The sequence below is a fragment of the Cervus elaphus genome, unplaced genomic scaffold, assembly GCF_910594005.1.
Source record: "Cervus elaphus unplaced genomic scaffold, mCerEla1.1, whole genome shotgun sequence".
Taxonomy (NCBI): Eukaryota; Metazoa; Chordata; class Mammalia; order Artiodactyla; family Cervidae; genus Cervus; species Cervus elaphus.
The window spans coordinates 4,825,039-5,093,845 of NW_025316782.1; positions in this window are offsets into that span (position 1 = coordinate 4,825,039).

Here is a 268,807-nt window from a genome sequence, read left to right on the forward strand (position 1 = left end):
TCCTGCCCCCTACACCGGCAGAGAGCTCGGGGGAGCCAGAGTCTGTCAGGCAGCTGCTGGGCTGGCTGCCCGTGTGGGAAGGGGCAGAGCCGACCTAGAGGCACAGTGGGCCTCTTGCTCTCCCTGCTGCCCTGAGGCTGCTGGGCCAAAGAGGTCTTGGGCATCCAGCCCCTTGCTGGTCCCTTCCCTCTGACGAAGCCCTCTGAGCTCCAGCACCTTGCAGTGTGGAGAGAGTCCCTGCCAGCAACCTCCTCTCCAAGGAGGCCTCAACCGAGGGCTAGGCCCATGGGAAAGGCACCAGCGGGGATGAGCCTGGGAAGGCGCAGGGGAATGTCTGGACCCAGTCCCCGCAGCCTGCCCCTTGGTGGGGCAGTACCCCCGGAGACCAGGAAGGTCTGGGCAAGGCTGGCCAAGGGCAGGGGCCCTGCTGGGTCCTGCCCGTGGCCTGTGGGGACTCTGAGCACAACCGACCCTCTCCCGCTGGAAAACCTCCCCGGCTGCCTCCAAAGGCCGCTTTGCAAGCACTCTCGCCGGCTGTTCCCGCCAGCCGCGCAAAATGCTCCCAAGTCCGGGAGAAAAGCGCTTCGGGGTGGTGCTCTCTCCCGGCCCTTCCCCCTGAGCCTGAGGGCCAGGCAGGGGGTCCAACTCCCAGGCCAAGGCAGAACCACATGCACACGTCTGTTCCTGCCCCCTACACCGGCAGAGAGCTCGGGGGAGCCAGAGTCTGTCAGGCAGCTGCTGGGCTGGCTGCCCGTGTGGGAAGGGGCAGAGCCGACCTAGAGGCACAGTGGGCCTCTTGCTCTCCCTGCTGCCCTGAGGCTGCTGGGCCAAAGAGGTCTTGGGCATCCAGCCCCTTGCTGGTCCCTTCCCTCTGACGAAGCCCTCTGAGCTCCAGCACCTTGCAGTGTGGAGAGAGCCCCTGCCAGCAACCTCCTCTCCAAGGAGGCCTCAACCGAGGCCTAGGCCCAGGGGAAAGGCACCAGCGGGGATGAGCCTGGGGAGGCGCCCGGGCATGTCTGGGCCCAGTCCCCGCAGCCTGCCCTTTGGTGGGGCAGTAGCCCCGGAGGCCAGGAAGGTCTGGGCAAGGCTGGCCAGGGGAAGGGGACTTGCTGGGTCCTGCCCCTGGCCTGTGGGGACTCTGAGCACAACCGGCCCTCTCCCGCTGGAAGACCTCCCCGGCTGCCTCCAAAGGCCGCTTTGCAAGCACTCTCGCCGGCTGTTCCCGCCAGCTGCGCACAATGCTCCCAAGCCCGGGAGAAAAGCGCTTCGGGGTGGTGCTCTCTCCCGGCCCTTGCCCCTGAGCCTGGGGGCCAGGCAGGGGGTCCACAGTCCCTGGCCAAGGCAGAACCACATGCACAGGTCTGTTCCTGCCCCCTGCACCAGCAGAGAGCTCGGGGACGCCAGAGACTCTCAGGCAGCTGCTGGGCTGGCCGCCTGTTTGGGAAGGGGCAGAGCCGACATAGGGGCACACTGGGCCTCTTGCTCTCCCTGCTGCCCTGAGGCTGCTGGGCCAAAGAGGTCTTGGGCATCCAGCCCCTTGCTGGTCCCTTCCCTCTGACGAGTCCCTCTGAGCTCCAGCACCTTGCAGTGTGGAGACAGGCCCTGCCAGCAACCTCCTCTCCAAGGAGGCCTCAACCGAGGCCTAGGCCCAGGGGAAAGGCACCAGCGGGGATGAGCCTGGGGAGACGCCCAGACATGTCTGGGCCCAGTCCCCGCAGCCTGCCCCTTGGTGGGGCAGTACCCCCGGAGGCCAGGAAGGTCTGGGCAAGGCTGGCCAGGGGCAGGGGCCCTGCTGGGTCCTGCCCCTGGCCTGTGGGGCCTCTGAGCACAACCGGCCCTCTCACGCTGGAAGTCCTCCCCGGCTGCCTCCAAAGGCCGCTTTGCAAGCACTCTCGCCGGCTGTTCCCGCCAGCTGCGCACAATGCTCCCAAGCCCGGGAGAAAAGCGCTTCGGGGTGGTGCTCTCTCCCGGCCCTTGCCCCTGAGCCTGGGGGCCAGGCAGGGGGTCCACAGTCCCAGGCCAAGGCAGAACCACATGCACACGTCTGTTCCTGCCCCCTGCACCGGCAGAGAGCTCGGGGGAGCCAGAGACTGTCAGGCAGCTGCTGGGCTGGCCGCCTGTGTGGGAAGGGGCAGAGCCGACCTAGGGGCACACTGGGCCTCTTGCTCTCCCTGCTGCCCTGAGGCTGCTGGGCCAAAGAGGTCTTGGGCATCCAGCCCCTTGCTGGTCCCTTCCCTCTGACGAAGCCCTCTGAGCTCCAGCACCTTGCAGTGTGGAGAGAGCCCCTGCCAGGAACCTCCTCTCCAAGGAGGCCTCAACCGAGGCCTAGGCCCAGGGGAAAGGCACCAGCGGGGATGAGCCTGGGGAGGCGCCCGGGCATGTCTGGACCCAGTCCCCGCAGCCTGCCCCTTGGTGGGGCAGTAGCCCCGGATGCCTGGAAAGTCTGGGCAAGGCTGGCCAGGGGAAGCGGACTTGCTGGGTCCTGCCCCTGGCCTGTGGGGCCTCTGAGCACAACCGGCCCTCTCCCGCTGGAAGACCTCCCCGGCTGCCTCCAAAGGCCGCTTTGCAAGCACTCTCGCCGTCTGTTCCCGCCAGCTGCGCACAATGCTCCCAAGCCCGGGAGAAAAGCGCTTCGGGGTGGTGCTCTCTCCCGGCCCTTGCCCCTGAGCCTGGGGGCCAGGCAGGGGGTCCACAGTCCCTGGCCAAGGCAGAACCACATGCACAGGTCTGTTCCTGTCCCCTGCACGAGCAGAGAGCTCGGGGGAGCCAGAGACTCTCAGGCAGCTGCTGGGCTGGCCGCCTGTTTGGGAAGGGGCAGAGCCGACCTAGGGGCACACTGGGCCTCTTGCTCTCCCTGCTGCCCTGAGGCTGCTGGGCCAAAGAGGTCTTGGGCATCCAGCCCCTTGCTGGTCCCTTCCCTCTGACGAAGACCTCTGAGCTCCAGCACCTTGCAGTGTGGAGAGAGCCCCTGCCAGCAACCTCCTCTCCAAGGAGGCCTCAACCGAGGCCTAGGCCCAGGGGAAAGGCACCAGCGGGGATGAGCCTGGGGAGGCGCCCGGGCATGTCTGGACCCAGTCCCCGCAGCCTGCCCCTTGGTGGGGCAGTAGCCCCAGAGGCCAGGAAGGTCTGGGCAAGGCTGGCCAGGGGAAGGGGACTTGCTGGGTCCTGCCCCTGGCCTGTGGGGCCTCTGAGCACAACCGGCCCTCTCACGCTGGAAGACCTCCCCGGCTGCCTCCAAAGGCCGCTTTGCAAGCACTCTCGCCGGCTGTTCCCGCCAGCTGCGCACAATGCTCCCAAGCCCGGGAGAAAAGCGCTTCGGGGTGGTGCTCTCTCCCGGCCCGTGCCGCTGAGCCTGGGGGCCAGGCAGGGGGTCCACAGTCCCTGGCCAAGGCAGAACCACATGCACAGGTCTGTTCCTGTCCCCTGCACCAGCAGAGAGCTCGGGGGAGCCAGAGACTCTCAGGCAGCTGCTGGGCTGGCCGCCTGTTTGGGAAGGGGCAGAGCCGACCTAGGGGCACACTGGGCCTCTTGCTCTCCCTGCTGCCCTGAGGCTGCTGGGCCAAAGAGGTCTTGGGCATCCAGCCCCTTGCTGGTCCCTTCCCTCTGACGAGTCCCTCTGAGCTCCAGCACCTTGCAGTGTGGAGACAGGCCCTGCCAGCAACCTCCTCTCCAAGGAGGCCTCAACCGAGGCCTAGGCCCAGGGGAAAGGCACCAGCGGGGATGAGCCTGGGGAGGCGCCCAGGCATGTCTGGGCCCAGTCCCCGCAGCCTGCCCCTTGGTGGGGCAGTACCCCCGGAGGCCAGGAAGGTCTGGGCAAGGCTGGCCAGGGACAGGGGCCCTGCTGGGTCCTGCCCCTGGCCTGTGGGGCCTCTGAGCACAACCGGCTATCTCCCGCTGGAAGACCTCCCCGGCTGCCTCCAAAGGCCGCTTTGCAAGCACTCTCGCCGGCTGTTCCCGCCAGCCGCGCAAAATGCTCCCAAGTCCGGGAGAAAAGCGCTTCGGGGTGGTGCTCTCTCCCGGCCCTTCCCCCTGAGCCTGAGGGCCAGGCTGGGGGTCCACAGTCCCAGGCCAAGGCAGAACCACATGCACACGTCTGTTCCTGCCCCCTACACCGGCAGAGAGCTCGGGGGAGCCAGAGTCTGTCAGGCAGCTGCTGGGCTGGCCGCCCGTGTCGGAAGGGGCAGAGCCGACCTAGAGGCACAGTGGGCCTCTTGCTCTCCCTGCTGCCCTGAGGCTGCTGGGCCAAAGAGGTCTTGGGCATCCAGCCCCTTGCTGGTCCCTTCCCTCTGACGAAGCCCTCTGAGCTCCAGCACCTTGCAGTGTGGAGAGAGCCCCTGCCAGCAACCTCCTCTCCAAGGAGGCCTCAACCGAGGCCTAGGCCCAGGGGAAAGGCACCAGCGGGGATGAGCCTGGGGAGGCGCCCGGGCATGTCTGGACCCAGTTCCCGCAGCCTGCCATTGGTGGGGCAGTAGCCCCGGAGGCCAGGAAGGTCTGGGCAAGGCTGGCCAGGGGAAGGGGACTTGCTGGGTCCTGCCCCTGGCCTGTGGGGTCTCTGAGCACAACCGACCCTCTCCCGCTGGAAGACCTCCCCGGCTGCCTCCAAAGGCCGCTTTGCAAGCACTCTCGCCGGCTGTTCCCGCCAGCTGCGCACAATGCTCCCAAGCCCGGGAGAAAAGCGCTTCGGGGTGGTGCTCTCTCCCGGCCCTTGCCCCTGAGCCTGGGGGCCAGGCAGGGGGTCCACAGTCCCTGGCCAAGGCAGAACCACATGCACAGGTCTGTTCCTGTCCCCTGCACCAGCAGAGAGCTCGGGGGAGCCAGAGACTCTCAGGCAGCTGCTGGGCTGGCCGCCTGTTTGGGAAGGGGCAGAGCCGACCTAGGGGCACACTGGGCCTCTTGCTCTCCCTGCTGCCCTGAGGCTGCTGGGCCAAAGAGGTCTTGGGCATCCAGCCCCTTGCTGGTCCCTTCCCTCTGACGAGTCCCTCTGAGCTCCAGCACCTTGCAGTGTGGAGACAGGCCCTGCGAGCAACCTCCTCTCCAAGGAGGCCTCAACCGAGGCCTAGGCCCAGGGGAAAGGCACCAGCGGGGATGAGCCTGGGGAGGCGCTCAGGCATATCTGGGCCCAGTCCCCGCAGCCTGCCCCTTGGTGGGGCAGTACCCCCGGAGGCCAGGAAGGTCTGGGCAAGGCTGGCCAGGGACAGGGGCCCTGCTGGGTCCTGCCCCTGGCCTGTGGGGCCTCTGAGCACAACCGGCCATCTCCCGCTGGAAGACCTCCCCGGCTGCCTCCAAAGGCCGCTTTGCAAGCACTCTCGCCGGCTGTTCCCGCCAGCCGCGCAAAATGCTCCCAAGTCCGGGAGAAAAGCGCTTCGGGGTGGTGCTCTCTCCCGGCCCTTCCCCCTGAGCCTGAGGGCCAGGCAGGGGGTCCACACTCCCAGGCCAAGGCAGAACCACATGCACACGTCTGTTCCTGCCCCCTACACCGGCAGAGAGCTCGGGGGAGCCAGAGTCTGTCAGGCAGCTGCTGGGCTGGCTGCCCGTGTGGGAAGGGGCAGAGCCGACCTAGAGGCACAGTGGGCCTCTTGCTCTCCCTGCTGCCCTGAGGCTGCTGGGCCAAAGAGGTCTTGGGCATCCAGCCCCTTGCTGGTCCCTTCCCTCTGACGAGTCCCTCTGAGCTCCAGCACCTTGCAGTGTGGAGACAGGCCCTGCCAGCAACCTCCTCTCCAAGGAGGCCTCAACCGAGGCCTAGGCCCAGGGGAAAGGCACCAGCGGGGATGAGCCTGGGGAGACGCCCAGACATGTCTGGGCCCAGTCCCCGCAGCCTGCCCCTTGGTGGGGCAGTACCCCCGGAGGCCAGGAAGGTCTGGGCAAGGCTGGCCAGGGGCAGGGGCCCTGCTGGGTCCTGCCCCTGGCCTGTGGGGCCTCTGAGCACAACCGGCCCTCTCACGCTGGAAGTCCTCCCCGGCTGCCTCCAAAGGCCGCTTTGCAAGCACTCTCGCCGGCTGTTCCCGCCAGCTGCGCACAATGCTCCCAAGCCCGGGAGAAAAGCGCTTCGGGGTGGTGCTCTCTCCCGGCCCTTGCCCCTGAGCCTGGGGGCCAGGCAGGGGGTCCACAGTCCCAGGCCAAGGCAGAACCACATGCACACGTCTGTTCCTGCCCCCTGCACCGGCAGAGAGCTCGGGGGAGCCAGAGACTGTCAGGCAGCTGCTGGGCTGGCCGCCTGTGTGGGAAGGGGCAGAGCCGACCTAGGGGCACACTGGGCCTCTTGCTCTCCCTGCTGCCCTGAGGCTGCTGGGCCAAAGAGGTCTTGGGCATCCAGCCCCTTGCTGGTCCCTTCCCTCTGACGAAGCCCTCTGAGCTCCAGCACCTTGCAGTGTGGAGAGAGCCCCTGCCAGGAACCTCCTCTCCAAGGAGGCCTCAACCGAGGCCTAGGCCCAGGGGAAAGGCACCAGCGGGGATGAGCCTGGGGAGGCGCCCGGGCATGTCTGGACCCAGTCCCCGCAGCCTGCCCCTTGGTGGGGCAGTAGCCCCGGATGCCTGGAAAGTCTGGGCAAGGCTGGCCAGGGGAAGCGGACTTGCTGGGTCCTGCCCCTGGCCTGTGGGGCCTCTGAGCACAACCGGCCCTCTCCCGCTGGAAGACCTCCCCGGCTGCCTCCAAAGGCCGCTTTGCAAGCACTCTCGCCGTCTGTTCCCGCCAGCTGCGCACAATGCTCCCAAGCCCGGGAGAAAAGCGCTTCGGGGTGGTGCTCTCTCCCGGCCCTTGCCCCTGAGCCTGGGGGCCAGGCAGGGGGTCCACAGTCCCTGGCCAAGGCAGAACCACATGCACAGGTCTGTTCCTGTCCCCTGCACGAGCAGAGAGCTCGGGGGAGCCAGAGACTCTCAGGCAGCTGCTGGGCTGGCCGCCTGTTTGGGAAGGGGCAGAGCCGACCTAGGGGCACACTGGGCCTCTTGCTCTCCCTGCTGCCCTGAGGCTGCTGGGCCAAAGAGGTCTTGGGCATCCAGCCCCTTGCTGGTCCCTTCCCTCTGACGAAGACCTCTGAGCTCCAGCACCTTGCAGTGTGGAGAGAGCCCCTGCCAGCAACCTCCTCTCCAAGGAGGCCTCAACCGAGGCCTAGGCCCAGGGGAAAGGCACCAGCGGGGATGAGCCTGGGGAGGCGCCCGGGCATGTCTGGACCCAGTCCCCGCAGCCTGCCCCTTGGTGGGGCAGTAGCCCCGGAGGCCAGGAAGGTCTGGGCAAGGCTGGCCAGGGGAAGGGGACTTGCTGGGTCCTGCCCCTGGCCTGTGGGGCCTCTGAGCACAACCGGCCCTCTCACGCTGGAAGACCTCCCCGGCTGCCTCCAAAGGCCGCTTTGCAAGCACTCTCGCCGGCTGTTCCCGCCAGCTGCGCACAATGCTCCCAAGCCCGGGAGAAAAGCGCTTCGGGGTGGTGCTCTCTCCCGGCCCTTGCCGCTGAGCCTGGGGGCCAGGCAGGGGGTCCACAGTCCCTGGCCAAGGCAGAACCACATGCACAGGTCTGTTCCTGTCCCCTGCACCAGCAGAGAGCTCGGGGGAGCCAGAGACTCTCAGGCAGCTGCTGGGCTGGCCGCCTGTTTGGGAAGGGGCAGAGCCGACCTAGGGGCACACTGGGCCTCTTGCTCTCCCTGCTGCCCTGAGGCTGCTGGGCCAAAGAGGTCTTGGGCATCCAGCCCCTTGCTGGTCCCTTCCCTCTGACGAGTCCCTCTGAGCTCCAGCACCTTGCAGTGTGGAGACAGGCCCTGCCAGCAACCTCCTCTCCAAGGAGGCCTCAACCGAGGCCTAGGCCCAGGGGAAAGGCACCAGCGGGGATGAGCCTGGGGAGGCGCCCAGGCATGTCTGGGCCCAGTCCCCGCAGCCTGCCCCTTGGTGGGGCAGTACCCCCGGAGGCCAGGAAGGTCTGGGCAAGGCTGGCCAGGGACAGGGGCCCTGCTGGGTCCTGCCCCTGGCCTGTGGGGCCTCTGAGCACAACCGGCTATCTCCCGCTGGAAGACCTCCCCGGCTGCCTCCAAAGGCCGCTTTGCAAGCACTCTCGCCGGCTGTTCCCGCCAGCCGCGCAAAATGCTCCCAAGTCCGGGAGAAAAGCGCTTCGGGGTGGTGCTCTCTCCCGGCCCTTCCCCCTGAGCCTGAGGGCCAGGCTGGGGGTCCACAGTCCCAGGCCAAGGCAGAACCACATGCACACGTCTGTTCCTGCCCCCTACACCGGCAGAGAGCTCGGGGGAGCCAGAGTCTGTCAGGCAGCTGCTGGGCTGGCCGCCCGTGTCGGAAGGGGCAGAGCCGACCTAGAGGCACAGTGGGCCTCTTGCTCTCCCTGCTGCCCTGAGGCTGCTGGGCCAAAGAGGTCTTGGGCATCCAGCCCCTTGCTGGTCCCTTCCCTCTGACGAAGCCCTCTGAGCCCCAGCACCTTGCAGTGTGGAGAGAGCCCCTGCCAGCAACCTCCTCTCCAAGGAGGCCTCAACCGAGGCCTAGGCCCAGGGGAAAGGCACCAGCGGGGATGAGCCTGGGGAGGCGCCCGGGCATGTCTGGACCCAGTCCCCGCAGCCTGCCCCTTGGTGGGGCAGTAGCCCCGGATGCCTGGAAAGTCTGGGCAAGGCTGGCCAGGGGAAGCGGACTTGCTGGGTCCTGCCCCTGGCCTGTGGGGCCTCTGAGCACAACCGGCCCTCTCCCGCTGGAAGACCTCCCCGGCTGCCTCCAAAGGCCGCTTTGCAAGCACTCTCGCCGTCTGTTCCCGCCAGCTGCGCACAATGCTCCCAAGCCCGGGAGAAAAGCGCTTCGGGGTGGTGCTCTCTCCCGGCCCTTGCCCCTGAGCCTGGGGGCCAGGCAGGGGGTCCACAGTCCCTGGCCAAGGCAGAACCACATGCACAGGTCTGTTCCTGTCCCCTGCACGAGCAGAGAGCTCGGGGGAGCCAGAGACTCTCAGGCAGCTGCTGGGCTGGCCGCCTGTTTGGGAAGGGGCAGAGCCGACCTAGGGGCACACTGGGCCTCTTGCTCTCCCTGCTGCCCTGAGGCTGCTGGGCCAAAGAGGTCTTGGGCATCCAGCCCCTTGCTGGTCCCTTCCCTCTGACGAAGACCTCTGAGCTCCAGCACCTTGCAGTGTGGAGAGAGCCCCTGCCAGCAACCTCCTCTCCAAGGAGGCCTCAACCGAGGCCTAGGCCCAGGGGAAAGGCACCAGCGGGGATGAGCCTGGGGAGGCGCCCGGGCATGTCTGGACCCAGTCCCCGCAGCCTGCCCCTTGGTGGGGCAGTAGCCCCAGAGGCCAGGAAGGTCTGGGCAAGGCTGGCCAGGGGAAGGGGACTTGCTGGGTCCTGCCCCTGGCCTGTGGGGCCTCTGAGCACAACCGGCCCTCTCACGCTGGAAGACCTCCCCGGCTGCCTCCAAAGGCCGCTTTGCAAGCACTCTCGCCGGCTGTTCCCGCCAGCTGCGCACAATGCTCCCAAGCCCGGGAGAAAAGCGCTTCGGGGTGGTGCTCTCTCCCGGCCCTTGCCGCTGAGCCTGGGGGCCAGGCAGGGGGTCCACAGTCCCTGGCCAAGGCAGAACCACATGCACAGGTCTGTTCCTGTCCCCTGCACCAGCAGAGAGCTCGGGGGAGCCAGAGACTCTCAGGCAGCTGCTGGGCTGGCCGCCTGTTTGGGAAGGGGCAGAGCCGACCTAGGGGCACACTGGGCCTCTTGCTCTCCCTGCTGCCCTGAGGCTGCTGGGCCAAAGAGGTCTTGGGCATCCAGCCCCTTGCTGGTCCCTTCCCTCTGACGAGTCCCTCTGAGCTCCAGCACCTTGCAGTGTGGAGACAGGCCCTGCCAGCAACCTCCTCTCCAAGGAGGCCTCAACCGAGGCCTAGGCCCAGGGGAAAGGCACCAGCGGGGATGAGCCTGGGGAGGCGCCCAGGCATGTCTGGGCCCAGTCCCCGCAGCCTGCCCCTTGGTGGGGCAGTACCCCCGGAGGCCAGGAAGGTCTGGGCAAGGCTGGCCAGGGACAGGGGCCCTGCTGGGTCCTGCCCCTGGCCTGTGGGGCCTCTGAGCACAACCGGCTATCTCCCGCTGGAAGACCTCCCCGGCTGCCTCCAAAGGCCGCTTTGCAAGCACTCTCGCCGGCTGTTCCCGCCAGCCGCGCAAAATGCTCCCAAGTCCGGGAGAAAAGCGCTTCGGGGTGGTGCTCTCTCCCGGCCCTTCCCCCTGAGCCTGAGGGCCAGGCTGGGGGTCCACAGTCCCAGGCCAAGGCAGAACCACATGCACACGTCTGTTCCTGCCCCCTACACCGGCAGAGAGCTCGGGGGAGCCAGAGTCTGTCAGGCAGCTGCTGGGCTGGCCGCCCGTGTCGGAAGGGGCAGAGCCGACCTAGAGGCACAGTGGGCCTCTTGCTCTCCCTGCTGCCCTGAGGCTGCTGGGCCAAAGAGGTCTTGGGCATCCAGCCCCTTGCTGGTCCCTTCCCTCTGACGAAGCCCTCTGAGCTCCAGCACCTTGCAGTGTGGAGAGAGCCCCTGCCAGCAACCTCCTCTCCAAGGAGGCCTCAACCGAGGCCTAGGCCCAGGGGAAAGGCACCAGCGGGGATGAGCCTGGGGAGGCGCCCGGGCATGTCTGGACCCAGTTCCCGCAGCCTGCCCCTTGGTGGGGCAGTAGCCCCGGAGGCCAGGAAGGTCTGGGCAAGGCTGGCCAGGGGAAGGGGACTTGCTGGGTCCTGCCCCTGGCCTGTGGGGTCTCTGAGCACAACCGACCCTCTCCCGCTGGAAGACCTCCCCGGCTGCCTCCAAAGGCCGCTTTGCAAGCACTCTCGCCGGCTGTTCCCGCCAGCTGCGCACAATGCTCCCAAGCCCGGGAGAAAAGCGCTTCGGGGTGGTGCTCTCTCCCGGCCCTTGCCCCTGAGCCTGGGGGCCAGGCAGGGGGTCCACAGTCCCTGGCCAAGGCAGAACCACATGCACAGGTCTGTTCCTGTCCCCTGCACCAGCAGAGAGCTCGGGGGAGCCAGAGACTCTCAGGCAGCTGCTGGGCTGGCCGCCTGTTTGGGAAGGGGCAGAGCCGACCTAGGGGCACACTGGGCCTCTTGCTCTCCCTGCTGCCCTGAGGCTGCTGGGCCAAAGAGGTCTTGGGCATCCAGCCCCTTGCTGGTCCCTTCCCTCTGACGAGTCCCTCTGAGCTCCAGCACCTTGCAGTGTGGAGACCGGCCCTGCGAGCAACCTCCTCTCCAAGGAGGCCTCAACCGAGGCCTAGGCCCAGGGGAAAGGCACCAGCGGGGATGAGCCTGGGGAGGCGCTCAGGCATATCTGGGCCCAGTCCCCGCAGCCTGCCCCTTGGTGGGGCAGTACCCCCGGAGGCCAGGAAGGTCTGGGCAAGGCTGGCCAGGGACAGGGGCCCTGCTGGGTCCTGCCCCTGGCCTGTGGGGCCTCTGAGCACAACCGGCCATCTCCCGCTGGAAGACCTCCCCGGCTGCCTCCAAAGGCCGCTTTGCAAGCACTCTCGCCGGCTGTTCCCGCCAGCCGCGCAAAATGCTCCCAAGTCCGGGAGAAAAGCGCTTCGGGGTGGTGCTCTCTCCCGGCCCTTCCCCCTGAGCCTGAGGGCCAGGCAGGGGGTCCACACTCCCAGGCCAAGGCAGAACCACATGCACACGTCTGTTCCTGCCCCCTACACCGGCAGAGAGCTCGGGGGAGCCAGAGTCTGTCAGGCAGCTGCTGGGCTGGCTGCCCGTGTGGGAAGGGGCAGAGCGGACCTAGAGGCACAGTGGGCCTCTTGCTCTCCCTGCTGCCCTGAGGCTGCTGGGCCAAAGAGGTCTTGGGCATCCAGCCCCTTGCTGGTCCCTTCCCTCTGACGAAGCCCTCTGAGCTCCAGCACCTTGCAGTGTGGAGAGAGTCCCTGCCAGCAACCTCCTCTCCAAGGAGGCCTCAACCGAGGGCTAGGCCCATGGGAAAGGCACCAGCGGGGATGAGCCTGGGAAGGCGCAGGGGAATGTCTGGACCCAGTCCCCGCAGCCTGCCCCTTGGTGGGGCAGTACCCCCGGAGACCAGGAAGGTCTGGGCAAGGCTGGCCAGGGGCAGGGGCCCTGCTGGGTCCTGCCCCTGGCCTGTGGGGCCTCTGAGCACAACCGGCCCTCTCCCGCTGGAAGACCTCCCCGGCTGCCTCCAAAGGCCGCTTTGCAAGCACTCTCGCCGGCTGTTCCCGCCAACCGCGCAAAATGCTCCCAAGTCCGGGAGAAAAGCGCTTCGGGGTGGTGCTCTCTCCCGGCCCTTCCCCCTGAGCCTGAGGGCCAGGCAGGGGGTCCACACTCCCAGGCCAAGGCAGAACCACATGCACACGTCTGTTCCTGCCCCCTACACCGGCAGAGAGCTCGGGGGAGCCAGAGTCTGTCAGGCAGCTGCTGGGCTGGCTGCCCGTGTGGGAAGGGGCAGAGCCGACCTAGAGGCACAGTGGGCCTCTTGCTCTCCCTGCTGCCCTGAGGCTGCAGGGCCAAAGAGGTCTTGGGCATCCAGCCCCTTGCTGGTCCCTTCCCTCTGACGAAGACCTCTGAGCTCCAGCACCTTGCAGTGTGGAGAGAGCCCCTGCCAGCAACCTCCTCTCCAAGGAGGCCTCAACCGAGGCCTAGGCCCAGGGGAAAGGCACCAGCGGGGATGAGCCTGGGAAGGCGCAGGGGAATGTCTGGACCCAGTCCCCGCAGCCTGCCCCTTGGTGGGGCAGTAGCCCCGGTGGCCAGGAAGGTCTGGGCAAGGCTGGCCAGGGGAAGGGGACTTGCTGGGTCCTGCCCCTGGCCTGTGGGGACTCTGAGCACAACCGGCCCTCTCCCGCTGGAAGACCTCCCCGGCTGCCTCCAAAGGCCGCTTTGCAAGCACTCTCGCCGGCTGTTCCCGCCAGCTGCGCACAATGCTCCCAAGCCCGGGAGAAAAGCGCTTCGGGGTGGTGCTCTCTCCCGGCCCTTGCCCCTGAGCCTGGGGGCCAGGCAGGGGGTCCACAGTCCCTGGCCAAGGCAGAACCACATGCACAGGTCTGTTCCTGTCCCCTGCACCAGCAGAGAGCTCGGGGGAGCCAGAGACTGTCAGGCAGCTGCTGGGCTGGCCGCCTGTGTGGGAAGGGGCAGAGCCGACCTAGGGGCACACTGGGCCTCTTGCTCTCCCTGCTGCCCTGAGGCTGCTGGGCCAAAGAGGTCTTGGGCATCCAGCCCCTTGCTGGTCCCTTCCCTCTGACGAGTCCCTCTGAGCTCCAGCACCTTGCAGTGTGGAGACAGGCCCTGCCAGCAACCTCCTCTCCAAGGAGGCCTCAACCGAGGCCTAGGCCCAGGGGAAAGGCACCAGCGGGGATGAGCCTGGGGAGGCGCCCAGACATGTCTGGGCCCAGTCCCCGCAGCCTGCCCCTTGGTGGGGCAGTACCCCCCGGAGGCCAGGAAGGTCTGGGCAAGGCTGGCCAGGGGCAGGGGCCCTGCTGGGTCCTGCCCCTGGCCTGTGGGGCCTCTGAGCATAACCGGCCCTCTCACGCTGGAAGTCCTCCCCGGCTGCCTCCAAAGGCCGCTTTGCAAGCACTCTCGCCGGCTGTTCCCGCCAGCTGCGCACAATGCTCCCAAGCCCGGGAGAAAAGCGCTTCGAGGTGGTGCTCTCTCCCGGCCCTTGCCCCTGAGCCTGGGGGCCAGGCAGGGGGTCCACAGTCCCAGGCCAAGGCAGAACCACATGCACACGTCTGTTCCTGCCCCCTGCACCGGCAGAGAGCTCGGGGGAGCCAGAGACTGTCAGGCAGCTGCTGGGCTGGCCGCCTGTGTGGGAAGGGGCAGAGCCGACCTAGGGACACACTGGGCCTCTTGCTCTCCCTGCTGCCCTGAGGCTGCTGGGCCAAAGAGGTCTTGGGCATCCAGCCCCTTGCTGGTCCCTTCCCTCTGACGAAGACCTCTGAACTCCAGCACCTTGCAGTGTGGAGAGAGCCCCTGACAGCAACCTCCTCTCCAAGGAGGCCTCAACCGAGGCCTAGGCCCAGGGGAAAGGCACCAGTGGGGATGAGCCTGGGGAGGCGCCCGGGCATGTCTGGACCCAGTCCCCGCAGCCTGCCCCTTGGTGGGGCAGTAGCCCCGGAGGCCAGGAAGGTCTGGGCAAGGCTGGCCAGGGGAAGGGGACTTGCTGGGTCCTGCCCCTGGCCTGTGGGGCCTCTGAGCACAACCGGCCCTCTCCCGCTGGAAGACCTCCCCGGCTGCCTCCAAAGGCCGCTTTGCAAGCACTCTCGCCGGCTGTTCCCGCCAGCCGCGCAAAATGCTCCCAAGTCCGGGAGAAAAGCGCTTCGGGGTGGTGCTCTCTCCCGGCCCTTCCCCCTGAGCCTAAGGGCCAGGCAGGGGGTCCACACTCCCAGGCCAAGGCAGAACCACATGCAAACGTCTGTTCCTGCCCCCTACACCGGCAGAGAGCTCGGGGGAGCCAGAGTCTGTCAGCAGCTGCTGGGCTGGCTGCCCGTGTGGGAAGGGGCAGAGCCGACCTAGAGGCACAATGGGCCTCTTGCTCTCCCTGCTGCCCTGAGGCTGCTGGGCCAAAGAGGTCTTGGGCATCCAGCCCCTTGCTGGTCCCTTCCCTCTGACGAAGCCCTCTGAGCTCCAGCACCTTGCAGTGTGGAGAGAGCCCCTGCCAGCAACCTCCTCTCCAAGGAGGCCTCAACCGAGGCCTAGGCCCAGGGGAAAGGCACCAGCGGGGATGAGCCTGGGGAGGCGCCCGGGCATGTCTGGACCCAGTCCCCGCAGCCTGCCCCTTGGTGGGGCAGTAGCCCCGGAGGCCAGGAAGGTCTGGGCAAGGCTGGCCAGGGGAAGGGGACTTGCTGGGTCCTGCCCCTGGCCTGTGGGGCCTCTGAGCACAACCGGCCCTCTCCCGCTGGAAGACCTCCCCGGCTGCCTCCAAAGGCCGCTTTGCAAGCACTCTCGCCGGCTGTTCCCGCCAGCTGCGCACAATGCTCCCAAGCCCGGGAGAAAAGCGCTTCGGGGTGGTGCTCTCTCCCGGCCCTTGCCCCTGAGCCTGGGGGCCAGGCAGGGGGTCCACAGTCCCTGGCCAAGGCAGAACCACATGCACAGGTCTGTTCCTGTCCCCTGCACCAGCAGAGAGCTCGGGGGAGCCAGAGACTGTCAGGCAGCTGCTGGGCTGGCCGCCTGTTTGGGAAGGGGCAGAGCCGACCTAGGGGCACACTGGGCCTCTTGCTCTCCCTGCTGCCCTGAGGCTGCTGGGCCAAAGAAGTCTTGGGCATCCAGCCCCTTGCTGGTCCCTTCCCTCTGACGAGTCCCTCTGAGCTCCAGCACCTTGCAGTGTGGAGACAGGCCCTGCCAGCAACCTCCTCTCCAAGGAGGCCTCAACCGAGGCCTAGGCCCAGGGGAAAGGCACCAGCGGGGATGAGCCTGGGGAGGCGCCCAGGCATGTCTGGGCCCAGTCCCCGCAGCCTGCCCCTTGGTGGGGCAGTACCCCCGGAGGCCAGGAAGGTCTGGGCAAGGCTGGCCAGGGTCCGGGGCCCTGCTGGGTCCTGCCCCTGGCCTGTGGGGCCTCTGAGCACAACCGGCCCTCTCACGCTGGAAGTCCTCCCCGGCTGCCTCCAAAGGCCGCTTTGCAAGCACTCTCGCCGGCTGTTCCCGCCAGCTGCGCACAATGCTCCCAAGCCCGGGAGAAAAGCGCTTCGGGGTGGTGCTCTCTCCCGGCCCTTGCCCCTGAGCCTGGGGGTCAGGGAGGGGGTCCACAGTCCCAGGCCAAGGCAGAACCACATGCACACGTCTGTTCCTGCCCCCTGCACCGGCAGAGAGCTCGGGGGAGCCAGAGACTGTCAGGCAGCTGCTGGGCTGGCCGCCTGTGTGGGAAGGGGCAGAGCCGACCTAGGGGCACACTGGGCCTCTTGCTCTCCCTGCTGCCCTGAGGCTGCTGGGCCAAAGAGGTCTTGGGCATCCAGCCCCTTGCTGGTCCCTTCCCTCTGACGAAGCCCTCTGAGCTCCAGCACCTTGCAGTGTGGAGAGAGCCCCTGCCAGCAACCTCCTCTCCAAGGAGGCCTCAACCGAGGCCTAGGCCCAGGGGAAAGGCACCAGCGGGGATGAGCCTGGGGAGGCGCCCGGGCATGTCTGGACCCAGTCCCCGCAGCCTGCCCCTTGGTGGGGCAGTAGCCCCGGAGGCCAGGAAGGTCTGGGCAAGGCTGGCCAGGGGAAGGGGACTTGCTGGGTCCTGCCCCTGGCCTGTGGGGCCTCTGAGCACAACCGGCCCTCTCCCGCTGGAAGACCTCCCCGGCTGCCTCCAAAGGCCGCTTTGCAAGCACTCTCGCCGGCTGTTCACGCCAGCCGCGCAAAATGCTCCCAAGTCCGGGAGAAAAGCGCTTCGGGGTGGTGCTCTCTCCCGGCCCTTCCCCCTGAGCCTGAGGGCCAGGCAGGGGGTCCACACTCCCAGGCCAAGGCAGAACCACATGCACACGTCTGTTCCTGCCCCCTACACCGGCAGAGAGCTCGGGAGAGCCAGAGTCTGTCAGGCAGCTGCTGGGCTGGCTGCCCGTGTGGGAAGGGGCAGAGCCGACCTAGAGGCACAGTGGGCCTCTTGCTCTCCCTGCTGCCCTGAGGCTGCTGGGCCAAAGAGGTCTTGGGCATCCAGCCCCTTGCTGGTCCCTTCCCTCTGACGAAGCCCTCTGAGCTCCAGCACCTTGCAGTGTGGAGAGAGCCCCTGCCAGCAACCTCCTCTCCAAGGAGGCCTCAACCGAGGCCTAGGCCCAGGGGAAAGGCACCAGCGGGGATGAGCCTGGGAAGGCGCAGGGGAATGTTTGGACCAAGTCTCCGCAGCCTGCCCCTTGGTGGGGCAGTATCCCCGGAGACCAGGAAGGTCTGGGCAAGGCTGGCCAGGGGAAGGGGCCCTGCTGGGTCCTGCCCCTGGCCTGTGGGGCCTCTGAGCACAACCGGCCCTCTCCCGCTGGAAGACCTCCCCGGCTGCCTCCAAAGGCCGCTTTGCAAGCACTCTCGCCGGCTGTTCCCGCCAGCTGCGCACAATGCTCCCAAGCCCGGGAGAAAAGCGCTTCGGGGTGGTGCTCTCTCCCGGCCCTTGCCCCTGAGCCTGGGGGCCAGGCAGGGGGTCCACAGTCCCTGGCCAAGGCAGAACCACATGCACAGGTCTGTTCCTGTCCCCTGCACCAGCAGAGAGCTCGGGGGAACCAGAGACTCTCAGGCAGCTGCTGGGCTGGCCGCCTGTTTGGGAAGGGGCAGAGCCGACCTAGGGGCACACTGGGCCTCTTGCTCTCCCTGCTGCCCTGAGGCTGCTGGGCCAAAGAGGTCTTGGGCATCCAGCCCCTTGCTGGTCCCTTCCCTCTGACGAGTCCCTCTGAGCTCCAGCACCTTGCAGTGTGGAGACAGGCCCTGCCAGCAACCTCCTCTCCAAGGAGGCCTCAACCGAGGCCTAGGCCCAGGGGAAAGGCACCAGCGGGGATGAGCCTGGGGAGGCGCCCAGGCATGTCTGGGCCCAGTCCCCGTAGCCTGCCCCTTGGTGGGGCAGTACCCCCGGAGGCCAGGGAGGTCTGGGCAAGGCTGGCCAGGGGCAGGGGCCCTGCTGGGTCCTGCCCCTGGCCTGTGGGGCCTCTGAGCACAACCGGCCCTCTCACGCTGGAAGTCCTCCCCGGCTGCCTCCAAGGCCGCTTTCCAAGCACTCTCGCCGGCTGTTCCCGCCAGCAGCGCACAATGCTCCCAAGCCCGGGAGAAAAGCGCTTCGGGGTGGTGCTCTCTCCCGGCCCTTGCCCCTGAGCCTGGGGGCCAAGCATGGGGTCCACAGTCCCAGACCAAGGCAGAACCACATGCACACGTCTGTTCCTGCCACCTGCACCGGCAGAGAGCTCGGGGGACCCAGAGACTGTCAGGCAGCTGCTGGGCTGGCCGCCTGTGTGGGAGGGGGCAGAGCCGACCTAGGGGCACAGTGGGCCTCTTGCTCTCCCTGCTGCCCTGAGGCTGCTGGGCCAAAGAGGTCTTGGGCATCCAGCCCCTTGCTGGTCCCTTCCCTCTGACGAAGACCTCTGAGCTCCAGCACCTTGCAGTGTGGAGAGAGCCCCTGCCAGCAACCTCCTCTCCAAGGAGGCCTCAACCGAGGCCTAGGCCCAGGGGAAAGGCACCAGCGGGGATGAGCCTGGGAAGGCGCCCGGGCATGTCTGGACCCAGTCCCCGCAGCCTGCCCCTTGGTGGGGCAGTAGCCCCGGAGGCCAGGAAGGTCTGGGCAAGGCTGGCCAGGGGAAGGGGACTTGCTGGGTCCTGCCCCTGGCCTGTGGGGCCTCTGAGCACAACCGGCCCTCTCCCGCTGGAAGACCTCCCCGGCTGCCTCCAAAGGCCGCTTTGCAAGCACTCTCGCCGGCTGTTCCCGCCAGCTGCGCACAATGCTCCCAAGCCCGGGAGAAAAGCGCTTCGGGGTGGTGCTCTCTCCCGGCCCTTGCCCCTGAGCCTGGGGGCCAGGCAGGGGGTCCACAGTCCCTGGCCAAGGCAGAACCACATGCACAGGTCTGTTCCTGTGCCCTGCACCAGCAGAGAGCTCGGGGGAGCCAGAGACTCTCAGGCAGCTGCTGGGCTGGCCGCCTGTTTGGGAAGGGGCAGAGCCGACCTAGGGGCACACTGGGCCTCTTGCTCTCCCTGCTGCCCTGAGGCTGCTGGGCCAAAGAGGTCTTGGGCATCCATCCCCTTGCTGGTCCCTTCCCTCTGACGAGTCCCTCTGAGCTCCAGCACCTTGCAGTGTGGAGACAGGCCCTGCCAGCAACCTCCTCTCCAAGGAGGCCTCAACCGAGGCCTAGGCCCAGGGGAAAGGCACCAGCGGGGATGAGCCTGGGGAGGCGCCCAGGCATGTCTGGGCCCAGTCCCCGCAGCCTGCCCCTTGGTGGGGCAGTACCCCCGGAGGCCAGGAACGTCTGGGCAAGGCTGGCCAGGGACAGGGGCCCTGCTGGGTCCTGCCCCTGGCCTGTGGGGCCTCAGAGCACAACCGGCTATCTCCCGCTGGAAGACCTCCCCGGCTGCCTCCAAAGGCCGCTTTGCAAGCACTCTCGCCGGCTGTTCCCGCCAGCCGCGCAAAATGCTCCCAAGTCCGGGAGAAAAGCGCTTCAGGGTGGTGCTCTCTCCCGGCCTTTCCCCCTGAGCCTGAGGGCCAGGCAGGGGGTCCACACTCCCAGGCCAAGGCAGAACCACATGCACACGTCTGTTCCTGCCCCCTACACCGGCAGAGAGCTCGGGGGAGCCAGAGTCTGTCAGGCAGCTGCTGGGCTGGCTGCCCGTGTGGGAAGGGGCAGAGCCGACCTAGAGGCACAGTGGGCCTCTTGCTCTCCCTGCTGCCCTGAGGCTGCTGGGCCAAAGAGGTCTTGGGCATCCAGTCCCTTGCTGGTCCCTTCCCTCTGACGAAGCCCTCTGAGCTCCAGCACCTTGCAGTGTGGAGAGAGCCCCTGCCAGCAACCTGCTCTCCAAGGAGGCCTCAACCGAGGCCTAGGCCCAGGGGAAAGGCACCAGCGGGGATGAGCCTGGGGAGGCGCCCGGGCATGTCTGGACCCAGTCCCCGCAGCCTGCCCCTTGGTGGGACAGTAGCCCCGGAGGCCAGGAAGGTCTGGGCAAGGCTGGCCAGGAGAAGGGGACTTGCTGGGTCCTGCCCCTGGCCCGTGGGGCCTCTGAGCACAACCGGCCCTCTCCCGCTGGAAGACCTCCCCGGCTGCCTCCAAAGGCCGCTTTGCAAGCACTCTCGCCGGCTGTTCCCGCCAGCTGCGCACAATGCTCCCAAGCCCGGGAGAAAAGCGCTTCGGGGTGGTGCTCTCTCCCGGCCCTTGCCCCTGAGCCTGGGGGCCAGGCAGGGGGTCCACAGTCCCTGGCCAAGGCAGAACCACATGCACAGGTCTGTTCCTGTCCCCTGCACCAGCAGAGAGCTCGGGGGAGCCAGACACTCTCAGGCAGCTGCTGGGCTGGCCGCCTGTTTGGGAAGGGGCAGAGCCGACCTAGGGGCACACTGGGCCTCTTGCTCTCCCTGCTGCCCTGAGGCTGCTGGGCCAAAGAGGTCTTGGGCATCCAGCCCCTTGCTGGTCCCTTCCCTCTGACGAGTCCCTCTGAGCTCCAGCACCTTGCAGTGTGGAGACAGGCCCTGCCAGCAACCTCCTCTCCAAGGAGGCCTCAACCAAGGCCTAGGCCCAGGGGAAAGGCACCAGCGGGGATGAGCCTGGGGAGGCGCCCAGGTATGTCTGGGCCCAGTCCCCGCAGCCTGCCCCTTGGTGGGGCAGTACCCCCGGAGGCCAGGAAGGTCTGGGCAAGGCTGGCCAGGGGCAGGGGCCCTGCTGGGTCCTGCCCCTGGCCTGTGGGGCCTCTGAGCACAACCGGCCCTCTCACGCTGGAAGTCCTCCCCGGCTGCCTCCAAAGGCCGCTTTGCAAGCACTCTCGCCGGCTGTTCCCGCCAGCTGCGCACAATGCTCCCAAGCCCGGGAGAAAAGCGCTTCGGGGTGGTGCTCTCTCCCGGCCCTTGCCCCTGAGCCTGGGGGCCAGGCAGGGGGTCCACAGTCCCAGGCCAAGGCAGAACCACATGCACACGTCTGTTCCTGCCCCCTGCACCGGCAGAGAGCTCGGGGGAGCCAGAGACTGTCAGGCAGCTGCTGGGCTGGCCGCCTGTGTGGGAAGGGGCAGAGCCGACCTAGGGGCACACTGGGCCTCTTGCTCTCCCTGCTGCCCTGAGGCTGCTGGGCCAAAGAGGTCTTGGGCATCCAGCCCCTTGCTGGTCCCTTCCCTCTGACGAAGACCTCTGAGCTCCAGCACCTTGCAGTGTGGAGAGAGCCCCTGCCAGCAACCTCCTCTCCAAGGAGGCCTCAACCGAGGCCTAGGCCCAGGGGAAAGGCACCAGCGGGGATGAGCCTGGGGAGGCGCCCGGGCATGTCTGGACCCAGTCCCCGCTGCCTGCCCCTTGGTGGGGCGTAGCCCCGGAGGCCAGGAAGGTCTGGGCAAGGCTGGCCAGGGGAAGGGGACTTGCTGGGTCCTGCCCCTGGCCTGTGGGGCCTCTGAGCACAACCGGCCCTCTCCCGCTGGAAGACCTCCCCGGCTGCCTCCAAAGGCCGCTTTGCAAGCACTCTCGCCGGCTGTTCCCGCCAGCCGCGCAAAATGCTCCCAAGTCCGGGAGAAAAGCGCTTCGGGGTGGTGCTCTCTCCCGGCCCTTCCCCCTGAGCCTGAGGGCCAGGCAGGGGGTCCACACTCCCAGCCAAGGAAGAACCACATGCACACGTCTGTTCCTGCCCCCTACACCGGCAGAGAGCTCGGGGGAGCCAGAGTCTGTCAGGCAGCTGCTGGGCTGACTGCCCGTGTGGGAAGGGGCAGAGCCGACCTAGAGGCACAGTGGGCCTCTTGCTCTCCCTGCTGCCCTGAGGCTGCTGGGCCAAAGAGGTCTTGGGCATCCAGCCCCTTGCTGGTCCCTTCCCTCTGACGAAGCCCTCTGAGCTCCAGCACCTTGCAGTGTGGAGAGAGCCCCTGCCAGCAACCTCCTCTCCAAGGAGGCCTCAACCGAGGCCTAGGCCCAGGGGAAAGGCACCAGCGGGGATGAGCCTGGGGAGGCGCCCGGGCATGTCTGGACCCAGTCCCCGCAGCCTGCCCCTTGGTGGGGCAGTAGCCCCGGAGGCCAGGAAGGTCTGGGCAAGGCTGGCCAGGGGAAGGGGACTTGCTGGGTCCTGCCCCTGGCCTGTGGGGCCTCTGAGCACAACCGGCCCTCTCCCGCTGGAAGACCTCCCCGGCTGCCTCCAAAGGCCGCTTTGCAAGCACTCTCGCCAGCTGTTCCCGCCAGCTGCGCACAATGCTCCCAAGCCCGGGAGAAAAGCGCTTCGGGGTGGTGCTCTCTCCCGGCCCTTGCCCCTGAGCCTGGGGGCCAGGCAGGGGGTCCACAGTCCCTGGCCAAGGCAGAACCACATGCACAGCTCTGTTCCTGTCCCCTGCACCAGCAGAGAGCTCAGGGGAGCCAGAGACTTTCAGGCAGCTGCTGGGCTGGCCGCCTGTTTGGGAAGGGGCAGAGCCGACCTAGGGGCACACTGGGCCTCTTGCTCTCCCTGCTGCCCTGAGGCTGCTGGGCCAAAGAGGTCTTGGGCATCCAGCCCCTTGCTGGTCCCTTCCCTCTGACGAAGACCTCTGAGCTCCAGCATGTTGCAGTGTGGAGAGAGCCCCTGCCAGCAACCTGCTCTCCAAGGAGGCCTCAACCGAGGCCTAGGCCCAGGGGAAAGGCACCAGCGGGGATGAGCCTGGGGAGGCGCCCGGGCATGTCTGGACCCAGTCCCCGCAGCCTGCCCCTTGGTGGGGCAGTAGCCCCGGAGGCCAGGAAGTCTGGGCAAGGCTGGCCAGGGGAAGGGGACTTGCTGGGTCCTGCCCCTGGCCTGTGGGGCCTCTGAGCACAACCGGCCCTCTCCCACTGGAAGACCTCCCCGGCTGCCTCCAAAGGCCGCTTTGCAAGCACTCTCGCCGGCTGTTCCCGCCAGCTGCGCACAATGCTCCCAAGCCCGGGAGAAAAGCGCTTCGGGGTGGTGCTCTCTCCCGGCCCTTGCCCCTGAGCCTGGGGGCCAGGCAGGGGGTCCACAGTCCCTGGCCAAGGCAGAACCACATGCACACGTCTGTTCCTGTCCCCTGCACCAGCAGAGAGCTCGGGGGAGACAGAGACTCTCAGGCAGCTGCTGGGCTGGTCGCCTGTTTGGGAAGGGGCAGAGCCGACCTAGGGGCACACTGGGCCTCTTGCTCTCCCTGCTGCCCTGAGGCTGCTGGGCCAAAGAGGTCTTGGGCATCCAGCCCCTTGCTGGTCCCTTCCCTCTGACGAGTCCCTCTGAGCTCCAGCACCTTGCAGTGTGGAGACAGGCCCTGCCAGCAACCTCCTCTCCAAGGAGGCCTCAACCGAGGCCTAGGCCCAGGGGAAAGGCACCAGCGGGGATGAGCCTGGGGAGGCGCCCAGGCATGTCTGGGCCCAGTCCCCGCAGCCTGCCCCTTGGTGGGGCAGTACCCCCGGAGGCCAGGAACGTCTGGGCAAGGCTGGCCAGGGACAGGGGCCCTGCTGGGTCCTGCCCCTGGCCTGTGGGGCCTCTGAGCACAACCGGCTATCTCCCGCTGGAAGACCTCCCCGGCTGCCTCCAAAGGCCGCTTTGCGAGCACTCTCGCCGGCTGTTCCCGCCAGCCGCGCAAAATGCTCCCAAGTCCGGGAGAAAAGCGCTTCGGGGTGGTGCTCTCTCCCGGCCCTTGCCCCTGAGCCTGGGGGCCAGGCAGGGGGTCCACACTCCAAGGCCAAGGCAGAACCACATGCACACGTCTGTTCCTGCCCCCTACACCGGCAGAGAGCTCGGGGGAGCCAGAGTCTGTCAGGCAGCTGCTGGGCTGGCTGCCCGTGTGGGAAGGGGCAGAGCCGACCTAGAGGCACAGTGGGCCTCTTGCTCTCCCTGCTGCCCTGAGGCTGCTGGGCCAAAGAGGTCTTGGGCATCCAGCCCCTTGCTGGTCCCTTCCCTCTGACGAAGCCCTCTGAGCTCCAGCACCTTGCAGTGTGGAGAGAGCCCCTGCCAGCAACCTCCTCTCCAAGGAGGCCTCAACCGAGGCCTAGGCCCAGGGGAAAGGCACCAGCGGGGATGAGCCTGGGAAGGCGCAGGGGAATGTCTGGACCCAGTCTCCGCAGCCTGCCCCTTGGTGGGGCAGTACCCCCGGAGAACAGGAAGGTCTGGGCAAGGCTGGCCAGGGGAAGGGGCCCTGCTGGGTCCTGACCCTGGCCTGTGGGGCCTCTGAGCACAACCGGCCCTCTCCCGCTGGAAGACCTCCCCGGCTGCCTCCAAAGGCCGCTTTGCAAGCACTCTCGCCGGCTGTTCCCGCCAGCTGCACACAATGCTCCCAAGCCCGGGAGAAAAGCGCTTCGGGGTGGTGCTCTCTCCCGGCCCTTGCCCCTGAGCCTGGGGGCCAGGCAGGGGGTCCACAGTCCGTGGCCAAGGCAGAACCACATGCACAGGTCTGTTCCTGCCCCCTGCACCAGCAGAGAGCTCGGGGGAGCCAGAGACTGTCAGGCAGCTGCTGGGCTGGCCGCCTGTGTGGGAAGGGGCAGAGCCGACCTAGGGGCACACTGGGCCTCTTGCTCTCCCTGCTGCCCTGAGGCTGCTGGGCCAAAGAGGTCTTGGGCATCCAGCCCCTTGCTGGTCCCTTCCCTCTGACGAGTCCCTCTGAGCTCCAGCACCTTGCAGTGTGGAGACAGCACCTGCCAGCAACCTCCTCTCCAAGGAGGCCTCAACCGAGGCCTAGGCCCAGGGGAAAGGCACCAGCGGGGATGAGCCTGGGGAGGCGCCCAGACATGTCTGGGCCCAGTCCCCGCAGCCTGCCCCTTGGTGGGGCAGTAGCCCCGGAGGCCAGGAAGGTCTGGGCAAGGCTGGCCAGGGGAAGGGGACTTCCTGGGTCCTGCCCCTGGCCTGTGGGGCCTCTGAGCACAACCAGCCCTCTCCCGCTGGAAGACCTCCCTGGCTGCCTCCAAAGGCCGCTTTGCAAGCACTCTCGCCGGCTGTTCCCGCCAGCCGAGCAAAATGCTCCCAAGTCCGGGAGAAAAGCGCTTCGGGGTGGTGCTCTCTCCCGGCCATTCCCCCTGAGCCTGAGGGCCAGGCAGGGGGTCCACACTCCCAGACCAAGGCAGAACCACATGCACACGTCTGTTCCTGCCCCCTACACCGGCAGGGAGCTCGGGGGAGCCAGAGTCTGTCAGGCAGCTGCTGGGCTGGCTGCCCGTGTGGGAAGGGGCAGAGCCGACCTAGAGGCACAGTGGGCCTCTTGCTCTCCCTGCTGCCCTGAGGCTGCTGGGCCAAAGAGGTCTTGGGCATCCAGCCCCTTGCTGGTCCCTTCCCTCTGACGAAGCCCTCCTAGCTCCAGCACCTTGCAGTGTGGAGAGAGCCCCTGCCAGCAACCTCCTCTCCAAGGAGGCCTCAACCGAGGCCTAGGCCCAGGGGAAAGGCACCAGCGGGGATGAGCCTGGGGAGGCGCCCGGGCATGTCTGGACCCAGTCCCCGCAGCCTGCCCCTTGCTGGGGCAGTAGCCCCGGAGGCCAGGAAGGTCTGGGCAAGGCTGGCCAGGGACAGGGGCCCTGCTGGGTCCTGCCCCTGGCCTGTGGGGCCTCTGAGCACAACCGGCCCTCTCCCGCTGGAAGACCTCCCCGGCTGCCTCCAAAGGCCACTTTGCAAGCACTCTCGCCGGCTGTTCCCGCCAGCTGCGCACAATGCTCCCAAGCCCGGGAGAAAAGCGCTTCGGGGTGGTGCTCTCTCCCGGCCCTTGCCCCTGAGCCTGGGGGCCAGGCAGGGGGTCCACAGTCCCTGGCCAAGACAGAACCACATGCACAGGTCTGTTCCTGTCCCCTGCACCAGCAGAGAGCTCAGGGGAGCCAGAGACTCTCAGGCAGCTGCTGGGCTGGCCGCCTGTTTGGGAAGGGGCAGAGCCGACCTAGGGGCACACTGGGCCTCTTGCTCTCCCTGCTGCCCTGAGGCTGCTGGGCCAAAGAGGTCTTCGGCATCCAGCCCCTTGCTGGTCCCTTCCCTCTGACGAGTCCCTCTGAGCTCCAGCACCTTGCAGTGTGGAGACAGGCCCTGCCAGCAACCTCCTCTCCAAGGAGGCCTCAACCGAGGCCTAGGCCCAGGGGAAAGGCACCAGCGGGGATGAGCCTGGGGAGGCGCCCAGGCATGTCTGGGCCCAGTCCCCGCAGCCTGCCCCTTGGTGGGGCAGTACCCCCGGAGGCCAGGAAGGTCTGGGCAAGGCTGGCCAGGGTCAGGGGCCCTGCTGGGTCCTGCCCCTGGCCTGTGGGGCCTCTGAGCACAACCGGCCCTCTCACGCTGGAAGACCTCCCCGGCTGCCTCCAAAGGCCGCTTTGCAAGCACTCTCGCCGGCTGTTCCCGCCAGCTGCGCACAATGCTCCCAAGCCCGGGAGAAAAGCGCTTCGGGGTGGTGCTCTCTCCCGGCCCTTCCCCCTGAGCCTGAGGGCCAGGCAGGGGTCCACACTCCCAGGCCAAGGCAGAACCACATGCACACGTCTGTTCCTGCCCCCTACACCGGCAGAGAGCTCGGGGGAGCCAGAGTCTGTCAGGCAGCTGCTGGGCTGGCTGCCCGTGTGGGAAGGGGCAGAGCCGACCTAGAGGCACAGTGGGCCTCTTGCTCTCCCTGCTGCCCTGAGGCTGCTGGGCCAAAGAGGTCTTGGGCATCCAGCCCCTTGCTGGTCCCTTCCCTCTGACGAAGCCCTCTGAGCTCCAGCACCTTGCAGTGTGGAGAAAGCCCCTGCCAGCAACCTCCTCTCCAAGGAGGCCTCAACCGAGGCCTAGGCCCAGGGGAAAGGCACCAGCGGGGATGAGCCTGGGAAGGCGCAGGGGATTGTCTGGACCCAGTCCCCGCAGCCTGCCCCTTGGTGGGGCAGTACCCCCGGAGGCCAGGAAGGTCTGGGCAAGGCTGGCCAGGGGAAGGGGACCTGCTGGGTGCTGTCCCTGGCCTGTGGGGCCTCTGAGCACAACCGACCGTCTCCCGCTGGAAGACCTCCCCGGCTGCCTCCAAAGGCCGCTTTGCAAGCACTCTCGCCGCCTGTTCCCGCCAGTTGCGCACAATGCTCCCAAGCCCGGGAGAAAAGCGCTTCGGGCTGGTGCTCTCTCCCGGCCCTTGCCCCTGAGCCTGGGGGCCAGGCAGGGGGTCCACAGTCCCTGGCCAAGGCAGAACCACATGCACAGGTCTGTTCCTGTCCCCTGCACCAGCAGAGAGCTCGGGGGAGCCAGAGACTCTCAGGCAGCTGCTGGGCTGGCCGCCTGTTTGGGAAGGGGCAGAGCCGACCTAGGGGCACACTGGGCCTCTTGCTCTCCCTGCTGCCCTGAGGCTGCTGGGCCAAAGAGGTCTTGGGCATCCAGCCCCTTGCTGGTCCCTTCCCTCTGACGAGTCCCTCTGAGCTCCAGCACCTTGCAGTGTGGAGACAGGCCCTGCCAGCAACCTCCTCTCCAAGGAGGCCTCAACCGAGGCCTAGGCCCAGGGGAAAGGCACCAGCGGGGATGAGCCTGGGGAGGCGCCCAGGCATGTCTGGGCCCAGTCCCCGCAGCCTGCCCCTTGGTGGGGCAGTACCCCCGGAGGCCAGGAACGTCTGGGCAAGGCTGGCCAGGGACAGGGGCCCTGCTGGGTCCTGCCCCTGGCCTGTGGGGCCTCTGAGCACAACCGGCTATCTCCCGCTGGAAGACCTCCCCGGCTGCCTCCAAAGGCCGCTTTGCGAGCACTCTCGCCGGCTGTTCCCGCCAGCCGCGCAAAATGCTCCCAAGTCCGGGAGAAAAGCGCTTCGGGGTGGTGCTCTCTCCCGGCCCTTCCCCCTGAGCCTGACGGCCAGGCAGGGGGTCCACACTCCCAGGCCAAGGCAGAACCACATGCACACGTCTGTTCCTGCCCCCTACACCGGCAGAGAGCTCGGGGGAGCCAGAGTCTGTCAGGCAGCTGCTGGGCTGGCTGCCCGTGTGGGAAGGGGCAGAGCCGACCTAGAGGCACAGTGGGCCTCTTGCTCTCCCTGCTGCCCTGAGGCTGCTGGGCCAAAGAGGTCTTGGGCATCCAGCCCCTTGCTCGTCCCTTCCCTCTGACGAAGCCCTCTGAGCTCCAGCACCTTGCAGTGTGGAGAGAGCCCCTGCCAGCAACCTCCTCTCCAAGGAGGCCTCAACCGAGGCCTAGGCCCAGGGGAAAGGCACCATCGGGGATGAGCCTGGGAAGGCGCAGGGGAATGTCTGGACCCAGTCCCCGCAGCCTGCCCCTTGGTGGGGCAGTACCCCCGGAGACCAGGAAGGTCTGGGCAAGGCTGGCCAGGGGAAGGAGCCCTGCTGGGTCCTGCCCCTGGCCTGTGGGGCCTCTGAGCACAACCGGCCCTCTCCCGCTGGAAGACCTCCCCGGCTGCCTCCAAAGGCCGCTTTGCAAGCACTCTCGCCGGCTGTTCCCGCCAGCTGCGCACAATGCTCCCAAGCCCGGGAGAAAAGCGCTTCGGGGTGGTGCTCTCTCCCGGCCCTTGCCCCTGAGCCTGGGGGCCAGGCAGGGGGTCCACAGTCCCTGGCCAAGGCAGAACCACATGCACAGGTCTGTTCCTGTCCCCTGCACCAGCAGAGAGCTCGGGGGAGCCAGAGACTCTCAGGCAGCTGCTGGGCTGGCCGCCTGTTTGGGAAGGGGCAGAGCCGACCTAGGGGCACACTGGGCCTCTTGCTCTCCCTGCTGCCCTGAGGCTGCTGGGCCAAAGAGGTCTTGGGCATCCAGCCCCTTGCTGGTCCCTTCCCTCTGACGAGTCCCTCTGAGCTCCAGCACCGTGCAGTGTGGAAACAGGCCCTGCCAGCAACCTCCTCTCCAAGGAGGCCTCAACCGAGGCCTAGGCCCAGGGGAAAGGCACCAGCGGGGATGAGCCTGGGGAGGCGCCCAGGCATGTCTGGGCCCAGTCCCCGCAGCCTGCCCCTTGGTGGGGCAGTACCCCCGGAGGCCAGGAAGGTCTGGGCAAGGCTGGCCAGGGTCAGGGGCCCTGCTGGGTCCTGCCCCTGGCCTGTGGGGCCTCTGAGCACAACCGGCCCTCTCACGCTGGAAGTCCTCCCCGGCTGCCTCCAAAGGCCGCTTTGCAAGCACTCTCGCCGGCTGTTCCCGCCAGCTGCGCACAGTGCTCCCAAGCCCGGGAGAGAAGCGCTTCGGGGTGGTGCTCTCTCCCGGCCCTTGCCCCTGAGCCTGGGGGCCAGGCAGGGGGTCCACAGTCCCAGGCCAAGGCAGAACCACATGCACACGTCTGTTCCTACCCCCTGCACCGGCAGAGAGCTCGGGGGAGCCAGAGACTGTCAGGCAGCTGCTGGGCTGGCCGCCTGTGTGGGAAGGGGCAGAGCCGACCTAGGGGCACACTGGGCCTCTTGCTCTCCGTGCTGCCCTGAGGCTGCTGGGCCAAAGAGGTCTTGGGCATCCAGCCCCTTGCTGGTCCCTTCCCTCTGACGAAGACCTCTGAGCTCCAGCACCTTGCAGTGTGGAGAGAGCCCCTGCCAGCAACCTCCTCTCCAAGGAGGCCTCAACCGAGGCCTAGGCCCAGGGGAAAGGCACCAGCGGGGATGAGCCTGGGGAGGCGCCCGGGCATGTCTGGACCCAGTCCCCGCAGCCTGCCCCTTGGTGGGGCAGTACCCCCGGAGGCCAGGAACGTCTGGGCAAGGCTGGCCAGGGGAAGGGGACTTGCTGGGTCCTGCCCCTGGCCTGTGGGGCCTCTGAGCACAACCGGCCCTCTCCCGCTGGAAGACCTCCCCGGCTGCCTCCAAAGGCCGCTTTGCAAGCACTCTCGCCGGCTGTTCCCGCCAGCCGCGCAAAATGCTCCCAAGTCCGGGAGAAAAGCGCTTCGGGGTGGTGCTCTTTCCCGGCCCTTCCCCCTGAGCCTGAGGGCCAGGCAGGGGGTCCACACTCCCAGGCCAAGGCAGAACCACATGCACACGTCTGTTCCTGCCCCCTACACCGGCAGAGAGCTCGGGGGAGCCAGAGTCTGTCAGGCAGCTGCTGGGCTGGCTGCCCGTGTGGGAAGGGGCAGAGCCGACCTAGAGGCACAGTGGGCCTCTTGCTTTCCCTGCTGCCCTGAGGCTGCTGGGCCAAAGAGGTCTTGGGCATCCAGCCCCTTGCTGGGCCCTTCCCTCTGACGAAGCCCTCTGAGCTCCAGCACCTTGCAGTGTGGACAGAGCCCCTGCCAGCAACCTCCTCTCCAAGGAGGCCTCAACCGAGGCCTAGGCCCAGGGGAAAGGCACCAGCGGGGATGAGCCTGGGAAGGCGCAGGGGAATGTCTGGACCCAGTCCCCGCAGCCTGCCCCTTGGTGGGGCAGTACCCCCGGAGACCAGGAAGGTCTGGGCAAGGCTGGCCAGGGGCAGGGGCCCTGCTGGGTCCTGCCCCTGGCCTGTGGGGCCTCTGAGCACAACCGGCCCTCTCCCGCTGGAAGACCTCCCCGGCTGCCTCCAAAGGCCGCTTTGCAAGCACTCTCGCCGGCTGTTCCCGCCAGCTGCGCACAATGCTCCCAAGCCCGGGAGAAAAGCGCTTCGGGGTGGTGCTCTCTCCCGGCCCTTGCCCCTGAGCCTGGGGGCCAGGCAGGGGGTCCAGAGTCCGTGGCCAAGGCAGAACCACATGCACAGGTCTGTTCCTGCCCCCTGCACCAGCAGAGAGCTCGGGGGAGCCAGAGACTGTCAGGCAGCTGCTGGGCTGGCCGCCTGTGTGGGAAGGGGCAGAGCCGACCTAGGGGCACACTGGGCCTCTTGCTCTCCCTGCTGCCCTGAGGCTGCTGGGCCAAAGAGGTCTTGGTCATCCAGCCCCTTGCTGGTCCCTTCCCTCTGACGAGTCCCTCTGAGCTCCAGCACCTTGCAGTGTGGAGACAGCACCTGTCAGCAACCTCCTCTCCAAGGAGGCCTCAACCGAGGCCTAGGCCCAGGGGAAAGGCACCAGCGGGGATGAGCCTGGGGAGGCGCCCAGACATGTCTGGGCCCAGTCCCCGCAGCCTGCCCCTTGGTGGGGCAGTACCCCCGGAGGCCAGGAAGGTCTGGGCAAGGCTGGCCAGGGGCAGGGGCCCTGCTGGGTCCTGCCCCTGGCCTGTGGGGCCTCTGAGCACAACCGGCCCTCTCCCGCTGGAAGACCTCCCCGGCTGCCTCCAAAGGCCGCTTTGCAAGCACTCTCGCCGGCTGTTCCCGCCAGCCGCGCAAAATGCTCCCAAGTCCGGGAGAAAAGCGCTTCGGGGTGGTGCTCTCTCCCGGCCCTTCCCCCTGAGCCTGAGGGCCAGGCAGGGGGTCCACACTCCCAGGCCAAGGCAGAACCACATGCACACGTCTGTTCCTGCCCCCTACACCGGCAGAGAGCTCGGGGGTGCCATAGTTTGTCAGGCAGCTGCTGGGCTGGCTGCCCGTGTGGGAAGGGGCAGAGCCGACCTAGAGGCACAGTGGGCCTCTTGCTCTCCCTGCTGCCCTGAGGCTGCTGGGCCAAAGAGGTCTTGGGCATCCAGCCCCTTGCTGGTCCCTTCCCTCTGATGAAGCCCTCTGAGCTCCAGCACCTTGCAGTGTGGAGAGAGCCCCTGCCAGCAACCTCCTCTCCAAGGAGGCCTCAACCGAGGCCTAGGCCCAGGGGAAAGGCACCAGCGGGGATGAGCCTGGGGAGGCGCCCGGGCATGTCTGGACCCAGTCCCCGCAGCCTGCCCCTTGGTGGGGCAGTAGCCCCGGAGGCCAGGAAGGTCTGGGCAAGGCTGGCCAGGGGAAGGGGACTTGCTGGGTCCTGCCCCTGGCCTGTGGGGCCTGTGAGCACAACCGGCCCTCTCCCGCTGGAAGACCTCCCCGGCTGCCTCCAAAGGCCGCTTTGCAAGCACTCTCGCCGGCTGTTCCCGCCAGCTGCGCACAATGCTCCCAAGCCCGGGAGAAAAGCGCTTCGGGGTGGTGCTCTCTCCCGGCCCTTGCCCCTGAGCCTGGGGGCCAGGCAGGGGGTCCACAGTCCCTGGCCAAGGCAGAACCACATGCACAGGTCTGTTCCTGTCCCCTGCACCAGCAGAGAGCTCGGGGGAGCCAGAGACTCTCAGGCAGCTGCTGGGCTGGCCGCCTGTTTGGGAAGGGGCAGAGCCGACCTAGGGGCACACTGGGCCTCTTGCTCTCCCTGCTGCCCTGAGGCTGCTGGGCCAAAGAGGTCTTGGGCATCCAGCCCCTTGCTGGTCCCTTCCCTCTGACGAGTCCCTCTGAGCTCAGCACCTTGCAGTGTGGAGACAGCACCTGCCAGCAACCTCCTCTCCAAGGAGGCCTCAACCGAGGCCTAGGCCCAGGGGAAAGGCACCAGCGGGGATGAGCCTGGGGATGCGCCCAGACATGTCTGGGCCCAGTCCCCGCAGCCTGCCCCTTGGTGGGGCTGTACCCCCGGAGGCCAGGAAGGTCTGGGCAAGGCTGGCCAGGGGCAGGGGCCCTGCTGGGTCCTGCCCCTGGTCTGTGGGGCCTCTGAGCACAACCGGCCCTCTCCCGCTGGAAGACCTCCCCGGCTGCCTCCAAAGGCCGCTTTGCAAGCACTCTCGCCGCCTGTTCCCGCCAGCCGCGCACAATGCTCCCAAGTCCGGGAGAAAAGCGCTTCGGGGTGGTGCTCTCTCCCGGGCCTTCCCCCTGAGCCTGAGGGCCAGGCAGGGGGTCCACACTCCCAGGCGAAGGCAGAACCACATGCACACGTCTGTTCCTGCCCCCTACACCGGCAGAGAGCCCGGGGGAGCCATAGTCTGTCAGGCAGCTGCTGGGCTGGCTGCCCGTGTGGGAAGGGGCAGAGCCGACCTAGAGGCACAGTGGGCCTCTTGCTCTCCCTGCTGCCCTGAGGCTGCTGGGCCAAAGAGGTCTTGGGCATCCAGCCCCTTGCTGGTCCCTTCCCTCTGACGAAGCCCTCTGAACTCCAGCACCTTGCAGTGTGGAGAGAGCCCCTGCCAGCAACCTCCTCTCCAAGGAGGCCTCAACCGAGGCCTAGGCCCAGGGGAAAGGCACCAGCGGGGATGAGCCTGGGAAGGCGCAGGGGAATGTCTGGACCCAGTCCCCGCAGCCTGCCCCTTGGTGGGGCAGTACCCCCGGAGGCCAGGAAGGTCTGGGCAAGGCTGGCCAGGGGAAGGGGACCTGCTGGGTGCTGTCCCTGGCCTGTGGGGCCTCTGAGCACAACCGACCCTCTCCCGCTGGAAGACCTCCCCGGCTGCCTCCAAAGGCCGCTTTGCAAGCACTCTCGCCGGCTGTTCCCGCCAGCCGCGCAAAATGCTCCCAAGTCCGGGAGAAAAGCGCTTCGGGGTGGTGCTCTCTCCCGGCCCTTGCCCCAGAGCCTGAGGACCAGGCAGGGGTCCACACTCCCAGGCCAAGGCAGAACCACATGCACACGTCTGTTCCTGCCCCCTACACCGGCAGAGAGCTCGGGGGAGCCAGAGTCTGTCAGGCAGCTGCTGGGCTGGCTGCCCGTGTGGGGAGGGACAGAGCCGACCTAGAGGCACAGTGGGCCTCTTGCTCTCCCTGCTGCCCTGAGGCTGCTGGGCCAAAGAGGTCTTGGGCATCCAGCCCCTTGCTGGTCCCTTCCCTCTGACGAAGCCCTCTGAGCTCCAGCACCTTGCAGTGTGGAGAGAGCCCCTGCCAGCAACCTCCTCTCCAAGGAGGCCTCAACGGAGGCCTAGGCCCAGGGGAAAGGCACCAGCGGGGATGGGCCTGGGGAGGCGCCGGGACATGTCTGGACCCAGTCCCCGCAGCCTGCCCCTTGGTGGGGCAGTAGCCCCGGAGGCCAGGAAGGTCTGGGCAAGGCTGGCCAGGGGAAGGGGACTTGCTGGGTCCTGCCCCTGGCCTGTGGGGCCTCTGAGCACAACCGGCCCTCTCCCGCTGGAAGACCTCCCCGGCTGCCTCCAAAGGCCGCTTTGCAAGCACTCTCGCCGGCTGTTCCCGCCAGCTGCGCACAATGCTCCCAAGCCCGGGAGAAAAGCGCTTCGGGGTGGTGCTCTCTCCCGGCCCTTGCCCCTGAGCCTGGGGGCCAGGCAGGGGGTCCACAGTCCCTGGCCAAGGCAGAACCACATGCACAGGTCTGTTCCTGTGCCCTGCACCAGCAGAGAGCTCGGGGGAGCCAGAGACTCTCAGGCAGCTGCTGGGCTGGCCGCCTGTTTGGGAAGGGGCAGAGCCGACCTAGGGGCACACTGGGCCTCTTGCTCTCCCTGCTGCCCTGAGGCTGCTGGGCCAAAGAGGTCTTGGGCATCCAGCCCCTTGCTGGTCCCTTCCCTCTGACGAGTCCCTCTGAGCTCCACCACCTTGCAGTGTGGAGACAGGCCCTGCAAGCAACCTCCTCTCCAAGGAGGCCTCAACCGAGGCCTAGGCCCAGGGGAAAGGCACCAGCGGGGATGAGCCTGGGGAGGCGCCCAGGCATGTCTGGGCCCAGTCCCCGAGCCTGCCCCTTGGTGGGGCAGTACCCCCGGAGGCCAGGAAGGTCTGGGCAAGGTTGGCCAGCGTCAGGGGCCCTGCTGGGTCCTGCCCCTGGCCTGTGGGGCCTCTGAGCACAACCGGCCCTCTCCCACTGGAAGACCTCCCCGGATGCCTCCAAAGGCCGCTTTGCAAGCACTCTCGCCGGCTGTTCCCGCCAGCTGCGCACAATGCTCCCAAGCCCGGGAGAAAAGCGCTTCGGGGTGGTGCTCTCTCCCGGCCCTTGCCCCTGAGCCTGAGGGCCAGGCAGGGGTCCACACTCCCAGGCCAAGGCAGAACCACATGCACACGTCTGTTCCTGCCCCCTACACCGGCAGAGAGCTCGGGGGAGCCAGAGTCTGTCAGGCAGCTGCTGGGCTGGCTGCCCGTGTGGGAAGGGGCAGAGCCGACCTAGAGGCACAGTGGGCCTCTTGCTCTCCCTGCTGCCCTGAGGCTGCTGGGCCAAAGAGGTCTTGGGCATCCAGCCCCTTGCTGGTCCCTTCCCTCTGACGAAGCCCTCTGAGCTCCAGCACCTTGCAGTGTGGAGAAAGCCCCTGCCAGCAACCTCCTCTCCAAGGAGGCCTCAACCGAGGCCTAGGCCCAGGGAAAAGGCACCAGCGGGGATGAGCCTGGGAAGGCGCAGGGGAATGTCTGGACCCAGTCCCCGCAGCCTGCCCCTTGGTGGGGCAGTACCCCCGGAGGCCAGGAAGGTCTGGGCAAGGCTGGCCAGGGGAAGGGGACCTGCTGGGTGCTGTCCCTGGCCTGTGGGGCCTCTGAGCACAACCGACCGTCTCCCGCTGGAAGACCTCCCCGGCTGCCTCCAAAGGCCGCTTTGCAAGCACTCTCGCCGCCTGTTCCCGCCAGCTGCGCACAATGCTCCCAAGCCCGGGAGAAAAGCGCTTCGGGCTGGTGCTCTCTCCCGGCCCTTGCCCCTGAGCCTGGGGGCCAGGCAGGGGGTCCACAGTCCCTGGCCAAGGCAGAACCACATGCACAGGTCTGTTCCTGTCCCCTGCACCAGCAGAGAGCTCAGGGGAGCCAGAGACTCTCAGGCAGCTGCTGGGCTGGCCGCCTGTTTGGGAAGGGGCAGAGCCGACCTAGGGGCACACTGGGCCTCTTGCTCTCCCTGCTGCCCTGAGGCTGCTGGGCCAAAGAGGTCTTGGGCATCCAGCCCCTTGCTGGTCCCTTCCCTCTGACGAGTCCCTCTGAGCTCCAGCACCTTGCAGTGTGGAGACAGGCCCTGCCAGCAACCTCCTCTCCAAGGAGGCCTCAACCGAGGCCTAGGCCCAGGGGAAAGGCACCAGCGGGGATGAGCCTGGGGAGGCGCCCAGGCATGTCTGGGCCCAGTCCCCGCAGCCTGCCCCTTGGTGGGGCAGTACCCCCGGAGGCCAGGAACGTCTGGGCAAGGCTGGCCAGGGACAGGGGCCCTGCTGGGTCCTGCCCCTGGCCTGTGGGGCCTCTGAGCACAACCGGCTATCTCCCGCTGGAAGACCTCCCCGGCTGCCTCCAAAGGCCGCTTTGCGAGCACTCTCGCCGGCTGTTCCCGCCAGCCGCGCAAAATGCTCCCAAGTCCGGGAGAAAAGCGCTTCGGGGTGGTGCTCTCTCCCGGCCCTTCCCCCTGAGCCTGAGGGCCAGGCAGGGGGTCCACACTCCCAGGCCAAGGCAGAACCACATGCACACGTCTGTTCCTGCCCCCTACACCGGCAGAGAGCTCGGGGGAGCCAGAGTCTGTCAGGCAGCTGCTGGGCTGGCTGCCCGTGTGGGAAGGGGCAGAGCCGACCTAGAGGCACAGTGGGCCTCTTGCTCTCCCTGCTGCCCTGAGGCTGCTGGGCCAAAGAGGTCTTGGGCATCCAGCCCCTTGCTGGTCCCTTCCCTCTGACGAAGCCCTCTGAGCTCCAGCACCTTGCAGTGTGGAGAGAGCCCCTGCCAGCAACCTCCTCTCCAAGGAGGCCTCAACCGAGGCCTAGGCCCAGGGGAAAGGCACCATCGGGGATGAGCCTGGGAAGGCGCAGGGAAATGTCTGGACCCAGTCCCCGCAGCCTGCCCCTTGGTGGGGCAGTACCCCCGGAGACCAGGAAGGTCTGGGCAAGGCTGGCCAGGGGAAGGAGCCCTGCTGGGTCCTGCCCCTGGCCTGTGGGGCCTCTGAGCACAACCGGCCCTCTCCCGCTGGAAGACCTCCCCGGCTGCCTCCAAAGGCCGCTTTGCAAGCACTCTCGCCGGCTGTTCCCGCCAGCTGCGCACAATGCTCCCAAGCCCGGGAGAAAAGCGCTTCGGGGTGGTGCTCTCTCCCGGCCCTTGCCCCTGAGCCTGGGGGCCAGGCAGGGGGTCCACAGTCCCTGGCCAAGGCAGAACCACATGCACAGGTCTGTTCCTGTGCCCTGCACCAGCAGAGAGCTCGGGGGAGCCAGAGACTCTCAGGCAGCTGCTGGGCTGGCCGCCTGTTTGGGAAGGGGCAGAGCCGACCTAGGGGCACACTGGGCCTCTTGCTCTCCCTGCTGCCCTGAGGCTGCTGGGCCAAAGAGGTCTTGGGCATCCAGCCCCTTGCTGGTCCCTTCCCTCTGACGAGTCCCTCTGAGCTCCAGCACCTTGCAGTGTGGAAACAGGCCCTGCCAGCAACCTCCTCTCCAAGGAGGCCTCAACCGAGGCCTAGGCCCAGGGGAAAGGCACCAGCGGGGATGAGCCTGGGGAGGCGCCCAGGCATGTCTGGGCCCAGTCCCCGCAGCCTGCCCCTTGGTGGGGCAGTACCCCCGGAGGCCAGGAAGGTCTGGGCAAGGCTGGCCAGGGTCAGGGGACCTGCTGGGTCCTGCCCCTGGCCTGTGGGGCCTCTGAGCACAACCGGCCCTCTCACGCTGGAAGTCCTCCCCGGCTGCCTCCAAAGGCCGCTTTGCAAGCACTCTCGCCGGCTGTTCCCGCCAGCTGCGCACAGTGCTCCCAAGCCCGGGAGAGAAGCGCTTCGGGGTGGTGCTCTCTCCCGGCCCTTGCCCCTGAGCCTGGGGGCCAGGCAGGGGGTCCACACTCCCAGGCCAAGGCAGAACCACATGCACACGTCTGTTCCTACCCCCTGCACCGGAAGAGAGCTCGGGGGAGCCAGAGACTGTCAGGCAGCTGCTGGGCTGGCCGCCTGTGTGGGAAGGGGCAGAGCCGACCTAGGGGCACACTGGGCCTCTTGCTCTCCCTGCTGCCCTGAGGCTGCTGGGCCAAAGAGGTCTTGGGCATCCAGCCCCTTGCTGGTCCCTTCCCTCTGACGAAGACCTCTGAGCTCCAGCACCTTGCAGTGTGGAGAGAGCCCCTGCCAGCAACCTCCTCTCCAAGGAGGCCTCAACCGAGGCCTAGGCCCAGGGGAAAGGCACCAGCGGGGATGAGCCTGGGGAGGCGCCCGGGCATGTCTGGACCCAGTCCCCGCAGCCTGCCCCTTGGTGGGGCAGTAGCCCTGGAGGCCAGGAAGGTCTGGGCAAGGCTGGCCAGGGGAAGGGGACTTGCTGGGTCCTGCCCCTGGCCTGTGGGGCCTCTGAGCACAACCGGCCCTCTCCCGCTGGAAGACCTCCCCGGCTGCCTCCAAAGGCCGCTTTGCAAGCACTCTCGCCGGCTGTTCCCGCCAGCCGCGCAAAATGCTCCCAAGTCCGGGAGAAAAGCGCTTCGGGGTGGTGCTCTCTCCCGGCCCTTCCCCCTGAGCCTGAGGGCCAGGCAGGGGGTCCACACTCCCAGGCCAAGGCAGAACCACATGCACACGTCTGTTCCTGCCCCCTACACCGGCAGAGAGCTTGGGGGAGCCAGAGTCTGTCAGGCAGCTGCTGGGCTGGCTGCCCGTGTGGGAAGGGGCAGAGCCGACCTAGAGGCACAGTGGGCCTCTTGCTCTCCCTGCTGCCCTGAGGCTGCTGGGCCAAAGAGGTCTTGGGCATCCAGCCCCTTGCTGGGCCCTTCCCTCTGACGAAGCCCTCTGAGCTCCAGCACCTTGCAGTGTGGACAGAGCCCCTGCCAGCAACCTCCTCTCCAAGGAGGCCTCAACCGAGGCCTAGGCCCAGGGGAAAGGCACCAGCGGGGATGAGCCTGGGAAGGCGCAGGGGAATGTCTGGACCCAGTCCCCGCAGCCTGCCCCTTGGTGGGGCAGTACCCCCGGAGACCAGGAAGGTCTGGGCAAGGCTGGCCAGGGGCAGGGGCCCTGCTGGGTCCTGCCCCTGGCCTGTGGGGCCTCTGAGCACAACCGGCCCTCTCCCGCTGGAAGACCTCCCCGGCTGCCTCCAAAGGCCGCTTTGCAAGCACTCTCGCCGGCTGTTCCCGCCAGCTGCGCACAATGCTCCCAAGCCCGGGAGAAAAGCGCTTCGGGGTGGTGCTCTCTCCCGGCCCTTGCCCCTGAGCCTGGGGGCCAGGCAGGGGGTCCACAGTCCGTGGCCAAGGCAGAACCACATGCACAGGTCTGTTCCTGCCCCCTGCACCAGCAGAGAGCTCGGGGGAGCCAGAGACTGTCAGGCAGCTGCTGGGCTGGCCGCCTGTGTGGGAAGGGGCAGAGCCGACCTAGGGGCACACTGGGCCTCTTGCTCTCCCTGCTGCCCTGAGGCTGCTGGGCCAAAGAGGTCTTGGTCATCCAGCCCCTTGCTGGTCCCTTCCCTCTGACGAGTCCCTCTGAGCTCCAGCACCTTGCAGTGTGGAGACAGCACCTGTCAGCAACCTCCTCTCCAAGGAGGCCTCAACCGAGGCCTAGGCCCAGGGGAAAGGCACCAGCGGGGATGAGCCTGGGGAGGCGCCCAGACATGTCTGGGCCCAGTCCCCGCAGCCTGCCCCTTGGTGGGGCAGTACCCCCGGAGGCCAGGAAGGTCTGGGCAAGGCTGGCCAGGGGCAGGGGCCCTGCTGGGTCCTGCCCCTGGCCTGTGGGGCCTCTGAGCACAACCGGCCCTCTCCCGCTGGAAGACCTCCCCGGCTGCCTCCAAAGGCCGCTTTGCAAGCACTCTCGCCGGCTGTTCCCGCCAGCCGCGCAAAATGCTCCCAAGTCCGGGAGAAAAGCGCTTCGGGGTGGTGCTCTCTCCCGGCCCTTCCCCCTGAGCCTGAGGGCCAGGCAGGGGGTCCACACTCCCAGGCCAAGGCAGAACCACATGCACACGTCTGTTCCTGCCCCCTACACCGGCAGAGAGCTCGGGGGTGCCATAGTTTGTCAGGCAGCTGCTGGGCTGGCTGCCCGTGTGGGAAGGGGCAGAGCCGACCTAGAGGCACAGTGGGCCTCTTGCTCTCCCTGCTGCCCTGAGGCTGCTGGGCCAAAGAGGTCTTGGGCATCCAGCCCCTTGCTGGTCCCTTCCCTCTGATGAAGCCCTCTGAGCTCCAGCACCTTGCAGTGTGGAGAGAGCCCCTGCCAGCAACCTCCTCTCCAAGGAGGCCTCAACCGAGGCCTAGGCCCAGGGGAAAGGCACCAGCGGGGATGAGCCTGGGGAGGCGCCCGGGCATGTCTGGACCCAGTCCCCGCAGCCTGCCCCTTGGTGGGGCAGTAGCCCCGGAGGCCAGGAAGGTCTGGGCAAGGCTGGCCAAGGGAAGGGGACTTGCTGGGTCCTGCCCCTGGCCTGTGGGGCCTCTGAGCACAACCGGCCCTCTCCCGCTGGAAGACCTCCCCGGCTGCCTCCAAAGGCCGCTTTGCAAGCACTCTCGCCGGCTGTTCCCGCCAGCTGCGCACAATGCTCCCAAGCCCGGGAGAAAAGCGCTTCGGGGTGGTGCTCTCTCCCGGCCCTTGCCCCTGAGCCTGGGGGCCAGGCAGGGGGTCCACAGTCCCTGGCCAAGGCAGAACCACATGCACAGGTCTGTTCCTGTCCCCTGCACCAGCAGAGAGCTCGGGGGAGCCAGAGACTCTCAGGCAGCTGCTGGGCTGGCCGCCTGTTTGGGAAGGGGCAGAGCCGACCTAGGGGCACACTGGGCCTCTTGCTCTCCCTGCTGCCCTGAGGCTGCTGGGCCAAAGAGGTCTTGGGCATCCAGCCCCTTGCTGGTCCCTTCCCTCTGACGAGTCCCTCTGAGCTCCAGCACCTTGCAGTGTGGAGACAGGCCCTGCCAGCAACCTCCTCTCCAAGGAGGCCTCAACCGAGGCCTAGGCCCAGGGGAAAGGCACCAGCGGGGATGAGCCTCGGGAGGCGCCCAGGCATGTCTGGGCCCAGTCCCCGCAGCCTGCCCCTTGGTGGGGCAGTACCCCCGGAGGCCAGGAAGGTCTAGGCAAGGCTGGCCAGGGGAAGGGGCCCTGCTGGGTCCTGCCCCTGGCCTGTGGGGCCTCTGAGCACAACCGGCCCTCTCACGCTGGAAGTCCTCCCCGGCTGCCTCCAAGGCCGCTTTGCAAGCACTCTCGCCGGCTGTTGCCGCCAGCTGCGCACAATGCTCCCAAGCCCGGGAGAAAAGCGCTTCGGGGTGGTGCTCTCTCCCGGCCCTTGCCCCTGAGCCTGGGGGCCAGGCAGGGGGTCCACAGTCCCAGGCCAAGGCAGAACCACATGCACACGTCTGTTCCTGCCCCCTGCACCGGCAGAGAGCTCGGGGGAGCCAGAGACTGTCAGGCAGCTGCTGGGCTGGCCGCCTGTGTGGGAAGGGGCAGAGCCGACCTAGGGGCACACTGGGCCTCTTGCTCTCCCTGCTGCCCTGAGGCTGCTGGGCCAAAGAGGTCTTGGGCATCCAGCCCCTTGCTGGTCCCTTCCCTCTGACGAAGACCTCTGAGCTCCAGCACCTTGCAGTGTGGAGAGAGCCCCTGCCATCAACCTCCTCTCCAAGGAGGCCTCAACCGAGGCCTAGGCCCAGGGGAAAGGCACCAGCGGGGATGAGCCTGGGGAGGCGCCCGGGCATGTCTGGACCCAGTCCCCGCAGCCTGCCCCTTGGTGGGGCAGTAGCCCCGGAGGCCAGGAAGGTCTGGGCAAGGCTGGCCAGGGGAAGGGGACTTGCTGGGTCCTGCCCCTGGCCTGTGGGGCCTCTGAGCACAACCGGCCCTCTCCCGCTGGAAGACCTCCCCGGCTGCCTCCAAAGGCCGCTTTGCAAGCACTCTCGCCGGCTGTTCCCGTCAGCTGCGCACAATGCTCCCAAGCCCGGGAGAAAAGCGCTTCGGGGTGGTGCTCTCTCCCGGCCCTTGCCCCTGAGCCTGGGGGCCAGGCAGCGGGTCCACAGTCCCTGGCCAAGGCAGAACCACATGCACAGGTCTGTTCCTGTCCCCTGCACCAGCAGAGAGCTCGGGGGAGCCAGACACTCTCAGGCAGCTGCTGGGCTGGCCGCCTGTTTGGGAAGGGGCAGAGCCGACCTAGGGGCACACTGGGCCTCTTGCTCTCCCTGCTGCCCTGAGGCTGCTGGGCCAAAGAGGTCTTGGGCATCCAGCCCCTTGCTGGTCCCTTCCCTCTGACGAAGCCCTCTGAGCTCCAGCACCTTGCAGTGTGGAGAGAGCCCCTGCCAGCAACCTCCTCTCCAAGGAGGCCTCAACCGAGGCCTAGGCCCAGGGGAAAGGCACCAGCGGGGATGAGCCTGGGGAGGCGCCCAGGCATGTCTGGGCCCAGTCCCCGCAGCCTGCCCCTTGGTGGGGCAGTACCCCCGGAGGCCAGGAACGTCTGGGCAAGGCTGGCCAGGGTCAGGGGCCCTGCTGGGTCCTGCCCCTGGCCTGTGGGGCCTCTGAGCACAACCGGCCCTCTCCCGCTGGAAGTCCTCCCCGGCTGCCTCCAAGGCCGCTTTGCAAGCACTCTCGCCGGCTGTTCCCGCCAGCTGCGCACAATGCTCCCAAGCCCGGGAGAAAAGCGCTTCGGGGTGGTGCTCTCTCCCGGCCCTTGCCCCTGAGCCTGGGGGCCAGGCAGGTGGTCCACACTCCCAGGCCAAGGCAGAACCACATTCACACGTCTGTTCCTGCCCCCTGCACCGGCAGAGAGCTCGGGGGAGCCAGAGACTGTCAGGCAGCTGCTGGGCTGGCCGCCTGTGTGGGAAGGGGCAGAGCCGACCTAGGGGCACACTGGGCCTCTTGCTCTCCCTGCTGCCCTGAGGCTGCTGGGCCAAAGAGGTCTTGGGCATCCAGCCCCTTGCTGGTCCCTTCCCTCTGACGAAGACCTCTGAGCTCCAGCACCTTGCAGTGTGGAGAGAGCCCCTGCCAGCAACCTCCTCTCCAAGGAGGCCTCAACCGAGGCCTAGGCCCAGGGGAAAGGCACCAGCGGGGATGAGCCTGGGGAGGCGCCCGGGCATGTCTGGACCCAGTCCCCGCAGCCTGCCCCTTGGTGGGGCAGTAGCCCCGGAGGCCAGGAAGGTCTGGGCAAGGCTGGCCAGGGGAAGGGGACTTGCTGGGTCCTGCCCCTGGCCTGTGGGGCCTCTGAGCACAACCGGCCCTCTCCCGCTGGAAGACCTCCCCGGCTGCCTCCAAAGGCCGCTTTGCAAGCACTCTCGCCGGCTGTTCCCGCCAGCTGCGCACAATGCTCCCAAGCCCGGGAGAAAAGCGCTTCGGGGTGGTGCTCTCTCCCGGCCCTTGCCCCTGAGCCTGGGGGCCAGGCAGGGGGTCCACAGTCCCTGGCCAAGGCAGAACCACATGCACAGGTCTGTTCCTGTCCCCTGCACCAGCAGAGAGCTCGGGGGAGCCAGAGACTCTCAGGCAGCTGCTGGGCTGGCCGCCTGTTTGGGAAGGGGCAGAGCCGACCTAGGGGCACACTGGGCCTCTTGCTCTCCCTGCTGCCCTGAGGCTGCTGGGCCAAAGAGGTCTTGGGCATCCAGCCCCTTGCTGGTCCCTTCCCTCTGACGAGTCCCTCTGAGCTCCAGCACCTTGCAGTGTGGAGACAGGCCCTGCCAGCAACCTCCTCTCCAAGGAGGCCTCAACCGAGGCCTAGGCCCAGGGGAAAGGCACCAGCGGGGATGAGCCTGGGGAGGCGCCCTGGCATGTCTGGGCCCAGTCCCCGCAGCCTGCCCCTTGGTGGGGCAGTACCCCCGGAGGCCAGGAAGGTCTGGGCAAGGCTGGCCAGGGTCAGGGGCCCTGCTGGGTCCTGCCCCTGGCCTGTGGGGCCTCTGAGCACAACCGGCCCTCTCACGCTGGAAGTCCTCCCCGGCTGACTCCAAGGCCGCTTTGCAAGCACTCTCGCCGGCTGTTCCCGCCAGCCGCGCACAATGCTCCCAAGCCCGGGAGAAAAGCGCTTCGGGGTGGTGCTCTCTCCCGGCCCTTGCCCCTGAGCCTGGGGGCCAGGCAGGGGGTCCACAGTCCCAGGCCAAGGCAGAACCACATGCACACGTCTGTTCCTGCCCCCTGCACCGGCAGAGAGCTCGGGGGAGCCAGAGACTGTCAGGCAGCTGCTGGGCTGGCCGCCTGTGTGGGAAGGGGCAGAGCCGACCTAGGGGCACACTGGGCCTCTTGCTCTCCCTGCTGCCCTGAGGCTGCTGGGCCAAAGAGGTCTTGGGCATCCAGCCCCTTGCTGGTCCCTTCCCTCTGACGAAGACCTCTGAGCTCCAGCACCTTGCAGTGTGGAGAGAGCCCCTGCCATCAACCTCCTCTCCAAGGAGGCCTCAACCGAGGCCTAGGCCCAGGGGAAAGGCACCAGCGGGGATGAGCCTGGGGAGGCGCCCGGGCATGTCTGGACCCAGTCCCCGCAGCCTGCCCCTTGGTGGGGCAGTAGCCCCGGAGGCCAGGAAGTCTGGGCAAGGCTGGCCAAGGGAAGGGGACTTGCTGGGTCCTGCCCCTGGCCTGTGGGGCCTCTGAGCACAACCGGCCCTCTCCCACTGGAAGACCTCCCCGGCTGCCTCCAAAGGCCGCTTTGCAAGCACTCTCGCCGGCTGTTCCCGCCAGCTGCGCACAATGCTCCCAAGCCCGGGAGAAAAGCGCTTCGGGGTGGTGCTCTCTCCCGGCCCTTGCCCCTGAGCCTGGGGGCCAGGCAGGGGGTCCACAGTCCCTGGCCAAGGCAGAACCACATGCACAGGTCTGTTCCTGTCCCCTGCACCAGCAGAGAGCTCGGGGGAGCCAGAGACTCTCAGGCAGCTGCTGGGCTGGCCGCCTGTTTGGGAAGGGGCAGAGCCGACCTAGGGGCACACTGGGCCTCTTGCTCTCCCTGCTGCCCTGAGGCTGCTGGGCCAAAGAGGTCTTGGGCATCCAGCCCCTTGCTGGTCCCTTCCCTCTGACGAGTCCCTCTGAGCTCCAGCACCTTGCAGTGTGGAGACAGGCCCTGCCAGCAACCTCCTCTCCAAGGAGGCCTCAACCGAGGCCTAGGCCCAGGGGAAAGGCACCAGCGGTGATGAGCCTGGGGAGGCGCCCAGGCATGTCTGGGCCCAGTCCCCGCAGCCTGCCCCTTGGTGGGGCAGTACCCCCGGAGGCCAGGAACGTCTGGGCAAGGCTGGCCAGGGACAGGGGCCTTGCTGGGTCCTGCCCCTGGCCTGTGGGGCCTCTGAGCACAACCGGCCCTCTCCCGCTGGAAGACCTCCCCGGCTGCCTCCAAAGGCCGCTTTGCAAGCACTCTCGCCGGCTGTTCCCGCCAGCCGCGCAAAATGCTCCCAAGTCCGGGAGAAAAGCGCTTCGGGGTGGTGCTCTCTCCCGGCCCTTCCCCCTGAGCCTGAGGGCCAGGCAGGGGGTCCACACTCCCAGGCCAAGGCAGAACCACATGCACACGTCTGTTCCTGCCCCCTACACCGGCAGAGAGCTCGGGGGAGCCAGAGTCTGTCAGGCAGCTGCTGGGCTGGCTGCCCGTGTGGGAAGGGGCAGAGCCGACCTAGAGGCACAGTGGGCCTCTTGCTCTCCCTGCTTCCCTGAGGCTGCTGGGCCAAAGAGGTCTTGGGCATCCAGCCCCTTACTGGTCCCTTCCCTCTGACGAAGCCCTCTGAGCTCCAGCACCTTGCAGTGTGGAGAGAGCCCCTGCCAGCAACCTCCTCTCCAAGGAGGCCTCAACCGAGGCCTAGGCCCAGGGGAAAGGCACCAGCGGGGATGAGCCTGGGAAGGCGCAGGGGAATGTCTGGACCCAGTCCCCGCAGCCTGCCCCTTGGTGGGGCAGTACCCCCGGAGGCCAGGAAGGTCTGGGCAAGGCTGGCCAGGGGAAGGGGACCTGCTGGGTGCTTTCCCTGGCCTGTTGGGCCTCTGAGCACAACCGACCCTCTCCCGCTGGAAGACCTCCCCGGATGCCTCCAAAGGCCGCTTTGCAAGCACTCTCGCCGGCTGTTCCCGCCAGCCGCGCAAAATGCTCCCAAGTCCGGGAGAAAAGTGCTTCGGGGTGGTGCTCTCTCCCGGCCCTTCCCCCTGAGCCTGAGGGCCAGGCAGGGGGTCCACACTCCCAGGCCAAGGCAGAACCACATGCACACGTCTGTTCCTGCCCCCTACACCGGCAGAGAGCTCGGGGGAGCCAGAGTCTGTCAGGCAGCTGCTGGGCTGGCTGCCCGTGTGGGAAGGGGCAGAGCCAACCTAGAGGCACAGTGGGCCTCTTGCTCTCCCTGCTGCCCTGAGGCTGCTGGGCCAAAGAGGTCTTGGGCATCCAGCCCCTTGCTGGTCCCTTCCCTCTGACGAGTCCCTCTGAGCTCCAGCAGCTTGCAGTGTGGAGAGAGCCCCTGCCAGCAACCTCCTCTCCAAGGAGGCCTCAACCGAGGCCTAGAACCAGGGGAAAGGCACCAGCGGGGATGAGCCTGGGGAGGCGCCCGGGCATGTCTGGACCCAGTCCCCGCAGCCTGCCCCTTGGTGGGGCAGTAGCCCCGGAGGCCAGGAAGGTCTGGGCAAGGCTGGCCAGGGGAAGGGGACTTGCTGGGTCCTGCCCCTGGCCTGTGGGGCCTCTGAGCACAACCGGCCCTCTCCCGCTGGAAGACCTCCCCGGCTGCCTCCAAAGGCCGCTTTGCAAGCACTCTCGCCGGCTGTTCCCGCCAGCTGCGCACAATGCTCCCAAGCCCGGGAGAAAAGCGCTTCGGGGTGGTGCTCTCTCCCGGCCCTTGCCCCTGAGCCTGGGGGCCAGGCAGGGGGTCCACAGTCCCTGGCCAAGGCAGAACCACATGCACAGGTCTGTTCCTGTCCCCTGCACCAGCAGAGAGCTCGGGGGAGCCAGACACTCTCAGGCAGCTGCTGGGCTGGCCGCCTGTTTGGGAAGGGGCAGAGCCGACCTAGGGGCACACTGGGCCTCTTGCTCTCCCTGCTGCCCTGAGGCTGCTGGGCCAAAGAGGTCTTGGGCATCCAGCCCCTTGCTGGTCCCTTCCCTCTGACGAGTCCCTCTGAGCTCCAGCACCTTGCAGTGTGGAGACAGGCCCTGCCAGCAACCTCCTCTCCAAGGAGGCCTCAACCGAGGCCTAGGCCCAGGGGAAAGGCACCAGCGGGGATGAGCCTGGGGAGGCGCCCAGGCATGTCTGGGCCCAGTCCCCGCAGCCTGCCCCTTGGTGGGGCAGTACCCCCGGAGGCCAGTAAGGTCTGGGCAAGGCTGGCCAGGGTCAGGGGCCCTGCTGGGTCCTGCCCCTGGTCTGTGGGGCCTCTGAGCACAACCGGCCCTCTCACGCTGGAAGTCCTCCCCGGCTGCCTTAAAGGCCGCTTTGCAAGCACTCTCGCCGGCTGTTCCCGCCAGCTGCGCACAATGCTCCCAAGCCCGGGAGAAAAGCGCTTCGGGGTGGTGCTCTCTCCCGGCCCTTGCCCCTGAGCCTGGGGGCCAGGCAGGGGGTCCACAGTCCCAGGCCAAGGCAGAACCACATGCACACGTCTGTTCCTGCCCCCTGCACCGGCAGAGAGCTCGGGGGAGCCAGAGACTGTCAGGCAGCTGCTGGGCTGGCCGCCTGTGTGGGAAGGGGCAGAGCCGACCTAGGGGCACACTGGGCCTCTTGCTCTCCCTGCTGCCCTGAGGCTGCTGGGCCAAAGAGGTCTTGGGCATCCAGCCCCTTGCTGGTCCCTTCCCTCTGACGAAGACCTCTGAGCTCCAGCACTTTGCAGTGTGGAGAGAGCCCCTGCCAGCAACCTCCTCTCCAAGGAGGCCTCAACCGAGGCCTAGGCCCAGGGGAAAGGCACCAGCGGGGATGAGCCTGGGGAGGCGCCCAGGCATGTCTGGACCCAGTCCCCGCAGCCTGCCCCTTGGTGGGGCAGTAGCCCCGGAGGCCAGGAAGTCTGGGCAAGGCTGGCCAAGGGAAGGGGACTTGCTGGGTCCTGCCCCTGGCCTGTGGGGCCTCTGAGCACAACCGGCCCTCTCCCACTGGAAGACCTCCCCGGCTGCCTCCAAAGGCCGCTTTGCAAGCACTCTCGCCGGCTGTTCCCGCCAGCTGCGCACAATGCTCCCAAGCCCGGGAGAAAAGCGCTTCGGGGTGGTGCTCTCTCCCGGCCCTTGCCCCTGAGCCTGGGGGCCAGGCAGGGGGTCCACAGTCCCTGGCCAAGGCAAAACCACATGCACAGGTCTGTTCCTGTCCCCTGCACCAGCAGAGAGCTCGGGGGAGCCAGAGACTCTCAGGCAGCTGCTGGGCTGGCCGCCTGTTTGGGAAGGGGCAGAGCCGACCTAGGGGCACACTGGGCCTCTTGCTCTCCCTGCTGCCCTGAGGCTGCTGGGCCAAAGAGGTCTTGGGCATCCAGCCCCTTGCTGGTCCCTTCCCTCTGACGAGTCCCTCTGAGCTCCAGCACCTTGCAGTGTGGAGACAGGCCCTGCCAGCAACCTCCTCTCCAAGGAGGCCTCAACCGAGGCCTAGGCCCAGGGGAAAGGCACCAGCGGTGATGAGCCTGGGGAGGCGCCCAGGCATGTCTGGGCCCAGTCCCCGCAGCCTGCCCCTTGGTGGGGCAGTACCCCCGGAGGCCAGGAACGTCTGGGCAAGGCTGGCCAGGGACAGGGGACCTGCTGGGTCCTGCCCCTGGCCTGTGGGGCCTCTGAGCACAACCGGCCCTCTCCCGCTGGAAGACCTCCCCGGCTGCCTCCAAAGGCCGCTTTGCAAGCACTCTCGCCGGCTGTTCCCGCCAGCCGCGCAAAATGCTCCCAAGTCCGGGAGAAAAGCGCTTCGGGGTGGTGCTCTCTCCCGGCCCTTCCCCCTGAGCCTGAGGGCCAGGCAGGGGGTCCACACTCCCAGGCCAAGGCAGAACCACATGCACACGTCTGTTCCTGCCCCCTACACCGGCAGAGAGCTCGGGGGAGCCAGAGTCTGTCAGGCAGCTGCTGGGCTGGCTGCCCGTGTGGGAAGGGGCAGAGCCGACCTAGAGGCACAGTGGGCCTCTTGCTCTCCCTGCTTCCCTGAGGCTGCTGGGCCAAAGAGGTCTTGGGCATCCAGCCCCTTGCTGGTCCCTTCCCTCTGACGAAGCCCTCTGAGCTCCAGCACCTTGCAGTGTGGAGAGAGCCCCTGCCAGCAACCTCCTCTCCAAGGAGGCCTCAACCGAGGCCTAGGTCCAGGGGAAAGGCACCAGCGGGGATGAGCCTGGGAAGGCGCAGGGGAATGTCTGGACCAAGTCCCCGCAGCCTGCCCCTTGGTGGGGCAGTACCCCCGGAGGCCAGGAAGGTCTGGGCAAGGCTGGCCAGGGGAAGGGGACCTGCTGGGTGCTTTCCCTGGCCTGTTGGGCCTCTGAGCACAACCGACCCTCTCACGCTGGAAGACCTCCCCGGCTGCCTCCAAAGGCCGCTTTGCAAGCACTCTCGCCGGCTGTTCCCTCCAGCCGCGCAAAATGCTCCCAAGTCCGGGAGAAAAGTGCTTCGGGGTGGTGCTCTCTCCCGGCCCTTCCCCCTGAGCCTGAGGGCCAGGCAGGGGGTCCACACTCCCAGGCCAAGGCAGAACCACATGCACACGTCTGTTCCTGCCCCCTACACCGGCAGAGAGCTCGGGGGAGCCAGAGTCTGTCCGGCAGCTGCTGGGCTGGCTGCCCGTGAGGGAAGGGGCAGAGCCAACCTAGAGGCACAGTGGGCCTCTTGCTCTCCCTGCTGCCCTGAGGCTGCTGGGCCAAAGAGGTCTTGGGCATCCAGCCCCTTGCTGGTCCCTTCCCTCTGACGAAGCCCTCTGAGTTCCAGCACCTTGCAGTGTGGAGAGAGCCCCTGCCAGCAACCTCCTCTCCAAGGAGGCCTCAACCGAGGCCTAGGCCCAGGGGAAAGGCACCAGCGGGGATGAGCCTGGGGAGGCGCCCGGGCATGTCTGGACCCAGTCCCCGCAGCCTGCCCCTTGGTGGGGCAGTACCCCCGGAGGCCAGGAACGTCTGGGCAAGGCTGGCCAGGGGCAGGGGCCCTGCTGGGTCCTGCCCCTGGCCTGTGGGGCCTCTGAGCACAACCGGCCCTCTCCCGCTGGAAGACCTCCCCGGCTGCCTCCAAAGGCCGCTTTGCGAGCACTCTCGCCGGCTGTTCCCGCCAGCCGCGCAAAATGCTCCCAAGTCCGGGAGAAAAGCGCTTCGGGGTGGTGCTCTCTCCCGGCCCTTCCCCCTGAGCCTGAGGGCCAGGCAGGGGGTCCACACTCCCAGGCCAAGGCAGAACCACATGCACACGTCTGTTCCTGCCCCCTACACCGGCAGAGAGCTCGGGGGAGCCAGAGTCTGTCAGGCAGCTGCTGGGCTGGCTGCCCGTGTGGGAAGGGGCAGAGCCGACCTAGAGGCACAGTGGGCCTCTTGCTCTCCCTGCTGCCCTGAGGCTGCTGGGCCAAAGAGGTCTTGGGCATCCAGCCCCTTGCTGGTCCCTTCCCTCTGACGAGTCCCTCTGAGCTCCAGCACCTTGCAGTGTGGAGACAGGCCCTGCCAGCAACCTCCTCTCCAAGGAGGCCTCAACCGAGGCCTAGGCCCAGGGGAAAGGCACCAGCGGGGATGAGCCTGGGGAGGCGACCAGGCATGTCTGGGCCCAGTCCCCGCAGCCTGCCCCTTGGTGGGGCAGTACCCCCGGAGGCCAGGAAGGTTCTGGGCAAGGCTGGCCAGGGTCAGGGGCCCTGCTGGGTCCTGCCCCTGGCCTGTGGGGCCTCTGAGCACAACCGGCCCTCTCACGCTGGAAGTCCTCCCCGGCTGCCTCCAAAGGCCGCTTTGCAAGCACTCTCGCCGGCTGTTCCCGCCAGCTGCGCACAATGCTCCCAAGCCCGGGAGAGAAGCGCTTCGGGGTGGTGCTCTCTCCCGGCCCTTGCCCCTGAGCCTGGGGGCCAGGCAGGGGGTCCACACTCCCAGGCCAAGGCAGAACCACATGCACACGTCTGTTCCTACCCCCTGCACCGGCAGAGAGCTCGGGGGAGCCAGAGACTGTCAGGCAGCTGCTGGGCTGGCCGCCTGTGTGGGAAGGGGCAGAGCCGACCTAGGGGCACACTGGGCCTCTTGCTCTCCCTGCTGCCCTGAGGCTGCTGGGCCAAAGAGGTCTTGGGCATCCAGCCCCTTGCTGGTCCCTTCCCTCTGACGAAGACCTCTGAGCTCCAGCACCTTGCAGTGTGGAGAGAGCCCCTGCCAGCAACCTCCTCTCCAAGGAGGCCTCAACCGAGGCCTAGGCCCAGGGGAAAGGCACCAGCGGGTATGAGCCTGGGAAGGCGCAGGGGAATGTCTGGACCCAGTCCCCGCAGCCTGCCCCTTGGTGGGGCAGTACCCCCGGAGACCAGGAAGGTCTGGGCAAGGCTGGCCAGGGGCAGGGGCCCTGCTGGGTCCTGCCCCTGGCCTGTGGGGCCTCTGAGCACAACCGGCCCTCTCCCGCTGGAAGACCTCCCCGGCTGCCTCCAAAGGCCGCTTTGCAAGCACTCTCGCCGGCTGTTCCCGCCAGCTGCGCACAATGCTCCCAAGCCCGGGAGAAAAGCGCTTCGGGGTGGTGCTCTCTCCCGGCCCTTGCCCCTGAGCCTGGGGGCCAGGCAGGGGGTCCACTGTCCGTGGCCAAGGCAGAACCACATGCACAGGTCTGTTCCTGCCCCCTGCACCGGCAGAGAGCTCGGGGGAGCCAGAGACTGTCAGGCAGCTGCTGGGCTGGCCGCCTGTGTGGGAAGGGGCAGAGCCGACCTAGGGGCACACTGGGCCTCTTGCTCTCCCTGCTGCCCTGAGGCTGCTGGGCCAAAGAGGTCTTGGTCATCCAGCCCCTTGCTGGTCCCTTCCCTCTGACGAGTCCCTCTGAGCTTCAGCACCTTGCAGTGTGGAGACAGCACCTGTCAGCAACCTCCTCTCCAAGGAGGCCTCAACCGAGGCCTAGGCCCAGGGGAAAGGCACCAGCGGGGATGAGCCTGGGGAGGCGCCCAGACATGTCTGGGCCCAGTCCCCGCAGCCTGCCCCTTAGTGGGGCAGTACCCCCGGAGGCCAGGAAGGTCTGGGCAAGGCTGGCCAGGGGCAGGGGCCCTGCTGGGTCCTGCCCCTGGCCTGTGGGGCCTCTGAGCACAACCGGCCCTCTCCCGCTGGAAGACCTCCCCGGCTGCCTCCAAAGGCCGCTTTGCAAGCACTCTCGCCGGCTGTTCCCGCCAGCCGCGCAAAATGCTCCCAAGTCCGGGAGAAAAGCGCTTCGGGGTGGTGCTCTCTCCCGGCCCTTGCCCCTGAGCCTGAGGGCCAGGCAGGGGGTCCACACTCCCAGGCCAAGGCAGAACCACATGCACACGTCTGTTCCTGCCCCCTACACCGGCAGAGAGCTCGGGGGAGCCATAGTTTGTCAGGCAGCTGCTGGGCTGGCTGCCCGTGTGGGAAGGGGCAGAGCCGACCTAGAGGCACAGTGGGCCTCTTGCTCTCCCTGCTGCCCTGAGGCTGCTGGGCCAAAGAGGTCTTGGGCATCCAGCCGCTTGCTGGTCCCTTCCCTCTGATGAAGCCCTCTGAGCTCCAGCACCTTGCAGTGTGGAGAGAGCCCCTGCCAGCAACCTCCTCTCCAAGGAGGCCTCAAGCGAGGCCTAGGCCCAGGGGAAAGGCACCAGCGGGGATGAGCCTGGGGAGGCGCCCGGGCATGTCTGGACCCAGTCCCCGCAGCCTGCCCCTTGGTGGGGCAGTAGCCCCGGAGGCCAGGAAGGTCTGGGCAAGGCTGGCCAGGGGAAGGGGACTTGCTCGGTCCTGCCCCTGGCCTGTGGGGCCTCTGAGCACAACCGGCCCTCTCCCGCTGGAAGACCTCCCCGGCTGCCTCCAAAGGCCGCTTTGCAAGCACTCTCGCCGGCTGTTCCCGCCAGCTGCGCACAATGCTCCCAAGCCCGGGAGAAAAGCGCTTCGGGGTGGTGCTCTCTCCCGGCCCTTGCCCCTGAGCCTGGGGGCCAGGCAGGGGGTCCACAGTCCCTGGCCAAGGCAGAACCACATGCACAGGTCTGTTCCTGTCCCCTGCACCAGCAGAGAGCTCGGGGGAGCCAGAGACTCTCAGGCAGCTGCTGGGCTGGCCGCCTGTTTGGGAAGGGGCAGAGCCGACCTAGGGGCACACTGGGCCTCTTGCTCTCCCTGCTGCCCTGAGGCTGCTGGGCCAAAGAGGTCTTGGGCATCCAGCCCCTTGCTGGTCCCTTCCCTCTGACGAGTCCCTCTGAGCTCCAGCACCTTGCAGTGTGGAGACAGGCCCTGCCAGCAACCTCCTCTCCAAGGAGGCCTCAACCGAGGCCTAGGCCCAGGGGAAAGGCACCAGCGGGGATGAGCCTGGGGAGGCGCCCAGGCATGTCTGGGCCCAGTCCCCGCAGCCTGCCCCTTGGTGGGGCAGTACCCCCGGAGGCCAGGAAGGTCTGGGCAAGGCTGGCCAGGGTCAGGGGCCCTGCTGGGTCCTGCCCCTGGCCTGTGGGGCCTCTGAGCACAACAGGCCCTCTCACGCTGGAAGTCCTCCCCGGCTGCCTCCAAGGCCGCTTGGCAAGCACTCTCGCCGGCTGTTCCCGCCAGCTGCGCACAATGCTCCCAAGCCCCGGAGAAAAGCGCTTCGGGGTGGTGCTCTCTCCCGGCCCTTGCCCCTGAGCCTGGGGGCCAGGCAGGGGGTCCACAGTCCCAGGCCAAGGCAGAACCACATGCACACGTCTGTTCCTGCCCCCTGCACCGGCAGAGAGCTCGGGGGAGCCAGAGACTGTCAGGCAGCTGCTGGGCTGACCGCCTGTGTGGGAAGGGGCAGAGCCGACCTAGGGGCACACTGGGCCTCTTGCTCTCCCTGCTGCCCTGAGGCTGCTGGGCCAAAGAGGTCTTGGGCATCCAGCCCCTTGCTGGTCCCTTCCCTCTGACGAGTCCCTCTGAGCTCAGCACCTTGCAGTGTGGAGACAGCACCTGCCAGCAACCTCCTCTCCAAGGAGGCCTCAACCGAGGCCTAGGCCCAGGGGAAAGGCACCAGCGGGGATGAGCCTGGGGATGCGCCCAGACATGTCTGGGCCCAGTCCCCGCAGCCTGCCCCTTGGTGGGGCTGTACCCCCGGAGGCCAGGAAGGTCTGGGCAAGGCTGGCCAGGGGCAGGGGCCCTGCTGGGTCCTGCCCCTGGTCTGTGGGGCCTCTGAGCACAACCGGCCCTCTCCCGCTGGAAGACCTCCCCGGCTGCCTCCAAAGGCCGCTTTGCAAGCACTCTCGCCGGCTGTTCCCGCCAGCCGCGCACAATGCTCCCAAGTCCGGGAGAAAAGCGCTTCGGGGTGGTGCTCTCTCCCGGGCCTTCCCCCTGAGCCTGAGGGCCAGGCAGGGGGTCCACACTCCCAGGCCAAGGCAGAACCACATGCACACGTCTGTTCCTGCCCCCTACACCGGCAGAGAGCCCGGGGGAGCCATAGTCTGTCAGGCAGCTGCTGGGCTGGCTGCCCGTGTGGGAAGGGGCAGAGCCGACCTAGAGGCACAGTGGGCCTCTTGCTCTCCCTGCTGCCCTGAGGCTGCTGGGCCAAAGAGGTCTTGGGCATCCAGCCCCTTGCTGGTCCCTTCCCTCTGACGAAGCCCTCTGAACTCCAGCACCTTGCAGTGTGGAGAGAGCCCCTGCCAGCAACCTCCTCTCCAAGGAGGCCTCAACCGAGGCCTAGGCCCAGGGGAAAGGCACCAGCGGGGATGAGCCTGGGAAGGCGCAGGGGAATGTCTGGACCCAGTCCCCGCAGCCTGCCCCTTTGTGGGGCAGTACCCCCGGAGGCCAGGAAGGTCTGGGCAAGGCTGGCCAGGGGAAGGGGACCTGCTGGGTGCTGTCCCTGGCCTGTGGGGCCTCTGAGCACAACCGACCCTCTCCCGCTGGAAGACCTCCCCGGCTGCCTCCAAAGGCCGCTTTGCAAGCACTCTCGCCGGCTGTTCCCGCCAGCCGCGCAAAATGCTCCCAAGTCCGGGAGAAAAGCGCTTCGGGGTGGTGCTCTCTCCCGGCCCTTGCCCCAGAGCCTGAGGACCAGGCAGGGGTCCACACTCCCAGGCCAAGGCAGAACCACATGCACACGTCTGTTCCTGCCCCCTACACCGGCAGAGAGCTCGGGGGAGCCAGAGTCTGTCAGGCAGCTGCTGGGCTGGCTGCCCGTGTGGGGAGGGGCAGAGCCGACCTAGAGGCACAGTGGGCCTCTTGCTCTCCCTGCTGCCCTGAGGCTGCTGGGCCAAAGAGGTCTTGGGCATCCAGCCCCTTGCTGGTCCCTTCCCTCTGACGAAGCCCTCTGAGCTCCAGCACCTTGCAGTGTGGAGAGAGCCCCTGCCAGCAACCTCCTCTCCAAGGAGGCCTCAACGGAGGCCTAGGCCCAGGGGAAAGGCACCAGCGGGGATGGGCCTGGGGAGGCGCCGGGGCATGTCTGGACCCAGTCCCCGCAGCCTGCCCCTTGGTGGGGCAGTAGCCCCGGAGGCCAGGAAAGTCTGGGCAAGGCTGGCCAGGGGAAGGGGACTTGCTGGGTCCTGCCCCTGGCCTGTGGGGCCTCTGAGCACAACCGGCCCTCTCCCGCTGGAAGACCTCCCCGGCTGCCTCCAAAGGCCGCTTTGCAAGCACTCTCGCCGGCTGTTCCCGCCAGCTGCGCACAATGCTCCCAAGCCCGGGAGAAAAGCGCTTCGGGGTGGTGCTCTCTCCCGGCCCTTGCCCCTGAGCCTGGGGGCCAGGCAGGGGGTCCACAGTCCCTGGCCAAGGCAGAACCACATGCACAGGTCTGTTCCTGTCCCCTGCACCAGCAGAGAGCTCGGGGGAGCCAGACACTCTCAGGCAGCTGCTGGGCTGGCCGCCTGTTTGGGAAGGGGCAGAGCCGACCTAGGGGCACACTGGGCCTCTTGCTCTCCCTGCTGCCCTGAGGCTGCTGGGCCAAAGAGGTCTTGGGCATCCAGCCCCTTGCTGGTCCCTTCCCTCTGACGAGTCCCTCTGAGCTCCAGCACCTTGCAGTGTGGAGACAGGCCCTGCCAGCAACCTCCTCTCCAAGGAGGCCTCAACCGAGGCCTAGGCCCAGGGGAAAGGCACCAGCGGGGATGAGCCTGGGGAGGCGCCCAGGCATGTCTGGGCCCAGTCCCCGCAGCCTGCCCCTTGGTGGGGCAGTACCCCCGGAGGCCAGGAAGGTCTGGGCAAGGCTGGCCAGGGTCAGGGGCCCTGCTGGGTCCTGCCCCTGGTCTGTGGGGCCTCTGAGCACAACCGGCCCTCTCACGCTGGAAGTCCTCCCCGGCTGCCTCCAAGGCCGCTTTGCAAGCACTCTCGCCGGCTGTTCCCGCCAGCTGCGCACAATGCTCCCAAGCCCGGGAGAAAAGCGCTTCGGGGTGGTGCTCTCTCCCGGCCCTTGCCCCTGAGCCTGGGGGCCAGGCAGGGGGTCCACAGTCCCAGGCCAAGGCAGAACCACATGCACACGTCTGTTCCTGCCCCCTGCACCGGCAGAGAGCTCGGGGGAGCCAGAGACTGTCAGGCAGCTGCTGGGCTGGCCGCCTGTGTGGGAAGGGGCAGAGCCGACCTAGGGGCACACTGGGCCTCTTGCTCTCCCTGCTGCCCTGAGGCTGCTGGGCCAAAGAGGTCTTGGGCATCCAGCCCCTTGCTGGTCCCTTCCCTCTGACGAAGACCTCTGAGCTCCAGCACTTTGCAGTGTGGAGAGAGCCCCTGCCAGCAACCTCCTCTCCAAGGAGGCCTCAACCGAGGCCTAGGCCCAGGGGAAAGGCACCAGCGGGGATGAGCCTGGGGAGGCGCCCAGGCATGTCTGGACCCAGTCCCCGCAGCCTGCCCCTTGGTGGGGCAGTAGCCCCGGAGGCCAGGAAGTCTGGGCAAGGCTGGCCAAGGGAAGGGGACTTGCTGGGTCCTGCCCCTGGCCTGTGGGGCCTCTGAGCACAACCGGCCCTCTCCCACTGGAAGACCTCCCCGGCTGCCTCCAAAGGCCGCTTTGCAAGCACTCTCGCCGGCTGTTCCCGCCAGCTGCGCACAATGCTCCCAAGCCCGGGAGAAAAGCGCTTCGGGGTGGTGCTCTCTCCCGGCCCTTGCCCCTGAGCCTGGGGGCCAGGCAGGGGGTCCACAGTCCCTGGCCAAGGCAAAACCACATGCACAGGTCTGTTCCTGTCCCCTGCACCAGCAGAGAGCTCGGGGGAGCCAGAGACTCTCAGGCAGCTGCTGGGCTGGCCGCCTGTTTGGGAAGGGGCAGAGCCGACCTAGGGGCACACTGGGCCTCTTGCTCTCCCTGCTGCCCTGAGGCTGCTGGGCCAAAGAGGTCTTGGGCATCCAGCCCCTTGCTGGTCCCTTCCCTCTGACGAGTCCCTCTGAGCTCCAGCACCTTGCAGTGTGGAGACAGGCCCTGCCAGCAACCTCCTCTCCAAGGAGGCCTCAACCGAGGCCTAGGCCCAGGGGAAAGGCACCAGCGGTGATGAGCCTGGGGAGGCGCCCAGGCATGTCTGGGCCCAGTCCCCGCAGCCTGCCCCTTGGTGGGGCAGTACCCCCGGAGGCCAGGAACGTCTGGGCAAGGCTGGCCAGGGACAGGGGACCTGCTGGGTCCTGCCCCTGGCCTGTGGGGCCTCTGAGCACAACCGGCCCTCTCCCGCTGGAAGACCTCCCCGGCTGCCTCCAAAGGCCGCTTTGCAAGCACTCTCGCCGGCTGTTCCCGCCAGCCGCGCAAAATGCTCCCAAGTCCGGGAGAAAAGCGCTTCGGGGTGGTGCTCTCTCCCGGCCCTTCCCCCTGAGCCTGAGGGCCAGGCAGGGGGTCCACACTCCCAGGCCAAGGCAGAACCACATGCACACGTCTGTTCCTGCCCCCTACACCGGCAGAGAGCTCGGGGGAGCCAGAGTCTGTCAGGCAGCTGCTGGGCTGGCTGCCCGTGTGGGAAGGGGCAGAGCCGACCTAGAGGCACAGTGGGCCTCTTGCTCTCCCTGCTTCCCTGAGGCTGCTGGGCCAAAGAGGTCTTGGGCATCCAGCCCCTTGCTGGTCCCTTCCCTCTGACGAAGCCCTCTGAGCTCCAGCACCTTGCAGTGTGGAGAGAGCCCCTGCCAGCAACCTCCTCTCCAAGGAGGCCTCAACCGAGGCCTAGGTCCAGGGGAAAGGCACCAGCGGGGATGAGCCTGGGAAGGCGCAGGGGAATGTCTGGACCAAGTCCCCGCAGCCTGCCCCTTGGTGGGGCAGTACCCCCGGAGGCCAGGAAGGTCTGGGCAAGGCTGGCCAGGGGAAGGGGACCTGCTGGGTGCTTTCCCTGGCCTGTTGGGCCTCTGAGCACAACCGACCCTCTCACGCTGGAAGACCTCCCCGGCTGCCTCCAAAGGCCGCTTTGCAAGCACTCTCGCCGGCTGTTCCCTCCAGCCGCGCAAAATGCTCCCAAGTCCGGGAGAAAAGTGCTTCGGGGTGGTGCTCTCTCCCGGCCCTTCCCCCTGAGCCTGAGGGCCAGGCAGGGGGTCCACACTCCCAGGCCAAGGCAGAACCACATGCACACGTCTGTTCCTGCCCCCTACACCGGCAGAGAGCTCGGGGGAGCCAGAGTCTGTCCGGCAGCTGCTGGGCTGGCTGCCCGTGAGGGAAGGGGCAGAGCCAACCTAGAGGCACAGTGGGCCTCTTGCTCTCCCTGCTGCCCTGAGGCTGCTGGGCCAAAGAGGTCTTGGGCATCCAGCCCCTTGCTGGTCCCTTCCCTCTGACGAAGCCCTCTGAGTTCCAGCACCTTGCAGTGTGGAGAGAGCCCCTGCCAGCAACCTCCTCTCCAAGGAGGCCTCAACCGAGGCCTAGGCCCAGGGGAAAGGCACCAGCGGGGATGAGCCTGGGGAGGCGCCCGGGCATGTCTGGACCCAGTCCCCGCAGCCTGCCCCTTGGTGGGGCAGTACCCCCGGAGGCCAGGAAGGTCTGGGCAAGGCTGGCCAGGGACAGGGGCCCTGCTGGGTCCTGCCCCTGGCCTGTGGGGCCTCTGAGCACAACCGGCCCTCTCCCGCTGGAAGACCTCCCCGGCTGCCTCCAAAGGCCGCTTTGCGAGCACTCTCGCCGGCTGTTCCCGCCAGCCGCGCAAAATGCTCCCAAGTCCGGGAGAAAAGCGCTTCGGGGTGGTGCTCTCTCCCGGCCCTTCCCCCTGAGCCTGAGGGCCAGGCAGGGGGTCCACACTCCCAGGCCAAGGCAGAACCACATGCACACGTCTGTTCCTGCCCCCTACACCGGCAGAGAGCTCGGGGGAGCCAGAGTCTGTCAGGCAGCTGCTGGGCTGGCTGCCCGTGTGGGAAGGGGCAGAGCCGACCTAGAGGCACAGTGGGCCTCTTGCTCTCCCTGCTGCCCTGAGGCTGCTGGGCCAAAGAGGTCTTGGGCATCCAGCCCCTTGCTGGTCCCTTCCCTCTGACGAGTCCCTCTGAGCTCCAGCACCTTGCAGTGTGGAGACAGGCCCTGCCAGCAACCTCCTCTCCAAGGAGGCCTCAACCGAGGCCTAGGCCCAGGGGAAAGGCACCAGCGGGGATGAGCCTGGGGAGGCGACCAGGCATGTCTGGGCCCAGTCCCCGCAGCCTGCCCCTTGGTGGGGCAGTACCCCCGGAGGCCAGGAAGGTTCTGGGCAAGGCTGGCCAGGGTCAGGGGCCCTGCTGGGTCCTGCCCCTGGCCTGTGGGGCCTCTGAGCACAACCGGCCCTCTCACGCTGGAAGTCCTCCCCGGCTGCCTCCAAAGGCCGCTTTGCAAGCACTCTCGCCGGCTGTTCCCGCCAGCTGCGCACAATGCTCCCAAGCCCGGGAGAGAAGCGCTTCGGGGTGGTGCTCTCTCCCGGCCCTTGCCCCTGAGCCTGGGGGCCAGGCAGGGGGTCCACACTCCCAGGCCAAGGCAGAACCACATGCACACGTCTGTTCCTACCCCCTGCACCGGCAGAGAGCTCGGGGGAGCCAGAGACTGTCAGGCAGCTGCTGGGCTGGCCGCCTGTGTGGGAAGGGGCAGAGCCGACCTAGGGGCACACTGGGCCTCTTGCTCTCCCTGCTGCCCTGAGGCTGCTGGGCCAAAGAGGTCTTGGGCATCCAGCCCCTTGCTGGTCCCTTCCCTCTGACGAAGACCTCTGAGCTCCAGCACCTTGCAGTGTGGAGAGAGCCCCTGCCAGCAACCTCCTCTCCAAGGAGGCCTCAACCGAGGCCTAGGCCCAGGGGAAAGGCACCAGCGGGTATGAGCCTGGGAAGGCGCAGGGGAATGTCTGGACCCAGTCCCCGCAGCCTGCCCCTTGGTGGGGCAGTACCCCCGGAGACCAGGAAGGTCTGGGCAAGGCTGGCCAGGGGCAGGGGCCCTGCTGGGTCCTGCCCCTGGCCTGTGGGGCCTCTGAGCACAACCGGCCCTCTCCCGCTGGAAGACCTCCCCGGCTGCCTCCAAAGGCCGCTTTGCAAGCACTCTCGCCGGCTGTTCCCGCCAGCTGCGCACAATGCTCCCAAGCCCGGGAGAAAAGCGCTTCGGGGTGGTGCTCTCTCCCGGCCCTTGCCCCTGAGCCTGGGGGCCAGGCAGGGGGTCCACTGTCCGTGGCCAAGGCAGAACCACATGCACAGGTCTGTTCCTGCCCCCTGCACCGGCAGAGAGCTCGGGGGAGCCAGAGACTGTCAGGCAGCTGCTGGGCTGGCCGCCTGTGTGGGAAGGGGCAGAGCCGACCTAGGGGCACACTGGGCCTCTTGCTCTCCCTGCTGCCCTGAGGCTGCTGGGCCAAAGAGGTCTTGGGCATCCAGCCCCTTGCTGGTCCCTTCCCTCTGACGAGTCCCTCTGAGCTCCAGCACCTTGCAGTGTGGAGACAGGCCCTGCCAGCAACCTCCTCTCCAAGGAGGCCTCAACCGAGGCCTAGGCCCAGGGGAAAGGCACCAGCGGGGATGAGCCTGGGGAGGCGCCCAGGCATGTCTGGGCCCAGTCCCCGCAGCCTGCCCCTTGGTGGGGCAGTACCCCCGGAGGCCAGGAAGGTCTGGGCAAGGCTGGCCAGGGTCAGGGGCCCTGCTGGGTCCTGCCCCTGGCCTGTGGGGCCTCTGAGCACAACAGGCCCTCTCACGCTGGAAGTCCTCCCCGGCTGCCTCCAAGGCCGCTTGGCAAGCACTCTCGCCGGCTGTTCCCGCCAGCTGCGCACAATGCTCCCAAGCCCCGGAGAAAAGCGCTTCGGGGTGGTGCTCTCTCCCGGCCCTTGCCCCTGAGCCTGGGGGCCAGGCAGGGGGTCCACAGTCCCAGGCCAAGGCAGAACCACATGCACACGTCTGTTCCTGCCCCCTGCACCGGCAGAGAGCTCGGGGGAGCCAGAGACTGTCAGGCAGCTGCTGGGCTGACCGCCTGTGTGGGAAGGGGCAGAGCCGACCTAGGGGCACACTGGGCCTCTTGCTCTCCCTGCTGCCCTGAGGCTGCTGGGCCAAAGAGGTCTTGGGCATCCAGCCCCTTGCTGGTCCCTTCCCTCTGACGAGTCCCTCTGAGCTCAGCACCTTGCAGTGTGGAGACAGCACCTGCCAGCAACCTCCTCTCCAAGGAGGCCTCAACCGAGGCCTAGGCCCAGGGGAAAGGCACCAGCGGGGATGAGCCTGGGGATGCGCCCAGACATGTCTGGGCCCAGTCCCCGCAGCCTGCCCCTTGGTGGGGCTGTACCCCCGGAGGCCAGGAAGGTCTGGGCAAGGCTGGCCAGGGGCAGGGGCCCTGCTGGGTCCTGCCCCTGGTCTGTGGGGCCTCTGAGCACAACCGGCCCTCTCCCGCTGGAAGACCTCCCCGGCTGCCTCCAAAGGCCGCTTTGCAAGCACTCTCGCCGGCTGTTCCCGCCAGCCGCGCAAAATGCTCCCAAGTCCGGGAGAAAAGCGCTTCGGGGTGGTGCTCTCTCCCGGGCCTTCCCCCTGAGCCTGAGGGCCAGGCAGGGGGTCCACACTCCCAGGCCAAGGCAGAACCACATGCACACGTCTGTTCCTGCCCCCTACACCGGCAGAGAGCCCGGGGGAGCCATAGTCTGTCAGGCAGCTGCTGGGCTGGCTGCCCGTGTGGGAAGGGGCAGAGCCGACCTAGAGGCACAGTGGGCCTCTTGCTCTCCCTGCTGCCCTGAGGCTGCTGGGCCAAAGAGGTCTTGGGCATCCAGCCCCTTGCTGGTCCCTTCCCTCTGACGAAGCCCTCTGAACTCCAGCACCTTGCAGTGTGGAGAGAGCCCCTGCCAGCAACCTCCTCTCCAAGGAGGCCTCAACCGAGGCCTAGGCCCAGGGGAAAGGCACCAGCGGGGATGAGCCTGGGAAGGCGCAGGGGAATGTCTGGACCCAGTCCCCGCAGCCTGCCCCTTGGTGGGGCAGTACCCCCGGAGGCCAGGAAGGTCTGGGCAAGGCTGGCCAGGGGAAGGGGACCTGCTGGGTGCTGTCCCTGGCCTGTGGGGCCTCTGAGCACAACCGACCCTCTCCCGCTGGAAGACCTCCCCGGCTGCCTCCAAAGGCCGCTTTGCAAGCACTCTCGCCGGCTGTTCCCGCCAGCCGCGCAAAATGCTCCCAAGTCCGGGAGAAAAGCGCTTCGGGGTGGTGCTCTCTCCCGGCCCTTGCCCCAGAGCCTGAGGACCAGGCAGGGGTCCACACACCCAGGCCAAGGCAGAACCACATGCACACGTCTGTTCCTGCCCCCTACACCGGCAGAGAGCTCGGGGGAGCCAGAGTCTGTCAGGCAGCTGCTGGGCTGGCTGCCCGTGTGGGGAGGGGCAGAGCCGACCTAGAGGCACAGTGGGCCTCTTGCTCTCCCTGCTGCCCTGAGGCTGCTGGGCCAAAGAGGTCTTGGGCATCCAGCCCCTTGCTGGTCCCTTCCCTCTGACGAAGCCCTCTGAGCTCCAGCACCTTGCAGTGTGGAGAGAGCCCCTGCCAGCAACCTCCTCTCCAAGGAGGCCTCAACGGAGGCCTAGGCCCAGGGGAAAGGCACCAGCGGGGATGGGCCTGGGGAGGCGCCGGGGCATGTCTGGACCCAGTCCCCGCAGCCTGCCCCTTGGTGGGGCAGTAGCCCCGGAGGCCAGGAAAGTCTGGGCAAGGCTGGCCAGGGGAAGGGGACTTGCTGGGTCCTGCCCCTGGCCTGTGGGGCCTCTGAGCACAACCGGCCCTCTCCCGCTGGAAGACCTCCCCGGCTGCCTCCAAAGGCCGCTTTGCAAGCACTCTCGCCGGCTGTTCCCGCCAGCTGCGCACAATGCTCCCAAGCCCGGGAGAAAAGCGCTTCGGGGTGGTGCTCTCTCCCGGCCCTTGCCCCTGAGCCTGGGGGCCAGGCAGGGGGTCCACAGTCCCTGGCCAAGGCAGAACCACATGCACAGGTCTGTTCCTGTGCCCTGCACCAGCAGAGAGCTCGGGGGAGCCAGAGACTCTCAGGCAGCTGCTGGGCTGGCCGCCTGTTTGGGAAGGGGCAGAGCCGACCTAGGGGCACACTGGGCCTCTTGCTCTCCCTGCTGCCCTGAGGCTGCTGGGCCAAAGAGGTCTTGGGCATCCAGCCCCTTGCTGGTCCCTTCCCTCTGACGAGTCCCTCTGAGCTCCAGCACCTTGCAGTGTGGAGACAGGCCCTGCAAGCAACCTCCTCTCCAAGGAGGCCTCAACCGAGGCCTAGGCCCAGGGGAAAGGCACCAGCGGGGATGAGCCTGGGGAGGCGCCCAGGCATGTCTGGGCCCAGTCCCCGCAGCCTGCCCCTTGGTGGGGCAGTACCCCCGGAGGCCAGGAAGGTCTGGGCAAGGTTGGCCAGCGTCAGGGGCCCTGCTGGGTCCTGCCCCTGGCCTGTGGGGCCTCTGAGCACAACCGGCCCTCTCCCACTGGAAGACCTCCCCGGATGCCTCCAAAGGCCGCTTTGCAAGCACTCTCGCCGGCTGTTCCCGCCAGCTGCGCACAATGCTCCCAAGCCCGGGAGAAAAGCGCTTCGGGGTGGTGCTCTCTCCCGGCCCTTGCCCCTGAGCCTGGGGGCCAGGCAGGGGGTCCACACTCCCAGGCCAAGGCAGAATCACATGCACACGTCTGTTCCTGCCCCCTGCACCGGCAGAGAGCTCGGGGGAGCCAGAGACTGTCAGGCAGCTGCTGGGCTGGCCGCCTGTGTGGGAAGGGGCAGAGCCGACCTAGGGGCACAGGGGGCCTCTTGCTCTCCCTGCTGCCCTGAGGCTGCTGGGCCAAAGAGGTCTTGGGCATCCAGCCCCTTGCTGGTCCCTTCCCTCTGACGAAGCCCTCTGAGCTCCAGCACCTTGCAGTGTGGAGAGAGCCCCTGCCAGCAACCTCCTCTCCAAGGAGGCCTCAAGCGAGGCCTAGGCCCAGGGGAAAGGCACCAGCGGGGATGAGCCTGGGGAGGCGCCCGGGCATGTCTGGACCCAGTCCCCGCAGCCTGCCCCTTGGTGGGGCAGTAGCCCCGGAGGCCAGGAAGGTCTGGGCAAGGCTGGCCAGGGGAAGGGGACTTGCTGGGTCCTGCCCCTGGCCTGTGGGGCCTCTGAGCACAACCGGCCCTCTCCCGCTGGAAGACCTCCCCGGCTGCCTCCAAAGGCCGCTTTGCAAGCACTCTCGCCGGCTGTTCCCGCCAGCTGCGCACAATGCTCCCAAGCCCGGGAGAAAAGCGCTTCGGGGTGGTGCTCTCTCCCGGCCCTTGCCCCTGAGCCTGGGGGCCAGGCAGGGGGTCCACAGTCCCTGGCCAAGGCAGAACCACATGCACAGGTCTGTTCCTGTCCCCTGCACCAGCAGAGAGCTCGGGGGAGCCAGACACTCTCAGGCAGCTGCTGGGCTGGCCGCCTGTTTGGGAAGGGGCAGAGCCGACCTAGGGGCACACTGGGCCTCTTGCTCTCCCTGCTGCCCTGAGGCTGCTGGGCCAAAGAGGTCTTGGGCATCCAGCCCCTTGCTGGTCCCTTCCCTCTGACGAGTCCCTCTGAGCTCCAGCACCTTGCAGTGTGGAGACAGGCCGTGCCAGCAACCTCCTCTCCAAGGAGGCCTCAACCGAGGCCTAGGCCCAGGGGAAAGGCACCAGCGGGGATGAGCCTGGGGAGGCGCCCAGGCATGTCTGGGCCCAGTCCCCGCAGCCTGCCCCTTGGTGGGGCAGTACCCCCGGAGGCCAGGAAGGTCTGGGCAAGGCTGGCCAGGGTCAGGGGCCCTGCTGGGTCCTGCCCCTGGCCTGTGGGGCCTCTGAGCACAACCGGCCCTCTCACGCTGGAAGTCCTCCCCGGCTGCCTCCAAGGCCGCTTTGCAAGCACTCTCGCCGGCTGTTCCCGCCAGCTGCGCACAATGCTCCCAAGCCCGGGAGAAAAGCGCTTCGGGGTGGTGCTCTCTCCCGGCCCTTGCCCCTGAGCCTGGGGGCCAGGCAGGGGGTCCACAGTCCCAGGCCAAGGCAGAACCACATGCACACGTCTGTTCCTGCCCCCTGCACCGGCAGAGAGCTCGGGGGAGCCAGAGACTGTCAGGCAGCTGCTGGGCTGGCCGCCTGTGTGGGAAGGGGCAGAGCCGACCTAGGGGCACACTGGGCCTCTTGCTCTCCCTGCTGCCCTGAGGCTGCTGGGCCAAAGAGGTCTTGGGCATCCAGCCCCTTGCTGGTCCCTTCCCTCTGACGAAGACCTCTGAGCTCCAGCACCTTGCAGTGTGGAGAGAGCCCCTGCCAGCAACCTCCTCTCCAAGGAGGCCTCAACCGAGGCCTAGGCCCAGGGGAAAGGCACCAGCGGGGATGAGCCTGGGGAGGAGCCCGGGCATGTCTGGACCCAGTCCCCGCAGCCTGCCCCTTGGTGGGGCAGTAGCCCCGGAGGCCAGGAAGTCTGGGCAAGGCTGGCCAAGGGAAGGGGACTTGCTGGGTCCTGCCCCTGGCCTGTGGGGCCTCTGAGCACAACCAGCCCTCTCCCACTGGAAGACCTCCCCGGCTGCCTCCAAAGGCCGCTTTGCAAGCACTCTCGCCGGCTGTTCCCGCCAGCTGCGCACAATGCTCCCAAGCCCGGGAGAAAAGCGCTTCGGGGTGGTGCTCTCTCCCGGCCCTTGCCCCTGAGCCTGGGGGCCAGGCAGGGGGTCCACAGTCCCTGGCCAAGGCAGAACCACATGCACACGTCTGTTCCTGTCCCCTGCACCAGCAGAGAGCTCGGGGGAGCCAGAGACTCTCAGGCAGCTGCTGGGCTGGCCGCCTGTTTGGGAAGGGGCAGAGCCGACCTAGGGGCACACTGGGCCTCTTGCTCTCCCTGCTGCCCTGAGGCTGCTGGGCCAAAGAGGTCTTGGGCATCCAGCCCCTTGCTGGTCCCTTCCCTCTGACGAGTCCCTCTGAGCTCCAGCACCTTGCAGTGTGGAGACAGGCCCTGCCAGCAACCTCCTCTCCAAGGAGGCCTCAACCGAGGCCTAGGCCCAGGGGAAAGGCACCAGCGGGGATGAGCCTGGGGAGGCGCCCAGGCATGTCTGGGCCCAGTCCCCGCAGCCTGCCCCTTGGTGGGGCAGTACCCCCGGAGGCCAGGAACGTCTGGGCAAGGCTGGCCAGGGACAGGGGCCCTGCTGTGTCCTGCCCCTGGCCTGTGGGGCCTCTGAGCACAACCGGCCCTCTCCCGCTGGAAGACCTCCCCGGCTGCCTCCAAAGGCCGCTTTGCAAGCACTCTCGCCGGCTGTTCCCGCCAGCCGCGCAAAATGCTCCCAAGTCCGGGAGAAAAGCGCTTCGGGGTGGTGCTCTCTCCCGGCCCTTCCCCCTGAGCCTGAGGGCCAGGCAGGGGGTCCACTCTCCCAGGCCAAGGCAGAACCACATGCACACGTCTGTTCCTTCCCCCTACACCGGCAGAGAGCTCGGGGGAGCCAGAGTCTGTCAGGCAGCTGCTGGGCTGGCTGCCCGTGTGGGAAGGGGCAGAGCCGACCTAGAGGCACAGTGGGCCTCTTGCTCTCCCTGCTGCCCTGAGGCTGCTGGGCCAAAGAGGTCTTGGGCATCCAGCCCCTTGCTGGTCCCTTCCCTCTGACGAAGCCCTCTGAGCTCCAGCACCTTGCAGTGTGGAGAGAGCCCCTGCCAGCAACCTCCTCTCCAAGGAGGCCTCAACCGAGGCCTAGGCCCAGGGGAAAGGCACCAGCGGGGATGAGCCTGGGAAGGCGCAGGGGAATGTCTGGACCCAGTCCCCGCAGCCTGCCCCTTGGTGGGGCAGTACCCCCGGAGGCCAGGAAGGTCTGGGCAAGGCTGGCCAGGGGAAGGGGACCTGCTGGGTGCTTTCCCTTCCCTGTTGGGCCTCTGAGCACAACCGACCCTCTCCCGCTGGAAGACCTCCCCGGCTGCCTCCAAAGGCCGCTTTGCAAGCACTCTTGCCGGCTGTTCCCGCCAGCTGCGCAAAATGCTCCCAAGTCCGGGAGAAAAGCGCTTCGGGGTGGTGCTCTCTCCCGGCCCTTCCCCCTGAGCCTGAGGGCCAGGCAGGGGGTCCACACTCCCAGGCCAAGGCAGAACCACATGCACACGTCTGTTCCTGCCCCCTACACCGGCAGAGAGCTCGGGGGAGCCAGAGTCTGTCAGGCAGCTGCTGGGCTGGCTGCCCGTGTGGGAAGGGACAGAGCCGACCTAGAGGCACAGGGGGCCTCTTGCTCTCCCTGCTGCCCTGAGGCTGCTGGGCCAAAGAGGTCTTGGGCATCCAGCCCCTTGCTGGTCCCTTCCCTCTGACGAAGCCCTCTGAGCTCCAGCACCTTGCAGTGTGGAGAGAGCCCCTGCCAGCAACCTCCTCTCCAAGGAGGCCTCAAGCGAGGCCTAGGCCCAGGGGAAAGGCACCAGCGGGGATGAGCCTGGGGAGGCGCCCGGGCATGTCTGGACCCAGTCCCCGCAGCCTGCCCCTTGGTGGGGCAGTACCCCCGGAGGCCAGGAAGGTCTGGGCAAGGCTGGCCAGGGGAAGGGGACTTGCTGGGTCCTGCCCCTGGCCTGTGGGGCCTCTGAGCACAACCGGCCCTCTCCCGCTGGAAGACCTCCCCGGCTGCCTCCAAAGGCCGCTTTGCAAGCACTCTCGCCGGCTGTTCCCGCCAGCTGCGCACAATGCTCCCAAGCCCGGGAGAAAAGCGCTTCGGGGTGGTGCTCTCTCCCGGCCCTTGCCCCTGAGCCTGGGGGCCAGGCAGGGGGTCCACAGTCCCTGGCCAAGGCAGAACCACATGCACAGGTCTGTTCCTGTCCCCTGCACCAGCAGAGAGCTCGGGGGAGCCAGAGACTCTCAGGCAGCTGCTGGGCTGGCCGCCTGTTTGGGAAGGAGCAGAGCTGACCTAGGGGCACACTGGGCCTCTTGCTCTCCCTGCTGCCCTGAGGCTGCTGGGCCAAAGAGGTCTTGGGCATCCAGCCCCTTGCTGGTCCCTTCCCTCTGACGAGTCCCTCTGAGCTCCAGCACCTTGCAGTGTGGAGACAGGCCCTGCCAGCAACCTCCTCTCCAAGGAGGCCTCAACCGAGGCCTGGGCCCAGGGGAAAGGCACCAGCGGGGATGAGCCTGGGGAGGCGCCCAGGCATGTCTCGGCCCAGTCCCCGCAGCCTGCCCCTTGGTGGGGCAGTAGCCCCGGAGGCCAGGAAGGTCTGGGCAAGGCTGGCCAGGGGAAGGGGACTTGCTGGGTCCTGCCCCTGGCCTGTGGGGCCTCTGAGCACAACCGGCCCTCTCCCGCTGGAAGACCTCCCCGGCTGCCTCCAAAGGCCGCTTTGCAAGCACTCTCGCCGGCTGTTCCCGCCAGCTGCGCACAATGCTCCCAAGCCCGGGAGAAAAGCGCTTCGGGGTGGTGCTCTCTCCCGGCCCTTGCCCCTGAGCCTGGGGGCCAGGCAGGGGGTCCACAGTCCCTGGCCAAGGCAGAACCACATGCACAGGTCTGTTCCTGTCCCCTGCACCAGCAGAGAGCTCGGGGGAGCCAGAGACTCTCAGGCAGCTGCTGGGCTGGCCGCCTGTTTGGGAAGGGGCAGAGCCGACCTAGGGGCACACTGGGCCTCTTGCTCTCCCTGCTGTCCTGAGGCTGCTGGGCCAAAGAGGTCTTGGGCATCCAGCCCCTTGCTGGTCCCTTCCCTCTGACGAGTCCCTCTGAGCTCCAGCACCTTGCAGTGTGGAGACAGGCCCTGCCAGCAACCTCCTCTCCAAGGAGGCCTCAACCGAGGCCTAGGCCCAGGGGAAAGGCACCAGCGGGGATGAGCCTGGGGAGGCGCCCAGGCATGTCTGGGCCCAGTCCCCGCAGCCTGCCCCTTGGTGGGGCAGTACCCCCGGAGGCCAGGAAGGTCTGGGCAAGGCTGGCCAGGGTCAGGGGCCCTGCTGGGTCCTGCCCCTGGCCTGTGGGGCCTCTGAGCACAACCGGCCCTCTCACGCTGGAAGTCCTCCCCGGCTGCCTCCAAGGCCGCTTTGCAAGCACTCTCGCCGGCTGTTCCCGCCAGCTGCGCACAATGCTCCCAAGCCCGGGAGAAAAGCGCTTCGGGGTGGTGCTCTCTCCCGGCCCTTGCCCCTGAGCCTGGGGGCCAGGCAGGGGGTCCACAGTCCCAGGCCAAGGCAGAACCACATGCACACGTCTGTTCCTGCCCCCTGCACCGGCAGAGAGCTCGGGGGAGCCAGAGACTGTCAGGCAGCTGCTGGGCTGGCCGCCTGTGTGGGAAGGGGCAGAGCCGACCTAGGGGCACACTGGGCCTCTTGCTCTCCCTGCTGCCCTGAGGCTGCTGGGCCAAAGAGGTCTTGGGCATCCAGCCCCTTGCTGGTCCCTTCCCTCTGACGAGTCCCTCTGAGCTCTAGCACCTTGCAGTGTGGAGACAGGCCCTCCCAGCAAACTCCTCTCCAAGGAGGCCTCAACCGAGGCCTAGGCCCAGGGGAAAGGCACCAGCGGGGATGAGCCTGGGGAGGCGCCCAGGCATGTCTGGGCCCAGTCCCCGCAGCCTGCCCCTTGCTGGGGCAGTACCCCCGGAGGCCAGGAACGTCTGGGCAAGGCTGGCCAGGGACAGGGGCCCTGCTGGGTCCTGCCCCTGGCCTGTGGGGCCTCTGAGCACTACCGGCTATCTCCCGCTGGAAGACCTCCCCGGCTGCCTCCAAAGGCCGCTTTTCAAGCACTCTCGCCGGCTGTTCCCGCCAGCCGCGCAAAATGCTCCCAAGTCCGGGAGAAAAGCGCTTCGTGGTGGTGCTCTCTCCCGGCCCTTCCCCCTGAGCCTGAGGGCCAGGCAGGGGGTCCACACTCCCAGGCCAAGGCAGAACCACATGCACACGTCTGTTCCTGCCCCCTACACCGGCAGAGAGCTCGGGGGAGCCAGAGTCTGTCAGGCAGCTGCTGGCCTGGCTGCCCGTGTGGGAAGGGGCAAAGCCGACCTAAAGGCACAGTGGGCCTCTTGCTCTCCCTGCTGCCCTGAGGCTGCTGGGCCAAAGAGGTCTTGGGCATCCAGCCCCTTGCTGGTCCCTTCCCTCTGACGAAGCCCTCTGCGCTCCAGCACCTTGCAGTGTGGAGAGAGCCCCTGCCAGCAACCTCCTCTCCAAGGAGGCCTCAACCGAGGCCTAGGCCCAGGGGAAAGGCACCAGCGGGGATGAGCCTGGGAAGGCGCAGGGGAATGTCTGGACACAGTCCCCGCAGCCTGCCCCTTAGTGGGGCAGTACCCCCGGAGACCAGGAAGGTCTGGGCAAGGCTGGCCAGGGGAAGGGGCCCTGCTGGGTCCTACCCCTGGTCTGTGGGGCCTCTGAGCACCATCGGCCCTCTCCCGCTGGAAGACCTCCCCGGCTGCCTCCAAAGGCCGCTTTGCAAGCACTCTCGCCGGCTGTTCCCGCCAGCTGCGCACAATGCTCCCAAGCCTGGGAGAAAAGCGCTTCGGGGTGGTGCTCTCTCCCGGCCCTTGCCCCTGAGCCTGGGGGGGAGGCAGGGGGTCCACAGTCCGTGGCCAAGGCAGAACCACATGCACAGGTCTGTTCCTGCCCCCTGCACCAGCAGAGAGCTCGGGGGAGCCAGAGACTGTCAGGCAGCTTCTGGGCTGGCCGCCTGTGTGGGAAGGGGCAGAGCCGACCTAGGGGCACACTGGGCCTCTTGCTCTCCCTGCTGCCCTGAGGCTGCTGGGCCAAAGAGGTCTTGGGCATCCAGCCCCTTGCTGGTCCCTTCCCTCTGACGAGTCCCTCTGAGCTCAGCACCTTGCAGTGTGGAGACAGCACCTGCCAGCAACCTCCTCTCCAAGGAGGCCTCAACCGAGGCCTAGGCCCAGGGGAAAGGCACCAGCGGGGATGAGCCTGGGGAGGCGCCCAGGCATGTCTGGGCCCAGTCCCCGCAGCCTGCCCCTTGGTGGGGCAGTACCCCCGGAGGCCAGGAAGGTCTGGGCAAGGCTGGCCAGGGTCAGGGGCCCTGCTGGGTCCTGCCCCTGGCCTGTGGGGCCTCTGAGCACAACCGGCCTTCTCACGCTGGAAGTCCTCCCCGGCTGCCTCCAAGGCCGCTTTGCAAGCACTCTCGCCGGCTGTTCCCGGCAGCTGCGCACAATGCTCCCAAGCCCGGGAGAAAAGCGCTTCGGGGTGGTGCTCTCTCCCGGCCCTTGCCCCTGAGCCTGGGGGCCAGGCAGGGGGTCCACACTCCCAGGCCAAGGCAGAACCACATGCACACGTCTGTTCCTGCCCCCTGCACCGGCAGAGAGCTCGGGGGAGCCAGAGACTGTCAGGCAGCTGCTGGGCTGGCCGCCTGTGTGGGAAGGGGCAGAGCCGACCTAGGGGCACACTGGGCCTCTTGCTCTCCCTGCTGCCCTGAGGCTGCTGGGCCAAAGAGGTCTTGGGCATCCAGCCCCTTACTGGTCCCTTCCCTCTGACGAAGACCTCTGAGCTCCAGCACCTTGCAGTGTGGAGAGAGCCCCTGCCATCAACCTCCTCTCCAAGGAGGCCTCAACCGAGGCCTAGGCCCAGGGGAAAGGCACCAGCGGGGATGAGCCTGGGGAGGCGCCCGGGCATGTCTGGACCCAGTCCCCGCAGCCTGCCCCTTGGTGGGGCAGTAGCCCCGGAGGCCAGGAAGGTCTGGGCAAGGCTGGCCAGGGGAAGGGGACTTGCTGGGTCCTGCCCCTGGCCTGTGGGGCCTCTGAGCACAACCGGCCCTCTCCCGCTGGAAGACCTCCCCGGCTGCCTCCAAAGGCCGCTTCGCAAGCACTCTCGCCGGTGTTCCCGCCAGCTGCGCACAATGCTCCCAAGCCCGGGAGAAAAGCGCTTCGGGGTGGTGCTCTCTCCCGGCCCTTGCCCCTGAGCCTGGGGGCCAGGCAGGGGGTCCACAGTCCCTGGCCAAGGCAGAACCACATGCACAGGTCTGTTCCTGTCCCCTGCACCAGCAGAGAGCTCGGGGGAGCCAGAGACTCTCAGGCAGCTGCTGGGCTGGCCGCCTGTTTGGGAAGGGGCAGAGCCGACCTAGGGGCACACTGGGCCTCTTGCTCTCCCTGCTGCCCTGAGGCTGCTGGGCCAAAGAGGTCTTGGGCATCCAGCCCCTTGCTGGTCCCTTCCCTCTGACGAGTCCCTCTGAGCTCCAGCACCTTGCAGTGTGGAGACAGGCCCTGCCAGCAACCTCCTCTCCAAGGAGGCCTCAACCGAGGCCTAGGCCCAGGGGAAAGGCACCAGCGGGGATGAGCCTGGGGAGGCGCCCAGGCATGTCTGGGCCCAGTCCCCGCAGCCTGCCCCTTGGTGGGGCAGTACCCCCGGAGGCCAGGAACGTCTGGGCAAGGCTGGCCAGGGTCAGGGGCCCTGCTGGGTCCTGCCGCTGGCCTGTGGGGCCTCTGAGCACAACCGGCCCTCTCACGCTGGAAGTCCTCCCCGGCTGCCTCCAAGGCCGCTTTGCAAGCACTCTCGCCGGCTGTTCCCGCCAGCCGCGCACAATGCTCCCAAGCCCGGGAGAAAAGCGCTTCGGGGTGGTGCTCTCTCCCGGCCCTTGCCCCTGAGCCTGGGGGCCAGGCAGGGGGTCCACAGTCCCAGGCCAAGGCAGAACCACATGCACACGTCTGTTCCTGCCCCCTGCACGGGCAGAGAGCTCGGGGGAGCCAGAGACTCTCAGGCAGCTGCTGGGCTGGCCGCCTGTGTGGGAAGGGGCAGAGCCGACCTAGGGGCACACTGGGCCTCTTGCTCTCCCTGCTGTCCTGAGGCTGCTGGGCCAAAGAGGTCTTGGGCATCCAGCCCCTTGCTGGTCCCTTCCCTCTGACGAAGACCTCTGAGCTCCAGCACCTTGCAGTGTGGAGAGAGCCCCTGCCAGCAACCTCCTCTCCAAGGAGGCCTCAACCGAGGCCTAGGCCCAGGGGAAAGGCACCAGCGGGGATGAGCCTGGGGAGGCGCCCGGGCATGTCTGGACCCAGTTCCCGCAGCCTGCCCCTTGGTGGGGCAGTAGCCCCGGAGGCCAGGAAGGTCTGGGCAAGGCTGGCCAGGGGAAGGGGACTTGCTGGGTCCTGCCCCTGGCCTGTGGGGCCTCTGAGCACAACCGGCCCTCTCCCGCTGGAAGACCTCCCCGGCTGCCTCCAAAGGCCGCTTTGCAAGCACTCTCGCCGGCTGTTCCCGCCAGCTGCGCACAATGCTCCCAAGCCCGGGAGAAAAGCGCTTCGGGGTGGTGCTCTCTCCCGGCCCTTGCCCCTGAGCCTGGGGGCCAGGCAGGGGGTCCACACTCCCAGGCCAAGGCAGAACCACATGCACACGTCTGTTCCTGCCCCCTGCACCGGCAGAGAGCTCGGGGGAGCCAGAGTCTGTCAGGCAGCTGCTGGGCTGGCCGCCTGTGTGGGAAGGGGCAGAGCCGACCTAGGGGCACACTGGGCCTCTTGCTCTCCCTGCTGCCCTGAGGCTGCTGGGCCAAAGAGGTCTTGGGCATCCAGCCCCTTACTGGTCCCTTCCCTCTGACGAAGACCTCTGAGCTCCAGCACCTTGCAGTGTGGAGAGAGCCCCTGCCATCAACCTCCTCTCCAAGGAGGCCTCAACCGAGGCCTAGGCCCAGGGGAAAGGCACCAGCGGGGATGAGCCTGGGGAGGCGCCCGGGCATGTCTGGACCCAGTCCCCGCAGCCTGCCCCTTGGTGGGGCAGTAGCCCCGGAGGCCAGGAAGGTCTGGGCAAGGCTGGCCAGGGGAAGGGGACTTGCTGGGTCCTGCCCCTGGCCTGTGGGGCCTCTGAGCACAACCGGCCCTCTCCCGCTGGAAGACCTCCCCGGCTGCCTCCAAAGGCCGCTTCGCAAGCACTCTCGCCGGTGTTCCCGCCAGCTGCGCACAATGCTCCCAAGCCCGGGAGAAAAGCGCTTCGGGGTGGTGCTCTCTCCCGGCCCTTGCCCCTGAGCCTGGGGGCCAGGCAGGGGGTCCACAGTCCCTGGCCAAGGCAGAACCACATGCACACGTCTGTTCCTGTCCCCTGCACCAGCAGAGAGCTCGGGGGAGCCAGAGACTCTCAGGCAGCTGCTGGGCTGGCCGCCTGTTTGGGAAGGGGCAGAGCCGACCTAGGGGCACACTGGGCCTCTTGCTCTCCCTGCTGCCCTGAGGCTGCTGGGCCAAAGAGGTCTTGGGCATCCAGCCCCTTGCTGGTCCCTTCCCTCTGACGAGTCCCTCTGAGCTCCAGCACCTTGCAGTGTGGAGACAGGCCCTGCCAGCAACCTCCTCTCCAAGGAGGCCTCAACCGAGGCCTAGGCCCAGGGGAAAGGCACCAGCGGGGATGAGCCTGGGGAGGCGCCCAGGCATGTCTGGGCCCAGTCCCCGCAGCCTGCCCCTTGGTGGGGCAGTACCCCCGGAAGCCAGGAAGGTCTGGGCAAGGCTGGCCAGGGTCAGGGGCCCTCCTGGGTCCTGTCCCTGGCCTGTGGGGCCTCTGAGCACAACCGGCCCTCTCCCGCTGGAAGACCTCCCCGGCTGCCTCCAAAGGCCGCTTTGCAAGCACTCTCGCCGGCTGTTCCCGCCAGCTGCGCACAATGCTCCCAAGCCCGGGAGAAAAGCGCTTCGGGGTGGTGCTCTCTCCCGGCCCTTGCCCCTGAGCCTGGGGGCCAGGCAGGGGGTCCACAGTCCCTGGCCAAGGCAGAACCACATGCACAGGTCTGTTCCTGTCCCCTGCACCAGCAGAGAGCTCGGGGGAGCCAGAGACTCTCAGGCAGCTGCTGGGCTGGCCGCCTGTTTGGGAAGGGGCAGAGCCGACCTAGGGGCACACTGGGCCTCTTGCTCTCCCTGCTGCCCTGAGGTCTTGGGCATCCAGCACCCTTGCTGGTCCCCTTCCCTCTGACGAGTCCCCTCTGAGCTCCAGCACCTTGCAGTGTGGAGACAGGCCCTGCCAGCAACCTCCTCTCCAAGGAGGGCCTCAACCGAGGCCTAGGCCCAGGGGAAAGGCACCAGCGGGGATGAGCCTGGGGAGGCGCCCAGGCATGTCTGGGCCCAGTCCCCGCAGCCTGCCCCTTGGTGGGGGCAGTACCCCCCGGAGGCCAGGAAGGTCTGGGCAAGGCTGGCCAGGGTCAGGGGCCCTGCTGGGTCCTGCCCCTGGCCTGTGGGGCCTCTGAGCACAACCGGCCCTCTCACGCTGGAAGTCCTCCCCGGCTGCCTCCAAGGCCGCTTTGCAAGCACTCTCGCCGCTGTTCCCGCCAGCTGCGCACAATGCTCCCAAGCCCGGGAGAAAAGCGCTTCGGGGTGGTGCTCTCTCCCGGCCCTTGCCCCTGAGCCTGGGGGCCAGGCAGGGGGTCCACAGTCCCAGGCCAAGGCAGAACCACATGCACACGTCTGTTCCTGCCCCCTACACCGGCAGAGAGCTCGGGGGGAGCCAGAGACTGTCAGGCAGCTGCTGGGCTGGCCGCCTGTGTGGGAAGGGGCAGAGCCGACCTAGGGGCACACTGGGCCTCTTGCTCTCCCTGCTGCCCTGAGGCTGCTGGGCCAAAGAGGTCTTGGGCATCCAGCCCCTTGCTGGTCCCTTCCCTCTGACGAAGACCTCTGAGCTCCAGCACCTTGCAGTGTGGAGAGAGCCCCCTGCCAGCAACCTCCTCTCCAAGGAGGCCTCAACCGAGGCCTAGGCCCAGGGGAAAGGCACCAGCTGGGGATGAGCCTGGGGAGGCGCCCGGGCATGTCTGGACCCAGTCCCCGCAGCCTGCCCCTTGGTGGGGCAGTAGCCCCCGGAGGCCAGGAAGGTCTGGGCAAGGCTGGCCAGGGGAAGGGGACTTGCTGGGGTCCTGCCCCTGGCCTGTGGGGCCTCTGAGCACAACCGGCCCTCTCCCGCTGGAAGACCTCCCCGGCTGCCTCCAAAGGCCGCTTTGCAAGCACTCTCGCCGGCTGTTCCCGCCAGCTGCGCACAATGCTCCCAAGCCCGGGAGAAAAGCGCTTCGGGGTGGTGCTCTCTCCCGGCCCTTGCCCCTGAGCCTGGGGGCCAGGCAGGGGGTCCACAGTCCCTGGCCAAGGCAGAACACCACATGCACAGGTCTGTTCCTGTCCCCTGCACCAGCAGAGAGCTCGGGGGAGCCAGAGACTCTCAGGCAGCTGCTGGGCTGGCCGCCTGTTTGGGAAGGGGCAGAGCCGACCTAGGGGCACACTGGGCCTCTTGCTCTCCCTGCTGCCCTGAGGCTGCCTGGGCCAAAGAGGGTCTTGGGCATCCAGCCCCTTGCTGGTCCCTTCCCTCTGACGAGTCCCTCTGAGCTCCAGCACCTTGCAGTGTGGGAGACAGGCCCTGCCAGCAACCTCCTCTCCAAGGAGGCCTCAACCGAGGCCTAGGCCCAGGGGAAAGGCACCAGCGGGGATGAGCCTGGGGAGGCGCCCAGGCATGTCTGGGCCCAGTCCCCGCAGCCTGCCCCTTGGTGGGGCAGTAGCCCCGGAGGCCAGGAAGGTCTGGGCAAGGCTGGCCAGGGGAAGGGGACTTGCTGGGGTCCTGCCCCTGGCCTGTGGGGCCTCTGAGCACAACCGGCCCTCTCCCGCTGGAAGACCTCCCCGGCTGCCTCCAAAGGCCGCTTTGCAAGCACTCTCGCCGGCTGTTCCCGCCAGCTGCGCACAATGCTCCCAAGCCCGGGAGAAAAGCGCTTCGGGGTGGTGCTCTCTCCCGGCCCTTGCCCCTGAGCCTGGGGGCCAGGCAGGGGGTCCACAGTCCCTGGCCAAGGCAGAACCACATGCACAGGTCTGTTCCTGTCCCTTGCACCAGCAGAGAGCTCGGGGGAGCCAGACACTCTCAGGCAGCTGCTGGGCTGGCCGCCTGTTTGGGAAGGGGCAGAGCCGACCTAGGGGCACACTGGGCCTCTTGCTCTCCCTGCTGCCCTGAGGCTGCTGGGCCAAAGAGGTCTTGGGCATCCAGCCCCTTGCTGGTCCCTTCCCTCTGACGAGTCCCTCTGAGCTCCAGCACCTTGCAGTGTGGAGACAGGCCCTGCCAGCAACCTCCTCTCCAAGGAGGCCTCAACCGAGGCCTAGGCCCAGGGGAAAGGCACCAGCGGGGATGAGCCTGGGGAGGCGCCCAGGCATGTCTGGGCCCAGTCCCCGCAGCCTGCCCCTTGGTGGGGCAGTACCCCCGGAGGCCAGGAAGGTCTGGGCAAGGCTGGCCAGGGTCAGGGGCCCTGCTGGGTCCTGCCCCTGGCCTGTGGGGCCTCTGAGCACAACCGGCCCTCTCCCACTGGAAGACCTCCCCGGATACCTCCAAGGCCGCTTTGCAAGCACTCTCGCCGGCTGTTCCCGGCAGCTGCGCACAATGCTCCCAAGCCCGGGAGAAAAGCGCTTCGGGGTGGTGCTCTCTCCCGGCCCTTGCCCCTGAGCCTGGGGGCCAGGCAGGGGGTCCACAGTCCCAGGCCAAGGCAGAACCACATGCACACGTCTGTTCCTGCCCCCTGCACCGGCAGAGAGCTCGGGGGAGCCAGAGACTGTCAGGCAGCTGCTGGGCTGGCCGCCTGTGTGGGAAGGGGCAGAGCCGACCTAGGGGCACACTGGGCCTCTTGCTCTCCCTGCTGCCCTGAGGCTGCTGGGCCAAAGAGGTCTTGGGCATCCAGCCCCTTGCTGGTCCCTTCCCTCTGACGAAGACCTCTGAGCTCCAGCACCTTGCAGTGTGGAGAGAGCCCCTGCCAGCAACCTCCTCTCCAAGGAGGCCTCAACCGAGGCCTAGGCCCAGGGGAAAGGCACCAGCGGGGATGAGCCTGGGGAGGCGCCCGGGCATGTCTGGACCCAGTCCCCGCAGCCTGCCCCTTGGTGGGGCAGTAGCCCCGGAGGCCAGGAAGGTCTGGGCAAGGCTGGCCAGGGGAAGGGGACTTGCTGGGTCCTGCCCCTGGCCTGTGGGGCCTCTGAGCACAACCGGCCCTCTCCCGCTGGAAGACCTCCCCGGCTGCCTCCAAAGGCCACTTTGCAAGCACTCTCGCCGGTGTTCCCGCCAGCTGCGCACAATGCTCCCAAGCCCGGGAGAAAAGCGCTTCGGGGTGGTGCTCTCTCCCGGCCCTTGCCCCTGAGCCTGGGGGCCAGGCAGGGGGTCCACAGTCCCTGGCCAAGGCAGAACCACATGCACACGTCTGTTCCTGTCCCCTGCACCAGCAGAGAGCTCGGGGGAGCCAGAGACTCTCAGTCAGCTGCTGGGCTGGCCGCCTGTTTGGGAAAGGGCAGAGCCGACCTAGGGGCACACTGGGCCTCTTGCTCTCCCTGCTGCCCTGAGGCTGCTGGGCCAAAGAGGTCTTGGGCATCCAGCCCCTTGCTGGTCCCTTCCCTCTGACGAAGCCCTCTGAGCTCCAGCACCTTGCAGTGTGGAGACAGGCCCTGCCAGCAACCTCCTCTCCAAGGAGGCCTCAACCGAGGCCTAGGCCCAGGGGAAAGGCACCAGCGGGGATGAACCTGCGGAGGCGCCCAGGCATGTCTGGGCCCAGTCCCCGCAGCCTGCCCCTTGGTGGGGCAGTACCCCCGGAGGCCAGGAAGGTCTGGGCAAGGCTGGCCAGGGTCAGGGGCCCTGCTGGGTCCTGTCCCTGGCCTGTGGGGCCTCTGAGCACAACCGGCCCTCTTACGCTGGAAGTCCTCCCTGGCTGCCTCCAAGGCCGCTTTGCAAGCACTCTCGCCGGCTGTTCCCGCCAGCTGCGCACAATGCTCCCAAGCCCGGGAGAGAAGCGCTTCGGGGTGGTGCTCTCTCCCGGCCCTTGCCCCTGAGCCTGGGGGCCAGGCAGGGGGTCCACAGTCCCTGGCCAAGGCAGAACCACATGCACACGTCTGTTCCTGCCCCCTGCACCGGCAGAGAGCTCGGGGGAGCCAGAGACTGTCAGGCAGCTGCTGGGCTGGCCGCCTGTGTGGGAAGGGGCAGAGCCGACCTAGGGGCACACTGGGCCTCTTGCTCTCCCTGCTGCCCTGAGGCTGCTGGGCCAAAGAGGTCTTGGGCATCCAGCCCCTTGCTGGTCCCTTCCCTCTGACGAGTCCCTCTGAGCTCCAGCACCTTGCAGTGTGGAGACAGGCCCTGCCAGCAACCTCCTCTCCAAGGAGGCCTCAACCGAGGCCTAGGCCCAGGGGAAAGGCACCAGCGGGGATGAGCCTGGGGAGGCGCCCAGGCATGTCTGGGCCCAGTCCCCGCAGCCTGCCCCTTGGTGGGGCAGTAGCCCCGGAGGCCAGGAAGGTCTGGGCAAGGCTGGCCAGGGTCAGGGGCCCTGCTGGGTCCTGCCCCTGGCCTGTGGGGCCTCTGAGCACAACCGGCCCTCTCCCACTGGAAGACCTCCCCGGATAACTCCAAGGCCGCTTTGCAAGCACTCTCGCCGGCTGTTCCCGGCAGCTGCGCACAATGCTCCCAAGCCCGGGAGAAAAGCGCTTCGGGGTGGTGCTCTCTCCCGGCCCTTGCCCCTGAGCCTGGGGGCCAGGCAGGGGGTCCACACTCCCAGGCCAAGGCAGAACCACATGCACACGTCTGTTCCTGCCCCCTGCACCGGCAGAGAGCTCGGGGGAGCCAGAGACTGTCAGGCAGCTGCTGGGCTGGCCGCCTGTGTGGGAAGGGGCAGAGCCGACCTAGGGGCACACTGGGCCTCTTGCTCTCCCTGCTGCCCTGAGGCTGCTGGGCCAAAGAGGTCTTGGGCATCCAGCTCCTTGCTGGTCCCTTCCCTCTGACGAAGACCTCTGAGCTCCAGCACCTTGCAGTGTGGAGAGAGCCCCTGCCATCAATCTCCTCTCCAAGGAGGCCTCAACCGAGGCCTAGGCCCAGGGGAAAGGCACCAGCGGGGATGAGCCTGGGGAGGCGCCCGGGCATGTCTGGACCCAGTCCCCGCAGCCTGCCCCTTGGTGGGGCAGTAGCCCCGGAGGCCAGGAAGGTCTGGGCAAGGCTGGCCAGGGGAAGGGGACTTGCTGGTTCCTGCCCCTGGACTGTGGGGCCTCTGAGCACAACCGGCCCTCTCCCGCTGGAAGACCTCCCCGGCTGCCTCCAAAGGCCGCTTTGCAAGCACTCTCGCCGGTGTTCCCGCCAGCTGCGCACAATGCTCCCAAGCCCGGGAGAAAAGCGCTTCGGGGTGGTGCTCTCTCCCGGCCCTTGCCCCTGAGCCTGGGGGCCAGGCAGGGGGTCCACAGTCCCTGGCCAAGGCAGAACCACATGCACAGGTCTGTTCCTGTCCCCTGCACCAGCAGAGAGCTCGGGGGAGCCAGAGACTCTCAGGCAGCTGCTGGGCTGGCCGCCTGTTTGGGAAGGGGCAGAGCCGACCTAGGGGCACACTGGGCCTCTTGCTCTCCCTGCTGCCCTGAGGCTGCTGGGCCAAAGAGGTCTTGGGCATCCAGCCCCTTGCTGGTCCCTTCCCTCTGACGAGTCCCTCTGAGCTCCAGCACCTTGCAGTGTGGAGACAGGCCCTGCCAGCAACCTCCTCTCCAAGGAGGCCTCAACCGAGGCCTAGGCCCAGGGGAAAGGCACCAGCGGGGATGAGCCTGGGGAGGCGCCCAGGCATGTCTGGGCCCAGTCCCCGCAGCCTGCCCCTTGGTGGGGCAGTACCCCCGGAGGCCAGGAAGGTCTGGGCAAGGCTGGCCAGGGTCAGGGGCCCTCCTGGGTCCTGTCCCTGGCCTGTGGGGCCTCTGAGCACAACCGGCCCTCTCCCGCTGGAAGACCTCCCCGGCTGCCTCCAAAGGCCGCTTTGCAAGCACTCTCGCCGGCTGTTCCCGCCAGCTGCGCACAATGCTCCCAAGCCCGGGAGAAAAGCGCTTCGGGGTGGTGCTCTCTCCCGGCCCTTGCCCCTGAGCCTGGGGGCCAGGCAGGGGGTCCACAGTCCCTGGCCAAGGCAGAACCACATGCACAGGTCTGTTCCTGTCCCCTGCACCAGCAGAGAGCTCGGGGGAGCCAGACACTCTCTGGCAGCTGCTGGGCTGGCCGCCTGTTTGGGAAGGGGCAGAGCCGACCTAGGGGCACACTGGGCCTCTTGCTCTCCCTGCTGCCCTGAGGCTGCTGGGCCAAAGAGGTCTTGGGCATCCAGCCCCTTGCTGGTCCCTTCCCTCTGACGAAGACCTCTGAGCTCCAGAACCTTGCAGTGTGGAGAGAGCCCCTGCCAGGAACCTCCTCTCCAAGGAGGCCTCAACCGAGGCCTAGGCCCAGGGGAAAGGCACCAGCGGGGATGAGCCTGGGGAGGCGCCCGGGCATGTCTGGACCCAGTCCCCGCAGCCTGCCCCTTGGTGGGGCAGTAGCCCCGGAGGCCAGGAAGGTCTGGGCAAGGCTGGCCAGGGGAAGGGGACTTGCTGGGTCCTGCCCCTGGCCTGTGGGGCCTCTGAGCACAACCGGCCCTCTCCCGCTGGAAGACCTCCCCGGCTGCCTCCAAAGGCCGCTTTGCAAGCACTCTCGCCGGCTGTTCCCGCCAGCTGCGCACAATGCTCCCAAGCCCGGGAGAAAAGCGCTTCGGGGTGGTGCTCTCTCCCGGCCCTTGCCCCTGAGCCTGGGGGCCAGGCAGGGGGTCCACAGTCCCTGGCCAAGGCAGAACCACATGCACAGGTCTGTTCCTGTCCCCTGCACCAGCAGAGAGCTCGGGGGAGCCAGAGACTCTCAGGCAGCTGCTGGGCTGGCCGCCTGTTTGGGAAGGGGCAGAGCCGACCTAGGGGCACACTGGGCCTCTTGCTCTCCCTGCTGCCCTGAGGCTGCTGGGCCAAAGAGGTCTTGGGCATCCAGCCCCTTGCTGGTCCCTTCCCTCTGACGAGTCCCTCTGAGCTCCAGCACCTTGCAGTGTGGAGACAGGCCCTGCCAGCAACCTCCTCTCCAAGGAGGCCTCAACCGAGGCCTAGGCCCAGGGGAAAGGCACCAGCGGGGATGAGCCTGGGGAGGCGCCCAGGCATGTCTGGGCCCAGTCCCCGCAGCCTGCCCCTTGGTGGGGCAGTACCCCCGGAGGCCAGGAAGGTCTGGGCAAGGCTGGCCAGGGGAAGGGGACTTGCTGGGTCCTGCCCCTGGCCTGTGGGGCCTCTGAGCACAACCGGCCCTCTCCCGCTGGAAGACCTCCCCGGCTGCCTCCAAAGGCCGCTTTGCAAGCACTCTCGCCGGCTGTTCCCGCCAGCTGCGCACAATGCTCCCAAGCCCGGGAGAAAAGCGCTTCGGGGTGGTGCTCTCTCCCGGCCCTTGCCCCTGAGCCTGGGGGCCAGGCAGGGGGTCCACAGTCCCTGGCCAAGGCAGAACCACATGCACACGTCTGTTCCTGTCCCCTGCACCGGCAGAGAGCTCGGGGGAGCCAGAGACTGTCAGGCAGCTGCTGGGCTGGCCGCCTGTGTGGGAAGGGGCAGAGCCGACCTAGGGGCACACTGGGCCTCTTGCTCTCCCTGCTGCCCTGAGGCTGCTGGGCCAAAGAGGTCTTGGGCATCCAGCCCCTTGCTGGTCCCTTCCCTCTGACGAGTCCCTCTGAGCTCCAGCACCTTGCAGTGTGGAGACAGGCCCTGCCAGCAACCTCCTCTCCAAGGAGGCCTCAACCGAGGCCTAGGCCCAGGGGAAAGGCACCAGCGGGGATGAGCCTGGGGAGGCGCCCAGGCATGTCTGGGCCCAGTCCCCGCAGCCTGCCCCTTGGTGGGGCAGTACCCCCGGAGGCCAGGAAGGTCTGGGCAAGGCTGGCCAGGGTCAGGGGCCCTGCTGGGTCCTGCCCCTGGCCTGTGGGGCCTCTGAGCACAACCGGCCCTCTCACGCTGGAAGTCCTCCCCGGCTGCCTCCAAGGCCGCTTTGCAAGCACTCTCGCCGGCTGTTCCCGCCAGCTGCGCATAATGCTCCCAAGCCCGGGAGAAAAGCGCTTCGGGGTGGTGCTCTCTCCCGGCCCTTGCCCCTGAGCCTGGGGGCCAGGCAGGGGTCCACAGTCCCTGGCCAAGGCAGAACCACATTCACACGTCTGTTCCTGCCCCCTGCACCGGCAGAGAGCTCGGGGGAGCCAGAGACTGTCAGGCAGCTGCTGGGCTGGCCGCCTGTGTGGGAAGGGGCAGAGCCGACCTAGGGGCACACTGGGCCTCTTGCTCTCCCTGCTGCCCTGAGGCTGCTGGGCCAAAGAGGTCTTGGGCATCCAGCCCCTTGCTGGTCCCTTCCCTCTGACGAAGACCTCTGAGCTCCAGAACCTTGCAGTGTGGAGAGAGCCCCTGCCAGGAACCTCCTCTCCAAGGAGGCCTCAACCGAGGCCTAGGCCCAGGGGAAAGGCACCAGCGGGGATGAGCCTGGGGAGGCGCCCGGGCATGTCTGGACCCAGTCCCCGCAGCCTGCCCCTTGGTGGGGCAGTAGCCCCGGAGGCCAGGAAGGTCTGGGCAAGGCTGGCCAGGGGAAGGGGACTTGCTGGGTCCTGCCCCTGGCCTGTGGGGCCTCTGAGCACAACCGGCCCTCTCCCGCTGGAAGACCTCCCCGGCTGCCTCCAAAGGCCGCTTTGCAAGCACTCTCGCCGGCTGTTCCCGCCAGCTGCGCACAATGCTCCCAAGCCCGGGAGAAAAGCGCTTCGGGGTGGTGCTCTCTCCCGGCCCTTGCCCCTGAGCCTGGGGGCCAGGCAGGGGGTCCACAGTCCGTGGCCAAGGCAGAACCACATGCACAGGTCTGTTCCTGTCCCCTGCACCAGCAGAGAGCTCGGGGGAGCCAGAGACTCTCAGGCAGCTGCTGGGCTGGCCGCCTGTTTGGGAAGGGGCAGAGCCGACCTAGGGGCACACTGGGCCTCTTGCTCTCCCTGCTGCCCTGAGGCTGCTGGGCCAAAGAGGTCTTGGGCATCCAGCCCCTTGCTGGTCCCTTCCCTCTGACGAGTCCCTCTGAGCTCCAGCACCTTGCAGTGTGGAGACAGGCCCTGCCAGCAACCCCCTCTCCAAGGAGGCCTCAACCGAGGCCTAGGCCCAGGGGAAAGGCACCAGCGGGGATGAGCCTGGGGAGGCGCCCAGGCATGTCTGGGCCCAGTCCCCGCAGCCTGCCCCTTGGTGGGGCAGTACCCCCGGAGGCCAGGAAGGTCTGGGCAAGGCTGGCCAGGGGAAGGGGACTTGCTGGGTCCTGCCCCTGGCCTGTGGGGCCTCTGAGCACAACCGGCCCTCTCCCGCTGGAAGACCTCCCCGGCTGCCTCCAAAGGCCGCTTTGCAAGCACTCTCGCCGGCTGTTCCCGCCAGCTGCGCACAATGCTCCCAAGCCCGGGAGAAAAGCGCTTCGGGGTGGTGCTCTCTCCCGGCCCTTGCCCCTGAGCCTGGGGGCCAGGCAGGGGGTCCACAGTCCCTGGCCAAGGCAGAACCACATGCACACGTCTGTTCCTGTCCCCTGCACCGGCAGAGAGCTCGGGGGAGCCAGAGACTCTCAGGCAGCTGCTGGGCTGGCCGCCTGTGTGGGAAGGGGCAGAGCCGACCTAGGGGCACACTGGGCCTCTTGCTCTCCCTGCTGCCCTGAGGCTGCTGGGCCAAAGAGGTCTTGGGCATCCAGCCCCTTGCTGGTCCCTTCCCTCTGACGAGTCCCTCTGAGCTCCAGCACCTTGCAGTGTGGAGACAGGCCCTGCCAGCAACCTCCTCTCCAAGGAGGCCTCAACCGAGGCCTAGGCCCAGGGGAAAGGCACCAGCGGGGATGAGCCTGGGGAGGCGCCCGGGCATGTCTGGGCCCAGTCCCCGCAGCCTGCCCCTTGGTGGGGCAGTAGCCCCGGAGGCCAGGAAGGTCTGGGCAAGGCTGGCCAGGGGAAGGGGACTTGCTGGGTCCTGCCCCTGGCCTGTGGGGCCTCTGAGCACAACCGGTCCTCTCCCGCTGGAAGACCTCCCCGGCTGCCTCCAAAGGCCGCTTTGCAAGCACTCTCGCCGGCTGTTCCCGCCAGCTGCGCACAATGCTCCCAAGCCCGGGAGAAAAGCGCTTCGGGGTGGTGCTCTCTCCCGGCCCTTGCCCCTGAGCCTGGGGGCCAGGCAGGGGGTCCACAGTCCCTGGCCAAGGCAGAACCACATGCACAGGTCTGTTCCTGTCCCTTGCACCAGCAGAGAGCTCGGGGGAGCCAGACACTCTCAGGCAGCTGCTGGGCTGGCCGCCTGTTTGGGAAGGGGCAGAGCCGACCTAGGGGCACACTGGGCCTCTTGCTCTCCCTGCTGCCCTGAGGCTGCTGGGCCAAAGAGGTCTTGGGCATCCAGCCCCTTGCTGGTCCCTTCCCTCTGACGAGTCCCTCTGAGCTCCAGCACCTTGCAGTGTGGAGACAGGCCCTGCCAGCAACCTCCTCTCCAAGGAGGCCTCAACCGAGGCCTAGGCCCAGGGGAAAGGCACCAGCGGGGATGAGCCTGGGGAGGCGCCCAGGCATGTCTGGGCCCAGTCCCCGCAGCCTGCCCCTTGGTGGGGCAGTAGCCCCGGAGGCCAGGAAGGTCTGGGCAAGGCTGGCCAGGGGAAGGGGACTTGCTGGTTCCTGCCCCTGGCCTGTGGGGCCTCTGAGCACAACCGGCCCTCTCCCGCTGGAAGACCTCCCCGGCTGCCTCCAAAGGCCGCTTTGCAAGCACTCTCGCCGGCTGTTCCCGCCAGCTGCGCACAATGCTCCCAAGCCCGGGAGAAAAGCGCTTCGGGGTGGTGCTCTCTCCCGGCCCTTGCCCCTGAGCCTGGGGGCCAGGCAGGGGGTCCACAGTCCCTGGCCAAGGCAGAACCACATGCACAGGTCTGTTCCTGTCCCCTGCACCAGCAGAGAGCTCGGGGGAGCCAGACACTCTCAGGCAGCTGCTGGGCTGGCCGCCTGTTTGGGAAGGGGCAGAGCCGACCTAGGGGCACACTGGGCCTCTTGCTCTCCCTGCTGCCCTGAGGCTGCTGGGCCAAAGAGGTCTTGGGCATCCAGCCCCTTGCTGGTCCCTTCCCTCTGACGAAGCCCTCTGAGCTCCAGCACCTTGCAGTGTGGAGAGAGCCCCTGCCAGCAACCTCCTCTCCAAGGAGGCCTCAACCGAGGCCTAGGCCCAGGGGAAAGGCACCAGCGGGGATGAGCCTGGGGAGGCGCCCAGGCATGTCTGGGCCCAGTCCCCGCAGCCTGCCCCTTGGTGGGGCCGTAGCCACGGAGGCCAGGAAGGTCTGGGCAAGGCTGGCCAGGGGAAGGGGACTTGCTGGGTCCTGCCCCTGGCCTGTGGGGCCTCTGAGCACAACCGGCCCTCTCCCGCTGGAAGACCTCCCCGGCTGCCTCCAAAGGCCGCTTTGCAAGCACTCTCGCCGGTGTTCCCGCCAGCTGCGCACAATGCTCCCAAGCCCGGGAGAAAAGCGCTTCGGGGTGGTGCTCTCTCCCGGCCCTTGCCCCTGAGCCTGGGGGCCAGGCAGGGGGTCCACAGTCCCTGGCCAAGGCAGAACCACATGCACAGGTCTGTTCCTGTCCCCTGCACCAGCAGAGAGCTCGGGGGAGCCAGAGACTCTCAGGCAGCTGCTGGGCTGGCCGCCTGTTTGGGAAGGGGCAGAGCCGACCTAGGGGCACACTGGGCCTCTTGCTCTCCCTGCTGCCCTGAGGCTGCTGGGCCAAAGAGGTCTTGGGCATCCAGCCCCTTGCTGGTCCCTTCCCTCTGACGAGTCCCTCTGAGCTCCAGCACCTTGCAGTGTGGAGACAGGCCCTGCCAGCAACCTCCTCTCCAAGGAGGCCTCAACCGAGGCCTAGGCCCAGGGGAAAGGCACCAGCGGGGATGAGCCTGGGGAGGCGCCCAGGCATGTCTGGGCCCAGTCCCCGCAGCCTGCCCCTTGGTGGGGCAGTACCCCCGGAGGCCAGGAAGGTCTGGGCAAGGCTGGCCAGGGTCAGGGGCCCTCCTGGGTCCTGTCACTGGCCTGTGGGGCCTCTGAGCACAACCGGCCCTCTTACGCTGGAAGTCCTCCCTGGCTGCCTGCAAGGCCGCTTTGCAAGCACTCTCGCCGGCTGTTCCCGCCAGCTGCGCACAATGCTCCCAAGCCCGGGAGAGAAGCGCTTCGGGGTGGTGCTCTCTCCCGGCCCTTGCCCCTGAGCCTGGGGGCCAGGCAGGGGGTCCACAGTCCCTGGCCAAGGCAGAACCACATGCACACGTCTGTTCCTGCCCCCTACACCGGCAGAGAGCTCGGGGGGGCCAGAGTCTGACAGGCAGCTGCTGGGCTGGCTGCCCGTGTGGGAAGGGGCAGAGCCGACCTAGAGGCACAGTGGGCCTCTTGCTCTCCCTGCTGCCCTGAGGCTGCTGGGCCAAAGAGGTCTTGGGCATCCAGCCCCTTGCTGGTCCCTTCCCTCTGACGAAGCCCTCTGAGCTCCAGCACCTTGCAGTGTGGAGAGAGCCCCTGCCAGCAACCTCCTCTCCAAGGAGGCCTCAACCGAGGCCTAGGCCCAGGGGAAAGGCACCAGCGGGGATGAGCCTGGGAAGGCGCAGGGGAATGTCTGGACCCAGTCCCCGCAGCCTGCCCCTTGGTGGGGCAGTACCCCCGGAGGCCAGGAAGGTCTGGGCAAGGCTGGCCAGGGGAAGGGGACCTGCTGGGTGCTTTCCCTGGCCTGTGGGGCCTCTGAGCACAACCGACCCTCTCCCGCTGGAAGACCTCCCCGGCTGCCTCCAAAGGCCGCTTTGCAAGCACTCTCGCCGGCTGTTCCCGCCAGCCGCGCAAAATGCTCCCAAGTCCGGGAGAAAAGCGCTTCGGGGTGGTGCTCTCTCCCGGCCCTTCCCCCTGAGCCTGAGGGCCAGGCAGGGGGTCCACACTCCCAGGCCAAGGCAGAACCACATGCACACGTCTGTTACTGCCCCCTACACCGGCAGAGAGCTCGGGGGAGCCAGAGTCTGTCAGGCAGCTGCTGGGCTGGCTGCCCGTGTGGGAAGGGGCAGAGCCAACCTAGAGGCACAGTGGGCCTCTTGCTCTCCCTGCTGCCCTGAGGCTGCTGGGCCAAAGAGGTCTTGGGCATCCAGCCCCTTGCTGGTCCCTTCCCTCTGACGAAGCCCTCTGAGCTCCAGCACCTTGCAGTGTGGAGAGAGCCCCTGCCAGCAACCTCCTCTCCAAGGAGGCCTCAACCGAGGCCTAGGCCCAGGGGAAAGGCACCAGCGGGGATGAGCCTGGGGAGGCGCCCGGGCATGTCTGGACCCAGTCCCCGCAGCCTGCCCCTTGGTGGGGCAGTAGCCCCGGAGGCCAGGAAGGTCTGGGCAAGGCTGGCCAGGGGAAGGGGACTTTTTGGGTCCTGCCCCTGGCCTGTGGGGCCTCTGAGCACAACCGGCCCTCTCCCGCTGGAAGACCTCCCCGGCTGCCTCCAAAGGCCGCTTTGCAAGCACTCTCGCCGGCTGTTCCCGCCAGCTGCGCACAATGCTCCCAAGCCCGGGAGAAAAGCGCTTCGGGGTGGTGCTCTCTCCCGGCCCTTGCCCCTGAGCCTGGGGGCCAGGCAGGGGGTCCACAGTCCCTGGCCAAGGCAGAACCACATGCACAGGTCTGTTCCTGTCCCCTGCACCAGCAGAGAGCTCGGGGGAGCCAGAGACTCTCAGGCAGCTGCTGGGCTGGCCGCCTGTTTGGGAAGGGGCAGAGCCGACCTAGGGGCACACTGGGCCTCTTGCTCTCCCTGCTGCCCTGAGGCTGCTGGGCCAAAGAGGTCTTGGGCATCCAGCCCCTTGCTGGTCCCTTCCCTCTGACGAGTCCTTCTGAGCTCCAGCACCTTGCAGTGTGGAGACAGGCCCTGCCAGCAACCTCCTCTCCAAGGAGGCCTCAACCGAGGCCTAGGCCCAGGGGAAAGGCACCAGCGGGGATGAGCCTGGGGAGGCGCCCAGGCATGTCTGGGCCCAGTCCCCGCAGCCTGCCCCTTGGTGGGGCAGTACCCCCGGAGGCCAGGAAGGTCTGGGCAAGGCTGGCCAGGGGCAGTGGCCCTGCTGGGTCCTGCCCCTGGCCTGTGGGGCCTCTGAGCACAACCGGCCCTCTCCCGCTGGAAGACCTCCCCGGCTGCCTCCAAAGGCCGCTTTGCAAGCACTCTCGCCGGCTGTTCCCGCCAGCCGCGCAAAATGCTCCCAAGTCCGGGAGAAAAGCGCTTCGGGGTGGTGCTCTCTCCCGGGCCTTCCTCCTGAGCCTGAGGGCCAGGCAGGGGGTCCACACTCCCAGGCCAAGGCACAACCACATGCACACGTCTGTTCCTGCCCCCTACACTGGCAGAGAGCTCGGGGGAGCCATAGTCTGTCAGGCAGCTGCTGGGCTGGCTGCCAGTGTGGGAAGGGGCAGAGCCGACCTAGAGGCACAGTGGGCCTCTTGCTCTCCCTGCTGCCCTGAGGCTGCTGGGCCAAAGAGGTCTTGGGCATCCAGCCCCTTGCTGGTCCCTTCCCTCTGACGAAGCCCTCTGAGCTCCAGCACCTTGCAGTGTGGAGAGAGCCCCTGCCAGCAACCTCCTCTCCAAGGAGGCCTCAACCGAGGCCTAGGCCCAGGGGAAAGGCACCAGCGGGGATGAGCCTGGGGAGGCGCCCGGGCATGTCTGGGCCCAGTCCCCGCAGCCTGCCCCTTGGTGGGGCAGTAGCCCCGGAGGCCAGGAAGGTCTGGGCAAGGCTGGCCAGGGGAAGGGGACTTGCTGGGTCCTGCCCCTGGCCTGTGGGGCCTCTGAGCACAACCGGCCCTCTCCCGCTGGAAGACCTCCCCGGCTGCCTCCAAAGGCCGCTTTGCAAGCACTCTCGCCGGCTGTTCCCGCCAGCTGCGCACAATGCTCCCAAGCCCGGGAGAAAAGCGCTTCGGGGTGGTGCTCTCTCCCGGCCCTTGCCCCTGAGCCTGGGGGCCAGGCAGGGGGTCCACAGTCCCTGGCCAAGGCAGAACCACATGCACAGGTCTGTTCCTGTCCCCTGCACCAGCAGAGAGCTCGGGGGAGCCAGAGACTCTCAGGCAGCTGCTGGGCTGGCCGCCTGTTTGGGAAGGGGCAGAGCCGACCTAGGGGCACACTGGGCCTCTTGCTCTCCCTGCTGCCCTGAGGCTGCTGGGCCAAAGAGGTCTTGGGCATCCAGCCCCTTGCTGGTCCCTTCCCTCTGACGAGTCCCTCTGAGCTCCAGCACCTTGCAGTGTGGAGACAGGCCCTGCCAGCAACCTCCTCTCCAAGGAGGCCTCAACCGAGGCCTAGGCCCAGGGGAAAGGCACCAGCGGGGATGAGCCTGGGGAGGCGCCCAGGCATGTCTGGGCCCAGTCCCCGCAGCCTGCCCCTTGGTGGGGCAGTACCCCCGGAGGCCAGGAAGGTCTGGGCAAGGCTGGCCAGGGTCAGGGGCCCTGCTGGGTCCTGCCCCTGGCCTGTGGGGCCTCTGAGCACAACCGGCCCTCTCCCACTGGAAGACCTCCCCGGATACCTCCAAGGCCGCTTTGCAAGCACTCTCGCCGGCTGTTCCCGGCAGCTGCGCACAATGCTCCCAAGCCCGGGAGAAAAGCGCTTCGGGGTGGTGCTCTCTCCCGGCCCTTGCCCCTGAGCCTGGGGGCCAGGCAGGGGGTCCACACTCCCAGGCCAAGGCAGAACCACATGCACACGTCTGTTCCTGCCCCCTGCACCGGCAGAGAGCTCGGGGGAGCCAGAGACTCTCAGGCAGCTGCTGGGCTGGCCACCTGTGTGGGAAGGGGCAGAGCCGACCTAGGGGCACACTGGGCCTCTTGCTCTCCCTGCTGCCCTGAGGCTGCTGGGCCACAGAGGTCTTGGGCATCCAGCCCCTTGCTGGTCCCTTCCCTCTGACGAAGACCTCTGAGCTCCAGCACCTTGCAGTGTGGAGAGAGCCCCTGCCAGCAACCTCCTCTCCAAGGAGGCCTCAACCGAGGCCTAGGCCCAGGGGAAAGGCACCAGCGGGGATGAGCCTGGGGAGGCGCCCGGGCATGTCTGGACCCAGTCCCCGCAGCCTGCCCCTTGGTGGGGCAGTAGCCCCGGAGGCCAGGAAGGTCTGGGCAAGGCTGGCCAGGGGAAGGGGACTTGCTGGTTCCTGCCCCTGGCCTGTGGGGCCTCTGAGCACAACCGGCCCTCTCCCGCTGGAAGACCTCCCCGGCTGCCTCCAAAGGCCACTTTGCAAGCACTCTCGCCGGTGTTCCCGCCAGCTGCGCACAATGCTCCCAAGCCCGGGAGAAAAGCGCTTCGGGGTGGTGCTCTCTCCCGGCCCTTGCCCCTGAGCCTGGGGGCCAGGCAGGGGGTCCACAGTCCCTGGCCAAGGCAGAACCACATGCACAGGTCTGTTCCTGTCCCCTGCACCAGCAGAGAGCTCGGGGGAGCCAGAGACTCTCAGTCAGCTGCTGGGCTGGCCGCCTGTTTGGGAAGGGGCAGAGCCGACCTAGGGGCACACTGGGCCTCTTGCTCTCCCTGCTGCCCTGAGGCTGCTGGGCCAAAGAGGTCTTGGGCATCCAGCCCCTTGCTGGTCCCTTCCCTCTGACGAGTCCCTCTGAGCTCCAGCACCTTGCAGTGTGGAGACAGGCCCTGCCAGCAACCTCCTCTCCAAGGAGGCCTCAACCGAGGCCTAGGCCCAGGGGAAAGGCCCCAGCGGGGATGAGCCTGGGGAGGCGCCCAGGCATGTCTGGGCCCAGTCCCCGCAGCCTGCCCCTTGGTGGGGCAGTACCCCCGGAGGCCAGGAACGTCTGGGCAAGGCTGGCCAGGGTCAGGGGCCCTGCTGGGTCCTGCCCCTGGCCTGTGGGGCCTCTGAGCACAACCGGCCCTCTCACGCTGGAAGTCCTCCCCGGCTGCCTCCAAGGCCGCTTTGCAAGCACTCTCGCCGGCTGTTCCCGCCAGCTGCGCACAATGCTCCCAAGCCCGGGAGAAAAGCGCTTCGGGGTGGTGCTCTCTCCCGGCCCTTGCCCCTGAGCCTGGGGGCCAGGCAGGGGGTCCACAGTCCCAGGCCAAGGCAGAACCACATTCACACGTCTGTTCCTGCCCCCTGCACCGGCAGAGAGCTCGGGGGAGCCAGAGACTGTCAGGCAGCTGCTGGGCTGGCCGCCTGTGTGGGAAGGGGCAGAGCCGACCTAGGGGCACACTGGGCCTCTTGCTCTCCCTGCTGCCCTGAGGCTGCTGGGCCAAAGAGGTCTTGGGCATCCAGCCCCTTGCTGGTCCCTTCCCTCTGACGAAGACCTCTGAGCTCCAGCACCTTGCAGTGTGGAGAGAGCCCCTGCCAGCAACCTCCTCTCCAAGGAGGCCTCAACCGAGGCCTAGGCCCAGGGGAAAGGCACCAGCGGGGATGAGCCTGGGGAGGCGCCCGGGCATGTCTGGACCCAGTCCCCGCAGCCTGCCCCTTGGTGGGGCAGTAGCCCCGGAGGCCAGGAAGGTCTGGGCAAGGCTGGCCAGGGGAAGGGGACTTGCTGGGTCCTGCCCCTGGCCTGTGGGGCCTCTGAGCACAACCGGCCCTCTCCCGCTGGAAGACCTCCCCGGCTGCCTCCAAAGGCCGCTTTGCAAGCACTCTCGCCGGCTGTTCCCGCCAGCTGCGCACAATGCTCCCAAGCCCGGGAGAAAAGCGCTTCGGGGTGGTGCTCTCTCCCGGCCCTTGCCCCTGAGCCTGGGGGCCAGGCAGGGGGTCCACAGTCCCTGGCCAAGGCAGAACCACATGCACAGGTCTGTTCCTGTCCCCTGCACCAGCAGAGAGCTCGGGGGAGCCAGAGACTCTCAGGCAGCTGCTGGGCTGGCCGCCTGTTTGGGAAGGGGCAGAGCCGACCTAGGGGCACACTGGGCCTCTTGCTCTCCCTGCTGCCCTGAGGCTGCTGGGCCAAAGAGGTCTTGGGCATCCAGCCCCTTGCTGGTCCCTTCCCTCTGACGAGTCCCTCTGAGCTCCAGCAGCTTGCAGTGTGGAGACAGGCCCTGCCAGCAACCTCCTCTCCAAGGAGGCCTCAACCGAGGCCTAGGCCCAGGGGAAAGGCACCAGCGGGGATGAGCCTGGGGAGGCGCCCAGGCATGTCTGGGCCCAGTCCCCGCAGCCTGCCCCTTGGTGGGGCAGTACCCCCGGAGGCCAGGAAGGTCTGGGCAAGGCTGGCCAGGGGCAGGGGCCCTGCTGGGTCCTGCCCCTGGCCTGTGGGGCCTCTGAGCACAACCGGCCCTCTCACGCTGGAAGTCCTCCCCGGCTGCCTCCAAGGCCGCTTTGCAAGCACTCTCGCCGGCTGTTCCCGCCAGCTGCGCACAATGCTCCCAAGCCCGGGAGAAAAGCGCTTCGGGGTGGTGCTCTCTCCCGGCCCTTGCCCCTGAGCCTGGGGGCCAGGCAGGGGGTCCACAGTCCCAGGCCAAGGCAGAACCACATGCACACGTCTGTTCCTGCCCCCTACACCGGCAGAGAGCTCGGGGGAGCCAGAGACTGTCAGGCAGCTGCTGGGCTGGCCGCCTGTGTGGGAAGGGGCAGAGCCGACCTAGGGGCACACTGGGCCTCTTGCTCTCCCTGCTGCCCTGAGGCTGCTGGGCCAAAGAGGTCTTGGGCATCCAGCCCCTTGCTGGTCCCTTCCCTCTGACGAAGACCTCTGAGCTCCAGCACCTTGCAGTGTGGAGAGAGCCCCTGCCAGCAACCTCCTCTCCAAGGAGGCCTCAACCGAGGCCTAGGCCCAGGGGAAAGGCACCAGCGGGGATGAGCCTGGGGAGGCGCCCGGGCATGTCTGGACCCAGTCCTCGCAGCCTGCCCCTTGGTGGGGCAGTAGCCCCGGAGGCCAGGAAGGTCTGGGCAAGGCTGGCCAGGGGAAGGGGACTTGCTGGGTCCTGCCCCTGGCCTGTGGGGCCTCTGAGCACAACCGGCCCTCTCCCGCTGGAAGACCTCCCCGGCTGCCTCCAAAGGCCGCTTTGCAAGCACTCTCGCCGGCTGTTCCCGCCAGCTGCGCACAATGCTCCCAAGCCCGGGAGAAAAGCGCTTCGGGGTGGTGCTCTCTCCCGGCCCTTGCCCCTGAGCCTGGGGGCCAGGCAGGGGGTCCACAGTCCCTGGCCAAGGCAGAACCACATGCACAGGTCTGTTCCTGTCCCCTGCACCAGCAGAGAGCTCGGGGGAGCCAGAGACTCTCAGGCAGCTGCTGGGCTGGCCGCCTGTTTGGGAAGGGGCAGAGCCGACCTAGGGGCACACTGGGCCTCTTGCTCTCCCTGCTGCCCTGAGGCTGCTGGGCCAAAGAGGTCTTGGGCATCCAGCCCCTTGCTGGTCCCTTCCCTCTGACGAGTCCCTCTGAGCTCCAGCACCTTGCAGTGTGGAGACAGGCCCTGCCAGCAACCTCCTCTCCAAGGAGGCCTCAACCGAGGCCTAGGCCCAGGGGAAAGGCACCAGCGGGGATGAGCCTGGGGAGGCGCCCAGGCATGTCTGGGCCCAGTCCCCGCAGCCTGCCCCTTGGTGGGGCAGTAGCCCCGGAGGCCAGGAAGGTCTGGGCAAGGCTGGCCAGGGGAAGGGGACTTGCTGGGTCCTGCCCCTGGCCTGTGGGGCCTCTGAGCACAACCGGCCCTCTCCCGCTGGAAGACCTCCCCGGCTGCCTCCAAAGGCCGCTTTGCAAGCACTCTCGCCGGCTGTTCCCGCCAGCTGCGCACAATGCTCCCAAGCCCGGGAGAAAAGCGCTTCGGGGTGGTGCTCTCTCCCGGCCCTTGCCCCTGAGCCTGGGGGCCAGGCAGGGGGTCCACAGTCCCTGGCCAAGGCAGAACCACATGCACAGGTCTGTTCCTGTCCCTTGCACCAGCAGAGAGCTCGGGGGAGCCAGACACTCTCAGGCAGCTGCTGGGCTGGCCGCCTGTTTGGGAAGGGGCAGAGCCGACCTAGGGGCACACTGGGCCTCTTGCTCTCCCTGCTGCCCTGAGGCTGCTGGGCCAAAGAGGTCTTGGGCATCCAGCCCCTTGCTGGTCCCTTCCCTCTGACGAGTCCCTCTGAGCTCCAGCACCTTGCAGTGTGGAGACAGGCCCTGCCAGCAACCTCCTCTCCAAGGAGGCCTCAACCGAGGCCTAGGCCCAGGGGAAAGGCACCAGCGGGGATGAGCCTGGGGAGGCGCCCAGGCATGTCTGGGCCCAGTCCCCGCAGCCTGCCCCTTGGTGGGGCAGTACCCCCGGAGGCCAGGAAGGTCTGGGCAAGGCTGGCCAGGGTCAGGGGCCCTGCTGGGTCCTGCCCCTGGCCTGTGGGGCCTCTGAGCACAACCGGCCCTCTCCCACTGGAAGACCTCCCCGGATACCTCCAAGGCCGCTTTGCAAGCACTCTCGCCGGCTGTTCCCGGCAGCTGCGCACAATGCTCCCAAGCCCGGGAGAAAAGCGCTTCGGGGTGGTGCTCTCTCCCGGCCCTTGCCCCTGAGCCTGGGGGCCAGGCAGGGGGTCCACAGTCCCAGGCCAAGGCAGAACCACATGCACACGTCTGTTCCTGCCCCCTGCACCGGCAGAGAGCTCGGGGGAGCCAGAGACTGTCAGGCAGCTGCTGGGCTGGCCGCCTGTGTGGGAAGGGGCAGAGCCGACCTAGGGGCACACTGGGCCTCTTGCTCTCCCTGCTGCCCTGAGGCTGCTGGGCCAAAGAGGTCTTGGGCATCCAGCCCCTTGCTGGTCCCTTCCCTCTGACGAAGACCTCTGAGCTCCAGCACCTTGCAGTGTGGAGAGAGCCCCTGCCAGCAACCTCCTCTCCAAGGAGGCCTCAACCGAGGCCTAGGCCCAGGGGAAAGGCACCAGCGGGGATGAGCCTGGGGAGGCGCCCGGGCATGTCTGGACCCAGTCCCCGCAGCCTGCCCCTTGGTGGGGCAGTAGCCCCGGAGGCCAGGAAGGTCTGGGCAAGGCTGGCCAGGGGAAGGGGACTTGCTGGGTCCTGCCCCTGGCCTGTGGGGCCTCTGAGCACAACCGGCCCTCTCCCGCTGGAAGACCTCCCCGGCTGCCTCCAAAGGCCACTTTGCAAGCACTCTCGCCGGTGTTCCCGCCAGCTGCGCACAATGCTCCCAAGCCCGGGAGAAAAGCGCTTCGGGGTGGTGCTCTCTCCCGGCCCTTGCCCCTGAGCCTGGGGGCCAGGCAGGGGGTCCACAGTCCCTGGCCAAGGCAGAACCACATGCACACGTCTGTTCCTGTCCCCTGCACCAGCAGAGAGCTCGGGGGAGCCAGAGACTCTCAGTCAGCTGCTGGGCTGGCCGCCTGTTTGGGAAGTGGCAGAGCCGACCTAGGGGCACACTGGGCCTCTTGCTCTCCCTGCTGCCCTGAGGCTGCTGGGCCAAAGAGGTCTTGGGCATCCAGCCCCTTGCTGGTCCCTTCCCTCTGACGAGTCCCTCTGAGCTCCAGCACCTTGCAGTGTGGAGACAGGCCCTGCCAGCAACCTCCTCTCCAAGGAGGCCTCAACCGAGGCCTAGGCCCAGGGGAAAGGCACCAGCGGGGATGAGCCTGGGGAGGCGCCCAGGCATGTCTGGGCCCAGTCCCCGCAGCCTGCCCCTTGGTGGGGCAGTACCCCCGGAGGCCAGGAAGGTCTGGGCAAGGCTGGCCAGGGTCAGGGGCCCTGCTGGGTCCTGTCCCTGGCCTGTGGGGCCTCTGAGCACAACCGGCCCTCTTACGCTGGAAGTCCTCCCTGGCTGCCTCCAAGGCCGCTTTGCAAGCACTCTCGCCGGCTGTTCCCGCCAGCTGCGCACAATGCTCCCAAGCCCGGGAGAGAAGCGCTTCGGGGTGGTGCTCTCTCCCGGCCCTTGCCCCTGAGCCTGGGGGCCAGGCAGGGGGTCCACAGTCCCTGGCCAAGGCAGAACCACATGCACACGTCTGTTCCTGCCCCCTGCACCGGCAGAGAGCTCGGGGGAGCCAGAGACTGTCAGGCAGCTGCTGGGCTGGCCGCCTGTGTGGGAAGGGGCAGAGCCGACCTAGGGGCACACTGGGCCTCTTGCTCTCCCTGCTGCCCTGAGGCTGCTGGGCCAAAGAGGTCTTGGGCATCCAGCCCCTTGCTGGTCCCTTCCCTCTGACGAAGACCTCTGAGCTCCAGCACCTTGCAGTGTGGAGAGAGCCCCTGCCAGCAACCTCCTCTCCAAGGAGGCCTCAACCGAGGCCTAGGCCCAGGGGAAAGGCACCAGCGGGGATGAGCCTGGGGAGGCGCCCGGGCATGTCTGGACCCAGTCCCCGCAGCCTGCCCCTTGGTGGGGCAGTAGCCCCGGAGGCCAGGAAGGTCTGGGCAAGGCTGGCCAGGGGAAGGGGACTTGCTGGGTCCTGCCCCTGGCCTGTGGGGCCTCTGAGCACAACCGGCCCTCTCCCGCTGGAAGACCTCCCCGGCTGCCTCCAAAGGCCACTTTGCAAGCACTCTCGCCGGTGTTCCCGCCAGCTGCGCACAATGCTCCCAAGCCCGGGAGAAAAGCGCTTCGGGGTGGTGCTCTCTCCCGGCCCTTGCCCCTGAGCCTGGGGGCCAGGCAGGGGGTCCACAGTCCCTGGCCAAGGCAGAACCACATGCACACGTCTGTTCCTGTCCCCTGCACCAGCAGAGAGCTCGGGGGAGCCAGAGACTCTCAGTCAGCTGCTGGGCTGGCCGCCTGTTTGGGAAGTGGCAGAGCCGACCTAGGGGCACACTGGGCCTCTTGCTCTCCCTGCTGCCCTGAGGCTGCTGGGCCAAAGAGGTCTTGGGCATCCAGCCCCTTGCTGGTCCCTTCCCTCTGACGAGTCCCTCTGAGCTCCAGCACCTTGCAGTGTGGAGACAGGCCCTGCCAGCAACCTCCTCTCCAAGGAGGCCTCAACCGAGGCCTAGGCCCAGGGGAAAGGCACCAGCGGGGATGAGCCTGCGGAGGCGCCCAGGCATGTCTGGGCCCAGTCCCCGCAGCCTGCCCCTTGGTGGGGCAGTACCCCCGGAGGCCAGGAAGGTCTGGGCAAGGCTGGCCAGGGTCAGGGGCCCTGCTGGGTCCTGTCCCTGGCCTGTGGGGCCTCTGAGCACAACCGGCCCTCTTACGCTGGAAGTCCTCCCTGGCTGCCTCCAAGGCCGCTTTGCAAGCACTCTCGCCGGCTGTTCCCGCCAGCTGCGCACAATGCTCCCAAGCCCGGGAGAGAAGCGCTTCGGGGTGGTGCTCTCTCCCGGCCCTTGCCCCTGAGCCTGGGGGCCAGGCAGGGGGTCCACAGTCCCTGGCCAAGGCAGAACCACATGCACACGTCTGTTCCTGCCCCCTGCACCGGCAGAGAGCTCGGGGGAGCCAGAGACTGTCAGGCAGCTGCTGGGCTGGCCGCCTGTGTGGGAAGGGGCAGAGCCGACCTAGGGGCACACTGGGCCTCTTGCTCTCCCTGCTGCCCTGAGGCTGCTGGGCCAAAGAGGTCTTGGGCATCCAGCCCCTTGCTGGTCCCTTCCCTCTGACGAGTCCCTCTGAGCTCCAGCACCTTGCAGTGTGGAGACAGGCCCTGCCAGCAACCTCCTCTCCAAGGAGGCCTCAACCGAGGCCTAGGCCCAGGGGAAAGGCACCAGCGGGGATGAGCCTGGGGAGGCGCCCAGGCATGTCTGGGCCCAGTCCCCGCAGCCTGCCCCTTGGTGGGGCAGTAGCCCCGGAGGCCAGGAAGGTCTGGGCAAGGCTGGCCAGGGTCAGGGGCCCTGCTGGGTCCTGCCCCTGGCCTGTGGGGCCTCTGAGCACAACCGGCCCTCTCCCACTGGAAGACCTCCCCGGATAACTCCAAGGCCGCTTTGCAAGCACTCTCGCCGGCTGTTCCCGGCAGCTGCGCACAATGCTCCCAAGCCCGGGAGAAAAGCGCTTCGGGGTGGTGCTCTCTCCCGGCCCTTGCCCCTGAGCCTGGGGGCCAGGCAGGGGGTCCACACTCCCAGGCCAAGGCAGAACCACATGCACACGTCTGTTCCTGCCCCCTGCACCGGCAGAGAGCTCGGGGGAGCCAGAGACTGTCAGGCAGCTGCTGGGCTGGCCGCCTGTGTGGGAAGGGGCAGAGCCGACCTAGGGGCACACTGGGCCTCTTGCTCTCCCTGCTGCCCTGAGGCTGCTGGGCCAAAGAGGTCTTGGGCATCCAGCTCCTTGCTGGTCCCTTCCCTCTGACGAAGACCTCTGAGCTCCAGCACCTTGCAGTGTGGAGAGAGCCCCTGCCATCAATCTCCTCTCCAAGGAGGCCTCAACCGAGGCCTAGGCCCAGGGGAAAGGCACCAGCGGGGATGAGCCTGGGGAGGCGCCCGGGCATGTCTGGACCCAGTCCCCGCAGCCTGCCCCTTGGTGGGGCAGTAGCCCCGGAGGCCAGGAAGGTCTGGGCAAGGCTGGCCAGGGGAAGGGGACTTGCTGGTTCCTGCCCCTGGACTGTGGGGCCTCTGAGCACAACCGGCCCTCTCCCGCTGGAAGACCTCCCCGGCTGCCTCCAAAGGCCGCTTTGCAAGCACTCTCGCCGGTGTTCCCGCCAGCTGCGCACAATGCTCCCAAGCCCGGGAGAAAAGCGCTTCGGGGTGGTGCTCTCTCCCGGCCCTTGCCCCTGAGCCTGGGGGCCAGGCAGGGGGTCCACAGTCCCTGGCCAAGGCAGAACCACATGCACAGGTCTGTTCCTGTCCCCTGCACCAGCAGAGAGCTCGGGGGAGCCAGAGACTCTCAGGCAGCTGCTGGGCTGGCCGCCTGTTTGGGAAGGGGCAGAGCCGACCTAGGGGCACACTGGGCCTCTTGCTCTCCCTGCTGCCCTGAGGCTGCTGGGCCAAAGAGGTCTTGGGCATCCAGCCCCTTGCTGGTCCCTTCCCTCTGACGAGTCCCTCTGAGCTCCAGCACCTTGCAGTGTGGAGACAGGCCCTGCCAGCAACCTCCTCTCCAAGGAGGCCTCAACCGAGGCCTAGGCCCAGGGGAAAGGCACCAGCGGGGATGAGCCTGGGGAGGCGCCCAGGCATGTCTGGGCCCAGTCCCCGCAGCCTGCCCCTTGGTGGGGCAGTACCCCCGGAGGCCAGGAAGGTCTGGGCAAGGCTGGCCAGGGTCAGGGGCCCTCCTGGGTCCTGTCCCTGGCCTGTGGGGCCTCTGAGCACAACCGGCCCTCTCCCGCTGGAAGACCTCCCCGGCTGCCTCCAAAGGCCGCTTTGCAAGCACTCTCGCCGGCTGTTCCCGCCAGCTGCGCACAATGCTCCCAAGCCCGGGAGAAAAGCGCTTCGGGGTGGTGCTCTCTCCCGGCCCTTGCCCCTGAGCCTGGGGGCCAGGCAGGGGGTCCACAGTCCCTGGCCAAGGCAGAACCACATGCACAGGTCTGTTCCTGTCCCCTGCACCAGCAGAGAGCTCGGGGGAGCCAGACACTCTCAGGCAGCTGCTGGGCTGGCCGCCTGTTTGGGAAGGGGCAGAGCCGACCTAGGGGCACACTGGGCCTCTTGCTCTCCCTGCTGCCCTGAGACTGCTGGGCCAAAGAGGTCTTGGGCATCCAGCCCCTTGCTGGTCCCTTCCCTCTGACGAGTCCCTCTGAGCTCCAGCACCTTGCAGTGTGGAGACAGGCCCTGCCAGCAACCTCCTCTCCAAGGAGGCCTCAACCGAGGCCTAGGCCCAGGGGAAAGGCACCAGCGGGGATGAGCCTGGGGAGGCGCCCAGGCATGTCTGGGCCCAGTCCCCGCAGCCTGCCCCTTGGTGGGGCAGTACCCCCGGAGGCCAGGAAGGTCTGGGCAAGGCTGGCCAGGGTCAGGGGCCCTGCTGGGTCCTGCCCCTGGCCTGTGGGGCCTCTGAGCACAACCGGCCCTCTCACGCTGGAAGTCCTCCCCGGCTGCCTCCAAGGCCGCTTTGCAAGCACTCTCGCCGGCTGTTCCCGCCAGCTGCGCATAATGCTCCCAAGCCCGGGAGAAAAGCGCTTCGGGGTGGTGCTCTCTCCCGGCCCTTGCCCCTGAGCCTGGGGGCCAGGCAGGGGGTCCACAGTCCCAGGCCAAGGCAGAACCACATTCACACGTCTGTTCCTGCCCCCTGCACCGGCAGAGAGCTCGGGGGAGCCAGAGACTGTCAGGCAGCTGCTGGGCTGGCCGCCTGTGTGGGAAGGGGCAGAGCCGACCTAGGGGCACACTGGGCCTCTTGCTCTCCCTGCTGCCCTGAGGCTGCTGGGCCAAAGAGGTCTTGGGCATCCAGCCCCTTGCTGGTCCCTTCCCTCTGACGAAGACCTCTGAGCTCCAGAACCTTGCAGTGTGGAGAGAGCCCCTGCCAGGAACCTCCTCTCCAAGGAGGCCTCAACCGAGGCCTAGGCCCAGGGGAAAGGCACCAGCGGGGATGAGCCTGGGGAGGCGCCCGGGCATGTCTGGACCCAGTCCCCGCAGCCTGCCCCTTGGTGGGGCAGTAGCCCCGGAGGCCAGGAAGGTCTGGGCAAGGCTGGCCAGGGGAAGGGGACTTGCTGGGTCCTGCCCCTGGCCTGTGGGGCCTCTGAGCACAACCGGCCCTCTCCCGCTGGAAGACCTCCCCGGCTGCCTCCAAAGGCCGCTTTGCAAGCACTCTCGCCGGCTGTTCCCGCCAGCTGCGCACAATGCTCCCAAGCCCGGGAGAAAAGCGCTTCGGGGTGGTGCTCTCTCCCGGCCCTTGCCCCTGAGCCTGGGGGCCAGGCAGGGGGTCCACAGTCCCTGGCCAAGGCAGAACCACATGCACAGGTCTGTTCCTGTCCCCTGCACCAGCAGAGAGCTCGGGGGAGCCAGAGACTCTCAGGCAGCTGCTGGGCTGGCCGCCTGTTTGGGAAGGGGCAGAGCCGACCTAGGGGCACACTGGGCCTCTTGCTCTCCCTGCTGCCCTGAGGCTGCTGGGCCAAAGAGGTCTTGGGCATCCAGCCCCTTGCTGGTCCCTTCCCTCTGACGAGTCCCTCTGAGCTCCAGCACCTTGCAGTGTGGAGACAGGCCCTGCCAGCAACCTCCTCTCCAAGGAGGCCTCAACCGAGGCCTAGGCCCAGGGGAAAGGCACCAGCGGGGATGAGCCTGGGGAGGCGCCCAGGCATGTCTGGGCCCAGTCCCCGCAGCCTGCCCCTTGGTGGGGCAGTACCCCCGGAGGCCAGGAAGGTCTGGGCAAGGCTGGCCAGGGTCAGGGGCCCTGCTGGGTCCTGCCCCTGGCCTGTGGGGCCTCTGAGCACAACCGGCCCTCTCACGCTGGAAGTCCTCCCCGGCTGCCTCCAAGGCCGCTTTGCAAGCACTCTCGCCGGCTGTTCCCGCCAGCTGCGCACAATGCTCCCAAGCCCGGGAGAAAAGCGCTTCGGGGTGGTGCTCTCTCCCGGCCCTTGCCCCTGAGCCTGGGGGCCAGGCAGGGGGTCCACAGTCCCAGGCCAAGGCAGAACCACATGCACACGTCTGTTCCTGCCCCCTGCACCGGCAGAGAGCTCGGGGGAGCCAGAGACTGTCAGGCAGCTGCTGGGCTGGCCGCCTGTGTGGGAAGGGGCAGAGCCGACCTAGGGGCACACTGGGCCTCTTGCTCTCCCTGCTGCCCTGAGGCTGCTGGGCCAAAGAGGTCTTGGGCATCCAGCCCCTTGCTGGTCCCTTCCCTCTGACGAAGACCTCTGAGCTCCAGCACCTTGCAGTGTGGAGAGAGCCCCTGCCAGCAACCTCCTCTCCAAGGAGGCCTCAACCGAGGCCTAGGCCCAGGGGAAAGGCACCAGCGGGGATGAGCCTGGGGAGGCGCCCGGGCATGTCTGGACCCAGTCCCCGCAGCCTGCCCCTTGGTGGGGCAGTAGCCCCGGAGGCCAGGAAGGTCTGGGCAAGGCTGGCCAGGGGAAGGGGACTTGCTGGGTCCTGCCCCTGGCCTGTGGGGCCTCTGAGCACAACCGGCCCTCTCCCGCTGGAAGACCTCCCCGGCTGCCTCCAAAGGCCGCTTTGCAAGCACTCTCGCCGGCTGTTCCCGCCAGCTGCGCACAATGCTCCCAAGCCCGGGAGAAAAGCGCTTCGGGGTGGTGCTCTCTCCCGGCCCTTGCCCCTGAGCCTGGGGGCCAGGCAGGGGGTCCACAGTCCCTGGCCAAGGCAGAACCACATGCACAGGTCTGTTCCTGTCCCCTGCACCAGCAGAGAGCTCGGGGGAGCCAGAGACTCTCAGGCAGCTGCTGGGCTGGCCGCCTGTTTGGGAAGGGGCAGAGCCGACCTAGGGGCACACTGGGCCTCTTGCTCTCCCTGCTGCCCTGAGGCTGCTGGGCCAAAGAGGTCTTGGGCATCCAGCCCCTTGCTGGTCCCTTCCCTCTGACGAGTCCCTCTGAGCTCCAGCACCTTGCAGTGTGGAGACAGGCCCTGCCAGCAACCTCCTCTCCAAGGAGGCCTCAACCGAGGCCTAGGCCCAGGGGAAAGGCACCAGCGGGGATGAGCCTGGGGAGGCGCCCAGGCATGTCTGGGCCCAGTCCCCGCAGCCTGCCCCTTGGTGGGGCAGTAGCCCCGGAGGCCAGGAAGGTCTGGGCAAGGCTGGCCAGGGGAAGGGGACTTGCTGGGTCCTGCCCCTGGCCTGTGGGGCCTCTGAGCACAACCGGCCCTCTCACGCTGGAAGACCTCCCCGGCTGCCTCCAAAGGCCGCTTCGCAAGCACTCTCGCCGGCTGTTCCCGCCAGCTGCGCACAATGCTCCCAAGCCCGGGAGAAAAGCGCTTCGGGGTGGTGCTCTCTCCCGGCCCTTGCCCCTGAGCCTGGGGGCCAGGCAGGGGGTCCACAGTCCCTGGCCAAGGCAGAACCACATGCACAGGTCTGTTCCTGTCCCTTGCACCAGCAGAGAGCTCGGGGGAGCCAGACACTCTCAGGCAGCTGCTGGGCTGGCCGCCTGTTTGGGAAGGGGCAGAGCCGACCTAGGGGCACACTGGGCCTCTTGCTCTCCCTGCTGCCCTGAGGCTGCTGGGCCAAAGAGGTCTTGGGCATCCAGCCCCTTGCTGGTCCCTTCCCTCTGACGAGTCCCTCTGAGCTCCAGCACCTTGCAGTGTGGAGACAGGCCCTGCCAGCAACCTCCTCTGCAAGGAGGCCTCAACCGAGGCCTAGGCCCAGGGGAAAGGCACCAGCGGGGATGAGCCTGGGGAGGCGCCCAGGCATGTCTGGGCCCAGTCCCCGCAGCCTGCCCCTTGGTGGGGCAGTAGCCCCGGAGGCCAGGAAGGTCTGGGCAAGGCTGGCCAGGGGAAGGGGACTTGCTGGTTCCTGCCCCTGGCCTGTGGGGCCTCTGAGCACAACCGGCCCTCTCCCGCTGGAAGACCTCCCCGGCTGCCTCCAAAGGCCGCTTTGCAAGCACTCTCGCCGGCTGTTCCCGCCAGCTGCGCACAATGCTCCCAAGCCCGGGAGAAAAGCGCTTCGGGGTGGTGCTCTCTCCCGGCCCTTGCCCCTGAGCCTGGGGGCCAGGCAGGGGGTCCACAGTCCCTGGCCAAGGCAGAACCACATGCACAGGTCTGTTCCTGTCCCCTGCACCAGCAGAGAGCTCGGGGGAGCCAGACACTCTCAGGCAGCTGCTGGGCTGGCCGCCTGTTTGGGAAGGGGCAGAGCCGACCTAGGGGCACACTGGGCCTCTTGCTCTCCCTGCTGCCCTGAGGCTGCTGGGCCAAAGAGGTCTTGGGCATCCAGCCCCTTGCTGGTCCCTTCCCTCTGACGAAGCCCTCTGAGCTCCAGCACCTTGCAGTGTGGAGAGAGCTCCTGCCAGCAACCTCCTCTCCAAGGAGGCCTCAACCGAGGCCTAGGCCCAGGGGAAAGGCACCAGCGGGGATGAGCCTGGGGAGGGGCCCAGGCATGTCTGGACCCAGTCCCCGCAGCCTGCCCCTTGGTGGGGCAGTAGCCACGGAGGCCAGGAAGGTCTGGGCAAGGCTGGCCAGGGGAAGGGGACTTGCTGGGTCCTGCCCCTGGCCTGTGGGGCCTCTGAGCACAACCGGCCCTCTCCCGCTGGAAGACCTCCCCGGCTGCCTCCAAAGGCCGCTTTGCAAGCACTCTCGCCGGTGTTCCCGCCAGCTGCGCACAATGCTCCCAAGCCCGGGAGAAAAGCGCTTCGGGGTGGTGCTCTCTCCCGGCCCTTGCCCCTGAGCCTGGGGGCCAGGCAGGGGGTCCACAGTCCCTGGCCAAGGCAGAACCACATGCACAGGTCTGTTCCTGTCCCCTGCACCAGCAGAGAGCTCGGGGGAGCCAGAGACTCTCAGGCAGCTGCTGGGCTGGCCGCCTGTTTGGGAAGGGGCAGAGCCGACCTAGGGGCACACTGGGCCTCTTGCTCTCCCTGCTGCCCTGAGGCTGCTGGGCCAAAGAGGTCTTGGGCATCCAGCCCCTTGCTGGTCCCTTCCCTCTGACGAGTCCCTCTGAGCTCCAGCACCTTGCAGTGTGGAGACAGGCCCTGCCAGCAACCTCCTCTCCAAGGAGGCCTCAACCGAGGCCTAGGCCCAGGGGAAAGGCACCAGCGGGGATGAGCCTGGGGAGGCGCCCAGGCATGTCTGGGCCCAGTCCCCGCAGCCTGCCCCTTGGTGGGGCAGTACCCCCGGAGGCCAGGAAGGTCTGGGCAAGGCTGGCCAGGGTCAGGGGCCCTCCTGGGTCCTGTCACTGGCCTGTGGGGCCTCTGAGCACAACCGGCCCTCTTACGCTGGAAGTCCTCCCTGGCTGCCTGCAAGGCCGCTTTGCAAGCACTCTCGCCGGCTGTTCCCGCCAGCTGCGCACAATGCTCCCAAGCCCGGGAGAGAAGCGCTTCGGGGTGGTGCTCTCTCCCGGCCCTTGCCCCTGAGCCTGGGGGCCAGGCCGGGGGTCCACAGTCCCTGGCCAAGGCAGAACCACATGCACACGTCTGTTCCTGCCCCCTGCACCGGCAGAGAGCTCGGGGGAGCCAGAGACTGTCAGGCAGCTGCTGGGCTGGCCGCCTGTGTGGGAAGGGGCAGAGCCGACCTAGGGGCACACTGGGCCTCTTGCTCTCCCTGCTGCCCTGAGGCTGCTGGGCCAACGAGGTCTTGGGCATCCAGCCCCTTGCTGGTCCCTTCCCTCTGACGAAGACCTCTGAGCTCCAGCACCTTGCAGTGTGGAGAGAGCCCCTGCCAGCAACCTCCTCTCCAAGGAGGCCTCAACCGAGGCCTAGGCCCAGGGGAAAGGCACCAGCGGGGATGAGCCTGGGGAGGCGCCCGGGCATGTCTGGACCCAGTCCCCGCAGCCTGCCCCTTGGTGGGGCAGTAGCCCCGGAGGCCAGGAAGTCTGGGCAAGGCTGGCCAGGGGAAGGGGACCTGCTGGGTGCTTTCCCTGGCCTGTGGGGCCTCTGAGCACAACCGGCCCTCTCCCGCTGGAAGACCTCCCCGGCTGCCTCCAAAGGCCGCTTTGCAAGCACTCTCGCCGGCTGTTCCCGCCAGCTGCGCACAATGCTCCCAAGCCCGGGAGAAAAGCGCTTCGGGGTGGTGCTCTCTCCCGGCCCTTGCCCCTGAGCCTGGGGGCCAGGCAGGGGGTCCACAGTCCCTGGCCAAGGCAGAACCACATGCACAGGTCTGTTCCTGTCCCCTGCACCAGCAGAGAGCTCGGGGGAGCCAGAGACTCTCAGGCAGCTGCTGGGCTGGCCGCCTGTTTGGGAAGGGGCAGAGCCGACCTAGGGGCACACTGGGCCTCTTGCTCTCCCTGCTGCCCTGAGGCTGCTGGGCCAAAGAGGTCTTGGGCATCCAGCCCCTTGCTGGTCCCTTCCCTCTGACGAGTCCCTCTGAGCTCCAGCACCTTGCAGTGTGGAGACAGGCCCTGCCAGCAACCTCCTCTCCAAGGAGGCCTCAACCGAGGCCTAGGCCCAGGGGAAAGGCACCAGCGGGGATGAGCCTGGGGAGGCGCCCAGGCATGTCTGGGCCCAGTCCCCGCAGCCTGCCCCTTGGTGGGGCAGTACCCCCGGAGGCCAGGAAGGTCTGGGCATGGCTGGCCAGGGTCAGGGGCCCTGCTGGGTCCTGCCCTTGACCTGTGGGGCCTCTGAGCACAACCGGCCCTCTCACGCTGGAAGTCCTCCCCGGCTGCCTCCAAAGGCCGCTTTGCAAGCACTCTCGCCGGCTGTTCCCGCCAGCCGCGCAAAATGCTCCCAAGTCCGGGAGAAAAGCGCTTCGGGGTGGTGCTCTCTCCCGGCCCTTCCCCCTGAGCCTGAGGGCCAGGCAGGGGGTCCACACTCCCAGGCCAAGGCAGAACCACATGCACACGTCTGTTCCTGCCCCCTACACCGGCAGAGAGCTCGGGGGGGCCAGAGTCTGACAGGCAGCTGCTGGGCTGGCTGCCCGGGTGGGAAGGGGCAGAGCCGACCTAGAGGCACAGGGGGCCTCTTGCTCTCCCTGCTGCCCTGAGGCTGCTGGGCCAAAGAGGTCTTGGGCATCCAGCCCCTTGCTGGTCCCTTCCCTCTGACGAAGCCCTCTGAGCTCCAGCACCTTGCAGTGTGGAGAGAGCCCCTGCCAGCAACCTCCTCTCCAAGGAGGCCTCAACCGAGGCCTAGGCCCAGGGGAAAGGCACCAGCGGGGATGAGCCTGGGAAGGCGCAGGGGAATGTCTGGACCCAGTCCCCGCAGCCTGCCCCTTGGTGGGGCAGTACCCCCGGAGGCCAGGAAGGTCTGGGCAAGGCTGGCCAGGGGAAGGGGACCTGCTGGGTGCTTTCCCTGGCCTGTGGGGCCTCTGAGCACAACCGGCCCTCTCCCGCTGGAAGACCTCCCCGGCTGCCTCCAAAGGCCGCTTTGCAAGCACTCTCGCCGGCTGTTCCCGCCAGCTGCGCACAATGCTCCCAAGCCCGGGAGAAAAGCGCTTCGGGGTGGTGCTCTCTCCCGGCCCTTGCCCCTGAGCCTGGGGGCCAGGCAGGGGGTCCACAGTCCCTGGCCAAGGCAGAACCACATGCACACGTCTGTTCCTGTCCCCTGCACCAGCAGAGAGCTCGGGGGAGCCAGAGACTCTCAGGCAGCTGCTGGGCTGGCCGCCTGTTTGGGAAGGGGCAGAGCCGACCTAGGGGCACACTGGGCCTCTTGCTCTCCCTGCTGCCCTGAGGCTGCTGGGCCAAAGAGGTCTTGGGCATCCAGCCCCTTGCTGGTCCCTTCCCTCTGACGAGTCCCTCTGAGCTCCAGCACCTTGCAGTGTGGAGACAGGCCCTGCCAGCAACCTCCTCTCCAAGGAGGCCTCAACCGAGGCCTAGGCCCAGGGGAAAGGCACCAGCGGGGATGAGCCTGGGGAGGCGCCCAGGCATGTCTGGGCCCAGTCCCCGCAGCCTGCCCCTTGGTGGGGCAGTACCCCCGGAGGCCAGGAACGTCTGGGCAAGGCTGGCCAGGGACAGGGGCCCTGCTGGGTCCTGTCCCTGGCCTGTGGGGCCTCTGAGCACAACCGGCCCTCTCACGCTGGAAGTCCTCCCCGGCTGCCTCCAAGGCCGCTTTGCAAGCACTCTCGCCGGCTGTTCCCGCCAGCTGCGCACAATGCTCCCAAGCCCGGGAGAAAAGCGCTTCGGGGTGGTGCTCTCTCCCGGCCCTTGCCCCTGAGCCTGGGGGCCAGGCAGGGGGTCCACACTCCCAGGCCAAGGCAGAACCACATGCACATGTCTGTTCCTGCCCCCTGCACCGGCAGAGAGCTCGGGGGAGCCAGAGACTGTCAGGCAGCTGCTGGGCTGGCCGCCTGTGTGGGAAGGGGCAGAGCCGACCTAGGGGCACACTGGGCCTCTTGCTCTCCCTGCTGCCCTGAGGCTGCTGGGCCAAAGAGGTCTTGGGCATCCAGCCCCTTGCTGGTCCCTTCCCTCTGACGAGTCCCTCTGAGCTCCAGCACCTTGCAGTGTGGAGACAGGCCCTGCCAGCAACCTCCTCTCCAAGGAGGCCTCAACCGAGGCCTAGGCCCAGGGGAAAGGCACCAGCGGGGATGAGCCTGGGGAGGCGCCCAGGCATGTCTGGGCCCAGTCCCCGCAGCCTGCCCCTTGGTGGGGCAGTACCCCCGGAGGCCAGGAAGGTCTGGGCAAGGCTGGCCAGGGTCAGGGGCCCTGCTGGGTCCTGCCCCTGGCCTGTGGGGCCTCTGAGCACAACCGGCCCTCTCACGCTGGAAGTCCTCCCCGGCTGCCTCCAAAGGCCGCTTTGCAAGCACTCTCGCCGGCTGTTCCCGCCAGCCGCGCAAAATGCTCCCAAGTCCGGGAGAAAAGCGCTTCGGGGTGGTGCTCTCTCCCGGTCCTTCCCCCTGAGCCTGAGGGCCAGGCAGGGGGTCCACACTCCCAGGCCAAGGCAGAACCACATGCACACGTCTGTTCCTGCCCCCTACACCGGCAGAGAGCTCGGGGGGGCCAGAGTCTGACAGGCAGCTGCTGGGCTGGCTGCCCGTGTGGGAAGGGGCAGAGCCGACCTAGAGGCACAGTGGGCCTCTTGCTCTCCCTGCTGCCCTGAGGCTGCTGGGCCAAAGAGGTCTTGGGCATCCAGCCCCTTGCTGGTCCCTTCCCTCTGACGAAGCCCTCTGAGCTCCAGCACCTTGCAGTGTGGAGAGAGCCCCTGCCAGCAACCTCCTCTCCAAGGAGGCCTCAACCGAGGCCTAGGCCCAGGGGAAAGGCACCAGCGGGGATGAGCCTGGGAAGGCGCAGGGGAATGTCTGGACCCAGTCCCCGCAGCCTGCCCCTTGGTGGGGCAGTACCCCCGGAGGCCAGGAAGGTCTGGGCAAGGCTGGCCAGGGGAAGGGGACCTGCTGGGTGCTTTCCCTGGCCTGTGGGGCCTCTGAGCACAACCGGCCCTCTCCCGCTGGAAGACCTCCCCGGCTGCCTCCAAAGGCCGCTTTGCAAGCACTCTCGCCGGCTGTTCCCGCCAGCTGCGCACAATGCTCCCAAGCCCGGGAGAAAAGCGCTTCGGGGTGGTGCTCTCTCCCGGCCCTTGCCCCTGAGCCTGGGGGCCAGGCAGGGGGTCCACAGTCCCTGGCCAAGGCAGAACCACATGCACAGGTCTGTTCCTGTCCCCTGCACCAGCAGAGAGCTCGGGGGAGCCAGAGACTCTCAGGCAGCTGCTGGGCTGGCCGCCTGTTTGGGAAGGGGCAGAGCCGACCTAGGGGCACACTGGGCCTCTTGCTCTCCCTGCTGCCCTGAGGCTGCTGGGCCAAAGAGGTCTTGGGCATCCAGCCCCTTGCTGGTCCCTTCCCTCTGACGAGTCCCTCTGAGCTCCAGCACCTTGCAGTGTGGAGACAGGCCCTGCCAGCAACCTCCTCTCCAAGGAGGCCTCAACCGAGGCCTAGGCCCAGGGGAAAGGCACCAGCGGGGATGAGCCTGGGGAGGCGCCCAGGCATGTCTGGGCCCAGTCCCCGCAGCCTGCCCCTTGGTGGGGCAGTACCCCCGGAGGCCAGGAAGGTCTGGGCAAGGCTGGCCAGGGTCAGGGGCCCTGCTGGGTCCTGCCCCTGGCCTGTGGGGCCTCTGAGCACAACCGGCCCTCTCACGCTGGAAGTCCTCCCCGGCTGCCTCCAAGGCTGCTTTGCAAGCACTCTCGCCGGCTGTTCCCGCCAGCTGCGCACAATGCTCCCAAGCCCGGGAGAAAAGCGCTTCGGGGTGGTGCTCTCTCCCGGCCCTTGCCCCTGAGCCTGGGGGCCAGGCAGGGGGTCCACAGTCCCAGGCCAAGGCAGAACCACATGCACATGTCTGTTCCTGCCCCCTGCACCGGCAGAGAGATCGGGGGAGCCAGAGACTGTCAGGCAGCTGCTGGGCTGGCCGCCTGTGTGGGAAGGGGCAGAGCCGACCTAGGGGCACACTGGGCCTCTTGCTCTCCCTGCTGCCCTGAGGCTGCTGGGCCAAAGAGGTCTTGGGCATCCAGCCCCTTGCTGGTCCCTTCCCTCTGACGAGTCCCTCTGAGCTCCAGCACCTTGCAGTTTGGAGACAGGCCCTGCCAGCAACCTCCTCTCCAAGGAGGCCTCAACCGAGGCCTAGGCCCAGGGGAAAGGCACCAGCGGGGATGAGCCTGGGGAGGCGCCCAGGCATGTCTGGGCCCAGTCCCCGCAGCCTGCCCCTTGGTGGGGCAGTACCCCCGGAGGCCACGAAGGCCTGGGCAAGGCTGGCCAGGGTCAGGGGCCCTGCTGGGTCCTGCCCCTGGCCTGTGGGGCCTCTGAGCACAACCGGCCCTCTCACGCTGGAAGTCCTCCCCGGCTGCCTCCAAGGCCGCTTTGCAAGCACTCTCGCCGGCTCTTCCCGCCAGCTGCGCACAATGCTCCCAAGCCCGGGAGAAAAGCGCTTCGGGGTGGTGCTCTCTCCCGGCCCTTGCCCCTGAGCCTGGGGGCCAGGCAGGGGGTCCACAGTCCCAGGCCAAGGCAGAACCACATGCACACGTCTGTTCCTGCCCCTGCACCGGCAGAGAGCTCGGGGGAGCCAGAGACTGTCAGGCAGCTGCTGGGCTGGCCGCCTGTGTGGGAAGGGGCAGAGCCGACCTAGGGGCACACTGCGCCTCTTGCTCTCCCTGCTGCCCTGAGGCTGCTGGGCCAAAGAGGTCTTGGGCATCCAGCCCCTTGCTGGTCCCTTCCCTCTGACGAAGACCTCTGAGCTCCAGCACCTTGCAGTGTGGAGAGAGCCCCTGCCAGCAACCTCCTCTCCAAGGAGGCCTCAACCGAGGCCTAGGCCCAGGGGAAAGGCACCAGCGGGGATGAGCCTGGGGAGGCGCCCGGGCATGTCTGGACCCAGTCCCCGCAGCCTGCCCCTTGGTGGGGCAGTAGCCCCGGAGGCCAGGAAGGTCTGGGCAAGGCTGGCCAGGGGAAGGGGACTTGCTGGGTCCTGCCCCTGGCCTGTGGGGCCTCTGAGCACAACCGGCCCTCTCCCGCTGGAAGACCTCCCCGGCTGCCTCCAAAGGCCGCTTTGCAAGCACTCTCGCCGGCTGTTCCCGCCAGCTGCACACAATGCTCCCATCCCGGGAGAAAAGCGCTTCGGGGTGGTGCTCTCTCCCGGCCCTTGCCCCTGAGCCTGGGGGCCAGGCAGGGGGTCCACAGTCCCTGGCCAAGGCAGAACCACATGCACAGGTCTGTTCCTGTCCCCTGCACCAGCAGAGAGCTCGGGGGAGCCAGACACTCTCAGGCAGCTGCTGGGCTGGCCGCCTGTTTGGGAAGGGGCAGAGCCAACCTAGGGGCACACTGGGCCTCTTGCTCTCCCTGCTGCCCTGAGGCTGCTGGGCCAAAGAGGTCTTCGGCATCCAGCCCCTTGCTGGTCCCTTCCCTCTGACGAGTCCCTCTGAGCTCCAGCACCTTGCAGTGTGGAGACAGGCCCTGCCAGCAACCTCCTCTCCAAGGAGGCCTCAACCGAGGCCTAGGCCCAGGGGAAAGGCACCAGCGGGGATGAGCCTGGGGAGGCGCCCAGGCATGTCTGGGCCCAGTCCCCGCAGCATGCCCCTTGGTGGGGCAGTATTCCCGGAGGCCAGGAACGTCTGGGCAAGGCTGGCCAGGGACAGGGGCCCTGCTGGGTCCTGCCCCTGGCCTGTGGGGCCTCTGAGCACAACCGGCCCTCTCCCGCTGGAAGACCTCCCCGGCTGCCTCCAAAGGCCGCTTTGCAAGCACTCTCGCCGGCTGTTCCCGCCAGCTGCGCACAATGCTCCCAAGCCCGGGAGAAAAGCGCTTCGGGGTGGTGCTCTCTCCCGGCCCTTGCCCCTGAGCCTGGGGGCCAGGCAGGGGGTCCACAGTCCCTGGCCAAGGCAGAACCACATGCACAGGTCTGTTCCTGTCCCCTGCACCAGCAGAGAGCTCGGGGGAGCCAGACACTCTCAGGCAGCTGCTGGGCTGGCCGCCTGTTTGGGAAGGGGCAGAGCCGACCTAGGGGCACACTGGGCCTCTTGCTCTCCCTGCTGCCCTGAGGCTGCTGGGCCAAAGAGGTCTTGGGCATCCAGCCCCTTGCTGGTCCCTTCCCTCTGACGAAGCCCTCTGAGCTCCAGCACCTTGCAGTGTGGAGAGAGCCCCTGCCAGCAACCTCCTCTCCAAGGAGGCCTCAACCGAGGCCTAGGCCCAGGGGAAAGGCACCAGCGGGGATGAGCCTGGGGAGGCGCCCGGGCATGTCTGGACCCAGTCCCCGCAGCCTGCCCCTTGGTGGGGCAGTAGCCCCGGAGGCCAGGAAGGTCTGGGCAAGGCTGGCCAGGGGAAGGGGACTTGCTGGGTCCTGCCCCTGGCCTGTGGGGCCTCTGAGCACAACCGGCCCTCTCCCGCTGGAAGACCTCCCCGGCTGCCTCCAAAGGCCGCTTTGCAAGCACTCTCGCCGGCTGTTCCCGCCAGCTGCGCACAATGCTCCCATCCCGGGAGAAAAGCGCTTCGGGGTGGTGCTCTCTCCCGGCCCTTGCCCCTGAGCCTGGGGGCCAGGCAGGGGGTCCACAGTCCCTGGCCAAGGCAGAACCACATGCACAGGTCTGTTCCTGTCCCCTGCACCAGCAGAGAGCTCGGGGGAGCCAGAGACTCTCAGGCAGCTGCTGGGCTGGCCGCCTGTTTGGGAAGGGGCAGAGCCGACCTAGGGGCACACTGGGCCTCTTGCTCTCCCTGCTGCCCTGAGGCTGCTGGGCCAAAGAGGTCTTCGGCATCCAGCCCCTTGCTGGTCCCTTCCCTCTGACGAGTCCCTCTGAGCTCCAGCACCTTGCAGTGTGGAGACAGGCCCTGCCAGCAACCTCCTCTCCAAGGAGGCCTCAACCGAGGCCTAGGCCCAGGGGAAAGGCGCCAGCGGGGATGAGCCTGGGGAGGCGCCCAGGCATGTCTGGGCCCAGTCCCCGCAGCCTGCCCCTTAGTGGGGCAGTACTCCCGGAGGCCAGGAACGTCTGGGCAAGGCTGGCCAGGGACAGGGGCCCTGCTGGGTCCTGCCCCTGGCCTGTGGGGCCTCTGAGCACAACCGGCCCTCTCCCGCTGGAAGACCTCCCCGGCTGCCTCCAAAGGCCGCTTTGCAAGCACTCTCGCCGGCTGTTCCCGCCAGCTGCGCACAATGCTCCCAAGCCCGGGAGAAAAGCGCTTCAGGGTGGTGCTCTCTCCCGGCCCTTGCCCCTGAGCCTGGGGGCCAGGCAGGGGGTCCACAGTCCCTGGCCAAGGCAGAACCACATGCACAGGTCTGTTCCTGTCCCCTGCACCAGCAGAGAGCTCGGGGGAGCCAGACACTCTCAGGCAGCTGCTGGGCTGGCCGCCTGTTTGGGAAGGGGCAGAGCCGACCTAGGGGCACACTGGGCCTCTTGCTCTCCCTGCTGCCCTGAGGCTGCTGGGCCAAAGAGGTCTTGGGCATCCAGCCCCTTGCTGGTCCCTTCCCTCTGACGAAGACCTCTGAGCTCCAGCACCTTGCAGTGTGGAGAGAGCCCCTGCCAGCAACCTCCTCTCCAAGGAGGCCTCAACCGAGGCCTAGGCCCAGGGGAAAGGCACCAGCGGGGATGAGCCTGGGGAGGTGCCCAGGCATGTCTGGACCCAGTCCCCGCAGCCTGCCCCTTGGTTTGGCAGTAGCCCCGGAGGCCAGGAAGGTCTGGGCAAGGCTGGCCAGGGGAAGGGGACTTGCTGGGTCCTGCCCCTGACCTGTGGGGCCTCTGAGCACAACCGGCCCTCTCCCGCTGGAAGACCTCCCCGGCTGCCTCCAAGGCCGCTTTGCAAGCACTCTCGCCGGTGTTCCCGCCAGCTGCGCACAATGCTCCCAAGCCCGGGAGAAAAGCGCTTCGGGGTGGTGCTCTCTCCCGGCCCTTGCCCCTGAGCCTGGGGGCCAGGCAGGGGGTCCACAGTCCCTGGCCAAGGCAGAACCACATGCACAGGTCTGTTCCTGTCCCCTGCACCAGCAGAGAGCTCGGGGGAGCCAGACACTCTCAGGCAGCTGCTGGGCTGGCCGCCTGTTTGGGAAGGGGCAGAGCCGACCTAGGGGCACACTGGGCCTCTTGCTCTCCCTGCTGCCCTGAGGCTGCTGGGCCAAAGAGGTCTTGGGCATCCAGCCCCTTGCTGGTCCCTTCCCTCTGACGAGTCCCTCTGAGCTCCAGCACCTTGCAGTGTGGAGACAGACCCTGCCAGCAACCTCCTCTCCAAGGAGGCCTCAACCGAGGCCTAGGCCCAGGGGAAAGGCACCAGCGGGGATGAGCCTGGGGAGGCGCCCAGGCATGTCTGGGCCCAGTCCCCGCAGCCTGCCCCTTGGTGGGGCAGTAGCCCCGGAGGCCAGGAAGTCTGGGCAAGGATGGCCAAGGGAAGGGGACTTGCTGGGTCCTGCCCCTGGCCTGTGGGGCCTCTGAGCACAACCGGCCCTCTCCCACTGGAAGACCTCCCCGGCTGCCTCCAAAGGCCGCTTTGCAAGCACTCTCGCCGGCTGTTCCCGCCAGCTGCGCACAATGCTCCCAAGCCCGGGAGAAAAGCGCTTCGGGGTGGTGCTCTCTCCCGGCCCTTGCCCCTGAGCCTGGGGGCCAGGCAGGGGGTCCACAGTCCCTGGCCAAGGCAGAACCACATGCACAGGTCTGTTCCTGTCCCCTGCACCAGCAGAGAGCTCGGGGGAGCCAGAGACTCTCAGGCAGCTGCTGGGCTGGCCGCCTGTTTGGGAAGGGGCAGAGCCGACCTAGGGGCACACTGGGCCTCTTGCTCTCCCTGCTGCCCTGAGGCTGCTGGGCCAAAGAGGTCTTGGGCATCCAGCCCCTTGCTGGTCCCTTCCCTCTGACGAGTCCCTCTGAGCTCCAGCACCTTGCAGTGTGGAGACAGGCCCTGCCAGCAACCTCCTCTGCAAGGAGGCCTCAACCGAGGCCTAGGCCCAGGGGAAAGGCACCAGCGGGGATGAGCCTGGGGAGGCGCCCAGGCATGTCTGGGCCCAGTCCCCGCAGCCTGCCCCTTGGTGGGGCAGTACCCCCGGAGGCCAGGAACGTCTGGGCAAGGCTGGCCAGGGACAGGGGCCCTGCTGGGTCCTACCCTTGGCCTGTGGGGCCTCTGAGCACAACCGGCCCTCTCCCGCTGGAAGACCTCCCCGGCTGCCTCCAAAGGCCGCTTTGCAAGCACTCTCGCCGGCTGTTCCCGCCAGCCGCGCAAAATGCTCCCAAGTCCGGGAGAAAAGCGCTTCGGGGTGGTGCTCTCTCCCGGCCCTTCCCCCTGAGCCTGAGGGCCAGGCAGGGGGTCCACACTCCCAGGCCAAGGCAGAACCACATGCACACGTCTGTTCCTGCCCCCTACACCGGCAGAGAGCTCGGGGGAGCCAGAGTCTGTCAGGCAGCTGCTGGGCTGGCTGCCCGTGTGGGAAGGGGCAGAGCCGACCTAGAGGCACAGTGGGCCTCTTGCTCTCCCTGCTGCCCTGAGGCTGCTGGGCCAAAGAGGTCTTGGGCATCCAGCCCCTTGCTGGTCCCTTCCCTCTGACGAAGCCCTCTGAGCTCCAGCACCTTGCAGTGTGGAGAGAGCCCCTGCCAGCAACCTCCTCTCCAAGGAGGCCTCAACCGAGGCCTAGGCCCAGGGGAAAGGCACCAGCGGGGATGAGCCTGGGAAGGCACAGGGGAATGTCTGGACCCAGTCCCCGCAGCCTGCCCCTTGGTGGGGCAGTAGCCCCGGAGGCCAGGAAGGTCTGGGCAAGGCTGGCCAGGGGAAGGGGACCTGCTGGGTGCTTTCCCTGGCCTGTGGGGCCTCTGAGCACAACCGACCCTCTCCCGCTGGAAGACCTCCCCGGCTGCCTCCAAAGGCCGCTTTGCAAGCACTCTCGCCGGCTGTTCCCGCCAGCCGCGCAAAATGCTCCCAAGTCCGGGAGAAAAGCGCTTCGGGGTGGTGCTCTCTCCCGGCCCTTCCCCCTGAGCCTGAGGGCCAGGCAGGGGGTCCACACTCCCAGGCCAAGGCAGAACCACATGCACACGTCTGTTCCTGCCCCCTACGCCGGCAGAGAGCTCGGGGGAGCCAGAGTCTGTCAGGCAGCTGCTGGGCTGGCTGCCCGTGTGGGAAGGGGCAGAGCCGACCTAGAGGCACAGTGGGCCTCTTGCTCTCCCTGCTGCCCTGAGGCTGCTGGGCCAAAGAGGTCTTGGGCATCCAGCCCCTTGCTGGTCCCTTCCCTCTGACGAAGCCCTCTGAGCTCCAGCACCTTGCAGTGTGGAGAGAGCCCCTGCCAGCAACCTCCTCTCCAAGGAGGCCTCAACCGAGGCCTAGGCCCAGGGGAAAGGCACCAGCGGGGATGAGCCTGGGGAGGCGCCCGGGCATGTCTGGACCCAGTCCCCGCAGCCTGCCCCTTGGTGGGGCAGTAGCCCCGGAGGCCAGGAAGGTCTGGGCAAGGCTGGCCAGGGGAAGGGGACTTGCTGGGTCCTGCCCCTGGCCTGTGGGGCCTCTGAGCACAACCGGCCCTCTCCCGCTGGAAGACCTCCCCGGCTGCCTCCAAAGGCCGCTTTGCAAGCACTCTCGCCGGCTGTTCCCGCCAGCTGCGCACAATGCTCCCAAGCCCGGGAGAAAAGCGCTTCGGGGTGGTGCTCTCTCCCGGCCCTTGCCCCTGAGCCTGGGGGCCAGGCAGGGGGTCCACAGTCCCTGGCCAAGGCAGAACCACATGCACAGGTCTGTTCCTGTCCCCTGCACCAGCAGAGAGCTCGGGGGAGCCAGAGACTCTCAGGCAGCTGCTGGGCTGGCCGCCTGTTTGGGAAGGGGCAGAGCCGACCTAGGGGCACACTGGGCCTCTTGCTCTCCCTGCTGCCCTGAGGCTGCTGGGCCAAAGAGGTCTTGGGCATCCAGCCCCTTGCTGGTCCCTTCCCTCTGACGAGTCCCTCTGAGCTCCAGCACCTTGCAGTGTGGAGACAGGCCCTGCCAGCAACCTCCTCTCTAAGGAGGCCTCAACCGAGGCCTAGGCCCAGGGGAAAGGCACCAGCGGGAATGAGCCTGGGGAGGCGCCCAGGCATGTCTGGGCCCAGTCCCCGCAGCCTGCCCCTTGGTGGGGCAGTACCCCCGGAGGCCAGGAAGGTCTGGGCAAGGCTGGCCAGGGTCAGGGGCCCTGCTGGGTCCTGCCCCTGGTCTGTGGGGCCTCTGAGCACAACCGGCCCTCTCACGCTGGAAGTCCTCCCCGGCTGCCTCCAAGGCCGCTTTGCAAGCACTCTCGCCGGCTGTTCCCGCCAGCTGCGCACAATGCTCCCAAGCCCGGGAGAAAAGCGCTTCGGGGTGGTGCTCTCTCCCGGCCCTTGCCCCTGAGCCTGGGGGCCAGGCAGGGGGTCCACAGTCCCAGGCCAAGGCAGAACCACATGCACACGTCTGTTCCTGCCCCCTGCACCGGCAGAGATCTCGGGGGAGCCAGAGACTGTAAGGCAGCTGCTGGGCTGGCCGCCTGTGTGGGAAGGGGCAGAGCCGACCTAGGGGCACACTGGGCCTCTTGCTCTCCCTGCTGCCCTGAGGCTGCTGGGCCAAAGAGGTCTTGGGCATCCAGCCCCTTGCTGGTCCCTTCCCTCTGACGAAGACCTCTGAGCTCCAGCACCTTGCAGTGTGGAGAGAGCCCCTGCCAGCAACCTCCTCTCCAAGGAGGCCTCAACCGAGGCCTAGGCCCAGGGGAAAGGCACCAGCGGGGATGAGCCTGGGGAGGCGCCCGGGCATGTCTGGACCCAGTCCCCGCAGCCTGCCCCTTGCTGGGGCAGTAGCCACGGAGGCCAGGAAGGTCTGGGCAAGGCTGGCCAGGGGAAGGGGACTTGCTGGGTCCTGCCCCTGGCCTGTGGGGCCTCTGAGCACAACCGGCCCTCTCCCGCTGGAAGACCTCCCCGGCTGCCTCCAAAGGCCGCTTTGCAAGCACTCTCGCCGGCTGTTCCCGCCAGCTGCGCACAATGCTCCCAAGCCCGGGAGAAAAGCGCTTCGGGGTGGTGCTCTCTCCCGGCCCTTGCCCCTGAGCCTGGGGGCCAGGCAGGGGGTCCACAGTCCCTGGCCAAGGCAGAACCACATGCACACGTCTGTTACTGTCCCCTGCACCAGCAGAGAGCTCGGGGGAACCAGAGACTCTCAGGCAGCTGCTGGGCTGGCCGCCTGTTTGGGAAGGGGCAGAGCCGACCTAGGGGCACACTGGGCCTCTTGCTCTCCCTGCTGCCCTGAGGCTGCTGGGCCAAAGAGGTCTTGGGCATCCAGCCCCTTGCTGGTCCCTTCCCTCTGACGAGTCCCTCTGAGCTCCAGCACCTTGCAGTGTGGAGACAGGCCCTGCCAGCAACCTCCTCTCCAAGGAGGCCTCAACCGAGGCCTAGGCCCAGGGGAAAGGCACCAGCGGGGATGAGCCTGGGGAGGCGCCCAGGCATGTCTGGGCCCAGTCCCCGCAGCCTGCCCCTTGGTGGGGCAGTACCCCCGGAGGCCAGGAAGGTCTGGGCAAGGCTGGCCAGGGTCAGGGGCCCTGCTGGCTCCTGCCCCTGCCCTGTGGGGCCTCTGAGCACAACCGGCCCTCTCACGCTGGAAGTCCTCCCCGGCTGCCTCCAAGGCCGCTTTGCAAGCACTCTCGCCGGCTGTTCCCGCCAGCCGCGCACAATGCTCCCAAGCCCGGGAGAAAAGCGCTTCGGGGTGGTGCTCTCTCCCGGCCCTTGCCCCTGAGCCTGGGGGCCAGGCAGGGGGTCCACACTCCCAGGCCAAGGCAGAACCACATGCACACGTCTGTTCCTGCCCCCTACACCGGCAGAGAGCTCGGGGGAGCCAGAGTCTGTCAGGCAGCTGCTGGGCTGGCTGCCCGTGTGGGAAGGGACAGAGCCGACCTAGAGGCACAGGGGGCCTCTTGCTCTCCCTGCTGCCCTGAGGCTGCTGGGCCAAAGAGGTCTTGGGCATCCAGCCCCTTGCTGGTCCCTTCCCTCTGACGAGTCCCTCTGAGCTCTAGCACCTTGCAGTGTGGAGCCAGGCCCTGCCAGCAACCTCCTCTCCAAGGAGGCCTCAACCGAGGCCTAGGCCCAGGGGAAAGGCACCAGCGGGGATGAGCCTGGGGAGGCGCCCAGGCATGTCTGGGCCCAGTCCCCGCAGCCTGCCCCTTGGTGGGGCAGTACCCCCGGAGGCCAGGAACGTCTGGGCAAGGCTGGCCAGGGACAGGGGCCCTGCTGGGTCCTGCCCCTGGCCTGTGGGGCCTCTGAGCACAACCGGCCATCTCCCGCTGGAAGACCTCCCCGGCTGCCTCCAAAGGCCGCTTTGCAAGCACTCTCGCCGGCTGTTCCCGCCAGCCGCGCAAAATGCTCCCAAGTCCGGGAGAAAAGCGCTTCGGGGTGGTGCTCTCTCCCGGCCCTTCCCCCTGAGCCTGAGGGCCAGGCAGGGGGTCCACACTCCCAGGCCAAGGCAGAACCACATGCACACGTCTGTTCCTGCCCCCTACACCGGCAGAGAGCTCGGGGGAGCCAGAGTCTGTCAGGCAGCTGCTGGGCTGGCTGCCCGTGTGGGAAGGGACAGAGCCGACCTAGAGGCACAGGGGGCCTCTTGCTCTCCCTGCTGCCCTGAGGCTGCTGGGCCAAAGAGGTCTTGGGCATCCAGCCCCTTGCTGGTCCCTTCCCTCTGACGAGTCCCTCTGAGCTCTAGCACCTTGCAGTGTGGAGACAGGCCCTGCCAGCAACCTCCTCTCCAAGGAGGCCTCAACCGAGGCCTAGGCCCAGGGGAAAGTCACCAGCGGGGATGAGCCTGGGGAGGCGCCCAGGCATGTCTGGGCCCAGTCCCCGCAGCCTGCCCCTTGGTGGGGCAGTACCCCCGGAGGCCAGGAACGTCTGGGCAAGGCTGGCCAGGGACAGGGGCCCTGCTGGGTCCTGCCCCTGGCCTGTGGGGCCTCTGAGCACAACCGGCCCTCTCCCGCTGGAAGACCTCCCCGGCTGCCTCCAAAGGCCGCTTTGCAAGCACTCTGGCCGGCTGTTCCCGCCAGCCGCGCAAAATGCTCCCAAGTCCGGGAGAAAAGCGCTTCGGGGTGGTGCTCTCTCCCGGCCCTTCCCCCTGAGCCTGAGGGCCAGGCAGGGGGTCCACACTCCCAGGCCAAGGCAGAACCACATGCACACGTCTGTTCCTGCCCCCTACACCGGCAGAGAGCTCGGGGGGGCCAGAGTCTGACAGGCAGCTGCTGGGCTGGCTGCCCGTGTGGGAAGGGGCAGAGCCGACCTAGAGGCACAGTGGGCCTCTTGCTCTCCCTGCTGCCCTGAGGCTGCTGGGCCAAAGAGGTCTTGGGCATCCAGCCCCTTGCTGGTCCCTTCCCTCTGACGAAGCCCTCTGAGCTCCAGCACCTTGCAGTGTGGAGAGAGCCCCTGCCAGCAACCTCCTCTCCAAGGAGGCCTCAACCGAGGCCTAGGCCCAGGGGAAAGGCACCAGCGGGGATGAGCCTGGGAAGGCGCAGGGGAATGTCTGGACCCAGTCCCCGCAGCCTGCCCCTTGGTGGGGCAGTACCCCCGGAGGCCAGGAAGGTCTGGGCAAGGCTGGCCAGGGGAAGGGGACCTGCTGGGTGCTTTCCCTGGCCTGTGGGGCCTCTGAGCACAACCAACCCTCTCCCGCTGGAAGACCTCCCCGGCTGCCTCCAAAGGCCGCTTTGCAAGCACTCTCGCCGGCTGTTCCCGCCAGCCGCGCAAAATGCTCCCAAGTCCGGGAGAAAAGCGCTTCGGGGTGGTGCTCTCTCCCAGCCCTTCCCCCTGAGCCTGAGGGCCAGGCAGGGGGTCCACACTCCCAGGCCAAGGCAGAACCACATGCACACGTCTGTTCCTGCCCCCTACACCGGCAGAGAGCTCGGGGGAGCCAGAGTCTGTCAGGCAGCTGCTGGGCTGGCTGCCCGTGTGGGAAGGGGCAGAGCCAACCTAGAGGCACAGTGGGCCTCTTGCTCTCCCTGCTGCCCTGAGGCTGCTGGGCCAAAGAGGTCTTGGGCATCCAGCCCCTTGCTGGTTCCTTCCCTCTGACGAAGCCCTCTGAGCTCCAGCACCTTGCAGTGTGGAGAGAGCCCCTGCCAGCAACCTCCTCTCCAAGGAGGCCTCAACCGAGGCCTAGGCCCAGGGGAAAGGCACCAGCGGGGATGAGCCTGGGGAGGCGCCCGGGCATGTCTGGACCCAGTCCCCGCAGCCTGCCCCTTGGTGGGGCAGTAGCCCCGGAGGCCAGGAAGGTCTGGGCAAGGCTGGCCAGGGGAAGGGGACTTTTTGGGTCCTGCCCCTGGCCTGTGGGGCCTCTGAGCACAACCGGCCCTCTCCCGCTGGAAGACCTCCCCGGCTGCCTCCAAAGGCCGCTTTGCAAGCACTCTCGCCGGCTGTTCCCGCCAGCTGCGCACAATGCTCCCAAGCCCGGGAGAAAAGCGCTTCGGGGTGGTGCTCTCTCCCGGCCCTTGCCCCTGAGCCTGGGGGCCAGGCAGGGGGTCCACAGTCCCTGGCCAAGGCAGAACCACATGCACAGGTCTGTTCCTGTCCCCTGCACCAGCAGAGAGCTCGGGGGAGCCAGAGACTCTCAGGCAGCTGCTGGGCTGGCCGCCTGTTTGGGAAGGGGCAGAGCCGACCTAGGGGCACACTGGGCCTCTTGCTCTCCCTGCTGCCCTGAGGCTGCTGGGCCAAAGAGGTCTTGGGCATCCAGCCCCTTGCTGGTCCCTTCCCTCTGACGAGTCCCTCTGAGCTCCAGCACCTTGCAGTGTGGAGACAGGCCCTGCCAGCAACCTCCTCTCCAAGGAGGCCTCAACCGAGGCCTAGGCCCAGGGGAAAGGCCCCAGCGGGGATGAGCCTGGGGAGGCGCCCAGGCATGTCTGGGCCCAGTCCCCGCAGCCTGCCCCTTAGTGGGGCAGTACTCCCGGAGGCCAGGAACGTCTGGGCAAGGCTGGCCAGGGACAGGGGCCCTGCTGGGTCCTGCCCCTGGCCTGTGGGGCCTCTGAGCACAACCGGCCCTCTCCCGCTGGAAGACCTCCCCGGCTGCCTCCAAAGGCCGCTTTGCAAGCACTCTCGCCGGCTGTTCCCGCCAGCTGCGCACAATGCTCCCAAGCCCGGGAGAAAAGCGCTTCAGGGTGGTGCTCTCTCCCGGCCCTTGCCCCTGAGCCTGGGGGCCAGGCAGGGGGTCCACAGTCCCTGGCCAAGGCAGAACCACATGCACAGGTCTGTTCCTGTCCCCTGCACCAGCAGAGAGCTCGGGGGAGCCAGACACTCTCAGGCAGCTGCTGGGCTGGCCGCCTGTTTGGGAAGGGGCAGAGCCGACCTAGGGGCACACTGGGCCTCTTGCTCTCCCTGCTGCCCTGAGGCTGCTGGGCCAAAGAGGTCTTGGGCATCCAGCCCCTTGCTGGTCCCTTCCCTCTGACGAAGACCTCTGAGCTCCAGCACCTTGCAGTGTGGAGAGAGCCCCTGCCAGCAACCTCCTCTCCAAGGAGGCCTCAACCGAGGCCTAGGCCCAGGGGAAAGGCACCAGCGGGGATGAGCCTGGGGAGGTGCCCAGGCATGTCTGGACCCAGTCCCCGCAGCCTGCCCCTTGGTGGGGCAGTAGCCCCGGAGGCCAGGAAGGTCTGGGCAAGGCTGGCCAGGGGAAGGGGACTTGCTGGGTCCTGCCCCTGACCTGTGGGGCCTCTGAGCACAACCGGCCCTCTCCCGCTGGAAGACCTCCCCGGCTGCCTCCAAGGCCGCTTTGCAAGCACTCTCGCCGGTGTTCCCGCCAGCTGCGCACAATGCTCCCAAGCCCGGGAGAAAAGCGCTTCGGGGTGGTGCTCTCTCCCGGCCCTTGCCCCTGAGCCTGGGGGCCAGTTAGGGGGTCCACAGTCCCTGGCCAAGGCAGAACCACATGCACAGGTCTGTTCCTGTCCCCTGCACCAGCAGAGAGCTCGGGGGAGCCAGAGACTCTCAGGCAGCTGCTGGGCTGGCCGCCTGTTTGGGAAGGGGCAGAGCCGACCTAGGGGCACACTGGGCCTCTTGCTCTCCCTGCTGCCCTGAGGCTGCTGGGCCAAAGAGGTCTTGGGCATCCAGCCCCTTGCTGGTCCCTTCCCTCTGACGAGTCCCTCTGAGCTCCAGCACCTTGCAGTGTGGAGACAGACCCTGCCAGCAACCTCCTCTCCAAGGAGGCCTCAACCGAGGCCTAGGCCCAGGGGAAAGGCACCAGCGGGGATGAGCCTGGGGAGGCGCCCAGGCATGTCTGGGCCCAGTCCCCGCAGCCTGCCCCTTGGTGGGGCAGTAGCCCCGGAGGCCAGGAAGTCTGGGCAAGGATGGCCAAGGGAAGGGGACTTGCTGGGTCCTGCCCCTGGCCTGTGGGGCCTCTGAGCACAACCGGCCCTCTCCCACTGGAAGACCTCCCCGGCTGCCTCCAAAGGCCGCTTTGCAAGCACTCTCGCCGGCTGTTCCCGCCAGCTGCGCACAATGCTCCCAAGCCCGGGAGAAAAGCGCTTCGGGGTGGTGCTCTCTCCCGGCCCTTGCCCCTGAGCCTGGGGGCCAGGCAGGGGGTCCACAGTCCCTGGCCAAGGCAGAACCACATGCACAGGTCTGTTCCTGTCCCCTGCACCAGCAGAGAGCTCGGGGGAGCCAGAGACTCTCAGGCAGCTGCTGGGCTGGCCGCCTGTTTGGGAAGGGGCAGAGCCGACCTAGGGGCACACTGGGCCTCTTGCTCTCCCTGCTGCCCTGAGGCTGCTGGGCCAAAGAGGTCTTGGGCATCCAGCCCCTTGCTGGTCCCTTCCCTCTGACGAGTCCCTCTGAGCTCCAGCACCTTGCAGTGTGGAGACAGGCCCTGCCAGCAACCTCCTCTGCAAGGAGGCCTCAACCGAGGCCTAGGCCCAGGGGAAAGGCACCAGCGGGGATGAGCCTGGGGAGGCGCCCAGGCATGTCTGGGCCCAGTCCCCGCAGCCTGCCCCTTGGTGGGGCAGTACCCCCGGAGGCCAGGAACGTCTGGGCAAGGCTGGCCAGGGACAGGGGCCCTGCTGGGTCCTACCCTCGGCCTGTGGGGCCTCTGAGCACAACCGGCCCTCTCCCGCTGGAAGACCTCCCCGGCTGCCTCCAAAGGCCGCTTTGCAAGCACTCTCGCCGGCTGTTCCCGCCAGCCGCGCAAAATGCTCCCAAGTCCGGGAGAAAAGCGCTTCGGGGTGGTGCTCTCTCCCGGCCCTTCCCCCTGAGCCTGAGGGCCAGGCAGGGGGTCCACACTCCCAGGCCAAGGCAGAACCACATGCACACGTCTGTTCCTGCCCCCTACACCGGCAGAGAGCTCGGGGGAGCCAGAGTCTGTCAGGCAGCTGCTGGGCTGGCTGCCCGTGTGGGAAGGGGCAGAGCCGACCTAGAGGCACAGTGGGCCTCTTGCTCTCCCTGCTGCCCTGAGGCTGCTGGGCCAAAGAGGTCTTGGGCATCCAGCCCCTTGCTGGTCCCTTCCCTCTGACGAAGCCCTCTGAGCTCCAGCACCTTGCAGTGTGGAGAGAGCCCCTGCCAGCAACCTCCTCTCCAAGGAGGCCTCAACCGAGGCCTAGGCCCAGGGGAAAGGCACCAGCGGGGATGAGCCTGGGAAGGCACAGGGGAATGTCTGGACCCAGTCCCCGCAGCCTGCCCCTTGGTGGGGCAGTAGCCCCGGAGGCCAGGAAGGTCTGGGCAAGGCTGGCCAGGGGAAGGGGACCTGCTGGGTGCTTTCCCTGGCCTGTGGGGCCTCTGAGCACAACCGGCCCTCTCCCGCTGGAAGACCTCCCCGGCTGCCTCCAAAGGCCGCTTTGCAAGCACTCTCGCCGGCTGTTCCCGCCAGCCGCGCAAAATGCTCCCAAGTCCGGGAGAAAAGCGCTTCGGGGTGGTGCTCTCTCCCGGCCCTTCCCCCTGAGCCTGAGGGCCAGGCAGGGGGTCCACACTCCCAGGCCAAGGCAGAACCACATGCACACGTCTGTTCCTGCCCCCTACGCCGGCAGAGAGATCGGGGGAGCCAGAGTCTGTCAGGCAGCTGCTGGGCTGGCTGCCCGTGTGGGAAGGGGCAGAGCCAACCTAGAGGCACAGTGGGCCTCTTGCTCTCCCTGCTGCCCTGAGGCTGCTGGGCCAAAGAGGTCTTGGGCATCCAGCCCCTTGCTGGTCCCTTCCCTCTGACGAAGCCCTCTGAGCTCCAGCACCTTGCAGTGTGGAGAGAGCCCCTGCCAGCAACCTCCTCTCCAAGGAGGCCTCAACCGAGGCCTAGGCCCAGGGGAAAGGCACCAGCGGGGATGAGCCTGGGGAGGCGCCCGGGCATGTCTGGACCCAGTCCCCGCAGCCTGCCCCTTGGTGGGGCAGTAGCCCCGGAGGCCAGGAAGGTCTGGGCAAGGCTGGCCAGGGGAAGGGGACTTGCTGGGTCCTGCCCCTGGCCTGTGGGGCCTCTGAGCACAACCGGCCCTCTCCCGCTGGAAGACCTCCCCGGCTGCCTCCAAAGGCCGCTTTGCAAGCACTCTCGCCGGCTGTTCCCGCCAGCTGCGCACAATGCTCCCAAGCCCGGGAGAAAAGCGCTTCGGGGTGGTGCTCTCTCCCGGCCCTTGCCCCTGAGCCTGGGGGCCAGGCAGGGGGTCCACAGTCCCTGGCCAAGGCAGAACCACATGCACAGGTCTGTTCCTGTCCCCTGCACCAGCAGAGAGCTCGGGGGAGCCAGAGACTCTCAGGCAGCTGCTGGGCTGGCCGCCTGTTTGGGAAGGGGCAGAGCCGACCTAGGGGCACACTGGGCCTCTTGCTCTCCCTGCTGCCCTGAGGCTGCTGGGCCAAAGAGGTCTTGGGCATCCAGCCCCTTGCTGGTCCCTTCCCTCTGACGAGTCCCTCTGAGCTCCAGCACCTTGCAGTGTGGAGACAGGCCCTGCCAGCAACCTCCTCTCTAAGGAGGCCTCAACCGAGGCCTAGGCCCAGGGGAAAGGCACCAGCGGGAATGAGCCTGGGGAGGCGCCCAGGCATGTCTGGGCCCAGTCCCCGCAGCCTGCCCCTTGGTGGGGCAGTACCCCCGGAGGCCAGGAAGGTCTGGGCAAGGCTGGCCAGGGTCAGGGGCCCTGCTGGGTCCTGCCCCTGGTCTGTGGGGCCTCTGAGCACCACCGGCCCTCTCACGCTGGAAGTCCTCCCCGGCTGCCTCCAAGGCCGCTTTGCAAGCACTCTCGCCGGCTGTTCCCGCCAGCTGCGCACAATGCTCCCAAGCCCGGGAGAAAAGCGCTTCGGGGTGGTGCTCTCTCCCGGCCCTTGCCCCTGAGCCTGGGGGCCAGGAAGGGGGTCCACAGTCCCAGGCCAAGGCAGAACCACATGCACACGTCTGTTCCTGCCCCCTGCACCGGCAGAGATCTCGGGGGAGCCAGAGACTGTCAGGCAGCTGCTGGGCTGGCCGCCTGTGTGGGAAGGGGCAGAGCCGACCTAGGGGCACACTGGGCCTCTTGCTCTCCCTGCTGCCCTGAGGCTGCTGGGCCAAAGAGGTCTTGGGCATCCAGCCCCTTGCTGGTCCCTTCCCTCTGACGAAGACCTCTGAGCTCCAGCACCTTGCAGTGTGGAGAGAGCCCCTGCCAGCAACCTCCTCTCCAAGGAGGCCTCAACCGAGGCCTAGGCCCAGGGGAAAGGCACCAGCGGGGATGAGCCTGGGGAGGCGCCCGGGCATGTCTGGACCCAGTCCCCGCAGCCTGCCCCTTGCTGGGGCAGTAGCCCCGGAGGCCAGGAAGGTCTGGGCAAGGCTGGCCAGGGGAAGGGGACTTGCTGGGTCCTGCCCCTGGCCTGTGGGGCCTCTGAGCACAACCGGCCCTCTCCCGCTGGAAGACCTCCCCGGCTGCCTCCAAAGGCCGCTTTGCAAGCACTCTCGCCGGCTGTTCCCGCCAGCTGCGCACAATGCTCCCAAGCCCGGGAGAAAAGCGCTTCGGGGTGGTGCTCTCTCCCGGCCCTTGCCCCTGAGCCTGGGGGCCAGGCAGGGGGTCCACAGGCCCTGGCCAAGGCAGAACCACATGCACACGTCTGTTACTGTCCCCTGCACCAGCAGAGAGCTCGGGGGAACCAGAGACTCTCAGGCAGCTGCTGGGCTGGCCGCCTGTTTGGGAAGGGGCAGAGCCGACCTAGGGGCACACTGGGCCTCTTGCTCTCCCTGCTGCCCTGAGGCTGCTGGGCCAAAGAGGTCTTGGGCATCCAGCCCCTTGCTGGTCCCTTCCCTCTGACGAGTCCCTCTGAGCTCCAGCACCTTGCAGTGTGGAGACAGGCCCTGCCAGCAACCTCCTCTCCAAGGAGGCCTCAACCGAGGCCTAGGCCCAGGGGAAAGGCACCAGCGGGGATGAGCCTGGGGAGGCGCCCAGGCATGTCTGGGCCCAGTCCCCGCAGCCTGCCCCTTGGTGGGGCAGTACCCCCGGAGGCCAGGAAGGTCTGGGCAAGGCTGGCCAGGGTCAGGGGCCCTGCTGGCTCCTGCCTCTGGCCTGTGGGGCCTCTGAGCACAACCGGCCCTCTCACGCTGGAAGTCCTCCCCGGCTGCCTCCAAGGCCGCTTTGCAAGCACTCTCGCCAGCTGTTCCCGCCAGCCGCGCACAATGCTCCCAAGCCCGGGAGAAAAGCGCTTCGGGGTGGTGCTCTCTCCCGGCCCTTGCCCCTGAGCCTGGGGGCCAGGCAGGGGGTCCACACTCCCAGGCCAAGGCAGAACCACATGCACACGTCTGTTCCTGCCCCCTACACCGGCAGAGAGCTCGGGGGAGCCAGAGTCTGTCAGGCAGCTACTGGGCTGGCTGCCCGTGTGGGAAGGGACAAAGCCGACCTAGAGGCACAGGGGGCCTCTTGCTCTCCCTGCTGCCCTGAGGCTGCTGGGCCAAAGAGGTCTTGGGCATCCAGCCCCTTGCTGGTCCCTTCCCTCTGACGAGTCCCTCTGAGCTCTAGCACCTTGCAGTGTGGAGCCAGGCCCTGCCAGCAACCTCCTCTCCAAGGAGGCCTCAACCGAGGCCTAGGCCCAGGGGAAAGGCACCAGCGGGGATGAGCCTGGGGAGGCGCCCAGGCATGTCTGGGCCCAGTCCCCGCAGCCTGCCCCTTGGTGGGGCAGTACCCCCGGAGGCCAGGAACGTCTGGGCAAGGCTGGCCAGGGACAGGGGCCCTGCTGGGTCCTGCCCCTGGCCTGTGGGGCCTCTGAGCACAACCGGCCATCTCCCGCTGGAAGACCTCCCCGGCTGCCTCCAAAGGCCGCTTTGCAAGCACTCTCGCCGGCTGTTCCCGCCAGCCGCGCAAAATGCTCCCAAGTCCGGGAGAAAAGCGCTTCGGGGTGGTGCTCTCTCCCGGCCCTTCCCCCTGAGCCTGAGGGCCAGGCAGGGGGTCCACACTCCCAGGCCAAGGCAGAACCACATGCACACGTCTGTTCCTGCCCCCTACACCGGCAGAGAGCTCGGGGGAGCCAGAGTCTGTCAGGCAGCTGCTGGGCTGGCTGCCCGTGTGGGAAGGGACAGAGCCGACCTAGAGGCACAGGGGGCCTCTTGCTCTCCCTGCTGCCCTGAGGCTGCTGGGCCAAAGAGGTCTTGGGCATCCAGCCCCTTGCTGGTCCCTTCCCTCTGACGAGTCCCTCTGAGCTCTAGCACCTTGCAGTGTGGAGACAGGCCCTGCCAGCAACCTCCTCTCCAAGGAGGCCTCAACCGAGGCCTAGGCCCAGGGGAAAGGCACCAGCGGGGATGAGCCTGGGGAGGCGCCCAGGCATGTCTGGGCCCAGTCCCCGCAGCCTGCCCCTTGGTGGGGCAGTACCCCCGGAGGCCAGGAACGTCTGGGCAAGGCTGGCCAGGGACAGGGGCCCTGCTGGGTCCTGCCCCTGGCCTGTGGGGCCTCTGAGCACAACCGGCCCTCTCCCGCTGGAAGACCTCCCCGGCTGCCTCCAAAGGCCGCTTTGCAAGCACTCTGGCCGGCTGTTCCCGCCAGCCGCGCAAAATGCTCCCAAGTCCGGGAGAAAAGCGCTTCGGGGTGGTGCTCTCTCCCGGCCCTTCCCCCTGAGCCTGAGGGCCAGGCAGGGGGTCCACACTCCCAGGCCAAGGCAGAACCACATGCACACGTCTGTTCCTGCCCCCTACACCGGCAGAGAGCTCGGGGGGGCCAGAGTCTGACAGGCAGCTGCTGGGCTGGCTGCCCGTGTGGGAAGGGGCAGAGCCGACCTAGAGGCACAGTGGGCCTCTTGCTCTCCCTGCTGCCCTGAGGCTGCTGGGCCAAAGAGGTCTTGGGCATCCAGCCCCTTGCTGGTCCCTTCCCTCTGACGAAGCCCTCTGAGCTCCAGCACCTTGCAGTGTGGAGAGAGCCCCTGCCAGCAACCTCCTCTCCAAGGAGCCCTCAACCGAGGCCTAGGCCCAGGGGAAAGGCACCAGCGGGGATGAGCCTGGGAAGGCGCAGGGGAATGTCTGGACCCAGTCCCCGCAGCCTGCCCCTTGGTGGGGCAGTACCCCCGGAGGCCAGGAAGGTCTGGGCAAGGCTGGCCAGGGGAAGGGGACCTGCTGGGTGCTTTCCCTGGCCTGTGGGGCCTCTGAGCACAACCAACCCTCTCCCGCTGGAAGACCTCCCCGGCTGCCTCCAAAGGCCGCTTTGCAAGCACTCTCGCCGGCTGTTCCCGCCAGCCGCGCAAAATGCTCCCAAGTCCGGGAGAAAAGCGCTTCGGGGTGGTGCTCTCTCCCGGCCCTTCCCCCTGAGCCTGAGGGCCAGGCAGGGGGTCCACACTCCCAGGCCAAGGCAGAACCACATGCACACGTCTGTTCCTGCCCCCTACACCGGCAGAGAGCTCGGGGGAGCCAGAGTCTGTCAGGCAGCTGCTGGGCTGGCTGCCCGTGTGGGAAGGGGCAGAGCCAACCTAGAGGCACAGTGGGCCTCTTGCTCTCCCTGCTGCCCTGAGGCTGCTGGGCCAAAGAGGTCTTGGGCATCCAGCCCCTTGCTGGTTCCTTCCCTCTGACGAAGCCCTCTGAGCTCCAGCACCTTGCAGTGTGGAGAGAGCCCCTGCCAGCAACCTCCTCTCCAAGGAGGCCTCAACCGAGGCCTAGGCCCAGGGGAAAGGCACCAGCGGGGATGAGCCTGGGGAGGCGCCCGGGCATGTCTGGACCCAGTCCCCGCAGCCTGCCCCTTGGTGGGGCAGTAGCCCCGGAGGCCAGGAAGGTCTGGGCAAGGCTGGCCAGGGGAAGGGGACTTTTTGGGTCCTGCCCCTGGCCTGTGGGGCCTCTGAGCACAACCGGCCCTCTCCCGCTGGAAGACCTCCCCGGCTGCCTCCAAAGGCCGCTTTGCAAGCACTCTCGCCGGCTGTTCCCGCCAGCTGCGCACAATGCTCCCAAGCCCGGGAGAAAAGCGCTTCGGGGTGGTGCTCTCTCCCGGCCCTTGCCCCTGAGCCTGGGGGCCAGGCAGGGGGTCCACAGTCCCTGGCCAAGGCAGAACCACATGCACAGGTCTGTTCCTGTCCCCTGCACCAGCAGAGAGCTCGGGGGAGCCAGAGACTCTCAGGCAGCTGCTGGGCTGGCCGCCTGTTTGGGAAGGGGCAGAGCCGACCTAGGGGCACACTGGGCCTCTTGCTCTCCCTGCTGCCCTGAGGCTGCTGGGCCAAAGAGGTCTTGGGCATCCAGCCCCTTGCTGGTCCCTTCCCTCTGACGAGTCCCTCTGAGCTCCAGCACCTTGCAGTGTGGAGACAGGCCCTGCCAGCAACCTCCTCTCCAAGGAGGCCTCAACCGAGGCCTAGGCCCAGGGGAAAGGCACCAGCGGGGATGAGCCTGGGGAGGCGCCCAGGCATGTCTGGGCCCAGTCCCCGCAGCCTGCCCCTTGGTGGGGCAGTACCCCCGGAGGCCAGGAAGGTCTGGGCAAGGCTGGCCAGGGTCAGGGGCCCTGCTGGGTCCTGCCCCTGTCCTGTGGGGCCTCTGAGCACAACCGGCCCTCTCACGCTGGAAGTCCTCCCCGGCTGCCTCCAAGGCCGCTTTGCAAGCACTCTCGCCGGCTGTTCCCGCCAGCTGCGCACAATGCTCCCAAGCCCGGGAGAAAAGCGCTTCGGGGTGGTGCTCTCTCCCGGCCCTTGCCCCTGAGCCTGGGGGCCAGGCAGGGGGTCCACAGTCCCAGGCCAAGGCAGAACCACATGCACATGTCTGTTCCTGCCCCCTGCACCGGCAGAGAGCTCGGGGGAGCCAGAGACTGTCAGGCAGCTGCTGGGCTGGCCGCCTGTGTGGGAAGGGGCAGAGCCGACCTAGGGGCACACTGGGCCTCTTGCTCTCCCTGCTGCCCTGAGGCTGCTGGGCCAAAGAGGTCTTGGGCATCCAGCCCCTTGCTGGTCCCTTCCCTCTGACGAGTCCCTCTGAGCTCTAGCACCTTGCAGTGTGGAGACAGGCCCTGCCAGCAACCTCCTCTCCAAGGAGGCCTCAACCGAGGCCTAGGCCCAGGGGAAAGGCACCAGCGGGGATGAGCCTGGGGAGGCGCCCAGGCATGTCTGGGCCCAGTCCCCGCAGCCTGCCCCTTGGTGGGGCAGTACCCCCGGAGGCCAGGAAGGTCTGGGCAAGGCTGGCCAGGGTCAGGGGCCCTGCTGGGTCCTGCCCCTGGCCTGTGGGGCCTCTGAGCACAACCGGCCCTCTCACGCTGGAAGTCCTCCCCGGCTGCCTCCAAGGCCGCTTTGCAAGCACTCTCGCCGGCTGTTCCCGCCAGCTGCGCACAATGCTCCCAAGCCCGGGAGAAAAGCGCTTCGGGGTGGTGCTCTCTCCCGGCCCTTGCCCCTGAGCCTGGGGGCCAGGCAGGGGGTCCACACTCCCAGGCCAAGGCAGAACCACATGCACACGTCTGTTCCTGCCCCCTGCACCGGCAGAGAGCTCGGGGGAGCCAGAGACTGTCAGGCAGCTGCTGGGCTGGCCGCCTGTGTGGGAAGGGGCAGAGCCGACCTAGGGGCACACTGGGCCTCTTGCTCTCCCTGCTGCCCTGAGGCTGCTGGGCCAAAGAGGTCTTGGGCATCCAGCCCCTTGCTGGTCCCTTCCCTCTGACGAAGACCTCTGAGCTCCAGCACCTTGCAGTGTGGAGAGAGCCCCTGCCAGCAACCTCCTCTCCAAGGAGGCCTCAACCGAGGCCTAGGCCCAGGGGAACGGCACCAGCGGGGATGAGCCTGGGGAGGCGCCCGGGCATGTCTGGACCCAGTCCCCGCAGCCTGCCCCTTGGTGGGGCAGTAGCCCCGGAGGCCAGGAAGGTCTGGGCAAGGCTGGCCAGGGGAAGGGGACTTGCTGGGTCCTGCCCCTGACCTGTGGGGCCTCTGAGCACAACCGGCCCTCTCCCGCTGGAAGACCTCCCCGGCTGCCTCCAAGGCCGCTTTGCAAGCACTCTCGCCGGTGTTCCCGCCAGCTGCGCACAATGCTCCCAAGCCCGGGAGAAAAGCGCTTCGGGGTGGTGCTCTCTCCCGGCCCTTGCCCCTGAGCCTGGGGGCCAGGCAGGGGGTCCACAGTCCCTGGCCAAGGCAGAACCACATGCACAGGTCTGTTCCTGTCCCCTGCACCAGCAGAGAGCTCGGGGGAGCCAGAGACTCTCAGGCAGCTGCTGGGCTGGCCGTCTGTTTGGGAAGGGGCAGAGCCGACCTAGGGGCACACTGGGCCTCTTGCTCTCCCTGCTGCCCTGAGGCTGCTGGGCCAAAGAGGTCTTAGGCATCCAGCCCCTTGCTGGTCCCTTCCCTCTGACGAGTCCCTCTGAGCTCCAGCACCTTGCAGTGTGGAGACAGGCCCTGCCAGCAACCTCCTCTCCAAGGAGGCCTCAACCGAGGCCTAGGCCCAGGGGAAAGGCACCAGCGGGGATGAGCCTGGGGAGGCGCCCAGGCATGTCTGGGCCCAGTCCCCGCAGCCTGCCCCTTGGTGGGGCAGTACCCCCGGAGGCCAGGAAGGTCTGGGCAAGGCTGGCCAGGGTCAGGGGCCCTCCTGGGTCCTGTCCCTGGCCTGTGGGGCCTCTGAGCACAACCGGCCCTCTCCCACTGGAAGACCTCCCCGGCTGCCTCCAAAGGCCGCTTTGCAAGCACTCTCGCCGGCTGTTCCCGCCAGCTGCGCACAATGCTCCCAAGCCCGGGAGAAAAGCGCTTCGGGGTGGTGCTCTCTCCCGGCCCTTGCCCCTGAGCCTGGGGGCCAGGCAGGGGGTCCACAGTCCCTGGCCAAGGCAGAACCACATGCACAGGTCTGTTCCTGTCCCCTGCACCAGCAGAGAGCTCGGGGGAGCCAGAGACTCTCAGGCAGCTGCTGGGCTGGCCGCCTGTTTGGGAAGGGGCAGAGCCGACCTAGGGGCACACTGGGCCTCTTGCTCTCCCTGCTGCCCTGAGGCTGCTGGGCCAAAGAGGTCTTGGGCATCCAGCCCCTTGCTGGTCCCTTCCCTCTGACGAGTCCCTCTGAGCTCCAGCACCTTGCAGTGTGGAGACAGGCCCTGCCAGCAACCTCCTCTCCAAGGAGGCCTCAACCGAGGCCTAGGCCCAGGGGAAAGGCACCAGCGGGGATGAGCCTGGGGAGGCGCCCAGGCATGTCTGGGCCCAGTCCCCGCAGCCTGCCCCTTGGTGGGGCAGTACCCCCGGAGGCCAGGAACGTATGGGCAAGGCTGGCCAGGGACAGGGGCCCTGCTGGGTCCTGCCCCTGGCCTGTGGGGCCTCTGAGCACAACCGGCCCTCTCCCGCTGGAAGACCTCCCCGGCTGCCTCCAAAGGCCGCTTTGCAAGCACTCTCGCCGGCTGTTCCCGCCAGCCGCGCAAAATGCTCCCAAGTCCGGGAGAAAAGCGCTTCGGGATGGTGCTCTCTCCCGGCCCTTCCCCCTGAGCCTGAGGGCCAGGCAGGGGGTCCACACTCCCAGGCCAAGGCAGAACCACATGCACACGTCTGTTCCTGCCCCCTACACCGGCAGAGAGCTCGGGGGAGCCAGAGTCTGTCAGGCAGCTGCTGGGCTGGCTGCCCGTGTGGGAAGGGGCAGAGCCAACCTAGAGGCACAGTGGGCCTCTTGCTCTCCCTGCTGCCCTGAGGCTGCTGGGCCAAAGAGGTCTTGGGCATCCAGCCCCTTGCTGGTCCCTTCCCTCTGACGAAGCCCTCTGAGCTCCAGCACCTTGCAGTGTGGAGAGAGCCCCTGCCAGCAACCTCCTCTCCAAGGAGGCCTCAACCGAGGCCTAGGCCCAGGGGAAAGGCACCAGCGGGGATGAGCCTGGGGAGGCGCCCGGGCATGTCTGGACCCAGTCCCCGCAGCCTGCCCCTTGGTGGGGCAGTAGCCCCGGAGGCCAGGAAGGTCTGGGCAAGGCTGGCCAGGGTCAGGGGCCCTCCTGGGTCCTGTCCCTGGCCTGTGGGGCCTCTGAGCACAACCGGCCCTCTCCCGCTGGAAGACCTCCCCGGCTGCCTCCAAAGGCCGCTTTGCAAGCACTCTCGCCGGCTGTTCCCGCCAGCTGCGCACAATGCTCCCAAGCCCGGGAGAAAAGCGCTTCGGGGTGGTGCTCTCTCCCGGCCCTTGCCCCTGAGCCTGGGGGCCAGGCAGGGGGTCCACAGTCCCTGGCCAAGGCAGAACCACATGCACAGGTCTGTTCCTGTCCCCTGCACCAGCAGAGAGCTCGGGGGAGCCAGACACTCTCAGGCAGCTCCTGGGCTGGCCGCCTGTTTGGGAAGGGGCAGAGCCGACCTAGGGGCACACTGGGCCTCTTGCTCTCCCTGCTGCCCTGAGGCTGCTGGGCCAAAGAGGTCTTGGGCATCCAGCCCCTTGCTGGTCCCTTCCCTCTGACGAGTCCCTCTGAGCTCCAGCACTTTGCAGTGTGGAGACAGGCCCTGCCAGCAACCTCCTCTCCAAGGAGGCCTCAACCGAGGCCTAGGCCCAGGGGAAAGGCACCAGCGGGGATGAGCCTGGGGAGGCGCCCAGGCATGTCTGGGCCCAGTCCCCGCAGCCTGCCCCTTGGTGGGGCAGTACCCCCGGAGGCCAGGAAGGTCTGGGCAAGGCTGGCCAGGGTCAGGGGCCCTGCTGGGTCCTGCCCCTGGCCTGTGGGGCCTCTGAGCACAACCGGCCCTCTCACGCTGGAAGTCCTCCCCGGCTGCCTCCAAGGCCGCTTTGCAAGCACTCTCGCCGGCTGTTCCCGCCAGCTGCGCACAATGCTCCCAAGCCCGGGAGAAAAGCGCTTCGGGGTGGTGCTCTCTCCCGGCCCTTGCCCCTGAGCCTGGGGGCCAGGCAGGGGGTCCACAGTCCCAGGCCAAGGCAGAACCACATTCACACGTCTGTTCCTGCCCCCTGCACCGGCAGAGAGCTCGGGGGAGCCAGAGACTGTCAGGCAGCTGCTGGGCTGGCCGCCTGTGTGGGAAGGGGCAGAGCCGACCTAGGGGCACACTGGGCCTCTTGCTCTCCCTGCTGCCCTGAGGCTGCTGGGCCAAAGAGGTCTTGGGCATCCAGCCCCTTGCTGGTCCCTTCCCTCTGACGAGTCCCTCTGAGCTCCAGCACCTTGCAGTGTGGAGACAGGCCCTGCCAGCAACCTCCTCTCCAAGGAGGCCTCAACCGAGGCCTAGGCCCAGGGGAAAGGCACCAGCGGGGATGAGCCTGGGGAGGCGCCCAGGCATGTCTGGGCCCAGTCCCCGCAGCCTGCCCCTTGGTGGGGCAGTACCCCCGGAGGCCAGGAAGGTCTGGGCAAGGCTGGCCAGGGTCAGGGGCCCTGCTGGGTCCTGCCCCTGGCCTGTGGGGCCTCTGAGCACAACCGGCCCTCTCACGCTGGAAGTCCTCCCCGGCTGCCTCCAAGGCCGCTTTGCAAGCACTCTCGCCGGCTGTTCCCGCCAGCTGCGCACAATGCTCCCAAGCCCGGGAGAAAAGCGCTTCGGGGTGGTGCTCTCTCCCGGCCCTTGCCCCTGAGCCTGGGGGCCAGGCAGGGGGTCCACAGTCCCAGGCCAAGGCAGAACCACATGCACACGTCTGTTCCTGCCCCCTGCACCGGCAGAGAGCTCGGGGGAGCCAGAGACTGTCAGGCAGCTGCTGGGCTGGCCGCCTGTGTGGGAAGGGGCAGAGCCGACCTAGGGGCACACTGGGCCTCTTGCTCTCCCTGCTGCCCTGAGGCTGCTGGGCCAAAGAGGTCTTGGGCATCCAGCCCCTTGCTGGTCCCTTCCCTCTGACGAAGACCTCTGAGCTCCAGCACCTTGCAGTGTGGAGAGAGCCCCTGCCAGCAACCTCCTCTCCAAGGAGGCCTCAACCGAGGCCTAGGCCCAGGGGAAAGGCACCAGCGGGGATGAGCCTGGGGAGGCGCCCGGGCATGTCTGGACCCAGTCCCCGCAGCCTGCCCCTTGGTGGGGCAGTAGCCCCGGAGGCCAGGAAGGTCTGGGCAAGGCTGGCCAGGGGAAGGGGACTTGCTGGGTCCTGCCCCTGGCCTGTGGGGCCTCTGAGCACAACCGGCCCTCTCCCGCTGGAAAACCTCCCCGGCTGCCTCCAAAGGCCGCTTTGCAAGCACTCTCGCCGGCTGTTCCCGCCAGCTGCGCACAATGCTCCCAAGCCCGGGAGAAAAGCGCTTCGGGGTGGTGCTCTCTCCCGGCCCTTGCCCCTGAGCCTGGGGGCCAGGCAGGGGGTCCACAGTCCCTGGCCAAGGCAGAACCACATGCACAGGTCTGTTCCTGTCCCCTGCACCAGCAGAGAGCTCGGGGGAGCCAGACACTCTCAGGCAGCTGTTGGGCTGGCCGCCTGTTTGGGAAGGGGCAGAGCCGACCTAGGGGCACACTGGGCCTCTTGCTCTCCCTGCTGCCCTGAGGCTGCTGGGCCAAAGAGGTCTTGGGCATCCAGCCCCTTGCTGGTCCCTTCCCTCTGACGAGTCCCTCTGAGCTCCAGCACCTTGCAGTGTGGAGACAGGCCCTGCCAGCAACCTCCTCTCCAAGGAGGCCTCAACCGAGGCCTAGGCCCAGGGGAAAGGCACCAGCGGGGATGAGCCTGGGGAGGCGCCCAGGCATGTCTGGGCCCAGTCCCCGCAGCCTGCCCCTTGGTGGGGCAGTAGCCCCGGAGGCCAGGAAGGTCTGGGCAAGGCTGGCCAGGGGAAGGGGACTTGCTGGGTCCTGCCCCTGGCCTGTGGGGCCTCTGAGCACAACCGGCCCTCTCCCGCTGGAAGACCTCCCCGGCTGCCTCCAAAGGCCGCTTTGCAAGCACTCTCGCCGGCTGTTCCCGCCAGCTGCGCACAATGCTCCCAAGCCCGGGAGAAAAGCGCTTCGGGGTGGTGCTCTCTCCCGGCCCTTGCCCCTGAGCCTGGGGGCCAGGCAGGGGGTCCACAGTCCCTGGCCAAGGCAGAACCACATGCACAGGTCTGTTCCTGTCCCCTGCACCAGCAGAGAGCTCGGGGGAGCCAGACACTCTCAGGCAGCTGCTGGGCTGGCCGCCTGTTTGGGAAGGGGCAGAGCCGACCTAGGGGCACACTGGGCCTCTTGCTCTCCCTGCTGCCCTGAGGCTGCTGGGCCAAAGAGGTCTTGGGCATCCAGCCCCTTGCTGGTCCCTTCCCTCTGACGAGTCCCTCTGAGCTCCAGCACCTTGCAGTGTGGAGACAGGCCCTGCCAGCAACCTCCTCTCCAAGGAGGCCTCAACCGAGGCCTAGGCCCAGGGGAAAGGCACCAGCGGGGATGAGCCTGGGGAGGCGCCCAGGCATGTCTGGGCCCAGTCCCCGCAGCCTGCCCCTTGGTGGGGCAGTAGCCCCGGAGGCCAGGAAGGTCTGGGCAAGGCTGGCCAGGGGAAGGGGACTTGCTGGTTCCTGCCCCTGGCCTGTGGGGCCTCTGAGCACAACCGGCCCTCTCCCGCTGGAAGACCTCCCCGGCTGCCTCCAAAGGCCGCTTTGCAAGCACTCTCGCCGGCTGTTCCCGCCAGCTGCGCACAATGCTCCCAAGCCCGGGAGAAAAGCGCTTCGGGGTGGTGCTCTCTCCCGGCCCTTGCCCCTGAGCCTGGGGGCCAGGCAGGGGGTCCACAGTCCCTGGCCAAGGCAGAACCACATGCACAGGTCTGTTCCTGTCCCCTGCACCAGCAGAGAGCTCGGGGGAGCCAGACCCTCTCAGGCAGCTGCTGGGCTGGCCGCCTGTTTGGGAAGGGGCAGAGCCGACCTAGGGGCACACTGGGCCTCTTGCTCTCCCTGCTGCCCTGAGGCTGCTGGGCCAAAGAGGTCTTGGGCATCCAGCCCCTTGCTGGTCCCTTCCCTCTGACGAAGCCCTCTGAGCTCCAGCACCTTGCAGTGTGGAGAGAGCCCCTGCCAGCAACCTCCTCTCCAAGGAGGCCTCAACCGAGGCCTAGGCCCAGGGGAAAGGCACCAGCGGGGATGAGCCTGGGGAGGCGCCCAGGCATGTCTGGACCCAGTCCACGCAGCCTGCCCCTTGGTGGGGCAGTAGCCACGGAGGCCAGGAAGGTCTGGGCAAGGCTGGCCAGGGTCAGGGGCCCTGCTGGGTCCTGCCCCTGGCCTGTGGGGCCTCTGAGCACAACCGGCCCTCTCCCGCTGGAAGACCTCCCCGGCTGCCTCCAAAGGCCGCTTTGCAAGCACTCTCGCCGGTGTTCCCGCCAGCTGCGCACAATGCTCCCAAGCCCGGGAGAAAAGCGCTTCGGGGTGGTGCTCTCTCCCGGCCCTTGCCCCTGAGCCTGGGGGCCAGGCAGGGGGTCCACAGTCCCTGGCCAAGGCAGAACCACATGCACAGGTCTGTTCCTGTCCCCTGCACCAGCAGAGAGCTCGGGGGAGCCAGAGACTCTCAGGCAGCTGCTGGGCTGGCCGCCTGTTTGGGAAGGGGCAGAGCCGACCTAGGGGCACACTGGGCCTCTTGCTCTCCCTGCTGCCCTGAGGCTGCTGGGCCAAAGAGGTCTTGGGCATCCAGCCCCTTGCTGGTCCCTTCCCTCTGACGAGTCCCTCTGAGCTCCAGCACCTTGCAGTGTGGAGACAGGCCCTGCCAGCAACCTCCTCTCCAAGGAGGCCTCAACCGAGGCCTAGGCCCAGGGGAAAGGCACCAGCGGGGATGAGCCTGGGGAGGCGCCCAGGCATGTCTGGGCCCAGTCCCCGCAGCCTGCCCCTTGGTGGGGCAGTACCCCCGGAGGCCAGGAAGGTCTGGGCAAGGCTGGCCAGGGGCAGGGGCCCTCCTGGGTCCTGTCACTGGCCTGTGGGGCCTCTGAGCACAACCGGCCCTCTTACGCTGGAAGTCCTCCCTGGCTGCCTGCAAGGCCGCTTTGCAAGCACTCTCGCCGGCTGTTCCCGCCAGCTGCGCACAATGCTCCCAAGCCCGGGAGAAAAGCGCTTCGGGGTGGTGCTCTCTCCCGGCCCTTGCCCCTGAGCCTGGGGGCCAGGCAGGGGGTCCACAGTCCCTGGCCAAGGCAGAACCACATGCACACGTCTGTTCCTGCCCCCTGCACCGGCAGAGAGCTCGGGGGAGCCAGAGACTGTCAGGCAGCTGCTGGGCTGGCCGCCTGTGTGGGAAGGGGCAGAGCCGACCTAGGGGCACACTGGGCCTCTTGCTCTCCCTGCTGCCCTGAGGCTGCTGGGCCAACGAGGTCTTGGGCATCCAGCCCCTTGCTGGTCCCTTCCCTCTGACGAAGACCTCTGAGCTCCAGCACCTTGCAGTGTGGAGAGAGCCCCTGCCAGCAACCTCCTCTCCAAGGAGGCCTCAACCGAGGCCTAGGCCCAGGGGAAAGGCACCAGCGGGGATGAGCCTGGGGAGGCGCCCGGGCATGTCTGGACCCAGTCCCCGCAGCCTGCCCCTTGGTGGGGCAGTAGCCCCGGAGGCCAGGAAGTCTGGGCAAGGCTGGCCAGGGGAAGGGGACCTGCTGGGTGCTTTCCCTGGCCTGTGGGGCCTCTGAGCACAACCGGCCCTCTCCCGCTGGAAGACCTCCCCGGCTGCCTCCAAAGGCCGCTTTGCAAGCACTCTCGCCGGCTGTTCCCGCCAGCTGCGCACAATGCTCCCAAGCCCGGGAGAAAAGCGCTTCGGGGTGGTGCTCTCTCCCGGCCCTTGCCCCTGAGCCTGGGGGCCAGGCAGGGGGTCCACAGTCCCTGGCCAAGGCAGAACCACATGCACACGTCTGTTCCTGTCCCCTGCACCAGCAGAGAGCTCGGGGGAGCCAGAGACTCTCAGGCAGCTGCTGGGCTGGCCGCCTGTTTGGGAAGGGGCAGAGCCGACCTAGGGGCACACTGGGCCTCTTGCTCTCCCTGCTGCCCTGAGGCTGCTGGGCCAAAGAGGTCTTGGGCATCCAGCTCCTTGCTGGTCCCTTCCCTCTGACGAGTCCCTCTGAGCTCCAGCACCTTGCAGTGTGGAGACAGGCCCTGCCAGCAACCTCCTCTCCAAGGAGGCCTCAACCGAGGCCTAGGCCCAGGGGAAAGGCACCAGTGGGGATGAGCCTGGGGAGGCGCCCAGGCATGTCTGGGCCCAGTCCCCGCAGCCTGCCCCTTGGTGGGGCAGTACCCCCGGAGGCCAGGAAGGTCTGGGCAAGGCTGGCCAGGGTCAGGGGCCCTGCTGGGTCCTGCCCCTGGCCTGTGGGGCCTCTGAGCACAACCGGCCCTCTCACGCTGGAAGTCCTCCCCGGCTGCCTCCAAGGCCGCTTTGCAAGCACTCTCGCCGGCTGTTCCCGCCAGCTGCGCACAATGCTCCCAAGCCCGGGAGAAAAGCGCTTCGGGGTGGTGCTCTCTCCCGGCCCTTGCCCCTGAGCCTGGGGGCCAGGCAGGGGGTCCACAGTCCCAGGCCAAGGCAGAACCACATGCACATGTCTGTTCCTGCCCCCTGCACCGGCAGAGAGCTCGGGGGAGCCAGAGACTGTCAGGCAGCTGCTGGGCTGGCCGCCTGTGTGGGAAGGGGCAGAGCCGACCTAGGGGCACACTGGGCCTCTTGCTCTCCCTGCTGCCCTGAGGCTGCTGGGCCAAAGAGGTCTTGGGCATCCAGCCCCTTGCTGGTCCCTTCCCTCTGACGAGTCCCTCTGAGCTCCAGCACCTTGCAGTGTGGAGAGAGCCCCTGCCAGCAACCTCCTCTCCAAGGAGGCCTCAACCGAGGCCTAGGCCCAGGGGAAAGGCACCAGCGGGGATGAGCCTGGGGAGGAGCCCAGGCATGTCTGGGCCCAGTCCCCGCAGCCTGCCCCTTGGTGGGGCAGTACCCCCGGAGGCCAGGAAGGTCTGGGCAAGGCTGGCCAGGGTCAGGGGCCCTGCTGGGTCCTGCCCCTGGCCTGTGGGGCCTCTGAGCACAACCGGCCCTCTCACGCTGGAAGTCCTCCCCGGCTGCCTCCAAAGGCCGCTTTGCAAGCACTCTCGCCGGCTGTTCCCGCCAGCCGCGCAAAATGCTCCCAAGTCCGGGAGAAAAGCGCTTCGGGGTGGTGCTCTCTCCCGGCCCTTCCCCCTGAGCCTGAGGGCCAGGCAGGGGGTCCACACTCCCAGGCCAAGGCAGAACCACATGCACACGTCTGTTCCTGCCCCCTACACCGGCAGAGAGCTCGGGGGGGCCAGAGTCTGACAGGCAGCTGCTGGGCTGGCTGCCCGTGTGGGAAGGGGCAGAGCCGACCTAGAGGCACAGTGGGCCTCTTGCTCTCCCTGCTGCCCTGAGGCTGCTGGGCCAAAGAGGTCTTGGGCATCCAGCCCCTTGCTGGTCCCTTCCCTCTGACGAAGCCCTCTGAGCTCCAGCACCTTGCAGTGTGGAGAGAGCCCCTGCCAGCAACCTCCTCTCCAAGGAGGCCTCAACCGAGGCCTAGGCCCAGGGGAAAGGCACCAGCGGGGATGAGCCTGGGAAGGCGCAGGGGAATGTCTGGACCCAGTCCCCGCAGCCTGCCCCTTGGTGGGGCAGTACCCCCGGAGGCCAGGAAGGTCTGGGCAAGGCTGGCCAGGGGAAGGGGACCTGCTGGGTGCTTTCCCTGGCCTGTGGGGCCTCTGAGCACAACCGGCCCTCTCCCGCTGGAAGACCTCCCCGGCTGCCTCCAAAGGCCGCTTTGCAAGCACTCTCGCCGGCTGTTCCCGCCAGCTGCGCACAATGCTCCCAAGCCCGGGAGAAAAGCGCTTCGGGGTGGTGCTCTCTCCCGGCCCTTGCCCCTGAGCCTGGGGGCCAGGCAGGGGGTCCACAGTCCCTGGCCAAGGCAGAACCACATGCACAGGTCTGTTCCTGTCCCCTGCACCAGCAGAGAGCTCGGGGGAGCCAGAGACTCTCAGGCAGCTGCTGGGCTGGCCGCCTGTTTGGGAAGGGGCAGAGCCGACCTAGGGGCACACTGGGCCTCTTGCTCTCCCTGCTGCCCTGAGGCTGCTGGGCCAAAGAGGTCTTGGGCATCCAGCCCCTTGCTGGTCCCTTCCCTCTGACGAGTCCCTCTGAGCTCCAGCACCTTGCAGTGTGGAGACAGGCCCTGCCAGCAACCTCCTCTCCAAGGAGGCCTCAACCGAGGCCTAGGCCCAGGGGAAAGGCACCAGCGGGGATGAGCCTGGGGAGGCGCCCAGGCATGTCTGGGCCCAGTCCCCGCAGCCTGCCCCTTGGTGGGGCAGTACCCCCGGAGGCCAGGAAGGTCTGGGCAAGGCTGGCCAGGGTCAGGGGCCCTGCTGGGTCCTGCCCCTGGCCTGTGGGGCCTCTGAGCACAACCGGCCCTCTCACGCTGGAAGTCCTCCCCGGCTGCCTCCAAGGCCGCTTTGCAAGCACTCTCGCCGGCTGTTCCCGCCAGCTGCGCACAATGCTCCCAAGCCCGGGAGAAAAGCGCTTCGGGGTGGTGCTCTCTCCCGGCCCTTGCCCCTGAGCCTGGGGGCCAGGCAGGGGGTCCACAGTCCCAGGCCAAGGCAGAACCACATGCACAGGTCTGTTCCTGTCCCCTGCACCAGCAGAGAGCTCGGGGGAGCCAGACACTCTCAGGCAGCTGCTGGGCTGGCCGCCTGTTTGGGAAGGGGCAGAGCCGACCTAGGGGCACACTGGGCCTCTTGCTCTCCCTGCTGCCCTGAGGCTGCTGGGCCAAAGAGGTCTTGGGCATCCAGCCCCTTGCTGGTCCCTTCCCTCTGACGAAGCCCTCTGAGCTCCAGCACCTTGCAGTGTGGAGAGAGCCCCTGCCAGCAACCTCCTCTCCAAGGAGGCCTCAACCGAGGCCTAGGCCCAGGGGAAAGGCACCAGCGGGGATGAGCCTGGGGAGGCGCCCAGGCATGTCTGGACCCAGTCCACGCAGCCTGCCCCTTGGTGGGGCAGTAGCCACGGAGGCCAGGAAGGTCTGGGCAAGGCTGGCCAGGGTCAGGGGCCCTGCTGGGTCCTGCCCCTGGCCTGTGGGGCCTCTGAGCACAACCGGCCCTCTCCCGCTGGAAGACCTCCCCGGCTGCCTCCAAAGGCCGCTTTGCAAGCACTCTCGCCGGTGTTCCCGCCAGCTGCGCACAATGCTCCCAAGCCCGGGAGAAAAGCGCTTCGGGGTGGTGCTCTCTCCCGGCCCTTGCCCCTGAGCCTGGGGGCCAGGCAGGGGGTCCACAGTCCCTGGCCAAGGCAGAACCACATGCACAGGTCTGTTCCTGTCCCCTGCACCAGCAGAGAGCTCGGGGGAGCCAGAGACTCTCAGGCAGCTGCTGGGCTGGCCGCCTGTTTGGGAAGGGGCAGAGCCGACCTAGGGGCACACTGGGCCTCTTGCTCTCCCTGCTGCCCTGAGGCTGCTGGGCCAAAGAGGTCTTGGGCATCCAGCCCCTTGCTGGTCCCTTCCCTCTGACGAGTCCCTCTGAGCTCCAGCACCTTGCAGTGTGGAGACAGGCCCTGCCAGCAACCTCCTCTCCAAGGAGGCCTCAACCGAGGCCTAGGCCCAGGGGAAAGGCACCAGCGGGGATGAGCCTGGGGAGGCGCCCAGGCATGTCTGGGCCCAGTCCCCGCAGCCTGCCCCTTGGTGGGGCAGTACCCCCGGAGGCCAGGAAGGTCTGGGCAAGGCTGGCCAGGGTCAGGGGCCCTCCTGGGTCCTGTCACTGGCCTGTGGGGCCTCTGAGCACAACCGGCCCTCTTACGCTGGAAGTCCTCCCTGGCTGCCTGCAAGGCCGCTTTGCAAGCACTCTCGCCGGCTGTTCCCGCCAGCTGCGCACAATGCTCCCAAGCCCGGGAGAAAAGCGCTTCGGGGTGGTGCTCTCTCCCGGCCCTTGCCCCTGAGCCTGGGGGCCAGGCAGGGGGTCCACAGTCCCTGGCCAAGGCAGAACCACATGCACACGTCTGTTCCTGCCCCCTGCACCGGCAGAGAGCTCGGGGGAGCCAGAGACTGTCAGGCAGCTGCTGGGCTGGCCGCCTGTGTGGGAAGGGGCAGAGCCGACCTAGGGGCACACTGGGCCTCTTGCTCTCCCTGCTGCCCTGAGGCTGCTGGGCCAACGAGGTCTTGGGCATCCAGCCCCTTGCTGGTCCCTTCCCTCTGACGAAGACCTCTGAGCTCCAGCACCTTGCAGTGTGGAGAGAGCCCCTGCCAGCAACCTCCTCTCCAAGGAGGCCTCAACCGAGGCCTAGGCCCAGGGGAAAGGCACCAGCGGGGATGAGCCTGGGGAGGCGCCCGGGCATGTCTGGACCCAGTCCCCGCAGCCTGCCCCTTGGTGGGGCAGTAGCCCCGGAGGCCAGGAAGTCTGGGCAAGGCTGGCCAGGGGAAGGGGACCTGCTGGGTGCTTTCCCTGGCCTGTGGGGCCTCTGAGCACAACCGGCCCTCTCCCGCTGGAAGACCTCCCCGGCTGCCTCCAAAGGCCGCTTTGCAAGCACTCTCGCCGGCTGTTCCCGCCAGCTGCGCACAATGCTCCCAAGCCCGGGAGAAAAGCGCTTCGGGGTGGTGCTCTCTCCCGGCCCTTGCCCCTGAGCCTGGGGGCCAGGCAGGGGGTCCACAGTCCCTGGCCAAGGCAGAACCACATGCACACGTCTGTTCCTGTCCCCTGCACCAGCAGAGAGCTCGGGGGAGCCAGAGACTCTCAGGCAGCTGCTGGGCTGGCCGCCTGTTTGGGAAGGGGCAGAGCCGACCTAGGGGCACACTGGGCCTCTTGCTCTCCCTGCTGCCCTGAGGCTGCTGGGCCAAAGAGGTCTTGGGCATCCAGCCCCTTGCTGGTCCCTTCCCTCTGACGAGTCCCTCTGAGCTCCAGCACCTTGCAGTGTGGAGACAGGCCCTGCCAGCAACCTCCTCTCCAAGGAGGCCTCAACCGAGGCCTAGGCCCAGGGGAAAGGCACCAGTGGGGATGAGCCTGGGGAGGCGCCCAGGCATGTCTGGGCCCAGTCCCCGCAGCCTGCCCCTTGGTGGGGCAGTACCCCCGGAGGCCAGGAAGGTCTGGGCAAGGCTGGCCAGGGTCAGGGGCCCTGCTGGGTCCTGCCCCTGGCCTGTGGGGCCTCTGAGCACAACCGGCCCTCTCACGCTGGAAGTCCTCCCCGGCTGCCTCCAAGGCCGCTTTGCAAGCACTCTCGCCGGCTGTTCCCGCCAGCTGCGCACAATGCTCCCAAGCCCGGGAGAAAAGCGCTTCGGGGTGGTGCTCTCTCCCGGCCCTTGCCCCTGAGCCTGGGGGCCAGGCAGGGGGTCCACAGTCCCAGGCCAAGGCAGAACCACATGCACATGTCTGTTCCTGCCCCCTGCACCGGCAGAGAGCTCGGGGGAGCCAGAGACTGTCAGGCAGCTGCTGGGCTGGCCGCCTGTGTGGGAAGGGGCAGAGCCGACCTAGGGGCACACTGGGCCTCTTGCTCTCCCTGCTGCCCTGAGGCTGCTGGGCCAAAGAGGTCTTGGGCATCCAGCCCCTTGCTGGTCCCTTCCCTCTGACGAGTCCCTCTGAGCTCCAGCACCTTGCAGTGTGGAGAGAGCCCCTGCCAGCAACCTCCTCTCCAAGGAGGCCTCAACCGAGGCCTAGGCCCAGGGGAAAGGCACCAGCGGGGATGAGCCTGGGGAGGAGCCCAGGCATGTCTGGGCCCAGTCCCCGCAGCCTGCCCCTTGGTGGGGCAGTACCCCCGGAGGCCAGGAAGGTCTGGGCAAGGCTGGCCAGGGTCAGGGGCCCTGCTGGGTCCTGCCCCTGGCCTGTGGGGCCTCTGAGCACAACCGGCCCTCTCACGCTGGAAGTCCTCCCCGGCTGCCTCCAAAGGCCGCTTTGCAAGCACTCTCGCCGGCTGTTCCCGCCAGCCGCGCAAAATGCTCCCAAGTCCGGGAGAAAAGCGCTTCGGGGTGGTGCTCTCTCCCGGCCCTTCCCCCTGAGCCTGAGGGCCAGGCAGGGGGTCCACACTCCCAGGCCAAGGCAGAACCACATGCACACGTCTGTTCCTGCCCCCTACACCGGCAGAGAGCTCGGGGGGGCCAGAGTCTGACAGGCAGCTGCTGGGCTGGCTGCCCGTGTGGGAAGGGGCAGAGCCGACCTAGAGGCACAGTGGGCCTCTTGCTCTCCCTGCTGCCCTGAGGCTGCTGGGCCAAAGAGGTCTTGGGCATCCAGCCCCTTGCTGGTCCCTTCCCTCTGACGAAGCCCTCTGAGCTCCAGCACCTTGCAGTGTGGAGAGAGCCCCTGCCAGCAACCTCCTCTCCAAGGAGGCCTCAACCGAGGCCTAGGCCCAGGGGAAAGGCACCAGCGGGGATGAGCCTGGGAAGGCGCAGGGGAATGTCTGGACCCAGTCCCCGCAGCCTGCCCCTTGGTGGGGCAGTACCCCCGGAGGCCAGGAAGGTCTGGGCAAGGCTGGCCAGGGGAAGGGGACCTGCTGGGTGCTTTCCCTGGCCTGTGGGGCCTCTGAGCACAACCGGCCCTCTCCCGCTGGAAGACCTCCCCGGCTGCCTCCAAAGGCCGCTTTGCAAGCACTCTCGCCGGCTGTTCCCGCCAGCTGCGCACAATGCTCCCAAGCCCGGGAGAAAAGCGCTTCGGGGTGGTGCTCTCTCCCGGCCCTTGCCCCTGAGCCTGGGGGCCAGGCAGGGGGTCCACAGTCCCTGGCCAAGGCAGAACCACATGCACAGGTCTGTTCCTGTCCCCTGCACCAGCAGAGAGCTCGGGGGAGCCAGAGACTCTCAGGCAGCTGCTGGGCTGGCCGCCTGTTTGGGAAGGGGCAGAGCCGACCTAGGGGCACACTGGGCCTCTTGCTCTCCCTGCTGCCCTGAGGCTGCTGGGCCAAAGAGGTCTTGGGCATCCAGCCCCTTGCTGGTCCCTTCCCTCTGACGAGTCCCTCTGAGCTCCAGCACCTTGCAGTGTGGAGACAGGCCCTGCCAGCAACCTCCTCTCCAAGGAGGCCTCAACCGAGGCCTAGGCCCAGGGGAAAGGCACCAGCGGGGATGAGCCTGGGGAGGCGCCCAGGCATGTCTGGGCCCAGTCCCCGCAGCCTGCCCCTTGGTGGGGCAGTACCCCCGGAGGCCAGGAAGGTCTGGGCAAGGCTGGCCAGGGTCAGGGGCCCTGCTGGGTCCTGCCCCTGGCCTGTGGGGCCTCTGAGCACAACCGGCCCTCTCACGCTGGAAGTCCTCCCCGGCTGCCTCCAAGGCCGCTTTGCAAGCACTCTCGCCGGCTGTTCCCGCCAGCTGCGCACAATGCTCCCAAGCCCGGGAGAAAAGCGCTTCGGGGTGGTGCTCTCTCCCGGCCCTTGCCCCTGAGCCTGGGGGCCAGGCAGGGGGTCCACAGTCCCAGGCCAAGGCAGAACCACATGCACATGTCTGTTCCTGCCCCCTGCACCGGCAGAGAGCTCGGGGGAGCCAGAGACTGTCAGGCAGCTGCTGGGCTGGCCGCCTGTGTGGGAAGGGGCAGAGCCGACCTAGGGGCACACTGGGCCTCTTGCTCTCCCTGCTGCCCTGAGGCTGCTGGGCCAAAGAGGTCTTGGGCATCCAGCCCCTTGCTGGTCCCTTCCCTCTGACGAGTCCCTCTGAGCTCCAGCACCTTGCAGTGTGGAGACAGGCCCTGCCAGCAACCTCCTCTCCAAGGAGGCCTCAACCGAGGCCTAGGCCCAGGGGAAAGGCACCAGCGGGGATGAGCCTGGGGAGGCGCCCAGGCATGTCTGGGCCCAGTCCCCGCAGCCTGCCCCTTGGTGGGGCAGTACCCCCGGAGGCCAGGAAGGTCTGGGCAAGGCTGGCCAGGGTCAGGGGCCCTGCTGGGTCCTGCCCCTGGCCTGTGGGGCCTCTGAGCACAACCGGCCCTCTCACGCTGGAAGTCCTCCCCGGCTGCCTCCAAGGCCGCTTTGCAAGCACTCTCGCCGGCTGTTCCCGCCAGCTGCGCACAATGCTCCCAAGCCCGGGAGAAAAGCGCTTCGGGGTGGTGCTCTCTCCCGGCCCTTGCCCCTGTGCCTGGGGGCCAGGCAGGGGGTCCACAGTCCCAGGCCAAGGCAGAACCACATGCACACGTCTGTTCCTGCCCCCTGCACCGGCAGAGAGCTCGGGGGAGCCAGAGACTGTCAGGCAGCTGCTGGGCTGGCCGCCTGTGTGGGAAGGGGCAGAGCCGACCTAGGGGCACACTGGGCCTCTTGCTCTCCCTGCTGCCCTGAGGCTGCTGGGCCAAAGAGGTCTTGGGCATCCAGCCCCTTGCTGGTCCCTTCCCTCTGACGAAGACCTCTGAGCTCCAGCACCTTGCAGTGTGGAGAGAGCCCCTGCCAACAACCTCCTCTCCAAGGAGGCCTCAACCGAGGCCTAGGCCCAGGGGAAAGGCACCAGCGGGGATGAGCCTGGGGAGGCGCCCGGGCATGTCTGGACCCAGTCCCCGCAGCCTGCCCCTTGGTGGGGCAGTAGCCCCGGAGGCCAGGAAGGTCTGGGCAAGGCTGGCCAGGGGAAGGGGACTTGCTGGGTCCTGCCCCTGGCCTGTGGGGCCTCTGAGCACAACCGGCCCTCTCCCGCTGGAAGACCTCCCCGGCTGCCTCCAAAGGCCGCTTTGCAAGCACTCTCGCCGGCTGTTCCCGCCAGCTGCACACAATGCTCCCATCCCGGGAGAAAAGCGCTTCGGGGTGGTGCTCTCTCCCGGCCCTTGCCCCTGAGCCTGGGGGCCAGGCAGGGGGTCCACAGTCCCTGGCCAAGGCAGAACCACATGCACAGGTCTGTTCCTGTCCCCTGCACCAGCAGAGAGCTCGGGGGAGCCAGACACTCTCAGGCAGCTGCTGGGCTGGCCGCCTGTTTGGGAAGGGGCAGAGCCGACCTAGGGGCACACTGGGCCTCTTGCTCTCCCTGCTGCCCTGAGGCTGCTGGGCCAAAGAGGTCTTGGGCATCCAGCCCCTTGCTGGTCCCTTCCCTCTGACGAGTCCCTCTGAGCTCCAGCACCTTGCAGTGTGGAGACAGGCCCTGCCAGCAACCTCCTCTCCAAGGAGGCCTCAACCGAGGCCTAGGCCCAGGGGAAAGGCACCAGCGGGGATGAGCCTGGGGAGGCGCCCAGGCATGTCTGGGCCCAGTCCCCGCAGCATGCCCCTTGGTGGGGCAGTATTCCCGGAGGCCAGGAACGTCTGGGCAAGGCTGGCCAGGGACAGGGGCCCTGCTGGGTCCTGCCCCTGGCCTGTGGGGCCTCTGAGCACAACCGGCCCTCTCCCGCTGGAAGACCTCCCCGGCTGCCTCCAAAGGCCGCTTTGCAAGCACTCTCGCCGGCTGTTCCCGCCAGCTGCGCACAATGCTCCCAAGCCCGGGAGAAAAGCGCTTCGGGGTGGTGCTCTCTCCCGGCCCTTGCCCCTGAGCCTGGGGGCCAGGCAGGGGGTCCACAGTCCCTGGCCAAGGCAGAACCACATGCACAGGTCTGTTCCTGTCCCCTGCACCAGCAGAGAGCTCGGGGGAGCCAGACACTCTCAGGCAGCTGCTGGGCTGGCCGCCTGTTTGGGAAGGGGCAGAGCCGACATAGGGGCACACTGGGCCTCTTGCTCTCCCTGCTGCCCTGAGGCTGCTGGGCCAAAGAGGTCTTGGGCATCCAGCCCCTTGCTGGTCCCTTCCCTCTGACGAGTCCCTCTGAGCTCCAGCACCTTGCAGTGTGGAGACAGGCCCTGCCAGCAACCTCCTCTCTAAGGAGGCCTCAACCGAGGCCTAGGCCCAGGGGAAAGGCACCAGCGGGAATGAGCCTGGGGAGGCGCCCAGGCATGTCTGGGCCCAGTCCCCGCAGCCTGCCCCTTGGTGGGGCAGTACCCCCGGAGGCCAGGAAGGTCTGGGCAAGGCTGGCCAGGGTCAGGGGCCCTGCTGGGTCCTGCCCCTGGTCTGTGGGGTCTCTGAGCACAACCGGCCCTCTCACGCTGGAAGTCCTCCCCGGCTGCCTCCAAGGCCGCTTTGCAAGCACTCTCGCCGGCTGTTCCCGCCAGCTGCGCACAATGCTCCCAAGCCCGGGAGAAAAGCGCTTCGGGGTGGTGCTCTCTCCCGGCCCTTGCCCCTGAGCCTGGGGGCCAGGCAGGGGGTCCACAGTCCCAGGCCAAGGCAGAACCACATGCACACGTCTGTTCCTGCCCCCTGCACCGGCAGAGAGCTCGGGGGAGCCAGAGACTGTCAGGCAGCTGCTGGGCTGGCCGCCTGTGTGGGAAGGGGCAGAGCCGACCTAGGGGCACACTGGGCCTCTTGCTCTCCCTGCTGCCCTGAGGCTGCTGGGCCAAAGAGGTCTTGGGCATCCAGCCCCTTGCTGGTCCCTTCCCTCTGACGAAGACCTCTGAGCTCCAGCACCTTGCAGTGTGGAGAGAGCCCCTGCCAGCAACCTCCTCTCCAAGGAGGCCTCAACCGAGGCCTAGGCCCAGGGGAAAGGCACCAGCGGGGATGAGCCTGGGGAGGCGCCCGGGCATGTCTGGACCCAGTCCCCGCAGCCTGCCCCTTGGTGGGGCAGTAGCCCCGGAGGCCAGGAAGGTCTGGGCAAGGCTGGCCAGGGGAAGGGGACGTGCTGGGTCCTGCCCCTGGCCTGTGGGGCCTCTGAGCACAACCGGCCCTCTCCCGCTGGAAGACCTCCCCGGCTGCCTCCAAAGGCCGCTTTGCAAGCACTCTCGCCGGCTGTTCCCGCCAGCTGCGCACAATGCTCCCAAGCCCGGGAGAAAAGCGCTTCGGGGTGGTGCTCTCTCCCGGCCCTTCCCCCTGAGCCTGGGGGCCAGGCAGGGGGTCCACAGTCCCTGGCCAAGGCAGAACCACATGCACACGTCTGTTCCTGTCCCCTGCACCAGCAGAGAGCTCGGGGGAACCAGAGACTCTCAGGCAGCTGCTGGGCTGGCCGCCTGTGTGGGAAGGGGCAGAGCCGACCTAGGGGCACACTGGGCCTCTTGCTCTCCCTGCTGCCCTGAGGCTGCTGGGCCAAAGAGGTCTTGGGCATCCAGCCCCTTGCTGGTCCCTTCCCTCTGACGAGTCCCTCTGAGCTCCAGCACCTTGCAGTGTGGAGACAGGCCCTGCCAGCAACCTCCTCTCCAAGGAGGCCTCAACCGAGGCCTAGGCCCAGGGGAAAGGCACCAGCGGGGATGAGCCTGGGGAGGCGCCCAGGCATGTCTGGGCCCAGTCCCCGCAGCCTGCCCCTTGGTGGGGCAGTACCCCCGGAGGCCAGGAACGTCTGGGCAAGGCTGGCCAGGGACAGGGGCCCTGCTGGGTCCTGCCCCTGGCCTGTGGGGCCTCTGAGCACAACCGGCCATCTCCCGCTGGAAGACCTCCCCGGCTGCCTCCAAAGGCCGCTTTGCAAGCACTCTCGCCGGCTGTTCCCGCCAGCCGCGCAAAATGCTCCCAAGTCCGGGAGAAAAGCGCTTCGGGGTGGTGCTCTCTCCCGGCCCTTCCCCCTGAGCCTGAGGGCCAGGCAGGGGGTCCACACTCCCAGGCCAAGGCAGAACCACATGCACACGTCTGTTCCTGCCCCCTACACCGGCAGAGAGCTCGGGGGAGCCAGAGTCTGTCAGGCAGCTGCTGGGCTGGCTGCCCGTGTGGGAAGGGACAGAGCCGACCTAGAGGCACAGGGGGCCTCTTGCTCTCCCTGCTGCCCTGAGGCTGCTGGGCCAAAGAGGTCTTGGGCATCCAGCCCCTTGCTGGTCCCTTCCCTCTGACGAAGCCCTCTGAGCTCCAGCACCTTGCAGTGTGGAGAGAGCCCCTGCCAGCAACCTCCTCTCCAAGGAGGCCTCAACCGAGGCCTAGGCCCAGGGGAAAGGCACCAGCGGGGATGAGCCTGGGGAGGCGCCCGGGCATGTCTGGACCCAGTCCCCGCAGCCTGCCCCTTGGTGGGGCAGTAGCCCCGGAGGCCAGGAAGGTCTGGGCAAGGCTGGCCAGGGGAAGGGGACTTGCTGGGTCCTGCCCCTGGCCTGTGGGGCCTCTGAGCACAACCGGCCCTCTCCCGCTGGAAGACCTCCCCGGCTGCCTCCAAAGGCCGCTTTGCAAGCACTCTCGCCGGCTGTTCCCGCCAGCTGCGCACAATGCTCCCAAGCCCGGGAGAAAAGCGCTTCGGGGTGGTGCTCTCTCCCGGCCCTTGCCCCTGAGCCTGGGGGCCAGGCAGGGGGTCCACAGTCCCTGGCCAAGGCAGAACCACATGCACAGGTCTGTTCCTGTCCCCTGCACCAGCAGAGAGCTCGGGGGAGCCAGAGACTCTCAGGCAGCTGCTGGGCTGGCCGCCTGTTTGGGAAGGGGCAGAGCCGACCTAGGGGCACACTGGGCCTCTTGCTCTCCCTGCTGCCCTGAGGCTGCTGGGCCAACGAGGTCTTGGGCATCCAGCCCCTTGCTGGTCCCTTCCCTCTGACGAAGACCTCTGAGCTCCAGCACCTTGCAGTGTGGAGAGAGCCCCTGCCAGCAACCTCCTCTCCAAGGAGGCCTCAACCGAGGCCTAGGCCCAGGGGAAAGGCACCAGCGGGGATGAGCCTGGGGAGGCGCCCGGGCATGTCTGGACCCAGTCCCCGCAGCCTGCCCCTTGGTGGGGCAGTACCCCCGGAGGCCAGGAAGTCTGGGCAAGGCTGGCCAAGGGAAGGGGACTTGCTGGGTCCTGCCCCTGGCCTGTGGGGCCTCTGAGCACAACCGGCCCTCTCCCGCTGGAAGACCTCCCCGGCTGCCTCCAAAGGCCGCTTTGCAAGCACTCTCGCCGGCTGTTCCCGCCAGCTGCGCACAATGCTCCCAAGCCCGGGAGAAAAGCGCTTCGGGGTGGTGCTCTCTCCCGGCCCTTGCCCCTAGCCTGGGGGCCAGGCAGGGGGTCCACAGTCCCTGGCCAAGGCAGAACCACATGCACAGGTCTGTTCCTGTCCCCTGCACCAGCAGAGAGCTCGGGGGAGCCAGACACTCTCAGGCAGCTGCTGGGCTGGCCGCCTGTTTGGGAAGGGGCAGAGCCGACCTAGGGGCACACTGGGCCTCTTGCTCTCCCTGCTGCCCTGAGGCTGCTGGGCCAAAGAGGTCTTGGGCATCCAGCCCCTTGCTGGTCCCTTCCCTCTGACGAGTCCCTCTGAGCTCCAGCACCTTGCAGTGTGGAGACAGGCCCTGCCAGCAACCTCCTCTCCAAGGAGGCCTCAACCGAGGCCTAGGCCCAGGGGAAAGGCACCAGCGGGGATGAGCCTGGGGAGGCGCCCAGGCATGTCTGGGCCCAGTCCCCGCAGCCTGCCCCTTGGTGGGGCAGTACCCCCGGAGGCCAGGAAGGTCTGGGCAAGGCTGGCCAGGGACAGGGGCCCTGCTGGGTCCTGCCCCTGGCCTGTGGGGCCTCTGAGCACAACCGGCCCTCTCCCGCTGGAAGACCTCCCCGGCTGCCTCCAAAGGCCGCTTTGCAAGCACTCTGGCCGGCTGTTCCCGCCAGCCGCGCAAAATGCTCCCAAGTCCGGGAGAAAAGCGCTTCGGGGTGGTGCTCTCTCCCGGCCCTTCCCCCTGAGCCTGAGGGCCAGGCAGGGGGTCCACACTCCCAGGCCAAGGCAGAACCACATGCACACGTCTGTTCCTGCCCCCTACACCGGCAGAGAGCTCGGGGGGGCCAGAGTCTGACAGGCAGCTGCTGGGCTGGCTGCCCGTGTGGGAAGGGGCAGAGCCAACCTAGAGGCACAGTGGGCCTCTTGCTCTCCCTGCTGCCCTGAGGCTGCTGGGCCAAAGAGGTCTTGGGCATCCAGCCCCTTGCTGGTCCCTTCCCTCTGACGAAGCCCTCTGAGCTCCAGCACCTTGCAGTGTGGAGAGAGCCCCTGCCAGCAACCTCCTCTCCAAGGAGGCCTCAACCGAGGCCTAGGCCCAGGGGAAAGGCACCAGCGGGGATGAGCCTGGGAAGGCGCAGGGGAATGTCTGGACCCAGTCCCCGCAGCCTGCCCCTTGGTGGGGCAGTACCCCCGGAGGCCAGGAAGGTCTGGGCAAGGCTGGCCAGGGGAAGGGGACCTGCTGGGTGCTTTCCCTGGCCTGTGGGGCCTCTGAGCACAACCAACCCTCTCCCGCTGGAAGACCTCCCCGGCTGCCTCCAAAGGCCGCTTTGCAAGCACTCTCGCCGGCTGTTCCCGCCAGCCGCGCAAAATGCTCCCAAGTCCGGGAGAAAAGCGCTTCGGGGTGGTGCTCTCTCCCGGCCCTTCCCCCTGAGCCTGAGGGCCAGGCAGGGGGTCCACACTCCCAGGCCAAGGCAGAACCACATGCACACGTCTGTTCCTGCCCCCTACACCGGCAGAGAGCTCGGGGGAGCCAGAGTCTGTCAGGCAGCTGCTGGGCTGGCTGCCCGTGTGGGAAGGGGCAGAGCCAACCTAGAGGCACAGTGGGCCTCTTGCTCTCCCTGCTGCCCTGAGGCTGCTGGGCCAAAGAGGTCTTGGGCATCCAGCCCCTTGCTGGTTCCTTCCCTCTGACGAAGCCCTCTGAGCTCCAGCACCTTGCAGTGTGGAGAGAGCCCCTGCCAGCAACCTCCTCTCCAAGGACGCCTCAACCGAGGCCTAGGCCCAGGGGAAAGGCACCAGCGGGGATGAGCCTGGGAAGGCGCAGGGGAATGTCTGGACCCAGTCCCCACAGCCTGCCCCTTGGTGGGGCAGTAGCCCCGGAGGCCAGGAAGGTCTGGGCAAGGCTGGCCAGGGGAAGGGGACTTTTTGGGTCCTGCCCCTGGCCTGTGGGGCCTCTGAGCACAACCGGCCCTCTCCCGCTGGAAGACCTCCCCGGCTGCCTCCAAAGGCCGCTTTGCAAGCACTCTCGCCGGCTGTTCCCGCCAGCTGCGCACAATGCTCCCAAGCCCGGGAGAAAAGCGCTTCGGGGTGGTGCTCTCTCCCGGCCCTTGCCCCTGAGCCTGGGGGCCAGGCAGGGGGTCCACAGTCCCTGGCCAAGGCAGAACCACATGCACAGGTCTGTTCCTGTCCCCTGCACCAGCAGAGAGCTCGGGGGAGCCAGAGACTCTCAGGCAGCTGCTGGGCTGGCCGCCTGTTTGGGAAGGGGCAGAGCCGACCTAGGGGCACACTGGGCCTCTTGCTCTCCCTGCTGCCCTGAGGCTGCTGGGCCAAAGAGGTCTTGGGCATCCAGCCCCTTGCTGGTCCCTTCCCTCTGACGAGTCCCTCTGAGCTCCAGCACCTTGCAGTGTGGAGACAGGCCCTGCCAGCAACCTCCTCTCCAAGGAGGCCTCAACCGAGGCCTAGGCCCAGGGGAAAGGCACCAGCGGGGATGAGCCTGGGGAGGCGCCCAGGCATGTCTGGGCCCACTCCCCGCAGCCTGCCCCTTGGTGGGGCAGTACCCCCGGAGGCCAGGAACGTCTGGGCAAGGCTGGCCAGGGTCAGGGGCCCTGCTGGGTCCTGCCCCTGTCCTGTGGGGCCTCTGAGCACAACCGGCCCTCTCACGCTGGAAGTCCTCCCCGGCTGCCTCCAAGGCCGCTTTGCAAGCACTCTCGCCGGCTGTTCCTGCCAGCTGCGCACAATGCTCCCAAGCCCGGGAGAAAAGCGCTTCGGGGTGGTGCTCTCTCCCGGCCCTTGCCCCTGAGCCTGGGGGCCAGACAGGGGGTCCACAGTCCCTGGCCAAGGCAGAACCACATGCACATGTCTGTTCCTGCCCCCTGCACCGGCAGAGAGCTCGGGGGAGCCAGAGACTGTCAGGCAGCTGCTGGGCTGGCCGCCTGTGTGGGAAGGGGCAGAGCCGACCTAGGGGCACACTGGGCCTCTTGCTCTCCCTGCTGCCCTGAGGCTGCTGGGCCAAAGAGGTCTTGGGCATCCAGCCCCTTGCTGGTCCCTTCCCTCTGACGAGTCCCTCTGAGCTCCAGCACCTTGCAGTGTGGAGACAGGCCCTGCCAGCAACCTCCTCTCCAAGGAGGCCTCAACCGAGGCCTAGGCCCAGGGGAAAGGCACCAGCGGGGATGAGCCTGGGGAGGCGCCCAGGCATGTCTGGGCCCAGTCCCCGCAGCCTGCCCCTTGGTGGGGCAGTACCCCCGGAGGCCAGGAAGGTCTGGGCAAGGCTGGCCAGGGTCAGGGGCCCTGCTGGGTCCTGCCCCTGGCCTGTGGGGCCTCTGAGCACAACCGGCCCTCTCACGCTGGAAGTCCTCCCCGGCTGCCTCCAAGGCCGCTTTGCAAGCACTCTCGCCGGCTGTTCCCGCCAGCCGCGCACAATGCTCCCAAGCCCGGGAGAAAAGCGCTTCGGGGTGGTGCTCTCTCCCGGCCCTTGCCCCTGAGCCTGGGGGCCAGGCAGGGGGTCCACAGTCCCTGGCCAAGGCAGAACCACATGCACATGTCTGTTCCTGCCCCCTGCACCGGCAGAGAGCTCGGGGGAGCCAGAGACTGTCAGGCAGCTGCTGGGCTGGCCGCCTGTGTGGGAAGGGGCAGAGCCGACCTAGGGGCACACTGGGCCTCTTGCTCTCCCTGCTGCCCTGAGGCTGCTGGGCCAAAGAGGTCTTGGGCATCCAGCCCCTTGCTGGTCCCTTCCCTCTGACGAGTCCCTCTGAGCTCCAGCACCTTGCAGTGTGGAGACAGGCCCTGCCAGCAACCTCCTCTCCAAGGAGGCCTCAACCGAGGCCTAGGCCCAGGGGAAAGGCACCAGCGGGGATGAGCCTGGGGAGGCGCCCAGGCATGTCTGGGCCCAGTCCCCGCAGCCTGCCCCTTGGTGGGGCAGTACCCCCGGAGGCCAGGAAGGTCTGGGCAAGGCTGGCCAGGGTCAGGGGCCCTGCTGGGTCCTGCCCCTGGCCTGTGGGGCCTCTGAGCACAACCGGCCCTCTCACGCTGGAAGTCCTCCCCGGCTGCCTCCAAGGCCGCTTTGCAAGCACTCTCGCCGGCTGTTCCCGCCAGCCGCGCACAATGCTCCCAAGCCCGGGAGAAAAGCGCTTCGGGGTGGTGCTCTCTCCCGGCCCTTGCCCCTGAGCCTGGGGGCCAGGCAGGGGGTCCACAGTCCCAGGCCAAGGCAGAACCACATGCACACGTCTGTTCCTGCCCCCTGCACCGGCAGAGAGCTCGGGGGAGCCAGAGACTGTCAGGCAGCTGCTGGGCTGGCCGCCTGTGTGGGAAGGGGCAGAGCCGACCTAGGGGCACACTGGGCCTCTTGCTCTCCCTGCTGCCCTGAGGCTGCTGGGCCAAAGAGGTCTTGGGCATCCAGCCCCTTGCTGGTCCCTTCCCTCTGACGAGTCCCTCTGAGCTCCAGCACCTTGCAGTGTGGAGAGAGCCCCTGCCAGCAACCTCCTCTCCAAGGAGGCCTCAACCGAGGCCTAGGCCCAGGGGAAAGGCACCAGCGGGGATGAGCCTGGGGAGGCGCCCGGGCATGTCTGGACCCAGTCCCCACAGCCTGCCCCTTGCTGGGGCAGTAGCCCCGGAGGCCAGGAAGGTCTGGGCAAGGCTGGCCAGGGGAAGGGGACTTGCTGGGTCCTGCCCCTGGCCTGTGGGGCCTCTGAGCACAACCGGCCCTCTCCCGCTGGAAGACCTCCCGGGCTGCCTCCAAAGGCCGCTTTGCAAGCACTCTCGCCGGCTGTTCCCGCCAGCTGCGCACAATGCTCCCATCCCGGGAGAAAAGCGCTTCGGGGTGGTGCTCTCTCCCGGCCCTTGCCCCTGAGCCTGGGGGCCAGGCAGGGGGTCCACAGTCCCTGGCCAAGGCAGAACCACATGCACAGGTCTGTTCCTGTCCCCTGCTCCAGCAGAGAGCTCGGGGGAGCCAGAGACTCTCAGGCAGCTGCTGGGCTGGCCGCCTGTTTGGGAAGGGGCAGAGCCGACCTAGGGGCACACTGGGCCTCTTGCTCTCCCTGCTGCCCTGAGGCTGCTGGGCCAAAGAGGTCTTCGGCATCCAGCCCCTTGCTGGTCCCTTCCCTCTGACGAGTCCCTCTGAGCTCCAGCACCTTGCAGTGTGGAGACAGGCCCTGCCAGCAACCTCCTCTCCAAGGAGGCCTCAACCGAGGCCTAGGCCCAGGGGAAAGGCACCAGCGGGGATGAGCCTGGGGAGGCGCCCAGGCATGTCTGGGCCCAGTCCCCGCAGCCTGCCCCTTGGTGGGGCAGTACTCCCGGAGGCCAGGAACGTCTGGGCAAGGCTGGCCAGGGACAGGGGCCCTGCTGGGTCCTGCCCCTGGCCTGTGGGGCCTCTGAGCACAACCGGCCCTCTCCCGCTGGAAGACCTCCCCGGCTGCCTCCAAAGGCCGCTTTGCAAGCACTCTCGCCGGCTGTTCCCGCCAGCTGCGCACAATGCTCCCAAGCCCGGGAGAAAAGCGCTTCGGGGTGGTGCTCTCTCCCGGCCCTTGCCCCTGAGCCTGGGGGCCAGGCAGGGGGTCCACAGTCCCTGGCCAAGGCAGAACCACATGCACAGGTCTGTTCCTGTCCCCTGCACCAGCAGAGAGCTCGGGGGAGCCAGACACTCTCAGGCAGCTGCTGGGCTGGCCGCCTGTTTGGGAAGGGGCAGAGCCGACCTAGGGGCACACTGGGCCTCTTGCTCTCCCTGCTGCCCTGAGGCTGCTGGGCCAAAGAGGTCTAGGGCATCCAGCCCCTTGCTGGTCCCTTCCCTCTGACGAAGACCTCTGAGCTCCAGCACCTTGCAGTGTGGAGAGAGCCCCTGCCAGCAACCTCCTCTCCAAGGAGGCCTCAACCGAGGCCTAGGCCCAGGGGAACGGCACCAGCGGGGATGAGCCTGGGGAGGCGCCCGGGCATGTCTGGACCCAGTCCCCGCAGCCTGCCCCTTGGTGGGGCAGTAGCCCCGGAGGCCAGGAAGGTCTGGGCAAGGCTGGCCAGGGGAAGGGGACTTGCTGGGTCCTGCCCCTGACCTGTGGGGCCTCTGAGCACAACCGGCCCTCTCCCGCTGGAAGACCTCCCCGGCTGCCTCCAAGGCCGCTTTGCAAGCACTCTCGCCGGTGTTCCCGCCAGCTGCGCACAATGCTCCCAAGCCCGGGAGAAAAGCGCTTCGGGGTGGTGCTCTCTCCCGGCCCTTGCCCCTGAGCCTGGGGGCCAGGCAGGGGGTCCACAGTCCCTGGCCAAGGCAGAACCACATGCACAGGTCTGTTCCTGTCCCCTGCACCAGCAGAGAGCTCGGGGGAGCCAGAGACTCTCAGGCAGCTGCTGGGCTGGCCGCCTGTTTGGGAAGGTGCAGAGCCGACCTAGGGGCACACTGGGCCTCTTGCTCTCCCTGCTGCCCTGAGGCTGCTGGGCCAAAGAGGTCTTGGGCATCCAGCCCCTTGCTGGTCCCTTCCCTCTGACGAGTCCCTCTGAGCTCCAGCACCTTGCAGTGTGGAGACAGGCCCTGCCAGCAACCTCCTCTCCAAGGAGGCCTCAACCGAGGCCTAGGCCCAGGGGAAAGGCACCAGCGGGGATGAGCCTGGGGAGGCGCCCAGGCATGTCTGGGCCCAGTCCCCGCAGCCTGCCCCTTGGTGGGGCAGTCCCCCCGGAGGCCAGGAACGTCTGGGCAAGGCTGGCCAGGGTCAGGGGCCCTCCTGGGTCCTGTCCCTGGCCTGTGGGGCCTCTGAGCACAACCGGCCCTCTTACGCTGGAAGTCCTTCCTGGCTGCCTCCAAGGCCGCTTTGCAAGCACTCTCGCCGGCTGTTCCCGCCAGCTGCGCACAATGCTCCCAAGCCTGGGAGAGAAGCGCTTCGGGGTGGTGCTCTCTCCCGGCCCTTCCCCCTGAGCCTGAGGGCCAGGCAGGGGGTCCACACTCCCAGGCCAAGGCAGAACCACATGCACACGTCTGTTCCTGCCCCCTACACCGGCAGAGAGCTCGGGGGAGCCAGAGTCTGTCAGGCAGCTGCTGGGCTGGCTGCCCGTGTGGGAAGGGGCAGAGCCAACCTAGAGGCACAGTGGGCCTCTTGCTCTCCCTGCTGCCCTGAGGCTGCTGGGCCAAAGAGGTCTTGGGCATCCAGCCCCTTGCTGGTCCCTTCCCTCTGACGAAGCCCTCTGAGCTCCAGCACCTTGCAGTGTGGAGAGAGCCCCTGCCAGCAACCTCCTCTCCAAGGAGGCCTCAACCGAGGCCTAGGCCCAGGGGAAAGGCACCAGCGGGGATGAGCCTGGGGAGGCGCCCGGGCATGTCTGGACCCAGTCCCCGCAGCCTGCCCCTTGCTGGGGCAGTAGCCCCGGAGGCCAGGAAGGTCTGGGCAAGGCTGGCCAGGGGAAGGGGACTTGCTGGGTCCTGCCCCTGGCCTGTGGGGCCTCTGAGCACAACCGGCCCTCTCCCGCTGGAAGACCTCCCCGGCTGCCTCCAAAGGCCGCTTTGCAAGCACTCTCGCCGGCTGTTCCCGCCAGCTGCGCACAATGCTCCCAAGCCCGGGAGAAAAGCGCTTCGGGGTGGTGCTCTCTCCCGGCCCTTGCCCCTGAGCCTGGGGGCCAGGCAGGGGGTCCACAGTCCCTGGCCAAGGCAGAACCACATGCACACGTCTGTTCCTGTCCCCTGCACCAGCAGAGAGCTCGGGGGAGCCAGAGACTCTCAGGCAGCTGCTGGGCTGGCCGCCTGTTTGGGAAGGGGCAGAGCCGACCTAGGGGCACACTGGGCCTCTTGCTCTCCCTGCTGCCCTGAGGCTGCTGGGCCAAAGAGGTCTTGGGCATCCAGCCCCTTGCTGGTCCCTTCCCTCTGACGAGTCCCTCTGAGCTCCAGCACCTTGCAGTGTGGAGACAGGACCTGCCAGCAACCTCCTCTCTAAGGAGGCCTCAACCGAGGCCTAGGCCCAGGGGAAAGGCACCAGCGGGGATGAGCCTGGGGAGGCGCCCAGGCATGTCTGGGCCCAGTCCCCGCAGCCTGCCCCTTGGTGGGGCAGTACCCCCGGAGGCCAGGAAGGTCTGAGCAAGGCTGGCCAGGGTCAGGGGCCCTGCTGGGTCCTGCCCCTGGTCTGTGGGGCCTCTGAGCACAACCGGCCCTCTCACGCTGGAAGTCCTCCCCGGCTGCCTCCAAGGCCGCTTTGCAAGCACTCTCGCCGGCTGTTCCCGCCAGCTGCGCACAATGCTCCCAAGCCCGGGAGAAAAGCGCTTCGGGGTGGTGCTCTCTCCCGGCCCTTGCCCCTTAGCCTGGGGGCCAGGCAGGGGGTCCACAGTCCCTGGCCAAGGCAGAACCACATGCACACGTCTGTTCCTGCCCCCTGCACCGGCAGAGACCTCGGGGGAGCCAGAGACTGTCAGGCAGCTGCTGGGCTGGCCGCCTGTGTGGGAAGGGGCAGAGCCGACCTAGGGGCACACTGGGCCTCTTGCTCTCCCTGCTGCCCTGAGGCTGCTGGGCCAAAGAGGTCTTGGGCATCCAGCCCCTTGCTGGTCCCTTCCCTCTGACGAAGCCCTCTGAGCTCCAGCACCTTGCAGTGTGGAGAGAGCCCCTGCCAGCAACCTCCTCTCCAAGGAGGCCTCAACCGAGGCCTAGGCCCAGGGGAAAGGCACCAGCGGGGATGAGCCTGGGGAGGCGCCCGGGCATGTCTGGACCCAGTCCCCGCAGCCTGCCCCTTGCTGGGGCAGTAGCCCCGGAGGCCAGGAAGGTCTGGGCAAGGCTGGCCAGGGGAAGGGGACTTGCTGGGTCCTGCCCCTGGCCTGTGGGGCCTCTGAGCACAACCGGCCCTCTCCCGCTGGAAGACCTCCCCGGCTGCCTCCAAAGGCCGCTTTGCAAGCACTCTCGCCGGCTGTTCCCGCCAGCTGCGCACAATGCTCCCAAGCCCGGGAGAAAAGCGCTTCGGGGTGGTGCTCTCTCCCGGCCCTTGCCCCTGAGCCTGGGGGCCAGGCAGGGGGTCCACAGTCCCTGGCCAAGGCAGAACCACATGCACACGTCTGTTCCTGTCCCCTGCACCAGCAGAGAGCTCGGGGGAGCCAGAGACTCTCAGGCAGCTGCTGGGCTGGCCGCCTGTTTGGGAAGGGGCAGAGCCGACCTAGGGGCACACTGGGCCTCTTGCTCTCCCTGCTGCCCTGAGGCTGCTGGGCCAAAGAGGTCTTGGGCATCCAGCCCCTTGCTGGTCCCTTCCCTCTGACGAGTCCCTCTGAGCTCCAGCACCTTGCAGTGTGGAGACAGGCCCTGCCAGCAACCTCCTCTCCAAGGAGGCCTCAACCGAGGCCTAGGCCCAGGGGAAAGGCACCAGCGGGGATGAGCCTGGGGAGGCGCCCAGGCATGTCTGGGCCCAGTCCCCGCAGCCTGCCCCTTGGTGGGGCAGTACCCCCGGAGGCCAGGAAGGTCTGGGCAAGGCTGGCCAGGGTCAGGGGCCCTGCTGGGTCCTGCCCCTGCCCTGTGGGGCCTCTGAGCACAACCGGCCCTCTCACGCTCGAAGTCCTCCCCGGCTGCCTCCAAGGCCGCTTTGCAAGCACTCTCGCCGGCTGTTCCCGCCAGCCGCGCACAATGCTCCCAAGCCCGGGAGAAAAGCGCTTCGGGGTGGTGCTCTCTCCCGGCCCTTGCCCCTGAGCCTGGGGGCCAGGCAGGGGGTCCACAGTCCCAGGCCAAGGCAGAACCACATGCACACGTCTGTTCCTGTCCCCTGCACCGGCAGAGAGCTCGGGGGAGCCAGAGACTCTCAGGCAGCTGCTGGGCTGGCCGCCTGTGTGGGAAGGGGCAGAGCCGACCTAGGGGCACACTGGGCCTCTTGCTCTCCCTGCTGCCCTGAGGCTGCTGGGCCAAAGAGGTCTTGGGCATCCAGCCCCTTGCTGGTCCCTTCCCTCTGACGAGTCCCTCTGAGCTCTAGCACCTTGCAGTGTGGAGACAGGCCCTGTCAGCAACCTCCTCTCCAAGGAGGCCTCAACCGAGGCCTAGGCCCAGGGGAAAGGCACCAGCGGGGATGAGCCTGGGGAGGCGCCCAGGCATGTCTGGGCCCAGACCCCGCAGCCTGCCCCTTGGTGGGGCAGTACCCCCGGAGGCCAGGAACGTCTGGGCAAGGCTGGCCAGGGACAGGGGCCCTGCTGGGTCCTGCCCCTGGCTTGTGGGGCCTCTGAGCACAACCGGCCATCTCCCGCTGGAAGACCTCCCCGGCTGCCTCCAAAGGCCGCTTTGCAAGCACTCTCGCCGGCTGTTCCCGCCAGCCGCGCAAAATGCTCCCAAGTCCGGGAGAAAAGCGCTTCGGGGTGGTGCTCTCTCCCGGCCCTTCCCCCTGAGTCTGAGGGCCAGGCAGGGGGTCCACACTCCCAGGCCAAGGCAGAACCACATGCACACGTCTGTTCCTGCCCGCTACACCGGCAGAGAGCTCGGGGGAGCCAGAGTCTGTCAGGCAGCTGCTGGGCTGGCTGCCCGTGTGGGAAGGGACAGAGCCGACCTAGAGGCACAGGGGGCCTCTTGCTCTCCCTGCTGCCCTGAGTCTGCTGGGCCAAAGAGGTCTTGGGCATCCAGCCCCTTGCTGGTCCCTTCCCTCTGACGAAGCCCTCTGAGCTCCAGCACCTTGCAGTGTGGAGAGAGCCCCTGCCAGCAACCTCCTCTCCAAGGAGGCCTCAACCGAGGCCTAGGCCCAGGGGAAAGGCACCAGCGGGGATGAGCCTGGGGAGGCGCCCGGGCATGTCTGGACCCAGTCCCCGCAGCCTGCCCCTTGGTGGGGCAGTAACCCCGGAGGCCAGGAAGGTCTGGGCAAGGCTGGCCAGGGGAAGGGGACTTGCTGGGTCCTGCCCCTGGCCTGTGGGGCCTCGGAGCACAACCGGCCCTCTCCCGCTGGAAGACCTCCCCGGCTGCCTCCAAAGGCCGCTTTGCAAGCACTCTCGCCGGCTGTTCCCGCCAGCTGCGCACAATGCTCCCAAGCCCGGAAGAAAAGCGCTTCGGGGTGGTGCTCTCTCCCGGCCCTTGCCCCTGAGCCTGGGGGCCAGGCAGGGGGTCCACAGTCCCTGGCCAAGGCAGAACCACATGCACAGGTCTGTTCCTGTCCCCTGCACCAGCAGAGAGCTCGGGGGAGCCAGAGACTCTCAGGCAGCTGCTGGGCTGGCCGCCTGTTTGGGAAGGGGCAGAGCCGACCTAGGGGCACACTGGGCCTCTTGCTCTCCCTGCTGCCCTGAGGTTGCTGGGCCAAAGAGGTCTTGGGCATCCAGCCCCTTGCTGGTCCCTTCCCTCTGACGAGTCCCTCTGAGCTCCAGCACCTTGCAGTGTGGAGACAGGCCCTGCCAGCAACCTCCTCTCCAAGGAGGCCTCAACCGAGGCCTAGGCCCAGGGGAAAGGCACCAGCGGGGATGAGCCTGGGGAGGCGCCCAGGCATGTCTGGGCCCAGTCCCCGCAGCCTGCCCCTTGGTGGGGCAGTACCCCCGTAGGCCAGGAACGTCTGGGCAAGGCTGGCCAGGGACAGGGGCCCTGCTGGGTCCTGCCCCTGGCCTGTGGGGCCTCTGAGCACAACCGGCCCTCTCCCGCTGGAAGACCTCCCCGGCTGCCTCCAAAGGCCGCTTTGCAAGCACTCTCGCCGGCTGTTCCCGCCAGCCGCGCAAAATGCTCCCAAGTCCGGGAGAAAAGCGCTTCGGGGTGGTGCTCTCTCCCGGCCCTTCCCCCTGAGTCTGAGGGCCAGGCAGGGGGTCCACACTCCCAGGCCAAGGCAGAACCACATGCACACGTCTGTTCCTGCCCGCTACACCGGCAGAGAGCTCGGGGGAGCCAGAGTCTGTCAGGCAGCTGCTGGGCTGGCTGCCCGTGTGGGAAGGGACAGAGCCGACCTAGAGGCACAGGGGGCCTCTTGCTCTCCCTGCTGCCCTGAGGCTGCTGGGCCAAAGAGGTCTTGGGCATCCAGCCCCTTGCTGGTCCCTTCCCTCTGACGAAGCCCTCTGAGCTCCAGCACCTTGCAGTGTGGAGAGAGCCCCTGCCAGCAACCTCCTCTCCAAGGAGGCCTCAACCGAGGCCTAGGCCCAGGGGAAAGGCACCAGCGGGGATGAGCCTGGGGAGGCGCCCGGGCATGTCTGGACCCAGTCCCCGCAGCCTGCCCCTTGGTGGGGCAGTAACCCCGGAGGCCAGGAAGGTCTGGGCAAGGCTGGCCAGGGGAAGGGGACTTGCTGGGTCCTGCCCCTGGCCTGTGGGGCCTCGGAGCACAACCGGCCCTCTCCCGCTGGAAGACCTCCCCGGCTGCCTCCAAAGGCCGCTTTGCAAGCACTCTCGCCGGCTGTTCCCGCCAGCTGCGCACAATGCTCCCAAGCCCGGAAGAAAAGCGCTTCGGGGTGGTGCTCTCTCCCGGCCCTTGCCCCTGAGCCTGGGGGCCAGGCAGGGGGTCCACAGTCCCTGGCCAAGGCAGAACCACATGCACAGGTCTGTTCCTGTCCCCTGCACCAGCAGAGAGCTCGGGGGAGCCAGAGACTCTCAGGCAGCTGCTGGGCTGGCCGCCTGTTTGGGAAGGGGCAGAGCCGACCTAGGGGCACACTGGGCCTCTTGCTCTCCCTGCTGCCCTGAGGTTGCTGGGCCAAAGAGGTCTTGGGCATCCAGCCCCTTGCTGGTCCCTTCCCTCTGACGAGTCCCTCTGAGCTCCAGCACCTTGCAGTGTGGAGACAGGCCCTGCCAGCAACCTCCTCTCCAAAGAGGCCTCAACCGACGCCTGGGCCCAGGGGAAAGGCACCAGCGGGGATGAGCCTGGGGAGGCGCCCAGGCATGTCTCGGCCCAGTCCCCGCAGCCTGCCCCTTGGTGGGGCAGTAGCCCCGGAGGCCAGGAAGGTCTGGGCAAGGCTGGCCAGGGGAAGGGGACTTGCTGGGTCCTGCCCCTGGCCTGTGGGGCCTCTGAGCACAACCGGCCCTCTCCCGCTGGAAGACCTCCCCGGCTGCCTCCAAAGGCCGCTTTGCAAGCACTCTCGCCGGCTGTTCCCGCCAGCTGCGCACAATGCTCCCAAGCCCGGGAGAAAAGCGCTTCGGGGTGGTGCTCTGTCCCGGCCCTTGCCCCTGAGCCTGGGGGCCAGGCAGGGGGTCCACAGTCCCTGGCCAAGGCAGAACCACATGCACAGGTCTGTTCCTGTCCCCTGCACCAGCAGAGAGCTCGGGGGAGCCAGAGACTCTCAGGCAGCTGCTGGGCTGGCCGCCTGTTTGGGAAGGGGCAGAGCCGACCTAGGGGCACACTGGGCCTCTTGCTCTCCCTGCTGCCCTGAGGCTGCTGGGCCAAAGAGGTCTTGGGCATCCAGCCCCTTGCTGGTCCCTTCCCTCTGACGAGTCCCTCTGAGCTCCAGCACCTTGCAGTGTGGAGACAGGCCCTGCCAGCAACCTCCTCTCCAAGGAGGCCTCAACCGAGGCCTAGGCCCAGGGGAAAGGCACCAGCGGGGATGAGCCTGGGGAGGCGCCCAGGCATGTCTGGGCCCAGTCCCCGCAGCCTGCCCCTTGGTGGGGCAGTACCCCTGGAGGCCAGGAAGGTCTGGGCAAGGCTGGCCAGGGTCAGGGGCCCTGCTGGGTCCTGCCCCTGGCCTGTGGGGCCTCTGAGCACAACCGGCCCTCTCACGCTGGAAGTCCTCCCCGGCTGCCTCCAAGGCCGCTTTGCAAGCACTCTCGCCGGCTGTTCCCGCCAGCTGCGCACAATGCTCCCAAGCCCGGGAGAAAAGCGCTTCGGGGTGGTGCTCTCTCCCGGCCCTTGCCCCAGAGCCTGGGGGCCAGGCAGGGGGTCCACAGTTCCAGGCCAAGGCAGAACCACATGCACACGTCTGTTCCTGCCCCCTGCACCGGCAGAGAGCTCGGGGGAGCCAGAGACTCTCAGGCAGCTGCTGGGCTGGCCGCCTGTGTGGGAAGGGGCAGAGCCGACCTAGGGGCACACTGGGCCTCTTGCTCTCCCTGCTGCCCTGAGGCTGCTGGGCCAAAGAGGTCTTGGGCATCCAGCCCCTTGCTGGTCCCTTCCCTCTGACGAGTCCCTCTGAGCTCCAGCACCTTACAGTGTGGAGACAGGCCCTGCCAGCAACCTCCTCTCCAAGGAGGCCTCAAACGAGGCCTAGGCCCAGGGGAAAGGCACCAGCGGGGATGAGCCTGGGGAGGCGCCCAGACATGTCTGGACCCAGTCCCCGCAGCCTGCCCCTTGGTGGGGCTGTACCCCCGGAGGCCAGGAAGGTCTGGGCAAGGCTGGCCAGGGTCAGGGGCCCTGCTGGGTCCTGCCCCTGCCCTGTGGGGCCTCTGAGCACAACCGGCCCTCTCACGCTGGAAGTCCTCCCCGGCTGCCTCCAAGGCCGCTTTGCAAGCACTCTCGCCGGCTGTTCCCGCCAGCCGCGCACAATGCTCCCAAGCCCGGGAGAAAAGCGCTTCGGGGTGGTGCTCTCTCCCGGCCCTTGCCCCTGAGCCTGGGGGCCAGGCAGGGGGTCCACAGTCCCAGGCCAAGGCAGAACCACATGCACACGTCTGTTCCTGTCCCCTGCACCGGCAGAGAGCTCGGGGGAGCCAGAGACTCTCAGGCAGCTGCTGGGCTGGCCGCCTGTGTGGGAAGGGGCAGAGCCGACCTAGGGGCACACTGGGCCTCTTGCTCTCCCTGCTGCCCTGAGGCTGCTGGGCCAAAGAGGTCTTGGGCATCCAGCCCCTTGCTGGTCCCTTCCCTCTGACGAGTCCCTCTGAGCTCTAGCACCTTGCAGTGTGGAGACAGGCCCTGTCAGCAACCTCCTCTCCAAGGAGGCCTCAACCGAGGCCTAGGCCCAGGGGAAAGGCACCAGCGGGGATGAGCCTGGGGAGGCGCCCAGGCATGTCTGGGCCCAGACCCCGCAGCCTGCCCCTTGGTGGGGCAGTACCCCCGGAGGCCAGGAACGTCTGGGCAAGGCTGGCCAGGGACAGGGGCCCTGCTGGGTCCTGCCCCTGGCTTGTGGGGCCTCTGAGCACAACCGGCCATCTCCCGCTGGAAGACCTCCCCGGCTGCCTCCAAAGGCCGCTTTGCAAGCACTCTCGCCGGCTGTTCCCGCCAGCCGCGCAAAATGCTCCCAAGTCCGGGAGAAAAGCGCTTCGGGGTGGTGCTCTCTCCCGGCCCTTCCCCCTGAGTCTGAGGGCCAGGCAGGGGGTCCACACTCCCAGGCCAAGGCAGAACCACATGCACACGTCTGTTCCTGCCCGCTACACCGGCAGAGAGCTCGGGGGAGCCAGAGTCTGTCAGGCAGCTGCTGGGCTGGCTGCCCGTGTGGGAAGGGACAGAGCCGACCTAGAGGCACAGGGGGCCTCTTGCTCTCCCTGCTGCCCTGAGGCTGCTGGGCCAAAGAGGTCTTGGGCATCCAGCCCCTTGCTGGTCCCTTCCCTCTGACGAAGCCCTCTGAGCTCCAGCACCTTGCAGTGTGGAGAGAGCCCCTGCCAGCAACCTCCTCTCCAAGGAGGCCTCAACCGAGGCCTAGGCCCAGGGGAAAGGCACCAGCGGGGATGAGCCTGGGGAGGCGCCCGGGCATGTCTGGACCCAGTCCCCGCAGCCTGCCCCTTGGTGGGGCAGTAACCCCGGAGGCCAGGAAGGTCTGGGCAAGGCTGGCCAGGGGAAGGGGACTTGCTGGGTCCTGCCCCTGGCCTGTGGGGCCTCGGAGCACAACCGGCCCTCTCCCGCTGGAAGACCTCCCCGGCTGCCTCCAAAGGCCGCTTTGCAAGCACTCTCGCCGGCTGTTCCCGCCAGCTGCGCACAATGCTCCCAAGCCCGGAAGAAAAGCGCTTCGGGGTGGTGCTCTCTCCCGGCCCTTGCCCCTGAGCCTGGGGGCCAGGCAGGGGGTCCACAGTCCCTGGCCAAGGCAGAACCACATGCACAGGTCTGTTCCTGTCCCCTGCACCAGCAGAGAGCTCGGGGGAGCCAGAGACTCTCAGGCAGCTGCTGGGCTGGCCGCCTGTTTGGGAAGGGGCAGAGCCGACCTAGGGGCACACTGGGCCTCTTGCTCTCCCTGCTGCCCTGAGGTTGCTGGGCCAAAGAGGTCTTGGGCATCCAGCCCCTTGCTGGTCCCTTCCCTCTGACGAGTCCCTCTGAGCTCCAGCACCTTGCAGTGTGGAGACAGGCCCTGCCAGCAACCTCCTCTCCAAAGAGGCCTCAACCGACGCCTGGGCCCAGGGGAAAGGCACCAGCGGGGATGAGCCTGGGGAGGCGCCCAGGCATGTCTCGGCCCAGTCCCCGCAGCCTGCCCCTTGGTGGGGCAGTAGCCCCGGAGGCCAGGAAGGTCTGGGCAAGGCTGGCCAGGGGAAGGGGACTTGCTGGGTCCTGCCCCTGGCCTGTGGGGCCTCTGAGCACAACCGGCCCTCTCCCGCTGGAAGACCTCCCCGGCTGCCTCCAAAGGCCGCTTTGCAAGCACTCTCGCCGGCTGTTCCCGCCAGCTGCGCACAATGCTCCCAAGCCCGGGAGAAAAGCGCTTCGGGGTGGTGCTCTCTCCCGGCCCTTGCCCCTGAGCCTGGGGGCCAGGCAGGGGGTCCACAGTCCCTGGCCAAGGCAGAACCACATGCACAGGTCTGTTCCTGTCCCCTGCACCAGCAGAGAGCTCGGGGGAGCCAGAGACTCTCAGGCAGCTGCTGGGCTGGCCGCCTGTTTGGGAAGGGGCAGAGCCGACCTAGGGGCACACTGGGCCTCTTGCTCTCCCTGCTGCCCTGAGGCTGCTGGGCCAAAGAGGTCTTGGGCATCCAGCCCCTTGCTGGTCCCTTCCCTCTGACGAGTCCCTCTGAGCTCCAGCACCTTGCAGTGTGGAGACAGGCCCTGCCAGCAACCTCCTCTCCAAGGAGGCCTCAACCGAGGCCTAGGCCCAGGGGAAAGGCACCAGCGGGGATGAGCCTGGGGAGGCGCCCAGGCATGTCTGGGCCCAGTCCCCGCAGCCTGCCCCTTGGTGGGGCAGTACCCCTGGAGGCCAGGAAGGTCTGGGCAAGGCTGGCCAGGGTCAGGGGCCCTGCTGGGTCCTGCCCCTGGCCTGTGGGGCCTCTGAGCACAACCGGCCCTCTCACGCTGGAAGTCCTCCCCGGCTGCCTCCAAGGCCGCTTTGCAAGCACTCTCGCCGGCTGTTCCCGCCAGCTGCGCACAATGCTCCCAAGCCCGGGAGAAAAGCGCTTCGGGGTGGTGCTCTCTCCCGGCCCTTGCCCCAGAGCCTGGGGGCCAGGCAGGGGGTCCACAGTTCCAGGCCAAGGCAGAACCACATGCACACGTCTGTTCCTGCCCCCTGCACCGGCAGAGAGCTCGGGGGAGCCAGAGACTCTCAGGCAGCTGCTGGGCTGGCCGCCTGTGTGGGAAGGGGCAGAGCCGACCTAGGGGCACACTGGGCCTCTTGCTCTCCCTGCTGCCCTGAGGCTGCTGGGCCAAAGAGGTCTTGGGCATCCAGCCCCTTGCTGGTCCCTTCCCTCTGACGAGTCCCTCTGAGCTCTAGCACCTTGCAGTGTGGAGACAGGCCCTGCCAGCAACCTCCTCTCCAAGGAGGCCTCAACCGAGGCCTAGGCCCAGGGGAAAGGCACCAGCGGGGATGAGCCTGGGGAGGCGCCCAGGCATGTCTGGGCCCAGTCCCCGCAGCCTGCCCCTTGGTGGGGCAGTACCCCCGGAGGCCAGGAACGTCTGGGCCAGGCTGGCCAGGGACAGGGGCCCTGCTGGGTCCTGCCCCTGGCCTGTGGGGCCTCTGAGCACAACCGGCCCTCTCCCGCTGGAAGACCTCCCCGGCTGCCTCCAAAGGCCGCTTTGCAAGCACTCTCGCCGGCTGTTCCCGCCAGCTGCGCACAATGCTCCCAAGCCCGGGAGAAAAGCGCTTCGGGGTGGTGCTCTCTCCCGGCCCTGGCCCCTGAGCCTGGGGGGGAGGCAGGGGGTCCACAGTCTGTGGCCAAGGCAGAACCACATGCACAGGTCTGTTCCTGCCCCCTGCACCAGCAGAGAGCTCGGGGGAGCCAGAGACTGTCAGGCAGCTGCTGGGCTGGCCGCCTGTGTGGGAAGGGGCAGAGCCGACCTAGGGGCACACTGGGCCTCTTGCTCTCCCTGCTGCCCTGAGGCTGCTGGGCCAAAGAGGTCTTGGGCATCCAGCCCCTTGCTGGTCCCTTCCCTCTGACGAGTCCCTCTGAGCTCAGCACCTTGCAGTGTGGAGACAGCACCTGCCAGCAACCTCCTCTCCAAGGAGGCCTCAACCGAGGCCTAGGCCCAGGGGAAAGGCACCAGCGGGGATGAGCCTGGGGAGGCGCCCAGACATGTCTGGGCCCAGTCCCCGCAGCCTGCCCCTTGGTGGGGCTGTACCCCCGGAGGCCAGGAAGGTCTGGGCAAGGCTGGCCAGGGGCAGGGGCCCTGCTGGGTCCTGCCCCTGGCCTGTGGGGCCTCTGAGCACAACCGGCCCTCTCCCGCTGGAAGACCTCCCCGGCTGCCTCCAAAGGCCGCTTTGCAAGCACTCTCGCCGGCTGTTCCCGCCAGCCGCGCAAAATGCTCCCAAGTCCGGGAGAAAAGCGCTTCGGGGTGGTGCTCTCTCCCGGCCCTTGCCCCTGAGCCTGAGGGCCAGGCAGGGGGTCCACACTCCCAGGCCAAGGCAGAACCACATGCACACGTCTGTTCCTGCCCCCTACACCGGCAGAGAGCCCGGGGGAGCCATAGTCTGTCAGGCAGCTGCTGGGCTGGCTGCCCGTGTGGGAAGGGGCAGAGCCGACCTAGAGGCACAGTGGGCCTCTTGCTCTCCCTGCTGCCCTGAGGCTGCTGGGCCAAAGAGGTCTTGGGCATCCAGCCCCTTGCTGGTCCCTTCCCTCTGACGAAGCCCTCTGAACTCCAGCACCTTGCAGTGTGGAGAGAGCCCCTGCCAGCAACCTCCTCTCCAAGGAGGCCTCAACCGAGGCCTAGGCCCAGGGGAAAGGCACCAGCGGGAATGAGCCTGGGAAGGCGCAGGGGAATGTCTGGACCCAGTCCCCGCAGCCTGCCCCTTGGTGGGGCAGTAGCCCCGGAGGTCAGGAAGTTCTGGGCAAGGCTGGCCAGGGGAAGGGGACCTGCTGGGTGCTGTCCCTGGCCTGTGGGGCCTCTGAGCACAACCGACCCTCTCCCGTTGGAAGACCTCCCCGGCTGCCTCCAAAGGCCGCTTTGCAAGCACTCTCGCCGGCTGTTCCCGCCAGCCGCGCAAAATGCTCCCAATTCCGGGAGAAAAGCGCTTCGGGGTGGTGCTCTCTCCCGGCCCTTGCCCCAGAGCCTGAGGACCAGGCAGGGGTCCACACTCCCAGGCCAAGGCAGAACCACATGCACACGTCTGTTCCTGCCCCCTACACCGGCAGAGAGCTCGGGGGAGCCAGAGTCTGTCTGGCAGCTGCTGGGCTGGCCGCCCGTGTGGGAAGGGGCAGAGCCGACCTAGGGGCACACTGGGCCTCTTGCTCTCCCTGCTGCCCTGAGGCTGCTGGGCCAAAGAGGTCTTGGGCATCCAGCCCCTTGCTGGTCCCTTCCCTCTGACGAGTCCCTCTGAGCTCCAGCACCTTGCAGTGTGGAGACAGGCCCTGCCAGCAACCTCCTCTCCAAGGAGGCCTCAAGCGAGGCCTAGGCCCAGGGGAAAGGCACCAGCGGGGATGAGCCTGGGGAGGCGCCCAGGCATGTCTGGGCCCAGTCCCCGCAGCCTGCCCCTTGGTGGGGCAGTACCCCCGGAGGCCAGGAAGGTCTGGGCAAGGCTGGCCAGGGTCAGGGGCCCTGCTGGGTCCTGCCCCTGGCCTGTGGGGCCTCTGAGCACAACCGGCCCTCTCCCACTGGAAGACCTCCCCGGATACCTCCAAGGCCGCTTTGCAAGCACTCTCGCCGGCTGTTCCCGGAAGCTGCGCACAATGCTCCCAAGCCCGGGAGAAAAGCGCTTCGGGGTGGTGCTCTCTCCCGGCCCTTGCCCATGAACCTGGGGGCCAGGCAGGGGGTCCACACTCCCAGGCCAAGGCAGAACCACATGCACACGTCTGTTCCTGCCCCCTGCACCGGCAGAGAGCTCGGGGGAGCCAGAGACTCTCAGGCAGCTGCTGGGCTGGCCGCCTGTGTGGGAAGGGGCAGAGCCGACCTAGGGGCACACTGGGCCTCTTGCTCTCCCTGCTGCCCTGAGGCTGCTGGGCCAAAGAGGTCTTGGGCATCCAGCCCCTTGCTGGTCCCTTCCCTCTGACGAAGACCTCTGAGCTCCAGCACCTTGCAGTGTGGAGAGAGCCCCTGCCAGCAACCTCCTCTCCAAGGAGGCCTCAACCGAGGCCTAGGCCCAGGGGAAAGGCACCAGCGGGGATGAGCCTGGGGAGGCGCCCGGGCATGTCTGGACCCAGTCCCCGCAGCCTGCCCCTTGCTGGGGCAGTAGCCCCGGAGGCCAGGAAGGTCTGGGCAAGGCTGGCCAGGGGAAGGGGACTTGCTGGGTCCTGCCCCTGGCCTGTGGGGCCTCTGAGCACAACCGGCTCTCTCCCGCTGGAAGACCTCCCCGGCTGCCTCCAAAGGCCACTTTGCAAGCACTCTCGCCGGTGTTCCCGCCAGCTGCGCACAATGCTCCCAAGCCCGGGAGAAAAGCGCTTCGGGGTGGTGCTCTCTCCCGGCCCTTGCCCCTGAGCCTGGGGGCCAGGCAGGGGGTCCACAGTCCCTGGCCAAGGCAGAACCACATGCACAGGTCTGTTCCTGTCCCCTGCACCAGCAGAGAGCTCGGGGGAGCCAGAGACTCTCAGGCAGCTGCTGGGCTGGCCGCCTGTTTGGGAAGGGGCAGAGCCGACCTAGGGGCACACTGGGCCTCTTGCTCTCCCTGCTGCCCTGAGGCTGCTGGGCCAAAGAGGTCTTGGGCATCCAGCCCCTTGCTGGTCCCTTCCCTCTGACGAGTCCCTCTGAGCTCCAGCACCTTGCAGTGTGGAGACAGGCCCTGCCAGCAACCTCCTCTCCAAGGAGGCCTCAACCGAGGCCTAGGCCCAGGGGAAAGGCACCAGCGGGGATGAGCCTGGGGAGGCGCCCAGGCATGTCTGGGCCCAGTCCCCGAAGCCTGCCCCTTGGTGGGGCAGTACCCCTGGAGGCCAGGAACGTCTGGGCAAGGCTGTCCAGGGACAGGGGCCCTGCTGGGTCCTGCCCCTGGCCTGTGGGGCCTCTGAGCACAACCGGCTATCTCCCGCTGGAAGACCTCCCCGGCTGCCTCCAAAGGCCGCTTTGCAAGCACTCTCGCCGGCTGTTCCCGCCAGCCGCGCAAAATGCTCCCAAGTCCGGGAGAAAAGCGCTTCGGGGTGGTGCTCTCTCCCGGCCCTTCCCCCTGAGCCTGAGGGCCAGGCAGGGGGTCCACACTCCCAGGCCAAGGCAGAACCACATGCACACGTCTGTTCCTGCCCCCTACACCGGCAGAGAGCTCGAGGGAGCCAGAGTCTGTCAGGCAGCTGCTGGGCTGGCTGCCCGTGTGGGAAGGGGCAGAGCCGACCTAGAGGCACAGTGGGCCTCTTGCTCTCCCTGCTGCCCTGAGGCTGCTGGGCCAAAGAGGTCTTGGGCATCCAGCCCCTTGCTGGTCCCTTCCCTCTGACGAAGCCCTCTGAGCTCCAGCACCTTGCAGTGTGGAGAGAGCCCCTGCCAGCAACCTCCTCTCCAAGGAGGCCTCAACCGAGGCCTAGGCCCAGGGGAAAGGCACCAGAGGGGATGAGCCTGGGGAGGCGCCCGGGCATGTCTGGACCCAGTCCCCGCAGCCTGCCCCTTGGTGGGGCAGTAGCCCCGGAGGCCAGGAAGGTCTGGGCAAGGCTGGCCAGGGGAAGGGGACTTGCTGGGTCCTGCCCCTGGCCTGTGGGGCCTCTGAGCACAACCGGCCCTCTCCCGCTGGAAGACCTCCCCGGCTGCCTCCAAAGGCCGCTTTGCAAGCACTCTCGCCGGCTGTTCCCGCCAGCTGCGCACAATGCTCCCAAGCCCGGGAGAAAAGCGCTTCGGGGTGGTGCTCTCTCCCGGCTCTTGCCCCTGAGCCTGGGGGCCAGGCAGGGGGTCCACAGTCCCTGGCCAAGGCAGAACCACATGCACAGGTCTGTTCCTGTCCCCTGCACCAGCAGAGAGCTCGGGGGAGCCAGAGACTCTCAGGCAGCTGCTGGGCTGGCCGCCTGTGTGGGAAGGGGCAGAGCCGACCTAGGGGCACACTGGGCCTCTTGCTCTCCCTGCTGCCCTGAGGCTGCTGGGCCAAAGAGGTCTTGGGCATCCAGCCCCTTGCTGGTCCCTTCCCTCTGACGAGTCCCTCTGAGCTCCAGCACCTTGCAGTGTGGAGACAGGCCCTGCCAGCAACCTCCTCTCCAAGGAGGCCTCAACCGAGGCCTAGGCCCAGGGGAAAGGCACCAGCGGGGATGAGCCTGGGGAGGCGCCCAGGCATGTCTGGGCCCAGTCCCCGCAGCCTGCCCCTTGGTGGGGCAGTACCCCCGGAGGCCAGGAAGGTCTGGGCAAGGCTGGCCAAGGGCAGGGGCCCTGCTGGGTCCTGCCCCTGGCCTGTGGGGCCTCTGAGCTCAACCGGCCCTCTCCCGCTGGAAGACCTCCCCGGCTGCCTCCAAAGGCCGCTTTGCAAGCACTCTCGCCGGCTGTTCCCGCCAGCTGCGCACAATGCTCCCAAGCCCGGGAGAAAAGCGCTTCGGGGTGGTGCTCTCTCCCGGCCCTTCCCCCTGAGTCTGAGGGCCAGGCAGGGGGTCCACACTCCCAGGCCAAGGCAGAACCACATGCACACGTCTGTTCCTGCCCCCTACACCGGCAGAGAGCCCGGGGGAGCCATAGTCTGTCAGGCAGCTGCTGGGCTGACTGCCCGTGTGGGAAGGGGCAGAGCCGACCTAGAGGCACAGTGGGCCTCTTGCTCTCCCTGCTGCCCTGAGGCTGCTGGGCCAAAGAGGTCTTGGGCATCCAGCCCCTTGCTGGTCCCTTCCCTCTGACGAGTCCCTCTGAGCTCCAGCACCTTGCAGTGTGGAGACAGGCCCTGCCAGCAACCTCCTCTCCAAGGAGGCCTCAACCGAGGCCTAGGCCCAGGGGAAAGGCACCAGCGGGGATGAGCCTGGGGAGGCGCCCAGGCATGTCTGGGCCCAGTCCCCGCAGCCTGCCCCTTGGTGGGGCAGTACCCCCGGAGGCCAGGAAGGTCTGGGCAAGGCTGGCCAGGGTCAGGGGCCCTGCTGGGTCCTGCCCCTGGCCTGTGGGGCCTCTGAGCACAACCGGCCCTCTCACGATGGAAGTCCTCCCCGGCTGCCTTCAAAGGCCGCTTTGCAAGCACTCTCGCCGGCTTTTCCCGCCAGCTGCGCACAATGCTCCCAAGCCCGGGAGAAAAGCGCTTCGGGGTGGTGCTCTCTCCCGGCCCTTGCCCCTGAGCCTGGGGGCCGGGCAGGGGATCCACAGTCCCAGGCCAAGGCAGAACCACATGCACACGTCTGTTCCTGCCCCCTGCACCGGCAGAGAGCTCGGGGGAGCCAGAGACTGTCAGGCAGCTGCTGGGTTGGCCGCCTGTGTGGGAAGGGGCAGAGCCGACCTAGGGGCACACTGGGCCTCTTGCTCTCCCTGCTGCTCTGAGGCTGCTGGGCCAAAGAGGTCTTGGGCATCCAGCCCCTTGCTGGTCCCTTCCCTCTGACGAAGATCTCTGAGCTCCAGCACCTTGCAGTGTGGAGAGAGCCCTGCCAGCAACCTCCTCTCCAAGGAGGCCTCAACCGAGGCCTAGGCCCAGGGGAAAGGCACCAGCGGGGATGAGCCTGGGGAGGCGCCCGGGCATGTCTGGACCCAGTCCCCGCAGCCTGCCCCTTGGTGGGGCAGTAGCCCCGGAGGCCAGGAAGGTCTGGGCAAGGCTGGCCAGGGGAAGGGGACTTGCTGGGTCCTGCCCCTGGCCTGTGGGGCCTCTGAGCACAACCGGCCCTCTCCCGCTGGAAGACCTCCCCGGTTGCCTCCAAAGGCCGCTTTGCAAGCACTCTCGCCGGCTGTTCCCGCCAGCTGCGCACAATGCTCCCAAGCCCGGGAGAAAAGCGCTTCGGGGTGGTGCTCTCTCCCGGCCCTTGCCCCTGAGCCTGGGGGCCAGGCAGGGGGTCCACAGTCCCTGGCCAAGGCAGAACCACATGCACAGGTCTGTTCCTGTCCCCTGCACCAGCAGAGAGCTCGGGGGAGCCAGAGACTCTCAGGCAGCTGCTGGGCTGGCCGCCTGTTTGGGAAGGGGCAGAGCCGACCTAGGGGCACACTGGGCCTCTTGCTCTCCCTGCTGCCCTGAGGCTGCTGGGCCAAAGAGGTCTTGGGCATCCAGCCCTTTGCTGGTGCCTTCCCTCTGACGAGTCCCTCTGAGCTCCAGCACCTTGCAGTGTGGAGACAGGCCCTGCCAGCAACCTCCTCTCCAAGGAGGCCTCAACCGAGGCCTAGGCCCAGGGGAAAGGCACCAGCGGGGATGAGCCTGGGGAGGCGCCCAGGCATGTCTGGGCCCAGTCCCCGCAGCCTGCCCCTTGGTGGGGCAGTACCCCCGGAGGCCAGGAACGTATGGGCCAGGCTGGCCAGGGACAGGGGCCCTGCTGGGTCCTGCCCCTGGCCTGTGGGACCTCTGAGCACAACCGGCTATCTCCCGCTGGAAGACCTCCCCGGCTGCCTCCAAAGGCCGCTTTGCAAGCACTCTCGCCGGCTGTACCCGCCAGCCGCGCAAAATGCTCCCAAGTCCGGGAGAAAAGCGCTTCGGGGTGGTGCTCTCTCCCGGCCCTTCCCCCTGAGCCTGAGGGCCAGGCAGGGGGTCCACACTCCCAGGCCAAGGCAGAACCACATGCACACGTCTGTTCCTGCCCCCTACACCGGCAGAGAGCTCGAGGGAGCCAGAGTCTGTCAGGCAGCTGCTGGGCTGGCTGCCCGTGTGGGAAGGGGCAGAGCCGACCTAGAGACACAGTGGGCCTCTTGCTCTCCCTGCTGCCCTGAGGCTGCTGGGCCAAAGAGGTCTTGGGCATCCAGCCCCTTGCTGGTCCCTTCCCTCTGACTAAGCCCTCTGAGCTCCAGCACCTTGCAGTGTGGAGAGAGCCCCTGCCAGGAACCTCCTCTCCAAGGAGGCCTCAACCGAGGCCTAGGCCCAGGGGAAAGGCACCAGCGGGGATGAGCCTGGGGAGGCGCCCAGGCATGTCTGGGCCCAGTCCCCGCAGCCTGCCCCTTGGTGGGGCAGTACCCCCGGAGGCCAGGAAGGTCTGGGCAAGGCTGGCCAGGGTCAGGGGCCCTGCTGGGTCCTGCCCCTGGCCTGTGGGGCCTCTGAGCACAACCGGCCCTCTCACGCTGGAAGTCCTCCCCGGCTGCCTCCAAGGCCGCTTTGCAAGCACTCTCGCCGGCTGTTCCCGCCAGCTGCGCACAATGCTCCCAAGCCCGGGAGAAAAGCGCTTCGGGGTGGTGCTCTCTCCCGGCCCTTGCCCCTGAGCCTGGGGGCCAGGCAGGGGGTCCACAGTCCCTGGCCAAGGCAGAACCACATGCACACGTCTGTTCCTGCCCCCTACACCGGCAGAGAGCTCGGGGGAGCCAGAGTCTGTCAGGCAGCTGCTGGGCTGGCTGCCCGTGTGGGAAGGGGCAGAGCCGACCTAGAGGCACAGTGGGCCTCTTGCTCTCCCTGCTGCCCTGACGCTGCTGGGCCAAAGAGGTCTTGGGCATCCAGCCCCTTGCTGATCCCTTCCCTCTGACGAAGCCCTCTGAGCTCCAGCACCTTGCAGTGTGGAGAGAGCCCCTGCCAGCAACCTCCTCTCCAAGGAGGCCTCAACCGAGGCCTAGGCCCAGGGGAAAGGCACCAGCGGGGATGAGCCTGGGAAGGCGCAGGGGAATGTCTGGACCCAGTCCCCGCAGCCTGCCCCTTGGTGGGGCAGTACCCCCGGAGACCAGGAAGGTCTGGGCAAGGCTGGCCAGGGGAAGGGTCCCTGCTGGGTCCTGCCCCAGGCCTGTGGGGCCTCTGAGCACAACCGGCCCTCTCCCGCTGGAAGACCTCCCCGGCTGCCTCCAAAGGCCGCTTTGCAAGCACTCTCGCCGGCTGTTCCCGCCAGCTGCGCACAATGCTCCCAAGCCCGGGAGAAAAGCGCTTCGGGGTGGTGCTCTCTCCCGGCCCTTGCCCCTGAGCCTGGGGGCCAGGCAGGGGGTCCACAGTCCGTGGCCAAGGCAGAACCACATGCACAGGTCTGTTCCTGCCCCCTGCACCAGCAGAGAGCTCGGGGGAGCCAGAGACTCTCAGGCAGCTGCTGGGCTGGCCGCCTGTGTGGGAAGGGGCAGAGCCGACCTAGAGGCACACTGGGCCTCTTGCTCTCCCTGCTGCACTGAGGCTGCTGGGCCAAAGAGGTCTTGGGCATCCAGCCCCTTGCTGGTCCCTTCCCTCTGACGAGTCCCTCTGAGCTCCAGCATCTTGCAGTGTGGAGACAGCACCTGCCAGCAACCTCCTCTCCAAGGAGGCCTCAACCGAGGCCTAGGCCCAGGGGAAAGGCACCAGCGGGGATGAGCCTGGGGAGGCGCCCGGGCATGTCTGGACCCAGTCCCCGCAGCCTGCCCCTTGGTGGGGCAGTACCCCCGGAGGCCAGGAAGGTCTGGGCAAGGCTGGCCAGGGGCAGGGGCACTGCTGGGTCCTGCCCCTGGCCTGTGGGGCCTCTGAGCACAACCGGCCCTCTCCCGCTGGAAGACCTCCCCGGCTGCCTCCAAAGGCCGCTTTGCAAGCACTCTCGCCGGCTGTTCCCGCCAGCCGCGCAAAATGCTCCCAAGTCCGGGAGAAAAGCGCTTCGGGGTGGTGCTCTCTCCCGGCCCTTCCCCCTGAGCCTGAGGGCCAGGCAGGGGGTCCACAGTCCCTGGCCAAGGCAGAACCACATGCACACGTCTGTTCCTGTCCCCTACACCGGCAGAGAGCTCGGGGGAGCCAGAGTCTGTCAGGCAGCTGCTGGGCTGGCCGCCCGTGTGGGAAGGGGCAGAGCCGACCTAGAGGCACAGTGGGCCTCTTGCTCTCCCTGCTGCCCTGAGGCTGCTGGGCCAAAGAGGTCTTGGGCATCCAGCCCCTTGCTGGTCCCTTCCCTCTGACGAAGCCCTCTGAGCTCCAGCACCTTGCAGTGTGGAGAGAGCCCCTGCCAGCAACCTCCTCTCCAAGGAGGCCTCAACCGAGGCCTAGGCCCAGGGGAAAGGCACCAGCGGGGATGAGCCTGGGGAGGCGCCCGGGCATGTCTGGACCCAGTCCCCGCAGCCTGTCCCTTGGTGGGGCAGTAGCCCCGGAGGCCAGGAAGGTCTGGGCAAGGCTGGCCAGGGGAAGGGGACTTGCTGGGTCCTGCCCCTGGCCTGTGGGGCCTCTGAGCACAACCGGCCCTCTCCCGCTGGAAGACCTCCCCGGCTGCCTCCAAAGGCCGCTTTGCAAGCACTCTCGCCGGCTGTTCCCGCCAGCTGCGCACAATGCTCCCAAGCCCGGGAGAAAAGCGCTTCGGGGTGGTGCTCTCTCCCGGCCCTTGCCCCTGAGCCTGGGGGCCAGGGAGGGGGTCCACAGTCCCTGGCCAAGGCAGAACCACATGCACAGGTCTGTTCCTGCCCCCTGCACCGGCAGAGAGCTCGGGGGAGCCAGAGACTGTCAGGCAGCTGCTGGGCTGGCCGCGTGTGTGGGAAGGGGCAGAGCCGACCTAGGGGCACACTGGGCCTCTTGCTCTCCCTGCTGCCCTGAGGCTGCTGGGCCAAAGAGGTCTTGGGCATCCAGCCCCTTGCTGGTCCCTTCCCTCTGACGAAGACCTCTGAGCTCCAGCACCTTGCAGTGTGGAGAGAGCCCCTGCCAGCAACCTCCTCTCCAAGGAGGCCTCAACCGAGGCCTAGGCCCAGGGGAAAGGCACCAGCGGGGATGAGCCTGGGGAGGGGCCCGGGCATGTCTGGACCCAGTCCCCGCAGCCTGCCCCTTGGTGGGGCAGTAGCCCCGGAGGCCAGGAAGGTCTGGGCAAGGCTGGCCAGGGGAAGGGGACTTGCTGGGTCCTGCCCCTGGCCTGTGGGGCCTCTGAGCACAACCGGCCCTCTCCCGCTGGAAGACCTCCCCGGCTGCCTCCAAAGGCCGCTTTGCAAGCACTCTCGCCGGCTGTTCCCGCCAGCTGCGCACAATGCTCCCAAGCCCGGGAGAAAAGCGCTTCGGGGTGGTGCTCTCTCCCGGCCCTTGCCCCTGAGCCTGGGGGCCAGGCAGGGGGTCCACAGTCCCTGGCCAAGGCAGAACCACATGCACAGGTCTGTTCCTGTGCCCTGCACCAGAAGAGAGCTCGGGGGAGCCAGAGACTCTCAGGCAGCTGCTGGGCTGGCCGCCGGTTTGGGAAGGGGCAGAGCCGACCTAGGGGCACACTGGGCCTCTTGCTCTCCCTGCTGCCCTGAGGTTGCTGGGCCAAAGAGGTCTTGGGCATCCAGCCCCTTGCTGGTCCCTTCCCTCTGACGAAGCCCTCTGAGCTCCAGCACCTTGCAGTGTGGAGAGAGCCCCTGCCAGCAACCTCCTCTCCAAGGAGGCCTCAACCGAGGCCTAGGCCCAGGGGAAAGGCACCAGCGGGGATGAGCCTGGGGAGGCGCCCAGGCATGTCTGGGCCCAGTCCCCGCAGCCTGCCCCTTGGTGGGGCAGTACCCCCGGAGGCCAGGAAGGTCTGGGCAAGGCTGGCCAGGGTCAGGGGCCCTGCTGGGTCCTGCCCCTGGCCTGTGGGGCCTCTGAGCACAACCGGCCCTCTCACGCTGGAAGTCCTCCCCGGCTGCCTCCAAGGCCGCTTTGCAAGCACTCTCGCCGGCTGTTCCCGCCAGCTGCGCACAATGCTCCCAAGCCCGGGAGAAAAGCGCTTCGGGGTGGTGCTCTCTCCCGGCCCTTGCCCCTGAGCCTGGGGGCCAGGCAGGGGGTCCACAGTCCCAGGCCAAGGCAGAACCACATGCACACGTCTGTTCCTTCCCCCTGCACCGGCAGAGAGCTCGGGGGAGCCAGAGACTGTCAGGCAGCTGCTGGGCTGGCCGCCCGTGTGGGAAGGGGCAGAGCCGACCTAGGGACACACTGGGCCTCTTGCTCTCCCTGCTGCCCTGAGGCTGCTGGGCCAAAGAGGTCTTGGGCATCCAGCCCCTTGCTGGTCCCTTCCCTCTGACGAAGCCCTCTGAGCTCCAGCACCTTGCAGTGTGGAGAGAGCCCCTGCCAGCAACCTCCTCTCCAAGGAGGCCTCAACCGAGGCCTAGGCCCAGGGGAAAGGCACCAGCGGGGATGAGCCTGGGGAGGCGCCCAGGCATGTCTGGGCCCAGTCCCCGCAGCCTGCCCCTTGGTGGGGCAGTACCCCCGGAGGCCAGGAACGTTTGGGCAAGGCTGGCCAGGGACAGGGGCCCTGCTGGGTCCTGCCCCTGGCCTGTGGGGCCTCTGAGCACAACCGGCTATCTCCCGCTGGAAGACCTCCCCGGCTGCCTCCAAAGGCCGCTTTGCAAGCACTCTCGCCGGCTGTTCCCGCCAGCCGCGCAAAATGCTCCCAAGTCCGGGAGAAAAGCGCTTCGGGGTGGTGCTCTCTCCCGGCCCTTCCCCCTGAGCCTGAGGGCCAGGCAGGGGGTCCACACTCCCAGGCCAAGGCAGAACCACATGCACACGTCTGTTCCTGCCCCCTACACCGGCAGAGAGCTCGGGGGAGCCAGAGTCTGTCAGGCAGCTGCTGGGCTGGCTGCCCGTGTGGGAAGGGGCAGAGCCGACCTAGAGGCACAGTGGGCCTCTTGCTCTCCCTGCTGCCCTGACGCTGCTGGGCCAAAGAGGTCTTGGGCATCCAGCCCCTTGCTGGTCCCTTCCCTCTGACGAGTCCCTCTGAGCTCCAGCACCTTGCAGTGTGGAGAGAGCCCCTGCCAGCAACCTCCTCTCCAAGGAGGCCTCAACCGAGGCCTAGGCCCAGGGGAAAGGCACCAGCGGGAATGAGCCTGGGAAGGCGCAGGGGAATGTCTGGACCCAGTCCCCGCAGCCTGCCCCTTGGTGGGGCAGTACCCCCGGAGACCAGGAAGGTCTGGGCAAGGCTGGCCAGGGGAAGGGTCCCTGCTGGGTCCTGTCCCAGGCCTGTGGGGCCTCTGAGCACAACCGGCCCTCTCCCGCTGGAAGACCTCCCCGGCTGCCTCCAAAGGCCGCTTTGCAAGCACTCTCGCCGGCTGTTCCCGCCAGCTGCGCACAATGCTCCCAAGCCCGGGAGAAAAGCGCTTCGGGGTGGTGCTCTCTCCCGGCCCTTGCCCCTGAGCCTGGGGGCCAGGCAGGGGGTCCACAGTCCCTGGCCAAGGCAGAACCACATGCACAGGTCTGTTCCTGTGCCCTGCACCAGCAGAGAGCTCGGGGGAGCCAGAGACTCTCAGGCAGCTGCTGGGCTGGCCGCCGGTTTGGGAAGGGGCAGGGCCGACCTAGGGGCACACTGGGCCTCTTGCTCTCCCTGCTGCCCTGAGGTTGCTGGGCCAAAGAGGTCTTGGGCATCCAGCCCCTTGCTGGTCCCTTCCCTCTGACGAAGCCCTCTGAGCTCCAGCACCTTGCAGTGTGGAGAGAGCCCCTGCCAGCAACCTCCTCTCCAAGGAGGCCTCAACCGAGGCCTAGGCCCAGGGGAAAGGCACCAGCGGGGATGAGCCTGGGGAGGCGCCCAGGCATGTCTGGGCCCAGTCCCCGCAGCCTGCCCCTTGGTGGGGCAGTACCCCCGGAGGCCAGGAAGGTCTGGGCAAGGCTGGCCAGGGTCAGGGGCCCTGCTGGGTCCTGCCCCTGGCCTGTGGGGCCTCTGAGCACAACCGGCCCTCTCACGCTGGAAGTCCTCCCCGGCTGCCTCCAAGGCCGCTTTGCAAGCACTCTCGCCGGCTGTTCCCGCCAGCTGCGCACAATGCTCCCAAGCCCGGGAGAAAAGCGCTTCGGGGTGGTGCTCTCTCCCGGCCCTTGCCCCTGAGCCTGGGGTCCAGGCAGGGGGTCCACAGTCCCAGGCCAAGGCAGAACCACATGCACACGTCTGTTCCTGCCCCCTGCACCGGCAGAGAGCTCGGGGGAGCCAGAGACTGTCAGGCAGCTGCTGGGCTGGCCGCCCGTGTGGGAAGGGGCAGAGCCGACCTAGGGACACACTGGGCCTCTTGCTCTCCCTGCTGCCCTGAGGCTGCTGGGCCAAAGAGGTCTTGGGCATCCAGCCCCTTGCTGGTCCCTTCCCTCTGACGAAGCCCTCTGAGCTCCAGCACCTTGCAGTGTGGAGAGAGCCCCTGCCAGCAACCTCCTCTCCAAGGAGGCCTCAACCGAGGCCTAGGCCCAGGGGAAAGGCACCAGCGGGGATGAGCCTGGGGAGGCGCCCAGGCATGTCTGGGCCCAGTCCCCGCAGCCTGCCCCTTGGTGGGGCAGTACCCCCGGAGGCCAGGAACGTTTGGGCAAGGCTGGCCAGGGACAGGGGCCCTGCTGGGTCCTGCCCCTGGCCTGTGGGGCCTCTGAGCACAACCGGCTATCTCCCGCTGGAAGACCTCCCCGGCTGCCTCCAAAGGCCGCTTTGCAAGCACTCTCGCCGGCTGTTCCCGCCAGCCGCGCAAAATGCTCCCAAGTCCGGGAGAAAAGCGCTTCGGGGTGGTGCTCTCTCCCGGCCCTTCCCCCTGAGCCTGAGGGCCAGGCAGGGGGTCCACACTCCCAGGCCAAGGCAGAACCACATGCACACGTCTGTTCCTGCCCCCTACACCGGCAGAGAGCTCGGGGGAGCCAGAGTCTGTCAGGCAGCTGCTGGGCTGGCTGCCCGTGTGGGAAGGGGCAGAGCCGACCTAGAGGCACAGTGGGCCTCTTGCTCTCCCTGCTGCCCTGACGCTGCTGGGCCAAAGAGGTCTTGGGCATCCAGCCCCTTGCTGGTCCCTTCCCTCTGACGAGTCCCTCTGAGCTCCAGCACCTTGCAGTGTGGAGAGAGCCCCTGCCAGCAACCTCCTCTCCAAGGAGGCCTCAACCGAGGCCTAGGCCCAGGGGAAAGGCACCAGCGGGAATGAGCCTGGGAAGGCGCAGGGGAATGTCTGGACCCAGTCCCCGCAGCCTGCCCCTTGGTGGGGCAGTACCCCCGGAGACCAGGAAGGTCTGGGCAAGGCTGGCCAGGGGAAGGGTCCCTGCTGGGTCCTGTCCCAGGCCTGTGGGGCCTCTGAGCACAACCGGCCCTCTCCCGCTGGAAGACCTCCCCGGCTGCCTCCAAAGGCCGCTTTGCAAGCACTCTCGCCGGCTGTTCCCGCCAGCTGCGCACAATGCTCCCAAGCCCGGGAGAAAAGCGCTTCGGGGTGGTGCTCTATCCCGGCCCTTGCCCCTGAGCCTGGGGGCCAGGCAGGGGGTCCACAGTCCGTGGCCAAGGCAGAACCACATTCACAGGTCTGTTCCTGTCCCCTGCACCAGCAGAGAGCTCGGGGGAGCCAGAGTCTGTCAGGCAGCTGCTGGGCTGGCCGCCTGTTTGGGAAGGGGCAGAGCCGACCTAGGGGCACACTGGGCCTCTTGCTCTCCCTGCTGCCCTGAGGCTGCTGGGCCAAAGAGGTCTTGGGCATCCAGCCCCTTGCTGGTCCCTTCCCTCTGACGAGTCCCTCTGAGCTCCAGCACCTTGCAGTGTGGAGACAGGCCCTGCCAGCAACCTCCTCTCCAAGGAGGCCTCAACCGAGGCCTAGGCCCAGGGGAAAGGCACCAGCGGGGATGAGCCTGGGGAGGAGCCCAGGCATGTCTGGGCCCAGTCCACGCAGCCTGCCCCTTGGTGGGGCAGTACCCCCGGAGGCCAGGAAGGTCTGGGCAAGGCTGGCCAGGGTCAGGGGCCCTGCTGGGTCCTGCCCCTGGCCTGTGGGGCCTCTGAGCACAACCGGCTATCTCCCGTTGGAAGACCTCCCCGGCTGCCTCCAAAGGCCGCTTTGCGAGCACTCTCGCCGGCTGTTCCCGCCAGCCGCGCAAAATGCTCCCAAGTCCGGGAGAAAAGCGCTTCGGGGTGGTGCTCTCTCCCGGCCCTTCCCCCTGAGCCTGAGGGCCAGGCAGGGGGTCCACACTCCCAGGCCAAGGCAGAACCACATGCACACGTCTGTTCCTGCCCCCTACACCGGCAGAGAGCTCGGGGGAGCCAGAGTCTGTCAGGCAGCTGCTGGGCTGGCCGCCCGTGTGGGAAGGGGCAGAGCCGACCTAGAGGCACAGTGGGCCTCTTGCTCTCCCTGCTGCCCTGAGGCTGCTGGGCCAAAGAGGTCTTGGGCATCCAGCCCCTTGCTGGTCCCTTCCCTCTGACGAAGCCCTCTGAGCTCCAGCACCTTGCAGTGTGGAGAGAGCCCCTGCCAGCAACCTCCTCTCCAAGGGGGCCTCAACCGAGGCCTAGGCCCAGGGGAAAGGCACCAGCGGGGATGAGCCTGGGGAGGCGCCCGGGCATGTCTGGACCCAGTCCCCGCAGCCTGCCCCTTGGTGGGGCAGTAGCCCCGGAGGCCAGGAAGGTCTGGGCAAGGCTGGCCAGGGGAAGGGGACTTGCTGGGTTCTGCCCCTGGCCTGTGGGGCCTCTGAGCACAACCGGCCCTCTCCCGCTGGAAGACCTCCCCGGCTGCCTCCAAAGGCCGCTTTGCAAGCACTCTCGCCGGCTGTTCCCGCCAGCTGCGCACAATGCTCCCAAGCCCGGGAGAAAAGCGCTTCGGGGTGGTGCTCTCTCCCGGCCCTTGCCCCTGAGCCTGGGGGCCAGGCAGGGTGTCCACAGTCCCTGGCCAAGGCAGAACCACATGCACAGGTCTGTTCCTGTCCCCTGAACCAGCAGAGAGCTCGGGGGAGCCAGAGACTCTCAGGCAGCTGCTGGGCTGGCCGCCTGTTTGGGAAGGGGCAGAGCCGACCTAGGGGCACACTGGGCCTCTTGCTCTCCCTGCTGCCCTGAGGCTGCTGGGCCAAAGAGGTCTTGGGCATCCAGCCCCTTGCTGGTCACTTCCCTCTGACGAGTCCCTCTGAGCTCCAGCACCTTGCAGTGTGGAGACAGGCCCTGCCAGCAACCTCCTCTCCAAGGAGGGCTCAACCGAGGCCTAGGCCCAGGGGAAAGGCACCAGCGGGGATGAGCCTGGGGAGGCGCCAAGGCATGTCTGGGCCCAGTCCCCGCAGCCTGCCCCTTGGTGGGGCAGTACCCCCGGAGGCCAGGAAGGTCTGGGCAAGGCTGGCCAGGGGCAGGGGCCCTGCTGGGTCCTGCCCCTGGCCTGTGGGGCCTCTGAGCACAACCGGCTATCTCCCGCTGGAAGACCTCCCCGGCTGACTCCAAAGGCCGCTTTGCAAGCACTCTCGCCGGCTGTTCCCGCCAGCCGCGCAAAATGCTCCCAAGTCCGGGAGAAAAGCGCTTCGGGGTGGTGCTCTCTCCCGGCCCTTCCCCCTGAGCCTGAGGGCCAGGCAGGGGGTCCACACTCCCAGGCCAAGGCAGAACAACATGCACACGTCTGTTCCTGCCCCCTACACCGGCAGAGAGCTCGGGGGAGCCAGAGTCTGTCAGGCAGCTGCTGGGCTGGCTGCCCGTGTGGGAAGGGGCAGAGCCGACCTAGAGGCACACTGGGCCTCTTGCTCTCCCTGCTGCCCTGAGGCTGCTGGGCCAAAGAGGTCTTGGGCATCCAGCCCCTTGCTGGTCCCTTCCCTCTGACGAAGCCCTCTGAGCTCCAGCACCTTGCAGTGTGGAGAGAGCCCCTGCCAGCAACCTCCTCTCCAAGGAGGCCTCAACCGAGGCCTAGGCCCAGGGGAAAGGCACCAGCGGGGATGAGCCTGGGGAGGCGCCCGGGCATGTCTGGACCCAGTCCCCGCAGCCTGCCCCTTGGTGGGGCAGTAGCCCCGGAGGCCAGGAAGGTCTGGGCAAGGCTGGCCAGGGGAAGGGGACTTGCTGGGTCCTGCCCCTGGCCTGTGGGGCCTCTGAGCACAACCGGCCCTCTCCCGCTGGAAGACCTCCCCGGCTGCCTCCAAAGGCCGCTTTGCAAGCACTCTCGCCGGCTGTTCCCGCCAGCTGCGCACAATGCTCCCAAGCCCTGGAGAAAAGCGCTTCGGGGTGGTGCTCTCTCCCGGCCCTTGCCCCTGAGCCTGGGGGCCAGGCAGGGGGTCCACAGTCCCTGGCCAAGGCAGAACCACATGCACAGGTCTGTTCCTGTCCCCTGCACCAGCAGAGAGCTCGGGGGAGCCAGAGACTCTCAGGCAGCTGCTGGGCTGGCCGCCTGTTTGGGAAGGGGCAGAGCCGACCTAGGGGCACACTGGGCCTCTTGCTCTCCCTGCTGCCCTGAGGCTGCTGGGCCAAAGAGGTCTTGGGCATCCAGCCCCTTGCTGGTCCCTTCCCTCTGACGAGTCCCTCTGAGCTCCAGCACCTTGCAGTGTGGAGACAGGCCCTGCCAGCAACCTCCTCTCCAAGGAGGCCTCAACCGAGGCCTAGGCCCAGGGGAAAGGCACCAGCGGGGATGAGCCTGGGGAGGCGCCCAGGCATGTCTGGGCCCAGTCCCCGCAGCCTGCCCCTTGGTGGGGCAGTAGCCCCGGAGGCCAGGAAGGTCTGGGCAAGGCTGGCCAGGGTCAGGGGACCTGCTGGGTCCTGCCCCTGGTCTGTGGGGCCTCTGAGCACAACCGGCCCTCTCACGCTGGAAGTCCTCCCCGGCTGCCTCCAAGGCCGCTTTGCAAGCACTCTCGGCGGCTGTTCCCGCCAGCCGCGCACAATGCTCCCAAGCCCGGGAGAAAAGCGCTTCGGGGTGGTGCTCTCTCCCGGCCCTTGCCCCTGAGCCTGGGGGCCAGGCAGGGGGTCCACAGTCCCAGGCCAAGGCAGAACCACATGCACACGTCTGTTCCTGCCCCCTGCACCGGCAGAGAGCTCGGGGGAGCCAGAGACTGTCAGGCAGCTGCTGGGCTGGCCGCCTGTGTGGGAAGGGGCAGAGCCGACCTAGGGGCACACTGGGCCTCTTGCTCTCCCTGCTGCCCTGAGGCTGCTGGGCCAAAGAGGTCTTGGGCATCCAGCCCCTTGCTGGTCCCTTCCCTCTGACGAAGACCTCTGAGCTCCAGCACCTTGCAGTGTGGAGAGAGCCCCTGCCAGCAACCTCCTCTCCAAGGAGGCCTCAACCGAGGCCTAGGCCCAGGGGAAAGGCACCAGCGGGGATGAGCCTGGGGAGGCGCCCGGGCATGTATGGACCCAGTCCCCGCAGCCTGCCCCTTGGTGGGGCAGTACCCCCGGAGGCCAGGAACGTCTGGGCAAGGCTGGCCAGGGACAGGGGCCCTGCTGGGTCCTGCCCCTGGCCTGTGGGGCCTCTGAGCACAACCGGCCATCTCCCGCTGGAAGACCTCCCCGGCTGCCTCCAAAGGCCGCTTTGCAAGCACTCTCGCCGGCTGTTCCCGCCAGCCGCGCAAAATGCTCCCAAGTCCGGGAGAAAAGCGCTTCGGGGTGGTGCTCTCTCCCGGCCCTTCCCCCTGAGCCTGAGGGCCAGGCAGGGGGTCCACACTCCCAGGCCAAGGCAGAACCACATGCACACGTCTGTTCCTGCCCCCTACACCGGCAGAGAGCTCGGGGGAGCCAGAGTCTGTCAGGCAGCTGCTGGGCTGGCTGCCCGTGTGGGAAGGGACAGAGCCGACCTAGAGGCACAGGGGGCCTCTTGCTCTCCCTGCTGCCCTGAGGCTGCTGGGCCAAAGAGGTCTTGGGCATCCAGCCCCTTGCTGGTCCCTTCCCTCTGACGAAGCCCTCTGAGCTCCAGCACCTTGCAGTGTGGAGAGAGCCCCTGCCAGCAACCTCCTCTCCAAGGAGGCCTCAACCGAGGCCGAGGCCCAGGGGAAAGGCACCAGCGGGGATGAGCCTGGGGAGGCGCCCGGGCATGTCTGGACCCAGTCCCCGCAGCCTGCCCCTTGGTGGGGCAGTAGCCCCGGAGGCCAGGAAGGTCTGGGCAAGGCTGGCCAGGGGAAGGGGACTTGCTGGGTCCTGCCCCTGGCCTGTGGGGCCTCTGAGCACAACCGGCCCTCTCCCGCTGGAAGACCTCCCCGGCTGCCTCCAAAGGCCGCTTTGCAAGCACTCTCGCCGGCTGTTCCCGCCAGCTGCGCACAATGCTCCCAAGCCCGGGAGAAAAGCGCTTCGGGGTGGTGCTCTATCCCGGCCCTGGCCCCTGAGCCTGGGGGGGAGGCAGGGGGTCCACAGTCCGTGGCCAAGGCAGAACCACATGCACAGGCCTGTTCCTGCCCCCTGCACCAGCAGAGAGCTCGGGGGAGCCAGAGACTGTCAGGCAGCTGCTGGGCTGCCCGCCTGTGTGGGAAGGGGCAGAGCCGACCTAGGGGCACACTGGGCCTCTTGCTCTCCCTGCTGCCCTGAGGCTGCTGGGCCAAAGAGGTCTTGGGCATCCAGCCCCTTGCTGGTCCCTTCCCTCTGACGAGTCCCTCTGAGCTCCAGCACCTTGCAGTGTGGAGACAGCACCTGCCAGCAACCTCCTCTCCAAGGAGGCCTCAACCGAGGCCTAGGCCCAGGGGAAAGGCACCAGCGGGGATGAGCCTGGGGAGGCGCCCAGACATGTCTGGGCCCAGTCCCCGCAGCCTGCCCCTTGGTGGGGCTGTACCCCCGGAGGCCAGGAAGGTCTGGGCAAGGCTGGCCAGGGGCAGGGGCCCTGCTGGGTCCTGCCCCTGGCCTGTGGGGCCTCTGAGCACAACCGGCCCTCTCCCGCTGGAAGACCTCCCCGGCTGCCTCCAAAGGCCGCTTTGCAAGCACTCTCGCCGGCTGTTCCCGCCAGCCGCGCAAAATGCTCCCAAGTCCGGGAGAAGAGCGCTTCGGGGTGGTGCTCTCTCCCAGGCCTTCCCCCTGAGCCTGAGGGCCAGGCAGGGGGTCCACACTCCCAGGCCAAGGCAGAACCACATGCACACGTCTGTTCCTGCCCCCTACACCGGCAGAGAGCCCGGGGGAGCCATAGTCTGTCAGGCAGCTGCTGGGCTGGCTGCCCGTGTGGGAAGGGGCAGAGCCGACCTAGAGGCACAGTGGGCCTCTTGCTCTCCCTGCTGCCCTGAGGCTGCTGGGCCAAAGAGGTCTTGGGCATCCAGCCCCTTGCTGGTCCCTTCCCTCTGACGAAGCCCTCTGAACTCCAGCACCTTGCAGTGTGGAGAGAGCCCCTGCCAGCAACCTCCTCTCCAAGGAGGCCTCAACCGAGGCCTAGGCCCAGGGGAAAGGCACCAGCGGGAATGAGCCTGGGAAGGCGCAGGGGAATGTCTGGACCCAGTCCCCGCAGCCTGCCCCTTGGTGGGGCAGTACCCCCGGAGGCCAGGAAGGTCTGGGCAAGGCTGGCCAGGGGAAGGGGACCTGCTGGGTGCTGTCCCTGGCCTGTGGGGCCTCTGAGCACAACCGACCCTCTCCCGTTGGAAGACCTCCCCGGCTGCCTCCAAAGGCCGCTTTGCAAGCACTCTCGCCGGCTGTTCCCGCCAGCCGCGCAAAATGCTCCCAAGTCCGGGAGAAAAGCGCTTCGGGGTGGTGCTCTCTCCCGGCCCTTGCCCCTGAGCCTGGGGGCCAGGCAGGGGGTCCACAGTCCCTGGCCAAGGCAGAACCACATGCACAGGTCTGTTCCTGTCCCCTGCACCAGCAGAGAGCTCGGGGGAGCCAGAGACTCTCAGGCAGCTGCTGGGCTGGCCGCCTGTTTGGGAAGGGGCAGAGCCGACCTAGGGGCACACTGGGCCTCTTGCTCTCCCTGCTGCCCTGAGGCTGCTGGGCCAAAGAGGTCTTGGGCATCCAGCCCCTTGCTGGTCCCTTCCCTCTGACGAGTCCCTCTGAGCTCCAGCACCTTGCAGTGTGGAGACAGGCCCTGCCAGCAACCTCCTCTCCAAGGAGGCCTCAACCGAGGCCTAGGCCCAGGGGAAAGGCACCAGCGGGGATGAGCCTGGGGAGGCGCCCAGGCATGTCTGGGCCCAGTCCCCGCAGCCTGCCCCTTGGTGGGGCAGTACCCCCGGAGGCCAGGAAGGTCTGGGCAAGGCTGGCCAGGGTCAGGGGCCCTGCTGGGTTCTGCCCCTGGCCTGTGGGGCCTCTGAGCACAACCGGCCCTCTCACGCTGGAAGTCCTCCCCGGCTGCCTCCAAGGCCGCTTTGCAAGCACTCTCGCCGGCTGTTCCCGCCAGCTGCCCACAATGCTCCCAAGCCCGGGAGAAAAGCGCTTCGGGGTGGTGCTCTCTCCCGGCCCTTGCCCCTGAGCCTGGGGGCCAGGCAGGGGGTCCACAGTCCCAGGCCAAGGCAGAACCACATGCACACGTCTGTTCCTGCCCCCTGCACCGGCAGAGAGCTCGGGGGAGCCAGAGACTGTCAGGCAGCTGCTGGGCTGGCCGCCTGTGTGGGAAGGGGCAGAGCCGACCTAGGGGCACACTGGGCCTCTTGCTCTCCCTGCTGCCCTGAGGCTGCTGGGCCAAAGAGGTCTTGGGCATCCAGCCCCTTGCTGGTCCCTTCCCTCTGACGAAGACCTCTGAGCTCCAGCACCTTGCAGTGTGGAGAGAGCCACTGCCAGCAACCTCCTCTCCAAGGAGGCCTCAACCGAGGCCTAGGCCCAGAGGAAAGGCACCAGCGGGGATGAGCCTGGGGAGGCGCCCAGGCATGTCTGGACCCAGTCCCCGCAGCCTGCCCCTTGGTGGGGCAGTAGCCCCGGAGGCCAGGAAGGTCTGGGCAAGGCTGGCCAGGGGAAGGGGACTTGCTGGGTCCTGCCCCTGGCCTGTGGGGCCTCTGAGCACAACCGGCCCTCTCCCGCTGGAAGACCTCCCCGGCTGCCTCCAAAGGCCGCTTTGCAAGCACTCTCGCCGGCTGTTCCCGCCAGCTGCGCACAATGCTCCCAAGCCCGGGAGAAAAGCGCTTCGGGGGTGGTGCTCTCTCCCGGCCCTTGCCCCTGAGCCTGGGGGCCAGGCAGGGGGTCCACAGTCCCTGGCCAAGGCAGAACCACATGCACAGGTCTGTTCCTGTCCCCTGCACCAGCAGAGAGCTCGGGGGAGCCAGAGACTCTCAGGCAGCTGCTGGGCTGGCCGCCTGTTTGGGAAGGGGCAGAGCCGACCTAGGGGCACACTGGGCCTCTTGCTCTCCCTGCTGCCCTGAGGCTGCTGGGCCAAAGAGGTCTTGGGCATCCAGCCCCTTGCTGGTCCCTTCCCTCTGACGAGTCCCTCTGAGCTCCAGCACCTTGCAGTGTGGAGACAGGCCCTGCCAGCAACCTCCTCTCCAAGGAGGCCTCAACCGAGGCCTAGGCCCAGGGGAAAGGCACCAGCGGGGATGAGCCTGGGGAGGCGCCCAGGCATGTCTGGGCCCAGTCCCCGCAGCCTGCCCCTTGGTGGGGCAGTACCCCCGGAGGCCAGGAAGGTCTGGGCAAGGCTGGCCAGGGTCAGGGGCCCTGCTGGGTCCTGCCCCTGGCCTGTGGGGCCTCTGAGCACAACCGGCCCTCTCACGCTGGAAGTCCTCCCCGGCTGCCTCCAAGGCCGCTTTGCAAGCACTCTCGCCGGCTGTTCCCGCCAGCTGCGCACAATGCTCCCAAGCCCGGGAGAAAAGCGCTTCGGGGTGGTGCTCTCTCCCGGCCCTTGCCCCTGAGCCTGGGGGCCAGGCAGGGGGTCCACACTCCCAGGCCAAGGCAGAACCACATGCACACGTCTGTTCCTGCCCCCTGCACCGGCAGAGAGCTCGGGGGAGCCAGAGACTCTCAGGCAGCTGCTGGGCTGGCTGCCCGTGTGGGAAGGGGCAGAGCCGACCTAGGGGCACACTGGGCCTCTTGCTCTCCCTGCTGCCCTGAGGCTGCTGGGCCAAAGAGGTCTTGGGCATCCAGCCCCTTGCTGGTCCCTTCCCTCTGACGAAGCCCTCTGAGCTCCAGCACCTTGCAGTGTGGAGAGAGCCCCTGCCAGCAACCTCCTCTCCAAGGAGGCCTCAACCGAGGCCTAGGCCCAGGGGAAAGGCACCAGCGGGGATGAGCCTGGGGAGGCGCCCGGGCATGTCTGGACCCAGTCCCCGCAGCCTGCCCCTTGGTGGGGCAGTACCCCCGGAGGCCAGGAACGTCTGGGCAAGGCTGGCCAGGGGAAGGGGACTTGCTGGGTCCTGCCCCTGGCCTGTGGGGCCTCTGAGCACAACCGGCCCTCTCCCGCTGGAAGACCTCCCCGGCTGCCTCCAAAGGCCGCTTTGCAAGCACTCTCGCCGGCTGTTCCCGCCAGCTGCGCACAATGCTCCCAAGCCCGGGAGAAAAGCGCTTCGGGGTGGTGCTCTCTCCCGGCCCTTGCCCCTGAGCCTGGGGGCCAGGCAGGGGGTCCACAGTCCCTGGCCAAGGCAGAACCACATGCACACGTCTGTTCCTGTCCCCTGCACCAGCAGAGAGCTCGGGGGAGCCAGAGACTCTCAGGCAGCTGCTGGGCTGGCCGCCTGTTTGGGAAGGGGCAGAGCCGACCTAGAGGCACACTGGGCCTCTTGCTCTCCCTGCTGCCCTGAGGCTGCTGGGCCAAAGAGGTCTTGGGCATCCAGCCCCTTGCTGGTCCCTTCCCTCTGACGAGTCCCTCTGAGCTCCAGCACCTTGCAGTGTGGAGACAGGCCCTGCCAGCCACCTCCTCTCCAAGAAGGCCTCAACCGATGCCTAGGCCCAGGGGAAAGGCACCAGCGGGGATGAGCCTGGGGAGGCGCCCAGGCATGTCTGGGCCCAGTCCCCGCAGCCTGCCCCTTGGTGGGGCAGTACCCCCGGAGGCCAGGAAGGTCTGGGCAAGGCTGGCCAGGGTCAGGGGCCCTGCTGGGTCCTGCCCCTGGCCTGTGGGGCCTCTGAGCACAACCGGCCCTCTCACGCTGGAAGTCCTCCCCGGCTGCCTCCAAGGCCGCTTTGCAAGCACTCTCGCCGGCTGTTCCCGCCAGCTGCGCACAATGCTCCCAAGCCCGGGAGAAAAGCGCTTCGGGGTGGTGCTCTCTCCCGGCCCTTGCCCCTGAGCCTGGAGGCCAGGCAGGGGGTCCACAGTCCCAGGCCAAGGCAGAACCACATGCACACGTCTGTTCCTGCCCCCTGCACCGGCAGAGAGCTCGGGGGAGCCAGAGATTGTCAGGCAGCTGCTGGGCTGGCCGCCTGTGTGGGAAGGGGCAGAGCCGACCTAGGGGCACACTGGGCCTCTTGCTCTCCCTGCTGCCCTGAGGCTGCTGGGCCAAAGAGGTCTTGGGCATCCAGCCCCTTGCTGGTCCCTTCCCTCTGACGAAGACCTCTGAGCTCCAGCACCTTGCAGTGTGGAGAGAGCCACTGCCAGCAACCTCCTCTCCAAGGAGGCCTCAACCGAGGCCTAGGCCCAGAGGGAAGGGACCAGCGGGGATGAGCCTGGGGAGGCGCCCGGGCATGTCTGGACCCAGTCCCCGCAGCCTGCCCCTTGGTGGGGCAGTAGCCCCGGAGGCCAGGAAGGTCTGGGCAAGGCTGGCCAGGGGAAGGGGACTTGCTGGGTCCTGCCCCTGGCCTGTGGGGCCTCTGAGCACAACCGGCCCTCTCCCGCTGGAAGACCTCCCCGGCTGCCTCCAAAGGCCGCTTTGCAAGCACTCTCGCCGGCTGTTCCCGCCAGCTGCGCACAATGCTCCCAAGCCCGGGAGAAAAGCGCTTCGGGGTGGTGCTCTCTCCCGGCCCTTGCCCCTGAGCCTGGGGGCCAGGCAGGGGGTCCACAGTCCCTGGCCAAGGCAGAACCACATGCACAGGTCTGTTCCTGTCCCCTGCACCAGCAGAGAGCTCGGGGGAGCCAGAGACTCTCAGGCAGCTGCTGGGCTGGCCGCCTGTTTGGGAAGGGGCAGAGCCGACCTAGGGGCACACTGGGCCTCTTGCTCTCCCTGCTGCCCTGAGGCTGCTGGGCCAAAGAGGTCTTGGGCATCCAGCCCCTTGCTGGTCCCTTCCCTCTGATGAGTCCCTCTGAGCTCCAGCACCTTGCAGTGTGGAGACAGGCCCTGCCAGCAACCTCCTCTCCAAGGAGGCCTCAACCGAGGCCTAGGCCCAGGGGAAAGGCACCAGCGGGGATGAGCCTGGGGAGGCGCCCAGGCATGTCTGGGCCCAGTCCCCGCAGCCTGCCCCTTGGTGGGGCAGTACCCCCGGAGGCCAGGAAGGTCTGGGCAAGGCTGGCCAGGGTCAGGGGCCCTGCTGGGTCCTGCCCCTGGCCTGTGGGGCCTCTCAGCACAACCGGCCCTCTCACGCTGGAAGTTCTCCCCGGCTGCCTCCAAGGCCGCTTTGCAAGCACTCTCGCCGGCTGTTCCCGCCAGCTGCGCACAATGCTCCCAAGCCCGGGAGAAAAGCGCTTCGGGGTGGTGCTCTCTCCCGGCCCTGGCCCCTGAGCCTGGGGGGGAGGCAGGGGGTCCACACTCCCAGGCCAAGGCAGAACCACATGCACAGGTCTGTTCCTGCCCCCTGCACCAGCAGAGAGCTCGGGGGAGCCAGAGACTGTCAGGCAGCTGCTGGGCTGGCCGCCTGTGTGGGAAGGGGCAGAGCCGACCTAGGGGCACACTGGGCCTCTTGCTCTCCCTGCTGCCCTGAGGCTGCTGGGCCAAAGAGGTCTTGGGCATCCAGCCCCTTGCTGGTCCCTTCCCTCTGACGAGTCCCTCTGAGCTCAGCACCTTGCAGTGTGGAGACAGCACCTGCCAGCAACCTCCTCTCCAAGGAGGCCTCAACCGAGGCCTAGGCCCAGGGGAAAGGCACCAGCGGGGATGAGCCTGGGGAGGCGCCCAGACATGTCTGGGCCCAGTCCCCGCAGCCTGCCCCTTGGTGGGGCTGTACCCCCGGAGGCCAGGAAGGTCTGGGCAAGGCTGGCCAGGGGCAGGGGCCCTGCTGGGTCCTGCCCCTGGCCTGTGGGGCCTCTGAGCACAACCGGCCCTCTCCCGCTGGAAGACCTCCCCGGCTGCCTCCAAAGGCCGCTTTGCAAGCACTCTCGCCGGCTGTTCCCGCCAGCCGCGCAAAATGCTCCCAAGTCCGGGAGAAAAGCGCTTCGGGGTGGTGCTCTCTCCCGGCCCTTGCCCCTGAGCCTGAGGGCCAGGCAGGGGGTCCACACTCCCAGGCCAAGGCAGAACCACATGCACACGTCTGTTCCTGCCCCCTGCACCGGCAGAGAGCTCGGGGGAGCCAGAGACTGTCAGGCAGCTGCTGGGCTGGCCGCCTGTGTGGGAAGGGGCAGAGCCGACCTAGGGGCACACTGGGCCTCTTGCTCTCCCTGCTGCCCTGAGGCTGCTGGGCCAAAGAGGTCTTGGGCATCCAGCCCCTTGCTGGTCCCTTCCCTCTGACGAAGACCTCTGAGCTCCAGCACCTTGCAGTGTGGAGAGAGCCACTGCCAGCAACCTCCTCTCCAAGGAGGCCTCAACCGAGGCCTAGGCCCAGAGGAAAGGCACCAGCGGGGATGAGCCTGGGGAGGCGCCCAGGCATGTCTGGACCCAGTCCCCGCAGCCTGCCCCTTGGTGGGGCAGTAGCCCCGGAGGCCAGGAAGGTCTGGGCAAGGCTGGCCAGGGGAAGGGGACTTGCTGGGTCCTGCCCCTGGCCTGTGGGGCCTCTGAGCACAACCGGCCCTCTCCCGCTGGAAGACCTCCCCGGCTGCCTCCAAAGGCCGCTTTGCAAGCACTCTCGCCGGCTGTTCCCGCCAGCTGCGCACAATGCTCCCAAGCCCGGGAGAAAAGCGCTTCGGGGTGGTGCTCTCTCCCGGCCCTTGCCCCTGAGCCTGGGGGCCAGGCAGGGGGTCCACAGTCCCTGGCCAAAGCAGAACCACATGCACAGGTCTGTTCCTGTCCCCTGCACCAGCAGAGAGCTCGGGGGAGCCAGAGACTCTCAGGCAGCTGCTGGGCTGGCCGCCTGTTTGGGAAGGGGCAGAGCCGACCTAGGGGCACACTGGGCCTCTTGCTCTCCCTGCTGCCCTGAGGCTGCTGGGCCAAAGAGGTCTTGGGCATCCAGCCCCTTGCTGGTCCCTTCCCTCTGACGAGTCCCTCTGAGCTCCAGCACCTTGCAGTGTGGAGACAGGCCCTGCCAGCAACCTCCTCTCCAAGGAGGCCTCAACCGAGGCCTAGGCCCAGGGGAAAGGCACCAGCGGGGATGAGCCTGGGGAGGAGCCCAGGCATGTCTGGGCCCAGTCCCCGCAGCCTGCCCCTTGGTGGGGCAGTACCCCCGGAGGCCAGGAAGGTCTGGGCAAGGCTGGCCAGGGTCAGGGGCCCTGCTGGGTCCTGCCCCTGGCCTGTGGGGCCTCTGAGCACAACCGGCCCTCTCACGCTGGAAGTCCTCCCCGGCTGCCTCCAAGGCCGCTTTGCAAGCACTCTCGCCGGCTGTTCCCGCCAGCTGCGCACAATGCTCCCAAGCCCGGGAGAAAAGCGCTTCGGGGTGGTGCTCTCTCCCGGCCCTTGCCCCTGAGCCTGGGGGCCAGGCAGGGGGTCCACACTCCCAGGCCAAGGCAGAACCACATGCACACGTCTGTTCCTGCCCCCTGCACCGGCAGAGAGCTCGGGGGAGCCAGAGACTCTCAGGCAGCTGCTGGGCTGGCTGCCCGTGTGGGAAGGGGCAGAGCCGACCTAGGGGCACACTGGGCCTCTTGCTCTCCCTGCTGCCCTGAGGCTGCTGGGCCAAAGAGGTCTTGGGCATCCAGCCCCTTGCTGGTCCCTTCCCTCTGACGAAGCCCTCTGAGCTCCAGCACCTTGCAGTGTGGAGAGAGCCCCTGCCAGCAACCTCCTCTCCAAGGAGGCCTCAACCGAGGCCTAGGCCCAGGGGAAAGGCACCAGCGGGGATGAGCCTGGGGAGGCGCCCGGGCATGTCTGGACCCAGTCCCCGCAGCCTGCCCCTTGGTGGGGCAGTACCCCCGGAGGCCAGGAACGTCTGGGCAAGGCTGGCCAGGGGAAGGGGACTTGCTGGGTCCTGCCCCTGGCCTGTGGGGCCTCTGAGCACAACCGGCCCTCTCCCGCTGGAAGACCTCCCCGGCTGCCTCCAAAGGCCGCTTTGCAAGCACTCTCGCCGGCTGTTCCCGCCAGCTGCGCACAATGCTCCCAAGCCCGGGAGAAAAGCGCTTCGGGGTGGTGCTCTCTCCCGGCCCTTGCCCCTGAGCCTGGGGGCCAGGCAGGGGGTCCACAGTCCCTGGCCAAGGCAGAACCACATGCACACGTCTGTTCCTGTCCCCTGCACCAGCAGAGAGCTCGGGGGAGCCAGAGACTCTCAGGCAGCTGCTGGGCTGGCCGCCTGTTTGGGAAGGGGCAGAGCCGACCTAGAGGCACACTGGGCCTCTTGCTCTCCCTGCTGCCCTGAGGCTGCTGGGCCAAAGAGGTCTTGGGCATCCAGCCCCTTGCTGGTCCCTTCCCTCTGACGAGTCCCTCTGAGCTCCAGCACCTTGCAGTGTGGAGACAGGCCCTGCCAGCCACCTCCTCTCCAAGAAGGCCTCAACCGATGCCTAGGCCCAGGGGAAAGGCACCAGCGGGGATGAGCCTGGGGAGGCGCCCAGGCATGTCTGGGCCCAGTCCCCGCAGCCTGCCCCTTGGTGGGGCAGTACCCCCGTAGGCCAGGAAGGTCTGGGCAAGGCTGGCCAGGGTCAGGGGCCCTGCTGGGTCCTGCCCCTGGCCTGTGGGGCCTCTGAGCACAACCGGCCCTCTCACGCTGGAAGTCCTCCCCGGCTGCCTCCAAGGCCGCTTTGCAAGCACTCTCGCCGGCTGTTCCCGCCAGCTGCGCACAATGCTCCCAAGCCCGGGAGAAAAGCGCTTCGGGGTGGTGCTCTCTCCCGGCCCTTGCCCCTGAGCCTGGAGGCCAGGCAGGGGGTCCACAGTCCCAGGCCAAGGCAGAACCACATGCACACGTCTGTTCCTGCCCCCTGCACCGGCAGAGAGCTCGGGGGAGCCAGAGTCTGTCTGGCAGCTGCTGGGCTGGCCGCCTGTGTGGGAAGGGGCAGAGCCGACCTAGGGGCACACTGGGCCTCTTGCTCTCCCTGCTGCCCTGAGGCTGCTGGGCCAAAGAGGTCTTGGGCATCCAGCCCCTTGCTGGTCCCTTCCCTCTGACGAGTCCCTCTGAGCTCCAGCACCTTGCAGTGTGGAGACAGGCCCTGCCAGCAACCTCCTCTCCAAGGAGGCCTCAAGCGAGGCCTAGGCCCAGGGGAAAGGCACCAGCGGGGATGAGCCTGGGGAGGCGCCCAGGCATGTCTGGGCCCAGTCCCCGCAGCCTGCCCCTTGGTGGGGCAGTACCCCCGGAGGCCAGGAAGGTCTGGGCAAGGCTGGCCAGGGTCAGGGGCCCTGCTGGGTCCTGCCCCTGGCCTGTGGGGCCTCTGAGCACAACCGGCCCTCTCCCACTGGAAGACCTCCCCGGATACCTCCAAGGCCGCTTTGCAAGCACTCTCGCCGGCTGTTCCCGGCAGCTGCGCACAATGCTCCCAAGCCCGGGAGAAAAGCGCTTCGGGGTGGTGCTCTCTCCCGGCCCTTGCCCCTGAACCTGGGGGCCAGGCAGGGGGTCCACACTCCCAGGCCAAGGCAGAACCACATGCACACGTCTGTTCCTGCCCCCTGCACCGGCAGAGAGCTCGGGGGAGCCAGAGACTCTCAGGCAGCTGCTGGGCTGGCCGCCTGTGTGGGAAGGGGCAGAGCCGACCTAGGGGCACACTGGGCCTCTTGCTCTCCCTGCTGCCCTGAGGCTGCTGGGCCAAAGAGGTCTTGGGCATCCAGCCCCTTGCTGGTCCCTTCCCTCTGACGAAGACCTCTGAGCTCCAGCACCTTGCAGTGTGGAGAGAGCCCCTGCCAGCAACCTCCTCTCCAAGGAGGCCTCAACCGAGGCCTAGGCCCAGGGGAAAGGCACCAGCGGGGATGAGCCTGGGGAGGCGCCCGGGCATGTCTGGACCCAGTCCCCGCAGCCTGCCCCTTGGTGGGGCAGTAGCCCCGGAGGCCAGGAAGGTCTGGGCAAGGCTGGCCAGGGGAAGGGGACTTGCTGGGTCCTGCCCCTGGCCTGTGGGGCCTCTGAGCACAACCGGCTCTCTCCCGCTGGAAGACCTCCCCGGCTGCCTCCAAAGGCCACTTTGCAAGCACTCTCGCCGGTGTTCCCGCCAGCTGCGCACAATGCTCCCAAGCCCGGGAGAAAAGCGCTTCGGGGTGGTGCTCTCTCCCGGCCCTTGCCCCTGAGCCTGGGGGCCAGGCAGGGGGTCCACAGTCCCTGGCCAAGGCAGAACCACATGCACAGGTCTGTTCCTGTCCCCTGCACCAGCAGAGAGCTCGGGGGAGCCAGAGACTCTCAGGCAGCTGCTGGGCTGGCCGCCTGTTTGGGAAGGGGCAGAGCCGACCTAGGGGCACACTGGGCCTCTTGCTCTCCCTGCTGCCCTGAGGCTGCTGGGCCAAAGAGGTCTTGGGCATCCAGCCCCTTGCTGGTCCCTTCCCTCTGACAAGTCCCTCTGAGCTCCAGCACCTTGCAGTGTGGAGACAGGCCCTGCCAGCAACCTCCTCTCCAAGGAGGCCTCAACCGAGGCCTAGGCCCAGGGGAAAGGCACCAGCGGGGATGAGCCTGGGGAGGCGCCCAGGCATGTCTGGGCCCAGTCCCCGAAGCCTGCCCCTTGGTGGGGCAGTACCCCTGGAGGCCAGGAACGTCTGGGCAAGGCTGTCCAGGGACAGGGGCCCTGCTGGGTCCTGCCCCTGGCCTGTGGGGCCTCTGAGCACAACCGGCTATCTCCCGCTGGAAGACCTCCCCGGCTGCCTCCAAAGGCCGCTTTGCAAGCACTCTCGCCGGCTGTTCCCGCCAGCCGCGCAAAATGCTCCCAAGTCCGGGAGAAAAGCGCTTCGGGGTGGTGCTCTCTCCCGGCCCTTCCCCCTGAGCCTGAGGGCCAGGCAGGGGGTCCACACTCCCAGGCCAAGGCAGAACCACATGCACACGTCTGTTCCTGCCCCCTACACCGGCAGAGAGCTCGAGGGAGCCAGAGTCTGTCAGGCAGCTGCTGGGCTGGCTGCCCGTGTGGGAAGGGGCAGAGCCGACCTAGAGGCACAGTGGGCCTCTTGCTCTCCCTGCTGCCCTGAGGCTGCTGGGCCAAAGAGGTCTTGGGCATCCAGCCCCTTGCTGGTCCCTTCCCTCTGACGAAGCCCTCTGAGCTCCAGCACCTTGCAGTGTGGAGAGAGCCCCTGCCAGCAACCTCCTCTCCAAGGAGGCCTCAACCGAGGCCTAGGCCCAGGGGAAAGGCACCAGCGGGGATGAGCCTGGGGAGGCGCCCGGGCATGTCTGGACCCAGTCCCCGCAGCCTGCCCCTTGGTGGGGCAGTAGCCCCGGAGGCCAGGAAGGTCTGGGCAAGGCTGGCCAGGGGAAGGGGACTTGCTGGGTCCTGCCCCTGGCCTGTGGGGCCTCTGAGCACAACCGGCCCTCTCCCGCTGGAAGACCTCCCCGGCTGCCTCCAAAGGCCGCTTTGCAAGCACTCTCGCCGGCTGTTCCCGCCAGCTGCGCACAATGCTCCCAAGCCCGGGAGAAAAGCGCTTCGGGGTGGTGCTCTCTCCCGGCTCTTGCCCCTGAGCCTGGGGGCCAGGCAGGGGGTCCACAGTCCCTGGCCAAGGCAGAACCACATGCACAGGTCTGTTCCTGTCCCCTGCACCAGCAGAGAGCTCGGGGGAGCCAGAGACTCTCAGGCAGCTGCTGGGCTGGCCGCCTGTGTGGGAAGGGGCAGAGCCGACCTAGGGGCACACTGGGCCTCTTGCTCTCCCTGCTGCCCTGAGGCTGCTGGGCCAAAGAGGTCTTGGGCATCCAGCCCCTTGCTGGTCCCTTCCCTCTGACGAGTCCCTCTGAGCTCCAGCACCTTGCAGTGTGGAGACAGGCCCTGCCAGCAACCTCCTCTCCAAGGAGGCCTCAACCGAGGCCTAGGCCCAGGGGAAAGGCACCAGCGGGGATGAGCCTGGGGAGGCGCCCAGGCATGTCTGGGCCCGGTCCCCGCAGCCTGCCCCTTGGTGGGGCAGTACCCCCGGAGGCCAGGAAGGTCTGGGCAAGGCTGGCCAAGGGCAGGGGCCCTGCCGAGTCCTGCCCCTGGCCTGTGGGGCCTCTGAGCTCAACCGGCCCTCTCCCGCTGGAAGACCTCCCCGGCTGCCTCCAAAGGCCGCTTTGCAAGCACTCTCGCCGGCTGTTCCCGCCAGCTGCGCACAATGCTCCCAAGCCCGGGAGAAAAGCGCTTCGGGGTGGTGCTCTCTCCCGGCCCTTCCCCCTGAGTCTGAGGGCCAGGCAGGGGGTCCACACTCCCAGGCCAAGGCAGAACCACATGCACACGTCTGTTCCTGCCCCCTACACCGGCAGAGAGCCCGGGGGAGCCATAGTCTGTCAGGCAGCTGCTGGGCTGACTGCCCGTGTGGGAAGGGGCAGAGCCGACCTAGAGGCACAGTGGGCCTCTTGCTCTCCCTGCTGCCCTGAGGCTGCTGGGCCAAAGAGGTCTTGGGCATCCAGCCCCTTGCTGGTCCCTTCCCTCTGACGAGTCCCTCTGAGCTCCAGCACCTTGCAGTGTGGAGACAGGCCCTGCCAGCAACCTCCTCTCCAAGGAGGCCTCAACCGAGGCCTAGGCCCAGGGGAAAGGCACCAGCGGGGATGAGCCTGGGGAGGCGCCCAGGCATGTCTGGGCCCAGTCCCCGCAGCCTGCCCCTTGGTGGGGCAGTACCCCCGGAGGCCAGGAAGGTCTGGGCAAGGCTGGCCAGGGGAAGGGGCCCTGCTGGGTCCTGCCCCTGGCCTGTGGGGCCTCTGAGCACAACCGGCCCTCTCACGATGGAAGTCCTCCCCGGCTGCCTTCAAAGGCCGCTTTGCAAGCACTCTCGCCGGCTTTTCCCGCCAGCTGCGCACAATGCTCCCAAGCCCGGGAGAAAAGCGCTTCGGGTTGGTGCTCTCTCCCGGCCCTTGCCCCTGAGCCTGGGGGCCGGGCAGGGGATCCACAGTCCCAGGCCAAGGCAGAACCACATGCACACGTCTGTTCCTGCCCCCTGCACCGGCAGAGAGCTCGGGGGAGCCAGAGACTGTCAGGCAGCTGCTGGGTTGGCCGCCTGTGTGGGAAGGGGCAGAGCCGACCTAGGGGCACACTGGGCCTCTTGCTCTCCCTGCTGCTCTGAGGCTGCTGGGCCAAAGAGGTCTTGGGCATCCAGCCCCTTGCTGGTCCCTTCCCTCTGACGAAGATCTCTGAGCTCCAGCACCTTGCAGTGTGGAGAGAGCCCTGCCAGCAACCTCCTCTCCAAGGAGGCCTCAACCGAGGCCTAGGCCCAGGGGAAAGGCACCAGCGGGGATGAGCCTGGGGAGGCGCCCGGGCATGTCTGGACCCAGTCCCCGCAGCCTGCCCCTTGGTGGGGCAGTAGCCCCGGAGGCCAGGAAGGTCTGGGCAAGGCTGGCCAGGGGAAGGGGACTTGCTGGGTCCTGCCCCTGGCCTGTGGGGCCTCTGAGCACAACCGGCCCTCTCCCGCTGGAAGACCTCCCCGGCTGCCTCCAAAGGCCGCTTTGCAAGCACTCTCGCCGGCTGTTCCCGCCAGCTGCGCACAATGCTCCCAAGCCCGGGAGAAAAGCGCTTCGGGGTGGTGCTCTCTCCCGGCCCTTGCCCCTGAGCCTGGGGGCCAGGCAGGGGGTCCACAGTCCCTGGCCAAGGCAGAACCACATGCACAGGTCTGTTCCTGTCCCCTGCACCAGCAGAGAGCTCGGGGGAGCCAGAGACTCTCAGGCAGCTGCTGGGCTGGCCGCCTGTTTGGGAAGGGGCAGAGCCGACCTAGGGGCACACTGGGCCTCTTGCTCTCCCTGCTGCCCTGAGGCTGCTGGGCCAAAGAGGTCTTGGGCATCCAGCCCTTTGCTGGTGCCTTCCCTCTGACGAGTCCCTCTGAGCTCCAGCACCTTGCAGTGTGGAGACAGGCCCTGCCAGCAACCTCCTCTCCAAGGAGGCCTCAACCGAGGCCTAGGCCCAGGGGAAAGGCACCAGCGGGGATGAGCCTGGGGAGGCGCCCAGGCATGTCTGGGCCCAGTCCCCGCAGCCTGCCCCTTGGTGGGGCAGTACCCCCGGAGGCCAGGAACGTATGGGCCAGGCTGGCCAGGGACAGGGGCCCTGCTGGGTCCTGCCCCTGGCCTGTGGGACCTCTGAGCACAACCGGCTATCTCCCGCTGGAAGACCTCCCCGGCTGCCTCCAAAGGCCGCTTTGCAAGCACTCTCGCCGGCTGTACCCGCCAGCCGCGCAAAATGCTCCCAAGTCCGGGAGAAAAGCGCTTCGGGGTGGTGCTCTCTCCCGGCCCTTCCCCCTGAGCCTGAGGGCCAGGCAGGGGGTCCACACTCCCAGGCCAAGGCAGAACCACATGCACACGTCTGTTCCTGCCCCCTACACCGGCAGAGAGCTCGAGGGAGCCAGAGTCTGTCAGGCAGCTGCTGGGCTGGCTGCCCGTGTGGGAAGGGGCAGAGCCGACCTAGAGACACAGTGGGCCTCTTGCTCTCCCTGCTGCCCTGAGGCTGCTGGGCCAAAGAGGTCTTGGGCATCCAGCCCCTTGCTGGTCCCTTCCCTCTGACGAAGCCCTCTGAGCTCCAGCACCTTGCAGTGTGGAGAGAGCCCCTGCCAGGAACCTCCTCTCCAAGGAGGCCTCAACCGAGGCCTAGGCCCAGGGGAAAGGCACCAGCGGGGATGAGCCTGGGGAGGCGCCCAGGCATGTCTGGGCCCAGTCCCCGCAGCCTGCCCCTTGGTGGGGCAGTACCCCCGGAGGCCAGGAAGGTCTGGGCAAGGCTGGCCAGGGTCAGGGGCCCTGCTGGGTCCTGCCCCTGGCCTGTGGGGCCTCTGAGCACAACCGGCCCTCTCACGCTGGAAGTCCTCCCCGGCTGCCTCCAAGGCCGCTTTGCAAGCACTCTCGCCGGCTGTTCCCGCCAGCTGCGCACAATGCTCCCAAGCCCGGGAGAAAAGCGCTTCGGGGTGGTGCTCTCTCCCGGCCCTTGCCCCTGAGCCTGGGGGCCAGGCAGGGGGTCCACAGTCCCTGGCCAAGGCAGAACCACATGCACACGTCTGTTCCTGCCCCCTACACCGGCAGAGAGCTCGGGGGAGCCAGAGTCTGTCAGGCAGCTGCTGGGCTGGCTGCCCGTGTGGGAAGGGGCAGAGCCGACCTAGAGGCACAGTGGGCCTCTTGCTCTCCCTGCTGCCCTGACGCTGCTGGGCCAAAGAGGTCTTGGGCATCCAGCCCCTTGCTGGTCCCTTCCCTCTGACGAAGCCCTCTGAGCTCCAGCACCTTGCAGTGTGGAGAGAGCCCCTGCCAGCAACCTCCTCTCCAAGGAGGCCTCAACCGAGGCCTAGGCCCAGGGGAAAGGCACCAGCGGGGATGAGCCTGGGAAGGCGCAGGGGAATGTCTGGACCCAGTCCCCGCAGCCTGCCCCTTGGTGGGGCAGTACCCCCGGAGGCCAGGAAGGTCTGGGCAAGGCTGGCCAGGGGAAGGGTCCCTGCTGGGTCCTGCCCCAGGCCTGTGGGGCCTCTGAGCACAACCGGCCCTCTCCCGCTGGAAGACCTCCCCGGCTGCCTCCAAAGGCCGCTTTGCAAGCACTCTCGCCGGCTGTTCCCGCCAGCTGCGCACAATGCTCCCAAGCCCGGGAGAAAAGCGCTTCGGGGTGGTGCTCTCTCCCGGCCCTTGCCCCTGAGCCTGGGGGCCAGGCAGGGGGTCCACAGTCCGTGGCCAAGGCAGAACCACATGCACAGGTCTGTTCCTGCCCCCTGCACCAGCAGAGAGCTCGGGGGAGCCAGAGACTCTCAGGCAGCTGCTGGGCTGGCCGCCTGTGTGGGAAGGGGCAGAGCCGACCTAGAGGCACACTGGGCCTCTTGCTCTCCCTGCTGCACTGAGGCTGCTGGGCCAAAGAGGTCTTGGGCATCCAGCCCCTTGCTGGTCCCTTCCCTCTGACGAGTCCCTCTGAGCTCCAGCATCTTGCAGTGTGGAGACAGCACCTGCCAGCAACCTCCTCTCCAAGGAGGCCTCAACCGAGGCCTAGGCCCAGGGGAAAGGCACCAGCGGGGATGAGCCAGGGGAGGCGCCCGGGCATGTCTGGACCCAGTCCCCGCAGCCTGCCCCTTGGTGGGGCAGTACCCCCGGAGGCCAGGAAGGTCTGGGCAAGGCTGGCCAGGGGCAGGGGCACTGCTGGGTCCTGCCCCTGGCCTGTGGGGCCTCTGAGCACAACCGGCCCTCTCCCGCTGGAAGACCTCCCCGGCTGCCTCCAAAGGCCGCTTTGCAAGCACTCTCGCCGGCTGTTCCCGCCAGCTGCGCACAATGCTCCCAAGCCCGGGAGAAAAGCGCTTCGGGGTGGTGCTCTCTCCCGGCCCTTGCCCCTGAGCCTGGGGGCCAGGCAGGGGGTCCACAGTCCCTGGCCAAGGCAGAACCACATGCACAGGTCTGTTCCTGTGCCCTGCACCAGCAGAGAGCTCGGGGGAGCCAGAGACTCTCAGGCAGCTGCTGGGCTGGCCGCCGGTTTGGGAAGGGGCAGAGCCGACCTAGGGGCACACTGGGCCTCTTGCTCTCCCTGCTGCCCTGAGGTTGCTGGGCCAAAGAGGTCTTGGGCATCCAGCCCCTTGCTGGTCCCTTCCCTCTGACGAAGCCCTCTGAGCTCCAGCACCTTGCAGTGTGGAGAGAGCCCCTGCCAGCAACCTCCTCTCCAAGGAGGCCTCAACCGAGGCCTAGGCCCAGGGGAAAGGCACCAGCGGGGATGAGCCTGGGGAGGCGCCCAGGCATGTCTGGGCCCAGTCCCCGCAGCCTGCCCCTTGGTGGGGCAGTACCCCCGGAGGCCAGGAAGGTCTGGGCAAGGCTGGCCAGGGTCAGGGGCCCTGCTGGGTCCTGCCCCTGGCCTGTGGGGCCTCTGAGCACAACCGGCCCTCTCACGCTGGAAGTCCTCCCCGGCTGCCTCCAAGGCCGCTTTGCAAGCACTCTCGCCGGCTGTTCCCGCCAGCTGCGCACAATGCTCCCAAGCCCGGGAGAAAAGCGCTTCGGGGTGGTGCTCTCTCCCGGCCCTTGCCCCTGAGCCTGGGGTCCAGGCAGGGGGTCCACAGTCCCAGGCCAAGGCAGAACCACATGCACACGTCTGTTCCTTCCCCCTGCACCGGCAGAGAGCTCGGGGGAGCCAGAGACTGTCAGGCAGCTGCTGGGCTGGCCGCCCGTGTGGGAAGGGGCAGAGCCGACCTAGGGACACACTGGGCCTCTTGCTCTCCCTGCTGCCCTGAGGCTGCTGGGCCAAAGAGGTCTTGGGCATCCAGCCCCTTGCTGGTCCCTTCCCTCTGACGAAGCCCTCTGAGCTCCAGCACCTTGCAGTGTGGAGAGAGCCCCTGCCAGCAACCTCCTCTCCAAGGAGGCCTCAACCGAGGCCTAGGCCCAGGGGAAAGGCACCAGCGGGGATGAGCCTGGGGAGGCGCCCAGGCATGTCTGGGCCCAGTCCCCGCAGCCTGCCCCTTGGTGGGGCAGTACCCCCGGAGGCCAGGAACGTTTGGGCAAGGCTGGCCAGGGACAGGGGCCCTCCTGGGTCCTGCCCCTGGCCTGTGGGGCCTCTGAGCACAACCGGCTATCTCCCGCTGGAAGACCTCCCCGGCTGCCTCCAAAGGCCGCTTTGCAAGCACTCTCGCCGGCTGTTCCCGCCAGCCGCGCAAAATGCTCCCAAGTCCGGGAGAAAAGCGCTTCGGGGTGGTGCTCTCTCCCGGCCCTTCCCCCTGAGCCTGAGGGCCAGGCAGGGGGTCCACACTCCCAGGCCAAGGCAGAACCACATGCACACGTCTGTTCCTGCCCCCTACACCGGCAGAGAGCTCGGGGGAGCCAGAGTCTGTCAGGCAGCTGCTGGGCTGGCTGCCCGTGTGGGAAGGGGCAGAGCCGACCTAGAGGCACAGTGGGCCTCTTGCTCTCCCTGCTGCCCTGACGCTGCTGGGCCAAAGAGGTCTTGGGCATCCAGCCCCTTGCTGGTCCCTTCCCTCTGACGAGTCCCTCTGAGCTCCAGCACCTTGCAGTGTGGAGAGAGCCCCTGCCAGCAACCTCCTCTCCAAGGAGGCCTCAACCGAGGCCTAGGCCCAGGGGAAAGGCACCAGCGGGAATGAGCCTGGGAAGGCGCAGGGGAATGTCTGGACCCAGTCCCCGCAGCCTGCCCCTTGGTGGGGCAGTACCCCCGGAGACCAGGAAGGTCTGGGCAAGGCTGGCCAGGGGAAGGGTCCCTGCTGGGTCCTGTCCCAGGCCTGTGGGGCCTCTGAGCACAACCGGCCCTCTCCCGCTGGAAGACCTCCCCGGCTGCCTCCAAAGGCCGCTTTGCAAGCACTCTCGCCGGCTGTTCCCGCCAGCTGCGCACAATGCTCCCAAGCCCGGGAGAAAAGCGCTTCGGGGTGGTGCTCTCTCCCGGCCCTTGCCCCTGAGCCTGGGGGCCAGGCAGGGGGTCCACAGTCCCTGGCCAAGGCAGAACCACATGCACAGGTCTGTTCCTGTGCCCTGCACCAGCAGAGAGCTCGGGGGAGCCAGAGACTCTCAGGCAGCTGCTGGGCTGGCCGCCGGTTTGGGAAGGGGCAGAGCCGACCTAGGGGCACACTGGGCCTCTTGCTCTCCCTGCTGCCCTGAGGTTGCTGGGCCAAAGAGGTCTTGGGCATCCAGCCCCTTGCTGGTCCCTTCCCTCTGACGAAGCCCTCTGAGCTCCAGCACCTTGCAGTGTGGAGAGAGCCCCTGCCAGCAACCTCCTCTCCAAGGAGGCCTCAACCGAGGCCTAGGCCCAGGGGAAAGGCACCAGCGGGGATGAGCCTGGGGAGGCGCCCAGGCATGTCTGGGCCCAGTCCCCGCAGCCTGCCCCTTGGTGGGGCAGTACCCCCGGAGGCCAGGAAGGTCTGGGCAAGGCTGGCCAGGGTCAGGGGCCCTGCTGGGTCCTGCCCCTGGCCTGTGGGGCCTCTGAGCACAACCGGCCCTCTCACGCTGGAAGTCCTCCCCGGCTGCCTCCAAGGCCGCTTTGCAAGCACTCTCGCCGGCTGTTCCCGCCAGCTGCGCACAATGCTCCCAAGCCCGGGAGAAAAGCGCTTCGGGGTGGTGCTCTCTCCCGGCCCTTGCCCCTGAGCCTGGGGTCCAGGCAGGGGGTCCACAGTCCCAGGCCAAGGCAGAACCACATGCACACGTCTGTTCCTGCCCCCTGCACCGGCAGAGAGCTCGGGGGAGCCAGAGACTGTCAGGCAGCTGCTGGGCTGGCCGCCCGTGTGGGAAGGGGCAGAGCCGACCTAGGGACACACTGGGCCTCTTGCTCTCCCTGCTGCCCTGAGGCTGCTGGGCCAAAGAGGTCTTGGGCATCCAGCCCCTTGCTGGTCCCTTCCCTCTGACGAAGCCCTCTGAGCTCCAGCACCTTGCAGTGTGGAGAGAGCCCCTGCCAGCAACCTCCTCTCCAAGGAGGCCTCAACCGAGGCCTAGGCCCAGGGGAAAGGCACCAGCGGGGATGAGCCTGGGGAGGCGCCCAGGCATGTCTGGGCCCAGTCCCCGCAGCCTGCCCCTTGGTGGGGCAGTACCCCCGGAGGCCAGGAACGTTTGGGCAAGGCTGGCCAGGGACAGGGGCCCTGCTGGGTCCTGCCCCTGGCCTGTGGGGCCTCTGAGCACAACCGGCTATCTCCCGCTGGAAGACCTCCCCGGCTGCCTCCAAAGGCCGCTTTGCAAGCACTCTCGCCGGCTGTTCCCGCCAGCCGCGCAAAATGCTCCCAAGTCCGGGAGAAAAGCGCTTCGGGGTGGTGCTCTCTCCCGGCCCTTCCCCCTGAGCCTGAGGGCCAGGCAGGGGGTCCACACTCCCAGGCCAAGGCAGAACCACATGCACACGTCTGTTCCTGCCCCCTACACCGGCAGAGAGCTCGGGGGAGCCAGAGTCTGTCAGGCAGCTGCTGGGCTGGCTGCCCGTGTGGGAAGGGGCAGAGCCGACCTAGAGGCACAGTGGGCCTCTTGCTCTCCCTGCTGCCCTGACGCTGCTGGGCCAAAGAGGTCTTGGGCATCCAGCCCCTTGCTGGTCCCTTCCCTCTGACGAGTCCCTCTGAGCTCCAGCACCTTGCAGTGTGGAGAGAGCCCCTGCCAGCAACCTCCTCTCCAAGGAGGCCTCAACCGAGGCCTAGGCCCAGGGGAAAGGCACCAGCGGGAATGAGCCTGGGAAGGCGCAGGGGAATGTCTGGACCCAGTCCCCGCAGCCTGCCCCTTGGTGGGGCAGTACCCCCGGAGACCAGGAAAGTCTGGGCAAGGCTGGCCAGGGGAAGGGTCCCTGCTGGGTCCTGTCCCAGGCCTGTGGGGCCTCTGAGCACAACCGGCCCTCTCCCGCTGGAAGACCTCCCCGGCTGCCTCCAAAGGCCGCTTTGCAAGCACTCTCGCCGGCTGTTCCCGCCAGCTGCGCACAATGCTCCCAAGCCCGGGAGAAAAGCGCTTCGGGGTGGTGCTCTATCCCGGCCCTTGCCCCTGAGCCTGGGGGCCAGGCAGGGGGTCCACAGTCCGTGGCCAAGGCAGAACCACATTCACAGGTCTGTTCCTGTCCCCTGCACCAGCAGAGAGCTCGGGGGAGCCAGAGTCTGTCAGGCAGCTGCTGGGCTGGCCGCCTGTTTGGGAAGGGGCAGAGCCGACCTAGGGGCACACTGGGCCTCTTGCTCTCCCTGCTGCCCTGAGGCTGCTGGGCCAAAGAGGTCTTGGGCATCCAGCCCCTTGCTGGTCCCTTCCCTCTGACGAGTCCCTCTGAGCTCCAGCACCTTGCAGTGTGGAGACAGGCCCTGCCAGCAACCTCCTCTCCAAGGAGGCCTCAACCGAGGCCTAGGCCCAGGGGAAAGGCACCAGCGGGGATGAGCCTGGGGAGGAGCCCAGGCATGTCTGGGCCCAGTCCACGCAGCCTGCCCCTTGGTGGGGCAGTACCCCCGGAGGCCAGGAAGGTCTGGGCAAGGCTGGCCAGGGTCAGGGGCCCTGCTGGGTCCTGCCCCTGGCCTGTGGGGCCTCTGAGCACAACCGGCTATCTCCCGCTGGAAGACCTCCCCGGCTGCCTCCAAAGGCCGCTTTGCGAGCACTCTCGCCGGCTGTTCCCGCCAGCCGCGCAAAATGCTCCCAAGTCCGGGAGAAAAGCGCTTCGGGGTGGTGCTCTCTCCCGGCCCTTCCCCCTGAGCCTGAGGGCCAGGCAGGGGGTCCACACTCCCAGGCCAAGGCAGAACCACATGCACACGTCTGTTCCTGCCCCCTACACCGGCAGAGAGCTCGGGGGAGCCAGAGTCTGTCAGGCAGCTGCTGGGCTGGCTGCCCGTGTGGGAAGGGGCAGAGCCGACCTAGAGGCACAGTGGGCCTCTTGCTCTCCCTGCTGCCCTGAGGCTGCTGGGCCAAAGAGGTCTTGGGCATCCAGCCCCTTGCTGGTCCCTTCCCTCTGACGAAGCCCTCTGAGCTCCAGCACCTTGCAGTGTGGAGAGAGCCCCTGCCAGCAACCTCCTCTCCAAGGGGGCCTCAACCGAGGCCTAGGCCCAGGGGAAAGGCACCAGCGGGGATGAGCCTGGGGAGGCGCCCGGGCATGTCTGGACCCAGTCCCCGCAGCCTGCCCCTTGGTGGGGCAGTAGCCCCGGAGGCCAGGAAGGTCTGGGCAAGGCTGGCCAGGGGAAGGGGACTTGCTGGGTCCTGCCCCTGGCCTGTGGGGCCTCTGAGCACAACCGGCCCTCTCCCGCTGGAAGACCTCCCCGGCTGCCTCCAAAGGCCGCTTTGCAAGCACTCTCGCCGGCTGTTCCCGCCAGCTGCGCACAATGCTCCCAAGCCCGGGAGAAAAGCGCTTCGGGGTGGTGCTCTCTCCCGGCCCTTGCCCCTGAGCCTGGGGGCCAGGCAGGGTGTCCACAGTCCCTGGCCAAGGCAGAACCACATGCACAGGTCTGTTCCTGTCCCCTGAACCAGCAGAGAGCTCGGGGGAGCCAGAGACTCTCAGGCAGCTGCTGGGCTGGCCGCCTGTTTGGGAAGGGGCAGAGCCGACCTAGGGGCACACTGGGCCTCTTGCTCTCCCTGCTGCCCTGAGGCTGCTGGGCCAAAGAGGTCTTGGGCATCCAGCCCCTTGCTGGTCACTTCCCTCTGACGAGTCCCTCTGAGCTCCAGCACCTTGCAGTGTGGAGACAGGCCCTGCCAGCAACCTCCTCTCCAAGGAGGGCTCAACCGAGGCCTAGGCCCAGGGGAAAGGCACCAGCGGGGATGAGCCTGGGGAGGCGCCAAGGCATGTCTGGGCCCAGTCCCCGCAGCCTGCCCCTTGGTGGGGCAGTACCCCCGGAGGCCAGGAAGGTCTGGGCAAGGCTGGCCAGGGGCAGGGGCCCTGCTGGGTCCTGCCCCTGTCCTGTGGGGCCTCTGAGCACAACCGGCTATCTCCCGCTGGAAGACCTCCCCGGCTGACTCCAAAGGCCGCTTTGCAAGCACTCTCGCCGGCTGTTCCCGCCAGCCGCGCAAAATGCTCCCAAGTCCGGGAGAAAAGCGCTTCGGGGTGGTGCTCTCTCCCGGCCCTTCCCCCTGAGCCTGAGGGCCAGGCAGGGGGTCCACACTCCCAGGCCAAGGCAGAACAACATGCACACGTCTGTTCCTGCCCCCTACACCGGCAGAGAGCTCGGGGGAGCCAGAGTCTGTCAGGCAGCTGCTGGGCTGGCTGCCCGTGTGGGAAGGGGCAGAGCCGACCTAGAGGCACACTGGGCCTCTTGCTCTCCCTGCTGCCCTGAGGCTGCTGGGCCAAAGAGGTCTTGGGCATCCAGCCCCTTGCTGGTCCCTTCCCTCTGACGAAGCCCTCTGAGCTCCAGCACCTTGCAGTGTGGAGAGAGCCCCTGCCAGCAACCTCCATTCCAAGGAGGCCTCAACCGAGGCCTAGGCCCAGGGGAAAGGCACCAGCGGGGATGAGCCTGGGAAGGCGCAGGGGAATGTCTGGACCCAGTCCCCGCAGCCTGCCCCTTGGTGGGGCAGTACCCCCGGAGACCAGGAAGGTCTGGGCAAGGCTGGCCAGGGGAAGGGGCCCTGCTGGGTCCTGCCCCTGGCCTGTGGGGCCTCTGAGCACAACCGGCCCTCTCCCGCTGGAAGACCTCCCCGGCTGCCTCCAAAGGCCGCTTTGCAAGCACTCTCGCCGGCTGTTCCCGCCAGCTGCGCACAATGCTCCCAAGCCCGGGAGAAAAGCGCTTCGGGGTGGTGCTCTCTCCCGGCCCTTGCCCCTGAGCCTGGGGGCCAGGCAGGGGGTCCACAGTCCCTGGCCAAGGCAGAACCACATGCACAGGTCTGTTCCTGTCCCCTGCACCAGCAGAGAGCTCGGGGGAGCCAGAGACTCTCAGGCAGCTGCTGGGCTGGCCGCCTGTTTGGGAAGGGGCAGAGCCGACCTAGGGGCACACTGGGCCTCTTGCTCTCCCTGCTGCCCTGAGGATGCTGGGCCAAAGAGGTCTTGGGCATCCAGCCCCTTGCTGGTCCCTTCCCTCTGACGAAGCCCTCTGAGCTCCAGCACCTTGCAGTGTGGAGACAGGCCCTGCCAGCAACCTCCTCTCCAAGGAGGCCTCAACCGAGGCCTGGGCCCAGGGGAAAGGCACCAGCGGGGATGAGCCAGGGGAGGCGCCCAGGCAATTCTGGGCCCAGTCCCCGCAGCGTGCCCCTTGGTGGGGCAGTAGCCCCGGAGGCCAGGAAGGTCTGGGCAAGGCTGGCCAGGGGAAGGGGACTTGCTGGGTTCTGCCCCTGGCCTGTGGGGCCTCTGAGCACAACCGGCCCTCTCCCGCTGGAAGACCTCCCCGGCTGCCTCCAAAGGCCGCTTTGCAAGCACTCTCGCCGGCTGTTCCCGCCAGCTGCGCACAATGCTCCCAAGCCCGGGAGAAAAGCGCTTCGGGGTGGTGCTCTCTCCCGGCCCTTGCCCCTGAGCCTGGGGGCCAGGCAGGGGGTCCACAGTCCCTGGCCAAGGCAGAACCACATGCACAGGTCTGTTCCTGTGCCCTGCACCAGCAGAGAGCTCGGGGGAGCCAGAGACTCTCAGGCAGCTGCTGGGCTGGCCGCCGGTTTGGGAAGGGGCAGAGCCGACCTAGGGGCACACTGGGCCTCTTGCTCTCCCTGTTGCCCTGAGGCTGCTGGGCCAAAGAGGTCTTGGGCATCCAGCCCCTTGCTGGTCCCTTCCCTCTGACGAGTCCCTCTGAGCTCCAGCACCTTGCAGTGTGGAGACAGGCCCTGCCAGCAACCTCCTCTCGAAGGAGGCCTCAACCGAGGCCTAGGCCCAGGGGAAAGGCACCAGCGGGGATGAGCCTGGGGAGGCGCCCAGGCATGTCTGGGCCCAGTCCCCGCAGCCTGCCCCTTGGTGGGGCAGTACCCAAGGAGGCCAGGAAGGTCTGGGCAAGGCTGGCCAGGGTCAGGGGCCCTGCTGGGTCCTGCCCCTGGCCTGTGGGGCCTCTGAGCACAACCGGCCCTCTCACGCTGGAAGTCCTCCCCGGCTGCCTCCAAGGCCGCTTTGCAAGCACTCTCGCCGGCTGTTCCCGCCAGCTGCGCACAATGCTCCCAAGCCCGGGAGAAAAGCGCTTCGGGGTGGTGCTCTCTCCCGGCCCTTGCCCCTGAGCCTGGGGGCCAGGCAGGGGGTCCACAGTCCCTGGCCAAGGCAGAACCACATGCACAGGTCTGTTCATGTCCCCTGCACCAGCAGAGAGCTCGGGGGAGCCAGAGACTCTCAGGCAGCTGCTGGGCTGGCCGCCTGTTTGGGAAGGGGCAGAGCCGACCTAGGGGCACACTGGGCCTCTTGCTCTCCCTGCTGCCCTGAGGCTGCTGGGCCAAAGAGGTCTTGGGCATCCAGCCCCTTGCTGGTCCCTTCCCTCTGACGAGTCCCTCTGAGCTCCAGCACCTTGCAGTGTGGAGACAGGCCCTGCCAGCAACCTCCTCTCCAAGGAGGCCTCAACCGAGGCCTAGGCCCAGGGGAAAGGCACCAGCGGGGATGAGCCTGGGGAGGCGCCAAGGCATGTCTGGGCCCAGTCCCCGCAGCCTGCCCCTTGGTGGGGCAGTACCACCGGAGGCCAGGAAGGTCTGGGCAAGGCTGGCCAGGGGCAGGGGCCCTGCTGGGTCCTGCCCCTGGCCTGTGGGGCCTCTGAGCACAACCGGCTATCTCCCGCTGGAAGACCTCCCCGGCTGACTCCAAAGGCCGCTTTGCAAGCACTCTCGCCGGCTGTTCCCGCCAGCCGCGCAAAATGCTCCCAAGTCCGGGAGAAAAGCGCTTCGGGGTGGTGCTCTCTCCCGGCCCTTCCCCCTGAGCCTGAGGGCCAGGCAGGGGGTCCACACTCCCAGGCCAAGGCAGAACAACATGCACACGTCTGTTCCTGCCCCCTACACCGGCAGAGAGCTCGGGGGAGCCAGAGTCTGTCAGGCAGCTGCTGGGCTGGCTGCCCGTGTGGGAAGGGGCAGAGCCGACCTAGAGGCACACTGGGCCTCTTGCTCTCCCTGCTGCCCTGAGGCTGCTGGGCCAAAGAGGTCTTGGGCATCCAGCCCCTTGCTGGTCCCTTCCCTCTGACGAAGCCCTCTGAGCTCCAGCACCTTGCAGTGTGGAGAGAGCCCCTGCCAGCAACCTCCATTCCAAGGAGGCCTCAACCGAGGCCTAGGCCCAGGGGAAAGGCACCAGCGGGGATGAGCCTGGGAAGGCGCAGGGGAATGTCTGGACCCAGTCCCCGCAGCCTGCCCCTTGGTGGGGCAGTACCCCCGGAGACCAGGAAGGTCTGGGCAAGGCTGGCCAGGGGAAGGGGCCCTGCTGGGTCCTGCCCCTGGCCTGTGGGGCCTCTGAGCACAACCGGCCCTCTCCCGCTGGAAGACCTCCCCGGCTGCCTCCAAAGGCCGCTTTGCAAGCACTCTCGCCGGCTGTTCCCGCCAGCTGCGCACAATGCTCCCAAGCCCGGGAGAAAAGCGCTTCGGGGTGGTGCTCTCTCCCGGCCCTTGCCCCTGAGCCTGGGGGCCAGGCAGGGGGTCCACAGTCCCTGGCCAAGGCAGAACCACATGCACAGGTCTGTTCCTGTCCCCTGCACCAGCAGAGAGCTCGGGGGAGCCAGAGACTCTCAGGCAGCTGCTGGGCTGGCCGCCTGTTTGGGAAGGGGCAGAGCCGACCTAGGGGCACACTGGGCCTCTTGCTCTCCCTGCTGCCCTGAGGATGCTGGGCCAAAGAGGTCTTGGGCATCCAGCCCCTTGCTGGTCCCTTCCCTCTGACGAAGCCCTCTGAGCTCCAGCACCTTGCAGTGTGGAGACAGGCCCTGCCAGCAACCTCCTCTCCAAGGAGGCCTCAACCGAGGCCTGGGCCCAGGGGAAAGGCACCAGCGGGGATGAGCCAGGGGAGGCGCCCAGGCAATTCTGGGCCCAGTCCCCGCAGCGTGCCCCTTGGTGGGGCAGTAGCCCCGGAGGCCAGGAAGGTCTGGGCAAGGCTGGCCAGGGGAAGGGGACTTGCTGGGTTCTGCCCCTGGCCTGTGGGGCCTCTGAGCACAACCGGCCCTCTCCCGCTGGAAGACCTCCCCGGCTGCCTCCAAAGGCCGCTTTGCAAGCACTCTCGCCGGCTGTTCCCGCCAGCTGCGCACAATGCTCCCAAGCCCGGGAGAAAAGCGCTTCGGGGTGGTGCTCTCTCCCGGCCCTTGCCCCTGAGCCTGGGGGCCAGGCAGGGGGTCCACAGTCCCTGGCCAAGGCAGAACCACATGCACAGGTCTGTTCCTGTCCCCTGCACCAGCAGAGAGCTCGGGGGAGCCAGAGACTCTCAGGCAGCTGCTGGGCTGGCCGCCTGTTTGGGAAGGGGCAGAGCCGACCTAGGGGCACACTGGGCCTCTTGCTCTCCCTGTTGCCCTGAGGCTGCTGGGCCAAAGAGGTCTTGGGCATCCAGCCCCTTGCTGGTCCCTTCCCTCTGACGAGTCCCTCTGAGCTCCAGCACCTTGCAGTGTGGAGACAGGCCCTGCCAGCAACCTCCTCTCGAAGGAGGCCTCAACCGAGGCCTAGGCCCAGGGGAAAGGCACCAGCGGGGATGAGCCTGGGGAGGCGCCCAGGCATGTCTGGGCCCAGTCCCCGCAGCCTGCCCCTTGGTGGGGCAGTACCCAAGGAGGCCAGGAAGGTCTGGGCAAGGCTGGCCAGGGTCAGGGGCCCTGCTGGGTCCTGCCCCTGGCCTGTGGGGCCTCTGAGCACAACCGGCCCTCTCACGCTGGAAGTCCTCCCCGGCTGCCTCCAAGGCCGCTTTGCAAGCACTCTCGCCGGCTGTTCCCGCCAGCTGCGCACAATGCTCCCAAGCCCGGGAGAAAAGCGCTTCGGGGTGGTGCTCTCTCCCGGCCCTTGCCCCTGAGCCTGGGGGCCAGGCAGGGGGTCCACAGTCCCTGGCCAAGGCAGAACCACATGCACAGGTCTGTTCATGTCCCCTGCACCAGCAGAGAGCTCGGGGGAGCCAGAGACTCTCAGGCAGCTGCTGGGCTGGCCGCCTGTTTGGGAAGGGGCAGAGCCGATCTAGGGGCACACTGGGCCTCTTGCTCTCCCTGCTGCCCTGAGGCTGCTGGGCCAAAGAGGTCTTGGGCATCCAGCCCCTTGCTGGTCCCTTCCCTCTGACGAGTCCCTCTGAGCTCCAGCACCTTGCAGTGTGGAGACAGGCCCTGCCAGCAACCTCCTCTCCAAGGAGGCCTCAACCGAGGCCTAGGCCCAGGGGAAAGGCACCAGCGGGGATGAGCCTGGGGAGGCGCCCAGGCATGTCTGGGCCCAGTCCCCGCAGCCTGCCCCTTGGTGGGGCAGTACCCCCGGAGGCCAGGAACGTCTGGGCAAGGCTGGCCAGGGACAGGGGCCCTGCTGGGTCCTGCCCCTGGCCTGTGGGGCCTCTGAGCACAACCGGCCCTCTCCCGCTGGAAGACCTCCCCGGCTGCCTCCAAAGGCCGCTTTGCAAGCACTCTCGCCGGCTGTTTCCGCCAGCCGCGCAAAATGCTCCCAAGTCCGGGAGAAAAGCGCTTCGGGGTGGTGCTCTCTCCCGGCCCTTCCCCCTGAGCCTGAGGGCCAGGCAGGGGGTCCACACTCCCAGGCCAAGGCAGAACCACATGCACACGTCTGTTCCTGCCCCCTACACCGGCAGAGAGCTCGGGGGAGCCAGAGTCTGTCAGGCAGCTGCTGGGCTGGCTGCCCGTGTGGGAAGGGGCAGAGCCGACCTAGAGGCACAGTGGGCCTCTTGCTCTCCCTGCTGCCCTGAGGCTGCTGGGCCAAAGAGGTCTTGGGCATCCAGCCCCTTGCTGGTCCCTTCCCTCTGACGAAGCCCTCTGAGCTCTAGCACCTTGCAGTGTGGAGAGAGCCCCTGCCAGCAACCTCCTCTCCAAGGAGGCCTCAACCGAGGCCTAGGCCCAGGGGAAAGGCACCAGCGGGGATGAGCCTGGGAAGGCACAGGGGAATGTCTGGACCCAGTCCCCGCAGCCTGCCCCTTGGTGGGGCAGTACCCCCGGAGGCCAGGAAGGTCTGGGCAAGGCTGGCCAGGGGAAGGGGACCTGCTGGGTGCTTTCCCTGGCCTGTGGGGCCTCTGAGCACAACCGGCCCTCTCCCGCTGGAAGACCTCCCCGGCTGCCTCCAAAGGCCGCTTTGCAAGCACTCTCGCCGGCTGTTCCCGCCAGCCGCGCAAAATGCTCCCAAGTCCGGGAGAAAAGCGCTTCGGGGTGGTGCTCTCTCCCGGCCCTTCCCCCTGAGCCTGAGGGCCAGGCAGGGGGTCCACACTCCCAGGCCAAGGCAGAACCACATGCACACGTCTGTTCCTGCCCCCTACACCGGCAGAGAGCTCGGGGGAGCCAGAGTCTGTCAGGCAGCTGCTGGGCTGGCTGCCCGTGTGGGAAGGGGCAGAGCCAACCTAGTGGCACAGTGGGCCTCTTGCTCTCCCTGCTGCCCTGAGGCTGCTGGGCCAAAGAGGTCTTGGGCATCCAGCCCCTTGCTGGTCCCTTCCCTCTGACGAAGCCCTCTGAGCTCCAGCACCTTGCAGTGTGGAGAGAGCCCCTGCCAGCAACCTCCTCTCCAAGGAGGCCTCAACCGAGGCCTAGGCCCAGGGGAAAGGCACCAGCGGGGATGAGCCTGGGGAGGCGCCCGGGCATGTCTGGACCCAGTCCCCGCAGCCTGCCCCTTGGTGGGGCAGTAGCCCCGGAGGCCAGGAAGGTCTGGGCAAGGCTGGCCAGGGGAAGGGGACTTGCTGGGTCCTGCCCCTGGCCTGTGGGGCCTCTGAGCACAACCGGCCCTCTCCCGCTGGAAGACCTCCCCGGCTGCCTCCAAAGGCCGCTTTGCAAGCACTCTCGCAGGCTGTTCCCGCCAGCTGCGCACAATGCTCCCAAGCCCTGGAGAAAAGCGCTTCGGGGTGGTGCTCTCTCCCGGCCCTTGCCCCTGAGCCTGGGGGCCAGGCAGGGGGTCCACAGTCCCTGGCCAAGGCAGAACCACATGCACAGGTCTGTTCCTGTCCCCTGCACCAGCAGAGAGCTCGGGGGAGCCAGAGACTCTCAGGCAGCTGCTGGGCTGGCCGCCTGTTTGGGAAGGGGCAGAGCCGACCTAGGGGCACACTGGGCCTCTTGCTCTCCCTGCTGCCCTGAGGCTGCTGGGCCAAAGAGGTCTTGGGCATCCAGCCCCTTGCTGGTCCCTTCCCTCTGACGAGTCCCTCTGAGCTCCAGCACCTTGCAGTGTGGAGACAGGCCCTGCCAGCAACCTCCTCTCCAAGGAGGCCTCAACCGAGGCCTAGGCCCAGGGGAAAGGCACCAGCGGGGATGAGCCTGGGGAGGCGCCAAGGCATGTCTGGGCCCAGTCCCCGCAGCCTGCCCCTTGGTGGGGCAGTAGCCCCGGAGGCCAGGAAGGTCTGGGCAAGGCTGGCCAGGGTCAGGGGACCTGCTGGGTCCTGCCCCTGGTCTGTGGGGCCTCTGAGCACAACCGGCCCTCTCACGCTGGAAGTCCTCCCCGGCTGCCTCCAAGGCCGCTTTGCAAGCACTCTCGCCGGCTGTTCCCGCCAGCCGCGCACAATGCTCCCAAGCCCGGGAGAAAAGCGCTTCGGGGTGGTGCTCTCTCCCGGCCCTTGCCCCTGAGCCTGGGGGCCAGGCAGGGGGTCCACAGTCCCAGGCCAAGGCAGAACCACATGCACACGTCTGTTCCTGCCCCCTGCACCGGCAGAGAGCTCGGGGGAGCCAGAGACTGTCAGGCAGCTGCTGGGCTGGCCGCCTGTGTGGGAAGGGGCAGAGCCGACCTAGGGGCACACTGGGCCTCTTGCTCTCCCTGCTGCCCTGAGGCTGCTGGGCCAAAGAGGTCTTGGGCATCCAGCCCCTTGCTGGTCCCTTCCCTCTGACGAAGACCTCTGAGCTCCAGCACCTTGCAGTGTGGAGAGAGCCCCTGCCAGCAACCTCCTCTCCAAGGAGGCCTCAACCGAGGCCTAGGCCCAGGGGAAAGGCACCAGCGGGGATGAGCCTGGGGAGGCGCCCGGGCATGTATGGACCCAGTCCCCGCAGCCTGCCCCTTGGTGGGGCAGTACCCCCGGAGGCCAGGAACGTCTGGGCAAGGCTGGCCAGGGACAGGGGCCCTGCTGGGTCCTGCCCCTGGCCTGTGGGGCCTCTGAGCACAACCGGCCTTCTCCCGCTGGAAGACCTCCCCGGCTGCCTCCAAAGGCCGCTTTGCAAGCACTCTCGCCGGCTGTTCCCGCCAGCCGCGCAAAATGCTCCCAAGTCCGGGAGAAAAGCGCTTCGGGGTGGTGCTCTCTCCCGGCCCTTCCCCCTGAGCCTGAGGGCCAGGCAGGGGGTCCACACTCCCAGGCCAAGGCAGAACCACATGCACACGTCTGTTCCTGCCCCCTACACCGGCAGAGAGCTCGGGGGAGCCAGAGTCTGTCAGGCAGCTGCTGGGCTGGCTGCCCGTGTGGGAAGGGACAGAGCCGACCTAGAGGCACAGGGGGCCTCTTGCTCTCCCTGCTGCCCTGAGGCTGCTGGGCCAAAGAGGTCTTGGGCATCCAGCCCCTTGCTGGTCCCTTCCCTCTGACGAAGCCCTCTGAGCTCCAGCACCTTGCAGTGTGGAGAGAGCCCCTGCCAGCAACCTCCTCTCCAAGGAGGCCTCAACCGAGGCCGAGGCCCAGGGGAAAGGCACCAGCGGGGATGAGCCTGGGGAGGCGCCCGGGCATGTCTGGACCCAGTCCCCGCAGCCTGCCCCTTGGTGGGGCAGTAGCCCCGGAGGCCAGGAAGGTCTGGGCAAGGCTGGCCAGGGGAAGGGGACTTGCTGGGTCCTGCCCCTGGCCTGTGGGGCCTCTGAGCACAACCGGCCCTCTCCCGCTGGAAGACCTCCCCGGCTGCCTCCAAAGGCCGCTTTGCAAGCACTCTCGCCGGCTGTTCCCGCCAGCTGCGCACAATGCTCCCAAGCCCGGGAGAAAAGCGCTTCTGGGTGGTGCTCTATCCCGGCCCTGGCCCCTGAGCCTGGGGGGGAGGCAGGGGGTCCACAGTCCGTGGCCAAGGCAGAACCACATGCACAGGCCTGTTCCTGCCCCCTGCACCAGCAGAGAGCTCGGGGGAGCCAGAGACTGTCAGGCAGCTGCTGGGCTGCCCGCCTGTGTGGGAAGGGGCAGAGCCGACCTAGGGGCACACTGGGCCTCTTGCTCTCCCTGCTGCCCTGAGGCTGCTGGGCCAAAGAGGTCTTGGGCATCCAGCCCCTTGCTGGTCCCTTCCCTCTGACGAGTCCCTCTGAGCTCCAGCACCTTGCAGTGTGGAGACAGCACCTGCCAGCAACCTCCTCTCCAAGGAGGCCTCAACCGAGGCCTAGGCCCAGGGGAAAGGCACCAGCGGGGATGAGCCTGGGGAGGCGCCCAGACATGTCTGGGCCCAGTCCCCGCAGCCTGCCCCTTGGTGGGGCTGTACCCCCGGAGGCCAGGAAGGTCTGGGCAAGGCTGGCCAGGGGCAGGGGCCCTGCTGGGTCCTGCCCCTGGCCTGTGGGGCCTCTGAGCACAACCGGCCCTCTCCCGCTGGAAGACCTCCCCGGCTGCCTCCAAAGGCCGCTTTGCAAGCACTCTCGCCGGCTGTTCCCGCCAGCCGCGCAAAATGCTCCCAAGTCCGGGAGAAGAGCGCTTCGGGGTGGTGCTCTCTCCCAGGCCTTCCCCCTGAGCCTGAGGGCCAGGCAGGGGGTCCACACTCCCAGGCCAAGGCAGAACCACATGCACACGTCTGTTCCTGCCCCCTACACCGGCAGAGAGCCCGGGGGAGCCATAGTCTGTCAGGCAGCTGCTGGGCTGGCTGCCCGTGTGGGAAGGGGCAGAGCCGACCTAGAGGCACAGTGGGCCTCTTGCTCTCCCTGCTGCCCTGAGGCTGCTGGGCCAAAGAGGTCTTGGGCATCCAGCCCCTTGCTGGTCCCTTCCCTCTGACGAAGCCCTCTGAACTCCAGCACCTTGCAGTGTGGAGAGAGCCCCTGCCAGCAACCTCCTCTCCAAGGAGGCCTCAACCGAGGCCTAGGCCCAGGGGAAAGGCACCAGCGGGAATGAGCCTGGGAAGGCGCAGGGGAATGTCTGGACCCAGTCCCCGCAGCCTGCCCCTTGGTGGGGCAGTACCCCCGGAGGCCAGGAAGGTCTGGGCAAGGCTGGCCAGGGGAAGGGGACCTGCTGGGTGCTGTCCCTGGCCTGTGGGGCCTCTGAGCACAACCGACCCTCTCCCGCTGGAAGACCTCCCCGGCTGCCTCCAAAGGCCGCTTTGCAAGCACTCTCGCCGGCTGTTCCCGCCAGCCGCGCAAAATGCTCCCAAGTCCGGGAGAAAAGCGCTTCGGGGTGGTGCTCTCTCCCGGCCCTTGCCCCTGAGCCTGGGGGCCAGGCAGGGGGTCCACAGTCCCTGGCCAAGGCAGAACCACATGCACAGGTCTGTTCCTGTCCCCTGCACCAGCAGAGAGCTCGGGGGAGCCAGAGACTCTCAGGCAGCTGCTGGGCTGGCCGCCTGTGTGGGAAGGGGCAGAGCCGACCTAGGGGCACACTGGGCCTCTTGCTCTCCCTGCTGCCCTGAGGCTGCTGGGCCAAAGAGGTCTTGGGCATCCAGCCCCTTGCTGGTCCCTTCCCTCTGACGAAGACCTCTGAGCTCCAGCACCTTGCAGTGTGGAGAGAGCCACTGCCAGCAACCTCCTCTCCAAGGAGGCCTCAACCGAGGCCTAGGCCCAGAGGAAAGGCACCAGCGGGGATGAGCCTGGGGAGGCGCCCAGGCATGTCTGGACCCAGTCCCCGCAGCCTGCCCCTTGGTGGGGCAGTAGCCCCGGAGGCCAGGAAGGTCTGGGCAAGGCTGGCCAGGGGAAGGGGACTTGCTGGGTCCTGCCCCTGGCCTGTGGGGCCTCTGAGCACAACCGGCCCTCTCCCGCTGGAAGACCTCCCCGGCTGCCTCCAAAGGCCGCTTTGCAAGCACTCTCGCCGGCTGTTCCCGCCAGCTGCGCACAATGCTCCCAAGCCCGGGAGAAAAGCGCTTCGGGGTGGTGCTCTCTCCCGGCCCTTGCCCCTGAGCCTGGGGGCCAGGCAGGGGGTCCACAGTCCCTGGCCAAGGCAGAACCACATGCACAGGTCTGTTCCTGTCCCCTGCACCAGCAGAGAGCTCGGGGGAGCCAGAGACTCTCAGGCAGCTGCTGGGCTGGCCGCCTGTTTGGGAAGGGGCAGAGCCGACCTAGGGGCACACTGGGCCTCTTGCTCTCCCTGCTGCCCTGAGGCTGCTGGGCCAAAGAGGTCTTGGGCATCCAGCCCCTTGCTGGTCCCTTCCCTCTGACGAGTCCCTCTGAGCTCCAGCACCTTGCAGTGTGGAGACAGGCCCTGCCAGCAACCTCCTCTCCAAGGAGGCCTCAACCGAGGCCTAGGCCCAGGGGAAAGGCACCAGCGGGGATGAGCCTGGGGAGGCGCCCAGGCATGTCTGGGCCCAGTCCCCGCAGCCTGCCCCTTGGTGGGGCAGTACCCCCGGAGGCCAGGAAGGTCTGGGCAAGGCTGGCCAGGGTCAGGGGCCCTGCTGGGTCCTGCCCCTGGCCTGTGGGGCCTCTGAGCACAACCGGCCCTCTCACGCTGGAAGTCCTCCCCGGCTGCCTCCAAGGCCGCTTTGCAAGCACTCTCGCCGGCTGTTCCCGCCAGCTGCGCACAATGCTCCCAAGCCCGGGAGAAAAGCGCTTCGGGGTGGTGCTCTCTCCCGGCCCTTGCCCCTGAGCCTGGGGGCCAGGCAGGGGGTCCACACTCCCAGGCCAAGGCAGAACCACATGCACACGTCTGTTCCTGCCCCCTGCACCGGCAGAGAGCTCGGGGGAGCCAGAGACTCTCAGGCAGCTGCTGGGCTGGCTGCCCGTGTGGGAAGGGGCAGAGCCGACCTAGGGGCACACTGGGCCTCTTGCTCTCCCTGCTGCCCTGAGGCTGCTGGGCCAAAGAGGTCTTGGGCATCCAGCCCCTTGCTGGTCCCTTCCCTCTGACGAAGCCCTCTGAGCTCCAGCACCTTGCAGTGTGGAGAGAGCCCCTGCCAGCAACCTCCTCTCCAAGGAGGCCTCAACCGAGGCCTAGGCCCAGGGGAAAGGCACCAGCGGGGATGAGCCTGGGGAGGCGCCCGGGCATGTCTGGACCCAGTCCCCGCAGCCTGCCCCTTGGTGGGGCAGTACCCCCGGAGGCCAGGAACGTCTGGGCAAGGCTGGCCAGGGGAAGGGGACTTGCTGGGTCCTGCCCCTGGCCTGTGGGGCCTCTGAGCACAACCGGCCCTCTCCCGCTGGAAGACCTCCCCGGCTGCCTCCAAAGGCCGCTTTGCAAGCACTCTCGCCGGCTGTTCCCGCCAGCTGCGCACAATGCTCCCAAGCCCGGGAGAAAAGCGCTTCGGGGTGGTGCTCTCTCCCGGCCCTTGCCCCTGAGCCTGGGGGCCAGGCAGGGGGTCCACAGTCCCTGGCCAAGGCAGAACCACATGCACACGTCTGTTCCTGTCCCCTGCACCAGCAGAGAGCTCGGGGGAGCCAGAGACTCTCAGGCAGCTGCTGGGCTGGCCGCCTGTTTGGGAAGGGGCAGAGCCGACCTAGAGGCACACTGGGCCTCTTGCTCTCCCTGCTGCCCTGAGGCTGCTGGGCCAAAGAGGTCTTGGGCATCCAGCCCCTTGCTGGTCCCTTCCCTCTGACGAGTCCCTCTGAGCTCCAGCACCTTGCAGTGTGGAGACAGGCCCTGCCAGCCACCTCCTCTCCAAGAAGGCCTCAACCGATGCCTAGGCCCAGGGGAAAGGCACCAGCGGGGATGAGCCTGGGGAGGCGCCCAGGCATGTCTGGGCCCAGTCCCCGCAGCCTGCCCCTTGGTGGGGCAGTACCCCCGGAGGCCAGGAAGGTCTGGGCAAGGCTGGCCAGGGTCAGGGGCCCTGCTGGGTCCTGCCCCTGGCCTGTGGGGCCTCTGAGCACAACCGGCCCTCTCACGCTGGAAGTCCTCCCCGGCTGCCTCCAAGGCCGCTTTGCAAGCACTCTCGCCGGCTGTTCCCGCCAGCTGCGCACAATGCTCCCAAGCCCGGGAGAAAAGCGCTTCGGGGTGGTGCTCTCTCCCGGCCCTTGCCCCTGAGCCTGGAGGCCAGGCAGGGGGTCCACAGTCCCAGGCCAAGGCAGAACCACATGCACACGTCTGTTCCTGCCCCCTGCACCGGCAGAGAGCTCGGGGGAGCCAGAGATTGTCAGGCAGCTGCTGGGCTGGCCGCCTGTGTGGGAAGGGGCAGAGCCGACCTAGGGGCACACTGGGCCTCTTGCTCTCCCTGCTGCCCTGAGGCTGCTGGGCCAAAGAGGTCTTGGGCATCCAGCCCCTTGCTGGTCCCTTCCCTCTGACGAAGACCTCTGAGCTCCAGCACCTTGCAGTGTGGAGAGAGCCACTGCCAGCAACCTCCTCTCCAAGGAGGCCTCAACCGAGGCCTAGGCCCAGAGGAAAGGCACCAGCGGGGATGAGCCTGGGGAGGCGCCCGGGCATGTCTGGACCCAGTCCCCGCAGCCTGCCCCTTGGTGGGGCAGTAGCCCCGGAGGCCAGGAAGGTCTGGGCAAGGCTGGCCAGGGGAAGGGGACTTGCTGGGTCCTGCCCCTGGCCTGTGGGGCCTCTGAGCACAACCGGCCCTCTCCCGCTGGAAGACCTCCCCGGCTGCCTCCAAAGGCCGCTTTGCAAGCACTCTCGCCGGCTGTTCCCGCCAGCTGCGCACAATGCTCCCAAGCCCGGGAGAAAAGCGCTTCGGGGTGGTGCTCTCTCCCGGCCCTTGCCCCTGAGCCTGGGGGCCAGGCAGGGGGTCCACAGTCCCTGGCCAAGGCAGAACCACATGCACAGGTCTGTTCCTGTCCCCTGCACCAGCAGAGAGCTCGGGGGAGCCAGAGACTCTCAGGCAGCTGCTGGGCTGGCCGCCTGTTTGGGAAGGGGCAGAGCCGACCTAGGGGCACACTGGGCCTCTTGCTCTCCCTGCTGCCCTGAGGCTGCTGGGCCAAAGAGGTCTTGGGCATCCAGCCCCTTGCTGGTCCCTTCCCTCTGATGAGTCCCTCTGAGCTCCAGCACCTTGCAGTGTGGAGACAGGCCCTGCCAGCAACCTCCTCTCCAAGGAGGCCTCAACCGAGGCCTAGGCCCAGGGGAAAGGCACCAGCGGGGATGAGCCTGGGGAGGCGCCCAGGCATGTCTGGGCCCAGTCCCCGCAGCCTGCCCCTTGGTGGGGCAGTACCCCCGGAGGCCAGGAAGGTCTGGGCAAGGCTGGCCAGGGTCAGGGGCCCTGCTGGGTCCTGCCCCTGGCCTGTGGGGCCTCTCAGCACAACCGGCCCTCTCACGCTGGAAGTTCTCCCCGGCTGCCTCCAAGGCCGCTTTGCAAGCACTCTCGCCGGCTGTTCCCGCCAGCTGCGCACAATGCTCCCAAGCCCGGGAGAAAAGCGCTTCGGGGTGGTGCTCTCTCCCGGCCCTTGCCCCTGAGCCTGGGGGCCAGGCAGGGGGTCCACAGTCCCAGGCCAAGGCAGAACCACATGCACAGGTCTGTTCCTGCCCCCTGCACCGGCAGAGAGCTCGGGGGAGCCAGAGACTCTCAGGCAGCTGCTGGGCTGGCTGCCCGTGTGGGAAGGGGCAGAGCCGACGTAGGGGCACACTGGGCCTCTTGCTCTCCCTGCTGCCCTGAGGCTGCTGGGCCAAAGAGGTCTTGGGCATCCAGCCCCTTGCTGGTCCCTTCCCTCTGACGAAGCCCTCTGAGCTCCATCACCTTGCAGTGTGGAGAGAGCCCCTGCCAGCAACCTCCTCTCCAAGGAGGCCTCAACCGAGGCCTAGGCCCAGGGGAAAGGCACCAGCGGGGATGAGCCTGGGGAGGCGCCCGGGCATATCTGGACCCAGTCCCCGCAGCCTGCCCCTTGGTGGGGCAGTAGCCCCGGAGGCCAGGAAGGTCTGGGCAAGGCTGGCCAGGGGAAGGGGCCCTGCTGGGTCCTGCCCCTGGCCTGTGGGGCCTCTGAGCACAACCGGCCCTCTCCCGCTGGAAGACCTCCCCGGCTGCCTCCAAAGGCCGCTTTGCAAGCACTCTCGCCGGCTGTTCCCGCCAGCTGCGCACAATGCTCCCAAGCCCGGGAGAAAAGCACTTCGGGGTGGTGCTCTCTCCCGGCCCTTGCCCCTGAGCCTGGGGGCCAGGCAGGGGGTCCACAGTCCCTGGCCAAGCAGAACCACATGCACAGGTCTGTTCCTGTCCCCTGCACCAGCAGAGAGCTCGGGGGAGCCAAAGACTCTCAGGCAGCTGCTGGGCTGGCCGCCTGTTTGGGAAGGGGCAGAGCCGACCTAGGGGCACACTGGGCCTCTTGCTCTCCCTGCTGCCCTGAGGCTGCTGGGCCAAAGAGGTCTTGGGCATCCAGCCCCTTGCTGGTCCCTTCCCTCTGACGAGTCCCTCTGAGCTCCAGCACCTTGCAGTGTGGAGACAGGCCCTGCCAGCAACCTCCTCTCCAAGGAGGCCTCAACCGAGGCCTAGGCCCAGGGGAAAGGCACCAGCGGGGATGAGCCTGGGGAGGCGCCCAGGCATGTCTGGGCCCAGTCCCCGCAGCCTGCCCCTTGGTGGGGCAGTACCCCCGGAGGCCAGGAAGGTCTGGGCAAGGCTGGCCAGGGTCAGGGGCCCTGCTGGGTCCTGCCCCTGGCCTGTGGGGCCTCTGAGCACAACCGGCCCTCTCACGCTGGAAGTCCTCCCCGGCTGCCTCCAAGGCCGCTTTGCAAGCACTCTCGCCGGCTGTTCCCGCCAGCTGCGCACAATGCTCCCAAGCCCGGGAGAAAAGCGCTTCGGGGTGGTGCTCTCTCCCGGCCCTTGCCCCTGAGCCTGGGGGCCAGGCAGGGGGTCCACAGTCCCAGGCCAAGGCAGAACCACATGCACACGTCTGTTCCTGCCCCCTGCACCGGCAGAGAGCTCGGGGGAGCCAGAGACTGTCAGGCAGCTGCTGGGCTGGCCGCCTGTGTGGGAAGGGGCAGAGCCGACCTAGGGGCACACTGGGCCTCTTGCTCTCCCTGCTGCCCTGAGGCTGCTGGGCCAAAGAGGTCTTGGGCATCCAGCCCCTTGCTGGTCCCTTCCCTCTGATGAAGACCTCTGAGCTCCAGCACCTTGCAGTGTAGAGAGAGCCCCTGCCAGCAACCTCCTCTCCAAGGAGGCCTCAACCGAGGCCTAGGCCCAGGGGAAAGGCACCAGCGGGGATGAGCCTGGGGAGGCGCCCGGGCATGTCTGGACCCAGTCCCCGCAGCCTGCCCCTTGGTGGGGCAGTTGCCCCGGAGGCCAGGAAGTCTGGGCAAGGCTGGCAAGGGGAAGGGAACTTGCTGGGTCCTGCCCCTGGCCTGTGGGGCCTCTGAGCACAACCGGCCCTCTCCCACTGGAAGACCTCCACGGCTGCCTCCAAAGGCCGCTTTGCAAGCACTCTCGCCGGCTGTTCCCGCCAGCTGCGCACAATGCTCCCAAGCCCGGGAGAAAAGCGCTTCAGGGTGGTGCTCTCTCCCGGCCCTTGCCCCTGAGCCTGGGGGCCAGGCAGGGGGTCCACAGTCCCTGGCCAAGGCAGAACCACATGCACAGGTCTGTTCCTGTCCCCTGCACCAGCAGAGAGCTCGGGGGAGCCAGAGACTCTCAGGCAGCTGCTGGGCTGGCCGCCTGTTTGGGAAGGGGCAGAGCCGACCTAGGGGCACACTGGGCCTCTTGCTCTCCTTGCTTCCCTGAGGCTGCTGGGCCAAAGAGGTCTTGGGCATCCAGCCCCTTGCTGGTCCCTTCCCTCTGACGAGTCCCTCTGAGCTCCAGCACCTTGCAGTGTGGAGACAGGCCCTGCCAGCAACCTCCTCTCCAAGGAGGCCTCAACCGAGGCCTAGGCCCAGGGGAAAGGCACCAGCGGGGATGAGCCTGGGGAGGCGCCCAGGCATGTCTGGGCCCAGTCCCCGCAGCCTGCCCCTTGGTGGGGCAGTACCCCCGGAGGCCAGGAACGTCTGGGCAAGGCTGGCCAGGGACAGGGGCCCTGCTGGGTCCTGCCCCTGGCCTGTGGGGCCTCTGAGCACAACCGGCCCTCTCCCGCTGGAAGACCTCCCCGGCTGCCTCCAAAGGCCGCTTTGCAAGCACTCTCGCCGGCTGTTCCCGCCAGCCGCGCAAAATGCTCCCAAGTCCGGAAGAAAAGCGCTTCGGGGTGGTACTCTCTCCCGGCCCTTCCCCCTGAGCCTGAGGGCCAGGCAGGGGGTCCACACTCCCAGGCCAAGGCAGAACCACATGCACACGTCTGTTCCTGCCCCCTACACCGGCAGAGAGCTCGGGGGAGCCAGAGTCTGTCAGGCAGCTGCTGGGCTGGCTGCCCGTGTGGGAAGGGGCAGAGCCGACCTAGAGGCACAGTGGGCCTCTTGCTCTCCCTGCTGCCCTGAGGCTGCTGGGCCAAAGAGGTCTTGGGCATCCAGCCCCTTGCTGGTCCCTTCCCTCTGACGAAGCCCTCTGAGCTCCAGCACCTTGCAGTGTGGAGAGAGCCCCTGCCAGCAACCTCCTCTCCAAGGAGGCCTCAACCGAGGCCTAGGCCCAGGGGAAAGGCACCAGCGGGGATGAGCCTGGGAAGGCGCAGGGGAATGTCTGGACCCAGTCCCCGCAGCCTGCCCCTTGGTGGGGCAGTACCCCCGGAGGCCAGGAAAGTCTGGACAAGGCTGGCCAGGGGAAGGGGACCTGCTGGGTGCTTTCCCTGGCCTGTGGGGCCTCTGAGCACAACCGACCCTCTCCCGCTGGAAGGCCTCCCCGGCTGCCTCCAAGGCCGCTTTGCAAGCACTCTCGCCGGCTGTTCCCGCCAGCTGCGCACAATGCTCCCAAGCCCGGGAGAAAAGCGCTTCGGGGTGGTGCTCTCTCCCGGCCCTTGCCCCTGAGCCTGGGGGCCAGGCAGGGGGTCCACAGTCCCAGGCCAAGGCAGAACCACATGCACACGTCTGTTCCTGCCCCCTGCACCGGCAGAGAGCTCGGGGGAGCCAGAGACTGTCAGGCAGCTGCTGGGCTGGCCGCCTGTGTGGGAAGGGGCAGAGCCGACCTAGGGGCACACTGGGCCTCTTGCTCTCCCTGCTGCCCTGAGGCTGCTGGGCCAAAGAGGTCTTGGGCATCCAGCCCCTTGCTGGTGTCTTCCCTCTGAGGAAGACCTCTGAGCTCCAGGACCTTGCAGTGTGGAGAGAGCCCCTGCCAGCAACCTCCTCTCCAAGGAGGCCTCAACCGAGGCCTAGGCCCAGGGGAAAGGCACCAGCGGGGATGAGCCTGGGGAGGCGCCCGGGCATGTCTGGACCCAGTCCCCGCAGCCTGCCCCTTGGTGGGGCAGTAGCCCCGGAGGCCAGGAAGGTCTGGGCAAGGCTGTCCAGGGGAAGGGGACTTGCTGGGTCCTGCCCCTGGCCTGTGGGGCCTCTGAGCACAACCGGCCCTCTCCCGCTGGAAGACCTCCCCGGCTGCCTCCAAAGGCCGCTTTGCAAGCACTCTCGCCGGCTGTTCCCGCCAGCTGCGCACAATGCTCCCAAGCCCGGGAGAAAAGCGCTTCGGGGTGGTGCTCTCTCCCAGCCCTTGCCCCTGAGCCTGGGGACCAGGCAGGGGGTCCACAGTCCCTGGCCAAGGCAGAACCACATGCACAGGTCTGTTCCTGTCCCCTGCACCAGCAGAGAGCTCGGGGGAGCCAGAGACTCTCAGGCAGCTGCTGGGCTGGCCGCCTGTTTGGGAAGGGGCAGAGCCGACCTAGGGGCACACTGGGCCTCTTGCTCTCCCTGCTGCCCTGAGGCTGCTGGGCCAAAGAGGTCTTGGGCATCCAGCCCCTTGCTGGTCCCTTCCCTCTGACGAGTCCCTCTGAGCTCCAGCACCTTGCAGTGTGGAGACAGGCCCTGCCAGCAACCTCCTCTCCAAGGAGGCCTCAAACGAGGCCTAGGCCCAGGGGAAAGGCACCAGCGGGGATGAGCCTGGGGAGGCGCCCAGGCATGTCTGGGCCCAGTCCCCGCAGCCTGCCCCTTGGTGGGGCAGTACCCCCGGAGGCCAGGAAGGTCTGGGCAAGGCTGGCCAGGGTCAGGGGCCCTGCTGGGTCCTTCCCCTGGCCTGTGGGGCCTCTTAGCACAACCGGCCCTCTCACGCTGGAAGTCCTCCCCGGCTGCCTCCAAGGCCGCTTTGCAAGCACTCTCGCCGGCTGTTCCCGCCAGCTGCGCACAATGCTCCCAAGCCCGGGAGAAAAGCGCTTCGGGGTGGTGCTCTCTCCCGGCCCTTGCCCCTGAGCCTGGGGGCCAGGCAGGGTGTCCACAGTCCCAGGCCAAGGCAAAACCACATGCACACGTCTGTTCCTGCCCCCTGCACCGGCAGAGAGCTCGGGGGAGCCAGAGACTGTCAGGCAGCTGCTGGGCTGGCCGCCTGTGTGGGAAGGGGCAGAGCCGACCTAGGGGCACACTGGGCCTCTTGCTCTCCCTGCTGCCCTGAGGCTGCTGGGCCAAAGAGGTCTTGGGCATCCAGCCCCTTGCTGGTCCCTTCCCTCTGACGAAGACCTCTGAGCTCCAGCACCTTGCAGTGTGGAGAGAGCCCCTGCCAGCAACCTCCTCTCCAAGGAGGCCTCAACCGAGGCCTAGGCCCAGGGGAAAGGCACCAGCGGGGATGAGCCTGGGGAGGCGCCCGGGCATGTCTGGACCCAGTCCCCGCAGCCTGCCCCTTGGTGGGGCAGTAGCCCCGGAGGCCAGGAAGGTCTGGGCAAGGCTGGCCAGGGGAAGGGGACTTGCTGGGTCCTGCCCCTGGCCTGTGGGGCCTCTGAGCACAACCGGCCCTCTCCCGCTGGAAGACCTCCCCGGCTGCCTCCAAAGGCCGCTTTGCAAGCACTCTCGCCGGCTGTTCCCGCCAGCTGCGCACAATGCTCCCAAGCCCGGGAGAAAAGCGCTTCGGGGTGGTGCTCTCTCCCGGCCCTTGCCCCTGAGCCTGGGGGCCAGGCAGGGGGTCCACAGTCCCTGGCCAAGGCAGAACCACATGCACAGGTCTGTTCCTGTCCCCTACACCGGCAGAGAGCTCGGGGGAGCCAGAGACTCTCAGGCAGCTGCTGGGCTGGCCGCCTGTTTGGGAAGGGGCAGAGCCGACCTAGGGGCACACTGGGCCTCTTGCTCTCCCTGCTGCCCTGAGGCTGCTGGGCCAAAGAGGTCTTGGGCATCCAGCCCCTTGCTGGTCCCTTCCCTCTGACGAGTCCCTCTGAGCTCCAGCACCTTGCAGTGTGGAGACAGGCCCTGCCAGCAACCTCCTCTCCAAGGAGGCCTCAAACGAGGCCTAGGCCCAGGGGAAAGGCACCAGCGGGGATGAGCCTGGGGAGGCGCCCAGACATGTCTGGGCCCAGTCCCCGCAGCCTGCCCCTTGGTGGGGCTGTACCCCCGGAGGCCAGGAAGGTCTGGGCAAGGCTGGCCAGGGTCAGGGGCCCTGCTGGGTCCTTCCCCTGGCCTGTGGGGCCTCTGAGCACAACCGGCCCTCTCACGCTGGAAGTCCTCCCCGGCTGCCTCCAAGGCCGCTTTGCAAGCACTCTCGCCGGCTGTTCCCGCCAGCTGCGCACAATGCTCCCAAGCCCGGGAGAAAAGCGCTTCGGGGTGGTGCTCTCTCCCGGCCCTTGCCCATGAGCCTGGGGGCCAGGCAGGGTGTCCACAGTCCCAGGCCAAGGCAAAACCACATGCACACGTCTGTTCCTGCCCCCTGCACCGGCAGAGAGCTCGGGGGAGCCAGAGTCTGTCAGGCAGCTGCTGGGCTGGCTGCCCGTGTGGGAAGGGGCAGAGCCGACCTAGGGGCACACTGGGCCTCTTGCTCTCCCTGCTGCCCTGAGGCTGCTGGGCCAAAGAGGTCTTGGGCATCCAGCCCCTTGCTGGTCCCTTCCCTCTGACGAAGACCTCTGAGCTCCAGCACCTTGCAGTGTGGAGAGAGCCCCTGCCAGCAACCTCCTCTCCAAGGAGGCCTCAACCGAGGCCTAGGCCCAGGGGAAAGGCACCAGCGGGGATGAGCCTGGGGAGGCGCCCGGGCATGTCTGGACCCAGTCCCCGCAGCCTGCCCCTTGGTGGGGCAGTAGCCCCGGAGGCCAGGAAGGTCTGGGCAAGGCTGGCCAGGGGAAGGGGACTTGCTGGGTCCTGCCCCTGGCCTGTGGGGCCTCTGAGCACAACCGGCCCTCTCCCGCTGGAAGACCTCCCCGGCTGCCTCCAAAGGCCGCTTTGCAAGCACTCTCGCCGGCTGTTCCCGCCAGCTGCGCACAATGCTCCCAAGCCCGGGAGAAAAGCGCTTCGGGGTGGTGATCTCTCCCGGCCCTTGCCCCTGAGCCTGGGGGCCAGGCAGGGGGTCCACAGTCCCTGGCCAAGGCAGAACCACATGCACAGGTCTGTTCCTGTCCCCTACACCGGCAGAGAGCTCGGGGGAGCCAGAGACTCTCAGGCAGCTGCTGGGCTGGCCGCCTGTTTGGGAAGGGGCAGAGCCGACCTAGGGGCACACTGGGCCTCTTGCTCTCCCTGCTGCCCTGAGGCTGCTGGGCCAAAGAGGTCTTGGGCATCCAGCCCCTTGCTGGTCCCTTCCCTCTGACGAGTCCCTCTGAGCTCCAGCACCTTGCAGTGTGGAGACAGGCCCTGCCAGCAACCTCCTCTCCAAGGAGGCCTCAAACGAGGCCTAGGCGCAGGGGAAAGGCACCAGCGGGGATGAGCCTGGGGAGGCGCCCAGACATGTCTGGGCCCAGTCCCCGCAGCCTGCCCCTTGGTGGGGCTGTACCCCCGGAGGCCAGGAAGGTCTGGGCAAGGCTGGCCAGGGGCAGGGGCCCTGCTGGGTCCTGCCCCTGGCCTGTGGGGCCTCTGAGCACAACCGGCCCTCTCCCGCTGGAAGACCTCCCCGGCTGCCTCCAAAGGCCGCTTTGCAAGCACTCTCGCCGGCTGTTCCCGCCAGCCGCGCAAAATGCTCCCAAGTCCGGGAGAAAAGCGCTTCGGGGTGGCGCTCTCTCCCGGCCCTTCCCCCTGAGTCTGAGGGCCAGGCAGGGGGTCCACACTCCCAGGCCAAGGCAGAACCACATGCACACGTCTGTTCCTGCCCCCTACACCGGCAGAGAGCCCGGGGGAGCCAGAGTCTGTCAGGCAGCTGCTGGGCTGGCTGCCCGTGTGGGAAGGGGCAGAGCCGACCTAGAGGCACAGTGGGCCTCTTGCTCTCCCTGCTGCCCTGAGGCTGCTGGGCCAAAGAGGTCTTGGGCATCCAGCCCCTTGCTGGTCCCTTCCCTCTGACGAGTCCCTCTGAGCTCCAGCACCTTGCAGTGTGGAGACAGGCCCTGCCAGCAACCTCCTCTCCAAGGAGGCCTCAACCGAGGCCTAGGCCCAGGGGAAAGGCACCAGCGGGGATGAGCCTGGGGAGGCGCCCAGGCATGTCTGGGCCCAGTCCCCGCAGCCTGCCCCTTGGTGGGGCAGTACCCCCGGAGGCCAGGAAGGTCTGGGCAAGGCTGGCCAGGGGAAGGGGCCCTGCTGGGTCCTGCCCCTGGCCTGTGGGGCCTCTGAGCACAACCGGCCCTCTCACGCTGGAAGTCCTCCCCGGCTGCCTCCAAGGCCGCTTTGCAAGCACTCTCGCCGGCTGTTCCCGCCAGCTGCGCACAATGCTCCCAAGCCCGGGAGAAAAGCGCTTCGGGGTGGTGCTCTCTCCCGGCCCTTGCCCCTGAGCCTGGGGGCCAGGCAGGGGATCCACAGTCCCAGGCCAAGGCAAAACCACATGCACACGTCTGTTCCTGCCCCCTGCACCGGCAGAGAGCTCGGGGGAGCCAGAGACTGTCAGGCAGCTGCTGGGCTGGCTGCCTGTGTGGGAAGGGGCAGAGCCGACCTAGGGGCACACTGGGCCTCTTGCTGTCCCTGCTGCTCTGAGGCTGCTGGGCCAAAGAGGTCTTGGGCATCCAGCCCCTTGCTGGTCCCTTCCCTCTGACGAAGCCCTCTGAGCTCCAGCACCTTGCAGTGTGGAGAGAGCCCCTGCCAGCAACCTCCTCTCCAAGGAGGCCTCAACCGAGGCCTAGGCCCAGGGGAAAGGCACCAGCGGGGATGAGCCTGGGGAGGCGCCCGGGCATGTCTGGACCCAGTCCCCGCAGCCTGCCCCTTGGTGGGGCAGTAGCCCCGGAGGCCAGGAAGGTCTGGGCAAGGCTGGCCAGGGGAAGGGGACTTGCTGGGTCCTGCCCCTGGCCTGTGGGGCCTCTGAGCACAACCGGCCCTCTCCTGCTGGAAGACCTCCCCGGCTGCCTCCAAAGGCCGCTTTGCAAGCACTCTCGCCGGCTGTTCCCGCCAGCTGCGCACAATGCTCCCAAGCCCGGGAGAAAAGCGCTTCGGGGTGGTGCTCTCTCCCGGCCCTTGCCCCTGTGCCTGGGGGCCAGGCAGGGGGTCCACAGTCCCTGGCCAAGGCAGAACCACATGCACAGGTCTGTTCCTGTCCCCTGCACCAGCAGAGAGCTCGGGGGAGCCAGAGACTCTCAGGCAGCTGCTGGGCTGGCCGCCTGTTTGGGAAGGGGCAGAGCCGACCTAGGGGCACACTGGGCCTCTTGATCTCCCTGCTGCCCTGAGGCTGCTGGGCCAAAGAGGTCTTGGGCATCCAGCCCCTTGCTGGTCCCTTCCCTCTGACGAGTCCCTCTGAGCTCCAGCACCTTGCAGTGTGGAGACAGGCCCTGCCAGCAACCTCCTCTCCAAGGAGGCCTCAACCGAGGCCTAGGCCCAGGGGAAAGGCACCAGCGGGGATGAGCCTGGGAAGGCGCCCAGGCATGTCTGGGCCCAGTCCCCGCAGCCTGCCCCTTGGTGGGGCAGTACCCCCGGAGGCCAGGAACGTCTGGGCAAGGCTGGCCAGGGACAGGGGCCCTGCTGGGTCCTGCCCCTGGCCTGTGGGGCCTCTGAGCACAACCGGCTATCTCCCGCTGGAAGACCTCCCCGGCTGCCTCCAAAGGCCGCTTTGCGAGCACTCTCGCCGGCTGTTCCCGCCAGCCGCGCAAAATGCTCCCAAGTCCGGGAGAAAAGCGCTTCGGGGTGGTGCTCTCTCCCGGCCCTTCCCCCTGAGCCTGAGGGCCAGGCAGGGGGTCCACACTCCCAGGCCAAGGCAGAACCACATGCACACGTCTGTTCCTGCCCCCTACACCGGCAGAGAGCTCGGGGGAGCCAGAGACTGTCAGGCAGCTGCTGGGCTGGCCGCCTGTGTGGGAAGGGGCAGAGCCGACCTAGGGGCACACTGGGCCTCTTGCTCTCCCTGCTGCCCTGAGGCTGCTGGGCCAAAGAGGTCTTGGGCATCCAGCCCCTTGCTGGTCCCTTCCCTCTGACGAAGACCTCTGAGCTCCAGCACCTTGCAGTGTGGAGAGAGCCCTTGCCAGCAACCTCCTCTCCAAGGAGGCCTCAACCGAGGCCTAGGCCCAGGGGAAAGGCACCAGCGGGGATGAGCCTGGGGAGGCGCCCGGGCATGTCTGGACCCAGTCCCCGCAGCCTGCCCCTTGGTGGGGCAGTAGCCCCGGAGGCCAGGAAGGTCTGGGCAAGGCTGGCCAGGGGAAGGGGACTTGCTGGGTCCTGCCCCTGGCCTGTGGGGCCTCTGAGCACAACCGGCCCTCTCCCGCTGGAAGACCTCCCCGGCTGCCTCCAAAGGCCGCTTTGCAAGCACTCTCGCCGGCTGTTCCCGCCAGCTGTGCACAATGCTCCCAAGCCTGGGAGAAAAGCGCTTCGGGGTGGTGCTCTCTCCCGGCCCTTGCCCCTGAGCCTGGGGGCCAGGCAGGGGGTCCACAGTCCCTGGCCAAGGCAGAACCACATGCACAGGTCTGTTCCTGTCCCCTGCACCAGCAGAGAGCTCGGGGGAGCCAGAGACTCTCAGGCAGCTGCTGGGCTGGCCGCCTGTTTGGGAAGGGGCAGAGCCGACCTAGGGGCACACTGGGCCTCTTGCTCTCCCTGCTGCCCTGAGGCTGCTGGGCCAAAGAGGTCTTGGGCATCCAGCCCCTTGCTGGTCCCTTCCCTCTGACGAGTCCCTCTGAGTTCCAGCACCTTGCAGTGTGGAGACAGGCCCTGCCAGCAACCTCCTCTCCAAGGAGGCCTCAACCGAGGCCTAGGCCCAGGGGAAAGGCACCAGCGGGGATGAGCCTGGGGAGGCGCCCAGGCATGTCTGGGCCCAGTCCCCGCAGCCTGCCCCTTGGTGGGGCAGTACCCCTGGAGGCCAGGAAGGTCTGGGCCAGGCTGGCCAGGGACAGGGGCCCTGCTGGGTCCTGCCCCTGGCCTGTGGGCCCTCTGAGCACAACCGGCTATCTCCCGCTGGAAGACCTCCCCGGCTGCCTCCAAAGGCCGCTTTGCAAGCACTCTCGCCGGCTGTTCCCGCCAGCCGCGCAAAATGCTCCCAAGTCCGGGAGAAAAGCGCTTTGGGGTGGTGCTCTCTCCCGGCCCTTCCCCCTGAGCCTGAGGGCCAGGCAGGGGGTCCACACTCCCAGGCCAAGGCAGAACCACATGCACACGTCTGTTCCTGCCCCCTACACCGGCAGAGAGCTCGAGAGAGCCAGAGTCTGTCAGGCAGCTGCTGGGCTGGCTGCCCGTGTGGGAAGGGGCAGAGCCGACCTAGAGGCACAGTGGGCCTCTTGCTCTCCCTGCTGCCCTGAGGCTGCTGGGCCAAAGAGGTCTTGGGCATCCAGCCCCTTGCTGGTCCCTTCCCTCTGACGAAGCCCTCTGAGCTCCAGCACCTTGCAGTGTGGAGAGAGCCCCTGCCAGCAACCTCCTCTCCAAGGAGGCCTCAACCGAGGCCTAGGCCCAGGGGAAAGGCACCAGCGGGGATGAGCCTGGGGAGGCGCCCGGGCATGTCTGGACCCAGTCCCCGCAGCCTGCCCCTTGGTGGGGCAGTAGCCCCGGAGGCCAGGAAGGTCTGGGCAAGGCTGGCCAGGGGAAGGGGACTTGCTGGGTCCTGCCCCTGGCCTGTGGGGCCTCTGAGCACAACCGGCCCTCTCCCGCTGGAAGACCTCCCCGGCTGCCTCCAAAGGCCGCTTTGCAAGCACTCTCGCCGGCTGTTCCCGCCAGCTGCGCACAATGCTCCCAAGCCCGGGAGAAAAGCGCTTCGGGGTGGTGCTCTCTCCCGGCCCTTGCCCCTGAGCCTGGGGGCCAGGCAGGGGGTCCACAGTCCCTGGCCAAGGCAGAACCACATGCACACGTCTGTTCCTGTCCCCTGCACCAGCAGAGAGCTCGGGGGAGCCAGAGACTCTCAGGCAGCTGCTGGGCTGGCCGCCTGTTTGGGAAGGGGCAGAGCCGACCTAGGGGCACACTGGGCCTCTTGCTCTCCCTGCTGCCCTGAGGCTGCTGGGCCAAAGAGGTCTTGGGCATCCAGCCCCTTGCTGGTCCCTTCCCTCTGACGAGTCCCTCTGAGCTCCAGCACCTTGCAGTGTGGAGACAGGCCCTGCCAGCAACCTCCTCTCCAAGGAGGCCTCAACCGAGGCCTAGGCCCAGGGGAAAGGCACCAGCGGGGATGAGCCTGGGGAGGCGCCCAGGCATGTCTGGGCCCAGTCCCCGCAGCCTGCCCCTTGGTGGGGCAGTACCCCTGGAGGCCAGGAACGTCTGGGCCAGGCTGGCCAGGGACAGGGGCCCTGCTGGGTCCTGCCCCTGGCCTGTGGGGCCTCTGAGCACAACCGGCCCTCTCCCGCTGGAAGACCTCCCCGGCTGCCTCCAAAGGCCGCTTTGCAAGCACTCTCGCCGGCTGTTCCCGCCAGCCGCGCAAAATGCTCCCAAGTCCGGGAGAAAAGCGCTTCGGGGTGGTGCTCTCTCCCGGCCCTTCCCCCTGAGCCTGAGGGCCAGGCAGGGGGTCCACACTCCCAGGCCAAGGCAGAACCACATGCACACGTCTGTTCCTGCCCCCTACACCGGCAGAGAGCTCGAGGGAGCCAGAGTCTGTCAGGCAGCTGCTGGGCTGGCTGCCCGTGTGGGAAGGGGCAGAGCCGACCTAGAGGCACAGTGGGCCTCTTGCTCTCCCTGCTGCCCTGAGGCTGCTGGGCCAAAGAGGTCTTGGGCATCCAGCCCCTTGCTGGTCCCTTCCCTCTGACGAAGCCCTCTGAGCTCCAGCACCTTGCAGTGTGGAGAGAGCCCCTGCCAGTAACCTCCTCTCCAAGGAGGCCTCAACCGAGGCCTAGGCCCAGGGGAAAGGCACCAGCGGGGATGAGCCTGGGGAGGCGCCCGGTCATGTCTGGACCCAGTCAGCGCAGCCTGCCCCTTGGTGGGGCAGTAGCCCCGGAGGCCAGGAAGGTCTGGGCAAGGCTGGCCAGGGGAAGGGGACTTGCTGGGTCCTGCCCCTGGCCTGTGGGGCCTCTGAGCACAACCGGCCCTCTCCCGCTGGAAGACCTCCCCGGCTGCCTCCAAAGGCCGCTTTGCAAGCACTCTCGCCGGCTGTTCCCGCTAGCTGCGCACAATGCTCCCAAGTCCGGGAGAAAAGCGCTTCGGGGTGGTGCTCTCTCCCGGCTCTTGCCCCTGAGCCTGGGGGCCAGGCAGGGGGTCCACAGTCCCTGGCCAAGGCAGAACCACATGCACAGGTCTGTTCCTGTCCCCTGCACCAGCAGAGAGCTCGGGGGAGCCAGAGACTCTCAGGCAGCTGCTGGGCTGGCCGCCTGTTTGGGAAGGGGCAGAGCAGACCTAGGGGCACACTGGGCCTCTTGCTCTCCCTGTTGCCCTGAGGCTGCTGGGCCAAAGAGGTCTTGGGCATCCAGCCCCTTGCTGGTCCCTTCCCTCTGACGAGTCCCTCTGAGCTCCAGCACCTTGCAGTGTGGAGACAGGCCCTGCCAGCAACCTCCTCTCCAAGGAGGCCTCAACCGAGGCCTAGGCCCAGGGGAAAGGCACCAGCGGGGATGAGCCTGGGGAGGCGCCCAGGCATGTCTGGGCCCAGTCCCCGCAGCCTGCCCCTTGGTGGGGCAGTACCCCCGGAGGCCAGGAAGGTCTGGGCAAGGCTGGCCAGGGTCAGGGGCCCTGCTGGGTCCTGCCCCTGGCCTGTGGGGCCTCTGAGCACAACCGGCCCTCTCACGCTAGAAGGCCTCCCCGGCTGCCTCCAAGGCCGCTTTGCAAGCACTCTCGCCGGCTGTTCCCGCCAGCTGCGCACAATGCTCCCAAGCCCGGGAGAAAAGCGCTTCGGGGTGGTGCTCTCTCCCGGCCCTTGCCCCTGAGCCTGGGGGCCAGGCAGCGGGTCCACAGTCCCAGGCCAAGGCAGAACCACATGCACACGTCTGTTCCTGCCCCCTGCACCGGCAGAGAGCTCGGGGGAGCCAGAGACTGTCAGGCAGCTGCTGGGCTGGCCGCCTGTGTGGGAAGGGGCAGAGCCGACCTAGGGGCACACTGGGCCTCTTGCTCTCCCTGCTGCCCTGAGGCTGCTGGGCCAAAGAGGTCTTGGGCATCCAGCCCCTTGCTGGTCCCTTCCCTCTGACGAAGACCTCTGAGCTCCAGCACCTTGCAGTGTGGAGAGAGCCCCTGCCAGCAACCTCCTCTCCAAGGAGGCCTCAACCGAGGCCTAGGCCCAGGGGAAAGGCACCAGCGGGGATGAGCCTGGGGAGGCGCCCGGGCATGTCTGGACCCAGTCCCCGCAGCCTGCCCCTTGGTGGGGCAGTAGCCCCGGAGGCCAGGAAGGTCTGGGCAAGGCTGGCCAGGGGAAGGGGACTTGCTGGGTCCTGCCCCTGGCCTGTGGGGCCTCTGAGCACAACCGGCCCTCTCCCGCTGGAAGACCTCCCCGGCTGCCTCCAAAGGCCGCTTTGCAAGCACTCTCGCCGGCTGTTCCCGCCAGCTGCGCACAATGCTCCCAAGCCCGGGAGAAAAGCGCTTCGGAGTGGTGCTCTCTCCCGGCCCTTGCCCCTGAGCCTGGGGGCCAGGCAGTGGGTCCACAGTCCCTGGCCAAGGCAGAACCACATGCACACGTCTGTTCCTGTCCCCTGCACCAGCAGAGAGCTCGGGGGAGCCAGAGACTCTCAGGCAGCTGCTGGGCTGGCCGCCTGTGTGGGAAGGGGCAGAGCCGACCAAGGTGCACACTGGGCCTCTTGCTCTCCCTGCTGCCCTGAGGCTGCTGGGCCAAAGAGGTCTTGGGCATCCAGCCCCTTGCTGGTCCCTTCCCTCTGACGAGTCCCTCTGAGCTCCAGCACCTTGCAGTGTGGAGACAGGCCCTGCCAGCAACCTCCTCTCCAAGGAGGCCTCAACCGAGGCCTGGGCCCAGGGGAAAGGCACCAGCGGGGATGAGCCTGGGGAGGCGCCCAGGCATATCTGGGCCCAGTCCCCGCAGCCTGCCCCTTGGTGGGGCAGTACCCCCGGAGACCAGGAAGGTCTGGGCAAGGCTGGCCAAGGGCAGGGGCCCTGCTGGGTCCTGCCCCTGGCCTGTGGGGCCTCTGAGCACAACCGGCCCTCTCCCGCTGGAAGACCTCCCCGGCTGCCTCCAAAGGCCGCTTTGCAAGCACTCTCGCCGGCTGTTCCCGCCAGCCACGCAAAATGCTCCCAAGTCCGGGAGAAAAGCGCTTCGGGGTGGTGCTCTCTCCCGGCCCTTCCCCCTGAGTCTGAGGGCCAGGCAGGGGGTCCACACTCCCAGGCCAAGGCAGAACCACATGCACACGTCTGTTCCTGCCCCCTACACCGGCAGAGAGCCCGGGGGAGCCAGAGTCTGTCAGGCAGCTGCTGGGCTGGCTGCCCGTGTGGGAAGGGGCAGAGCCGACCTAGAGGCACAGTGGGCCTCTTGCTCTCCCTGCTGCCCTGAGGCTGCTGGGCCAAAGAGGTCTTGGGCATCCAGCCCCTTGCTGGTCCCTTCCCTCTGACGAGTCCCTCTGAGCTCCAGCACCTTGCAGTGTGGAGACAGGCCCTGCCAGCAACCTCCTCTCCAAGGAGGCCTCAACCGAGGCCTAGGCCCAGGGGAAAGGCACCAGCGGGGATGAGCCTGGGGAGGCGCCCAGGCATGTCTGGGCCCAGTCCCCGCAGCCTGCCCCTTGGTGGGGCAGTACCCCCGGAGGCCAGGAAGGTCTGGGCAAGGCTGGCCAGGGGAAGGGGCCCTGCTGGGTCCTGCCCCTGGCCTGTGGGGCCTCTGAGCACAACCGGCCCTCTCACGCTGGAAGTCCTCCCCGGCTGCCTTCAAAGGCCGCTTTGCAAGCACTCTCGCCGGCTGTTCCCGCCAGCTGCGCACAATGCTCCCAAGCCCGGGAGAAAAGCGCTTCGGGGTGGTGCTCTCTCCCGGCCCTTGCCCCTGAGCCTGGGGGCCAGGCACGGGATCCACAGTCCCAGGCCAAGGCAGAACCACATGCACACGTCTGTTCCTGCCCCCTGCACCGGCAGAGAGCTCGTTGGAGCCAGAGACTGTCAGGAAGCTGCTGGGCTGGCCGCCTGTGTGGGAAGGGGCAGAGCCGACCTAGGGGCACACTGGGCCTCTTGCTCTCCCTGCTGCCCTGAGGCTGCTGGGCCAAAGAGGTCTTGGGCATCCAGCCCCTTGCTGGTCCCTTCCCTCTGACGAAGCCCTCTGAGCTCCAGCACCTTGCAGTGTGGAGAGAGCCCCTGCCAGGAACCTCCTCTCCAAGGAGGCCTCAACCGAGGCCTAGGCCCAGGGGAAAGGCACCAGCGGGGATGAGCCTGGGGAGGCGCCCGGGCATGTCTGGACCCAGTCCCCGCAGCCTGCCCCTTGGTGGGGCAGTAGCCCCGGAGGCCAGGAAGGTCTGGGCAAGGCTGGCCAGGGGAAGGGGACTTGCTGGGTCCTGCCCCTGGCCTGTGGGGCCTCTGAGCACAACCGGCCCTCTCCCGCTGGAAGACCTCCCCGGCTGCCTCCAAAGGCCGCTTTGCAAGCACTCTCGCCGGCTGTTCCCGCCAGCTGCGCACAATGCTCCCAAGCCCGGGAGAAAAGCGCTTCGGGGTGGTGCTCTCTCCCGGCCCTTGCCCCTGAGCCTGGGGGCCAGGCAGGGGGTCCACAGTCCCTGGCCAAGGCAGAACCACATGCACAGGTCTGTTCCTGTCCCCTGCACCAGCAGAGAGCTCGGGGGAGCCAGAGACTCTCAGGCAGCTGCTGGGCTGGCCGCCTGTTTGGGAAGGGGCAGAGCCGACCTAGGGGCACACTGGGCCTCTTGCTCTCCCTGCTGCCCTGAGGCTGCTGGGCCAAAGAGGTCTTGGGCATCCAGCCCTTTGCTGGTGCCTTCCCTCTGACGAGTCCCTCTGAGCTCCAGCACCTTGCAGTGTGGAGACAGGCCCTGCCAGCAACCTCCTCTCCAAGGAGGCCTCAACTGAGGCCTAGGCCCAGGGGAAAGGCACCAGCGGGGATGAGCCTGGGGAGGCGCCCAGGCATGTCTGGGCCCAGTCCCCGCAGCCTGCCCCTTGGTGGGGCAGTACCCCCGGAGGCCAGGAACGTCTGGGCCAGGCTGGCCAGGGACAGGGGCCCTGCTGGGTCCTGCCCCTGGCCTGTGGGGCCTCTGAGCACAACCGGCTATCTCCCGCTGGAAGACCTCCCCGGCTGACTCCAAAGGCCGCTTTGCAAGCACTCTCGCCGGCTGTTCCCGCCAGCCGCGCAAAATGCTCCCAAGTCCGGGAGAAAAGCGCTTCGGGGTGGTGCTCTCTCCCGGCCCTTCCCCCTGAGCCTGAGGGCCAGGCAGGGGGTCCACACTCCCAGGCCAAGGCAGAACCACATGCACACGTCTGTTCCTGCCCCCTACACCGGCAGAGAGCTCGAGGGAGCCAGAGTCTGTCAGGCAGCTGCTGGGCTGGCTGCCCGTGTGGGAAGGGGCAGAGCCGACCTAGAGGCACAGTGGGCCTCTTGCTCTCCCTGCTGCCCTGAGGCTGCTGGGCCAAAGAGGTCTTGGGCATCCAGCCCCTTGCTGGTCCCTTCCCTCTGACGAAGCCCTCTGAGCTCCAGCACCTTGCAGTGTGGAGAGAGCCCCTGCCAGCAACCTCCTCTCCAAGGAGGCCTCAACCGAGGCCTAGGCCCAGGGGAAAGGCACCAGCGGGGATGAGCCTGGGGAGGCGCCCGGGCATGTCTGGACCCAGTCCCCGCAGCCTGCCCCTTGGTGGGGCAGTAGCCCCGGAGGCCAGGAAGGTCTGGGCAAGGCTGGCCAGGGGAAGGGGACTTGCTGGGTCCTGCCCCTGGCCTGTGGGGCCTCTGAGCACAAGCGGCCCTCTCCCGCTGGAAGACCTCCCCGGCTGCCTCCAAAGGCCGCTTTGCAAGCACTCTCGCCGGCTGTTCCCGCCAGCTGCGCACAATGCTCCCAAGCCCGGGAGAAAAGCGCTTCGGGGTGGTGCTCTCTCCCGGCCCTTGCCCCTGAGCCTGGGGGCCAGGCAGGGGGTCCACAGTCCCAGGCCAAGGCAGAACCACATGCACACGTCTGTTCCTGCCCCCTGCACCGGCAGACAGCTCGGGGGAGCCAGAGACTCTCAGGCAGCTGCTGGGCTGGCCGCCTGTGTGGGAAGGGGCAGAGCCGACCTAGAGGCACACTGGGCCTCTTGCTCTCCCTGCTGCCCTGAGGCTGCTGGGCCAAAGAGGTCTTGGGCATCCAGCCCCTTGCTGGTCCCTTCCCTCTGATGAAGACCTCTGAGCTTCAGCACCTTGCAGTGCGGAGAGAGCCCCTGCCAGCAACCTCCTCTCCAAGGAGGCCTCAACCGAGGCCTAGGCCCAGGGGAAAGGCACCAGCGGGGATGAGCCTGGGGAGGCGCCCGGGCATGTCTGGACCCAGTCCCCGCAGCCTGCCCCTTGGTGGGGCAGTAGCCCCGGAGGCCAGGAAGGTCTGGGCAAGGCTGGCCAGGGGAAGGGGACTTGCTGGGTCCTGCCCCTGGCCTGTGGGGCCTCTGAGCACAACCGGCCCTCTCCCGCTGGAAGACCTCCCCGGCTGCCTCCAAAGGCCGCTTTGCAAGCACTCTCGCCGGCTGTTCCCGCCAGCTGCGCACAATGCTCCCAAGCCCGGGAGAAAAGCGCTTCGGGGTGGTGCTCTATCCCGGCCCTTGCCCCTGAGCCTGGGGGCCAGGCAGGGGGTCCACAGTCCCTGGCCAAGGCAGAACCACATGCACACGTCTGTTCCTGTCCCCTGCACCAGCAGAGAGCTCGGGGGAGCCAGAGACTCTCAGGCAGCTGCTGGGCTGGCCGCCTGTTTGGGAAGGGGCAGAGCCGACCTAGGGGCACACTGGGCCTCTTGCTCTCCCTACTGCCCTGAGGCTGCTGGGCCAAAGAGGTCTTGGGCATCCAGCCCCTTGCTGGTCCCTTCCCTCTGACGAGTCCCTCTGAGCTCCAGCATCTTGCAGTGTGGAGACAGGCCCTGCCAGCAACCTCCTCTCCAAGGAGGCCTCAACCGAGGCCTGGGCCCAGGGGAAAGGCACCAGCGGGGATGAGCCTGGGGAGGCGCCCAGGCATATCTGGGCCCAGTCCCCGCAGCCTGCCCCTTGGTGGGGCAGTACCCCCGGAGACCAGGAAGGTCTGGGCAAGGCTGGCCAGGGGCAGGGGCCCTGTTGGGTCCTGCCCCTGGCCTGTGGGGCCTCTGAGCACAACCGGCCCTCTCCCGCTGGAAGACCTCCCCGGCTGCCTCCAAAGGCCGCTTTGCAAGCACTCTCGCCGGCGGTTCCCGCCAGCCGCGCAAAATGCTCCCAAGTCCGGGAGAAAAGCGCTTCAGGGTGGTGCTCTCTCCCGGCCCTTCCCCCTGAGCCTGAGGGCCAGGCAGGGGGTCCACACTCCCAGGCCAAGGCAGAACCACATGCACACGTCTGTTCCTGCCCCCTACACCGGCAGAGAGCTCGGGGGAGCCAGAGTCTGTCAGGCAGCTGCTGGGCTGGCTGCCCGTGTGGGAAGGGGCAGAGCCGACCTAGAGGCACAGTGGGCCTCTTGCTCTCCCTGCTGCCCTGAGGCTGCTGGGCCAAAGAGGTCTTGGGCATCCAGCCCCTTGCTGGTCCCTTCCCTCTGACGAAGCCCTCTGAGCTCCAGCACCTTGCAGTGTGGAGAGAGCCCCTGCCAGCAACCTCCTCTCCAAGGAGGCCTCAACCGAGGGCTACGCCCAGGGGAAAGGCACCAGCGGGGATGAGCCTGGGAAGGCGCAGGGGAATGTCTGGACCCAGTCCCCGCAGCCTGCCCCTTGGTGGGGCAGTACCCCCGGAGACCAGGAAGGTCTGGGCAAGGCTGGCCAGGGGCAGGGGCCCTGCTGGGTCCTGCCCCTGGCCTGTGGGGCCTCTGAGCACAACCGGCCCTCTCACGCTGGAAGACCTCCCCGGCTGCCTCCAAAGGCCGCTTTGCAAGCACTCTCGCCGGCTGTTCCCGCCAGCCGCGCAAAATGCTCCCAAGTCCGGGAGAAAAGCGCTTCGGGGTGGTGCTCTCTCCCGGCCCTTCGCCCTGAGCCTGAGGGCCAGGCAGGGGGTCCACACTTCCAGGCCAAGGCAGAACCACATGCACACGTCTGTTCCTGCCCCCTACACCAGCAGAGAGCTCGGGGGAGCCAGAGTCTGTCAGGCAGCTGCTGGGCTGGCCGCCCGTGTGGGAAGGGGCAGAGCCGACCTAGAGGCACAGTGGGCCTCTTGCTCTCCCTGCTGCCCTGAGGCTGCTGGGCCAAAGAGGTCTTGGGCATCCAGCCCCTTGTTGGTCCCTTCCCTCTGACGAAGCCCTCTGAGCTCCAGCACCTTGCAGTGTGGAGAGAGCCCCTGCCAGCAACCTCCTCTCCAAGGAGGCCTCAACCGAGGCCTAGGCCCAGGGGAAAGGCACCAGCGGGGATGAGCCTGGGGAGGCGCCCGGGCATGTCTGGACCCAGTCCCCGCAGCCTGCCCCTTGGTGGGGCAGTAGCCCCGGAGGCCAGGAAGGTCTGGGCAAGGCTGGCCAGGGGAAGGGGACTTGCTGGGTCCTGCCCCTGGCCTGTGGGGCCTCTGAGCACAACCGGCCCTCTCCCGCTGGAAGACCTCCCCGGCTGCCTCCAAAGGCCGCTTTGCAAGCACTCTCGCCGGCTGTTCCCGCCAGCTGCGCACAATGCTCCCAAGCCCAGGAGAAAAGCGCTTCGGGGTGGTGCTCTCTCCCGGCCCTTGCCCCTGAGCCTGGGGGCCAGGCAGGGGGTCCACAGTCCCAGGCCAAGGCAGAACCACATGCACACGTCTGTTCCTGCCCCCTGCACCGGCAGACAGCTCGGGGGAGCCAGAGACTCTCAGGCAGCTGCTGGGCTGGCCGCCTGTGTGGGAAGGGGCAGAGCCGACCTAGAGGCACACTGGGCCTCTTGCTCTCCCTGCTGCCCTGAGGCTGCTGGGCCAAAGAGGTCTTGGGCATCCAGCCCCTTGCTGGTCCCTTCCCTCTGATGAAGACCTCTGAGCTTCAGCACCTTGCAGTGCGGAGAGAGCACCTGCCAGCAACCTCCTCTCCAAGGAGGCCTCAACCGAGGCCTAGGCCCAGGGGAAAGGCACCAGCGGGGATGAGCCTGGGGAGGCGCCCGGGCATGTCTGGACCCAGTCCCCGCAGCCTGCCCCTTGGTGGGGCAGTAGCCCCGGAGGCCAGGAAGGTCTGGGCAAGGCTGGCCAGGGGAAGGGGACTTGCTGGATCCTGCCCCTGGCCTGTGGGGCCTCTGAGCACAACCGGCCCTCTCCCGCTGGAAGACCTCCCCGGCTGCCTCCAAAGGCCGCTTTGCAAGCACTCTCGCCGGCTGTTCCCGCCAGCTGCGCACAATGCTCCCAAGCCCGGGAGAAAAGCGCTTCGGGGTGGTGCTCTCTCCCGGCCCTTGCCCCTGAGCCTGGGGGCCAGGCAGGGGGTCCACAGTCCCTGGCCAAGGCAGAACCACATGCACACGTCTGTTCCTGTCCCCTGCACCAGCAGAGAGCTCGGGGGAGCCAGAGACTCTCAGGCAGCTGCTGGGCTGGCCGCCTGTTTGGGAAGGGGCAGAGCCGACCTAGGGGCACACTGGGCCTCTTGCTCTCCCTGCTGCCCTGAGGCTGCTGGGCCAAAGAGGTCTTGGGCATCCAGCCCCTTGCTGGTCCCTTCCCTCTGACGAGTCCCTCTGAGCTCCAGCATCTTGCAGTGTGGAGACAGGCCCTGCCAGCAACCTCCTCTCCAAGGAGGCCTCAACCGAGGCCTGGGCCCAGGGGAAAGGCACCAGCGGGGATGAGCCTGGGGAGGCGCCCAGGCATGTCTGGGCCCAGTCCCCGCAGCCTGCCCCTTGGTGGGGCAGTACCCCCGGAGACCAGGAAGGTCTGGGCAAGGCTGGCCAGGGGCAGGGGCCCTGTTGGGTCCTGCCCCTGGCCTGTGGGGCCTCTGAGCACAACCGGCCCTCTCCCGCTGGAAGACCTCCCCGGCTGCCTCCAAAGGCCGCTTTGCAAGCACTCTCGCCGGCTGTTCCCGCCAGCCGCGCAAAATGCTCCCAAGTCCGGGAGAAAAGCGCTTCGGGGTGGTGCTCTCTCCCGGCCCTTCCCCCTGAGCCTGAGGGCCAGGCAGGGGGTCCACACTCCCAGGCCAAGGCAGAACCACATGCACACGTCTGTTCCTGCCCCCTACACCGGCAGAGAGCTCGGGGGAGCCAGAGTCTGTCAGCAGCTGCTGGGCTGGCTGCCCGTGTGGGAAGGGGCAGAGCCGACCTAGAGGCACAGTGGGCCTCTTGCTCTCCCTGCTGCCCTGAGGCTGCTGGGCCAAAGAGGTCTTGGGCATCCAGCCCCTTGCTGGTCCCTTCCCTCTGACGAAGCCCTCTGAGCTCAAGCACCTTGCAGTGTGGAGAGAGCCCCTGCCAGCAACCTCCTCTCCAAGGAGGCCTCAACCGAGGGCTAGGCCCAGGGGAAAGGCACCAGCGGGGATGAGCCTGGGAAGGCGCAGGGGAATGTCTGGACCCAGTCCCCGCAGCCTGCACCTTGGTGGGGCAGTACCCCCGGAGACCAGGAAGGTCTGGGCAAGGCTGGCCAGGGGAAGGGGCCCTGCTGGGTCCTGCCCCTGGCCTGTGGGGCCTCTGAGCACAACCGGCCCTCTCCCGCTGGAAGACCTCCCCGGCTGCCTCCAAAGGCCGCTTTGCAAGCACTCTCGCCGGCTGTTCCCGCCAGCTGCGCACAATGCTCCCACGGCCGGGAGAAAAGCGCTTCGGAGTGGTGCTCTCTCCCGGCCCTTGCCCCTGAGCCTGGGGGCCAGGCAGGGGGTCCACAGTCCCTGGCCAAGGCAGAACCACATGCACACGTCTGTTCCTGTCCCCTGCACCAGCAGAGAGCTCGGGGGAGCCAGAGACTCTCAGGCAGCTGCTGGGCTGGCCGCCTGTTTGGGAAGGGGCAGAGCCGACCTAGGGGCACACTGGGCCTCTTGCTCTCCCTACTGCCCTGAGGCTGCTGGGCCAAAGAGGTCTTGGGCATCCAGCCCCTTGCTGGTCCCTTCCCTCTGACGAGTCCCTCTGAGCTCCAGCACTTTGCAGTGTGGAGACAGGCCCTGCCAGCAACCTCCTCTCCAAGGAGGCCTCAACCGAGGCCTAGGCCCAGGGGAAAGGCACCAGCGGGGATGAGCCTGGGGAGGCGCCCAGGCATGTCTGGGCCCAGTCCCCGCAGCCTGCCCCTTGGTGGGGCAGTACCCCCGGAGGCCAGGAACGTCTGGGCAAGGCTGGCCAGGGACAGGGGCCCTGCTGGGTCCTGCCCCTGGCCTGTGGGGCCTCTGAGCACAACCGGCTATCTCCCGCTGGAAGACCTCCCCGGCTGCCTCCAAAGGCCGCTTTGCAAGCACTCTCGCCGGCTGTTCCCGCCAGCCGCGCAAAATGCTCCCAAGTCCGGGAGAAAAGCGCTTCGGGGTGGTGCTCTCTCCCGGCCCTTCCCCCTGAGCCTGAGGGCCAGGCAGGGGGTCCACACTCCCAGGCCAAGGCAGAACCACATGCACACGTCTGTTCCTGCCCCCTACACCGGCAGAGAGGTCGGGGGAGCCAGAGTCTGTCAGGCAGCTGCTGGGCTGGCTGCCCGTGTGGGAAGGGGCAGAGCCGACCTAGAGGCACAGTGGGCCTCTTGCTCTCCCTGCTGCCCTGACGCTGCTGGGCCAAAGAGGTCTTGGGCATCCAGCCCCTTGCTGGTCCCTTCCCTCTGACGAAGCCCTCTGAGCTCAAGCACCTTGCAGTGTGGAGAGAGCCCCTGCCAGCAACCTCCTCTCCAAGGAGGCCTCAACCGAGGCCTAGGCCCAGGGGAAAGGCACCAGCGGGGATGAGCCTGGGAAGGCGCAGGGGAATGTCTGGACCCAGTCCCCGCAGCCTGCCCCTTGGTGGGGCAGTACCCCCGGAGACCAGGAAGGTCTGGGCAAGGCTGGCCAGGGGAAGGGTCCATGCTGGGTCCTGCCCCAGGCCTGTGGGGCCTCTGAGCACAACCGGCCCTCTCCCGCTGGAAGACCTCCCCGGCTGCCTCCAAAGGCCGCTTTGCAAGCACTCTCGCCGGCTGTTCCCGCCAGCTGCGCACAATGCTCCCAAGCCCGGGAGAAAAGCGCTTCGGGGTGGTGCTCTCTCCCGGCCCTTGCCCCTGAGCCTGGGGGCCAGGCAGGGGGTCCACAGTCCGTGGCCAAGGCAGAACCACATGCACAGGTCTGTTCCTGCCCCCTGCACCAGCAGAGAGCTCGGGGGAGCCAGAGACTCTCAGGCAGCTGCTGGGCTGGCCGCCTGTGTGGGAAGGGGCAGAGCCGACCTAGAGGCACAGTGGGCCTCTTGCTCTCCCTGCTGCCCTGAGGCTGCTGGGCCAAAGAGGTCTTGGGCATCCAGCCCCTTGCTGGTCCCTTCCCTCTGACGAAGCCCTCTGAGCTCCAGCACCTTGCAGTGTGGAGAGAGCCCCTGCCAGCAACCTCCTCTCCAAGGAGGCCTCAAGCGAGGCCTAGGCCCAGGGGAAAGGCACCAGCGGGGATGAGCCTGGGGAGGCGCCCGGGCATGTCTGGACCCAGTCCCCGCAGCCTGCCCCTTGGTGGGGCAGTAGCCCCGGAGGCCAGGAAGGTCTGGGCAAGGCTGGCCAGGGGAAGGGGACTTGCTGGGTCCTGCCCCTGGCCTGTGGGGCCTCTGAGCACAACCGGCCCTCTCCCGCTGGAAGACCTCCCCGGCTGCCTCCAAAGGCCGCTTTGCAAGCACTCTCGCCGGCTGTTCCCGCCAGCTGCGCACAATGCTCCCAAGCCCGGGAGAAAAGCGCTTCGGGGTGGTGCTCTCTCCCGGCCCTTGCCCCTGAGCCTGGGGGCCAGGCAGGGGGTCCACAGTCCCTGGCCAAGGCAGAACCACATGCACAGGTCTGTTCCTGTGCCCTGCACCAGCAGAGAGCTCGGGGGAGCCAGAGACTCTCAGGCAGCTGCTGGGCTGGCCGCCGGTTTGGGAAGAGGCAGAGCCGACCTAGGGGCACACTGGGCCTCTTGCTCTCCCTGCTGCCCTGAGGTTGCTGGGCCAAAGAGGTCTTGGGCATCCAGCCCCTTGCTGGTCCCTTCCCTCTGACGAAGCCCTCTGAGCTCCAGCACCTTGCAGTGTGGAGAGAGCCCCTGCCAGCAACCTCCTCTCCAAGGAGGCCTCAACCGAGGCCTAGGCCCAGGGGAAAGGCACCAGCGGGGATGAGCCTGGGGAGGCGCCCGGGCATATCTGGGCCCAGTCCCCGCAGCCTGCCCCTTGGTGGGGCAGTACCCCCGGAGGCCAGGAAGGTCTGGGCAAGGCTGGCCAGGGGCAGGGGCCCTGTTGGGTCCTGCCCCTGGCCTGTGGGGCCTCTGAGCACAACCGGCCCTCTCCCGCTGGAAGACCTCCCCGGCTGCCTCCAAAGGCCGCTTTGCAAGCACTCTCGCCGGCGGTTCCCGCCAGCCGCGCAAAATGCTCCCAAGTCCGGGAGAAAAGCGCTTCGGGGTGGTGCTCTCTCCCGGCCCTTCCCCCTGAGCCTGAGGGCCAGGCAGGGGGTCCACACTCCCAGGCCAAGGCAGAACCACATGCACACGTCTGTTCCTGCCCCCTACACCGGCAGAGAGCTCGGGGGAGCCAGAGTCTGTCAGGCAGCTGCTGGGCTGGCTGCCCGTGTGGGAAGGGGCAGAGCCGACCTAGAGGCACAGTGGGCCTCTTGCTCTCCCTGCTGCCCTGAGGCTGCTGGGCCAAAGAGGTCTTGGGCATCCAGCCCCTTGCTGGTCCCTTCCCTCTGACGAAGCCCTCTGAGCTCCAGCACCTTGCAGTGTGGAGAGAGCCCCTGCCAGCAACCTCCTCTCCAAGGAGGCCTCAACCGAGGGCTAGGCCCAGGGGAAAGGCACCAGCGGGGATGAGCCTGGGAAGGCGCAGGGGAATGTCTGGACCCAGTCCCCGCAGCCTGCCCCTTGGTGGGGCAGTACCCCCGGAGACCAGGAAGGTCTGGGCAAGGCTGGCCAGGGGCAGGGGCCCTGCTGGGTCCTGCCCCTGGCCTGTGGGGCCTCTGAGCACAACCGGCCCTCTCCCGCTGGAAGACCTCCCCGGCTGCCTCCAAAGGCCGCTTTGCAAGCACTCTCGCCGGCTGTTCCCGCCAGCCGCGCAAAATGCTCCCAAGTCCGGGAGAAAAGCGCTTCGGGGTGGTGCTCTCTCCCGGCCCTTCGCCCTGAGCCTGAGGGCCAGGCAGGGGGTCCACACTTCCAGGCCAAGGCAGAACCACATGCACACGTCTGTTCCTGCCCCCTACACCAGCAGAGAGCTCGGGGGAGCCAGAGTCTGTCAGGCAGCTGCTGGGCTGGCCGCCCGTGTGGGAAGGGGCAGAGCCGACCTAGAGGCACAGTGGGCCTCTTGCTCTCCCTGCTGCCCTGAGGCTGCTGGGCCAAAGAGGTCTTGGGCATCCAGCCCCTTGTTGGTCCCTTCCCTCTGACGAGGCCCTCTGAGCTCCAGCACCTTGCAGTGTGGAGAGAGCCCCTGCCAGCAACCTCCTCTCCAAGGAGGCCTCAACCGAGGCCTAGGCCCAGGGGAAAGGCACCAGCGGGGATGAGCCTGGGGAGGCGCCCGGGCATGTCTGGACCCAGTCCCCGCAGCCTGCCCCTTGGTGGGGCAGTAGCCCCGGAGGCCAGGAAGGTCTGGGCAAGGCTGGCCAGGGGAAGGGGACTTGCTGGGTCCTGCCCCTGGCCTGTGGGGCCTCTGAGCACAACCGGCCCTCTCCCGCTGGAAGACCTCCCCGGCTGCCTCCAAAGGCCGCTTTGCAAGCACTCTCGCCGGCTGTTCCCGCCAGCTGCGCACAATGCTCCCAAGCCCAGGAGAAAAGCGCTTCGGGGTGGTGCTCTCTCCCGGCCCTTGCCTCTGAGCCTGGGGGCCAGGCAGGGGGTCCACAGTCCCAGGCCAAGGCAGAACCACATGCACACGTCTGTTCCTGCCCCCTGCACCGGCAGACAGCTCGGGGGAGCCAGAGACTCTCAGGCAGCTGCTGGGCTGGCCGCCTGTGTGGGAAGGGGCAGAGCCGACCTAGAGGCACACTGGGCCTCTTGCTCTCCCTGCTGCCCTGAGGCTGCTGGGCCAAAGAGGTCTTGGGCATCCAGCCCCTTGCTGGTCCCTTCCCTCTGATGAAGACCTCTGAGCTTCAGCACCTTGCAGTGCGGAGAGAGCACCTGCCAGCAACCTCCTCTCCAAGGAGGCCTCAACCGAGGCCTAGGCCCAGGGGAAAGGCACCAGCGGGGATGAGCCTGGGGAGGCGCCCGGGCATGTCTGGACCCAGTCCCCGCAGCCTGCCCCTTGGTGGGGCAGTAGCCCCGGAGGCCAGGAAGGTCTGGGCAAGGCTGGCCAGGGGAAGGGGACTTGCTGGGTCCTGCCCCTGGCCTGTGGGGCCTCTGAGCACAACCGGCCCTCTCCCGCTGGAAGACCTCCCCGGCTGCCTCCAAAGGCCGCTTTGCAAGCACTCTCGCCGGCTGTTCCCGCCAGCTGCGCACAATGCTCCCAAGCCCGGGAGAAAAGCGCTTCGGGGTGGTGCTCTCTCCCGGCCCTTGCCCCTGAGCCTGGGGGCCAGGCAGGGGGTCCACAGTCCCTGGCCAAGGCAGAACCACATGCACACGTCTGTTCCTGTCCCCTGCACCAGCAGAGAGCTCGGGGGAGCCAGAGACTCTCAGGCAGCTGCTGGGCTGGCCGCCTGTTTGGGAAGGGGCAGAGCCGACCTAGGGGCACACTGGGCCTCTTGCTCTCCCTGCTGCCCTGAGGCTGCTGGGCCAAAGAGGTCTTGGGCATGCAGCCCCTTGCTGGTCACTTCCCTCTGACGAGTCCCTCTGAGCTCCAGCATCTTGCAGTGTGGAGACAGGCCCTGCCAGCAACCTCCTCTCCAAGGAGGCCTCAACCGAGGCCTGGGCCCAGGGGAAAGGCACCAGCGGGGATGAGCCTGGGGAGGCGCCCAGGCATGTCTGGGCCCAGTCCCCGCAGCCTGCCCCTTGGTGGGGCAGTACCCCCGGAGACCAGGAAGGTCTGGGCAAGGCTGGCCAGGGGCAGGGGCCCTGTTGGGTCCTGCCCCTGGCCTGTGGGGCCTCTGAGCACAACCGGCCCTCTCCCGCTGGAAGACCTCCCCGGCTGCCTCCAAAGGCCGCTTTGCAAGCACTCTCGCCGGCTGTTCCCGCCAGCCGCGCAAAATGCTCCCAAGTCCGGGAGAAAAGCGCTTCGGGGTGGTGCTCTCTCCCGGCCCTTCCCCCTGAGCCTGAGGGCCAGGCAGGGGGTCCACACTCCCAGGCCAAGGCAGAACCACATGCACACGTCTGTTCCTGCCCCCTACACCGGCAGAGAGCTCGGGGGAGCCAGAGTCTGTCAGCAGCTGCTGGGCTGGCTGCCCGTGTGGGAAGGGGCAGAGCCGACCTAGAGGCACAGTGGGCCTCTTGCTCTCCCTGCTGCCCTGAGGCTGCTGGGCCAAAGAGGTCTTGGGCATCCAGCCCCTTGCTGGTCCCTTCCCTCTGACGAAGCCCTCTGAGCTCAAGCACCTTGCAGTGTGGAGAGAGCCCCTGCCAGCAACCTCCTCTCCAAGGAGGCCTCAACCGAGGGCTAGGCCCAGGGGAAAGGCACCAGCGGGCATGAGCCTGGGAAGGCGCAGGGGAATGTCTGGACCCAGTCCCCGCAGCCTGCACCTTGGTGGGGCAGTACCCCCGGAGACCAGGAAGGTCTGGGCAAGGCTGGCCAGGGGCAGGGGCCCTGCTGGGTCCTGCCCCTGGCCTGTGGGGCCTCTGAGCACAACCGGCCCTCTCCCGCTGGAAGACCTCCCCGGCTGCCTCCAAAGGCCGCTTTGCAAGCACTCTCGCCGGCTGTTCCCGCCAGCTGCGCACAATGCTCCCACGGCCGGGAGAAAAGCGCTTCGGAGTGGTGCTCTCTCCCGGCCCTTGCCCCTGAGCCTGGGGGCCAGGCAGGGGGTCCACAGTCCCTGGCCAAGGCAGAACCACATGCACACGTCTGTTCCTGTCCCCTGCACCAGCAGAGAGCTCGGGGGAGCCAGAGACTCTCAGGCAGCTGCTGGGCTGGCCGCCTGTTTGGGAAGGGGCAGAGCCGACCTAGGGGCACACTGGGCCTCTTGCTCTCCCTACTGCCCTGAGGCTGCTGGGCCAAAGAGGTCTTGGGCATCCAGCCCCTTGCTGGTCCCTTCCCTCTGACGAGTCCCTCTGAGCTCCAGCACTTTGCAGTGTGGAGACAGGCCCTGCCAGCAACCTCCTCTCCAAGGAGGCCTCAACCGAGGCCTAGGCCCAGGGGAAAGGCACCAGCGGGGATGAGCCTGGGGAGGCGCCCAGGCATGTCTGGGCCCAGTCCCCGCAGCCTGCCCCTTGGTGGGGCAGTACCCCCGGAGGCCAGGAACGTCTGGGCAAGGCTGGCCAGGGACAGGGGCCCTGCTGGGTCCTGCCCCTGGCCTGTGGGGCCTCTGAGCACAACCGGCTATCTCCCGCTGGAAGACCTCCCCGGCTGCCTCCAAAGGCCGCTTTGCAAGCACTCTCGCCGGCTGTTCCCGCCAGCCGCGCAAAATGCTCCCAAGTCCGGGAGAAAAGCGCTTCGGGGTGGTGCTCTCTCCCGGCCCTTCCCCCTGAGCCTGAGGGCCAGGCAGGGGGTCCACACTCCCAGGCCAAGGCAGAACCACATGCACACGTCTGTTCCTGCCCCCTACACCGGCAGAGAGGTCGGGGGAGCCAGAGTCTGTCAGGCAGCTGCTGGGCTGGCTGCCCGTGTGGGAAGGGGCAGAGCCGACCTAGAGGCACAGTGGGCCTCTTGCTCTCCCTGCTGCCCTGACGCTGCTGGGCCAAAGAGGTCTTGGGCATCCAGCCCCTTGCTGGTCCCTTCCCTCTGACGAAGCCCTCTGAGCTCAAGCACCTTGCAGTGTGGAGAGAGCCCCTGCCAGCAACCTCCTCTCCAAGGAGGCCTCAACCGAGGCCTAGGCCCAGGGGAAAGGCACCAGCGGGGATGAGCCTGGGAAGGCGCAGGGGAATGTCTGGACCCAGTCCCCGCAGCCTGCCCCTTGGTGGGGCAGTACCCCTGGAGACCAGGAAGGTCTGGGCAAGGCTGGCCAGGGGAAGGGTCCATGCTGGGTCCTGCCCCAGGCCTGTGGGGCCTCTGAGCACAACCGGCCCTCTCCCGCTGGAAGACCTCCCCGGCTGCCTCCAAAGGCCGCTTTGCAAGCACTCTCGCCGGCTGTTCCCGCCAGCTGCGCACAATGCTCCCAAGCCCGGGAGAAAAGCGCTTCGGGGTGGTGCTCTCTCCCGGCTCTTGCCCCTGAGCCTGGGGGCCAGGCAGGGGGTCCACAGTCCGTGGCCAAGGCAGAACCACATGCACAGGTCTGTTCCTGCCCCCTGCACCAGCAGAGAGCTCGGGGGAGCCAGAGACTCTCAGGCAGCTGCTGGGCTGGCCGCCTGTGTGGGAAGGGGCAGAGCCGACCTAGAGGCACACTGGGCCTCTTGCTCTCCCTGCTGCCCTGAGGCTGCTGGGCCAAAGAGGTCTTGGGCATCCAGCCCCTTGCTGGTCCCTTCCCTCTGACGAAGCCCTCTGAGCTCCAGCACCTTGCAGTGTGGAGAGAGCCCCTGCCAGCAACCTCCTCTCCAAGGAGGCCTCAAGCGAGGCCTAGGCCCAGGGGAAAGGCACCAGCGGGGATGAGCCTGGGGAGGCGCCCGGGCATGTCTGGACCCAGTCCCCGCAGCCTGCCCCTTGGTGGGGCAGTAGCCCCGGAGGCCAGGAAGGTCTGGGCAAGGCTGGCCAGGGGAAGGGGACTTGCTGGGTCCTGCCCCTGGCCTGTGGGGCCTCTGAGCACAACCGGCCCTCTCCCGCTGGAAGACCTCCCCGGCTGCCTCCAAAGGCCGCTTTGCAAGCACTCTCGCCGGCTGTTCCCGCCAGCTGCGCACAATGCTCCCAAGCCCGGGAGAAAAGCGCTTCGGGGTGGTGCTCTCTCCCGGCCCTTGCCCCTGAGCCTGGGGGCCAGGCAGGGGGTCCACAGTCCCTGGCCAAGGCAGAACCACATGCACAGGTCTGTTCCTGTCCCCTGCACCAGCAGAGAGCTCGGGGGAGCCAGAGACTCTCAGGCAGCTGCTGGGCTGGCCGCCGGTTTGGGAAGAGGCAGAGCCGACCTAGGGGCACACTGGGCCTCTTGCTCTCCCTGCTGCCCTGAGGTTGCTGGGCCAAAGAGGTCTTGGGCATCCAGCCCCTTGCTGGTCCCTTCCCTCTGACGAAGCCCTCTGAGCTCCAGCACCTTGCAGTGTGGAGAGAGCCCCTGCCAGCAACCTCCTCTCCAAGGAGGCCTCAACCGAGGCCTAGGCCCAGGGGAAAGGCACCAGCGGGGATGAGCCTGGGGAGGCGCCCAGGCATGTCTGGGCCCAGTCCCCGCAGCCTGCCCCTTGGTGGGGCAGTACCCCCGGAGGCCAGGAAGGTCTGGGCAAGGCTGGCCAGGGGCAGGGGCCCTGTTGGGTCCTGCCCCTGGCCTGTGGGGCCTCTGAGCACAACCGGCCCTCTCCCGCTGGAAGACCTCCCCGGCTGCCTCCAAAGGCCGCTTTGCAAGCACTCTCGCCGGCGGTTCCCGCCAGCCGCGCAAAATGCTCCCAAGTCCGGGAGAAAAGCGCTTCGGGGTGGTGCTCTCTCCCGGCCCTTCCCCCTGAGCCTGAGGGCCAGGCAGGGGGTCCACACTCCCAGGCCAAGGCAGAACCACATGCACACGTCTGTTCCTGCCCCCTACACCGGCAGAGAGCTCGGGGGAGCCAGAGTCTGTCAGGCAGCTGCTGGGCTGGCTGCCCGTGTGGGAAGGGGCAGAGCCGACCTAGAGGCACAGTGGGCCTCTTGCTCTCCCTGCTGCCCTGAGGCTGCTGGGCCAAAGAGGTCTTGGGCATCCAGCCCCTTGCTGGTCCCTTCCCTCTGACGAAGCCCTCTGAGCTCCAGCACCTTGCAGTGTGGAGAGAGCCCCTGCCAGCAACCTCCTCTCCAAGGAGGCCTCAACCGAGGGCTAGGCCCAGGGGAAAGGCACCAGCGGGGATGAGCCTGGGAAGGCGCAGGGGAATGTCTGGACCCAGTCCCCGCAGCCTGCCCCTTGGTGGGGCAGTACCCCCGGAGACCAGGAAGGTCTGGGCAAGGCTGGCCAGGGGCAGGGGCCCTGCTGGGTCCTGCCCCTGGCCTGTGGGGCCTCTGAGCACAACCGGCCCTCTCCCGCTGGAAGACCTCCCCGGCTGCCTCCAAAGGCCGCTTTGCAAGCACTCTCGCCGGCTGTTCCCGCCAGCCGCGCAAAATGCTCCCAAGTCCGGGAGAAAAGCGCTTCGGGGTGGTGCTCTCTCCCGGCCCTTCGCCCTGAGCCTGAGGGCCAGGCAGGGGGTCCACACTTCCAGGCCAAGGCAGAACCACATGCACACGTCTGTTCCTGCCCCCTACACCAGCAGAGAGCTCGGGGGAGCCAGAGTCTGTCAGGCAGCTGCTGGGCTGGCCGCCCGTGTGGGAAGGGGCAGAGCCGACCTAGAGGCACAGTGGGCCTCTTGCTCTCCCTGCTGCCCTGAGGCTGCTGGGCCAAAGAGGTCTTGGGCATCCAGCCCCTTGTTGGTCCCTTCCCTCTGACGAAGCCCTCTGAGCTCCAGCACCTTGCAGTGTGGAGAGAGCCCCTGCCAGCAACCTCCTCTCCAAGGAGGCCTCAACCGAGGCCTAGGCCCAGGGGAAAGGCACCAGCGGGGATGAGCCTGGGGAGGCGCCCGGGCATGTCTGGACCCAGTCCCCGCAGCCTGCCCCTTGGTGGGGCAGTAGCCCCGGAGGCCAGGAAGGTCTGGGCAAGGCTGGCCAGGGGAAGGGGACTTGCTGGGTCCTGCCCCTGGCCTGTGGGGCCTCTGAGCACAACCGGCCCTCTCCCGCTGGAAGACCTCCCCGGCTGCCTCCAAAGGCCGCTTTGCAAGCACTCTCGCCGGCTGTTCCCGCCAGCTGCGCACAATGCTCCCAAGCCCAGGAGAAAAGCGCTTCGGGGTGGTGCTCTCTCCCGGCCCTTGCCCCTGAGCCTGGGGGCCAGGCAGGGGGTCCACAGTCCCAGGCCAAGGCAGAACCACATGCACACGTCTGTTCCTGTCCCCTGCACCGGCAGACAGCTCGGGGGAGCCAGAGACTCTCAGGCAGCTGCTGGGCTGGCCGCCTGTGTGGGAAGGGGCAGAGCCGACCTAGAGGCACACTGGGCCTCTTGCTCTCCCTGCTGCCCTGAGGCTGCTGGGCCAAAGAGGTCTTGGGCATCCAGCCCCTTGCTGGTCCCTTCCCTCTGATGAAGACCTCTGAGCTTCAGCACCTTGCAGTGCGGAGAGAGCACCTGCCAGCAACCTCCTCTCCAAGGAGGCCTCAACCGAGGCCTAGGCCCAGGGGAAAGGCACCAGCGGGGATGAGCCTGGGGAGGCGCCCGGGCATGTCTGGACCCAGTCCCCGCAGCCTGCCCCTTGGTGGGGCAGTAGCCCCGGAGGCCAGGAAGGTCTGGGCAAGGCTGGCCAGGGGAAGGGGACTTGCTGGGTCCTGCCCCTGGCCTGTGGGGCCTCTGAGCACAACCGGCCCTCTCCCGCTGGAAGACCTCCCCGGCTGCCTCCAAAGGCCGCTTTGCAAGCACTCTCGCCGGCTGTTCCCGCCAGCTGCGCACAATGCTCCCAAGCCCGGGAGAAAAGCGCTTCGGGGTGGTGCTCTCTCCCGGCCCTTGCCCCTGAGCCTGGGGGCCAGGCAGGGGGTCCACAGTCCCTGGCCAAGGCAGAACCACATGCACACGTCTGTTCCTGTCCCCTGCACCAGCAGAGAGCTCGGGGGAGCCAGAGACTCTCAGGCAGCTGCTGGGCTGGCCGCCTGTTTGGGAAGGGGCAGAGCCGACCTAGGGGCACACTGGGCCTCTTGCTCTCCCTGCTGCCCTGAGGCTGCTGGGCCAAAGAGGTCTTGGGCATCCAGCCCCTTGCTGGTCCCTTCCCTCTGACGAGTCCCTCTGAGCTCCAGCATCTTGCAGTGTGGAGACAGGCCCTGCCAGCAACCTCCTCTCCAAGGAGGCCTCAACCGAGGCCTGGGCCCAGGGGAAAGGCACCAGCGGGGATGAGCCTGGGGAGGCGCCCAGGCATGTCTGGGCCCAGTCCCCGCAGCCTGCCCCTTGGTGGGGCAGTACCCCCGGAGACCAGGAAGGTCTGGGCAAGGCTGGCCAGGGGCAGGGGCCCTGTTGGGTCCTGCCCCTGGCCTGTGGGGCCTCTGAGCACAACCGGCCCTCTCCCGCTGGAAGACCTCCCCGGCTGCCTCCAAAGGCCGCTTTGCAAGCACTCTCGCCGGCTGTTCCCGCCAGCCGCGCAAAATGCTCCCAAGTCCGGGAGAAAAGCGCTTCGGGGTGGTGCTCCCTCCCGGCCCTTCCCCCTGAGCCTGAGGGCCAGGCAGGGGGTCCACACTCCCAGGCCAAGGCAGAACCACATGCACACGTCTGTTCCTGCCCCCTACACCGGCAGAGAGCTCGGGGGAGCCAGAGTCTGTCAGCAGCTGCTGGGCTGGCTGCCCGTGTGGGAAGGGGCAGAGCCGACCTAGAGGCACAGTGGGCCTCTTGCTCTCCCTGCTGCCCTGAGGCTGCTGGGCCAAAGAGGTCTTGGGCATCCAGCCCCTTGCTGGTCCCTTCCCTCTGACGAAGCCCTCTGAGCTCAAGCACCTTGCAGTGTGGAGAGAGCCCCTGCCAGCAACCTCCTCTCCAAGGAGGCCTCAACCGAGGGCTAGGCCCAGGGGAAAGGCACCAGCGGGGATGAGCCTGGGAAGGCGCAGGGGAATGTCTGGACCCAGTCCCCGCAGCCTGCACCTTGGTGGGGCAGTACCCCCGGAGACCAGGAAGGTCTGGGCAAGGCTGGCCAGGGGCAGGGGCCCTGCTGGGTCCTGCCCCTGGCCTGTGGGGCCTCTGAGCACAACCGGCCCTCTCCCGCTGGAAGACCTCCCCGGCTGCCTCCAAAGGCCGCTTTGCAAGCACTCTCGCCGGCTGTTCCCGCCAGCTGCGCACAATGCTCCCACGGCCGGGAGAAAAGCGCTTCGGAGTGGTGCTCTCTCCCGGCCCTTGCCCCTGAGCCTGGGGGCCAGGCAGGGGGTCCACAGTCCCTGGCCAAGGCAGAACCACATGCACACGTCTGTTCCTGTCCCCTGCACCAGCAGAGAGCTCGGGGGAGCCAGAGACTCTCAGGCAGCTGCTGGGCTGGCCGCCTGTTTGGGAAGGGGCAGAGCCGACCTAGGGGCACACTGGGCCTCTTGCTCTCCCTGCTGCCCTGAGGCTGCTGGGCCAAAGAGGTCTTGGGCATCCAGCCCCTTGCTGGTCCCTTCCCTCTGACGAGTCCCTCTGAGCTCCAGCACTTTGCAGTGTGGAGACAGGCCCTGCCAGCAACCTCCTCTCCAAGGAGGCCTCAACCGAGGCCTAGGCCCAGGGGAAAGGCACCAGCGGGGATGAGCCTGGGGAGGCGCCCAGGCATGTCTGGGCCCAGTCCCCGCAGCCTGCCCCTTGGTGGGGCAGTACCCCCGGAGGCCAGGAACGTCTGGGCAAGGCTGGCCAGGGACAGGGGCCCTGCTGGGTCCTGCCCCTGGCCTGTGGGGCCTCTGAGCACAACCGGCTATCTCCCGCTGGAAGACCTCCCCGGCTGCCTCCAAAGGCCGCTTTGCAAGCACTCTCGCCGGCTGTTCCCGCCAGCCGCGCAAAATGCTCCCAAGTCCGGGAGAAAAGCGCTTCGGGGTGGTGCTCTCTCCCGGCCCTTCCCCCTGAGCCTGAGGGCCAGGCAGGGGGTCCACACTCCCAGGCCAAGGCAGAACCACATGCACACGTCTGTTCCTGCCCCCTATACCGGCAGAGAGCTCGGGGGAGCCAGAGTCTGTCAGGCAGCTGCTGGGCTGGCTGCCCGTGTGGGAAGGGGCAGAGCCGACCTAGAGGCACAGTGGGCCTCTTGCTCTCCCTGCTGCCCTGACGCTGCTGGGCCAAAGAGGTCTTGGGCATCCAGCCCCTTGCTGGTCCCTTCCCTCTGACGAAGCCCTCTGAGCTCAAGCACCTTGCAGTGTGGAGAGAGCCCCTGCCAGCAACCTCCTCTCCAAGGAGGCCTCAACCGAGGCCTAGGCCCAGGGGAAAGGCACCAGCGGGGATGAGCCTGGGAAGGCGCAGGGGAATGTCTGGACCCAGTCCCCGCAGCCTGCCCCTTGGTGGGGCAGTACCCCCGGAGACCAGGAAGGTCTGGGCAAGGCTGGCCAGGGGAAGGGTCCCTGCTGGGTCCTGCCCCAGGCCTGTGGGGCCTCTGAGCACAACCGGCCCTCTCCCGCTGGAAGACCTCCCCGGCTGCCTCCAAAGGCCGCTTTGCAAGCACTCTCGCCGGCTGTTCCCGCCAGCTGCGCACAATGCTCCCAAGCCCGGGAGAAAAGCGCTTCGGGGTGGTGCTCTCTCCCGGCTCTTGCCCCTGAGCCTGGGGGCCAGGCAGGGGGTCCACAGTCCGTGGCCAAGGCAGAACCACATGCACAGGTCTGTTCCTGCCCCCTGCACCAGCAGAGAGCTCGGGGGAGCCAGAGACTCTCAGGCAGCTGCTGGGCTGGCCGCCTGTGTGGGAAGGGGCAGAGCCGACCTAGAGGCACACTGGGCCTCTTGCTCTCCCTGCTGCCCTGAGGCTGCTGGGCCAAAGAGGTCTTGGGCATCCAGCCCCTTGCTGGTCCCTTCCCTCTGACGAAGCCCTCTGAGCTCCAGCACCTTGCAGTGTGGAGAGAGCCCCTGCCAGCAACCTCCTCTCCAAGGAGGCCTCAAGCGAGGCCTAGGCCCAGGGGAAAGGCACCAGCGGGGATGAGCCTGGGGAGGTGCCCGGGCATGTCTGGACCCAGTCCCCGCAGCCTGCCCCTTGGTGGGGCAGTAGCCCCGGAGGCCAGGAAGGTCTGGGCAAGGCTGGCCAGGGGAAGGGGACTTGCTGGGTCCTGCCCCTGGCCTGTGGGGCCTCTGAGCACAACCGGCCCTCTCCCGCTGGAAGACCTCCCCGGCTGCCTCCAAAGGCCGCTTTGCAAGCACTCTCGCCGGCTGTTCCCGCCAGCTGCGCACAATGCTCCCAAGCCCGGGAGAAAAGCGCTTCGGGGTGGTGCTCTCTCCCGGCCCTTGCCCCTGAGCCTGGGGGCCAGGCAGGGGGTCCACAGTCCCTGGCCAAGGCAGAACCACATGCACAGGTCTGTTCCTGTGCCCTGCACCAGCAGAGAGCTCGGGGGAGCCAGAGACTCTCAGGCAGCTGCTGGGCTGGCCGCCGGTTTGGGAAGAGGCAGAGCCGACCTAGGGGCACACTGGGCCTCTTGCTCTCCCTGCTGCCCTGAGGTTGCTGGGCCAAAGAGGCCTTGGGCATCCAGCCCCTTGCTGGTCCCTTCCCTCTGACGAAGCCCTCTGAGCTCCAGCACCTTGCAGTGTGGAGAGAGCCCCTGCCAGCAACCTCCTCTCCAAGGAGGCCTCAACCGAGGCCTAGGCCCAGGGGAAAGGCACCAGCGGGGATGAGCCTGGGGAGGCGCCCAGGCATGTCTGGGCCCAGTCCCCGCAGCCTGCCCCTTGGTGGGGCAGTACCCCCGGAGGCCAGGAAGGTCTGGGCAAGGCTGGCCAGGGTCAGGGGCCCTGCTGGGTCCTGCCCCTGGCCTGTGGGGCCTCTGAGCACAACCGGCCCTCTCACGCTGGAAGTCCTCCCCGGCTGCCTCCAAGGCCGCTTTGCAAGCACTCTCGCCGGCTGTTCCCGCCAGCTGCGCACATTGCTCCCAAGCCCGGGAGAAAAGCGCTTCGGGGTGGTGCTCTCTCCCGGCCCTTGCCCCTGAGCCTGGGGGCCAGGCAGGGGGTCCACAGTCCCAGGCCAAGGCAGAACCACATGCACACGTCTGTTCCTGCCCCCTGCACCGGCAGAGAGCTCGGGGGAGCCAGAGACTGTCAGGCAGCTGCTGGGCTGGCCGCCCGTGTGGGAAGGGGCAGAGCCGACCTAGGGACACATTGGGCCTCTTGCTCTCCCTGCTGCCCTGAGGCTGCTGGGCCAAAGAGGTCTTGGGCATCCAGCCCCTTGCTGGTCCCTTCCCTCTGACGAAGCCCTCTGAGCTCCAGCACCTTACAGTGTGGAGAGAGCCCCTGCCAGCAACCTCCTCTCCAAGGAGGCCTCAACCGAGGCCTAGGCCCAGGGGAAAGGCACCAGCGGGGATGAGCCTGGGGAGGCGCCCGGGCATGTCTGGACCCAGTCCCCGCAGCCTGCCCCTTGGTGGAGCAGTAGCCCCGGAGGCCAGGAAGGTCTGGGCAAGGCTGGCCGGGGGAAGGGGACTTGCTGGGTCCTGCCCCTGGCCTGTGGGGCCTCTGAGCACAACCGGCCCTCTCCCGCTGGAAGACCTCCCCGGCTGCCTCCAAAGGCCGCTTTGCAAGCACTCTCGCCGGCTGTTCCCGCCAGCTGCGCACAATGCTCCCACGCCCGGGAGAAAAGCGCTTCGGGGTGGTGCTCTCTCCCGGCCCTTGCCCCTGAGCCTGGGGGCCAGGCAGGGGGTCCACAGTCCCTGGCCAAGGCAGAACCACATGCACAGGTCTGTTCCTGTCCCCTGCACCAGCAGAGAGCTCGGGGGAGCCAGAGACTCTCAGGCAGCTGCTGGGCTGGCCGCCTGTTTGGGAAGGGGCAGAGCCGACCTAGGGGCACACTGGGCCTCTTGCTCTCCCTGCTGCCCTGAGGCTGCTGGGCCAAAGAGGTCTTGGGCATCCAGCCCCTTGCTGGTCCCTTCCCTCTGACGAGTCCCTCTGAGCTCCAGCACCTTGCAGTGTGGAGACAGGCCCTGCCAGCAACCTCCTCTCCAAAGGAGGCCTCAACCGAGGCCTAGGCCCAGGGGAAAGGCACCAGCGGGGATGAGCCTGGGGAGGCGCCCAGGCATGTCTGGGCCCAGTCCCCGCAGCCTGCCCCTTGGTGGGGCAGTACCCCCGGAGGCCAGGAACGTCTGGGCAAGGCTGGCCAGGGACAGGGGCCCTGCTGGGTCCTGCCCCTGGCCTGTGGGGCCTCTGAGCACAACCGGCTATCTCCCGCTGGAAGACCTCCCCGGCTGCCTCCAAAGGCCGCTTTGCAAGCACTCTCGCCGGCTGTTCCCGCCAGCCGCGCAAAATGCTCCCAAGTCCGGGAGAAAAGCGCTTCGGGGTGGTGCTCTCTCCCGGCCCTTCCCCCTGAGCCTGAGGGCCAGGCAGGGGTTCCACACTCCCAGGCCAAGGCAGAACCACATGCACACGTCTGTTCCTGCCCCCTACACCGGCAGAGAGCTCGGGGGAGCCAGAGTCTGTCAGGCAGCTGCTGGGCTGGCTGCCCGTGTGGGAAGGGGCAGAGCCGACCTAGAGGCACAGTGGGCCTCTTGCTCTCCCTGCTGCCCTGACGCTGCTGGGCCAAAGAGGTCTTGGGCATCCAGCCCCTTGCTGGTCCCTTCCCTCTGACGAAGCCCTCTGAGCTCCAGCACCTTGCAGTGTGGAGAGAGCCCCTGCCAGCAACCTCCTCTCCAAGGAGACCTCAACCGAGGCCTAGGCCCAGGGGAAAGGCACCAGCGGGGATGAGCCTGGGAAGGCGCAGGGGAATGTCTGGACCCAGTCCCCGCAGCCTGCCCCTTGGTGGGGCAGTACCCCCGGAGACCAGGAAGGTCTGGGCAAGGCTGGCCAGGGGAAGGGTCCCTGCTGGGTCCTGCCCCAGGCCTGTGGGGCCTCTGAGCACAACCGGCCCTCTCCCGCTGGAAGACCTCCCCGGCTGCCTCCAAAGGCCGCTTTGCAAGCACTCTCGCCGGCTGTTCCCGCCAGCTGCGCACAATGCTCCCAAGCCCGGGAGAAAAGCGCTTCGGGGTGGTGCTCTCTCCCGGCCCTTGCCCCTGAGCCTGGGGGCCAGGCAGGGGGTCCACAGTCCGTGGCCAAGGCAGAACCACATGCACAGGTCTGTTCCTGCCCCCTGCACCAGCAGAGAGCTCGGGGGAGCCAGAGACTCTCAGGCAGCTGCTGGGCTGGCCGCCTGTGTGGGAAGGGGCAGAGCCGACCTAGGGGCACACTGGGCCTCTTGCTCTCCCTGCTGCCCTGAGGCTGCTGGGCCAAAGAGGTCTTGGGCATCCAGCCCCTTGCTGGTCCCTTCCCTCTGACGAAGCCCTCTGAGCTCCAGCACCTTGGAGTGTGGAGAGAGCCCCTGCCAGCAACCTCCTCTCCAAGGAGGCCTCAAGCGAGGCCTAGGCCCAGGGGAAAGGCACCAGCGGGGATGAGCCTGGGGAGGCGCCCGGGCATGTCTGGACCCAGTCCCCGCAGCCTGCCCCTTGGTGGGGCAGTAGCCCCGGAGGCCAGGAAGGTCTGGGCAAGGCTGGCCAGGGGAAGGGGACTTGCTGGGTCCTGCCCCTGGCCTGTGGGGCCTCTGAGCACAACCGGCCCTCTCCCGCTGGAAGACCTCCCCGGCTGCCTCCAAAGGCCGCTTTGCAAGCACTCTCGCCGGCTGTTCCCGCCAGCTGCGCACAATGCTCCCAAGCCCGGGAGAAAAGCGCTTCGGGGTGGTGCTCTCTCCCGGCCCTTGCCCCTGAGCCTGGGGGCCAGGCAGGGGGTCCACAGTCCCTGGCCAAGGCAGAACCACATGCACAGGTCTGTTCCTGTGCCCTGCACCAGCAGAGAGCTCGGGGGAGCCAGAGACTCTCAGGCAGCTGCTGGGCTGGCCGCCGGTTTGGGAAGGGGCAGAGCCGACCTAGGGGCACACTGGGCCTCTTGCTCTCCCTGCTGCCCTGAGGTTGCTGGGCCAAAGAGGTCTTGGGCATCCAGCCCCTTGCTGGTCCCTTCCCTCTGACGAAGCCCTCTGAGCTCCAGCACCTTGCAGTGTGGAGAGAGCCCCTGCCAGCAACCTCCTCTCCAAGGAGGCCTCAACCGAGGCCTAGGCCCAGGGGAAAGGCACCAGCGGGGATGAGCCTGGGGAGGCGCCCAGGCATGTCTGGGCCCAGTCCCCGCAGCCTGCCCCTTGGTGGGGCAATACCCCCGGAGGCCAGGAAGGTCTGGGCAAGGCTGGCCAGGGTCAGGGGACCTGCTGGGTCCTGCCCCTGGCCTGTGGGGCCTCTGAGCACAACCGACCCTCTCCCGCTGGAAGACCTCCCCGGCTGCCTCCAAAGGCCGCTTTGCAAGCACTCTCGCCGGCTGTTCCCGCCAGCCGCGCAAAATGCTCCCAAGTCCGGGAGAAAAGCGCTTCGGGGTGGTGCTCTCTCCCGGCCCTTGCCCCTGAGCCTGAGGGCCAGGCAGGGGTCCACACTCCCAGGCCAAGGCAGAACCACATGCACACGTCTGTTCCTGCCCCCTACACCGGCAGAGAGCTCGGGGGAGCCAGAGTCTGTCAGGCAGCTGCTGGGCTGGCCGCCCGTGTGGGAAGGGGCAGAGCCGACCTAGAGGCACAGTGGGCCTCTTGCTCTCCCTGCTGCCCTGAGGCTGCTGGGCCAAAGAGGTCTTGGGCATCCAGCCCCTTGCTGGTCCCTTCCCTCTGACGAAGCCCTCTGAGCTCCAGCACCTTGCAGTGTGGAGAGAGCCCCTGCCAGCAACCTCCTCTCCAAGGAGGCCTCAACCGAGGCCTAGGCCCAGGGGAAAGGCACCAGCGGGGATGAGCCTGGGGAGGCGCCCGGGCATGTCTGGACCCAGTCCCCGCAGCCTGCCCCTTGGTGGGGCAGTACCCCCGGAGGCCAGGAAGGTCTGGGCAAGGCTGGCCAGGGGAAGGGGACTTGCTGGGTCCTGCCCCTGGCCTGTGGGGCCTCTGAGCACAACCGGCCCTCTCCCGCTGGAAGACCTCCCCGGCTGCCTCCAAAGGCCGCTTTGCAAGCACTCTCGCCGGCTGTTCCCGCCAGCTGCGCACAATGCTCCCAAGCCCGGGAGAAAAGCGCTTCAGGGTGGTGCTCTCTCCCGGCCCTTGCCCCTGAGCCTGGGGGCCAGGCAGGGGGTCCACAGTCCCTGGCCAAGGCAGAACCACATGCACAGGTCTGTTCCTGCCCCCTGCACCGGCAGAGAGCTCGGGGGAGCCAGAGACTGTCAGGCAGCTGCTGGGCTGGCCGCCTGTGTGGGAAGGGGCAGAGCCGACCTAGGGGCACACTGGGCCTCTTGCTCTCCCTGCTGCCCTGAGGCTGCTGGGCCAAAGAGGTCTTGGGCATCCAGCCCCTTGCTGGTCCCTTCCCTCTGACGAAGACCTCTGAGCTCCAGCACCTTGCAGTGTGGAGAGAGCCCCTGCCAGCAACCTCCTCTCCAAGGAGGCCTCAACCGAGGCCTAGGCCCAGGGGAAAGGCACCAGCGGGGATGAGCCTGGGGAGGCGCCCGGGCATGTCTGGACCCAGTCCCCGCAGCCTGCCCCTTGGTGGGGCAGTAGCCCCGGAGGCCAGGAAGGTCTGGGCAAGGCTGGCCAGGGGAAGGGGACTTGCTGGGTCCTGCCCCTGGCCTGTGGGGCCTCTGAGGACAACCGGCCCTCTCCCGCTGGAAGACCTCCCCGGCTGCCTCCAAAGGCCGCTTTGCAAGCACTCTCGCCGG